This window comes from Rhincodon typus, chromosome 12, assembly GCF_021869965.1.
Source record: "Rhincodon typus isolate 14 chromosome 12, sRhiTyp1.1, whole genome shotgun sequence".
Classification (NCBI taxonomy): Eukaryota; Metazoa; Chordata; class Chondrichthyes; order Orectolobiformes; family Rhincodontidae; genus Rhincodon; species Rhincodon typus.
The window spans coordinates 59034720-59287908 of NC_063343.1; the positions used below are offsets into that span (position 1 = coordinate 59034720).

A 253189-nucleotide genomic window follows, 5' to 3' on the forward strand; every position below is an offset into this window, starting at 1 on the left:
CCAGCTCGTCCCCGCCTCCCTAACCTGTTCTTCCTCCCACCTATCCCCTCCTCCCACCTCAAGCCGCACCCCCATCTCCTACTAACTAACCTCATCCCGCCCCCTTGACCTGTCCATCCTCCCTGGACTGACCTATCCCCTCCCTAACTCCCCACCTACACTCCATCCTCTTTGACCTGTCTGTCTCCTCTCCACCTATCCTCTCCTCTATCCATCTTCTATCCGCCTCCCACTCTCTCCCTATTTATTTCAGAACCCCCTTCCCCTCCCCCTTTTCTGATGAAGGGTCTAGGCCCGAAACGTCAGCCTTTCTGCTCCTATGATGCTGCTTGGCCTGCTGTGTTCATCCAGCCCTGCACCTTGTTGTCTCGGATTCTCCAGCATCTGCAGTTCCTACTATCTCTGGGTATAACTGAGCAGGTTATTGCTGAGCAGGTGCACTGTTGATGACATCTTCCATCACTTTACTGATGATCGAGAGTAGACTGATGAGGCAGTAATTGGCCGGGCTGGATTTGTCCTGCTTTTTGTGTACAGTACATACCTGGGCAATTTTTCACATTGTTGGGTAGATGCCAATGTTGTACTGGATCAGCTTGGCTGGGGCAGCGGCAATTTCTGGAGCACAAGTCATCAGTATAATTGCCAGAATGTTGTCAGGACCCATAGCCTTTGCAGTATGCAGTGCCTTCCATCATTTCTTGATATCACATGGACTAAATGAATTGGCCAAAGGCTGGCATCTGTGATGTTGGGGATCACTGGAGGTGACCAAGGTGGATCATCCATTCGGCACTTCTGCCTGAAGATTGTTGAGAAATCTTCAGCCTAATGTTTTGCAAAGATATGTTGGGCTCTTCCATCATTGGAGATGTGGTATTTGTGGAGCCTTCTCCTCCAGTGAGTTGTTTACTTGTCCACCACCATTCACAACTAGATGTGACAGGGCTGCAGAGCTTTGATCTGATCTGTTGGTTATGGGATCACTTAGCTCTATCTATCATTTGCTGCTTATGCTGTTTTATATGCAAGTAGCCCTGTTTGTGTGAACCCTTTTGGCCAAAGACCATGGGGCAGCTACTCAAGAAATCAGATGACCATTGTCCCCTTGTTCAGCCTTCATCGGAATGTTGTTTGTCATTCTTTCTGAGAACAAAACTCTTTATTTTCCCAAACACTGTATTGATAATAAGGTACATATGACACCAGCTAAATCTTTGATGTCAGTTCAATGGAGCATTGTAATCTTCGTGATCCTGGAGATTCTTGTGACCTTTCTTTTATCCTTATTTTGTACAAAATTCAAAGCTGTTTACAGCCGTAACAGTAGTTAAATAAGATTTCATGCCACACAGTAAATACTATGAAAATTCACTTTTGTAAAGACCCCAATTTCATACGATCTTCAAGACTCAATTCAGCACTGTTACGGAATAAACTCTCAAGTTGTTCAACGACAGGGCAAAGCAGTTGAATTGTTTGTTTCCCCTTCCACTGGGATAAATATCCATCCTTTTGGCATTAGTGTATAGGGTATTATCTGCAAATTTCCATCTTTATTTTAACAGGTCCTCCAAGCCTCTCAAACTCCATCACCAAAAGAAGGGAGGATGCAGTAAAGTCATGAGAACACAGCACAAATAGTGAAAAATAAACCAAGTTTTGTGCACCTGATATCAGTTCAATAAACCATTTGAACATTGCTTGAGGACAAGACTCTCTATGTCTATGATGCCAACCTTGTCAAACAAATTGCTGTAACTAAGGGTCTTGGCTCAGACATGAAGAAAGAGCATGAGGACGCAAGGTTGGAAAGCATTGGCAGCTATCAAACTATAGCCCAGGAATGAGCCACAGCACAGAACAGAATAAAATTTGAAGTTATGAGGAAAACAGGAAAATATAGAACAATGGCTGCGATATCTTAAAACTTTCCTTTCTATTAAAACTAAGTCCTTAGTCCATTAGATTGCTTTACGTAACTTGAAGATGGAAATAAAGAAAAAGAAGCAAGGTAGCCCTCAAAGGTTGCATTATGTGTTTTTATTTTCCAATTTCAAAGGCAAGTTGGATATTTAGTGGCTCATAACATTACATTGGGTATTTTTAATGCTCTTTTCTTACAGAATAATGATCTGCATGTAGTATTCTCCTTTTCTATTTCAATTGACTTTTCCAATGTCCAAGCACTCACTACGCATCCTGTCAAATCTGATCAGTGGTAGATTTGTAAACACAGGTACTTCCTGCTCAGGGATGGTGTGCTTTTTCACTAAATGGGATAAATTACATGTGTCTCTGTTTTCTATTGTGTGCGCTGTTTATGCCAATTAAAGGGTTAACTCTCAACTTTCATATGTCAGCACTTTCAGAACACAGGCCTACAATAAAGATTTCATTCATTCACAAAATTCTCCTTCCCCTTCCATTATTCTCCCTCTTGTCTCTGAAATTCCTGTGGGTTTCCACCATTTCCCTGAAGAGGTGCCAGATATCATCTTACACTCAGCCAAGCAAATTTCTGAAAAGGAAAGAAAGCAGACAAATTGCTTAATGAGCAGGTGAACTGGGTCCTGGGAACAGTAGGTTTCTTTAAAACCACCCGGCCACACCATCCATATTATGCACCTGGGACTACAGCTTGTTCACCTCCTTAAACACTGATAAAAAATGTCTGTCTGTCAGTCTGTTCTTAAGGTTTTCCTGTACAGCAGCTAGTCTTGTGTTTGAGGTGTAGTAAATAGCTACTAATGTTTCCTACTCCAACTCATAAAATCTGGCAGTTTTAATGATTCAGTTCTGAGGCATGCTCCCTCACCTAAAACAATTGACTGTCCTTCTCTTGTCAGACACTGATAGGACCTTCTGTTTATTACCAACGTTTTCTATTTTCATCCCAGAGCTTTTGATAGCATTAGAATCTCTTTCCTATTTCTTCCCTCCTGCATAAAGCTGTTAGTTTATGCCAACATGTGGCTCCATACCCCCTGACCATTGTTCTGATGATTATCACCTTGGTTTGTGTGGGTCATTGGCAAATTGGCTCACAACAGTAACCACACTTTGAAATGACATTATTGACCATAAAGCATTTTGGGATGTCCCGAGATTGCACAGTCTAAATTCAAGCTCTTTGCTGTAACTCAGTGCCAGATTGGAGCAGGATTTTACTCACCGAAATGTCATCAGAAAACTTAAGAGTCTAAAATTAACTGTGTTTCTCTCTGTACAGATGCTGCCAGACCCGCGGAGTTTTGCCAGTACTTAGTTTTTATTTCAGAAGAGTTATCGGTTTTCTGTCACGCAGGGCGAGGTATTTTTTCCCTGTCAAATTGCTAAATGGGTTCTTAGAAATTTCACAACACGTAACTGCTAAATTTGCATTAATCCTTTCCAATGGCAGATCTTTTAGCATGAGTTCAGTTGATGTGACATACGGCTTCCAATCCTGCTGCCCTGGACGATCAGTCCCATGTTCCATTTGTGACCCATTGGTCCATCTTCATGTATAAACTAGGATGGAACTTCAACCAGTTATTCCTCGCAAGGAGCAGTCACTGCACAGTTACCAAGAGCAGAGACAGAAATCACAGGCTATGGTGTGGTTCCTAGCCAAAGCCCCCAGACCTCTAACCCATGCACTGCCAGTACCATACAGCTCTAGAACAAAAACAGAAGTTGCTGGGAAAGCTCAGCAGGTCTGGCAGCATCTGTGAAGAGAACTCAGAGTTAACGTTTTGGGTTGATTGGCCCTTCCTCAGAAACGTTAACTCTGATCTCCACCAATGCTGCCAGACCTGCTAAACCTTTCCAACAACTTCTGTTTTTCTTCCTGATTTACAGCATCCACAGTTGTTTTGGTTCCCATACAGCCCTGGGCTCTAGTTATTGGGCTCTGATGTATTGGGCTGCAGGTCAGAGCGAGAAAAACCCAGCCTGCAGTTTTTCCCCAATCATTATCTGGAGATGAACACACAAATGGCCAGAAAACCCATATTTCAGCGATTAACAACTAATTTAGGGCAAAGCAAGGATCAGGCACAAAGGTAGATTATAAAGTCATACAGCATGAAAACAGACCCTTCAATCCAACCCATCTATGCCAACCAGGTTTCCTAGCTAAAATAGTCCCACTTTCTTGCTTTTGGCCTACATACCTGTAAGCCTTTCCTTTCCATGTACCTGTATGTTTTTTTTTAAAATGGTGTAACTGTACCTGCATCTACCACTTCCTTTGGCAGCTCATTCCACATATGAACCACCCTGTGTGAAAAAGTTGTTCCTCAGGTCCCTTTTAGGAACTATCCTATCCTAGCGAAAAGACCTTTACTATTCACCTTATCTATGCCCCTCATGATTTTATATATCTCTATGAGTTCACCACTCAAACTCTTATGTTTCAGTGAAAGATGTCTCAGCCTATCCAGCCTCTCCTTATAACTTAAACCTTCCAATCCTGGTAACCTCCTTGTAAATCTTTTCTGCACCCTTCTTCCAATTTAATATTCTTCCTATGTCAGGGCAGCCAGAACTGAAAACAGTACTCCAAAATGGTCATATGTCCCAACTCCATTGCTCAGACCATTGAGTATAGAAGGCAAGCCTGTCAAATGCCTCCTTTACCATTCTGTTTACCTGTGATGCAACTTTCAAGGGACTGTGTACCTGTATCCCTAGATTATAGGAGTCTGAACAATGTGGTCTCTGCTGAGATTTGTGGCAAAATTGGATGAGAATTCTGGTGAGACCCATCTCATTGCATCTTGTTTCATCCTTAATGCTTTTGACGAGCAAGTTTCTTATGAAGCAAGAGTTCAAATGAAGCAAGAGTTCAAATGACGCAAGTTTCTGACTAGGCTGCAGAGAGAAGGAGGATTATTACTTGTTAAACACATTATTAATGCTACAATTTGCCTCATCAATATTCAGCTTCTCATCTTACCAGAAGTGCCAAAGAAGCTAGGCATTGAGAATTCGCAACATGGAGGTCAGAGCAGGTACCTGGTGACTTCAGTCTGCCTCTTACTCCAAACAAGCTCCATCTTGGGCAGCTGGCACTAACAGTCATACAATACAGAAGAGGTCCTTCAGCCCCAAGTGTAAGCAGATCTATGTTCACGAATCCCACTTTCCAGTGCTTGGCCCATAGCCTTGAATGTTATCACATTTCAAGTGCTCATCCATTTACTTTTCTAAACGTTATGAGGTTTCCTGCCTCTACTACCCACTGAGGCATCTCAGAGCACATTCCATGGGCACCAGCCAACATGCCACTCATCCACAGACATTGGTATCTGACATGTGCCAGCTTCTCTGAACTTTCGTGACACATCCACAGGCCACTTTGTACTTCAATGCTGAACCTTGGGCTGCTCTGGCAACTCTCATTGTAATAATGCTGCAAAACCATGTCCACTCATGGACCTGCATCCAGCTCATGGACTGGACCAGGCTACATCCCCAGCCTGTTCGCTTACTGTCATAACACTCACCCACTATGAACTGCCCTAGATGTTCACAGCGTACCTTCCTTGCTTTGCCTGTTTTGATCTTTGCCCCTTCAGCCAAAGATACCAGGTTCACATTACTTCTGTCTTGTCTTGCATTTTAGCACATACATAAAGCCAAGAACCTCATCATTGTTATCAACAGTCCTCATTCACATCAAGGCAGAAAGTCTTTGTTCAGGACTTCCAGCATAGTACGTCAAAAGCAGCCTTTCTGATACCATTCCAGGGGGCTTGGATACGGTCAGTCAGCTCCTCAGGGCAATTAGAGTCAAAATGCTCTCCACATAGGGGTTAACGAGGCAAATGTCAGGTAGTCCAACACCTGTATTGACACTTTCAGCCCTATTGTGGGCTGTTTTCCTCCTTCAATGAGAGAGGTTGGTGTTATGGGAGATGAAAGTGGATGGCACAGCTGTTACTTATGAATCGGGTAGAGAGGCGTCCAGAGGAAGTGAGTCAGCAGCACAAAGGGCATGCAGGGTTAGTGCCGTCAGGGTTGGGGTGGGTGACAATGAATTGGAAAATGTTACAGGCATGGTGCAGAACGGTGCGAGGATGGTACAGCATGGGCCTAGGTGGGAGATGGGCACAGTAGCAGTAAGAGTGTGTAAGGTGTTGGAGAGAAGATGGTGAGACTACACTAGCCAAGCGTAGAAGGTCATTGACCTTCTCCCTACAGTGCTTGGGCATTCCTCTAGATACTGGCCCTGATGGCAACCTCAGACCAAGCTGACGTGGTCTGTTATCATGGTCTTCAAGGCTTGTACTCGGGGAAGAGAACATCCTGCCTGTGTATCACATGGTACAGCAGGATTTCCAGATCCTTGCACACAAAGCAAGACGCCAATTTCCCATTGTCTGAGGCAAATGTCAGGAGCCATATAGGGCAGCTCCAGGTTGTCTATCAAGGTGCAAAGTGTACTTTTAAAGATGGCATTAGTGCCAGGGATTCCAGTTAATTCTGGGATATCTGGTGAATGGCAAGTTGTTCTGGGAAGAGTGTCTGGTAAGTTGGAGCTAGAATTGGATGACAGGAATACCATAAGGGCAGGTAGGTGGTAAATGAAGTGAGTTTGGTAAGATCTGGCAATAAATCCCACCAAGCCATGGTGGTTAAGAAAAACCTTTAGAAAACTTGACACAACTTGCACTTACCTAAAATAATGCAAGATTCCGCCCAATGTCTTCCAACTCTCTAGGGATTAGCGACTTGATTGCTGAACTCTACAATACATTGGGGAACTAGATATAATGCAATTCCTTCTGTCAGAGACTTGAGAATATAGTTCACTAATGCAATAATATTAACTCTTGTCTTTATGGCATAATATTCCTGAGAGATGCACTGAGGCATGGTATGCCTGGATTAACTATGTTTACTAGGGGGATTAAAATTCAATTTAAGCGCTATAGCATGGGTTTAATATGCTACAATTTCCATGATTTAGAACAGATTACAGTCTGATGCAGGCCATTAATGTATTGGTTTACACAAGGGAACAATTCACTCCACCAATTTCCTGAAAGCATCACGTTCTTGCACTTTGTCTCTCCGAGGAGATGAGTCTTAACATGTAAATGTCATTTTCTCACTGGGGAGGGAGGTGTGGGCCTGATGATATCACCGTGAAACCTGTCTCTCCAAAGCTCACAGGTGAGTAGAGATGTAGTTCTATTTCCAGATCAGTGTTCATTTCACATCTTTGGCTTAGAACTACAAACTAGCTAAAAACTAGAGATTAAACGCGGAAGCTCCCTGCTTTGTATGGCTGTCACTGACCGGTCAGATTTGAAGAACCATGCAATGGTTTTGGGTTGTGGGGGTGGTGGTGTTGGTGGTCAGTGTAGTGGTGATAGAGGAGGAGTGGAACTTTCATTTCATGTCCAGGCATTCAGCCAGAAATTCATTTCTTGTGAACCACATTAAATAAAGTTTCTGATGCATGTATCCAAGGTGGTGTGTGGGTTTGTGTGCTCATAGACTAAGTATATTTAGATTCTATTTAAAGTCCCTTCCAAAGTAACTGGTGCTTTGTTTATTGGTATACACCAACAAGATTATTTCCCAAGCTTCTGTTTGGCTGTTCCTCTAGTTGTCCAACAGAGGTGCCAAACAGAAAAGGAAACAGTGGCACAGTGGTAAAATCAGTGGACTAGTGATCTGGAGATACTAATGTTCTGGGGACATGGGTTTGAATCCCATCATGGCAGATGGTGAAATCTGAATTCAATGAAAACATCTGGAATTCAAAGCTGTTCTGAGGGGGCCATCTTGTGGTGCAGTGGTAGTGTCCCTACCCCTGGACCAGGAGGCATGGGTTCAAGTCCCACCTATTCCAGATGTGTGTAATAACATCTTTGAACAGATTGGTTAAATTTTAAAAATTAAAAACCATCCTGATGGAAAACATGCATCGATTGTTGAGAACCCACCTGGGTTCACTTACATTCTTAAGAAAATCTGCTGTCCTTACCTGCTCTGGCCTATGTGTGACTCCAGATACACAGCAATGTGATTGGCTCTCAACAACTCTCTAGACTATTTCAATCAGTTGTCAGGCAACAGACACCAGTGCTACCTACATCCTGCACGAAAATTAAAAAAGTAATTCATTCTCCATTTTCATGGCCAATCAAACCATAATCCATTCCACAGCACACAATTAACAGTCCACAGCAATTCTGGATTAAAATAAGAGGAACATAAACATAGCTATAATGACGTCAAGACTGAAAACTTTGCACCTTTATCATAGAAAAACACTACAACATTCTTCATAGGAAGATTACCAACAAAAAAAAACATTTACAAAATGCTGACAGTAGAACAGGTGACAATCTTGGTGAATGAGGTAGATTCTAAAAACAAATGTAGAGGGGCAGTGGGGATTAGGGAGGAAATTCCAGTTTGAGGTCTTGGCAGCTGAAGACATGACCAGCAATGTTAAAGCAATAAAACTCTAGGGTAGTATTCATCAGAACTTAGAAGGTCATTTGATCAGAGTGTTCAATATATTAAGCAGAACAAATAGTTTCTATTTGCCCTATCTACGTGGTTTAGGGAGTCTAGAACTAGACAACACCGTCTAAGAATTAGGGCCAGACATTTCAGAAATGAAATTAGGGAACATCTGTACACACTGAAGTTGGTAGAAGTTTAGAAATTTCTTCACAACTGACAAGAGATGATAGATCAATTATTATTTCAAAATTAGAGACTGACACATTTCATTATACAGGGATACAGCATAAATGTGGGTTTATTAGGTCACAGAACAGCTATGAACACTCAATGGTAAATCAGCCTACTCCTGTTTCTAAACACAGGGAACAAAGGGGACAAGAACTGAAATGCAGGGATCTTGAAGGGTTGCATGGCTAGAAAGATTAGTGGATAGATGAGTGCAAGACCGCTAAAGGAACTGACAATAAGGATAAGAAAAATCAAGTCATTGCCACAGAGGTCAGCAACAGTTTAATTCCAAGCTGGTTTGGATCAGCTTCCTGGTAAACTTGTCTTCTGATTTGCTGTCAAAAGATTGGTCAGGGGAGTAGTCAATGGGAAATGATTAGACAAGGGAGCCAGTATATTTTGCTAAATACTACAAATCCTTTTGGATTAGATGTTCATTCACTGAAACAATTTTCTGAATCTTGCAACCAGGACTCGTTAACATGGTGTCACCCATCAATATATTCAGGCTGTGACTGCTGCTGATGTTGTAGTTCAAATTAGTGCACATGAACACATTGGAAATTTGTCCCCTCTCTTAGCACAACGAGTCTATTCTCATTTTGGCATTCAGGGCAAATAATTATCTTTAGTCTCATTCCTATTTTCTTTTCTCATAATGGTAACTGGGTATTTTGAAGCCCCAGAGACTGCATAAACTTTCAAGAAAGCTTTTTTGCTTTCCACAGAAGCTGCCCTTATTCAACAAGGGCATTTTGTGCCTTTCATCACTCAATCTCACTTAAGTAAAACCTTTCTCAACAGCAGTAAAAGCTGTTTACATGGTATTGATAACATAGACCTCTCCTATAACTCTACGACTCTCCCCTGCTATCCAGATAAGCACAAATTGCTTTTTTAAATTCCTGGGCTATGGAATAAAACATGAGACCACTGCTGCATAGAGACATAGCCAGAGAACAAAAACCTCCATTTATACAACCAAGTTTATACAGCAATGAAAGCAGCATTGAGACCATTCCAACACATAGCTGGTTTTGTAGTGCAGGCTAGTATGCATGGGAATAAAAACTTCTTAGCTCCAACAGTTGAGGTTTTCTTTCGTGTTGTTGCTTCTGTTACAATGTTATTTACAATTAATCAATGCTAGTAACCCAAGAGCAGGGTTAGAACCAACAAGGAGACAAAACGGCACCTACATTATATAATGCTACAGAATTTGAGATTTCCTTCCAGGCAGTTTACCTCTTGAATACACCAGCAGTGGCACCATGACATTGAAATGCACTCTAGTTCCTTTTGTGGTTGCCTAAACGGTGCTGTACCTCTGAAGGTAGCAACTCAGCAGGTGATGTGCTACCACCACTACTGTGGTACCTTTAGTAACCAAAGGACCTAAGACAGCAAGTATGTTGTTGAACTGAACATTGCAAAACAACCTGATCCAGTTAAACAACATACTCGATTGTCATTGTTTTAAAATAATAAATTGGTTTATCTATAACAACAGACTCCTACTTGAGTAGGAACTAACTTCTTCCTGGATCAGATCTTGGATAAATGGGGTTAAACAGATTTGATGTTCCACATCAGTAAGGAAGTGCATTGCACCCCGAGACAAGTGGGGAATCTCTTTTAGTTGGATTTTAAAAACTGGTCATCTGTTTTAAGTGTTGCCATATCATAAAGCATTTAAATCATCTCAATAATTAAGCCTCTGTTTGCCCTAAAGCCACTGCCTTACTGTTAAAAGTACACAAATAAAACCTTACCCTCCATGACGATTAAAGCTCTTGCAGGGGTTAACAGACATATTATTAAAAGTGAAAGTTATTATTTTGGGTCAGGGTGAAAAGGCTATTTTAACTCTAATAAATAGTATACCTTTTGCCTCCAAGGGGACTATCTGCTTGTTTTTTTTGTTTATGGAGTTCACCTTGACAGATAACACGATGATATCCACAAGCCATCATTCTAATCAGTTAAGAAGCCAAGAGGGTCCTATAGGAGATCAATGATCAACACAAAGTGCTTTCCAATTATCACCCTCAACTTTAAACAATTGGTATTTTTAAACATTACATTCATCATAAGACATAACAGAAAACAATGAATAGGATAAATCAAGGGTGAAAGACAATTTACAGCTTCTTTGTTTAAAGTTAAAACCCTGAATCCTTGGAGATTTAGTGCAACTATAGATTTTTGGCAAATTATATTCCTTCAGTCTGATTCAATATCTGATTTAGTTTACACTGGCCCTTTTCCAGTATTTTGTCCAAATACCAAATCTTCCTGTGTAAAACTTGATAAGAGTGTTGGCAATCTATCCAACCTATTACTGCCAAGATCGATCCTCACCAGAGATCCATATGTGAACATTCAAATATGTGGCACTGGATAATAATCAGGAGTAGAATCTGCTGACTACTTTTTTTCCCCATTTGAGATAGTAACCACTTCTAGCACTCCCTATTGACACAGTGCACACGCCATACACACCGGAAAGCAAACTGCTGCTCTCAGCTGTCCATACTATTCAACAGAGTTTCACACAGTCAGCTATAGTACAAGTGAAATTTGCTAGCACTTGCCAAGGCCATCGGTTTAGAGATTCTGTTAAAATAAACAGTGGCATGAAATCACATCAGGAGGAAGAGAAGTAAGAAATAATTAATGCTCAAGCTATGAAAGGATAGGAGTTAGTATGTCAAAGTGTTGCACTTTTCACTGAACAAGCACTGATTCAGAAGGCTGTTATAGAATTTACATTTATTAGATGTTCTGATCTATTTACAGTCATATACCATAGAACATAATAAAACCAGAAAGTACAGTCCAATAACTCTTGGCAGAAAGCACAAAAAGTGCATTAGTCTGTTCTCAAAATGCAGAAGAGTGGTTCTGCAAATGATAACACATCATCTCACCACTTAACAGAGATCCTAGCCTCCAAGGAGTATAATTATCTTAAACATATATCATGACCAGCATCATTTCTACACTATGTTGTCTTCTTAAAATTCACTGATGATAAAGCCCAAGGAAAAAGAAAAGCAATTGTGCCCTCTATTGGTTATCAGGGCAAAGTGCATGCTAGGTAATGACTACAAATGAGTAAGGCATTGTTAGTACATCACAGACCAGTTTTGCGATAGCACTTCAACAGTAGCCACTAAAACAGTATAATGATTACAAGTTTTCAGCATTCACTATTAAAATTGTACATCTAAAAACAGATACGAAACACTGTCCTTGTTGTCCTTTTCTGATGCAGTAATTTAACCAGCCGCGCCCCCCCAACCCCCCACCCAGCCCAACTTTTTTTTGTGTCCCAGTTGAGGTCCGCTTCCTGCAGGTGTCAGTTGCTAGTGAACGAGTTGTTCAATCTACAGATGCAGGAAATCACTCTCCAGGAAACCATCTGTAGAGAGAAAGAAAAAAAAAAGACATTATGAACTATAATGAGATCCATTCTATTTTCAGTCAGAACAGGGAGAGAAAAAGCAGCAAGAGAATTACAGAGCTATAGTCAGACATGGAAGTATCCAATACTATATAAATAAAAGATAGTGAAGAACACAACACTGAAAAGATGAATTCTGTATTCTAATCCCGTCCGATCACATGATATTGGAACCTTTCATCTTAAAGCTGGCAGCATTCTTCCTCCTTTCATTTGATTTCAATGACAAACAGCAGAATAGTGCTGCTAAAATGAGAAAATCAACACCGTCTGCTTATTGCTGCCGAGTAACACATCCAAAGCACATTTTTATCCTGCTGAAATGGTGAATTTGGTGCTTAAAGCATGCAGCAAATTGCACTCTTCCACCAGTTTCCCACCCACCCCTCCCTGGAGGAACTGAAGGGTCTCAGAATAAAAACATCTAAAAGTATCTTAAGTTTCAACTCTGTAAATAAAAATATACATGTAGAAGTCATTTACGGAAATGAATTGTTTGGCCACGTTGGAGTGTTTAACATCTAATTTGAACCTTAGTATGGTTTAGGAAATAACCAGGTTCCTTTACATTAAAGGGCTTTTAAAAAAAGTTTGAACTCCTGCTTCGTGCTTTGTTCAAACTGGGAATTCAATTCACCAGGTTAGTACGCAGACAGAAAGCTTTTTTTCATCCTCTGCCCCAGGTTAAAATAGTGCCACGTGATGTTCAAATCAAACAGATATGGTTTCCTGAGACCTTGTTCCCCAAAAAGCAGCAATTTGTAATGCAAGGTTGTTGGTGAATCTGAAACAGTGACCAACCTTATTTCTCAGTAGATGAAAAGGACCCTAGTCCTTGGCAGAGTGGCAAAATTGTCTGGCATTTTCCGAACCTTTGCATAATTAATGAATCCTCGCAGAAACAGCAGAAATCCTGCAGGACAATGAGCAAAAATATCAGACAAAAAAATTCTGGAAGCAGTTGCATCATGATTCCTTTTGCATGATTTACAAGAATACACTGTTCTCATTCAGCTGATATCTATGTTCAACTGGTGCACTATTAATAACACAATCTTATATCACACATGCTTTTTGAAACATTAGGTGCGGTTCTTACCAACTTGGAACCATTCAGGTAACAAAGTCCTTCATTCAATAATTTTGTCCCACAAATTCTAGAATAGTAATTGTGGAAGTAAGATTGGCAAATTGCTATGTGAAGAGAAATATAAACTTAGTTGTACCAATAAGTCTGGATTCACACTCGAATCAGAGCAATCAAGTCAATATATTCTTCTGGTTGGCTTTTGGTATTTGCATAGCAATATTCTAATAAGCAACAGCTCACACTGACTTACATAATAGAAATTTATAGATCAGAAAACTACTTAAGATTTAGCTCTCAGTGCCATCTTAGAAGAGTTATTCAGCCTAAGCTTAACATTGAACTCCTGGTTCTGTGATTTGTACATAACATCACTTCAAGTGATTATTCAAGACCTGTAGCAACACCTGCACCCCATCTATTCCGCTACCACCCCCGCCACCCACCTCAACCCACCAACAAAATCCTCTGGCTGAAAACATTTCTTAGCTCCTCTGTAAACCTTCTCTCAATCATTTTTAATCTATGCCCATCTCATACTTAATGGGATGTCAACATCATTGGCAAGGCTGGCTTTGTTACCTATCCCTAATTGCCCTTGATTAAAAGCAGAAGACTTGAGAATACTGTAAATCTGAAACAAAAATGCTGGTTAAACTCAGCAGGTCTGAATGCAGCCGTGGAGAGGGAAACAGGGCTAGTGTTTTGAGTCCAAAGACTATTCTAAAGAAAATTGTCCTTGAATTGATTGGCTCTTTACACAATTTCACAAGGCAGTTGAGCCATGAACTCGAATTCCACTCAAAGAGATGGTGAAACTTGAATAAAATCTGGAATAAAAGGCTAGTTTAATGGCAACAATATAATAACAGTCATAAAAAACAATCTGGTTCACTCATTCCCTGTAGGGAAGCACAGCTGTTGCCCTTACTGGGTCTGAATGACAATGTGACCTCAGACCCACAGATTAGCATGCAGCATGTTTCTACACTTTGGCATTTACATCCTGTTAGACACAACTCTGCTCCAGAGAAGTCTGAACACTGCATGCTGTCATCAGTCAGTTCTAACACAACTTCCATGATCCTTTTTGTTTAATTTTGGAGAGAAAGTCAGACAATATTGCTTGTTGAGAGCGCAAAATCACTCACGTAAAATTTAATGCAAGTCAGGGACCCAGTACAAACTGTCACAGAGTTGCATTCAGCATTTAGTAATGAAATATGATCCTGTTATTATGGAGCATTTGCAGAATTATTGCTTGGGGTCTGCCAAAATGCACAAAACATTCGCTTGCAGCAGTGTTTGTGGTGCAACTGGGGCAACTGGCTAGATGACAGAAAATGGAGGATACACTTAATTGCTGCAGCTTAAAAAGGTTAAGGAATATCATTCAGACCAGAAACACCACTGGGGCCAGACACCCATGTCACCAGGAAATTTTAGTGACTCTGAACAAATTAGAAGACAAGTAAGTAAAGGTTACCAAACAGCAAGAACTTTAATAAGCTACACAGAATTTGGGCATAAGCAGAGGTGCTAGATAGGGGACAGACAGCCCTAATAGATAAAAGGCTATGTATGGGATAGGTACTCCGGAAGGGCCATATCAGGCTACATCCAGACTGGAGGCGTGAGAGTTTGATGATAAACTAGGGGGACCAAGGTAAGTATAATTCACCAACAACAAGAGAAGCAATTTTGAAGATTTCTTGACTTATTAACCACAAATGTTTGGAAATGTAGATTAATGCAAATTAAAACATCATTTCAGCAGGGAGATCAGCTCAAAAGAGAAGCATCTCTTTGCCCTCCAAAGGGGATATTCAATATTAAATGTTTACATGGCATGAAGGATGACTCTAGTAGAGTTTGGTATTTCTCAGTAAGATGCATCTTATTAAAACTGGGCATGGGGGTGGGATAGAGTTTGAATGTCTTCATGATGCGCTTAGCTGACAACTTACAGGAAGGGAGCAGTGAATTTGAAAACATTGTCATAAATGAACTTGAAGCAGAATTACATATTGGAATTCAGCTTCGAGAGATTTTAAGTTCATCAGACTGAAATCAGGAAGAATGCGTCGAGAGTTGCCTTGCATCATCACTCTTATTTGGAAAATGCCTTTCCCACTGAACTTAGTCAAAGAGGAGCCACACAAAAAGATACGGCCGCTTCCAAAATGGAGGAAACATTAGGTCTAATCTGAATTAGCTGATCACCTAAATGAAGCCAAATGCCAGTTCTGCATTCTTAAAATTGAGAACAGCCACAAAAACTCCCAAAAGGTGGAAAAATATTATTTGGGCAAAAACATTGAAAGAACTCAAGATAGAAAGTTTGAAAGTTCTATCAGTGGGAGATACCAAGAACATGGAACACATTGTTTTTAATGATGCTTCTTATGCAAATATCTGAGATGGATTCTCAAGTCCAGGAGATATATAATTTCTTTTCGTAAATGTTGCCTTTTAGCTTGAAAACTTTAAAAGAAGGGGTCAGGAGGGATGCAAAAAGTATCTTAATTTAGAAACAAGTCACTCACCATCCTGACTTGGAAATATATCGCTGCTCCTTCACTGTCACTGGGTCAAAGTCCTGGAATTCCCTCCCTAATAGCATTGTGGGTCAACCCACAGCAGGAGGACTGCAGCGGTTCAAGAAGGCAGCTCACCACCTCCTTCTCGAGGGCAACTAGGAATGGGCAATAAATTCTGGCTAGCCAGCAAAACCCACATCCCACAAATGAAGAACGAGAAAAAAAGGAACAAGTTCTAAAACCTATGAGAAATACTGGAAAAGAGATGTGTGAAATTCTAGTGTACGGTTTTTCGTGTAAAAAAAAATCTCAAAGAACAAAGGGGAATCTGTTAACATGAGGGGTGACCTTATAGAGGTTTATAACATCATGAGGAGCATGAATAGGGTGAATAGCCAAGGTCTTTTTCTGGTAGGGGAGTCTAAAATCAGAGGGCATAGGTTTAAGGTGAGAGCAGAAGGATTTAAAAGAGACTTGAGGGACAACTTTTTCATGCAGATGGTGGTGCGTGAGGAAGTGGAGGAGGCTGGCACAATTAAAACATTTAAAAAGCATCTGGATGGGTACATGAATAAGAAGGATTTCGTATAATCCCTACAGTATGGGAGCAGGTCATTTGGCCCATCGAGTCCACCAACCCTCCGAAGAGTAACCCACCCAGCCCAATCACCCCACCCTATCCCTGTAACCCTGTATTTTCCCAGGGCTACTTCACCTAGCCTATACATCTCCAGACACCAAGGGCAATTTAGCGTAGCTAATCCACCTAACCTGCACATCTTTGGATTGTGAGGGGAAACCAGAGAACTGGAGGAAACCTACACAGACACGGTGAGAACGTGCAAACTTCAAGCTGACGGTCGCTTAGGGTGGAACTGAACCCAGTTCCCAGATGCTGTGATGCAGCAGTGCTAACCACAGAGCCACCGTGCTGCCCTAGAGGGGTTTTAGAGGGATATGGGCCAAATACTGGCAAATGGAACTAGATCAGTTCAGGATGTCTGGTCAGCATGGACGAGTTGGACTAAAAAGGTCTATTTTCATGTTGTATAATTCTGATTCTAGTAGGATGTGGCAGCAATGGCCAACACCAAATGGAATTAGTGAACAGGCAATGGTTATATATTAATTGAAGGATAATTAGGGAAGCAATTGACTTGAGTGTACATATGGAAAATAAGGGAGTGCTTGTGTTTATGCTGGCTCTCTGCAAGAGACCAAATGGCCTTCTGAGTTGTAACTGTTACATGACACTTTGGGGACAGAGTACATATGCACAAAACTTTTCCCAGACTACATCTGTGATATGCTATTCAATAAAAAGAGTTCAAATCTAGAGCTCTGCCTTTTTATTCTAGAGGACAGTTTGTTCATTTGCACAATAGCTTACGTCAGCCTGTGAGTTGTTCATTTAAACATTTAAATAAAAACTGACACCGAAGACTGCAAGCTGAAAGAATTATTGAAAGTTGCAGAGATTTGTATTAGATGAAACATTACACACTGAACTGTTTCACATGTTCTATATATACAAAAATAAAATGATTGGTTGGCCTGTTCTGCAAAACAAAATACCGGTTCACTTCAAGCAGCATGCAATATTAAGACACTCAGAATCCACAGATTATTTTGCAAATGTAACAAATTATTTTAAAAAAGGCTTATCTTGTAAGAAATAAAGTCAGAAAATACTGGAAAGATAAAATTGCTGACATAGAATTTAATATAAACCAGTGTCCAGCTCAACACTGACGTCAAATTGCTGCATTCAGCTTGTCACATCCCTGTTTAATTAGATCACTTGTGGAAACACATGAATGGCTCAATATACTTGCATAAAATGTCCAATAGCCTTTGAAATATATTAAACTGAATAAATATCACAACCCGGCATTGTTAATAATCATGTACTTCCTTGGAGCTCTTTATATCCTGTTCTGCAACTAGGATGTGGAGCGGAGACACACACAAACACACAAACACACACACAGTCAAGACAGTGACAACAACAGGAGACACCTTCAAAGCTGTGGCTAATCTCTTCGTCCAGGATGATAGGCTTTGCCCTTGGAAGATACTGTACTTTGTGCCTTCAAGCAGAATCTACAGTCTTGGTGTGACAACGGCAGAATTCCCTACGATTAATCTTGCTATTTAACCAAGTATTCAACAGATTATGCATGAAACATTTTATTAAATTTATTCACAGGATGTGGGTGTTTATTGCACGTTCCTCACTGCCCTTGAGAAGTTGAAGGTAAGCTGCCTTCTTAAATAACTGCAGTCCATACAGGATAGGGACACCAGCAGTGGTCAGGAAGGGAATTTGACCGAGTGATTTAACTTTCCCTTTCCATGTGATTTTGTGAAGCTTATTTTTCTTCCTTTTATAGGGGCAATTCATTTGCCTGAGTGAAATGCAATACTTTCATCAAGGTAGTCGCATGAAAACCTGTTCCCTCGAACTGACACATTTACTCTATGTTGACTATTTATCCTGTACTGCTTTCCAATCGTCAGCAAACATTTTTTATTCCTCATCCTCCGTGTGCAAAAATCTTAAAACCATTGTCTTCATAGCACTTCTCCCAACATTATATGCATCCTGGTTAAATGATTACTTTCACCTCATTTTGCAAGACGAATATTCAGATCACAGTCTTTATCAAGGGTGTAAGACAATAAAGAAAGAGAAGCAGATCAGAAAAGGTGGAGGCATAGCCCTGTCAATAAAGGATGACATTGATATAATGATGAAAGATTAACTTAGCTTCTGAGATCAAGATGTAGGATCAATTTGGGTAGAGATCAGAAATAGTAGTGAGAAGTTGCTTGTGGAGTGGTACATAGGCCCCATAATGATACTAGCAATGCATCATAGGGTATGCAGGAAAAATAATAGGGGCTTGTGAGAAAGGTACAGTCAAAATCGTATGATTTTAATGTACATATTGATTGGACAAATAAAATTAGCAAAGAAAGCCTGGGGTGATGAGATCACGGCATATTTTGGGAGAGTTTCTTAAAGGATCATATTCTGGAATCAGCCAGAGAGCAGGCCTTGCTAGATCTGGTAATGAGCGTGAGACAGGACCAATCAGTGACCTCACCACAAAGGTATACCTGGGTAGTGGTGATCATAACATGTTTGAACTATTGAAGAATGGATCTAAAACTAGTTTTCAAAAAACTTAATTAAGGGTAACTTTGGATTGGTATCAGAGCTGGTTGAAGCAAACTGGCATATTAGGTTATCAGTGCAGACGCCGCAGCAGATATTTAAGGAGGTATTTCAGAACATTCATAATAGAAATATTCCAGTAAACAAGTACAAACTCCATTTGAATAACACCCTATTTCTGGCTAAATAGACAAGTAAAAGACAGTACTAAATAATTGAAAGAAAAACTACATAAACCCACAAAGATAACAGTGTGGAGCTGGAAGAACACAGCAAGTCCAGACCCAAAACGTCAACTTTCCTGCTCCTCTGATGCTGTCTGGCCTGCTGTGTTCCTCCAGCTCCACACTTATCTCTGACTCCAGCATCTGCAGTTCTTACTATCTCTAGACCTATAAAGATGAGTGATTACACAGAATATTTAAACACAGCAAAGAATAACAAAAAAGATTAATAAAGGAGGGAGAAATTAGAGTACAATTAAAAAAACTAGCTAGTAATATAATAAGGTATCACACATTTCTACAGGTATATAGCAGGGAAAAAAGTAGAGTATGCATTGGTCCTCTATAATATTTGAGGTATTAATAATTGAGAAACTGGAAACGGCAGATGAATTGAACAGCTATTTTGTATCTGTCTTCACTTATAGAGGACAATTAACTTCCTTGAAATAACAGTCAGTCAGGCGTTAAAAGGTAGAAGGAACTTAAAACAATTGCATTCTCCAGGAAAGGTGTCTCAGAAAACGATTAGAGCTGAAAGCTGGCAACTCCCAGGTTTTGATGGACTTCACCACAGTGTCTTAATGTAAGTGGCTGTTGAAATAATAGATGAAATAAAATTGTAACTTTTTCAAAATTCTCTAGACTCTAGAAAGGACCCTTCAGATTAGAAAATACCAAATGTGACTCCTTAATTCAAGAACGGGGAAAAACAGAAGACAGGAAACTACAGGCCAGTTAGATTAATATCGGTAATGAAGAAAATTGTAAAATGTATTAAGGAGAACTTAACCGAACAAAAATAAAATCTCAGAATCGACATTGTTTTGTGAAATGGAAATAATGACCAACTAATCTACTATAGCTTTTTGAGGAAGTAAGTGGCAATATGAGTAACGGGGAACCTGTGGGTGTGCTGCACTTAAAATTTCAAGAAAGCATTTGACAACGTACCATATTGATGATTACCATGCAAACTAGGAACTCACGACATGAGGGCAACAATTTGGGGATGAGGTTCGGTTCACAGGAGATATAAATGGGTCATTTTCATACTGGCAAGATGTCATGAGTGAAGTATCACAGGATCAGTGCTAGGGCCTTGAATTTTTACAACTTATATTAAATGACTTTTGGCGTAGCACGGTGGCTCAGTGCTTAGCACTGTTGCCTCACAGCACCAGGGACCTGGGTTCATTTTCACCCTCAGGCAACTGTCTGGAGTTTGCACATTCTCCCCATATCTGCATGGGTTTCCTCCAGGTGCTCCAGTTTCCTCCGACAGTTCAAAAAGATGTGCAGGTCGGGTGGATCGGCCATGGGAAATGCAGGGTTATAGAAAAGGGTAGGGGGAGGGAGTAGGTCTGGGTGGGATGCTCTTCGGATGGGCAGTGTGGATTTGATGGGCTGAATGGTCTGCTTCCACACTGTGAAGATTCTATAATTTGGATGAAAAAACAAAATGTACGATTACAATATTTCCTATTGACACAACGATAGGAAAGTAAGTTGTAAAGAGGCTATAAAGAATCTGCAAAGAGATATATAAATGTTAAGCTATTGGGCAAGAATTTGGCAGACGAACATAGGAAAATGTGAACTTTTATATTTTGGTAGGAAGAATAGAAAAGCAGCTTATAATGGAAAGAGGAAATTGCGGAGCTCTGGGGTATAGCAGGATCTGGATGTCCTAGGACATGCCTCACAATGTTAGCATACAGGTACAACAAGTGATTAAGATGACAAATGAAATGGTGTCATTTAGAACATAAGAACTAGGAGCAGGAGTAGGCCATCTGGCCCCTCGAGCCTGCCCCGCCATTTAATAAGATCATGGCTGATCTTTTTGAGACTCAGCTCCACTTACCCCCGCCCACTCACCATAACCCTTAATTCCCTTACTGTTCAAAAATTTATCTAGCCTTGCCTTAAAAACATTCAGCGAGGTAGCTTCAACCCCTTCACTGGGCAGGGAATTCCACAGATTCACAACCCTTTGGGTGAAGAAGTTCCTCCTGACCTCAGTCCTACATCTGCTTCCCTTTATTTTGAGGCGATGCCCTCTAGTCCTAGTTTCACCTGCTAGCGGAAACAACCTCCCTGCCATCACTTTAAGATTACGAAGGGAATCGATATGTTTCTATAAGATCACCCCTCATTCTTCTGAATTCCAATGAGTATAATCCCAGTCTACTCAGTCTCTCCTCATAATCCAAACCTCTCAACTGCAAGAAGAATGATTAAAGTTTTGTTGCAGTTATACAGAGCATTGGTAAGGTTAGATCTGGAGCACTATGTACAATTTTGGTTTCTTTATTTAATAAAGGAAGTAAATGCATTAGAGGCAGTTCAGAGAAAGTTCATTCAACTGATATCTGGGGCGAGAGGGTTATCTTAAGAATAAATGCTGGACATGCTGAGCCTGCATTCATTCAAGCTCAGAGGAATCACAGGTGATTTTACTGAGTCACATAAGATGCTGAGAGGACTTGACAAGGTGAATGTTAAAAGGTTATTTCCAACTGTGGGAGAGACTAGAAATATAGGACACAGTTTAAAAATCAGGGATCTTCTTTTTAAGATGGAGATGAGAAATGTTTCGAGAGAGTTAAGTGAATTTGGAATTCTCTTCCTCCGAGAACAGTGGCAGCAGATTAACTGAACGCTTTAGACAGTGCTAGATACATAGCAGACTCACAAGGGAATCAAGGGTTACTGAGGGGGTCACAGGACCGTACTGGGAATTTGGAGTTGAGGCCACAATTAGATCTACCGTAATCTTAGTGAATGGCAGAGCATGCTCAAGGAGACAAATGGCCAACTTCTACCCTAATTCGTGCTTATGTATGTTTATATGTTCATTCTGTCATCCATAACAGCATTCAGCTACTGCATTCATGCATTATGAAATTAGTTTTCTAAATATGCTAGCTAATCTTCTTTCAAAAGCCCCCAGATTCCTCCCTCAATTCCATTTTGTCACATCCCCAAAGTAACTGTTTCCACTTAGATCTTGGATACCTTATAAAGCACTGAGGTGCTTCATTGTATGAAATGTGCTATGCAAACAACAATTATTATTGAAGAAATACGCAAGATGCTCAGGATTTTCCTTGCCAAAAAAGGAACTGCTGGGGTATCCAAATGCGCTGCACAGATTCTTAATCTAGTATAGAAGAAATAGCTAACACATCTCCGGATGATCCTAGCTCTCTGTATGCCTGTTTAAAAAGAATGATTAAAAATAACAAATTTTATAAACGTGATAATAAGTCACTCACCTAGGACCAGGAAAACCCACCAGAGCCAGTACTGACCATCAAAGTATCCAGGAAAGTAAGTAGAGAACTGAAACACAAAATTTTATTTTTATACAAGTCCACAGACGTAAAAGAACATACAGCTTTAAAACTTTAATGAGTGCAGTGCCATCTCTGTATCAGCAATAAAAAGTAATTTACATGGTACATAGACAGCATTATTTACACTAAGTAGAGACAGAAAATAATCTCACCTATTTACCTTCTCTCTCTATAGATACCTACAATCTTCCAATATTGCAAATTCAATATTAATATTCAATTCTATTGCTACGATGTTTCCTTCACTACAAAGCGACCATGTTTCAAAAGCACTTTATTGGCTGCAAAATACTTTGGGATGTCCGGAGATCCTGAATGATGCAACGAAGGTCTTTATTTTTCTGACCACACAGGGAGATTTTCCTATTTATGTCAAAGACAAAAAAGAAAACTCACGACTCTAGCCTAAACAACAGAATGACTTTGAAAACCGTGAAAGCCTGTAAACCACGGCTGCACAGATCCAAAATCTGTGTTGACAATATTGCAGATGATTGGTAAAGAAACTGTTTGCACTTGATGTTGCCAGGAGCAGCACATGGTTCAGTACATTTGCTGCTTTCATTACTTCAGAGTTCGTTTTATTTTGTAAGGTTACTTGTTAGATTTCAGAAAATAAATCGAAGTTTTGCTGCTTAAAAAAAAAGACATTTTCTCAAAGCTTTTCTTGAGCTCATTTGGACAATCCACTAGAAATGCTTGTATAAAGGAAAAACAACATTTAAAGTGCATGAGTATAACATTGTTATCCTTTTACATTGGTATTGCTTGCAAATTTTCCTGTGAAGTGCAGGCAAAGAGCTTCAACAAAATTTGCCTTTTTCAGCAGTACTCAAGTTCTGTATTACCAAGAGCTATTTGTATACATAAATCTAATCTTGATTTATATGAAATCAGAACTGATTGCTAGTAATACTGCAAGCGTTGGTCTTACTTGTAGAAAATTTGAGTACGTGTGTGCTAGTTATCGAAGATTGTGCAAACTCTCAAGGCCACAGTGACTTGCTGTTGCTATAGAAATGTAGGAGTAAAACTTCAGGTCTGCTTATAGGAGGAGAAGGAACTCATTAAAACACATTTGAATTAGATCACACTTATGGCAGCAAGCTGAGATTTTCTTCTGTCAATTTATGTTTTTAAAATGATTTCGGACCTTTCAAATTCTTAAAAACATTTGAATACCTCAAGGCACTGCAAGAACTGGAATTACAATTTACAGAATGCATCCTTTGATTGCAATAGCTTCTTTCATCTCATGAACACACCACTATAATGAATCTAGTTACATAACATTATCAAAACTATGCTTACATCTATGTTGAAACACTACTATTAAATGGAAAATAGTTAGCATGGTGTAAGATTGACAATATCGCTTGAGGCAATGGGTAAAATGTATTCTTTTGTCATTATGTAGCAGCATAACCCTGATCATATAGCATCAGTTGGCTCAATGATCACAAAACCCAATGAGAATTTAGAACTGTTGCTAAGGAGCATAAAACTCCATTTCAACTCATTTCAGGTTTGGAAGCAGCTTACTTTTTTTGGACGTGGGAGTCAACACGAGATGTACAAGGACTTCACTCACCCGGACAATTAGGATCCATTTTATCAGTGAGAGGCCAAATCCAGAAATGGCCCCATACCGACCAGCAGCTGAAGTGGTCAAACAAAATGATAAGAAGAAACCAATCCAGTTGAACAGGAATGCCACTAGGAAACACAGGTAAATAATGTTTTAATTAAAACCATGACTTTCCTTAATACTTGTGATTCCTATAACATTTTCAGATTTCTCCTCAACTAACACCTTCCTAAAGTTAAAAAAACCACAGTCTTTGGGCATGCAGATTTTTAAATATCTCTGGTTGAAGTTTTAAAACAATCAGTCAATCACTTGAACACAGAAGGAGGCAGGGCATCAGATCTAGCCACCAGTCTATCTTAACCTTACCAGGTTCCAGATTGAAATTTAGGGAACAGGGTTAATACATAATGGGAGGGCTGGCTGTGAAATTTCCAGTAATTATACGTATATGGAGGAATTTCAGAATGCCACTTGGAACCTGCTACTCTAATGGGAGGGATAGGTCATTCAGCGTCAATGCTGGCTCATATTGGAAAAATAAGTCCATTTTGTAGATGCCACATTGCTTGCACTGAGTCCTAATTACTCCCCCAGAATGCATATATAGGTGCCATTTACATTCAGAGCAATAGCGGTGAAGGATTTCCAAAATTTTACCAGCACAACTTTTTCAAAGTTGAGCAGGCCATCGTGGCAAGAGAAACAAGTAGAGATTTCATGTTGGGCAAAACGAAAGCAGAGACTCTTCAGACTGGAGTCCCAATTCAAATTCCAGCCTGCTCGTACATTTTAGAAGCAGGACTTTGAGGCCTCCGATTTTAAACTCACTCACAGTAACTTGTGCACATTGGAACTGCAGGAAAGGATCACGTACATTTCAGGTAAGGAAGTTCTAAAGACTTGAGGGGAGATGGTGATACAGTGCTAATGTCATTGAACTAGTAACCATAAGATGATGCTTTGGGGATACGAGTTCAGATCCCACCATGGCAAGTATTGAGATAAAATTCAATTAATAAAACTGGAATAGAAGCTAGTCTTAATAATGGCAATCATGAAATGGTCATTGATTGCTGTAAAGACTCATAGTTCCTTAATGTCCTTTAAGGATGGAAATCCACCACCTTTATCTGGTGCGGCCTACATGTGACTCCAGACCCACAGCAATACAGTTGACACTTACTTGTCCTTTGAAATGGCCTAGAAAGCCATTCAGTTCCAAGGCAAATATTGACAAGTAACAAATTGCTGGTCTTACCAGTAATGCCCACATCCCATGAAAGAAAAGAAAAAGAAATCACACGGGGGAATTGGTGAAATGCCATTAATTCAGAAGTTCGAAATGTCAATTAATGTTCAGATCTAATCTCCTTTTATATTATCAATACTCAAAATTAAAGGAGTTGCTAACTCAAATTAAACATAGATATTCTTTTAAAACATCTTCCAGAGGTTAGCACCAAATTATAAAAGGTACCACAAAAAAACACGAAATGGCAAAGGACAAAGCTTTTATCTGTTGATATGCAACATATTTACTGGAGCTCCACATTATATTTACATATTTGCAGCTTAATTTTTGTTTGAACAAATGCCTGCCTTCCGATTAGTATACAATTCTCAAAAGCTAATTTTAGAATGAATGCAATTTTAAGATAATCCTTACTGAAGAATGTCAGCATGAATATACCATCATTCCCTATCCTGAGCTGATCTGCATCATCAATGTCATCCCTTCCTGAAAAATCATCATCCTGTTTGGACAAAAAGAAATAAATTTTAGATTTGCTTCTTTTGGAAAGATGAAAATATGCAAACAGGATAACCACATTCAGCATCTTGAAATTTTGAACAGAATGCTAGCAAAGAAATCACATTATCAAATTGAAATCTAATACTATTTATAACCCTGAGCCTTAACCTACTTTTCAACCTTTAGCTTTTCCTTCCTTTATAAGTTTAATACCATTCCCCTTTACATTATTGATGTGGAACCTAATTCTAGCTAAACATGCTCTCTCTAGGGGTATCTGCATCCACATTATGTCCCTTATCCCAACTGTCAATATATCATTCAAGGCTCATGGCTACTTGCTCCTCTTGCAGCAAAGTACTGATTACTACTCAATTTCCACATTGCATCTTCTCTCCTTCCCCTTCCTCTGCACCTCGCACTCATTTTCATAGCACAGCTCAAAGGCTTCCCTTCTTCAATCACTGTCCTTGTAAAGATTTCAGGGGTGACTATTAGTTTACTGAAAAATGTTCACTGCACTTGCTTCTTACTTTCATGTCATCTCGAATAGTTGCTATATCCACCTGTTAATACTCATACCTCTCTGTCTACCCTTTGATTAAACACTTTGGACCCTTTCACCTGGGGCACGACTTTTCAAAATGTATTCTTTCACAGCATATGCATGTCACTGGCTAGGCCAGAATTTGCCAGCCATCACTAATTGCCCTCAAGATGGTGGCAAGCTGCTTTTTGAACAACTGCAATCCATGTAATGTACCTTAACTCTTTAGTCATTCGTGACTTTTTCTATCAAGAGGAGTTTTTGTTTCTTAAGGGTGGAAACTGGTTTTGAACAATATGCGGTTCGCATAATTTTACAAAGTTTCCTGTGCACAATCTTAGCCTCATTGCATCGTAGAAAGCTTTGCCTAAATTTAGAATCTTACTTTGCATTTCTTCCTTTTAACTGGTTAATTAAACTGATCATATGATCATTAAATTTGATTCAGTGATGGTGATGCCATTGAAAGTCAAGGTTATTTTCTCTCCCATTGGAGATGGTCATTGCCATAAAACAGGCTGGCAATATGTAACCAGTGGGGCTCCCACAGGAATCAGTGCTGGGACTGTAATTGTTTACAATATATATTAAAACTTGCAGGAAGGAAGCGATGTACTGTAGCCAAATTTACAGATGGCACAAAAATAGGTGGAAAGGCAAGTTGCAAGAGGGATACAAAGAAAGATTACAGGAAGATATTGTTAGGTTAAATAAGTGGGCAAAAGGTTGGCAAATGGAGTATAATGTGGGAAAAAATGAAATTGTTCATTTTGGAAGGGAGAGCAAAAGTATTAGTTAAATGGAGAAAACAGCAGAAAGCTGCAACACAAAGGGACTAGTGCGTACGTGTGTACAAAACAAAGCTGGCACACAGGTGCAGCAGATAAGCAGGAAGAAGAATGGACTGTTAGCCTTTATTTCAAGGGGGTTGGAATATAACATTAGGGAAGTCTTACTGCAACCACACAAGGTGCTGACAAGGCCACATCTGAAGTACTGTGAGCAGTTTTGGTCCTCTTATTTAAGGGAAGATATGTTTCATTGGAGGCAGTTCACAGAAGGTTCACTAGGATGATTCCCGGTACACAGGGAGGTCTTATGAGCAAAAGCTAAACAGGTTGGGACTCTCCTCACCAGAGTTTAAAAGAATGTAAGGTGATCTCATTAAAACATACAGGATTCTTCTCAGGCTTGACAGGTTAAATACTGAGAAGATGCTCCCCTCACGGGAAAGTCTCGGACCCAGAGGGCACAGTCTCAGAATAAAGGACCGCCAATTTAACACTGAGATGAGGAGGAATTTCTTCTCTCAGAGAGCTGAGTGCCTTAGGAACTCCACACAAGGTAGAGCTGTATTTATCCTGTATATATTTAAGGCTGAGATAGATGGATTCTTGATCAGCAGGGTAATCAAGAGCTATACGGAAAATGCAGGAAAGTGGATGTGAGGAATGTTAGATCAGCCATGATCCTGTTGAATAGCTGTAGCAAGATCAATGGACTGAACAGCTACTCCTGTTTCCACTTCTTTTGGTCTTATCTGGTTTAACAACACAATCATTAAATACTTTATTCAACAAAAAACTACAGACAGCAATACGTTCATTTAAAATTGGAAGATCAGCCGAACATGAAACTAAAAATGATTTCAGCTTTTAAGACTGCTATAGACTGTAGCAGTATATGTTAAGCTATTGAATCCCTTTAGTATACATTAGGCTATTTGAGATTCATTTCCTTTGGAGCTGATTTAGACTTGCAAGGATAAGCCTGTGCTCAGGTCAATAATGGATCTTTTGCAAATTACATAAAATGGCCTGGCACTATATTTCAGGAGTGGCACCATGGATCTACAACTGCAGCGACTGAGAACGAAGTGATAGTACATTTCTGTTTGTTCTCTCTCTTTCCACACCCCACACCAATCCCACAGTTTGCTTATATGTTCATTAATGCACCATATAAAGAGACCCTGAGTAAAAGACCAGAAAGAATTTTTATTTGATTCCTTGTCTACACTATGAGCTAAATATAACTCTTCCTACAATTGTATACAGTACTTCCATTTTCAAAACTACACACTGGCACAACTGATGTTTCAAAGGTCACAAAAGATAATGTAAAATTAAAGTTAATACCAAGAAATAAACCTGTCAGCTGTAATTCATCACCAAGAACTTAACAGAAGAGATGGTCAGGCACTTAATACCAACAAGTCTGGCATGACATTTTTTATTTTGTGGAATGTGGGCATCACCGGCTGGCCAGCATTTATTGCCTATCCTTTATTGCCCTTGAGAAGATGGTGATGAGCTGTTTTCTTGAATTTCTGCAGTCCATGAGCTGTAAATAATCCCACAATACCATTAGGGAGGTAATTCCAAGATTTTGATGCACAACACTGAACAGTGATCTATTTCCAAGTCAGGATGGCAAGCGGCTTGGAAAGGAACTTGCTGATGGTGTTCCCTGTATCTGCTGCCCGTCCTTCTAGATGGAACTGGTTGTGGGTTTGGAAGGTGCTATCAAAGGATCTTTGGCAAATTTCTTTGGCAGTATATCTAGTAGATCGTACACGCTGCTGCTAATGAGCATCGGTGGTGGAGGTGGTACATGCTTGTCGTTGCGATGGTGCCAATCAAGCGGGCTGTTTTCCCCTGGATGATATCAAATTGAGTGCTGTTGGAGCTACACCTGTCCAGGCAAGTGGAGATTATTCCATTACACTCCTGACTTGGACCTTGCAGGTGCCAGACAGGCTCTGGAGAGTCAAGAGGGGAGTTACTTGCTGCAGTATTCCTAGCCTCTGACCCAATCTTGTAGCTACTGTAATTATATGGTGAGACCAGTTGAGGATCCCCCAGGATGTTGATAATGGGGGTTTCAGTAATAACAACACCAATGAATATCAAGGGGCAGTGGTCAGATTGTCTCTTATTGGAGATTGGAGTGATGTTAATGTTACTCTCTCATTTAAGAATTTGTGAATTAACGTGCTTTGTTTTTCAATGCATCCTAGTTAATTTCTGATGTTTGAATTTCAAAAAGACCAGCTTCGATCCATTAATAATCTACGGTATCACCATGCACAGAATTGGAATTCCAGACAATTACAATAAGGTCATTGCCAATATAATGAAATGCCAAAGCATCGGAAGTTTAATAACAAGATGTAGCACAAAGTTATAAATATTACTGGGGAGGAGATGGCATGGTGTTAATGTCACTAGACTAGCAAACTAGATCAATATTCTCGGGCAACTGGTTCAAAAACCATCATGGCAGATTGTGAAATGTGAACTCAATAAAACTGGATTAAAAAACCTAGCCTAATGGTGACCACATACCATTGTGGATTGTTGAAAAAAAAAAATTCGGGTTCACTATTGTCCTTCAGGGAAGCAAATCTGCCATTCTTACTTGGTCTGGCCTACGTCAGACTTCAGACTCTCAGTAGTTACGCCGTTTTGGCAATTAGGGATGGATCATAAATGCCGCTATAAGGTGAGCATGTCTCTCATTTAGGAAGCACAATACTCAACTCCATTAACAGCTATCCAAAAACACAGTGTTTCATGATGTAACATTATATGTTTTCATAAGGACAGTTATCTTAGGAAGCTATTAATTGAGTTTGCCTTTGCTTGCAGATCGTTTAGAATTTTGCTGCTCAATTCCGTAACAGTGTCTTGTAATATTTGTGCTGTTGGATGAATTCTAACCTTCCTAGCTAATTAATTCTGTCTGAATAGAACCATCAGGGACTTGTGTGATGAGACAATATTCACTGCCACAAAATTTAATTGGATGAGCTTTAAATAAATGCATAATTTCCAGGGAGACTGAAATTCAATTTAACGATCCCAGCAGGAAGAGATTTAACTGTTAGTGATGGAAGTAAAGCCAATATTGACTCAATCGGCAACTGATCAATAATACAGTAACAATGCCAGCTGCTACTTTAATGATTCAGCATTTTACTTCAAAATGGTCAGACCTAATCCATGCATTTTAATGTGTGGAATAAAGCAAAGCAGAGGTAAAATGGTTACTAAAATTAATCAACACTTCCACACAGTTAACCAATCTTCTAGGTCCTCAAATTGTCATAAAACGTTTCTTGAATGTGTAATGCTATAAGAGGACCCCGAAGCTAAATTAGAGCATGGAAAAGTGAAGCGCAAAACTCATTTATTGATTTTGTGGGAAAAATAGATTGCTTTTCTGCATTATTTTGTATTGTCACTTAAACACAATACTCATCAAAATTTCACTGCAACTGAGAAAAACCTACCGTATGTGTATAGATTAGAAGCAAAGCAAAGTTAACAACTTCCTTAATGTTACCATTGAGATAAACAATGCTATTTGCATGCGTTTAAAAATGTTAGTTTTCAAATGCTGAAAATATCAGCTACAGCACTAAAATTATAAGTATTTTGAATCACATTGTGACACATTCCCAGCATTTGGGTTTCATGGCTACAAGACAGTTGGAGAATCTACAATTAAGTATGGCTAGTATTTTCTCAGAACAAAAACCAAACTTTTCTAGCATTTTACAGAAGGAGGGGAAAATATAATTGACTGTCTGAATGGAACACATGGATTTGAATGTAGTGGTTTAGTGGGCACACGTTTTGAAAACTAAGAATAGGTGCCTGTTGTTATTAGAATTGTGCGCAATTGGGGCATCATATTAATGAAATTGCAGAGGGCTCCTTCTCAAAGTAAAACCATTTTAACTTAAAGCAATGGTAAAGCTAGAACACAGTAAATGAGGTTGGGAGGTATGTTATTGTCTATAGGAGACTATGAAAAATAGATTAGTAGTAAGCTAATGCGTTAATCAGCCCTTTACATATCTTGTATATAGTGGTCCAGCTGCAGTATATCTTGTGCATACAAGTGTAGGTTAGATTCTCACCCTTCCAGAAACCAGAGGCAAGGTTGCTTCCACTTTCGTTCGTTCAGCTTCGTCATAAGAAGGGAGTGTGGTTGCCACACTGTAGGATGGAGGCTTTGGAAATGCAGGATCCTCTTTGTAATCAAAATAAGCTGGAGAAAAATATGAAACATTAGAAATTAAGGCCCAATTTAAAGGTATTTCCTTTTGCTTTTCATGCAGAACAGCACTTTTTTTTTATAAACCTCGTACATATTAATAGGATGGGAGACAAAAGTTACTCTAAATCTCGGTTTAGTACAATGAGCTATGTGGTCAAAAGATGTTCACAGCCATTATTACTTTGATTTTCTCTTCAGTTACACAACCGCAAATTTCTTTTCATTAAGATACTATATAGATTACACCAGAATTTTCATCTGCTTCACAAGAAAATCCAAAGTTTGCCCTGTGCTGAATATTTTGGAAAAGAGTTAGCCAGAGGCAGCCTGGGAACAAACACTTTATGCTGCATTCTCTCTTCAGTAATAGATGGAAACATGACGTAGAGGTGATGGCCAGAAATGCTCCAAAAACAATCATAAGACCCAATGTATTATCTTGATTTGCCACTGCAACTATTCTAATAAATCATGTGCTACAAACACCCTGTCCATCAACACCTATGCTTACAATGATCGAGTCAGGATTGTAATGCTCCAACATGTAACTACCCTTAGAGGGCCTCAGGGAGCTACGGAATTTTAACAATGTTAAAATACAGAAGTTCTCCCCATTTAGTCTATAGAGCTCCATGGCCTTCAGGTACAAGCACTTTCAAAATCAGTGAGGAACATGCAGGATTTATAAAGGAATATTCAGGATTTAGGAACAAATTACAAATTTCCTGGCAGACCAGGTGGCATCTAACTTAGTACGTTATATGAGACAGCACTGGCTTTGATCACGAAAAGATTCATGCAACGTTAGAAAGGTGGAGAGATTTAAGCACAGGATGATGTCGTATTGGGAGCAATCACGAAAGCACACCCTTCCCATTTGACTCTGCAAAACCTTTGTCACTATCTGGAAGCATGTGTCAAAATTGGGAGAAATTAATACAAAATAGTCAAGCAATTTCTGACATAGCCACACAGGATACAGGTGAGGCTAGTGATTAGAAAGGCAAATGTGATAGTATATATTTTGAAGGGAATGGGATAACGTAGAAATTTTACTACAGCTGTACATAGTATTGGCAAGACTACACCACAAGTACTGAGAAAAAGTTCACTTTTCCGATTTAAGCAAATTGTTTTATGAGCCCTGTATTCACTGGAGCCTATATGATATTAAGGAAGCATTTAAGGAGGTGACTTAGCAGAGTTGATGTTAAAAGCATGTTTCTGTTAGCAGGAGAAATAATAACTAGGTCCATTTTAAATACAAGGGGTCCTCATTAGAGAGGAGACGATCTTTTTTGAAAGCTGGTGTCTGTGGAATTCTTCCCCAGAGGCAGTGGAGATAAAGCCAGTGAATATTTTTAAGGCAGAGGTAGATAGAATCTTGACTAACAAAGGAGTTAAAGGGTCCAGTATGTAGCCAGAATTGGCAGTTCGGGCCATAACTGGATCAGCCATGATTTATTGAGTAGTAGATTGTACTGACTGCTTTTTATGCTCTTAATTTGTGTGCTCACTAAACCATACTTTAAAACTTATGTTCCAACTCTTCCATCATCATTTCTAGGTATATACACTCCAGGCCCCATGAAGTATTCTGGTATCATGCCAAATATGGGCAAGAAAACCTCAGTGATTACTACCTACTATCCAACCTCAGCTCAGTAAACCTTCCTGTTCCTCAAATTTGGAAGTAACACAAAGGTTAACAAGGGAATAGATTGTACATTGTGTGGGGAACTTCAAAAAGTAGCTCAGTAACACCAATATTAATTGACCCTGATGGTCTTTAAGGATTTAATTGCCTGGCTGTACCACAGGTGGTGAGCAAAGCTACACTAATTACTTGTGCTTGATCATATTCGTAGGAGTTATTGTCACTTCTTTGCATAATCTTTCATGAAACCAAGTCCTATCCTCACAGAATACATCTTCCATCCTGTTTTGTGGCAATATCACTACGTTAAATGGGATAGATTGAGAACACAGCTGTCAGCTCAAAAATGGTGATCCATAATTTGCTGTGGACCATCAACAGCACAATCGTTAACAATCGAGACAGAGGACCAACCCTCAATTAATTGAGAGAATTTAAGGAAGGATGCCAAGAACAGCACCAGATATACCTGCCAATGAGATGTCAACTTAATGAGGCTACAACATAAGATTACATGCATCCCAAAAAGTAGCAGAATGTGAGAGTTAAGCAATCTCATAATCAAAGCATCAGATAAAAGCTCGATGGTCCTACCAACTCCAGGATTTGATTGGTGTTGGACAACTAAACAAGTAATCAGAGGAGAACGCTCCACAAAATTTCCCCATTCTCAATGAAGTACCCAGCATGCCAGTGCAAAAGAAAAAGCTGAAGTATTTGCAACCATCTTCAGCCTGAATTGCCGACAGATGATCAATCTCAAACTCATCATTTCCCATGTATCATGGATCTTAGCCTTTAGTCAATTTAGCTTTCCTGCTCCTGTGATGCTGCTTGGCCTGCTGTGATCCAGCTCTACACCTTGTTATCTCAATTTACTCCATACAATATCAAGAAATGGCATAGGCTCCAGATACAAAAGCTATAGGCACTTGCCCCACATCTAAATGGCATCTTAGAAAATTGCCCAAGAATGGTGTGTACACAAAAACAGTTGGACAAATTCAACTAAGCTAATCATTGCTTGAACAGTCCACTCTCAACAGTAAAGCAATGGAAAGGGTCAAAGGGCCAAAAGGCCAAAAGTTTCATCAAATAGCACTTGCTTAGCAGTAACTTGCTAACCTATGCTCAGTTTACGTGACTCAGTTTGTGTCCTCATTATTAAAACCTTAGTTTAAGCATGAACAAAGGAGGCGAACTCCAGTAGAGAAGTGAGGGTGACTGCCCTTGAAATCGAAGTCACATTTAACCAAGTGTGGCATTGAGAAGCCCCAGCAAAATTAGAGTTGATGGGGACCAAAACAGAAACTGGAGAAACTCAGCAGGTCTGGCAGTATCTGTGATGAGAAAACAAATTTAAACAGTTGAGTCCAGTGACACTTCTTCAGAGCTTTGTTTTACTTTAATGGGAAATGAGGGTAGTCTCACAGATGGATGGAGTCACACCTAACACAAAGGAAGATGCTTGTGCTTGTTGGAGATCAGTTATCACATCTCCAGGCTATCACTGCAGGATTGCCTCAGGGTAGTACCCCAGGGCCAACCGAGGTCTTCAGGTCCTTCATAACGTCAGAAGTGGACATATTTGCTAATGATTGCACAATGTTCAGCACCATTCACAATTGTCTAAATTTGTGTCTAAAGTCACGTCCAAATACAGCAAGGCACTGGACAATATCCAGGTTTAGGCTGACCCAAATGACAAGTAATAACTGCACCATGCAAGCGTCAGGTGATGGCCATAACCAACAGAGAGATAATCATCCATCCCTTGACATTTGATGATATAAGCACTGCTGATTCCCCCACTATCAACATCCTGAAGTTTACCACTGGCCAGAAACTGAACTGGGCCATTCAAGTAAGTATTGTGACTATAACAGCAGATCAGAGGCTAGGAATCCTGTGACAAGTAACTCATTTCTTGAATTCCCAAAGCCTATCTGCCATATCCCCTACTTACCTAGATGAATGCAGCCCCAAGAGCACTCAAGAAATTTGCGACCATCCAGCACAAAACAGCCAACTTGACTAGCACCACATCCACAAACATTTACTCCCTCCACCACTGATGCATAGTAGCAGCAATGTACCATCTATCAGATACACTGCAGAAAGTCGCCAAGCCAAGTTAAGACAGTACCACCCAAACCCATGACCACAACCATTTATAAAGACAAGATACCATGTCAATACGATCACCTACAAATTCCCCTCCAAGCCAGTCACGATCCTGACCTAGAATACATCAGTGTTTCTGGGTCAAAATCCTGGAACTCCTTCCCTACTGGTATTGTGGATGTACCTACACCAAATGGACTGCAGTACACCTTGCCAAGCTCATTTACTGTTCATATACACTTCATTCAAATCCCGCCTCACTCTTATCCAATTTTTCCTCACAAAATAATCCATTCATTCCAAGCCTCAATCTAGTAAATCTCCATTGAATCATCTCCAAAGCAAATACCGTAAGGAGACCAAAAGTGCACACGGTAGTTGAGATATGGTGGCACCAATGCCATGTAGAAGCAGAGCATCCTTTTGTGTACGATTATTCTCATAACATAGGACAGCGTCCCATTAGTCTCCTTGAAGATGTGCAGTACGTTCTTATCTACTTTTTGTGATTCACGCATAGAACACCTAGATATTTATTTAAAAAGGCAAGGAGACATAAAACAGGTAACAATAGACCACTTATCATCAGCTTAAGATCTGCTCTTGGGAAAATGTTAGTGTCGATTATGAAGGGTGATACACTACAGCATTTCAAAATATATAAACTAATCAAAGAGTGTTGGTATGGGTCCATGAAGGGGAAATTTAGTACAATTTTTTAAGGTGGTAACAAGCATGATAAATAAAGGGGAAGCCACAAATGTAACATACTTGAATTTCCAGAAGGTGTTTGATAAAGCTACCACAGGTTACGCAAGTTAAAAACCTATGCTGCTGGAGGTAGCATGGATAGAGGACTTCACAAACAAATAGAAGATAAGAGGGTATTTTCAGGATAGCAACCTGCAACTATTGAAGAGCCATAGGGATCATTCACAATTACTGACAACATATATATTGATGACTTGTATGAGGAAAGTGAATGTACTAAAGCCAAGTTTGTGGATGACAAAAATAACAGGAAGGCACGTGGTGAGCATGATAAAGTCTGCAGAGGGATATAGAGATGTTAAGCAAGTGGGTAAAAACTTGACAGATGGAATATAATGTGGAAAAATGTGAGGTCATGCACTTCGGCAGAAACAATAGAGGAGCTGGATATTATTTAAATGAAGAAAGGCTGCAAAAAGCTACAGCAGAGGATTTGATGGTCCATATGCATAAATCACGAAATGCTAGCATACAAATTCAGCAAGTAATAGGGAAGGCAAATGGAATATGGGCTTTTATTTCAAAGGGAATGGAGTACCGAAATTGCAAAGTCCTCTAGTTAGACAACAGCTGGAATACTGGGACGAATTTTGATCCCTTTACTTAAGGGGAGATATATTGGCAATGGATGCACTTCAGAGAAGGTTCATGAGGTTGATCTTAAGTATGGAGGGATTGTCTAACGACGAGAGGTAGAGTCAGCCTATACTCATCAGAATTTTGAAGAACGAGACGTTTTTTGAAATATATAAGATTCTTAGGCAATTTAATAGACTAGATGAGGAGAGGTCATTTTCCTTTGTGGGTGTCTTGTACCTGATGGTATTATCTTATGAGTAAAAGGTCTCCATGTTAGGACAGAGATAAGGAGGAACATTTTCTTTGAGGGAAGTGAATCTGTTAAGCTTTATCACAGATGGCTACAGAAGTTGCTCATTAACTATATACAAGGCTGAGATAGATAAGATTTGTCATTGGTAAGAGAATCAAGGGCTCGAGGGAAGAGGCAGGAAAGTGGAAAATAGGATTCAGATCAACTATGATCTCATTCAGAGACGGAGCACACTCAATGGGCTAATTGACCTACTTCTACTTGAATCTTATCTCTCAGCATCTCAGAATTCTGAAGTCATACGCCATTTAGGTGACACTATGCTTTTTCATTCTTCCCGCCAATGTGAAAATCTACACATTTCCCCATATTATATCTGACCTTGCTATCTGCGAATTTAGCTACTATGACGTAAATTGTAAAATGTTGAGATCATAGCAGAGACCATGCAGGACTCCACTTGACACATGCTGATCATCAAACAATGACCGTTTATGCACATTCTATTTATTGTCAGGCAACCAGCCAATCTTCTATCTTATTAGTACACAGATTAGAATTAGGAGGCGAGTACAAAAGGATGGAAGTTAGAAGAAAATATGCAGCAGTCTCTGAATTGCTCACAAGCAGTGGATAATTGAGCATTGTGCTATTGCAGAGGAAGTTATCAGTAACATTGACATTGGTAAATAAAAGTAGTTTTTTTTTTGTAGGCTAATTTAAGTTCTAACATCTTTCAGCCACAATTAAATTCCGGATTCAGGATGAGAGACAGCCCTTTTGTTGTCCGAATTCCTTTTTAACTGTTTTGTAGTTCTGAGTGCAAGAGGGGATCTTTATCTGCATCACAGGAATAACCAGGGGACAGCTTTCAATGATGACCATTGCAGTTGGCCAACACTCAGTCCCAGGCAGGCACACAGGAGCAATTAGTCCTACAGGTCCACTCCAGTAGAGTTGAGACTGGCTTTTTAACCCCCATCCTTATGTAATCTTCCAAGGCGAAAAACTCAAATTATGTCTTTAGGACCTAATCCCACAGGAAGTGGCTTGCTGTTGAGCTGGAGGCAGCAAGAGCGATGAGGTGGGGGTGGGTGGGGGGAGCAGGGGTTGGGGTAGAAGAGAAGAATAGTCATCAGCCCTTCATTCTAAGATCCTCAGACAGTACCTTCCATACCCACGAACACTTCCATCTAGATGGACAAGGGCAGCAGATATATGAGAACACCACAAGTTCCTGCAAGTTCCCCTCCAACCCACTCACCATCCTGGCTTGGAAATATATCGCTGTTCTTTCACTGTCGCTGGGTCAAAATCCTGGAATTCCTTCCCTAATGGCATTGTGGGTCAACCTACAGCAGATGAACTGCAGCAGTTCAAGAAAGCAGCTCACTACCATCTTCTCAATGGCAAGAACGGATGGGCAATAAATGCTGGCCAGCTAGCAACACCCGCATCCACAAAATTAATTTTAAAAATTCTCTTTGCCTTCACATAGAACTTTGTCAGGAAGTCACTGAATTTAAATTCACATTTTTTCCTTTCAAAAACATATTTGGGAATTAAAAGTAAAAGAAATCTATGACTACTGTAGGGTTCTGATCCTTCATCAGCACATTTTTCCTTTTCAGACTAAATGCAAAACTCAATCATATTGTGATTGCTGCTACCTAAGGGTGTCTTAATAAACTGAGGTCATGAATTAATCTGTCACATCATACAATGCCATGTATATATAATCCTGTCTCTGGTTGCTGCTCAAAGAAATTATTTCAAGAACATTCTATGAACTCCTCATCCTGGTTGTGACTGCCAATTTGATTTTTTATTTAGTATGTGGATTAAAGCCACCAATGGCTATTACTGTCCTTTTATCACAACTACACAATATTTCTTATTTACTTAATTCTACATTGTGCTTACTATTAGGGGGCCTATAAACCACTCCCACTAGTGACTTCTTCCCCCATTTTTAATTGTTGCTCAAATGCCAGCCTTGATTAACAATTAAACTCCTCCACGTTTACCTAGCTTCCTATGCCATTTCAATATCACATACCAGTCAACATTCAGAGCTCACTTCTCATCATCCAGCAGCCATATATCTGTAATGGCTATCAGATTTATTCTTATTTATTTCAAAGCGCATTATCAATTTCCTTCTTTTGTTTTAAATGTTGTGTATTCAGCTAAATAACCTTACTTTTGTTTTTATGTTATCTTCTTAACATCTAGTACTGATTGTTGTGATTGAAAAACTTCAACAGACAGAGCTGTAGTATTAAACCAGGGTGACAGCAGGCCTGTTGCATGAAGTATCCTTGTTAGTACAGTGACACAGATGCTAGGCTTAATTGGATGTCTAATGAATCTGCAGATAACACCTACACGTAGCATGCAAGAAAAATGCAAAATCTAGTTTAGGTTCGGCAGGAAGTTGATTCTCAAGCAACTGTGCAGTTAAATAGCAAATTAAGTTCAATACTGACAAATGTGAACTATAATAGTATGTAAAGATTGGTTTGAGTAACACAACAGAACAAAAAGGAACAACAATTTGGACAATGGGGTTTTGGAAATGAAGTGACTTTGAAAATTGAGAGTTGGTTGTCATTTTAGAAGTGAAAACAATGGTGCAACACACAAATACACTTCTTCTATCTTCTGTGTCCAAAACAAAACGGATATGCATCTAGTCAATGGTACTTTCTAACATGGAAACATACAAATATTTACGGCACTCAAGGAGGCTATTTGGCCCAAATTATCTGCACGTGACCATAATAGCTTTATGAAGATACATAATTGGGTGCAGGTTACTCTGAACATTACCTTAGAATGTAACAAGGTCATACCAAGTAATCAAGTTCTTGCCACTGGCCAGATGAAGTACAATATTTGCAAGGGGATAGCTAGAGCTCCTTCTCCTTTGCCATAAAAACTCAATTTCGGCACATGGAAACAGTAAACAGGAGCTAAACACATCATGTATGCACAGCAGCGGAAAATTAGTAAGTACACAACTTGACCTGCAATCCTTCCATCTCCTTTTCTACCCACATATCGCAGTACTCAAACAGTGGCAAATTTTGTGTTACATAAGTTAGTGACTCATTTTTGTGGTTTTCTAGACTATGTTGCTTGCAAATGCATAGGAGGAATCGACAAAGAAAATGAATTGAACACAAATTCACAGTTTTTACATTCGTTTGTTTTAACATATTTTGCCTTATCCTTTCTGAAATGGTAATGACTTTAGATGTTAATTTGGAATCTGGATTTGCAGGAAATTTGATACTTTTATACTGTTTGGAATCACAGACACATCATGATTCTCTATGATAGGCTGAAAGACTGTTATTTTAGGCAACAAAAACAGAAATTGCTAGAGAAACTTTGGAGGAGGATCAATGGACCTGAAACACTGACTCTGCTTTCTGTCCACAGATGCTGCCAGACCTGCTGAGTTTCTCCAGCAATTTCTGTTTTTCTAGCATTCCAAGTTTTTATTATTATTTTATGTCTCTATTCCAAGGAAATAGGATATCCAAGTCGCACAATTTAGGGGGAAAAAAATCTTCCTTAAATACTGTCATGAAGATCAGACAAATTGCCTGGGAAAATTGCCCAGATATGTCCTGTACCACAAAAAGCAGGACAAATCCCACTTGGCTAATTATCATCCCACCAGTCTGTCCTTGATAGCTTCAGCATTGGTCCAAACATGCACAAAAGAGCAAACTCAAGAGGTGACAGATGCAGAAGTGGCAGCATTTGAGCAAGTCTGGAAACAGGAGCCCTAGCAAAACTGCCGCCAATGGGAATTTAGGGAATATTCCCCACCGGCTGCATTCATACCAAGCACAAAGGAAGATGCTTATGATTGCTGGTGATCAATTCATTAAGTCTCAGGACATCGCTACAAGAGTTCTTCAGGATAATATCCTAGGCTCAATCACCATCAACTTCTTCAATGACCTTACTTCCATCTTAAAGTCTGAAGTGTGATTAGTCATTGATGATTGTGCAATATTCAGTCCCATTTTCAACTCCTCAGATCCTAAAACAGCCCACATTCATAACAGCTGGACAATACTCAGAGTTAGGTTGATAAATACCAAGTAACATTTGCACTGCACAACTGCTTGGCAACAGCAATCTCCAAAAGCAAATTCGACCACTAAAACAAAGCTACTTTCACAGAATTGTAACCAAAAACCCATTGGCTCTACCTTGAAATCTAAATTACCAATTTATAATAAAACATTACACATCTTTGTCACAGCATTTTGGGGAGGAATTACCATTCACTACAAAGTGAACTGGGCCAGCCACAGAAAGATGCCAAATATTGCAGCAAAGAACTCATCTCCTTACTTACTAAAGCCTGTGCATCATTTACAAATTCATGAATGTGACAGAATACATTCTCCTTGTTTGGATAATTACAGCTCTAACAATACAAGTTTGAAACCATCCAATCAGAACCGTCCACATGATTGACAGTGTACAGTGGCAGCAACTCAAAAGATCCTTCGACAGCACTTTCCAAACCCACTGCCTCAATCACCTTGAATGAGAAGGGCAGGTTACAGATGGGAACGTATCTTCAAAATCTCTTCCAAACCACACACCGTCGTGACATGGAACTAAAACTGCTAGTCCATCATAGTCACAGGCTCACATGCTTGATGTCACGGTTAAGACACTTCTCAAATCACCCAAAAATCAGAATTTTTTCTTTTAAAGTTCAATTGTGCTGCCAAGTGATCTAATCTGATATATATAGTTTCGGGCAGGAAAGAAAGATAAACTGGATTATTTTAGTTTCTCCTCTTCCGCAGGCATGTGGATGCAGATAAGTGCAGTAGATTGGAGGCAGGATTCTGTGGCAGAAATCCTTTTCATGTTGTTGAAGGCCTAGTAATACAAGGTTAATCCACTTTTCAGATGCATGTAGGATTTCTTCCAAAAACCTACATTTTGAAGAGATCAGGAACGGAGGTAAGTTTAGCTTTGCCAGGATTCTGGCTGTGATGTTAACTGCGTACATTCTCAGCAGACTGATGTCAATAGTAACTAGATCCTTCCCAGCCTTGACCAAAGGTTCAGAAAATGTACAATTAAACCTTCATATTAAAGGCCAACAACCAAATATATCAATGAACAGACTACTAAATATAATGAAATATAGTTATGCTTGGTCTTGTCATCCTGATGTCTAACAATACATTTAACATTTGTATCATAGCTGATCCTGAAGCTCAATGCTAAAGGTGGCCAATGGCTGAGTTGTACACGCCAGGAACAGTCTGGACTGTGCTCTTACTGGATGGTAGGGGTGTTATATTAACAATAGAATAAAGATCAGTAACATGCCTCATCATTAGCACGGGTTCCTGCTGACAACTGCACATGAATGGTTACTAGGTAAGTTATGGAATTGGCTTATAGTCTCTACCATAGACTCATATCAAACACCTACTTTAGAACTTACCAAATTCCCTCTTACTCTGACCTTAGGTGTTTTATATTCTAGTGCTATCTGTTTTTCAAATTCTTTGTGCATCTTGTTCTCACACTCTATTTTTACCTCCATGTTTTCACCCTACCCTCCCAATTTAGTTTAAGCCTCCTCAGTAGCATGAGGAAAATGTCCCCAAAGGGCATCTACCCCAGGTGGGTTCTATTGCAACACATCTGTATTTTGAAACCTGTACATGTTTCATCTCTCCTAGAGCCACTTCCAATTCCTCAAGAATCTCAAGTACTTCCTCGTGCGTGATTTCTCCAGTTACACATTCATCTACATAATCCTCCTACTCCTACACACACTAATGTGAGATTCAAGATTAATGCAGAAATTACTAACTGAGCTCAGATTTGTTAGTTTCTTTCTTAGTTCACTAAATTTTGTTTGCAGGATCTCATTTCTTTAAACCTATGATATTGATATCATTAAGGGCCAAAGTCATCAAGCACTATACACTGCTCAACTATTATGTCACATATTACTCATACTTACCTTATTTAATTTCTGCCACAGCTGCATACTTAGAAGATCAGGGCTAGAACGTTGTGACTTCATCTTTCACACAGCACTCACAGACACATTACGCCTCAGGTACACAAAGTCCAGATATGACACACGCTTTTGCCTGATGTACAGTAGTTTTGTTCTCGCTAGCTAGCTACAGAACCAAAATGCATTTTTTAAGTATCATTAAATCTGCAAACTTCAATTGCACAGAGTTGCAGAATACTGCCCAGGGACTTCAGCCAATGAATCTTGTTGAAGCCAGTGTAACCTAATCATTCAAGTCTGCAATACTGCCTTAGCTTTCTTTCAGTGTATAAGTTTTAAAGAAAATTCTCTGCACAATGTGTTCATCCAAGTACAATTAGCTAATTTTCATCATTTTTTCCAATATCATCGTGCACTAAAGAACAAGTGAACTAAAAAAAAAACAATGAATGGAAAGCAGACTCTTGAATTGTTCTTCCTTCTTAGTTGTGGCTAGGACCATAACTTTTTTTTATCCTAAACTATATCACCAAGGTTTAAACTAAATTGGCAAGGGGTTGAAAACATGGAGGTAAATATGGAGAGGGAAAACAAGATGCACAAAGAATTGTGAAAAACAGTTTGCACTAGAATAAGAAACACCTAAGGTCAGAGTAAGAGGGATTTGATTAAGATCTAACGCTACAGAGGGTCACAGATAGCAATTTCTCGATCTCAGATGCTATGTACGTCAAGTTTTTATTTCAAATTTATCATACTTATGCACTCTATGCATTTTAAAAATTTGTAATATGTAATGGTTCATTCTTCTCCTGTGTCTCATGACAAAATACAGCATCCATAAAAATCTTTAAGTAAACGCTCAAGAGCTCAATCAAGCATCTTGGCGTATTCATTATCCTTGAGGTTTTCTGCCATATGTATTACATAAAAATAAAATCAGCATTGCTTCTCTCAATTTATTCAAAGATCAAGTTACCAAACCCACTCTAAAATCCTGCCCCTTACAGAAATAAGTTTTTACTTTCATGTACAGTTGACCCAAGTTTAACCTGTATTTGAAAGTAAACATAAAACTTGAGAATGATCATTTTCATTGCCTTTAAATAATTCCTATTTTTCCAATGTTTTATATTCAGGAACTAAACTGTTATCTTGGTTTGAATAATGCTACAAATGGAATACGTAGGACGGTGGCAACAGGTGTACGGAATTCGCTGAGCGACAGTTAAAAATCTGGAAGGAGGTCTACTGGGGTCCCCAAGGGTCTGAATTAGGATCACTGTTTAATGTAGTCTACATTGATGACATACCCCACATATCCAAGTCTATTATTTCAAACTTTGGGGATGACAAAATAAATTATGAAACAAAGAGGATAGACACAGATTTTAAGATGTCATAAAGCAGCTTGAGGAATGGAGACACACAGCAAGTGAAATTTATGATGAAAGGTTGCTAAGGAGGAGGGGAAGAAGCAATGCAAAGTAAAGGATACAATTCTAAGGATGCAAGAACAGAGAAATCTGGGGTTTACTTGCATAAATTATTGAATGCGGCAGGACATGTTGAGAAAGCTGCTAAGGTGTACAAGATCTTTAAATAACTGATCAGAAGCTCAACTTTATAAATAGAGGCTGAGAGTACAAAAGCAAGGAAGTTATGGTGAACTGGTAGAAACTGGTAGAACTTGGCCTCAACTGAAGCACTGTATCCAATTCTGGACACCACAATTTAGGAAAGATAATAGGACGCTGCAGAGGACATGGAAAAGAATTACCAGAATGTTTCCCTGGATGAGAGAATCAAGTTACACCTTGGCATAGTTGGTGCTGTTCTCCACTGAGAAGGATAAAAGGAGATTTAGTACAGATGTTCAAAACCACAGGTGTCTGAACAGAGTAAATGGGTACAAACTGTTCCCATTGGTGGAAGGGTTGAAAACCAGACAATATTCACCTAAGGCACCTGGCCCAAGAAGTAATGACACCATGAAAGTTATTTTCACACAGTGAATGTTTAGGCTATAGAAAACACTCAAGGGAACTGTTGCTGAGGCAGATTCCTTTTTTGCTTTTAAAAGAGAACTTAATAATGATCCTAAACGCAAACAATTTGCCCACTGACCGTAGGAAAAAAACAAGGCAGTGGGATTAGCTGGGTAGCTGCATCAGAAAATTGACATAGGTGCGATAAGCCAAATGGCCTTTGTGCTGTAAATATTTTATGATCCTATAAAATTTTTCTGTCACTCTTAAACCAAACTAGCCTCTTTAACAGACTTCTCTTCATTCTCATCAAGATAAAATTACAACCTCTCTCCCTCTTTGATGCAGACAGCTTTCAACAGTTAATTTTGTTGGTAACCAAAGAATTTGCCATCACTAATTTCTTTTGTCCATGTTATATACTATAACAACATGTTAAACATTGCAGGGATCGTAACTTAAATTCAAGTTAGATTGAACATTGAAGCTGGTACTAAAGTTTTGTCTAAACATTTTTGAACTGACACATTTTTCAATGTATTATTTGGTTACAAATGTCACTGGCCAATCCTGCTTTTACTGGTCTTCTCTAGTGACCCAGTCATTGTGGATCTTCTTTGTAGTTGTATCAAACTGCTAAGTATTAGCCAGACAATAGTGAGAAATAAATCATAATGGAATAGGACAAGAGTCACATGCAAACCACAGCTGAGGTTTCCTTCCCTGAACAGAATAAACAAACCAGTGTCTTTTTATGACAATCTACCAGTACCACATCTATTTTTACTCGTGGCCTTTTTTTTGTCAGAATTCTACTTAAACTCAGTTCAAATATTCAAAATTGCCACTGTGGTGTCAGAACACTCATTTTTGGATTATTCTTCCAGGTCTGACATTTATTAGTACAGTAACATAACCACTATACTAACATACCCTAAACTATTCATAAAATGTCCAATTAATATTCTGAGCCAATGAGGTCCTAAGAGAAGTTATTTGAAAACATAGGTTTTGATGATCTGCCAAAGTTTGGTGAGTGTCAAACACTCAAGCCAAAGAAACAAACTGGACCATAACCACTTAATTTATAATGAACCCCTTATCCCAATTCTGCTAGAGCTCTAATAGGTCCCAGTTTTAAAAGGACATGTCTCAACAAATTACTATTCCTCCCCCGTTTGTTAAAAAAAAAAATCAACATTTCTACAGGTTTACCAATAGATCAGTAGGTAAGTGCAGTGCCCAGTGTGGTACAAAATTATTCAAACTGCCTCGAGTTAAATTCATGATCATATCCAAGCAATAAGAAAATGAGAAAAGGTCTCAGCATAACAAAGCTTTGCAGTAAGTAGAAAGTAAGTCTGAAGAAATCACACCACTCATTAGTATAGCCAGTAGTTTAGCAAAACGCATGTCTCCTGATGTTTAAAGAGATTTGGGCTTGGCCTGCAAAGCTTTTCTGAATGACGACTGGCTTTTGCTGTCTTGACTCAGTGAATCGCCATTTGACTAAAATATTGGAAGGCTGCAGTTAAACATGGAATTGAGTCTAGCTTGTGTCACAGACTTCAAGAGAGAAGAGAAACAAGATTTAAAAACTGAATTATTTATTTTGGAACACTTAAAATTACAGCATTTTGCTTGGATTAACCATAAATGTGGCATGATCTTCAAGTAATTATCTATTTGATAACACAAGTTATGCTAAAGGAGTGCAGGATGTGCAAAGTTTGGACGAGAAAGGAATTGATTAAGACTTCACTATGAGAGGGGAACAAAAAAATACTTGCAAAACAATACATGGAATGAAAACCTTTCAGCAATAGTTCATTGTTAATTGCCATGAATATACAATAAGATCCTAAACAAACTTTTGCACACACACCACATCTTTAATGCAGAACATTTAAAATTACTTCTGGCACAGGATACTGTCTCCATGTAAGTTAACAAAAATAGATGCCATACTTTGTTCAGTGCAGTGCAGTCAAACACTTTTGATGAAGGGTCAGAGTAGTTTTATATTCATGTTAATTAATAGCTCCATGGAACTCCCTTTATGTTGGGACTGAATTGTTGTAGAAATAATTAAAATTGCCTTTCTAAACTTTAGTAAGATTACACAGTGTTCCAACTACTAACCGAGAGGCGCAGCAAAGTCATTATGCAAATAATTCTCATCTTGACATCATGCCATTGTGTAGCAGAGTAGTTGTTTGGCCCGAAATCCATGTAAAATATTGCTGCTTTCCGAAACCACAATCTCTTACCAGCACCATTAATCTCATATAATATTCATTGCAAAAATGCACTGAAGGTTATCTTCATTTTCCCCTTACTACATCAATTGGAGTACAAAGAGCCCTATTGATGGGAAAGAAAGCTAAATATATAAACAATTACATTGGCACCTCTAATTGTTGAGAATAGGTGATGTGCAAATATTTTCACTAACAATTCAATTCTAATAAATTTTGTTTATATAATGGCTGCCAGGAAGGTGCCATTATATAAAACTAAATTACTGACATTATTGTGTGCAATTACAGAACAGTACACAATTCTACGAGGCTGCAATAACCTTCATGCAAACACTGCATATTGAAGGCAAATTTAAAATACAAATCTCATTGCTAAGCCTCAAAGCCCCCTTTGAACAAAAGTTATAAAAAAAGTCTTCTCAAGGAACTTAAAGGCATACTCCAGTTGCACAACTTTTTATTTATCATGTCTAGTGATGTCACAATTTCTATTTCACAGAGATTCTTAATTATTAATTTGACAATATGTTTTGAAATGCTGGTAGCACGAGCACTGAGATGCAACAGTTTGGAAGAGGGGATATGAAGCTTTAATGTTCTGGATCCATGTATACTCAAAAAGTTACTGGATAGAGTTGGTAAGTGGAAAACATAGAGGCACTGATTACAATGGCTAGTTTTCCTTTGTCTCAAGGATGTTGTTGCAGGACTGAAGGATTGCAAATATAGTATCCTTGTAAATGGAGAATATAAAGCAAGATTAATATTAAAACTCTTGTTGACAGATGTTGCTTGAAAAAAAATCAAATTACAGTACAGTTCATGCTAACAGTCTGACCTCTGAAAAAAATCAAACACAGACCACAAATCTGCAAAGCGCAGAGTGATCAATTTAAAAACAAAAGCCGAGGTTAATTAAGTGGAGTACAATATTGAGTACAACTGAAGCAAGGAAAGCCACAAATTAATAAGATGGATTGATCATCTATTACAAGCATTACTCTATATTTGAATGATGATAGAGCAGAACAGGTATTATTAATGACTCAATTTTTAGCTTAATACTGCGACCAGTTTTGGGCCCTGTGCCTAAGGGAAGGCGTGCTGGCCTTGGAAAGGGTCCAGAGGAGCCTTGCAAGAACGAAGGGCTTGTCATATAAGGAGCGGTTGAGGACTCTGGGTTTGTACTCAATGGAGTTTAGAAAGATGATGGGGATCTGATTGAAACTTACAGAATATTGAAAGGTCTGGACAGAGTATATATTGAGATGATTCTCAAGGTAGCAGAGCCTAGGACCCGACGGCACAACTTCAGAGTGAAGGGATGACCCTTTAGGAGATGGAGGAAGTTCTTCAGCCAGGTGTGGGTAATCTGTGGAATTCATTGCCACAAATTCACCAAAGATCCTCAGACAGCAGCTTCCAAACACTTCCATCTCGATTAACAGCATCTTAGATTTGTTTAATACATCCTCATCAGTGGTGTGACCCTTTTGATAGTTTACCTATAAATCCTGCGTATGATACTACCTCTCTTACTGACACCTGAAGGAGGAGTGAGGCTCTGAAAGCTTGCGATTTCAAATAAAACTGTTGGACTATAACCTGGTGTCACATGATTTCTGACCTTGTCCACCTCAGTCCAACACCAGCACCTCCACATCCTGAAAATTTATGTAATTTGCACAAGAACTTACCCACCTTGTGTACTCATGAGGCACTCCACCCACTCCTCCACAAACTCCCACAGAATTCAGTCACAGTATGAGGTTTGTATTCACTTCTTTTCAATTTGAAAAGGACTCAATTGCTTTATTCTCCACAAGAAGTCAGAGATTTGCAACAATAGAAATACAGCTTGTATTTACTTAGTGTCAAAGTATAGCAGATGTAAAACTAAAATTAAGGAGTCTGTAACACCAGAAAGAAGCTGATTCCAGAGAAGAAAATAATCCTTCTGTCATGAAATTTAATTGCTTGATTAATTTTTTTTTCTATTTTATATTAGAAGAAAATTTCATTGGCTATTAAACTTTTATTTTGCTGGAAAAGAATTAAACAGTATGAAAACTTTGACAACAAGCATTTAGTATTTTATCAGCAAAATACTCTACAAGCACTGGAAAAAGAAACAGCACAATGAGGTATATCAACACAGGTTGCCCAGAATACATGAAAAAATTAATCAAATCAAGAGAAATCATGGCTGTAAAATCTCTAGTCATGACTGGATGAGGGGATCTGGACACGAGGGCAATCTCAGTACATCAACAATTGAGAGAAAGTGTTAGAGGGATTGGGTTGTGTTCGACTGTATCAAAAGTTACAGAATGGTCAAGGAGGACTAGTGCACTATGGTCAATTCACAGGGGATGTCATGTTACTGCGATAGAGGCAGTTTCATTGTTGTACCAAGGAGGAAGTCTGACTGGTAAAATACAAACAGGAAACTCCAAGAGATACAAGCACAGAGACTGCAGATGAGCATGTACTTGGTATGGTAATTGGGGATGGCAGGATCAAAATGAATTTTTTGGGAGGTAATGGTAACGTGGATTTTGAAACACTGAGGGCCAGTACCTGAACTAACATTATAAGCAGCTCTCCTAACAAGCAAGCATGTTGGGTGGGTAGCAGTGGACAATTTGTTGAGAACAAGGACTTTTAAAAATGAGTCCCTGAAGAAAGCTGGTCTTTTCAAGTGATTGGGTTGGCTAAGAAGCAAAGAAAGGAAGTTTAAACGAGAGGCTCCTGACTAATTCCCAATTTACCTTGGTTGAATATTTTCCAAAATGTCAATGAAATGTTGACTCCCCCCTCCTTATCATTCAAGATCTCAGTGAAAAGTTGGTGAGCAATTACATATGTCCATCCTGTAAAATCTCTGCAGAATATGTGACAAAGTGAGGGGATACTTTCCTTCCAGTTAGTACACAGTTCTACATACCTGCACTCTCCACTGCAATACTGCTGTATGGTGGAGGAGCAGCCTCAGCCCCAGATTCTGACACCTCTAATGCCTCTTCTTCATTCTGCAACTACATTGACAAAAGACAAATTAAAACCTGTGAAATCTGAAACATTATTTAAAAGCAAACTTCAGGAAACAATGCAAAATACTTGATGACCAGTCTGTTTTCACGTGTTTTTCCAACCTCCAATGCAATACAGTTTAACAGAATCATTGCTTTCTCCCTTCCCTAATTATATGTGATCTTAACACACAAGAGGCCTATCAGCCTCAGTTTACCGACAATAAAGTTGCTCCTCCACATCCCTAAAAGGAAATGCAACATCAGAGACTGTTAATCAGTTCAGATATTTTACCTGTGTGGAGGCAAAACATTATTTTTAAAGTGGTTCCACACCTGAACGTGTTGACTCATTGCTGAGCATCAGCTCCACTGAGGTGACTGGTGGTGTTATGAATGTGAAATTGCACATTGAGTGGGGAAGGAAGGAAGAGATCAGTTGGGTTCAATGCTCTCTTCACTAGAGAACAAAATGTCCAGATAGTGACCCGTAACAGAAATCATGGCTCATTTTTCTCTTCTCTCAATCAAGGATTCTCAGTCCTGATCTGGCTGGGATCAAACCTGTTGATTTCCCAGTTCAACTACTCACTAAACTATTCAACCATCTGGGAATAAGATTAGAAAATTTGAAGAATAATTTCTCTCTGTATGGATCTCATAGTCACACACTCCACAGTAATTTGGCTAAGTAGGTATCATTTGTCAAATTTAATCTAAGGGATTTTGGACATGTTTCCAGCAGAAACTGTTCTTGGAAGTGTTCCTTAATTGTCATTTTTGATCTTAGCCAAGGCAACAGTGTGGAAGGTCGACCCCCAAGCTATAGAAAAGAGAAAATCAAATCAACAACACACTTATCAGCCACTTCTGCTGCAAGTGAAAGAATGGACAGCATCCACAAGCATGTTTGGACTTGGTTGTGACATCCTGCACACTATAGTCTGTGTAAATCACTACCCAAGTTCAGAATAACAGACAAGTTACAGGCAACTTCAAGTGCTTGTGATCATTGGTTTTACTAGAGATAGGGAAAATGGGAAGGGATGTGCATAGAGAAACTAACCAGATATTACTTGGCTACCAATAAAGTCAATGGAGCCTTTTTAGGAATAGATTCAGGTTTTCACTGGAAAAAAATTCATTCATTGGTTCTCGGTTCATGAGCAACATAAGCAAGGTTGTATTTACTGATATCCCCTAGCTACCTTGAAACAACCATTTCGGACCTTTAACAAACAATTGTCCTTTTGGTGATGATTGCTTCCACAGAATGTCACATACCCAGTGTACGAAAAAAAAAGCGGATATCTATGTCAGGATTGTGTGAAATCTGGAGTGTACATTGAAGGTGACAATGCCTCCATGAAGTTACTACTCATTCTTCCAAGTAGAGGCCATGGGTCACTGGGGTGCATTTCAACTGTGACAATGGATCCTGCAGGTTACATATACTTTACCACTGATTACTGGTGTTCTGAAGAAGAATCTCTGAACTTGAAACATTAACTGTTTTCTCTCCACAGACGCTGCCAGACCTGCTGAGTTTCTCTAGCAATTTCTGCTTTTGTTTTCCCAATAATTGAACTTTTTACTCATTTAGGGGAATGTCCACAATGCAATAATACTGGAGTTGTCATTCCAAATGTCCATTTACTATAGTTAATTTAAGGATTACAGAAACATTAAGATCAACCCAAAATAACTGCAACTCATACAGAAGATTAATCTAACCTGAAAACATTGACCCGAAATGTTATTTGCCTGTATCATATAATTTATTCATTACATATGCTTGGAAAACTGAGAGCACACTGGAATAAACGGATATTAATTACTCTAAATAAAGCTGCAATATTAGAATTGCACTTGTAACCTCTAAAATAGTGAAAAATTGTTCTGCATTCTGGTAACAGCCAATAACATTAAATTCTCCAAGCAGCAAAAGGACGTTCAAAAGAAATTGTTACGTGGGATGTGTCCTAGCATTTGTTGCTAGGCCATTTCAGAGGGCAGTTAAGTGTTAAACAAATTGCTGTGGGGCTGTAGTCACATATAACAAGGCTAGGTAAGGTTGACAGATTTCTTTCCCGAAAGGAATGAGTGAACCAGGTGGATTTTTATAACAACTGCAATGCTTACATGATCATAAGGCTATCTTTTATGATAGACATTAACATAACAACAACATAAAATAAGTCAGCAAAATTCAAGAAAAAGTCAGACAAGCTCCAGGAGTTGAGGGGTTACCATGATACTTTGTGAGGAAATGTAACCAATCACACAGCCCACAATGAAAAAATCCTTTAGGTAAGCATATTCCTCTGATGACTTGATTGATAACATGCAAGAGAAGTTTGACATGCAGCAATTAGTTGTTGCCTACTGGATAAACAAGACCATGCCATAAAATACAAAGGATGTATTGGTGACTAATACAACACTAGGCTGCCCTTACCCAGAGAGGTCATGATCAGCACTACCAAAAAAAATTTGTGTTGCTCATCAGCTCATCAATATTCTGTTTACAACACTCCCAAGTAATGAAAGGAACTGGATCTAAACATGAACCAATACAACTATACTGTCTGTTCCAATTACAGTCTGCTTCTGCAAACCATTAGTTAATACAATGCCATCTGTTCTCAACAACAAGGTTGCATATAAAAACAGCTCACTGAGGTGATGTGCTCACACATACATCAAAATTTACACCTTCCAATTTCTTTGAAATGTTACAAATAATACACTGACAGGAGTACTCAAACTATTTTGTTGATCCATCATCAGTCCGTTATAAGTAACTAGGGATCATGTATCCAATATTCTTGTCCACCTTGGTAAAGATTAGTGACAACATCCTTCTAGATGTGGAAGGGTCGGGGCAGACATTAGTGAAATATGCAGAGTTCATTAATGTCAAGTTGGCTCCAAGATAAATTGCCTGGTCATGGGACAAGGCAACCAACCCACAGCAAACTTGAAAGTCCAAATCCAAATTAGTAGCGCTATTAGACCAAAAGGATAAAAACCAAAAGAACTGCATATGCTGTAAATCAGAAACAAAAACAGAAGTTGCTGGAAAAGCTCAGCAGGTCTGGCAGCATCTGTGAAGAAAAAATCAGAGTTCATGTTTCGGGTCCAGTGACCCTTCCTCAGAACTCAAAGGATACTTTTGCTGGTTCATCAGCCAAATTGACTTTACCATTCAACTCTATTCTACCATTATTACTGGGTCAATATAGTGGAGTCTTTACTGAACGTTACCATGGAAGGACTGCCTAAAAAAATCTGCATTAATTTGATGTCTTTAATGCCAGTAAAACATGTCTTGGTGCATCACAAGAAGCAGAAGGAAAATGGGCACCCAGTCGCAAAAGGCTAGGAGAGGTTGCCTAGACTTTGTTCCCAGAGATTAGTTCAAAAATTGTCTTCACCACAGGGGAATTTAGGGCAGACTTTTAAAGAATGACATCTATAAAATTTTGATTTCAGCAAAGGGGAGTGATTGCTTCTTTCAAAGGTAGGACTCATCTTTCAAAGCAATGGCATGCATTCCAAAACAATTCTCACTAGACACAATGTGAGAACATCTCATGTCAGCATTCACTGCAGCTAGATAAAATAAATTGTTTCAAAGAAGCAGATACTCTACCAAATTGTTTTACAGAATGTAAAGTTATTTTTAAAACAACATGACCAAACAAGATGATAACCTCCCTACCCAAGGAAAGGTATAATCTCTTACAGCACTCCTGCATATGTAACAATCAATTTGATAACAGATAATCTAATAAAACAGACAGAGGGCCAATACCCAATGGAGTAATGTGTCTGGGAACTGCTCAGTTGAAGGATAAGAGATACAAATCTACCTTTAGGCAGTTCTATTGGAACAATAGTGGATAAGAAAGAGAACACAACTGTATATGACTTATTTTACTGTTTTTAGTAATATGCAGGAGTTTCCACAGAACATTAATTCATACATTTCCAGAAGATTTCAACAAAAGAAGCGAGCTCTTCTTTAGCTCTGAATCATGCCCAAGTCACCCCTGCCTTTTAACTGCTGCAGTTTCCAACAGACAGTAACACAACCGGACACAAGCTTGCCTTAAAAGATGCAGAATCAGCTATTTAAACGAATCATGCAACTACTCCTTCCCCATTTTCTTCTGGAGACAGAAATTTTCTGTTTCTGTATTCATGCTGATAGTCTGAAATGTCTTGCTTCTCTAAATAACTCTTAGGAATGAATTCTTCCTGAGGATTAATCAGCTGTCCAGTCAAACATCAACAGTAAAAGATTTAAAATCGAAATGCTTTAAAAGAGGATAGTTTTGTTCCATTTTGTCAAGTTCTCCAGCTACAGCATTTTGTCCAAAAGTAATTATATATCTGGATCCAACATAAATTATACCTCTTTCTATTCAACGACAAAATAACATGCCTACTAAGGTTTACAAGTCATAACAACTACTGAAGATAGAATCCACATACTTTATATACTTTGGTTAGCAGCACCTCCTAGTCAATTATTGTGCACTGTCTTCTAAAAATGCATACAAAATTATTTTTCCTTAAAAATGCAAATTCCAAATCATAAATAAAGCTATGTTACTAGAACTATTTGGTAAATGAGGGAATTAATTTTAAAAATTGTATGGTTTAACCAGCCATCCTGAATTTTATAACAAGTAACATTGTAAAACATCCCAATGCATTTCAGTATAACTTTTAAGATCAACATTAAAAGGCGTAGAGACGTGTTATTAGGTAGAGAAGCATATTTACAGATTAAATTAGGTTCAGGATTGTTTTCATTTGTCTATGGTGCCTTGTGTCTACTGTCACAAGCTAGTACTGTTACAGAACATCCCTGGAGCTTTCCTTCAACATTATTTTACAACAGGGGCGGAGCAGCCACTACATCAAGGTTAAGCCTCACCTCACTCAAAAGGTAATCTGATCAGCTGTGAAGTATTTATAGTACTGGCGAATATTTATAACACTGGTAAATTAGATATCCTGTGTTGCCTCAGACAGACCTTAGTCTTTCCTCGTTTTTGCAGAAACCATGTCTGCAAGTGTTATTTAGGGCCCTTTAATAGGTTCTATCCAGACAGCAATGTATTTTTTGAAAAATAATTTTTTTTTCGTGTTTGAAATAATTAACTTGCATTGTCTTGCAGTGCCCTTGAGGGGCAGACCGTGGGAATTTGACCTTCCAATAGTTGTGAGAAAAGTCTCAAAGTAGATCTGTGATTCCGTGGAGTGCCAATTTGTAACCGAATTTCAAGTAAAGGCGGGGGGGGTCTCTCCTAAACAAAAGTTTGCAATTCTCATCACGAATGTTTCAAACTGCCACTCTCAGCACTGCCATTATGTTGACAGCTTCCGCAATCCTTTCACCTCAGGTTGTCGACAAGCGGGGTCTCTGACCAGGACGGAGAGACCGTGAAATCTTATTTCAAGGCTAGAGGCGACGTTTCTTTTTTGGCGAGTGGCATGAACCCAATCCAGATGCTAAAACAGGACGTGAGACCATCACTGGCAACGATCAAGGTGGTCAGAACAGGCAAATGCTGCATTTCACAACAACCGGTAAAGCCAATTCCGCCCCAACCATGACCCGTCCCTTCGCCATGCACTACTTCAAATAAACGACTGAATAGCACCGGATCGACAACTCTATTATTTCCTATCGATCACCGATATTTATTACATCCGGTGCCACGTCTCGCAAAGACGGCATGGAGAAGAATACTTTCGCCGTCTCCCCCACCCCCATCCATTTTAAAGAGAGTTCTAGGCCTAGAGGAAAATACCAAACCTCGGTGTCGCCCAACCAACCCCAGCCGGGCCGCCTGCACTCTGTTCGGGACTGACAGACCCACCCTCCCCGGACGGAAACCCGACTCACCGCCTGATATCGATTGCTGCTGTCCGCCATGGCGCAGGGAGCGAGCGGGTCTTCCTGCTACAGAGCGGGAAGATGGATAAGAGGGAGGAAAGCCGAACCGGCGGAGATGCCGCTGTTTATTTTCCTCTGGATTTCCGATCGCCAACTGTCTCACGTCGCAGCCGCACCGGATGTGAGTGCCACCGACTCCGCTGTTAGAGACTGCCAACAGCGCCTCCCAGCCCGGCAGCATCGCCACTGCAAGCGCTGCAGAACATGAAGGAGCCCCTCGAAAACAATGCTGATAGCAAACTTTACCTCAAAAAGAGGATGTAACACTTGCCCGTTTACGTCCTTCTTCCACACCATCCAAGGCCCCAAACACACTTTCAGGTGAAGCAGCGCTTTACCTGTATTTCACTCAATCTAGTCTACCTTATTCGCTGTTCACAATGTTGTCTCCTCTGCATTGGGGAAATGGAGTGCAGGCTGGGTGACACCTCCATACTGTCTACGAAAAGAGTCTGAGCTTCCAGTTGCTTGCTACTTTAACACACTACCATGTTCCTTTGGCTGATATATCTGTCTCAGGCTTGCTGCAGTGCCCCAGTGAAACTCTGCACAAGCTGGAAGGACAGCACCTCATTTTTCACTTGTGAACGCTACTGCCTTCTGGACTTAATATCGAGTTCAACAATTTTAGAGCTTAAGCACCTTTTCCCATGCTTTACCCCCACCGGGTCTGGTCATCTCATGAGCTGCTACCACACACTACCCATTGTCAGTCACTTATAATCCCCATTAGTAGCTATTCAATCCCCCAGACTGACCTTTAACCACTCCTTTGTTGTCCAACTGCTTTTCTCTCTAGTTGGGCTCTAATTACACCTATCATTTACTCTCCTCCCACCCCATCTTCTGCATAAAAAATTCTTTTCCTAGCTACCATCAGTTCTGAAGAAGGGTCTTTGAAACTCTGATTTCACTCCACAGTTGCTGCCAGACCGACTGAGATTTTCCAGTGATTTTTGTTTTTGTTTCTGGTACTGCAAGTGTTGGGAGTGAGGTAAGAAACTTAGCAATATAATCTAACTCTGCTCACTTTGGATCCCACTACAACTACCAATCAGCTCCAGAGCTTATTGTAGTTTTAGTCCATACACATATAAAATAACAACATTCCTGAGACAAAATCCTGGAATTCCCTCCCTAACGACATTGTGGGTCTGCAAATGGACTCTGCACTGGTTCAAGAAGGCAGCTTACCACTATCTTCTCAGGAAAAATGAGGATTGGACAATAAATGTTGGCCCAGCAAGTGATGCTCATGTCTTGTGAATACATTTTGAAGAAAGGTAAGGAGCCAGTGTCTGCCTTTGACATCAAGGCAGCATTTGATTAAAGGTGATATCAAGAAGCCTAAATAAAATTTGGGAACTGGGGATAATTCTATACTCAGTGACATACTAAGCACAAAAGAAGATGGTTGTAGTTGTTTGAGACCAATCATCTCAGCCTCAGGATATGGTTGCAACAGTTCTCTCGAGCAATGTCCTAGGCCCAAATAGCTACAAACACGTCACCTTCCTTATAATAAAGGCAAAATATTGCAGATGCTAGAAATATGAAAATACAAACACAGTGAATGCTGAATAAACTCAGCAGCTCTGGGCAGCTTCTGTGGAGCAAAAGACAGATTTAACCTTTTGAGTCTGATATGACTTTTTCAGACCTGTGGCGTTTCTCCAGCATTTTCTGTTTACTTCACTTTTGTCCATCATTGTATGGATTGAAATATAATCCTTTGCAAATGATCCTCCTGACTTTCTGTAATTATGTCACCTCGACCATGAGGCACTCTCTCTGCTGCCATCCAAATTGGGACCAGTTCAATAATGGAGTAGGTATTCTGAATGCCAAAATAGCCACTGGACTTCTCCCACGTGCAGAGGTGAGCAGTAATTTCAGATTGCCCCACCTTTATTTCATTAATTGTTCTTTTAACAGCCATGACCAATCCCCAGGCTGCTTTGGTCACTTCATTTTGTGCTTCCTCCGAGCTCTTTGCAACAATTCAGTCTGGGACATGGGGGTGGGACACAGCATTGGTTGGTCCTTCATGGCATCTAATGCCTTTCCTCTTGTTGATAAGTGTGAGGTCATCCATTTTGGTAGGGATAACAGCAAAATGGACTATGTTTTAAATGGTAAAAAATTGCAGCACGCTGCTGTGCAGAGGGACTTGGGTGTCCTTGTGCATGAATCGCTGAAGGTGGGATTGCAGCTGCAGCAGGTAATTAAAAAGGCAAATGGAATTTTGTCTGCCATTTCTGGAGGGATGGAGCTTAAAAACAGGGAGGCTATGCTGCAGCTGTATAGGGTCCTGGTGAGGCCACACCTGGAGTACTGTGTGCAGTTTTGGTCTCCTTACTTGAGAAGAGATAGACTAGCACTGGAGGGGGTGCAGAGGAGATTCACTCGGTTGATTCCAGAGTTGAGAGGGTTTGATTATGAGGAGAGACTGAGTAGACTGGGATTATACTCATTGGAATTCAGAAGAATGAGAGGAGATCTTATAGAAACATATAAGATTATGAAGGGAATAGATAAAATGGCGGCAGGGAGGTTGTTTCCGCCAGCAGGTGAAACTAGGACTAGAGGGCATCGCCTCAAAATAAAGGGAAGCAGATGTAGGACTGAGGTCGGGAGGAACTTCTTCACCCAAAGGGTTGTGAATCTGTGGAATTCCCTGCCCAGTGAAGGGGTTGAAGCTACCTTGCTGAATGTTTTTAAGGCAAGGCTAGATAAATTTTTGAACAGTAAGGGAATTAAGAGTTATGGTGAGTGGGCGGGTAAGTGGAGCTGAGTCTCAAAAAGATCAGCCATGATCTTATTAAATGGCGGGGCAGGCTCGAGGGGCCAGATGGCCTACTCCTGCTCCTAGTTCTTATGTTCTAAATGACACCATTTCATTTGTCATCTTAATCACTTGTTGTACCTGTATGCTAACATTCAAGGCCCTAGCACTGATCCTGTGATACTTCGCTCATGACATCTTGCCAGTATGAAAATGACCCATTTATATCTCCTGTGAACCGAACCTCATCCCCAAATTGTTGCCCTCATGTCGTGAGTTCCTAGTTTGCATGGTAATCATCAATATGGTACGTTGTCAAATGCTTTCTTGAAATTTTAAGTGCAGCACACCCACAGGTTCCCCATTACTCATATTGCCACTTACCTCCTCAAAAAGCTATAGTAGATTAGTTGGTCATTATTTCCATTTCACAAAACAATGTCGATTCTGAGATTTTATTTTTGTTCAGTTAAGTTTTCCTTAATACATTTTACAATTTTCTTCATTACCGGTATTAATCTAACTGGCCTGTAGTTTCCTGTCTTCTGTTTTTCCCCGTTCTTGAATTAAGGAGTCACATTTGGTATTTTCTAATCTGAAGGGTCCTTTCTAGAGTCGAGAGAATTTTGAAAAAGTTACAATTTTATTTCATCTATTATTTCAACAGCCACTTACATTAAGACACTGTGGTGAAGTCCATCAAAACCTGGGAGTTGCCAGCTTTCAGCTCTAATCGTTTTCTGAGACACCTTTCCTGGAGAATGCAATTGTTTTAAGTTCCTTCTACCTTTTAACGCCTGACTGACTGTTATTTCAAGGAAGTTAATTGTCCTCTATAAGTGAAGACAGATACAAAATAGCTGTTCAATTCATCTGCCGTTTCCTTTTTCTCAATTATTAATACCCCAAATATTATAGAGGACCAATGCATACTCTACTTTTTTCCTTGCTATATACCTGTAGAAATGTGTGATACCTTATTATATTACTAGCTAGTTTTTTTATTGTACTCTAATTTCTCTCTCCTTATTAATCTTTTTGTTATTCTTTGCTGTGTTTGAATATTCTGTGTAATCACTCATCTTTATAGGTCTAGAGATAGTAAGAACTGCAGATGCTGGAGTCAGAGATAAGTGTGGAGCTGGAGGAACACAGCAGGCCAGACAGCATCAGAGGAGCAGGAAAGTTGACGTTTCGGGTCTGGACCTGCTGTGTTCTTCCAGCTCTACACTGTTATCTTTGTGGGTTTATGTAGTTTTTCTTTCAATTATTTAGTACTGTCTTTTACTTGTCTATTTAGCCAGAAATAGGGTGTTATTCAAATGGAGTTTGTACTTGTTTGCTGGAATATTTCTATTATGAATGTTCTGAAATACCTCCTTAAATATCTGCTGCGGCGTCTGCACTGATAACCTAATATGCCAGTTTGCTTCAACCAGCTCTGATACCAATCCAAAGTTACCCTTAATTAAGTTTTTTGAAAACTAGTTTTAGATCCATTCTTCAATCCTGCAAACTTATTTCAAAGTTCAAACATGTTATGATCACCACTACCCAGGTATACCTTTGTGGTGAGGTCACTGATTGGTCCTGTCTCACGCTCATTACCAGATCTAGCAAGGCCTGCTCTCTGGCTGATTCCAGAATATGATCCTTTAAGAAACTCTCCCAAAATATGCCGTGATCTCATCACCCCAGGCTTTCTTTGCTAATTTTATTTGTCCAATCAATATGTACATTAAAATCATACGATTTTGACTGTACCTTTCTCACAAGCCCCTATTATTTTTCCTGCATACCCTATGATGCATTGCTAGTATCATTATGGGGCCTATGTACCACTCCACAAGCAACTTCTCACTACTATTTCTGATCTCTACCCAAATTGATCCTACATCTTGATCTCAGAAGCTAAGTTAATCTTTCATCATTATATCAATGTCATCCTTTATTGACAGGGCTATGCCTCCACCTTTTCTGATCTGCTTCTCTTTCTTTATTGTCTTACACCCTTGATAAAGACTGTGATCTGAATATTCGTCTTGCAAAATGAGGTGAAAGTAATCATTTAACCAGGATGCATATAATGTTGGGAGAAGTGCTATGAAGACAATGGTTTTAAGATTTTTGCACACGGAGGATGAGGAATAAAAAATGTTTGCTGACGATTGGAAAGCAGTACAGGATAAATAGTCAACATAGAGTAAATGTGTCAGTTCGAGGGAACAGGTTTTCATGCGACTACCTTGATGAAAGTATTGCATTTCACTCAGGCAAATGAATTGCCCCTATAAAAGGAAGAAAAATAAGCTTCACAAAATCACATGGAAAGGGAAAGTTAAATCACTCGGTCAAATTCCCTTCCTGACCACTGCTGGTGTCCCTATCCTGTATGGACTGCAGTTATTTAAGAAGGCAGCTTACCTTCAACTTCTCAAGGGCAGTGAGGAACGTGCAATAAACACCCACATCCTGTGAATAAATTTAATAAAATGTTTCATGCATAATCTGTTGAATACTTGGTTAAATAGCAAGATTAATCGTAGGGAATTCTGCCGTTGTCACACCAAGACTGTAGATTCTGCTTGAAGGCACAAAGTACAGTATCTTCCAAGGGCAAAGCCTATCATCCTGGACGAAGAGATTAGCCACAGCTTTGAAGGTGTCTCCTGTTGTTGTCACTGTCTTGACTGTGTGTGTGTTTGTGTGTTTGTGTGTGTCTCCGCTCCACATCCTAGTTGCAGAACAGGATATAAAGAGCTCCAAGGAAGTACATGATTATTAACAATGCCGGGTTGTGATATTTATTCAGTTTAATATATTTCAAAGGCTATTGGACATTTTATGCAAGTATATTGAGCCATTCATGTGTTTCCACAAGTGATCTAATTAAACAGGGATGTGACAAGCTGAATGCAGCAATTTGACGTCAGTGTTGAGCTGGACACTGGTTTGTATTAAATTCTATGTCAGCAATTTTATCTTTCCAGTATTTTCTGACTTTATTTCTTACAAGATAAGCCTTTTTTAAAATAATTTGTTACATTTGCAAAATAATCTGTGGATTCTGAGTGTCTTAATATTGCATGCTGCTTGAAGTGAACCGGTATTTTGTTTTGCAGAACAGGCCAACCAATCATTTTATTTTTGTATATATAGAACATGTGAAACAGTTCAGTGTGTAATGTTTCATCTAATACAAATCTCTGCAACTTTCAATAATTCTTTCAGCTTGCAGTCTTCGGTGTCAGTTTTTATTTAAATGTTTAAATGAACAACTCACAGGCTGACGTAAGCTATTGTGCAAATGAACAAACTGTCCTCTAGAATAAAAAGGCAGAGCTCTAGATTTGAACTCTTTTTATTGAATAGCATATCACAGATGTAGTCTGGGAAAAGTTTTGTGCATATGTACTCTGTCCCCAAAGTGTCATGTAACAGTTACAACTCAGAAGGCCATTTGGTCTCTTGCAGAGAGCCAGCATAAACACAAGCACTCCCTTATTTTCCATATGTACACTCAAGTCAATTGCTTCCCTAATTATCCTTCAATTAATATATAACCATTGCCTGTTCACTAATTCCATTTGGTGTTGGCCATTGCTGCCACATCCTACTAGAATCAGAATTATACAACATGAAAATAGACCTTTTTAGTCCAACTCGTCCATGCTGACCAGACATCCTGAACTGATCTAGTTCCATTTGCCAGTATTTGGCCCATATCCCTCTAAAACCCCTCTAGGGCAGCACGGTGGCTCTGTGGTTAGCACTGCTGCATCACAGCATCTGGGAACTGGGTTCAGTTCCACCCTAAGCGACCGTCAGCTTGAAGTTTGCACGTTCTCACCGTGTCTGTGTAGGTTTCCTCCAGTTCTCTGGTTTCCCCTCACAATCCAAAGATGTGCAGGTTAGGTGGATTAGCTACGCTAAATTGCCCTTGGTGTCTGGAGATGTATAGGCTAGGTGAAGTAGCCCTGGGAAAATACAGGGTTACAGGGATAGGGTGGGGTGATTGGGCTGGGTGGGTTACTCTTCGGAGGGTTGGTGGACTCGATGGGCCAAATGACCTGCTCCCATACTGTAGGGATTATATGAAATCCTTCTTATTCATGTACCCATCCAGATGCTTTTTAAATGTTTTAATTGTGCCAGCCTCCTCCGCTTCCTCACGCACCACCATCTGCATGAAAAAGTTGTCCCTCAAGTCTCTTTTAAATCCTTCTGCTCTCACCTTAAAACTATGCCCTCTGATTTTAGACTCCCCTACCAGAAAAAGACCTTGGCTATTCACCCTATTCATGCTCCTCATGATGTTATAAACCTCTATAAGGTCACCCCTCATGTTAACAGATTCCCCTTTGTTCTTTGAGATTTTTTTTTACACGAAAAACCGTACACTAGAATTTCACACATCTCTTTTCCAGTATTTCTCATAGGTTTTAGAACTTGTTCCTTTTTTTCTCGTTCTTCATTTGTGGGATGTGGGTTTTGCTGGCTAGCCAGAATTTATTGCCCATTCCTAGTTGCCCTTGAGAAGGAGGTGGTGAGCTGCCTTCTTGAACCGCTGCAGTCCTCCCGCTGTGGGTTGACCCACAATGCTATTAGGGAGGGAATTCCAGGACTTTGACCCAGTGACAGTGAAGGAGCAGCGATATATTTCCAAGTCAGGATGGTGAGTGACTTGGAGAGGAACTTAGAGGTAGTGGTGTTCCCATATGTCCTTTCTTCCTAATATCCACCCCTGGCCTACTCCTGCTCCTAGTTCTTATGTTCTTATGTTCATATGTTCTCTTGGCACTTGAATTCTGTGTTTTAAATATTTAAATTAGTTCTCTAACCCACTGCACAGCCTTAGTCAATATCCTTGGTTCTGTTGCTATTCTCCTGTTTTTAAGGAATTGATCTCCATGACTTTACCAAAATAACTTGGCAAAAAAAGACTCCTAGGCGCCGGGGCAATAAAGTCCTCAGTTTCCAATTTTATTTGAAAACCTTTCACAAATTACAGTCATTCATTGCCTTCCTCTGTGCATATATGCTCTTTGCACCCCCTAGAGGTGGCATTTGACCCTTCGCAGCTGTTCAAAAAGATGGAGTATAAGCGACATTGTACTCAATTGAATTCAAAGCATGGACTGAGAGTGGACCTGAGATTGAGTGTTGACGAGCTGTATTGAAGCACAGCTAGTAAAAGAAGAACACAGGAATGTTCTGAGCTGCTAAAAACTACAGAAGAATGAACAAAGATGTAGACTTATGCTGAAAGCACTGGCTAAGACACAATGCCTATAATTTCCCTCTTCTGGCCCTGGTCAAAATGACAGGTGAGGGAAGTGGCAGTTTTCCCATCCCTCAATGAAAACTTCTGAAATTTAATGAACAAACCAGAGAAGGGAAAGCAGTGGCATAGTGGTAATGTCACTAGTCTAGTAATCCAGAACCCTAAATGGGACAGACTTTAAACAGATCTAGCAAATCAAACTGGGCATCCATGAGGGGCTGTGAGCCATCAACAACAGCAGAACTCCAGCACAATCTGCAACCTCATGGCCCAGCATGTCCCCCAACTCAACCATTACCATCAAGCCAGGGAATCAACCTTGGTTCAATGGAGAGTGCAGAAGGGCATGCCAGGAGCAGCACCAAGCATACCTGAAAATGAGGTATCAACCTAGTGAAGCCATTAAACAGGACTACTTGCATTCCAAACAGCATAAGCAGCAAGTGATAGAGCTAAGCAATCTCACAACTAGTGGATCAGATCTAAGCTCTGCAGTCCTGCCACAACCAGTCGTGAATGATAGTGGACAATTGAACAACTCGGCACATTGGCTCAGTGGTTAGCACTGCTGCCTCACAGCGCCAAGGACCCACGCTCGATTCCATCCTTGGGCGACTGTTTGTGTGGAGCTTGCACATTCTCCCCGTGTCTGTGTGGGTTTCCTTCGGGTCCTCCGGTTTCCTCCGGGTCCTCCAGTTTCCTCCCATAGTCCAAAAATGTGCAGGCTCGGTGGATTGGCCATGAAAAATTGCCCATAGTGTTGAGGAATGTGTGGGTTATAGGGGGATGGGTCTGGGTGGGATGCTGTGAGAGTCGGTGTGGACTTGTTGGGCCAAAGGGCCTGTTTCCACACTGAGGGATTCTGTAAAAAAACTCACTGGAGGAGGAGGCTCCACAGATATCCTCTTCCTCAGTGATGGAAGAGTCTAACACATCAGTGCAGAGATAAGGCTGAAGCATTCGCAGCAACCTTCAGCTAAAACTGCCAAGTGGATGATCCATCTCAGCCTCCTCCGGTGGCCCCCAGCATTACAAATACCAGTCTTCAGCCAATTTGATTCACTCCATGTGATATCAAAAAACCATTGGAGGCACTAGATACTGCAAAGGCTACAAGGCCTCACAACATTCTGGCAATAGTACTGAAGATTTGTTTTCCATTACTTGTTGCTCATGTAGCCAAGCTCTTCCAGTACAGTTAAAAGACTGGCATCTACCTGACAATGTGGAAAATTACTCCAGTATGTCTGTACATAAAAAACAGGACAAATCCAACCTGGCCAATTACCACCCTATCAATCTACTCTTGATCATCAATAAAATGATGGAAGGTGTCATCAACGGTGCTATCAAGCAGCACCAGCTCAGCAATAACCTGCTCAGTGACACCAAGTTTGGGTTACGCCAGGGCCATTCAGCTCCTGCCCTCATTACAGCCTTGGTTCAAACACAGACAAAATAACTGAATTGCAGAGGTGAGGTGAGAGTGATAGCCCTTCACACCAAAGCCACATTTGACCCAGTGTGGCATCAAGGAACTCTAGCAAAACTGGAATCAATAGGTATCAGAGGGTAAACTCTCCACTGGTTGGAGCCATTCCTGATAGATAGGAAAATGGTTATGGTTGTTGGAGGTCAGTCATCTCAGAGAGGTCAGGACATCTCTATGGGAGTTCAGCAGTCAAGGACATTCAGCCTTGGATCTTCGGGTAAACATCCTCCAAGGCGGACTTCGGGTTATACAACAATGCAGAGTCACCAAGCAGAGGCTGCTAACTGAGTTTGGCACCATGATGACGGCCTCAACTGGGATCTTGGGTTCATTTTGCACTACAGGTAACCCCACCAGACTATACACTCTCACACACACACATACATGCACACACACTCGCTCACACTCTCACACAGATCCTCTCTCAAGCACACACACTCTCCTCTTCCCCCCCCCAAACACACATACATACATACACACACACACGCACACACTCTTACTCTTTCTCCCACATACACACACGTGCACACGTGTCTCTCTCCCATTTGCGCGCGCGTGCACACACACACACACACACACACGTGAATCTGTGGGGTTAATTTGTATTTGCAGATACATCCTATTTTGTTCAAAAAGCACACAGTTTATGGACAGTCAGTCAATGTGGTGTTTTATAAATTCTTACTTTAGAAGTAAAACCAGTCTGCCTCCAAACCAAAACACAAACAGATTCTAAACAAGGCCTCATACCTAACATGCATTGTCTGACCTAAAATGTCACCTCTTCCTTACAGTGATAAAACCTTCAGTTTTCTCAGGACAGTGACTTGAAAGGAATTTGGGGATTTATATATACATATTAATCAATTAAAACCTTCTAACTGATTAAAAATTTAACAGCATCTTAGGTTTGTTTAATATATCCTCGTCAGTGGTGTCAGCCTTTGATCTTTTACTTATAAATTCTGTGTCTGATACTACTTCTCTCACTCATACCTGAAGAAGGAATGAGGCTCCAAAAGCTTGTGTTTTTAAATAAACCTGTTGAACTATAATCTGGTATCATGTGATTTCTGACTTTGTCCACCCCAGTCCAACAGCGGCACCTCCACATCAGGAGTTCCTCAGGGTAGTTTCCTAGGCCCAACCATTTTCAACTGCTTCATCAATGACTTTCCCTCCATCATAAGGTCAGAAGTGGGGATGTTCGCTGATGATTGCACAATGTTCAGCACCATGCGCAAATCCTCAGATACTAAAGCAGTTCATGTTCAAATGCAACAAGATCTGGACAATATCCAGGCTTGGGCTGACAAGTGGCAAGTAATATTCATGCCACACAAATGCCAGGCTTTGATAATCACCAACAAGAGACAATCTATTCACCGCTCCTTGACTTTTAATGGTGTTACCATCACTGAATCCCCTACTACCAACATTCTGGGGTTTACCATTGACCAGAAATTCAACTGGATTTGCTACATAAACACAATGGCCACAACAGCAGGTCAGAGGTTCAGAATACTGTGGCGAGTAACTCACCAACTGACTCCCCAGAGCCTGTCCACCATCTGTAAGGCACAAGTCAAAAGTGTGATGGAATACTCCCCACTTTCCTGGATGAGTGTAGCTCCAACAACACTCAAGAAGGTTTACACCATTCAGGTCAAAGCAGCCCGTTTGATTGGCACTACATCCACAAACATCCATTCCCTCCACCGCTGACGCTCAGTAGCAGCACGGTGTACTATCTACAGATGCACTGCAGAAGTTCACCAAAGATCCACATACACACCTTCTAAACCCACAACCACTTGCATGTGGAAAGATAAGGGCAACAGATACATGGGAACACCACCACTTGCAACTTACCCTCCAAGCCACTCACCATCCTGACTTGGAAATATATCGTGGTTCCTTCACTGTCGCTGGTTCAAAATCCTGGAATTCCTTCCCTAATGGCATTGTGGGTCAACCTACAGCAGGTAGACTGCAGTGGTTCAAGAAGGCAGCTCACCACCACCCTCTCAAGGGCAACTAGGGATGAGCAATAAATGTTGGTCAGCCAGCGACACCCACATCCCACAGATGAATGAAAAAAAAAAGTTAATGCTCTGGGGACACAGATTTAATTCCAGATGGTGAAATTTGAATTCAACAAAAATCAGGAATTTAAAAAATCATTAGCTTAATGGCTCTCATGTATCTATTGTTGATTGTTATAAAAACACACCTAGTTCATTATTCATGAACAAAAACAAAGTTGCTGGAAAAGCTCAGCAGGTCTGGCAGCATCTGTGAAGGAAAAAACAGCGTTAACATTTCAGGTCTGGTGACCCATCCTCAGAACACCCTAGTTCATTGTTGTTCCTTCAGGGAAGGAAATCTGCCAATTTTTTTACCTGGTCTGGCCTATATGTGACTCCAGACCCACAGTAAAGTGGCTAAACCAACAATTTGAATGCATACAACGATATAAAGGAGGGAATAAATAGAATAATAAACACACACTCTCAGCAATTGGTGGAGAAACTCAGCAGGTTTGGCAAAACTGTGGAGAGAAAACAACATCGATGTTTCAACTTCAGAACTGGAATTCCACTTGGAATTTGAACACAAAAATCAAAACTGATTTTCTTGTACTGGCCAATATTCTTCAATCAACATTACAAAAGATGCAGATTATCTGCTCATTATCTCTTGGTAGTTTGTTGTGTACAAATTCAAAAATACTTGATGAACTGTGAAGTGGTTTGGCATGACTTGGTGTAATGAAAGGCATTACATAATTGAAATATTTAGCTTTTCTCCAACAGAAGAGAATCTAATGATCTATCCTTGATTTTCAACAGAATTAACATGACTGAATTCCCTCACTCTCAATATTCTGGGAGTCACCAGACCAGAACCCTACCCGAACCAGCTATACAAATACTGTGAGTAAAATTATAGGCCAAGTGTAGGATATTCTGCAAGAAGCAACTCATTTCCTGACTTTGCAACACTTTTGCACCATCTGCAAGGCATCATAGAATCCCTACAGGATGGAAGCAGGCCATTTGATCCAGCGAATCAACACCGACCCTCTGAAGAGCATCCGACCCAGACCCTGTCCCTGAAACTCTGCATTTCCTATGGCTAATCCATCTACACCTGCACAGCTTTGGACTGTGGGAGGAAACCGGAGCACCTGGAGGAAACCCACACAGACACGGGGAGAATGGGAGTAATTGAACCCGTGTCACTGGTGCTGTGAGACAGCAGTGCTAACCGCTGAGCCACTGTGACGCTCAGTAATGTAACAAAATATTTTCCACATGCTCAGATGAGTGCAGCTCCAACAATATTCCAGAAATGTGACACCATTCAGGAAAAAGCAGCACCTTTAATTGCCACCCCATCCTTTTACTTCAACATTAACTTGCGCACTAACGGCACACTGAGCTGCAGTATGTAACATGCACCATAATAGAGCGTAAAATAATCAGGGTTCATTTAACAGAATCTTTAAACCCTCAATTTCTTGTTATCAGATTTGCCTTCATTCAAGGATCACATCTACTCAGGATCATGAGTTTCTGCCTTGCGTCTTCATGTGACTGAGCAGGCCTATTCTTCAGTCCAGACCTTTGACAACTAGTGGTGGGACAAGCCACGAGGTAGTTGGATTTAGAATGTAAGATCTGCTTGCTTTTCATTCCTTCTGTGATGCCTCATTTCCTCATGATTAAGGCATTTGAGCTCAAGGCATGATGCAATTTGATGGGAAGGCTTTTACCGTTTACAGCAATTTGTAACAAGGGCTGCCAAGGTATTAATGTCAATTTTGCTACAGTTCAAGGACAGCTCCAGAGTGTCTTTGTGGCATTTTCTTGGTCCTCCCCTGGAATTCTGTCCATTTGAGAGTCGAAGAAACAAGGCATGGTAGGGGAGATGCAATTTGACCATTCAAACATGTCCAATCTAGATTTTGCAGCAGATTTGCCTGAATACTTCTGGATCTGGCTTCAGGAAGGGACTAGTGTTGTTCAATGGTCCTCCACTGAACACAGACGTGGAGCAAAGGCACTGCTGGCAGTTATGTTATATGACCTCTGATTTTGGTCTCCCTCATAAGTGAAAATATGTTCTTGACACCTACTCATTCAAACCATTTTATTATAATAAAGCTCTCTACAAGGACACCCCTCAGACTGTCTTTCCGAGAGGAAAGAATCCACGCTGTTCAGCTTTTCCTTATGTGTACATTTTCTCAGTTCATCTTGCAAGATTTTTTTTGTACTTTCTCCTGTTATTCTTGTATAATAAGGACACCAGAACTGTGTCCAGGACTTCTCTACTTGTCTATTCTACCCCGCTAGAAATGACAGCAGTTCTTAGCTATTTTTATGGAATTATTACCTTGAGTAACTGCTTTTAGAGTTTTTTACTTTATCCCAGGAGTTTGGGGGCAAAGGGAGAGCTTCAGCCAGTTTTTGTCTTTATTCATTTTGTCGGATCTAAACATCACTGGTAGGACCAGTATGTAAAGCTCATCCCTTATTGGCTTTTAACTAAGTGATTTGCGAGGCCACTTCCGACGGCATTTCAGAGTCAATGACATTGCTGTGGATCTGAAGTTACTGTTGTCCAGACTAAACAAGAGGATGGCAGAATCTCTTCCCTAAAGTCTTTAGTGAACAAGATAGGTTTTTACAACAATCAATTATATTTGTCATGGTCATGTTACTGGAATTGTATTCACCCTCATGAAAACTTTGCAGAAAAGTAAACAAACTTAAGTCTTGCAGCATCAAACAGCACCTGAAGGATGAATGTAAGTATAAAGTGATCCTTGGAGGTCAATGAAGCTTATAGGACCTGAGTGCAAACACAAAAGTTGACACAAATCAGTAGAACAGACAAACATAACGAGAGAGATGATGAGAACTGCAGATACTGGAGTCAGTGATAACACAGTGTGGAGCTGGAGGAACACAGCAGGCCAGGTAGCATCAGAGGAGCAGGAAAGTTGACGTTTCGGGTCAGGACCCTTCTTCAGAAAAAACATAACGAGACATGTGGAAGGTGTGGGCTTCTGCATGCATCAAATAATTACCCACTTGCAATCAATTTGGTAGCCCGTGGCAAAAAAAAGCCATTGGCAGAGGCAGTACACTAAAGCAAAAACATTATGCTTCAGTTATACATGGCACTGCTCTGAGTAAATCTGGAGTATTGTGCACAGCATCAGTCACCTTTTTAAGAAAGGATGCAAATGTGTTGGAAGGAATTCAGAGAAAGTTTAGGAGACTATACCAGGAATGACTGGGTTGTTGTACTATGTAAGATGGAACAGGCTAAGGTTATAGCCATTGGAGTTGAAGAGTAAAAGGAAACGTGACTGAAACATAAGATCCTAAGGAGTTTTGACATGGTAGATATAGAGAAAATGTTTCCATTTTTGGGAGAATCTAGATCTGGGCTCACTGTTTAAAAATCAGGGGCTGCACAAATAGACCACCTTTTTCACTCAGAGGATTGTGAGTCTTTGGAAGTCTCAAATTGAGAAGGTCAGAAGTCACATAACATCAGGTTAGAGTCCAACAGGTTTATTTGAAATCACAAGCTTTTGAAGCACTGCTTCTTTGTCAGGTGAAGTGAAAAGAAGCACACAGGCACATAATTTATAGGCAGATAGATCAAAAGATCATACAAAGGGTGCCAGTGGAGGCTGAATAATAAGTCTCTGCAAGTGATCAAAAGTGTCAGATGGTGTGAATAAAGTGTCAACAGCTGAATAGCAAGTGAAGGGATGATCTATAATCTGATTAATTGAGACAGAGAGATAATTACAAAAAATTAAAAATAAGCTGGAAAAAAGTCGTGTCTGGAATAACATGATAGGTAGAAGAGTCGCATGCCGACAGTCTAATCTAAGTAACAAGTAATCCATTCTGTACAAATTAATTAAGGTAAAGAGATTATAACAAGTTATCAAGATGATTGTATCAAAACATGGTAGTAAGGAAGATTTTACAGATACAGAACAGTGTCGTAGGATTACATGTAGTGTGACATGAACCCAAGATCACAGTTGAGTCTGTCTTCATGGGTCGAGAACTTGGCCATCAGTTTCTGCTCAGTGATTCTGCATTGTTGACTCGAAGGCCACCTTGGAGGATGCTTACCTGAAGACTGGAGGCTGAATGTCCTTGACTCCTGAAGTGTTCTCCAACTGGGAGGGAGCATTCCTGTCTGGCGATTGTCACGCAGTGTCCATACATCCATTGCCGTAGCATCTGGATGGTCTCGCCAATATACCGTGCCTTAGGGCATCCTTGCATGTAGCATATGAGGTAGGCAACATTGGCCGAGTCACATGAGTATCTGCCATTTATGTGATGGCTGGTGTTCCCATGTGTGATGGTAGCATCCATGTCGATGAGTTGACATGTCTTGCAGAGGTTGCCATGGCAGGGTTGTGTGGTGTTGTGGTCAATGTTGTCCTGAAGGCTGAATAGTTTGCTGCAAATGATAGTCTGTTTAAGGTTTAGCAGTTGTTTGAAGGTGAGAAGTGGAGGCACAGGGATGATCTTGGTGAGATGTTTGTCGTTACTGATGATATGTTGTTGACTGCAAAGACCATGGCGCAGTCTCTCCACCCCAGGGAAGTTCTGGACAATGAAGGGTACTCTACTGGTTGTCTCCTGTGTCTATCTCCTGAGGATGTTGTTGCACTTTTTTGTTGTGGCACATCGGAACTGGCAATCGATGAGTTGAGTATCATATCCTGTTCTTATGAGGGTGTCTTTCAGCATCTTTAGGTGTCCATCGCATTCTTCCTCATCTGAGCAGATCCTGTGTATACGTAGAGCTTTGTAGGGGATGGATTCTTTAACATGTTTAGGGTGGAAGCTAGAGAAGTGCAGCATCGTGAGGTTATCTGCGGGCTTGCTGTAGAGTGAAGTACTGAGGTGTCCATCCTTGACGGAGATTGTGGGTAGGCCAGGAGGCTGTGACCTCATTCTAGTCATAATCCATCAGACAGATATCAGCGACACAACACTATTCAAGAAACATTTGCAGAAATGAATATCAAGGAAGACCAGAACACTTTATATTCCTCTGAATTAGTGGACCTAAAGACTCAGTTCTCTGTTGTGAAGAGAAAAATTAAATTTCAGAAGAAAAGGCCAAACAATTGGTTCAAGTTAAATTCAAAATTGATAATACCATCTCTGATATTATGGAGAATTTGAGACAAACCTCTGCTCAGGTCTTAAGGTATGAATGTAGAATTGAAAGGAAGCAAGATGAACTACAAGCTCAATATCATCAGTCCAATTAAAAGACTGGGAATTTGTAGGAAGATTTAAAGTACACGGCCTAGTAATATAGCCCCTGCTCAGCAGGATCAGCTACAGAAAACACCATGCCTCACCTCAAAGCAAGGCTGGCAGAAAATGATAGACCCACAAAATACCCAGCCTATGCAATGAGGGGCTACAAATCACTCATGAAACAATTCTTCCAGATATAAATGCTAGCAGTGATGCCCCAGAGAATGAATTCAAGCAAAAAATAGAGGAAACCAAACAATCATTGAGCAGCAAGTGGTAGAAGTCCAGGCTTCCTAAACAATAAAAACAAAAACTGTTGAGGCTAGACAGTTATTAGAGCAGGATCTGAAGGAGAAAAATATACTGATCAACAGATTGCTCAAACTGTAATAGATTAGATGAATCCAGGGTGTAAAGCTTCCAAATGACTACAGCCTGTGAAAGAAAAACTTGACTACACAAACAGGAATAACATACAATATTTCTGAAGACCACAGAATGCCGTCATGAGGTTTGGACTTGTCAGCAAATTACCAACACATTATATAACACATGGGGTCACTTGTTGTAAATAGTGAGAATTTCTTTTGGAAAAGAAGGGCTTTTGTTTTATGCATTCATGGGATGAGGGCAGCATTGGCTAGGTCAGCATTTATTGCCCATCCCAGAGAACAGTTAAAGGTCAACCACATTCCTGTGTGTCTGGAGATGCATGTAGGTTAGGCCAGACCTGGTAAGGATAGCAGTTTCCTTCTCTAAAGGACATCAGTGAAGCAGATGAGTTTTCCCAACTATCGACAATGGATTCATGGTCATCATTAGACTCTTAATTCCAGGTTTTTTAAAATTGAATTCAAATTCTACCATCTGCCATGGTGGGATTCGAACCCAGATGTGTATGTGTATTTTGTGTTTAAAGACTCCTTGTGCAGCATGCATACAATTCTGTGACTCTTCCTGGCAGTTATTCTGCTGTAGGTTTGTAATCTGTCCACACAGAAACCATGTGGGTTTTTGCAATGTAAAAACCATAGTTGGAGTTGTGTACAGGCCTCCAAACAATAGTCAGGAGCTGGGGCGCGAGATACACCAGGAAATAGAAAAGGTGTGTAAGAATGGCAAAGTCACAATGATCATGAGGGATTTCAATATGCAAGTGGGCTGGGAAAATCATGTTGGTAGTGGATTGCAAGAAAAGGAGTTTGTGGAATGTCTGCGAGATGGCTTTTTGGAGCAGCTCGTGGTGGACCCCACAAGGGAACAGGCAATACTGGATATAGTGTTGTGCAATGAGGCAGACTTGATAAGGGAGCTTAAGGTAAGGGAACCCTTAGGAGGCAGTGATCATAAAATGATAGAATTTACTGTGCAATTTGAGAGGGAGAAGATAGAATCAGAGGTAACAGTATTACAGCTGAATAAAGGCGACTACAGAGGTATGAGGGGGGAGCTGGGCAGAATTGACTGGAAGAGGAGCCTAGCAGGAAAGACAGTGGAACAGCAATGGCAGGAGTTTCTGGGAGTAAGTCAGGAGACACAGCAAAAATTCATCCCTAGGAAAAAGAAGCATGGTACAGGGAGGATGAGACAACCATGGCTGACTAAGGAAGTCAGGGATAGCATAAAAGCAAAAGAGAAAGCATATAATATGGCGAAGGGCAGTGGGAAACCAGAGGACTGGGAAGTTTACAACGACCAACAGAGGGCAACAAAAAAAGAAATAAGGAGGGAGAAGATTAAATATGAGGGTAAGCTAGCCAGCAATATAAATGAACACTGTAAGAGTTTCTTTAGATATATAAAGGGCAAAAGAGAGGCAAAAGTAGACATTGGACCACTGGAAAATAACGTTGGAGAGATAGTAATGGGGAACAAGGAAATGGCTGAGGAATTGGATAATTACTTTGTGTCAGTCTTCACAGTGGAAGACACGAGTAGTCTCCCAAAAATTCAAGAGAATCGGGGGCAGAGCTGAGTATGGTGGATAAATCACTAGGACCAGATGGACTAGTCCCCAGAGTTCTAAAGGAGATAGCTGAAGAGATAGTGGAAGTGTTAGTGGTGATCTTTCAGGAATCGCTCGAGTCAGGGAGGGTCCCAGAGGACTGGAAAATCACTAACATGACACCCCTTTTTAAAAAAGGGGTAAGGCAAAAGATGGAAAATTATAGGCTGATTAGCCTAACCTTGGTCCTGGGTAAGATTTTGGAGTCCGTTGTAAAAGATGAGATTTCTGAATATTTGGAAATGCATGGTAAAGTAGGGCAAAGTCAGCATGGTTTCATCAAAGGGAGGTTATGCCTGATAAATCTGCTAGAATTCTTTGAGGAAGTAATGAACAGGGTAGACCAAGGAGAGCCAATGGACGTTATCTACCTGGACTTCAAGAAGGCCTTTGACAAGGTGCTGCACAAGGGGCTGCTGAGTAAGATAAGTGCCCATAGTGTTAGAGGCAAGGTCCTAGCATGGATAGAAGATTGGCTGTCTGGCAGAAAGCAGAGAGTCTTTCTCAGGATGGCAGCCGGTGACAAGTGGTGTTCCACAAGGGTCAGTTTTGGGACCACAACTTTTCACTTTGTACATTAATGATCCAGATGAAGGAACTGTGGGCATTCTGGCTAAATTTGCAGATGATACAAAGATAGGTAGAGGGGTAGGTAGTATTGAGGAGGTGGGGAGGCTGCAGAAGGATTTGGACAGGTTAGGAGAGTGGCCAAAGAAGTGGCAGATGGAGTACAACGTGGGAAAGTGTGAGGTCATGCACTTTGGTAAGAAGAGCAAAAGCATGGACTATTTTCTAAATGGGGAGAAAATTCAGAAGTCTGAAGTGCAAAGAGACTTGGGAGTTCTAGTCTAGGATTCTCTCAAGGTAAACTTGCAGGTTGAGTCAGTAGTCAGGAAGGCAAATGCAATGTTGGCATTTATTTTGAGAGGACTTGAATACAAAAGCAGGGATGTACTACTGAGGCTTTATAAGGCTCTGGTCAGGCCACATTTGGAGTATTGTGTGCAGTTTTGGGCCCCATATCTCACGAAGGATGTACTGGCCCTGGAGCAGTTTCAGAGGACGTTCACGAGAACGGTCCCAGGAATGGAAAGCTTAACATATGAGGAACGTTTGAGGACTCTGGGACTATACTCATTGGAGTTTAGATGGATGAGGGGTGATCTATTTGTAACTTTCAGAATACTGAATGGCCTGGACAGAGTGGATGTTGGGAAGATGCTTCCATTGGTAGGAGAGACTAGGACCTGAGGGCACAGCCTTAAATTAAAGGACAGATCTTGTAGAACTGAGAAAAGCAGAAACTTCTTCAGCCAGAGAGTGGTAAATCTATGGAATTCACTGCCACAGAAGGCTGTGGAGGCCAAGTCATTGAGTACATTTAAGACTGAGATTGATAGGCTCTTGATTATCAAGGGGATCAAGGGTTACGGGGAGAAAGCGGGAGAATGGGGTTGAGGAACTTATCAGCCATGATTGAATGGCAGAGCAGACTCGATGGGCCGAATGGCCTAATTTCTGCTCCAATGTCTTATGGTCTTATAATTTGAAATGCGATTATTCATAGTGTAGTGATTGTAACAAGGTCAGCCAGGTGGACCTCATAGAAGCTGAAAGAACTGTGAATGCTGGAAATCAGAAATAATCACAGAAATTGCTGGAATAGCTCAGCAGGTCTGGCAGCATCTGTGGACAACCCAAAACGTTAACTCTGATTTCTCTCCACAGATGCTGTCAGACCTGCTGAGCTTTTCTAGCAATTTCCATTTTTGTTTGTGTTTGGACCTTATAGAATATGAATTCTCTGATTAAGGCTGTTAATCTGATCCAATCAGGGAGCCCTGATCGACAGATAAAGTGTTCCCACCGAACTCCATCGACAAACACATTGAACTGAACTTGATATACAAACCACTGAAAAACAGAACTGGAATTGAGGCCAACCACCCCAGCAGACCAAGGCATATAAATAACACACGGGACAGAACACCAACACTTCACCGGAGGCGCACTGGTGATGTTACCTAGCAGGGTGACGATACGTCTGCAATCAAACACACCGGCTCAGCAAGCGTGTCTACAATCTTAGGTCAGGAGTGTCAGACATCCTGTTTATTCTGAAAGCTGGCTCTGAGGGACCTGGATCAGTGTCAAGGACTCTCCACGTGTAAATAAAGGGTGACTTGGTGATGGGATACCGGCCTCTGTGGAATTATTTCATGTGGAACTGATCAATCACTGATGAACAATTGATGACTGGACTATTATCATTAACGTGACAGAAACAGCCTCTTCCAGATAGTTGAACAAAGGGAAATAGAAAAACAGAAACGGGATTAGGCCTTTCAACCTTTCAATTCGAAAATGGCTGATCTTAACTCCATCCAATTCTTGCTTTGGGTCTGTATCCTTATCTAACAAAATCCATTAATCTCAGTTTTGTCATTTTCAGTTGAGATACCTTCAACAGCTTTTGTGAGGGATAATTCCAGATTTCTACTGCCCTTTATGTTTACTGAATTCATCCAGAACTGCTTGGCTCTAATTTTGTTATGGTGATGTCTGAATTCCACTACCAAAGGAATTTATCTCTCTCTAATCCTTTAAAATCCTTTAATCTTCTTAAACACCTCAGTTGATCACATGCTAATCTTCTATATTCAAAGCATGACAAATCAGGTCTATGCAACATACCTTTGTAATTTCACTTCAGTATCATTCTGGTGGTTTTGCAGATCAACATATCCTTCATCATGTGCAGTGACCAGAATTCAAAGCCATACTCTATAATCAGAGCTCTGTAAAGGGATAACATGACTTTTGTTCTTTGAATCCCAGCCCTCTTAAGAAGCAGTGGGCAATGAAGAAGATAGTATAAGATTTCGGAAGTAGGTGGACATAGTGGTGAAATAAGCAGCACATGGTAGATAAAATTTTATGCAGTGAACTGCAGAGTAATACATTTTGGTAATAAAAAAGGAGGTGAAAAAGGAAGTAAATTGTACAATTTCAAAGTGGGTGTAGAAACATAGATAGCCAGAGATGTATGTAGATGAGACATTGAAGTTAGCAGGATAAGTTCAGAAAACTGTTAAAAAACAAGTAGGATCCTTGGGTTTATTAACAGATGCATATTGAACTAAAAGATGTGTTCTCTTTTATATAACACTTGTTAGCTCTTAGCTGCCACTATTGTATTCATTTCTGAGCACTTTAGGAACGATGCTCAGGTCTTGGAGAGGATGCAATCAAAATTTACTAGAATGGTACCAGGGATGATTGACTTGAGTTAAATGGAGATCTGAGGAAGCTGAAGTTGATCTCCCTCATGTGATAAAGAGATGAGATGCATGTGTTCAAAATCACGATTGATTTTCAGCAGCAGAAGGATCAGTGACCAAAAGACACAGATTTAAGGTAGTTGGCAGAAGAACTACAGGCAATGTCTGTAACTTTTTTAAGCATAGAAAATTGTAATGATCTGGAATGCGCTGCCTAAACACGTGGTAGAATCTGATTCAAGAATCAATAAAGAACTGAATAAATATGTGAAGGGAAGGAAATACGGGAATATGTAGAAATAGGAAGCAAGTGGGTTTAACTAAAAGGATGTAACAATGAGCCAGCTTAGGCACAATGACCTCTTACTATGCTGTATGAATTATTTTGAACCTAACCCTAATTTAGTGTTTTCTGTGCTTGGATCATTAAATTTCTCTGCATGTCCATTGATTTTAGCTTATCACTAGTTAGAAATGATTCTGATCTATCATTCTTAGGTCCCCAGTGGGTCACCTCACACTTACCACAGTGATCTCGAATTGCCATAGTTTTGCCACTCCACTTCTTGGTGTCTCTTTCAACCTTTATGATCAGAGATGCACACTACTGTGCCACTGAACTTTGGGTACTGACCAAACTTGGATATGTGACTCTTCACTGACTCACTTATAAATGTAATGAAAGGCTGATATCCCAGAACAACAACTGGTGGGACAAACACGAGTTACATTCTGTTAATTTGGCTGCAAACCCATTACCCCTTCTCTCTGTCTATGAACTAAAAATTGATTCTGTATCCAATGGGTTGGCTCCAATTCAATATTCCCAGATTTTGTAAGAAGTCTTTTATGTGGGATCTTATTGAATAGCTCTGAGAAGTACAAAGACGTCCTCTTTATCATGTTTGTTCATGCTGAAAAAAACTCCAGAAGCTAACTTGTAAATGACCTCTTTGCAAATCTGTGGTGACGCATCTTGATCAAGTCTGGTATTGTGGTCTCCTTTGGAGGTCCTGAGGGAAGAGGGTGGCTGTCCTCTCTGCCAGTACATCTGCCAGAATCTCCAAGTCCCTGTTGGATATGGGGAGATAACTTCCCTTTCTCAACCATGTCTTTCAGAATTGTGCAGCAGCACACTGTGACTAGCGGTTCCTGGCTTTCAGTGTTTGACCTGGTCCACAGATAGGCTTTCAATATAGCGCTGGTAGAACAAATCTCAGATGGCCCCAGCTGTGGCAAGGACTGTCAGTATTGGTGAGTGCATGACAGTGGTGCTTTAGGGGCTTGGTGTGTACAAAACTACAAAATTTGTGGAACATTGCGTGAGAAAACTCAATAGCATTCACAGAGCGAACACCTCCAAGGAACTCCCTAAAATTGACATTTAGCTAATGTTTTTGTATAAACCCCATGGAGCATCTGGCACCATGGTGATCATTGCATTTTCAGAGCTGTGTAAACAAGCTTTTCTTCAAAACCCCATTGTTCAAATTTATTTCTTCTCACGTCCTTTGTGTGAAAGGATCTCAGTTATCAACATAATGACTCATTAATAATTGCAAATTGCTTCGAGATTAAGATAAAGCTTTTCAATCTCATTGCATAATGATATTTCTTTTTAGCAGCTCATTTAAATGTGCAGGCCATGTCCATCTTGGGACTTGATGGAATGCACCCAGGGTGTATGCCATTTCTAGACTGAACATCTGTATTTTGTACAGATGAATAGCATTGGGCCATGGTCAACTGATGTATTTTTCTTTTCTGCCTCACTGTATTTTTTTTGTCCATTGCTTTTTCCATCACAAGTAAAAACTGAAAAAAACTGCAGATGCTGTAAATCAGAAACAAAAACAAAAATTGCTGGAAAAGCTCAGCAAGTCTGGCAGCATCTGTGGACAGAAATCAGAGTTAATGTTTCATGTTGAGGAAGGGTCACTCGACCCAAAATGTGAGAAGAGAAATCTGATTTCTCTCCAAGATGCTACCAGAAATGCTGAGCTTTTCTAGCAACTTCAGTTTTTTTTCTTTTTTCCATCTCTTCCTAACTCCAGGCACAGTAGTCAGCAGTAAAGTCTTCCCATGCATGAACTCCGATTCCAGTCAATTTGATAGCTTACTTGCAAACCTCCTTTCTATAGAATCCCTACACTGTGTAAACAGGCCATTTGGCCCAACAAGTCTACACCCACCCTCTGAAGAGCATCCCACCCAAACCCATTTCACTTCCTTACCTCTGCAACCCTGCATTTCCCATGGCTAATGCATCTAACCTATAAATCATTGTACACTATGGGTAATTTAGCATGGCCAATCTACCTACCTTGCACATCTTTGGACTGTGGGAGGAAAGCAGAGCACCCAATGGAAACCCACGCAGACACAGAGAGAACGTGCAAACTCCACACAGACAGTCGCCTGAGGGTGGAATTGAACCCGGGTCCCTAGTACTGTGAGGCAGCAAGGCTAACCATTGAGCCACTGTGCTGTCCCTGCAATCCTTGTATTGCAGATGTGAGGAACCTCTTGGTCTTATGCTGATATAAAGTTCACCATAGAACATGTCTTTGGGAATGTGGCCATCATCCATTCCGCCCAAAGACTCAGCCAATGGAGTTGCTGTTAATTCAATAGTGGCAAATATGCTGAGATACCTACACTCTAGAATTCTTCCATATTCAATGCTTTCTCCTGCCAGGAGATCACCAGCGTTCATCTCAGTCTGCTCAATGTAATTTCACATCACCTGACAAAGGAGCAGCACTCCAAAAGCTTGTGATTTTAAATAAACCTGTTGGACCAAAACCTGATGTCAGGTGATTTCTGACTTTGTCCATCCCAGTCCAACACCAGTATCTTCAAATCACGGATACCCAATGAAATAGCTTATATTTAAATGATAGATTAACCTTTGTCTGCAGCTTCAACAATCTATCAAAAAAGAATATATGTTCATAAATATTTCTTCAAAACTATTAAATGTCTAAAGGACAGACATTGACATTGGATTTTAATTCTCTTCAAATATAAACTCTTGGTTAATTACATTTCTGTCTGGGCTGCTGAATCAGGGAAAAAGTTATTAGCCTGAGTGAATCCTTCAATACTGCCTGCAAGCAGTTGAGGTTCTGAGTCCACAGCTGTTCTCGTGCTGGGAAATAGAATGCCCCAAGCTCAAAATGTCTAACATTAGAGACACAGTCGTTCTGCAACTCTCTACAACTGAACATTGAGAAAACTCATTTCATCGTCTGTGATGTCTAATACAAAACCTATGATCGCAATCCTGGACAAGGTGATCGGTGACAGTTGTTGTGTGGAGAGGAGGTTTGGAAATTATTGCGTGGGATGGGGAAGTCATTGGGCAGGGGTTTCCTAAATTGTTCGCCTACCCTGTTAAAAAGCAATGAGCCACTTTGTACAGGCTATGGTTGCAGCAGTATTAGACCTGAGAGAACAGACTAAACCACACCCACCAACAGAAAGTTCAAAATTTCATGGAACTTCTCAACTCTCAATCCATTTCTGTCTCAGAACTTATGTCTTCAAAATCGCATCTTGTGGCCACAATTACAAACACAAGATATAGAAGTAGCCATTGAATCCATCATGTCTGCTTTGCTATTCAATGAGATCATGTCTTATCTGATAATCCACAACTGTACTTTCTTTTTTCCCATAATCAGTTGCTTCATCAATCACCTTCCCTCCATCAAAATTCAGAAGTGGGAATTGAAATAACTCCACAGAGGCTGGTATCCTGTCATGAAATCAGCCTTTATTTACATGTGGAGAGTCCATTGACGCTGATCTAGCTTTCTCAAAGCCAGCTGTCAGAGTGAACAGAACCTCTGACACATCTGTTTATACTTGTCAGCCAGTGTTCCTTGACTGGGCCAGATTAACAGCCCCAATCAGGGAACTCATATTCAATGAGGCCCACCTGGAAGACCTCAATGCAACTTCTTATTTTGAGATTAAACCATCTGGTGCTAGACTCTCCAAACAGGGGGAACAATCTGACCACATCTAACCTGTCAAGTTGCCTAAGAATCTTAGTATGTTTCAATAAGGTAGCCTTGCATTTTTCTGTATTCCAAAGAATACAGACTCAATCTACTCAACCTCTACTCATAATACAGTCCATCCATACTGATATCAAACGAGTGAACTTTTTCTGGATTGTCTCCAAGGTCATAATATCTTTCCTTCGATAAGTTGCCCAAAACTATCCACAGTATTAAAGCTGTGATCTGATGATTGCCTTGTATAGTTTTAGCAAACCTTCCTACTTTTATAGTATGTTCTTTTTGAAATAAAGGCGAATATTCCACTTGCCTTTCCTATTACCCACTGTTCTTGATTGCTAGCTTTTTAAAATTGATGTTCTGTAGCTTTCTACATCTTTCTCCACTTAAATAACATGCAACTCCTCTATTCTTCCTCCCAAAGTGCATAAGCACACATTTCCCCATGCTATATGCCATCTGCCAAGATTTTGCCCACTCACTTAAGCTAAAATCCCTTTGCAGACTCTTTGCATCATTCCCACCACTCACCTTCCCACGTATTTTTGTGTCATCCGCAAAGTTAGCTACAGTGCATTCACTTTCCTCATTCAAGTCACTAGTTGCAAGTAAGTATAGACCCAGCACTGATCCCTGTGGGACATCACAATTTACAGGTTGCTATCCTGAAAATGCCACCCTTATACCAACTCGTTTTCCATTAGTTAGCCAATGCTGTATCCATGTTAATACAGTACTTTACACATCACGGGCTCCTGTTTTAGTGTAATGCATGGTGCATCTTCAAATATCTTCTGAAAATCAAAACATATTAGATCCACTTTTTCCTTTTTATCTGTCTTGCTTGTTACTTCCTCAAAGAATTTTAGTAAATTTGTCAGGTATGATTCCACTTCATCAAGTAATGTTGACTTTGTTTGATCATTTTACATTGTTCTAAATGCTCTTGCTACTGCTATTCTTTATAATAGACTCTAATATTTTCCCAATGAAAGATGTTAAGCTGACTGGCCCATAGTTACCTGTTTTGTTTTTGTCTCCCACCCTTTGTAAATTAACGTTACTGGCAGTTTTCCAATCCTCTGAGATGTTCTCAGAATATAAGGATTCCTGGAAGATGTTTTACCAGTGCATCCACTATCTCTGTAGCTACTTCCTTTAATATCCTAGGATGTGTGAACTTCAAAATGTTTGTTCACACAACGCTAAGTGTTTCAAATGCCATACGGTTTCAGGTACTGGAACTATAAATGTCAGAATAATTGGCACTTCTTTTGGACTGCCAAAAATGGAACTTTTTAAAACATTACTGAGAAGTTATGAATGAATCACTTGTTAAAGCTTTTTTAACACTTACAGCTGCCCTATGTGGTTCCTGTATAAATAGTGTATAGTTTGGTGAACAGGCGTAGAGGGGGCATACCTTGGCATCAGGGCATGATAGTCCATGTTTGGGAGCATATGTTTCCATGGATGGCAAAGGGGAGTGGCGCTGGAAGCATACTTAGGCATGAGCAGTTTGGGAGTTGTTTGGGGGACATTCAGTGGCAGGAGGAGGACTATTTTGAACTTAGTTTTCAAGAAGTTTCCTTAGGTTGCTAAGGTTCACAACACCTCTGTGCTGCTGTAAACCATGACCCTTTAAGAAGCTGGTCTGACTCCATGAAAATTGTTGAAGAGCAAGTCATGCTGAGCTCTACAGTGGAGCCTGCCAAGTCAGGAGTGCTGAGCGTAGGCTCATGACCCAAACCAGCTCATGCCCTAAAAAGGCACACCTGAAAATTGGAGAGGAAGGCAATTGAGTTGAGAATCCTAGAAGCAAGTCCCCACTACCAATTGTAAAGGTGCCAAAGTCAACATAAATCATGAAAGATTTGGCCCTTGCAAGCTGTTGAAATAAATCATTAAGATGTCATGGACTGTATAAAAAGAAAATCAAAAAGGCTAAAGCAATACTGGTCTTTATATTGAGCAGACTAGAAAACTGGCAGGTAGAATTTGATGCGATAAAATTACAGTTTCGATTCATTAGAACGATAGTTGATCTCCAAGGGTTAAATTACAAGGGGAAATTCCATAAACTGGGATTGTATTCCCTGCAATTTAGAAGGATCAGGAATGATTTGATCGAAGTTGTCAAGATATTAAGATGAACTTAGAGGGTAGGTAGAAATGGTTTATGCTGTTTGATGAATGCAAAGTAATAGACTAAAAATTAGAAGCAGGCATTTCACGAGCAAAGCTCAGGAGCACTTCTACTTTTAAAGGGTGGTAAAGCTTCTAAGTTTCTCCCACGAAATGCAGTTGATGCTGAGTCAATTATTAAATTTAAATCAATAAATTTCTATTAACTGAAAGCATTATGGGGCCTGCAGCCAAGTCAACAGTTTGAAGTATACGTTCCCATTGCAATATGGAATGTGATCCACCCGTGCATGTGCAGTGGCACTTGTGATGTCATACTGGCTCCTATTTTCTGCACATGGAAACTTCCAACTCAGAAAATTGAACTGAGTAGTTTTGTTTCATACCTGGAATTTTGTGTGCATTTTTGGTCTACTTATCTGAGAAAGAATGTTTTTCCTGTGAAGGTTTACAAAATTGATTTTTGGAATAGCAGGACTGATGTAGAAGGAGAGATGTAATCAGTTAGGATTGTATTCACTTGAATTTAGAAGAATGAGAAACCTATAAAATTCGAACAGGACTAGACAGGTTAGATACAGAAAGGAAGTTCCTGATAGTGGGGGAGTCCAGAACCAGGAGTTATAGCTTAAGGACAAGGGGTAAATCTTTTAGAACTGAGACAAGGAGAAATTTATTCACCCGGAGAGTGGTGAGCCAATGGAATTCACGACCACAGAGGCATTAAGTGTTTTCAAGAAGGAAGTAGATATTGCTCTTGCAGCTATAGGGATCAGGGGAAATGGGGGCGGGCAGGATGAGAGTTTTGAGCTCATTGATTAGCCATGATCATAATGTATGGTACAGCACACTTGAGGAGTCAAATGGCCTACTCCTGTTCCTGTCTTTCATGTTGCTATGTTTCAGTCAGAAATAAAGACAGTCGTTCTTGACAGATTACCTGTCAGAAACACAGAAGTGCCTTAACCAGCAACAAACTAAAAAACATTGCCCGCACACAAACAGCAAAAACTTTAATCACAGAGAATCACTGACATTATCGGGGTTCTCTGCTCTTTTCTCAGCTTTACAATGGAAATTTGGAATCCCAATGATTCCCTTGTACAAACAGAAAAATTTGATACACAGCCTTTAATACTAAAGATCAGAGATCACATGACACCAGGCTACAGTCAAACAGATTTATCTGAAAACACAAGCTTTCGGAGTCTTACTCCTTCTTCAGGTGTTATCAAAACTAAACAAATCTCAAACTAAAGGAGATGCATTTACACATTGTTGGCTCCACCTAGTGGTAGTGTTGGCCACAGATCCAGCCTGTGGAGTTCGGTCACAAATCTACCATGATCTAAATTACATGGCAGAGTATTCTTGCTGGGAAGAGGTGGCCTACTCCTGTTTCTGCACACGAGTAATCCAGAGGTTAGGCTAATCACACAGAGAACAGGAGTTCAAATTCTACCATAATATTTCAGATTCAAACTCAGAGTGATCACAAGCTCTGTCTACGTCGGTGGCTCAGTGATTAGCACTGCTGCCTCACAGCACCAGGGACCCGGGTTTGACTCCACCCTTGGGCGACTGTCTGTGTGGAGTTTGCACATTCTCCCTGTGCCTGTGTGGGTTTCCTCCGGGTGCTCCGGTTTTCTCCCACAGTCCAAAGATGTGCAGGCTAGGTGGATTGGCCATGCTAAATTGCCCGGTGTTCAGGGATGTGTAGATTATGTGGGTTATAGGGGGATGAGTCTGGGTGAGATGCTCTGAGGTGTGGACTTGTTGGGCTGAAGGGCTTATTTCCGCACTGTAGGGAATCTATGACGATAAGCTGCCAGATTGTCTTACACACTCAAATCGTTCAGTAATGTTCTTTAGGTGAGGAAGCCTGCTTTCCTTACTTGAATTGGCTTCTGCATGATCACACTCATACAGCAACATGGTTAAATGTTTACTGCCCTGGAAAACCACTTTGTCAAGAAAGTCCACAATCACTAGCTTAAGGCAACCATGGTGGGCAAACAAAAAAAGACAAGATTAAAAAGAATGTTACATTTGTGATTCACAACTATCTGACTTACTAAAGTATTTTGCAGTTAACAAAGCACTTTTGGAGTATAGTCAATGTAATCATGTAAAACATGTGGCAGTTAACTTCTGTACAGCAAAGTCTGCAACTAATCTGTTTTTGTCATATTGATTGAAGGGAAAAATATTCCCCTACACATGGAGGATTTTTTTCATGGGATGTTGGTGTCACTGGATACTCCAGCATTTATTGTTCATCTCTAGTTGAGAAATAACTCCGCTGCTTTTCTTCAAAATAACAACATATGTTCTGTTATGTCCACCTGGGACACAGATCGGGCCTGCTTACTTTTTTAAAAATTATTTCAGGGATATGAGTGTCACCAGTAATACCAGCATGTGTTCCTTATCCCTTATTCAAGGAAGACGCTTTTGGAACAACTCTAAATTTCCCTAGTAATGCACTACTATACCAATTTTCTTCCTTCAATGATTAGATTTCTTAATTCAAACTGTCATGTGCTTGTGCTTTTTCTGCTGCTTTAATCTGAAGGAAAGTTGCTTAGTCCTAACAGTCTCAAGGAACAGCCTAAGAAGAAAGAAAAACTTTAACTTCACATTTAGTTAATGGTGGAGTATTTTCTTTACTTTGTACATAGCAGCAGGTCATTCAGTTCTTTTTACATGTTCTGCAGTTCAGTGAGATCACAGCTAATCTTTAGCTAAACTCCATACACCTACCTTTTTCTCATATCCTTTACTACTAAAATTGCTATTGAATCACAAAATTTAAAATTATTAATTGGGAGAGGATGTACTTATTTGTGGGATAGGTTTCCACACTTCCCAACCTTTTCAGCTGAATGACACAGGTCTGATTTCCACCCTTTTCTTTGATTTGCCCACCAGTAGAAATAGTTTCTTTCTATCCAGCTTTTTGATTCTTTTTTTCAAATCCTAAAAGCCTTAGTCACTTAAATCTTAACTTCCTTTATTCCGAAGAATATATAACTACTCAATAGATTCTTTTCTCATGATTTGACCCTTGGAGCCCTGGTAAATCTGTAATTTTCAAAGGCCAATATAATCTTTCAAAGGTGTATTGTATGGTCAGTCTAGGATTCTGTAGCTATAACAAATTTTCCTTTGTTTTGTATTCAAATTGCCTGATATAAATGTTAACATTCCATCAACTTTTGAGATTACTTCTTATATGCAATAATTACATTTTAGTGGTGTGTCCACATAGATTCCTAAATCTCTTTGTATCTCCACTGTTCCCAGCTTTTCTCCATTTAAATATTATTCAGATCAATTGTGTTCTTGGCCAAAACTAATGAACTCCCACACCCAACAGCAGAGTGGAACTGGATCTTATCTAGAATCACAGACTTACTGTCTCCAGACAGTAGAACTCCCCTCGTGCTTCAATTTGCCTTCACCTCCACTCACAGCTTTGTATTGATTTGCATATTCAAACAGTGCATTGATTCTAATGGCTTCCATTGTCCAGTGACATGACAACTTTTGGGCTATGTTAATTTGAAAATGTGGACTTCTATTTTTAATTAAAGCAGAAAATGCACTATTTCTATCTACAAAGGGGGAAGCAGTGATCTGGTGGTAATGGCACTGGATAACTAATCCAGAACTCCAGCTTTATGTTCTGGGGACATGGGTTCAAATGCCACCATGGCAGATGGTGAAATGTGAATTCAATACAAGTCTGGTAGAAAGCTTGCCTACATCTGACTCCAGAACCACAACAATATGGCTGACTCCAGGCTACCCTTGGGAAAATCAAGGCTGAGCAATAAATACTGGCCTTGCCAGCGACGTCCACATTCCCACGAATGAATAATAAAAAGGCAAACTCCTTGAAAACTCCTGTGGAAATGGAGCCCAGGTTCTGAATCCCTGATTTAAGCTATTTATAAGTATGACTTTACACATTTATCAGCCTTAAGTCTCAGCTGTTACTCATTTTAGACTACCTTCCTCTAACATGTTGCCCATTTTAATGTACTATTTACAATTTTAACCAATTTCCTTGAGGTTGTGAATCAAAATCTTGAATGTAGAAGCAGTAGTAGTCTGAACATGGAGTCAAGGAGCACTGGCCCCCCCATCCCGAATGACCACATCATTGATTTCATTGTTCTTCTAATCTGCACTAATTTTTGTCTATCTTTCAACTACAGGGTTTTTCCAAAATTAACCCTGAATGTTTGAATTTAATTTGTTGTCTTCTGTTTGGAACTTGAAGTGCCTAAAATAAAAATGGTAAGTACTGCAAATACACAGCACATTTGGATCATTTGTGGAGAGAGGAACAGAGTCAGCGACCTTTAATTGGAAGTTGAAAGCAAATACCTTTTAAAAATCAAACTACACAGTGCAGGATTTACTTCAGTTATAGGAACAAAACATTTGTCGCTACTTGGTTTTGCACAGTGGTGAAATCCATCTTGGAGCTGTTAATGTCTGCACAAAAAAATTCAGCTTTTTTTAACCTTATGGTTTTTGAGGCTGACATGCTTGGTCTTAGTTGATGTGTTTTATAGATGCAGGAGTCTCTAATGTTCAAGGTTTGAGTGACTGGGAAAAAGGGTAAGCAATTTTGTTTTTTTTCAATCTTCAAAGGAGACAGGGGTATATATGGTACCAACTAACACATAAAACATAAATCCACAACTCAACTTTGAACTAGTGCATCAGCACAGACTGGGGACCACAGCTTCAAAGTTGATATATGATAAATGTGGAAGCCCGACAGAACTGACTCCAAAACCCTCCTGGAGCACCCATGGCCTCGACCCATACCTAGGAACCCATTGGGAGCACACACTTACCTTCTGGAGCAGCAGACTTCCATCACTGATGTCCAGGATGTAACAGAAGCAGCCACTTTTAACAGGAAACGAGGGAGACACGCTGCCCTGCAGGTGAGACTGAAGCAATGTGGCTTAAAGTTCCCCCTCCCCATCATACTCCTGGAAAGCATCCAAGCCATTGAAAACAAACTAAATGACCTTAAAGCTACACTTACCTTCCAGAGAGAACTGAGAGACTGCCATGTGCTCTGCTGTACAGAAACATGGCACATTCCTGCTCCACCTGACTGTGCCTTACAACCTGAAGGTTTCTCCATACATCACATGGACCGTATGGCATCCTTAGGAAAGACGGCGGGGGGGGGGGGGGGGGGGGGTGGCGGTGGGGGTGTAGAGTCTGCCTCCTAACCAACAGCTCTGGTGCTCAGACGTGGTGACCCTGGCGAGTTCTGCTCCCTGGACCTAGAGTATCTAACAGTGAAATGCCATCTCTATTATCTGCCATGCAAGTTCACCTCTGCTATCCTGACAGTAGTCTACATACTCATGTGGAGCTGAAGAATGCTGTTGATGAAATTTGCACCACCAAAAATGCACTTGAGATGGAACACCCTGAGACCTTAATCATCATAGGCAGTGATTTCAACTAAGCCAACCTTAAGACAGTGCTACCAAAATACCATCAACACGTCTCCTGTCCCTCTAGGGGGCCAAACATCCTTGACCATTGCTACACAACCATCAAAGATGCCTACCGCTCTACACCCTGTCCACACTTTGGAAAATCAGATCACAACACCGTGTTCCTCCTCCTACTTTAGCAGCAGAAGTTGAAACATGAGGACTCAGTGCAGAAAGTAGTACAGACCTGGTTTGAGGCAGCGGAAGAAGTTCTGTGGAACTGCTTGGAATTGGTGGACTGGTCCATATTCAAGAATTCAACAAACCTAGATGAGTATCCCACCACCGTCACGGAATTCATTAGCAAGTGTGTAGAGGACTGTGTGCCAAAGGAGTCAATCCATATGTTTCCCAACTGGAAACCATGGATGAACCGGGAAATCCATTGCCTACTAAAGACCAGGTGTGCAATGGATTCAAGTCAGACGACCCTGACCTTTACTGTAAATCAAGATACAACTGTTATAAGGCCATGAGAGATGCCAAGAGGCAATACCGGAATAGAAATCCAAACTAACCACACAGACACCCACCATCTGTGTCAAGGCCTACACGACATAACAGGCTACAAAATGAAGAACAGAATATCAGACAAAAATACATCCCGCCCTGATGTGCTCCATGCATTTTATGCTCAGTTCGAGCAGAAGGTCAATGAAACGGTGTTACCTGCCCTAACAGCCTCAGATGCACCTGTTCCCTCAGTTACCACTGCAGACATCAGGTGGGCCTTCTTGAGAGTAAACCCATGAAAGCAACTGGCCCAGATGGAGTTCGTGACCGTGCACTCAGATACTGTGCGGACCACCTGGGGGGAATATTCGTTGAAATCTTTAACCTCACCTTGCTACAATCTGAAGTCTGTACCTGCTTCAAGAAGACCGCCATCATCCCGCTACCAAAGAAATCACATGCAATTTGCCTCAATGACTACTGCCCGGTGGCTCTGAACTCCATAATTATGACGTGCTTCGAGAGGTTAGTCATGGATAATATCAATTCAAGCCTCCCAGCCTGCTTTGCTCACTTGCAATTTGCCTACAAATGGAACAGGTCCACAGCAGATGCCATCTCCCTCGCCCTACGCTCATCCCTGGAACAAATGGTTAATTGCAACCTGCAGTTGCCTTTATTGCTCACTGCATTGAGTATGGGAATTGGGAGGTCATGTTGTGGCTGTATAAGACATTGGTTAGGCCACTATTGGAATACTGCATGCAATTCTGGCCTCCCTGCTATAAGAAGGATGTTGTGAAACCTGAAAAGGTTCAAAAAACATCTACAAGGACATTGCCTTGAGCTATATGGACAGACTTAATAGACTGGGGCTATTTTCCCTGGAGCGTCAGAGGCTGAGGGGTGACATTATAGAGATTTATAAAATCATGAGGGACAGGGATAGGGTGAATAGTTAAGGTCTTTTCTGCAGGGTGGGGGAGTCCAAAACTAGAGGGCATAGGTTAAGGTGAGAGGGGAAAGATATAAAAGGGACCTAAGGAGCAACGTTTTCGCACAGAGGGTGGTGCATGTATGGAATAAGCTGCCAGAGGAACTGGTGGAGACTGGTACAATTACAACATTTAAAAGGCATCTGGATGGGTATATGAATAGGAAGGATTTAGAGGGATATGGGCCAAATGCTGGTAAATGGGAGTTAGTTAGGATATCTGGTCAGCATAGACGAGTTGGACTGAAGGGTGTTTCTGTGCTGTATATCTTTATGAATCTATAACATCAGGCTTCAATTTATTGACCACGGCTCCACCTTCAACATTATAATCCCAACCAAACTAATCTCCAAAGTGAGGGACTTAGGTCTCTGTTCCGCACCCTGCAAGTGGATCCTCGACTTTCTGACCGAAAGACTACAATTAGTGAGGATAGGCAACATCACTTCCTCCATGACAATCCTCAACATTGGCGCCCTGCAAGGCTGCATAACCAGCCCCTTACTGTACTTCCTGTACACTTATGACTGTGTGGTCAAATTTTGTCTGAACCCCATCTGCAGGTTCACTGACAACACTATTGTTGTAGAGCAGGTATCAAAGAATAACGAGACAGTATACAGGATAGACACAGACTGCTAGGTAGTGTGGTATAAAGATAATAATCTCTCCTTCAACGTCAGCAAAACTCAAGAGCTGATCATCGGCTTCAGGAAGCAAATAGGAGGGCACACCCGTACCTACATCAATGGTGCTGAGGTAGAGGTGGTCGAGAGCATCAAGTTCCTAGGAGTGACGATCACCAACAATCTGTCCTGGACCACCCAAATTGATACAACGGTCAAGAAGGCACAACAATGTCTCTTCTTCCTCAGCAGGCTAAGGAAATTCCACATGTTCATAAGGGTTCTCACCGACTTTTATTGATGCACCACAGAAAGCATTCTATCTGGATGCATCACGGCTTGGTACTGCAACTGCTCTGTCCGGGACTGTAAGAAACTACAGAGAATTATGAACACAGCTCAGGCCATCATGCAAGCCAACCTTTCATCCATTGACTCCATCTACACTTCTCACTGCCTCAGAAAGACAGTCAACCTCAAAGACCCGTCCACGCTGGTATTAATCTCTTCAATCAGGCAGAAGATACAAAAGCTTAAACACACAGAGTAACAGGTTCAAGAACAGCTTCTTCCCTGCTGTTGTTAGATTTCTGTATGGACCTCTCAAATTGTAAATCTAATATTAATCTTGCTTTTTGTGTACCTTCTTCGTTGCTGCAACTTTGTACTCCTCATTCTGTTTATTCCGCCTGTCACTTTTGTATGGTATGATTTGCCTGTGCTACACAAAAAACAAAACCTTTCACTGTATCTAGGTAATGTCACAATAATTAATCAAATCAAATAGATTGATGTCAATACTTTTCGCATACAATATGATCAACTGATGGAATAGATGTTTGGATTGGGCAGACAGGCAAAAACTGGAGACATTTGGCTGATGTGGGGCGGCACAGTGCTCAGTGTTTAGCACTGCTGCCACACAGCGCCAGGGACCCACCTTTGATTCCCCCTCAGGCAACTGTCTGTGTGGAGTTTGCACATTCTCCCCGTGTCTGCGTGGGTTTTCTCCGGCTGCTCTGGTTTCCTCCCACAGTCCAAAGATGTGCAGGCTAGGTGGATTGGCCATGCTAAATTGCTCATAGTGTTCAGGGATGTGTAGATTAGGTGGGTTTGGGGAATGGGTCTGGGTGGGATACTCTGGGGGTTGGTGTGGACTTGTTGGGCCGAAGGGCCTGTTTCCACACTGTAGGGATTCTATGAAAAAAAAAATCTACGATGTGCATGCGCATAGTAGCTATGATATTATATGGGTAATTCAGAAGCCTGGCTTTGAACAATTCAGAGAGCAAAAATTCAAATTTCACAAATGTCTGTTTGAGTATTTAAATTTAATTTTTAAAGCCTGGAAATAAAAAGCTGTTACCATGAAAGGCAACTGTGAAATTATTGATTTGTGAAATAACCATCAACAGACCAGAGTTCATGAACAAGCTCCTCCAGTCTTTTTGTAGATTATAATCTTCTAAGGATCTTCTCAGTTCTAAGCCTCATCTCGACTTTGATTTTGAGGTTATTGAAAACCATGAGAAACATGCATAGCAACAAACAAAATTATGAAAAGTCATTGTACCAGGACCTATATTTACTTAACACAATTTGCAATAAGAAAGGAGCTGGGATTGTCCCGATTTTTCTTCACTTTAGTCACGATGGAATAATTTAACTGTCACAACAAATTTCCCTGAACCTTGGAGAAGAATTTATCGAGATTTTCTTTACTGCCAGTGTGGAATGCCTTTGTCAGGTCACCATAAATCTACAGATCTACTTTTAACTTGGGACTTTTCTGACTGCTTGTCTCATTTTTGGGTTTTATGCTCAAATATAGTAATGAAAGTTGATTCTCCAGTGGAATATGAAGGAAGTGCTGCACTGCCAGTGATGTCGTCTTTCAGGTAAGATGTTGAATCAAAGTCCTGTGTCCCTTTGCAGATAGATCATAGCAATATTTCTAAGGGACCTATCCCTGGTGTCTTGGCTTAGTTGACATCACAACAAATTATCCAATTATTAACATGTTGTTTGTGGAGTCTTGAAAGTTGCTGTTTCGGGTCAGGACCCCTCTTTAGAACAGGGGAAGGCGAAGGGAGCTGGAAATAAATAGAGGGAGGAAGGGTGGGGCTGGGGTAATGTAGGTGGGATGGTGATAGGTGGATGCAGTTGCAGAGTGAGTGGTCCCTATGAAAGGCAGATGGGGTGGGGAGGGAAATATCTTTTTGGTTGTGGGGTCAGATTGTAGGTGGCTGAAGTTGATACGCTGGATGTGGAGATTGGTGGGGTGGTATGTGAGGTGATACGGTGGATACAATCCTATATGCCCAATTCCTCCCCCTCAACTGCATCTGCTCCCAAGATGGAACGTTCCACTCCCGGATATCCCAGATGTCCTCCTATCTTAAGGACCCCAACCTACAATCCGACCCCACGGCCAAAGAGATATTTCCCTCCCCACCCCTATCTACCTTTCATAGAGACCGTTCACTGTGCAACACCCTTGTCCGCTCCACGCTCTCCACTAACCCCACCACAACCAGCACCTTCCCTTGCAACTGCAGGAAATGCTACACGTGCCCCTACAACTCCCCCCTCAACTCCATCTAAGGCCCAAAGCAAACTTTCCATATCCAACAGGTGTTCACCTGTACATCCTCCAACCTGGTCTACTATATCTGCTGTTCCTGATGTGGCCTCCTCTACATCAGTGAGACCAAGCGCAGACTTGGGAACTGTTTAGTGGAGCATCTGTCCTCAGTACGCGATAATTGACACCACCAATCCCCACTACCCCTTACCTGCACCCCCTATCACTACCACACATACCTTTCCTCAGCTCCACCCATCTTCCCTCTCGCCTGCTTGGCCTGACACAACCTGACCATTTTCTCTCCCACCTGTCTGCTCCTCCCTTCCCACTGACCAATCCCCACCACTCCCTACCTGTATCCACCTATCACCATCCCACCACCTACCTTCCCTCAGCCCTACCCCTCCTGCCTCTATTTATTTTCCAGCTCCCTTCCCCCTCCCATTCTGAAGAAGGGTCTGGGCCCTAAACGTGGGCTTTCCTGCTCTTCTGACGCTGCCTGACCTGCTGTGCTCCTCCAGCTCCACACAGTGTTGACTCTGACTCCAGCATCTGCATTTCTTGCTATCTCCGTTTGTGGAGTCTTGCTGTGTGCAATTTACTAGCCACATTTTCAATATTGCAAAGGTGCCGACAGTGCAAAAGTATTTTGATGATTGTTAAATGTTTCAGGTCAGCCCAAGTCTGTGAGTGGTATTACATAAATGCAAATCATTTCATTTATGGATCCTCATTCCCAAATAAATTTGGGCTTTTCTGACTGCCAGAAATTTCTTCTCAGGCAGTCCCTCAGAATAGATGAGTTGCTTCCACTCTGGTTCTGTGGTATCTGAAATGACTATCAAGCTCAATGCATAATCAGCAGACTCTGTCACATAGAGTCACAGAGCATGGAAACAGACACTTTGGTCTAACCAGTTGACCATAATCCCAAATTAAACTAGTGCCACCTGCCTGTGCTTGGCCCATATATCTCCAAACATTTCTTAATCATGTGCTTATGTGAATGCCTTTTAAATTTTGTAACAGTACCCATCTCCACCACTTCCTCTGGAAGTTCATTCCAGCCATGAAAATGATTTTTGTATATCAAAGGAGAGGTGATGGCCTAATGGTATTATTGCTGGATTGTTAATCCAGAAACCCAGATAATGTTCTGGGGACCTGGGTTTGAATCCTGCCATGGCTGATGGTGGAATTTGAATTCAATTAAAAAAAATCTGTAATTATGAGTCTACTGATGATGATAAAACCATTGTCAATTGTTGGAAAAACTCATCAGGTTCACTAATGTCCTTTAGGAACAGAAACTGCCATCCTTACCTGGTCTAACCTACATGTGACTCCAGACCCACAGCAATGTCGGTGACTCTTAACTGCCCTCTGGGCATTTAGAGATGGACAATAAATGTTGCCTGGCCAGCGATGCCCTCATCCCATAAATAAATAGAGAATAAAATGGATTATTCATTTATTTGTTCCTCATCCATTTATCAAATTTGTGCTTTACTTTAACTTGTTTCAACAAAAGTCTCCTTGAATCTAAGGTAAGCAGATTTGCTAAGTAACATCATGTAATTTTAGTCTCTCCTTTTGTTCTTTTTTTTCCTGTGAGTTATTTGTGAGGCAGGTACGGCTGTAAGAGGTGGAAATAAGGGTTGTTTGGAGATTTGTCTGTTCCCTCCAACTTCTTGACTCTGCCTCTTCAGTTTCCGAATGAAATTCCTTGATGTGTTTGATCACAGGTGTCAATAAAGCTGCTGGACCTCTTTAAAGATGTTTTGAAGACATCATTAAAGTGTTTGTTTCGTTCTGCTGCAAGGATCTTGATTGAATGGAGTTATAAATATAGCAGATGCTTCGGAAATCTGGAGTCAGGCAGACATATAACTTCTTGCTAAGTGGAGCTAGTTTTAAATGATTTATACTTCAAAGCTGGACAAGTTAGCTTGGGAGAAGATGCTGTTTTTGGACCACTTTTCTTGTCACTTGTTTCTTGTCATTAGATTTGGGGATTGTGCCAAGGCATTGCTGGTGGTATTTCTCCAGTGCTTAAGATGGATACTCCGCATAACTCCTTTGGGAGCTCCTCACAATATCTATCTGTCTACAGGCCCCTGTGAACAATCATTTCTCTTTTCTCCTTCTAAATCATAATTTCTGCTGATTAGGTTCCCTTGATTACTTGGAGTGCTCTGAGTAGGTCTGAGCACCACACCTTAAGAAGGATATATTGCCTTAGAAGGAGTACAATGTAGGTTTCCAAGAATGATACGTGGCATTCAACAGTTAAGTTAGCTGATCTCAAAACTCTGAGAACCTTGGTCTCGGCTCCACCCTCTGCAACTGGATTCTCAGCTTTCTGACCCACATACTGCAATCAGTGAAGATAGACAACTGTACCTCCTCCATGATAACATCAACATTGGAGCCCCCCCAAGGATGCATCCTCAGCCCCCTACTATACTCCCCGTACACCCATGACTATGTTGCTAAATTCTGAATGAACACCATCTACAAGTTTGCTGATGGCATCACCGTGATAGGACAGATATCTAACAACGACAAGTCAGAATACAGAAAGGAGATAGAGGGCTTGGTGATGTGGTTCAGTGAGAACGACCTCTCTCTCAACGTCGGCAAAACTAAAGAACTGGTAATTGGCTTCAGCAAGAAAGGAGGAGGACACACCCCATCTACATTAACAGAGCTGAGGTTGAGAGGGTGGGGAGTGTCAAGTTTCTACAAGTGACGATAACCAACAACCTGTCCTGGACTTCCAACGTAGATGTGATGGTCAAGAAGGCTCAACAATGCCTCTTCTTCCTCAGGTGGCTCAGGAAATTTGGCACGTCCATTTGGACCCTCACCAACTTTTACCGATGCACCACTGAAAGCATACTGTCTGGGGGCATAACAGCCTGGCATGGGCTCTGCCCAGGACCAAAAGAAACTATAGAAGGTTGCGTGCACAGAACATCACGGAAACCAACTTTCCATCCATGAATGTGAAGCTGGAAAAGGACAGCAGATCAGACAGCATCTGAGGGAGCAGGAAAGTCAATGTTTCAGGCCGAAGGGTTTCAACCCGAAACATTGACTTTCCTGCTCCTCGGATGCTGTCTAACCTGCTGTACTTTTCCAGCTTTACATCCATTGACTGTGGCTTCCAGCATCTGCAGTCCTTACTGTCTCCTTCCATCCATGGACCCCATTTATATGGCTTGGAGCCGGGGAAAGGGTGCCAACATCATCAAAGATCCATTGCACCCCTGTAATGTTCTCCTACAACCACTTCTGTCAGGCAGAAGATACAGAAGCTTGAAAACACGCACCGGCAGGTTCAGGAACAGCTTCTTCCTGGCCATTATTAGACAGATGAAAGTACTCTCTAACTTGAAATAATGCTGATCTTGCCTAGCACACGGCCCATATGACGTAACTTGTATGCCTCTAAGTTTTTTTTCACCCTATGATCTATATGTCCTTGCTTACTATTATCTGCCTGGACTGCTCATAAACAGAGCTTTTCACTGTACTTTGGTACATGTCACAATAAGTCAAATCAGATAGGAGAGATTATACAAATTAGGCCTGTTTTCTCTCAAATTTAGAAGGTTGAGGAGTGATCTGATGGAAATGGCAGAATAGAAAGAGATAAATCATTTTCGCTGGTTGGAGATTCTTGTACTTGGGGTCACAGTATAAAAATTAGGGCCAGGCCATTCAGGGGCACGTTCGGAAGCACTCCCACACACAAAGGCTAGTAGAGGTTTGCAACTCTTTCATAAATGGCAGTTGATGCCATGGCAGTTCTTAATTTGTTCTAAACTTTTGTTAAGAAAAACTATTATGGGATATGGGACAAAGGCAGCTGATCGTGCGAGGACACAGATCAGCCATGATCTAATTGTATGGTGAAACAGGCTCTGGGGACTGAATGGCCGACTCCAGTCCCTAAGGTTCTAACTGCGGAACCATTATAACCCAAATGTCAGGAAAATTAGCTGTTATCTTGCATGCCTGGAAATCTGACTCCAATTCGCGCGTAGACGATCAAAACGGTGTAACAAGCCTGCCACCGACTGGCTGTTCAAGAAGGTAGCCCATCACGCAGCGCGAGTTGGGATGAGTGATAAATTCCACCGTCGCCATCGATGCCCACATCTCAGGAAAGATATTTACAAACAGAAATGCAGGCTATGGAAAAGTATGGGCCGGCAGCATCTTTTCTTTATATCCTGCATTTATGTACCATTTCCTTTTGATGACTGGTCGCTGCTGCGCAATTGCAGACACCTCTGGTTGCTAGGAGACAGCTTTGCCGCAAAAAACACGTAAGTGGGGTGGGCTGCTCTCGCGATAATAGATTTTCACGGCGATACGTCGGGAGGGGGGGCCTGCCCGACGTCCGATCACGCAGTGACGTGCCTCGTGCGTTTTGTTCAGTAATTCAGTCATTTTTTTTGTCCGTCTCACCAAATACGTTAATCATCACGATAAAAAGAAAAGATCACAGCCTGGCGCTGTTTTTTTTCTCTCTCTCCCTCCTCGTCACTACGAAACGTCCATTTGTTCTGTTGGACGCGCGAGGCGTTCGGCCGTCCCGCCTTCTACAGTCCGGCCGTCCAATGATCAGGCTGCGCCGTCAGATCGCCCCATTCTGATTGGACGGTCCTGCTGCCTATCAAACAGTACGCGCCCGCACGACGTTTTCAGGTTTGATTGAGCAGTGCGGCATTTTTTTTTATTTCTCCTCATTCTTCCCCCCTCCTTCTTTCGTCTTCAAGTAAATGTGCCGTTTGTCTTTAAAGGAGCATATATTCTCCCAAAACTCGCGTTTCAACTTCTTTCTTGTTCCTATTCCTCTCTGCGAGAGCGGGGAAAGGAAACCGAAATTGAGATCGATCGATTGCTTCTCTCTTCTCTCCCCCTCCCCTCCATGAGGCCGTTGGGTACAACCTAACTCGCTACCGCCTCCTTGACCCGCACTCCACACCCTTCTGATTGGCCCGCGCGGCGGGGACTGGTCGCTGATTGGAAGACAATTCTGTCGATCACACACAGGTCGGTGTTTGGTCGCACGGTGCGGTGCGGCCTGGGTTCTGCTCCGGTTTGTTGTCATGTTCGCTGGTGGACTTCCAATGAGGGCCCTGACATTCTGACGGTGCAGCAGTGACCGGGCCGTTCACCTTAGGAAGATGATCATAGAGAATCTGGACGCTTTCAGATCTTGGTTGTCAAGGGCCTTGGACCCTATGTGAGTATTACTCTGCTCCTTCGAATCCACTAGGCACTTTTTTTTATTGTTGGCACGGGGGTGATATATATATTTTTAAGGGGGCGGGGACTTTTACACTTTTCAGGCTCTCGGGCTGCCTCATGAGCCAGGCTTGTCAGGCCACACGCAAAGATTAGGGTCTGTCACCGGGATTAAAATGGGGCAAATCAATGTAATCTATCAGTTTTTGCCTTGGTAGACTGTTTTTGAGATATGTTAACTCTTTGGAAACACTTATTCTCCATTGCTTTTACGAATCCAAAATTAGCGAACTCGCATTTAGGATAATCTTGCTTTTAAATGTTAACGGAGGGACCGTTCACTTTTTCGCGATTTTCGGGGGTTTGCTTGTAATAAGTGAAGCAAGAAAATTTACTGAATTTACTGAAAACGAGGGTTTACTTTGAAGTGCCAGATTGCTTTCGAAATGTGCTGACCTTAAACTTTGGGTTTTCATTCTCAAACTCCGAGCGTACATTTCCCTAAGCGCAGTATTCTTGCTCAAGTTTGGTGGGTGAGCAAACAAAATGATGCGTTTATTGATTGTTTCATTTTCAAACCTTTATCTAAAAAGAAAACGAATATGTTCTACAGTTAGTTGACCAGTAATGATGAGCAATGATCAGGAACAACACTGTCAATTATCAATAATAATTATTCATTTTCTGGTCAGGTACTAGTAAAAAGTGAACCCCTGATTATCAGTATGCATTGTAACCAGTGTGACTAAAATAGGTTATCTAATCGCTTTATCCTCCGGGTTTTTTTTGTGGGTACTGATGTGCTTAAATTGGCTGTCGTTTCTCCCTGTAGAATAACGCCTCCCAGCCATCAATATCTACCCCTCTGGGTTACATGGGCACAAATCCATGTCAAACTTCAACCGTGAAGAGTGCTTCTGCCTCTTCTGTCCTTTCAAACAGTGACTTAAAGACTTCCCCCACCTTTATAAGGATTGAAAATAACTTCTCCATGTCCCTTTATTCTTTCTGTCAATTATTGTAAATTTATGTCTTCTGGGCATTGACCTATCCAAGCTACTCCATACTCAATTAAATCTCCCCTCATCCTCCTCTCTTCTACAGAAAATAACCCCAGCAATATCCTTCTTAGCTGCAAATGTAGCATATCAGTTAAATTCTGATGGATCACAAACTGCGGAACTTTTTCTGAAGAAGGGTCTAGGCCCGAAACGTCAGCCTTCCTGCTCCTCTGATGCTGCTTGGCCTGCTGTGTTCATCCAGCTCTACACCTTGTTATCTCTTTACTTAACAGCAGTTAGACTTTGATGTTAAAGGAATGAGGGCATAAGAATTGCTTTCTGTAAATTGATCTAATGATCCTATCATATAACAGAAAATATCAAACTTCCTGTGAATTGTGCTCTTGCAGAGTCCCAGACCGTTGTCTTTGTTTACAAGAAAGGCTTTTGAGTTCTATGAGAAGTCTGTACAATGTGTTGGCAGCATAATACTTACAAATCCACAACCTCATCTGTGATTCTGATGCCACAGAGTAATTTTCCATCTTGAGATTTATTTGCTATTATCTGATAATAACTTGGAGTTCAGTTTAGAATAAAGGATGCAATTCTAATGGGGGGGGCAGCGGTGGGAGTCGCAAAATTAAAAAAAAACAATATTCCAAAAATTGGAACTAGGAATTTTTAAGGTAGAACATGAAACCTGTAAAGCCTATTTGAATCTGACTGAACTTCACTGTCTAAGCGAGATTGTTCATTCGCCATTCATGACAATTTGTGTTGCTGTTTTACATTTTTCTGCAACTGCCTTTCCAGAGGATTTTATTTACTGGAAAGACTAGTATTTGCAGCTGAGGCAATTTTTTTTGTTATTCTATCCAATATTACATTGTTCTAGTCAAATATTCTCCATACTTTTGGGCAAGCAATAATTTCAACTTCATGTATTTCCTTTTGGTGTTGGACCACATACTGAATTTTTTTCTTATAAAAATTAAATTATTATGGCATATTCAAATACATTGAATCCTAAATCAACATGGAATTTATGTTCTATGAAATTTTGATCTGGATACTAAAGCCTTCGTTGCTTAATTACTAAGTCAGTATACTGAAGTCACTCTTGCTCCACATCTTACTAAATGAAGACTCGTTTATTCAAGCAAACTTATTTATTCCTTTGTGCTAAAGGAACAACGAAAAGAAAATATTGGAACTGGCAATCTGGCAGTATCTGTGCAGAAAGAAGCTGAAAGAATAGGTTAATAAGCTTTTATCTCTGTTTGTGGAGGCCATGACAAATATATTTGCTTTATTGTAAGGCCTTTCACAGTCTGAAGCCATTCCAAAGTGCTTTGTAGCTTATTAAAAACAATGTGATATTACTGGTGTAATGTAGGAAATGTGACTGACAGTTTTGCTCAGCCAGATGGCACAAAAGCAGTGTGATGATAACCAGATAATCTGCTTCAGTGCTGCTGATTGATATTGCTAAATATTGGTCAGAGTGCTGAGGAGAACTTTGCTGTTCTTTTTTGAAATGTATTGTGTATCCTTTGTTTTTTTGCCTTGGACTGTTTCATCCAAAACCTTTGCCAGTGCAGCGCACTCAAGACAGCACTGAAAGGTCAGTCTGGAGTTTTTTGGATAAGGATCTGAAAGGAGGGCTTCAATCAATGACTTTTGTTGAGCAAGCATGCTACCAACTGAGTCACGCAACTGCCCAACACTTCTCCACCCTCCAAAAAAAATTGCTATTACTAAATAGGAACCTGCAATCAGGATTATGCTAGCTGTCTCTGAATCTCTCCTCTGCAATGCGCTTCTGATCTCAATAACCTTTTACAAAAAATCCTTATATTACCTGGTTCTTTAGGCAATCAGGTGATACCCTGTAACCTCCAGTTATTAACTTTTCTGCCATTTTGATGGGAATGGTCATAGCACACACCAGAAAATGGCATATTTTCCATTTACTTTGTTATTGTCACTCCTATTATTTCTATAGACCAAAATAAAGGAATGGAAGATACCAAGATCAAAATTACATCACATTTGAGGTAATGAGAATAAAGCTATGAAGGAAAAGTACGATTGTTAACTCCTTTCAGGCATAAATTATAGATCGCTTGCAGTGTTGGTCATTGTAACAAAATATTATTGTATTTTTCAGTGCTCAATGATCCTGACTGCAAAGTTATTTTAAACCATGACTTTAATGGAAGGAGTGAGGTGGAGTGGAGAGTGGTGTTGCAGATGGAACTTATTTGTTGTTACCTCAATTGATCCCTTAATTCATTTCAAAGCAAGTGAGGAAATTGGATTCAGCTTCTGTTTAGCAAGTGGACCAGCAGAGTGATTCTTTGATTCGTTACTTATTTTTTATATCCCTAAATTCATTGTTTGAATGAAAGCCTAATAGTTTTAAAGCAGGGTAGAAATTCAAGAAGGCAAGGCACCACGGAGCTAAGTATGGGCCTCTAAACTGAACTCTTGTAGTTGGAGGAATATGGAGCATGGTATTGGGGAGAACTGAAGGCAAATGTTTTCAAAAGCCAGAAAACAAATCTTTTAATTACTGAACCAGTTGGTTCAGCATCCAGAGTGATTGGGTGAAGAAATTAGTCCATTTTGGCAGATTGGCAAGTACTGTTCATAGCCTCATTTGTTTTATGTGCATGGGAATATATAGAGAGAAAAATTTAAATAATAGATGTATAATAGCTAATAGTTATCTCAATGTAAATTATAGACTTAGGAGTGATAGTTGCACTTGTGCAGTCATACTCCTATCGCATGGAAACAGACCCTTCAGTCCAACTTGTCCATGCTGACCAGGTTTCCCAAACTAACCTCGTCCCATTTGCCAGCATTTGGCCCAAATCCCTCTAAATCTTTCCTATTTGTGTACCTGTCCAAAAGTCTTTTAAATGTTGTAATTGTACTTGCCTCTACCACTTCCTCTGGCAGTTCATTCCATATACGTTCTCCTTTCACTGTAAAACTATACCCTCGAGTTTTGAACTCCCCTACCATAGGGAAAAGACCTTTGCTATTCACCTTATCAATGCCTCTCATGATTTTCTAAACCTCTGAGGTCACCCCTCAACCTCTTATGCTCCAGCGGAAAAAAATCCCAGCCATTCCTTGTAAGTCAAACCCTCCTGTCCCAGTAACATCCTTGTAAATCTTTGCTGCACCCTTTCCAATTTAATACTTGTAGAGGGATGGTACTGCACCTGGCCTAGGTTGTTTGCTTGAACTCATAATTGTCTTTATGACCGAGGAAATAATTACAGTTGCCAGATAGTGGGAAATAAGTGGGGCACTTAGCAGAAATGACATTATAATTGCTTTTGGCAAGATACTTTTACACTGTTTGGCATCACCTCTTATTCTGCCTGTTTAATACTTAGGCTTATATATTGGGTACTGCTCAGCACTGTGCTTTCTATTTGAAAAGATGCATGATATTAGCTATAGTTTTCCAAGACGGTATGCTTAGGAGAATTTTTGAATGAAAGCCAATGAATTTAGGGATGTATAAGATAAGCAAGAGTTTTCAGTATGGCAGGTTCTTCTGTGCAGCTAGTAAAGGTTCAATTTCATAAGTTCCAGATATTCTGTTTATGGATTCAGTTTTCTCATTACTTTCCTCTGAAAATTTTCTCAGTTAGAAGCATTGAGTCTCTTTACAGAGTACAAATTGTCACCAGTTTTATAGTAAAACTGTTTAACTTCAAGCTGACCCTCTAACATTATATTGTCTATATCATTATAAAGTGCCTCTTTCAAATAGTACAACTACCCAAATTTTCTGCTGAAATCCTCACCCCTTGACTTTGCTGCCACCACCACAGCCATCTATGCTATCCTCTCAGTTGTTTTTCCTGTTAGATAATAATCCTTAAAGGAAAATCTTGGAGGGAAGTTGGGAATGCCACTGAAGACATTGTTGCACCAAGTTTAAATGGTGCAATTATTTCAAGCTACCAGAAATGATTGTTTAAAGCCTACTTTCTGTCTCTGTGGTGAAGTGATTCACGTTTTTTCAGGTTGCCTTCTGACAGTCTTTAAGGAAATTAAGATTCTTGCAGCTCTTTTTTGTTGATCACTGTGAATACAAGTGCTTTGTGTGATTCTGAATGTTCTGGAGTCAACTTTTTTTCCTGCAAAAACAAATGCTATTATGACATCAGAGTGATACCCACAGAAGTCAGATGGCTACCTCCTCCCCTGTAACTTGCAAAACTGACCAAACATTTTACAGGGATTATATTGTTGATGTAGAAAATGGAAAGTTTTGTGAAATAAATTGTTTTTCAAATAATTGGTATTGCCTGAACTGTGCTGATTCCTGTATGGCCTGACAGACATTGGTACTTACTCTGAATTCTTCCTGAGCATATAGTTACCCTTTTTAAGCTTGGAATGCCCTTGAAAGAGTAAAATTGGGAAATTTTAATTTTTTTTGTAAAGTTATGTGATCTCTGTGTCGATGAGTGTTTAATTAACTCTTCCTGGATATAGTGGTCAGGTTATAAAATTTGAAGAAAATGATTCTTTTTTTAATGAGGCTATGCCAAGGTGAATTTGAATAAAGAAATTGGTTATTTAGTTTAGTGCATTTTGTTATTTATAATTCTTACCACTGAAAACTTTGGAAGCTAAACTCCTTTATCATTGACACATAGAAAAGAGAAGTCTGGGTTTTAAAAATTTTTCACAAGGAGCACATCTGTGCTGTGCTGTACCATACCTCTAACGGAAGGCTCATTATATTTGACTGAACTCGTGTTTCGGCATGGCTAGTTTGATTAAATGTTACTGATAAATTCCATGTCCTTGTCTGTTTTGTGGTGGGGAGAACCTGCATTCCATAATATTTGATAAGTATATCTTTGTAAAGGTTTGATGTTTTCACCACAATTTTGGTCACATGGTACACAAGTTAAGCCATGTGGCTGGTACTAGGCCTTGTGAAGCCCAAGGCTGCCATCTACAATTCTGGATAGAACATGCTTAGTATAGATTAAAATCTTATCTTTTGAGTTCTGTTTTATGCAAAAACTTGGAATATTTACCTTTCTTACTGGCTGCATTCTGCAGCTGTTGGGCACAGAGTGACATTTCAACTTAGAAAAAAATGAGGTCAGAGGCAGTTTTATTTTTCTTTTTTGAATTGTTGTCCAGACTTGAACACTGAAAAATAGGCACAATTAGTTTAGCCTTTATTCATGGTATTACAAATTGTCCTGAAGAGTGCAAGGAGAAAATCTTTGATGATTACGTGTTTCCCTTGCTGTAAGGAAAAGTGCTTGATAATGTAAAGAAGCAGAAAACAGGAGTAAGCGTTTGGTCTTTGAGCCTGCACAGCTATTCAACACGATCATCCTGCTAAGTACTCTGTTCCCACTTCCCACTTTTAAACCCCCCAACCCATACTCCTTGCTCCCTTTAGTTCCAAGAACTGAATCTGTTTCCTCCTCGAAAGCATTTGATGTTTAGGCTTCAACTGCTTTCTGTGGCAGCGAACTCCACAGGCTCACCACTGTCTAGGTGAAGGAATGACTCCCATCTCGGTCCTAAATAGCCTACCCTGTATTTTTAGACTGTGACCCCTGGCTCTGACTTCTTAGCCATCAGGAGCATTCTGCCTGTGTTTACCCTGTCTAGTCATAGAGTGATACAGCATGGAAACTGGCCCTTTCGCCTAACCTGTCCATGCTGACAACAGAGACTGGAAGGCCCGAGCAAACAAGGAGAGGCCTGATAGGCTGTAGCCTGCAGACCCTTCCCCCAAGCCCAGGAGACTGAACCCATTAGAGGCCCACAACATCATGAGGGGCACAGATGAGGCAAACAGCCAAGGCACTGCCCCCCCCCCCCCCCCTCCCCCCCCCAGGCATGCGCGCGCACACGCACACACACACAGGCAGGCAGGAGACTCCAAAACCAGAGGGCACAGGTTCACGGCGAGAGGGGAAAGATCCAAAGTCCTGTTAGAATTTCATTGGTATCTCAGATTTCCCCTATTATTCTTCTAAACTGTAGTGAATATCATCTTTACCGATCTTGGATGTCAGTCCTGCCATCCCAGGAACCAGTCTGGTCAACCTTCATTGCACCCCCACAATAGACTCAGCTAAGGCGACCAAAACTGTGAACAATTCCTCAGGTGTGGTCTCCCCGAGGCCCTGTAGGAGCAGATATCCCTGCTCCTGTACTCATCCTTTTGCTATGATGCTCAATATTCCTTTTGTTGTCCTCACTGCCCACTGCACTTCCACGCATACTTTCAGCAACCGGTGTATGAGGACACCCAGATCTTCCTGCACCTCTGCCTTTCCCAATCTATCATTGTTTATTTTACCCATTGGATGGGAGCCATTGCCCTAAGCTTATGTAACAACCATTTAATGGAGAATTTAATCAGTTTTTTGGAAGTCAGGGTGTTATTTGTAGAATGTGAGCAAAAATGCTGTATTATTCTGTGCGTAGGGTAAAGTCCAGAGCAATTGCTTTTAATATTCTAGAAGGTCTTTTGAGTTGCTGTATGAGATTTCAAGGGATCTCTCCAGTGCGCTCAAGCATTTGTTCCTATATTTTTGCCATTTATTTTATTTGTGGTTTTGGCTACAGCAATGAAAAAGATAATTTAGTTAATCTTTTTCCTTTGAAATCTTATGTTGATGCCCTTTTAAAATGGATGAAATGGACTTGCATTTTGTTCAAATAAGGTTATATTAATTTTTCAAGATTTTTCCCAAGTTTTTGAAGATAAACTGGAGTACGCACAATGAAATTCTAATAGAAATGGGAATCTTTATGATTCTAAAAGAAATATTTAAAACCTAATTCAATAAAAAATGCAACTTGTATCACATCTTTAATGTAGGAAAGCATCTAAGGTTCTTCAAATGTGTCTTTCTTAGTAACGCTTAGTGTCGTTTTCTTCCCGAGGATATTGGAAATTCTCTCCTGTCTCAATTCTGTGATTGTGTGTTGATTTAATTCAATACTTAATAAAGCCAGATACTATTTAAAGTTAGATTCTGCAGTAAGAAAGGCTGCACAAAACTTGGAAAGAAGCTTTCAATAAATATGGCTGGAGACTCTGAAGTAAGAGTCTTATGATTGGTTCCGGGGAGATTTGAGAAACTCGCATCTTTTTGTATGACCTTTCATGCATGTGATGAAGATGTGATTTATGTAAGCATTCTATTCACATAATATCAGTGATGTTATAAGACATTTGCTAATTCAATTGGATAAAACTATTTTTTATTTTTAAAAAATTGTCATGTGATATATTACATAATATTTATTCTCCTAAGGTAAGGTTGTGTTTCTTTAAGATTTAAAGGTTTAATTGGTAATTATCTGAATACATTCTTTCACCTTGACATTTATTTGTTCATTCCTTCAGTGAAGATTTGAGATTGTTCAGAGGTTAATTTTAGCTGCACACTTGGATTGAATGTGCTTGTCAATTTCCGACTACACATGTACATACTGTCAAGTCTCCTGCACTGATGTTTATGTTAGGTGATCGAAAAAAAAAAACACATGTATAAGCTTAAGGTGTTTTTGAACTTTCTCTGTAAGGCAAGATGGAAGTTGACTTGTTATGAGGAAAGTGCCAAATTTTCACAAATGTAGGCAATAGTTAGAGCAGTTGTGGTGACTGCATGCAGATGGTTAGGCACCTTGTCCAACAGTGAGGTGTTAGGAATGTCGTTTTTTATATGTTTGTGCTTTAAGCAGTTTGATTAATTCCAAGATGCAAAGGAGCTGGAGACTTAGAAGACTGCTAATTGGAATTTCTACCTGGGTACAAGATGCATTATTTATTTGACATGGACACGAGCTCTGAGAGAGGCAGAAGTCCATAGAAAGTCATCTTAGTTTTGGGTTTCAGGGTTCCTTAGGTATCACTGAACCTTTCATGACACAAATTAAACTGCAGCTAACTGAAAGAGATCAAGCAGATTGCCATTAGGCCTGACACAGAAATTTGCATTAGATATGTAATGGACCTACTTCAGGTACCTACATTTTGATTTTTGGTTAAAATATTTAAACTTTTCTTTGGTAGGGAAGGGTATTTGTTGTTTATAAGGACGGGAAAATTCCATTGTGTAAAAATAACAGTTATTTTTGGGTGCACGATGGCTCAGTGGTGAGCACTGCTGCTTCACAGTGCCAGGGACACGGGTCCAATTGCAACCTCATGCGACTGTGTGGAGTTTGCACATTCTCCCTGTGTCTGTCGGTTTCCTCAGATTTTCTCCCACAGTCCAAAGATATGCAGGTTAGGTGGGTTGGGCGTGCTAAATTTCTGAAAGTGTCCAGGGATATACAAGTTAGGTGGATTAGAATGGGAAATGCACGGTTCTCGGTAGTGGTGGTGATGGGGCGGCGGGGAGTGGTTCTGGGTGGGATGCTCTTTGGAGAGTCAGTGTGGGCCTCGATGGGCCAACTGGTCTGCTTCCACATTGTAGGGATTCTGTGGTTCTGCTGCTGCAAAGATGTCAGTGCAAGTCGTTTTAAGACAATTAAATTTAACACAATTGAATTAATAAGAGGCATTGTAAGTCTGGCATGGTGCTGCTTGATTCTAATGAAACAAATAGGATGGTGGCCAAATTTGCTTACAAACAAAAATCAAAGATTTAATCATCTACCCATCTCTCTTTTAGCTGTTTCATGACTGATTTTTCTCTCTTTTTTTTTTTGCTTTGCGCTAATATCTTGTTTAAAAAGGTATTATTTCAGTTCATCGAGGGCGAGTGTGACAGACTTTGTTTTACCATGTGTAAAAGTGTAGTGGCGCTAAACTTTGTGATTCTCAACTATTTTGCATTGACACTTGACACTTGAAAGATCTGAGGAGTTGAAATACATTTTAAAATTTGTGCGCATAGCAAAACTACCATGCCTTTATAACTGGGATAAAACTTTGCAACTGTTTTATTTAATTCCGGATTTGCAAAGCAAAATTTAATGATAGACAACGCTGAGCAGAACATAAAATTGTCAGACAGAGGGCCATCAGTGGTATATGGCAAAGACTGTATTTCACCAACAGTTGAATATGGATAATTGCAAATACACACTTACATTTAGTGTGGACTGTACTGTTGACAGATTTACTTTTTGACAAACCCTATAAACAGAGAATTGGAATTCGAAGTCCCACCTGAGATTTAGCATCTCCATCACTACCGCACTCCCTCAGAGCTTCAGTAAACTACCAGTGTAGTTAAGGCACTCAAAATTTATTTTCTCAGGATCGGTAATAATAGAAGAGCTTGAAGAAAATAAATGATATTTGCTTAGGAGCAGTGAAGTAAGCAGATATTTGCATTGAAATTCACTTGTTTTAGAGAATTTGTTAAGTTATACCTTTTAGTATTGATTTGCTACAAATTGTTTAGGTTATTGGACTGTTGCTTTTTTTTGAGCTCTTCACTTAACAGAGCATTACCAGAAACACGAGTCAAGCAATGTTTGTTGTGAAGACACAAATAGTTAATATTTTAGCCATAAAACCTGTCCTAGAGTGTAAAATTGCAGCAATTTATCTTTTGGGTTTACTTTTAACAGCAGTGGGGTATATTTGGGTAACAAGGAGTTTTAACTTGACACTACCTCTCCTGAAGTGAGTGTTCTAATGTATATATCCAGTACCAACCATTCTGAAAGTATTTTAAATACCGTATAAATCAACTGAACCAAGATGAACTGAGTTCTGATGCTTTATTGCCTTTTATTTAAAAGGATTATGGATGTTAAACTAAATTGGACCTCTTTTTAAAGCGAGAAAGTGATACTGGAAATCTCAAATGTCTTCCAGTCCTGTGTTCACACTTTATTAACTTTAAGAATCTGTTCTTAACTGTGGTTCATGGAGGCTCCAACTGTTTCAACTCTACCATTGGAACCTCTCTCCTTAAACTTAAACTTTCCTCTGCTATTAAAGGCCTTCTCAATATTCAATCATTTGACTGATTTTTTTCAGTGTTTTAACTCTCCAATTAAGATCCTTTCAATCCATCCTCCTATGTTAACATAAAAAACTTTACAAAAATGAAAATGGTTGACCAGATAGGAATGATTTACCTTTGTGTTTGAAGGAAGAAGTAATTCAAATATTCAAACTGGGTAAATTCAAAGTCTAGACTGAATTGGAAACTGTAGGGATTAGGGAGATTATAAAGTTTCAGGAAGTGCCTTGGTGTTCCAGAGATGAGGAAGAGAAAATGGCCCAGAGTTATGATTACTGAAAATGGATGTTTCTGAGTGTTGAATAAGGAGACGATCGTATATTATTTTTGATGGTCTCCTCCATGCTAATGTACCATGTGCTCAGATTTAATGGCAAGCTTTACCCCTCAGTTTTCTTCATTTGTTTAGCTAGTTACTCCCTTGCCCAAGGAATTTAACCTGTACAGGAGTGGGAGCATAATAAAAAAGGCCTTGATAATGTTGACTTTTGACTTGTATTGTTTTCTCATGTTTTGGGATGTTCTGTTGTTACAGTATGCATTTATGCAACAATTTTATCAAAAGCAGAAATCAACACTACTTGTAAAAACAGCAAAATGAATTATGCAATCGTCAGGAAGCTTCTAAATTACAAATTGAGGCATACATTTACTTGTTAGCATTTTAAATAAATCATATTTCTTGTGATGTCTGAAAGTGATTGGAATATTTATTATAATATTTGTTTAGTCACATAATTAAGACATCATTTTGATCCATATTCAACATTTTATCCATTCTGCCAGAGAGCATTGAAAATGTCTGCCTTTCTTAGCCTTTTCCTCATCTCTACAATTTTCAAGTTTTTAAAGCCTGACATTATTGATATTTAACTACCATTTCATCAAATGCTTTGGTTCAATCTTTGATAATTCTGTTGAATTAAAATTGAATTTAAAAAATCATTATATGATCATGTAGAAATTTTCATTGCCCTCCTCAACTTATTTTGCCAATGTTAGGATTGTGTTTTTCAGGAGGATAGGACATGGTTAAGTCACGCAAGTCTGCTAGGTAATGCCTTTCAAATTCATGACTTCTTTCACTAGAACAGCAGTTAACATGGGGATTATTACCACCTGCAAGTTCCCCTCCAAGTAACACTCCATCCTAACTGGATCAAAATCTTGGAACTTGCTATTTAGCAGACTATGTGATAATCTACGTGACATGGACTACATTCTTCAAGAAGCTAGCACACCATTACCTTCTCGAGTGCAGTTAGGAATGGGTAATAAATGTTGGCTTGCTCAGAAAAAATCTTTTTTGACTTAGCAAAAACAGGAATTTAAGGACCGCAACTTCCCCCCCAACCCCCATCAGTGGTTGAGAACGCCCTCAACCATGTCTCCCACATTTCCCGCAACTCATCCCTCACACCCCGTCCCCGCAATAAGAACCAAAAAAGAATTCCCCTCGTCCTCACGTACCACCCCACCAACCTCCGGGTCCAACGCATCATCCTCCGACACTTCCGCCATCTGCAATCCGACCCCACCACCAAAGACATCTTTCCCTCCCCACCCTTATCTGCGTTCCGGAGGGACCACTCTCTCCGTGACTCCCTTGTCCGCTCCACCCTCCCTTCCAGCCCCACCACACCCGGCACTTTTCCCTGCAACCGCAGGAAGTGCTACACCTGCCCCCATACCTCCTCCCTCACCCCCATCCCAGGCCTCAAGAGGACTTTCCACATCAAGCAGATGTTCACCTGCACATCTGCCAATGTGGTATACTGCATCCGCTGTACCTGTTGTGGCCTCGTCTACATCGGGGAAACCAAGCGGAGGCTCGGGGACCGCTTTGCAGAACACCTACGCTCGGTTCGCAATAAGCAACTGCACCTCCCAGTCGCGAACCATTTCAACTCCCCCTCCCATTCCTCAGACGACATGTCCATCCTGGGCCTCCTGCAGTGCCACAACGATGCCACCCGAAGGTTGCAGGAACAGCAACTCATATTCTGCTTGGGAACCCTGCAGCCCAATGGTATCAATGTGGATTTCACAAGCTTCAAAATCTCCCCTCCCCCTACCGCATCCCAAAACCAGTCCAGCTCGTCCCTGCCCCCCTAACCTGTTCCTCCTCCCACCTCAAGCCGCACCCCCATCTCCTACCTACTAACCTCATCCCGCCCCCTTGACCTGTCCGTCCTCCCTGGACTGACCTATCCCCTCCCTAACTCCCCACCTACACTCATCTTTACTGGCTCCATCCCCGCCTCTTCGACCTGTCTGATTCCTCTCCACCTATCCTCTCCTCTATCCGTCTTCTATCCGCCTCCCAATCTCTCCCTATTTATTTCAGAACCACAATTTCTGATGAAGGGTCTAGGCCCGAAACGTCAGCCTTTCTGCTCCTATGATGCTGCTTGGCCTGCTGTGTTCATCCAGCTCTGCACCTTGTTGTCTCGGATTCTCCAGCATCTGCAGTTCCTACTATCTCAAATTCTGAGATGGTTGTTTGATAATGTCCTAGGGCAATAATATGGAGACCTAGGCTTTAGGGGACATGGGTTTAAAACCAGAGTTGGTGGAATTTAAATTCAATGAATTAAAAGAAAAACTGAAATTTACAGTTTCACGGTCACCATTATTGAACTTTATCATCAATTCCGTCATCTGGCTTACTGTGCCCTTTTGAGGAGGGAAATCTGCTGTCCTTACCTGATCGTTCTTTCATGTGACTTCAGATCCCAATGTGATTGATTCTTAACTGCCCATTGAAGTGGTCAAGGGCAGTTAAGGATGGGTGGCAAATGCTGGCTTTAGCATAATGCTCACATCCTATCAAATAATAAAATAAAGTTAGCACGTTCACTTCAAACTTGAAGTGTTGTCTTTTATACTCACTTGAAAGGTGCTTAAGATGGCTAGAAAGTAACCTGGATTTAATGTAGATCAAGTGGAGGTGTATGAGAGTTCCTTTCTGCTGGTGGCACATTTTTGAGACAGGGTAGAATCTGTGATGCAGCACAGTAGTGTGCTAATATTATGAAAAATATTGGATAATAAATGTAATTTCTGGGAGAAGGTGAAATGAGCAGCTTTTACCAATGGCGATCTGGTATAGGAGTTACATTTATTTGCAAAAACAATAAGAGGTTTGACCAGGGTGGAGTGAGAATTAGCCTGTTGGTGATTTTCAACAGAAAGAACTGCTAATTGATCTGTGCTTTGTGGATGATGTCATAGAATGGTTACTACACAAAAGAAGCCTATTTGCATGTTTTAAAGACCCACCCATCAAATCAAGGTGGTTGATATATCAATTTAGTGTTTGATTTTTCTTTGTAGTTTAATTATTTTCTTTCTTTGTAGTTTTTAATTTTTTTTATTTTTCTTTGTTGTTTAATTTTTCAGCTGTGATGCTGACCCATCAGCTTTAGCTAAATATGTAGTGGCTTTAGTTAAGAAAGACAAGCCAGAAAAAGAGCTGAAGGCTTTGTGCGTTGATCAACTGGACGTATTTCTGCAAAAAGGTAAGAATTATGCTTTGTTTCTTTTTCCTACAGTTTTCTTGTGCCTTTTTTTTGTAACGGCTAATGCATATATGGGATTCTCAAATACTGACGCAAGTAACATTCATCACACAGAAGTATAGACAGCAGTCACTAAATAAACTATTAACGCGAAAAAGATGGGGGAAACGAAAGATCATCATATTTGAGTTTTTTTCATGGTATTTTTGCCTAATTGGAAATACATGTTCTCAGCCAATGGAAAAGAGTATTATTTTCCACCTCACCACCTCAAACCCTACTTTTTCTAATTGTGGTGTTTCTATTGTTGATGAGGAAGAAATCAACTAATATACATCGCACCATGGTTTCAGCATCTGTATAATTCAGTTCCACAATGGGCTGTATATTTACTAATTGAATGATTAGGGAGGCAGTTTTGTTTATCTTTTTCCAGAAAGTATCAGCCTCACCTGACAAACTGTTTAATGCTAATAAACATTTTTAGTTTCTAATTTGCCAGTCTGTGATTATGAAAATCCTGTTTTAACCTCCCATGTAAGTTTTATTTTTCCTTCACGGTCACATTTTGTAACTGTTCATTCCAGTAGTATTGAGATTTTTAAAGAATAGGTGTATGCCAACACTTCTTGTTTTGGACTTGAATATTATAACAACAGAGACATTTCAAGTACATGGTTAATATTTAGCATGTAGCAGTCTAATGCGCAGTACCTTTTTAAAAAAAAACTCAATACCTGTTGGCCTCCCAACTACAGCCTGAAAACATTTTATTATTATAAAAGCAATTGAAATCAAAGATGGTTGTTATTGGGAGTCACCTTTTTAAATCTACCAGTTTGCCAAAATATAATAATGACTTGTTTATTTGAATTACACAGCTTGAATATTGGACAGGTGATTAGATGCTGACTGCAATCTAAATACATAAAATGATGCAGCCCTTGGCAAATTAAATTTGTCATCTAAAAATAACCAGTTTGTTTTGTGGTCTACCATTGTTTGCCTGACAATATCAAGTAGAGAGCCAAAGTTAATTGGTTCCTATGGACAGGACTACCTTGTTTTCCTCTGTTCTCCTTGGATCACTGCATACGTAGTCCCAGAGTGTGTGCTGTTTCAAAATACTTTAAAATAAAGAAGTACTTGAATGCAACCTCAATTTAGAAACAAATGGTATGGCAGTTTATTTAGTTGATGATATCCTGAAAGAAGCAGCATGCTTCATGAGTGTCAAGCCACAAGAAAGGCAGTGACATTCAAGCATGTACTAGAACTTTCGCTTGTTTACTAATGCAGCAGAGCAGACGAACATGGAGTCTGCAAATGAAGAAAATATATTTTGCTTTGCCGGAAGAAAGCATAGCTGTTCAATAATAATTTTCTGAAGGAGGGGTCCTGACCCGAAACGTCGGCTTTCCTGCCTTTGCTGCCTGACCTGCTGTGTTCCTCCAGCTCCACACTGTGTTATCTCTGACTCCAGCATCGGCAGTTCTTACTATCTCTGAGTGAGTTATAACCCCACTGCAATGCCATTTCTGAAGAAGGGTCCCGACATGAAACATCAGCTTTCCTGCTCCTCTGATGCTGCCTGACCTGCTGTGTTTCTCCAGCTTCACACTGTTATCTCTATAGTTGTTCATTTGTTCATTTCTTCATTTTTCTGAACACTTTTATGGTTGTCCCTAGTATTTTTTCTTGTACTTAAATTGATCTGCACTTCTGTATGCAAAATCTACTTTAGGGATTAGCTGTGTCTCAGCAGTAGAACTCCTTCTGAGTGAGAAGGTTGTGAATTTAAGTCACATTCCAGACACAAACACAAAATCTAGGTTGACATGGCAATGTAGCACTGTGACTGTTGCGCTCTGTCAGAGGTATTGCCTTTCATATGAGCTGTTTATCTGAGGTCCTGTCAACTCTTTCAGGGATGTGTAAAAGATACCATGGCAATATTTGAAGAAGAATAAGAAAGTTATCTTTGGTATTCTGGTCAAAATTTATCCCTCAACCAACGTCACTAAAATAGAGGACCTGTTCTTTATTTTGATGTTCACATTAATATGAAAACACCTTCATACACTTGAGAAACTCTCAGCAACTTCTGGAGTCTGCCTTCTTTAATACTTGTTCATAGAATGTGGACATTGTAGGCTGCACCAATATTTATTGCCCATCCTTAATTGTTCTGTAAATTGAGTCACTTGCTCAGGCATCTCAGAGGGCAATTCGGAATGAACTACATTGCTGTTGATCTGGAGTCATAGGTAGGCCAGACCAGGTTAGGATAGCAGACTCCATTTTCTCAAGGATATTTGTGAAACACATGGATGTTCTTGACGAATCAAATATGGTTGCATGATCTTATTAGGCTAGTTTTTAATCCCAGATATGTATTAAATCCATACTTCACTGCCAGCCATGGTGAGATTCCACCTCATGTCCTCAGGGCATCAGCCAGGTTCTTTGGATTAGTAGTTTAATGATATTCCCACTGCATGCCACCTCGTGTAAATTCAGTAATGCAGAAGTTGCTAACACGAATTCTGTTTTTTATTCTGTTGAAGTGCCCACAGACTGCAGTCAAATAGAAATGACTGAACTGACAAGAACTTTCTGCTTTAACCATTAGTCTTTCTGTAAAAACATTGTGTAGCATTGGGAGAGAGGAGTTATCAGTGGTTTTAGCAGGCTTTCCTAGGCCTAGATGAGAGTATCCAGGCTGCGTGGGAGGCAAGGGAGGAATTTCTGGGGCACTGACATTAACTTTCAGATTTTCTGTGGCCAAAGGAAGGGTGCCAGAGGACTGGAGGACAACAAATGTAATATGATTATTCAAAAAGGATGATGTGGATAAATCAGGAAACTACAGGGTTAGTGAGTTGAACATTTGTGGAGGGGAAACTATTGGAAAAAAATTATTAGGGACAGAATTAATCTCCAGTTGGAGAGGCAAGGGACATTCAAGGATGGTCACCATGGCTAAGGGGGAGATCATGTCTAACAAATTTGATTGAATTTTTTGAGGTGATGATTGGTGTGTAGTTGAGGGTATTGAAGTTAATGTAGCCTACACGGACTTCAATAAAGTTTTTGATAAGGTCTCGCATTGCAGGTTGGTTAAAAAGCTAAGAGTCTGTGAGATCAAGGGCAGTTTGGCAAATTTGATCCAAAATTGGCTTAGCGACAAGAAGCAGAGGGTGATGGTTGAAAGGCTTCCTGTCACAAAAAACCTCTGTCCAATCGTGTACCACAGGGTCCTTTGCTGTTCATTGTGCTCATTAATGATCTAGACATCGGGGATGATCAGTAAGTTTGCAGGTGGTATGTTAAATAGTGAAGTGGACATCTTTGGACTAAGCATGATATAGATGGGCTGAACGGTGGCAATGGAATTTAATCCCGAATACTGAGGTAATGCATTTTGGGAAGACTAACAAGGCAGTGGAGAGCATGTTCAATGATAGGGCCGTAAGAAGTACAGAAGATCAGAGTGACCTTGATGTGTATGTCCATTGGCTCTTGACAGCAGCAGGGCAGATAAAATCATAGAATCCCGACAGTATGGAAGCAGGCCATTATTCGGCCCATCAAGTCCACGCTGACCATCCAAAGAGGATCCCACCCAGACCCACCCCCCTACTTTGTCCTTGTAACCCTGCATTTCCCATGGCTAATCCACTAAGCCTGCACATCCCTGGATTCTATGGGCAATTTAGCATTGCCATACCACTGACCTGCATATCTTTGGACTGTGGGAGGAAACCTATGCAAACGTGGAGATAGATAATGTGGTTTAAAAGGTATATGTGTATTTGTCTTTATTAGTCAAGGCATTGAATATGAGAGTAAGTAAGTTATGATGGAACTGTATATAAGTTTGTTAGGCAATGACGAGCACAGTGTGCAGTTCTGGTCATTTCACTGTAGGAAGAATATGATTACACTTGAAGAATATGATTACAGCAGAACAGATTTACCAGGATGTTGCCTGGGCCGGAGTGATTCAGCTGTGAAGAGAGATTTGATAGGCTGAGGTTGTTTTTCTTTAGAGCAGAGATTGCTGAAGGGGATCTGATTGAGGTGTACAAAATTCTGAGGGTCATAGACAAGCTAGATAGGGAAAAACTTAACCCCTCAGCGGGTTAATAACCAGGAGCAATTTTAAGTTCAGGAGCAGGAGATTTAGAGGGAATTTGGGAAATTTAAGATGCAACTGGATTTTTAATTTTAATGACATACTGGGTATCATAAATAAGAACATAAGATGCAGAAGCAGGAGTAGGCAATTCAACCCCTTGAGCCTGCCAATGATCATGACTGATCTTCTCTGCCACAACTCTGCTTACTTGCCCGCTCTCCATATCCCTTCAACCCATTATTAATCAAAAATCTGTTTATCTCCTTTTTTTTAATTCATTTGTGGGATGTGGATGTTGCTGGCAGGCAGCATCAATTGCCTCTCCCTATTTCAAAGAACCATAGAATTTCTGCAGTGCACTGACCTTCCAAAGAGGGTCCCACTCAGACCCATGCCATTAACCTGCATGGGGTTTTTACTCTGGCTAACCTACCTAACCTGCATATCCCTGAACATTTATGGGGCAATTTATGACTGTTTTTGAGAGTTCTGAGTATTGCTGATTTGGAAGAGATCTTCCTACATATAAATAACCAAGTCCTGTCTGAAAGCATTGCCTATGTTCTTTGCAAAGTGCACTCGATTACTAAACTGTGAGCAATTTACTTGTTTGAAATATGTATAACATGTTGCTTTGCATGGCATCACTACTCATTATTAATCTGTAATTATTTTAACAGAAACTGTTGGATTTGTGGACAAACTTTTTGATGCTTTAAGCACAAAGAACTACGTGCCACGACCAGAACAGCTTGTCCAGGAAACTATAAAGCAGGACATGCAACCTACATGGCAAGAGAGGGAGGACAAGAAAGAGGTGAGTTACTTGTATTTACTTAGTGTGAGTTTTACATTGAAGTAGAGTATGGCCAACCTAGTAAATATAGTTTTGAATGAGAAATTCAGAGTTCAAGAATTTATTAAGTATCGGAATTTAGAGGATGTCACATGAAAGATGCTCATAGTTGTAAAATACCTCTGGTTCATTAATTTTCAATAGCAGAAGAATCTGATATTTTCAACTGAGATAAACCTACATGTAATTTTTGCATGTACTTGTTTAAGACATAATATGCACTTTTTCATTATCTTCTGTCCACTATATAGAAAATGAAACAAATGGATGTACAGTTATTTCACATGCAGTACAAGTGGGCTTCTCACACAAGTGTCTTTAATTGCTACTAACTGCTCCAACACCTGAATAATCCAGTTAAAGGCTTGAAATTTGTAACTATCAATGTATAAAGGGTGACATAGGCACAATGGAGATGATGCTATTCAATTATCAGAACATTTATCCTTACAAACACTAAATTAGCATTTAGAAGAGAGATGGTACAGAAATTTAATTCTGGCCTGAATTCAGCAGATATCAAACCTCCTTGAAAGCAGCTTTAGTCATTCTGGCAGCATCTGTTGTGATAGAAACGGAGTTGATATTTTAGCGGTGTTTTGAATAGATGGGTGTTTGGCTGGCCATGTCTTTTGAAAGTGTGTCTTTCCGTTCTGTTAAAAACTGTATGACTGTATAATGGAAGTGCACAGACTTGAAATGTTACATTGGATTTCATGTAGATGACAGGGTCTCACGGTGGAGTCTGGAGACACTTCTGTGGAAGGAGATCCAACACCATTGAGTGTCACTGAGATACCTAACTGGCCAGCAATGAATCCTCCCTTGGATTTACGATCCTGCGTTAAATCCCATTTAACGTAAGTTGGTAGCCAATAGGAAGGCTGGCCTCTCTCCATCTTCCATCAGCAACACCGGGAGTGGATGCCCCTGTCATCCAAGCAATCTCTGGCTCATCCTACCCCGGTTCTATTTTGAAATAAAATTATGCTTTTGTTTATCTTTAGTTCTTTAGTTTTCAGGTTTGCCATTTGCTCCTTATATGTTTTGAAAATTTGAAAAAAATAGGTCATAGTCATGCAGCATGAAAATTGACTCTTCAGCCTAACTTATGTGTGCGAACAGATTTCCTAAACTTAATCAGTCCCATTTGTCTACGTTTGACCCATAACCCTCTAAACCTTTTCTTTTCATGTACCTGTCTAAATGTCTTTTAAATGTTCTAATTGTACTTGTCTCTACCACAACCTCTGGCAGCTCATTCAAATACGCTCTACCCTCTGCATGAAAAAGTTGCCCGTCATATCCCTTTAAAATTTTGCCCCTCTCATCTTAAACCAATGCCATCTAGCTTTGGACTTCCCTACTCTGGGGGGGAAAAAGACCTTGGCTATTCACCTTTATCTATGCCCCTCATGATTTATAAATGTCTGTAAGGGCACCGCTAAACTTCCTACAATCTAGGGGTGAAAAGTCCCAGCCTGTCCAGCCTCTCCTTATAGCTCAAACTCTCCAGTCACATAATATTCCCTTTAAACCACAATGTGTATGGATGTTTTGCACCAATGGATCACAGTGTTTCTTTGGCAAATAATCTGTAGAACTTCCTTCATATCTCTTAGTATTATTTCTGATTTTACTGTGCATGAAGATGATGTCATTTGGACGATGTCATTGAAGTCAGGGGTGGGGTGCAATCATTATCCAGAAATGTTTTGAATTCCATTCTTTGTCTGGATTAAGTGGTGACAATATCAAGTTCGAATGAGTTATAAACGTCCATGGTTATAGAGTAGTCACATTTTATACTTAAAATTCCTGCTGGGTTGCGATAGCATGGATCAGCTGTCTGAGAGGTCAATATCTAGAGAGGTTTGAAAAATGTACCTGCTGTGGGTAACTTGTCATGAATAAATTCCTATTGGAGGTGAACAGTTAGTATTTAGCATCTGATAATTTTCTGAATGTAAAACTGCAGTAAGCATTCTTTTTGTTTTTCCACTGCTACTTTAGGTTCCCTTGTATGATGAAGAACAAGATGGCAGAAAATCTTTGTTAAAGAAGAGTCATAGTCCCTTTAAACCAGTTTTGGGGCCTGTCGATACAAGGTAAATGCTTTAACCCAAAATAGTCTCTGAAAAGCTCAGGCTTGAACCTGTTTTCAATACACATATAATTGTCAGGTATGATTAATGTCACCAGTCAGGTGCTTTTTCTGATTTTTGCACATAGAGGAAGTATTCAAATAAACAAAAGAAAAAGGTTTAGATTTGTCTTGGAGAATGCTTGAATCTCAAGAGTAATGCCCATTTATATTTATTTCCATTAAAGCCTCTATACAACAGAAAGGTATTGTTTGCAAATTATATTGCTATGTATTTTCACGAATTATGGATATTTATTAGTTTTGCCATGTTGCAGCACAACATACTTATTCGGCATGATAACTAGGTAATGGTAATTTCAATTTGTGCTTTTCTGATTTTACTTTTTGTATATTAAGGAGATTAATTTCCTCTTGTAATGACAAATAGAAGATTTTTTTAACCCCCATAACTAATGTCTTAAACATGAAATTGCACTGAAACTGTATATATTGATAGCTGCGCCTTCCAGCTTTCCTGAGGGAAATGTAATTAAAGAGAGAGGAGAATTTTGATTGAGAGATTTTTGCATTGTTATTCTCCCTTTAATACTTTTCAAGACTGATATTGCCTAGCAATATACTGAATGCTTGTGCATCCTTTAATATTGAATGCACAATTACACAACTGTTTTTAAATGATCAAATATTTCGTCAGTGAACAGCAAACCATATTTTGTCTTCAGCCAAACTACTTCTGAATATGCCTTGCCTCTTCCCAGTGTTTCCTTCATTATTTCAAAACTTAGCCCACTATCCTAATTATTTGATTTGCTAGGGGTCTGGCCAAACCTTGGCTTAAGGGAAAGCCATTTGAAGAGATAAATTTATTTTTCCATAGTATGGTGACTGTGTTTCCCATGAACTGAAACCATTCTGCCTATGTTGCTCTTTGAACTATACATTCCCTCGTAATCTTTTTGTGCCTGTGGAAATATGAATGTGACTGAAATGACGGTTCTCAGATTTGTTATCTGTGAGGTTTCTGCCTGTTACTTTTGACCTCCTCAAGTTCTGACAGCAGAATTTTATTTCTCCATATGTCATTAACTTCAGTTGAATGCAAGCTTGATTGGATTTTTTAAACATTTTTTATCTGAAAGACTTTATTGCAACACTAGTGTGATGAGTTCTTTCAATTTGTCAGAACTCGTGATGAGAAAAAACGTGAAGAACGACGACGTAGGGACTTTGAAAGATATCCTCATCCTAGAGATCTTTATCGAGAGCGGTATGACCGCCGTAGGGGCAGAAGCTATAGCCACAGTCCAACAAAGAGCGCAAGTCGAAGTCGCAGTCGCAGCCGAGACAGGACTCGAGATCTTGGGCGCAGCAACAGCACAAGTAGAGGTAAATAAGCGTGCTTATGAAACATGTAGGTTTTTTCTTCAGTTCTTAATGGTGCTTCTTCTTGGTTAGCATCTTACATTTTATGTTATGGGTATGTGTGGGAAAGGTACGGAGGTGAGTAATCTGTTTACTGTCAGCATTGATACATAATCATTCATTGGAAAGTTGACTTTCTGCGATATGATCTGCTGAATTATGGATATTCCTCCACTCTGACCTCATTTCAGTGCTGGACAGATCTTCATCTGGATTAGTGACAACAGCAACTTCTGTATATTTAGCACCTTTTTACGGAGGAAAGTGTCTTAAGGTGTTTCAAAGCAGCAAAATCAAATAACAATTGATTCAGAGCCAAAAGAGGAGGTACTGTGAAGGATAAATAAAAAAGTAATTGAAGAAACATGGTCTAAGACGCACAGACCTGAAGCTCTGGAATTGCACAAAAAACCTCACCATGTCCATCGTTTTGTGCAAAGATCTGATGTGGAAGGAAGAGCGATAGAGTGAATGATGCATTGTGATAGGATCAAATATCATTGTTCATTCAACTTTTCAATTGCCTTTTCATTTTCGTAAAGGTTGAATGTCTTGCCATTGCTTTGAAGCAGTAATGAGAGTATTTTAAATCTGGAAAATTTTACAATTAAATTGTGAAAGACAGGGTGATACATGGTGAAAGGTGTGCATTTTATGTCGAATTTCAAAATAGTGGCATACGGGTATTGATGAGTTTTATGAGGGTTTCTTTTATAGTCAGAGTCCTTCTAGATAAGCGATCCAATAGGTGTCAGAAAACCATAAGACCATTAGCCAAAGAAGCAGAAGTAGGCCATTTAGCCCATTGAATCTGCTCAGTTGTTCATCGAGATCATGGCTGATCTGATAATCATCAACTCCAGTTTCCTGTCTTTTTCCTAATAACCCTTGATTCCCTTACTAATTAAAAACCTATCTGGGTCAGCCCTTGAGTGTACTCATCACCCTGTTCTTGACGGTCTCTATTGTAAAGATTTACTAAGGGAACAAGTTCTTCCTCATCTTTGTCTTAAATGTGTGATCCTTCAGCCTGAGATTATGCTGTTTGGTCTTAGACTTTCGCCACAAGAGCAGACAATCTCACTGCATCTACCCTGTCAAGTTCCCTACGGATCTGACGTGCTTCAATAATATTGCCTGTCATCCTTCTTAACTCCTCAAATAAATGCCCAACCTATTTAATTTCTCCTCAAAAAGTCCCTCCATACTGCTATCAGCCGAATGTGCCTTCCCTGGACAGCCTCCAATGTTGTCAGTATGTCTCTCCTTAGATAAGGAGCAGAAAACAGTTCAGTGTTTCACCTATGGTCTGAGAAGTGCCTTGTATAGTTTTAGCAGAATCTCTCTACTTTTATACTCCATTCCCTTTGAAATAAAGGCCAACATTCCATTTAGAGATGGTAAGAACTGCAGATGCTGGAGCCAGAGATAACAGTGTGGAGCTGGAGGGACACAGTAGGCCAGGCAGCAGCAGTGGAGCATGAAAGTTGATGTTTCAGGTTGGGACCTTTTTCAACATTCCATTTGCCTTCTCTACCTGCTGAACTTAGGTGCTAGCTTTTTGTGATCTTTGGAGGAGAACTCACAAATCCCTCTGTTCTGTAGTCTTTGTCAATTTAAATACTATTTGGCTCCTCGTTGTTTCCTGCCGAAGTGCGTAACCTCATTTTCCCATGTTATATTCCCATGTTGTATTCCCGTGTCAATTTTTTGTTTTGTGGTATCCTTGTGGCACTCTGTTAGTTACTGGTTGTTGCACTTGCTGTCTGTTGCACTCTGGTGCATATGCTCTCTCTCATACACGTGCGCTCCGTCACACTTTGAGATTTATAAAGTCATAGGCCTTTTCCCTAAGGTGGGGGAGTTAAAAACTGGGAGGCATATTTTTAAGGTGAGAGCAGAAAGATTTAAAAGGGATCTGAGGGGCAACATTTTTTCTCATAGGCTGATTCGTATGTGGAGAATGAGCTACCTGAGGAAGTGGTGGATGCAGATACAGCTACAACCTATAAAAGACATTTGAACAGATACATGAATAGGAAAGGTTTAGAAGAATTTGGATCAACGCAGGCAAGTGGGACTAATGTAGTTTTGGAAACTTGAGTGGCAAGTTGGACTGAAGAGTCTGTTTCCATGCTGTATGACTGTAACTACAACTCTGACTCTCTCTACCTCTCCCTCTCTAAGAAGTCATGCTGAGAAGTACAATATTGCTCCAAATCTGCATGCTTTTAGAACCTAAGAAAGATTAGATGTGTAAAAAAAGTTTATGTTGGCACACCTGGCAGAGGCATTGTCATGAGTCAGTTCAGTAGAACACAAAATGGTTGAGATACGGGTAAACTCTCTGGATTTGCATTTCTACAATGGAGTGTTGGGGAGCACGTTGAAATTTGTTTTTCTGTGTGTTTTATGATGTTTACAACTATATTCTATTCCTAGATAACTTTCTTTTGTGTAATAAATATCTTTTCGAGAAAATCTACAGCCTCGTGTGAAAATATCTCTATAACTAACTGAAAAGGCAGTATCTTTTTATTTTTCAGTATTTTAGATTGAGAAGTGATATGTGAAAAGGACTGTTTTTTAAAATTCAAGAATTGTTGAAGGGGTTACCTAAGCAAGTTACCTAACATGTATTGCATGTGCTATTTACACAGATGCTTGTTCAAGTGGTGGGAGAAGCACTACAGATAGGCTGGATCCACAGGTTGTCTGTAAAGCATGATTTGGACGGCCACAAGTAGTTGATCGGATTGTGCAATGGTTAACCAGTTGTCGATGACAAAGGCCTTCTACCTGCCAACAACTATGTGATTCACTCCCAGTTAGCTAAAGAGCTTGTTGGTCTGATTGCTTGAACAGAAGCTACTGGATTGTTGAAAAGTAAAATGTCTTTTTTTTTTCTGCAGTACAAAATACCTTCCACCTGAAGCAAGCTAGATTATTTACCAGATCAGTTGCTGTTGTTTAGATACACACTTAGCAAGCCAAATGAAATCAGCCTTACTACTGCATATGTGGAAGTAAAGCATTTGATGATCATTAAAATTGCTCAGTTGCTCCTAAACAGACTTTAAGAATAACAGAAATCAAGTTTAAACCTTTAAACAAAAATTAATACTTTGTCATTAATAATATAACTTTAGGAGAACACAGATAAACAACATGGCCATATAATTACAATCCACAGTCTTAAAACCCAATCTTCTTTAATCATGGTTCATAGCTCCTTGAAAGTGGAGTCACAGGTAGACAGGGTAGTGAAGAAGGCATTTGGTATGCTTGCCTATATTGGTCAGTGCATTGAGTATAGGAGTTGGGAGATCATGTTGCGGCTGTACGGGACATTGGTTAGGTAACTTCTGGAATACTGCATTCAATTCTGATCTCCCTGCTATAGGAAAGATGTTGTGAAACTTAAAAAAGGGTTCAGAAAAGATTTATATGAATGTTGCCCGAGTTGGAGGGTTTGAGCTACAGGGAGAGGCTGAATAGGCAGAAATATTTTCCCTGGAGTGTCAGAGGTTGAGAGGTGACCTTATTGAGGTTTATAAAAATAGTGAGGGGCATGGATAGGGTAAATAGTCAAGGTCTTTTCCCCAGGGTAGGGGAGCCCAAAACTCGAGGGCATAGGTTTAAGTTGAGAGTAGAGGGATTTAACAGGAACCCGAGGGGCAACGTTTTCATGCAGAAGGTGAAGCGTGTATGGAATGAACTGCCAGAGGAAGTGGTGGAGGCATCTGGATGGGTATATGAACAGGAAGGGTTTAGGGGGATATGGGCCAAATGCTGGCAAATGGGACTAGATTTAAGTTAGGATATCTGGTTGACTTGGACGAGTTGGACTGAAGGGTCTGTTTTGTGCTGTACATCTCAATGACTTTACAACCACCACTCACTCACAGACCGATTATGGTTAAGGATAAATTAAAAAGAAAAGAAGAGTTCTAACTTGCTAGTTCAGCAAATTGTTTCAAATGATGAATATGAGACCTTCAGAAATCTTTGGACAATAGGTTGTTTATAGGCAAGTATATCCTGCTTGAAGTCTGAAGTGATTAGTTAATGCATTAGATTTCAGCTGACTTTCAGAAATATTAAAAAAAAAGTATTGTAGATGCTGGAAATAAAAACAAATTTCTGGGAAAACTCAGCTGGTCTGGTAGCATCTGTGGTGAGAAAGCAGAGTTAACGTTTTGGGTTCAGTGGACCCTCCTTCAGAACTGACTGAATCTAGTTAAAGGTTGGTATATATGCTGACGTTGAAGTTTGGGGAGAGGGTGATGAGTAAATCATGGTTGGATATGAAGCCCAGAGAGTGACGACAACAGTTGGACAGACAAAGGAATGGGGAAAGATCAGCTGGAGGAGTCAATAGCTGCTGGTTGAGACCATTACTAGCTGACAGTGGGATGGTTGTGGTAGCAACCCATGTGATGACAAGGCTTGGTGTTTGGGGATTGGGGTGAGGACATGAAAGAAGGGCTCGGGCCCTAAAAATTATTGAACTCTGTTCACTGGGCTGTGGGTCTCCAAGCAGAAGATAAGATGCTGTGTGCCTCCTGCAAGCAAGTGAAAGTACCTTGGAGAAGGAAGCTCAAGGAACAAGTTTTAACAAGCCAATTGGATCATTTCTATGAGCCCTGCGAACAGAGACCATTCAACTGCCTTCCCAGACCTTCCCTCTGCCCATAACACCCATTTTTTTGTCTGTAAATGAATGTAGGGGGAGTATTATTAGGGGGTTAGAGTTTTAACTCGTAACTAATTGTTTACCCATCTCTAGAAGTATTTATTTGTAAAGTAATCTTAAGTACAGACAGCTGGTCTGTGTTTTCTATCAACCTGGGTCTAAAAGACCGGTAAATTGGCCTTTTTGTTTACTTTTTATAAAACCATTAACTATTGTGAAGACTCCAGGAATGGTGGGGCTTCATTTCCAGTGCACTGCTCCAGTGACAGGTAATGCAAACCACCATGTTATATTTACCTTTTAAAATTATTTGCAAAGTCTGATTTCATTCTGGAATTTGACTTGTCTGGTGGTTAAATCAGCCCAGAACACTACAACATAATGCAATGATCAAAGCAATCATGGAATTACAAAAAGAAAGTCATTCCAGATCAATTTAATAAAATTTTCTATCTTATAATAGCACGGGTGGCAATACGGATATAGTTTGCTTCGCTTTTCGTAAAGTTTTATGAGCTTTGACATGGAACTTTAGTTGGAATATGTAAATGTTCCAACGAGGGAAGGAGCAAAACTTGACCTTGTCTTGGGTAATGAGACAGGGTAAGTGACTGAATGGGAACACTTTGGGTCTGGTGATCGTAACTCTATTTGTTTTGAAATATTAATGAAAATGATGAGCCTTCCATTAAAAATTAAAGCTTTTAATTGGAGTAAGGCAAATTTTAATGGTATGAGCCAAGAACTTTTAGAAGTTGATTTGTGTAGACTGTTTGCAGGTAAAGGGACATGTGATAAATGGGAGGCTTTCAAAAGTATGATAACAGGAGTTCAGAGTCATAATGTTCCTGTTAGAGTGAAGGGTAAGGCTGGTAGGATTGGAGAACAATGGATGATAAAAGATATTGAGGTTCTAGTCAGATAAAAAAGAATTGTATATTAGATATAAGCAACTGGGTTCAAATCAATCTCTTGAACAGTATAAAGAGTTTAGGGATATTCTTAAGATGGAGATCAGGAAGGCAAAGAGGGGGTGCAAGATAGCCTTGGCAAATAAGGTTAAGGATAATCCAAAGAGATTTTACAAGTACATTAGAAGCACCCCATTCTCCCTCTAGTTGCTCTCTTGCTCTTAAAGATCAATGAGGTTGTCTTTGTGTTGAAATCTGTAAATATTAAGTGAATATTTTGTGTCAGTCTCCACTGTGGAGAAAGAAGTGGAGCTAGAGAACTTGGAAATACATATTGTTTAAAAATAGTTCACTTTACAGAAGAGAAAGTACTGGAGGTCTTAGAAAATATAAAGGTAAATAAATCTCTGGGACCTTATCTCGTGTATTCCAGGAATTTGTGGGAAGTTGGGGAGGAAATTGCAGGGTCTTTTGCAGAAATATTTGTCATCCATGAATACGGGTGAGGTGCTGAATGACTGGCCAATGTCATGCCTTTGTTTAAGAAGGGAAATAAGGAGAAGCTTGGGAACTGTAGACCTCCGAGTCTGACTTCATTGGTGGATAAGTTGTTGGAAATGATTCTGAAAGATTGGATTTATATGCATTTGGAGAGACCAGGTCTGATTAGGCATAGTTGGCTTGGTTTTGTGCGAGGGGAATCATGTCTCACAAACTTGATTGAATTTTTTTTGAGGAAGTAACCAAGAAGATTGAGGGCAGAGCATTAGACATTGTTTGCTTGGACTTCAGTCAAACCTTTCATAAGGTTCCACATAGTAGACTAATTAGGAAAGTTAGGTAACATGGGATTGAGCGTGAGCGTGCCAGTTGGATACAAAATTGGCTTAACGGCAGGAGAGAGAGTGATGGCAGAGGGTTCTTTCCTTTTTTCTGGAGTCCTGTGACCAGCGGTGTTCCACAGGGATCTGTGCTAGGTCCACTTTTGTTTGTCATTTATATAAATGATTTAGATGGGAATATAGAAGGCATAATTAATAAGTTTCTGGATGACACCAAAATTGATGGTATAGTGGATAGTGAAGAAGGTTATCTATGATTATAAAGAGATCTTGTTTAAGTGGGTCAGTGGGCTGAGGAGAGGCAGACGGAGTTTAATTTGGATAAATGTGAGATATTGCATTTTGGTAAAACAAACAAAGGCAAGACTTCTACAATTTAAAGTAGGGCCTTGGGTAGTGTTGTAGAAAGAACAGAGAGACCTACGGGTTCAGGTACGTAGTTGTTTGAAGTTTGTGCCACTTATAGGGTGGTTAAGAAGGCATTTAACGCGCCTGACTTCATTGCTCAGACCTTTGAGTATAGGAGTTGGGACATTAAGTTGAGGTACACGACGTTAGTTGGGGCTATTCTGGAGTATTGTGTTCAGTTCTGGTTGCCCTGTTATCGGAAGGATATTATTAAGTTAGAGAGGGTTTAGAAGAGATTTATTATAATGTTGCCAGGAATGGAAGGTTTGAGCTCTAAGGAGAGGCTATATAGGCTGGGACATTTTTCTCTGGAGGGCAGGAGGTTGAGGGGTTACATATGGAGGCTTAAATCATGAGGGGTATAGATAATGTGAATGACAGGTGTCGTTTCCCTACTTTGGGGGATTTCAAGACTGGGGGCATAGTTTTAAATTGAGAGGAGAAAAATTTTAAAAAGACTTGAGGGGCAATTTGTTTTTTTTTAAAGAGTGGTTAGTTTGTGGAATGAACTTCCAGAGGAAATTGCGGAAGTGGGTACAGTTATAATATTTAAAAGACATTTTAGATAAATGTATGAATAAGAAATGTTTTGAGGGATATGGTCCACGTGCAGGCAGGTGGTACGAGTTTAGTTTGGGATTATGGTTGGCATGGACTTGATGAACCGAAGGTTCTGTTTCTCTCCTGTATGCCTCAATGACTCTAATTAACAGATGTCAACTTGTTGGCATGGTTTGAGTTTTGTCTAAGCCATAGGATATAGAGTGTTTGTTTAGCAGCAAATGTTCTGGGTGGAAAGCTATGTTGAATGGAGTTGTGGGATTCTGCTGGGTTGTTCAGTATTCTTCACTTTTACGTAGCCAGTCAGAAAAAGATTGCACTTGCCAGAGACAGACGCTGTGACGATGAAGACTTCCAATCAAAGGTGGAGCAATTAAAAATCAAGCAAGTGCGAGAGAAAGTGCAGAATTGAAGGATAGCAGAAATTTTGGAGGATTGTGGGCTGGAAGAGTCAACTAGGGTGTCAAATTATGAAGGGATTTGGAAACAAGAATGAGAACACAAAACTAGTTTGGCTCATATGATAGAAGATGGGAACAAATTTTAGAACTATGTCGCCAGGTAGTTTGAAGATGCAGTTTAACACAGTTAGTTATGAAGTTGTGCCTAAAGATACACAAAAACAGTGAAATTGTATCTTTGAGCTGGAACATATTGAAAGAAAAAAGGAATCCAACATGAAATGAAATGGTTCTTAGTTCCTGTTGAAAGTCCCTAAGTGCAAATTAAGAAATAGTGTAAATTAAAAGAAATCTTAACATTGTTCAGTCTGCATCAGCAAATGATGTAAAGCAGAGCACTCACAACAAATAGAGATCTAGAGAGTAAAATGTTTTTATGGGAATTGATTCAGCTGGAACTGTAGTTGGAAGAGAAAATTGAGGGACAATGTGTTAGAGTCTTCCAAATTATAAGGTTGAAGAACATTGAGCAATATTTTGGAGTATTTGGGAAGTTAAGTATGAATTGAAGAGAGACAAATTTGGACAGATCATATGGTTATTTTGTTAAACAGATGGTTGGTTTTAGAATGATTTTAGAAAGTAACGTTTTGCTGAAAAGTGGTTTGGATATCTTCCGGACAGAGTTGAACAAGTATCTTGAATATAAACATCCCACTTGTCACTGCTCAGAGTGCAAGTAGGAAGACTCGGTGGATCGTGTCAGAAACTGAGAAAATCTGTACTTTTCTGCCTAATTCACCTGTGCTGGCTTTTCATGTCACACCTTGAATTCCTTACACTGAAGTGCCATTTGGATCAAATTTATTAATTTTTCTGCCATTAATGTTAATAGTTGTATATGCTTCACCCTGTGTGAATCATTGCATGTGTGTGATCTGTGCTACCTATCAAATGCATGATAGTGGCAGTCGGATTTGATTTTTTAAAAAAAGTAGCTGGAAATCCGATTCATAGTACCTACTAGAATATCAGTTATAGCAGAGCTCAGTAATAGCATCATTTAACCTCCGAGTTAGAAGATTCTGTAACTTTTAAGGCCTACGTTTTATGGCCTCTTTTGAATGAGGTATTAAACTAAAACCATGTCTGGCCTCTTGATGCAAAAACTCCAAGCCATTATTTAAAGAGCAAGAGAGTTTACCCAGGGTCCTGGCCAATATTTATTTATCTCTCAAACATTTTCACCAAAACAGGGTCACCCGATCATAGCATGTACCTGTTGTAGAATTTTACATGTTTACAAATTGGCTGCTTTGTTTCATACATTACTATAGCAACTACATTCAAAAGTACTTCATTGGCAGCAAAACACTTTGGGAGGCCCTGAGGCCATGTAAAACACCAGCTAACAATTTATTATTTTGCAGCTAGTGACTTTTGAATTTTCTTAGAATTGTAAATCTTACCATCTATACCGGACCATAGCTCTTTGGCTGCTACATATTTCTTCAGTTTAGTATCAGAAATTTATATCGTGCAATTGAAAGTCATAATTTCTGGGTTGATCGGTTAGTACCATAACCATTAAATTGCCGTACTTCAGTCATTAACCTACAGCCCTCTGCAGAGTTGTACTGTGGGGTTTATGACATGCCAGTGATTGTAGGGGCCTGGAGAAAGGAGATCCAGAGTGGTTGATATTTTCCCAGATCTAGATGGCGTCCTTAACTAAAGTACTTGGGCATTTTTTTTAATATTTTAATTTGAATCTCAAAACAATGCTTGTGTTTAGGCAACTGGAATCAGGTGATTTGTCTTTTTACCTCTAGGGTGTAGTTTTTTTTTAGTGCAGTATTCAACCTACATAAAAGCAAAGTACTGCCGATGCCAGAGATCTGAAATAGAAATGCAAAATGCTGGAGAAACTCAGCAAGTCAGTCACCACCTATGGAGAGACAAAGAGTTAAATTTTGAATCCGCTATGACTCTTTCAGAACTGAAAGGGGCTAGAAAACAATGGTTTTATGCTGTTGACATAGGGAGAGGAGGAGTAAATGGTGAGGGTGCCCAGATCAAAAGTTCAAGGGAGTCTGCCACATCCAGCAGAATGGCACAACCAAGCACATTCCCTCCCCTCCCTGTCAGCATCCTGTATGGATAATTCTCTGTGACGTCCTGGTCCACTTCTCCGCCAATTCTAACATCTGTTCAACACTCCCACCCACTCCCAACTTCCCCTTTTGCGTCATGGCACCTTCCCACACAATTATAACAAGTGTCACAACTCCCCTTTTACCACCTCCCTCCTCACTGACCAAGGCCCTGAACACACCTTCCAAGTGAAGTGATTTACCTGTCCAAATTTCAATATAATGTACTGTATTCACCTCTCACAAATAGTCTTTTCTGCATTGACAAGACCAAATGCAGACTGAATGACTGCTTTGTAGAGCACCTCTGCTCGGTTGCGAAGAATGATCCTGACTTTCCAATTGATTGCTGTCTTAAATAAACTATCTTACTGTCATGCTAACATTTTTGTTCTAAGCCTGCTGTAGTGTTCCAGCAAAACTCAATGCAAGGTAGAGGAACAGCACCTAATTTTCTGCTTAGGCACTTTAGGATTCAACATTGAGTTCAATGACCTCAGGCCATGAGCACCAACTTCTATTTTATTTATTTTATTTCTTTCTCTCTCTATCTCTGATAGATACACACACACTTGCGCACGCATGGTCTCATGTTTGTGTGGATTTGATCACAACAGAGCTGGCATTTTCTACAATTAACACCACTTAGTATTAGCAATTAGTCTTTATCTATATTTCTACTCCACTATCCTTAACACTTTCTCCTCAAGCACTTTGCTTTTTATTTCAACCTGTATAGTTTCCAATGCACAAAGAACAGGTAATTAAGGTGCAGGTCAATGACTCATTATTGCTTTCCAAAAAGAAACAATTCCTTTAAAATACATTTTGGGTGGTGCACACCTAGCCATGCTAAACACAATTGGAGATGAATCGATTTGAGTATTTATCCTGTATCCCACCTGTTGCTGTTTTTTCCATCAGAATTCTTGCTGATGATTGAATCCATCAGGTATTGAAGGTTGGAAATAGTTCAGACTGTCCTATTGCAAGGCACTTAATTTGATACCTCGGGATGAAGCACCAGCAGAAAATGAACCAAGAATCCGTCTTTGAACAGTCATAGAACAGTCTTTCTATAGCTGATAACCAATATGCAAGAATTATACATTAAGTATTGAAAAAGATCAGCTATGCCAATTTCCATTGTTAAGTGTGTAAATTGGTCGCATGGTGTGCAGTGACTTGTAATGCTATCAAGAAAGTTATGTCACAGTGTTTACAAGGGTATTCTTCTCTTAACGTTAAGAGACTTTGCTGTATTGCAAGAGAACAGCATGGTCCCTCTGGATTTTGGATTATGTCCCTAGCCGTCGGTATCTCAGCTGTATATGTTATGGCTTCATAATTTCTCAACCAGAACATTAGGTGGTATGGTCCGTTTAGAAAGTGACTGCCTTTCTGAAGGGATGGAAGATACCAGCCACTCTCAAAAATTTGCAGATAAAGCCCATTTTACATGAAGAAATTCTAATGTTCTATATTTGTGAATGCTGGTGGGAATTCCTAGCTTTTGATGCTAGCCAAATCATTATCAACTCCTTAGTCTAACTGCTCTTCCCTCTCTTTGGGTTCTATCCTATAATTTACTCCCTACCCCATCCCCCTCCCTATTTTTTCCTTATTAGCTGATGTTTTCCCAGCTACCATCGGTTCTGAGGAAGGGTCATCGGACCTGAAGCGTTAACTCTGATTTTTTTTGCTGTCAGACCTGCTGAACTTTTCCAGCAACTTCTGTTTTTGTTCAAGAAAAAAATTTAAACTGTAATTGTCAATGGATTATTTATAGTTTTGAATAGTTACTATGACCCATTCTTACGAGACTGACTAAGAAATTTTGTGTTTCTCTTTACAAAATATTTTGAATAATATCAGTTTCATTTTGAAGTTTGGTGGATGTTTTCACATTGAAACCTAGTATTAAAGCAAATCATAACGTGGATTCTCAATGTTTAGCTTAAGTACTGAACAAAGAATGTCATTGAAAAAATGATGATAAGGTAATTGCTAGCTTCTTGTTTTGCAAGAGATGCAGCTAAATCCCATTGATTAATTTAATTGCGCACAAGAAGCAATTTAATGAATTGCAAATTTTACGGGAGGTGTGATATCCTTGCTATTGCAAAGCTCAGTGAGCTGTTTTCTGTTGAAAGACAGTTGGATATGGCTGTTGGTAGTATATTCCAAGATTTAAAATAAATTATGTTGCAGTCCATATAATTGCTGGATTTTAAAGCAAATATGAATGGCACTTAGCTTTTCATAGGACTGCAAGCATAATTTTAAAGGAATAGTTTGATTGAGTGTTGATTTTATAAGTAATTTGGGTATTGCTGAGAAAAAGACATTTTGTCAAAGCTTTTCATCTTGCACATTATCAGGACAATTCCCAAGAAATCTAAAAGTAAAGGGAAATTAACGTACTGTATGAAAGGAGAGTGCTTGTTGGTTGGCAAGTGGACTCTGGTAGAAGCTTTGCTACATATTAATTTGACAACCTCGCACATTCTGGTATTGAATCTTATTTTGAAAATTACATACAGCTTGCAAACAATATTTGCTTAACTTTTTTTTCTCTCTTTCAAATGAACAGAGCAACATAAAGACAGATCCAAGTTTGAGTTGGAAAGAAATGAGGGCTCAGAGAACATTTATGTTCCAAGTTGCACATCATCGAACAGTTCAACTGAACAATATTTTTCTGGAGCACATGCTGCTCCGAGTGCAGTAACTGTGGTAGCTCCTGCCCACCATTCTGACAACACTACAGAGAGCTGGTCTAATTTCTATAACAATCACACAGGCACAAATTCCTTTGGTAGAAATGCAGCCCCAAAGCGTCGATGCAGAGACTATGATGGTAAGAAGTATGCACAGCTTTCTTTGGCAAAAATGTTTTGGGTCAGTATTCAATTCCAACTGTTGCAATTTGAAGTTTATTGAATATTGTCAAGATATCCTGCACTGAAATGGCTATATAGCAAACTCCGCATTAATATCCACGATGCAATGGCTAGGCAAATAAAGCTGTGGTGTATCCAATTGAAATCTGCCTATAAATTAAAGCTCCTCTGGAAAAAGAATGCTGAAGGGTGGTATGATGGAGCTATTTGCAATTTATGAAGACTTTGATAGTGTGGGTGCAGTGAAAATGTTTCCATTTGTGCCGAAGAACACAATTAGAGGATATAAATGTAAGAGAGACATCAGGAAATTCAGAAGAAACTTCTTTACCCTAAGAGTGACTAGAATGTCGAAGTCATTACCATGTATCATGGTTAAGTGAATAGATGAAGTAGGAGGAAGAAGGACATTCATAGAAGGGAATAGAAGGTTAAAATAAATTTGTAGGAAGATAATTGGGAAAAGTTTCGAACGAAAGGTAGACACTGGCATAGACTGGTAAGGCCTAATGATCTGTTTAATTGTAGGATATTTATGTAATTCTCTGTAATAAAGATAGATCCAAGTCAGTGTTTTTCAAGTAGAATTTAATGGGTTTTTTTTCTGAGATATAATTTGTTTATTCAACTTGCTTTACTACTTTGAGAACTGAAAAGCATTGCTATGCCATGTCCTGCATCATGCATGCCTACTGAGCTGAGTGTCAAAAGTGCAGGATACTTTTTGGAAATCTTCACTAATCAGCAAATACTATAGATTCCTCGCAAAATATTTGTAGTATGTTGTTCATTGAAAATAAATTTGTCAGCCATTTGTGGTTATGGACCTGTGCAATGCATGTGTAACACTCCAATCAGGTGATTGCTGAAAAAATTACTTTTTCTTTCCCCAAACTGTGGAATCCCTTTTGTGCCCAACTCTGAGTGATATGTTAGAAATAATTCACAGAAAGCATTGTACTGAATTTCATGCCTTGTTTTCAGAGAAAGGTTTCTGTATGCGTGGTGACCTCTGCCTCTTTGACCATGGGAATGACCCATTAATCGTGGAAGATGTGACTCTTCCTGGAATGATTCCTTTTCCGCCGCCACCTCCAGGCTTACCTCCCCCAGGACATCAGTTGCCTCCACCAGGGCATCACTTACCTCCACCCTTACCAGGTCTTCCTCCAAACCTGAGGTTGCCCCCATTACCGCCACCTGGACAGCCACCACCACCTGGCATCCATCCTGTATCTGGCAAGTACAGCATTATTTTTTTGTAAAATACTACTCAGTTAAACATATTTGATGTATTCAGTGAACTTTAGTTAATTCTGTGTAAGCTTTTGGTTGTTTTTGAGTAATAACTCATGTTCACTTAAAGTAGGTCTTTTGTCCTTGTGGCAACTATTTAATTTTACTTCTGTGAATTAGCATTATATTTCAGTTGTGAGATAATCGCTGAGCAGCATAGGAAGTGTGAATTAAGAAACATGGATGTACATCTGACATTCTTCCTTAGAAGCAAGGATAGCTTTTTGAGAAGATTTTGTAGCTCAGGTTGTGGATGCGGTTGTAGACTTGCTCGCCTAACTGGTGTGTTTGATTGCAGACGTTTTGTCACCCTGCTAGTAACATCATCAGTGCGCCTCTGGTGAAGCGTCGGTGTTCTGTCCTCCTTGTTACTTATATACCTTGGTTTGCTGGGGTGGTTGGCATCACTTCTGGTTCTGTTTTTCAGTGGTTTGTATATCAGGTACAGTTCAATGTGCTTGTTGATGGAGTTCTGGTTGGAATGCCAGGCTTCCATGAATTCCTGGCATGTCTCTGTTGGCCTGTGCTATTATGAATGTGTTGTCCCAGTCAAATTCTTTGTCTGTGTGTATTGAGACCAGTGAGAATTGGTTGTGTGTCTTGGTGGCTAGTTGTTGTTCATGTATTCTTATTGTTAGTTTTCTTCCAGTTAGCCTGTGTAATGTTTCTCACAGTTCTTGCATGGTATTTTGTATATTATGTTAGTTTTATTGGTTGTAGGTATGGGATCCTTTATGTTCGTCAGTAGCTGTTGCAGTGTGGTTGTTGGTTTGCGGGCTACTCTGATACCTAGGGGTCTGAGTAGTCTTGTAGTCATCTCTGATGTGTCTGTGATGTACGACAGGGTGACTAGTGTGTCTGGCCATGTTGTGTTTTCTTGTTATGGTCTGTCACGGAGGTAATGGCAGATTGTGCTTTTTGGGTATACATTCCTTTTAAAAACTCCGTATAAGGGCTCCTGTTCTGCTTTACGCAGTTATGGGTTGCTGCAGTGTGTTGTGGCTCATTTGAATAATGTCCTGATGCAACTCCGTTTATGGGTGTTGGGGTGGTTGCTGGTGTAATTCATTATCTGTTTCATATGTGTGGTCTTTCTGTATATGCTAGTCTGGAGTTCCCTGTTTTTCTCACTTTCTGCCGTTAAGTCTAGGAAGGGTAGTAGTTATTGTTCTTTCCTTTTTATGAATTTTTCTCCAGTGAGGATGTTGTTTGTGTCAGTGGGTTTCTTCTTTTCTCATGCGTTTGATTATCATGAAGGTGTCATCTACATAGCGGACCCAGAGTTTGGGTTTTATAGTGGGGAGCGCTGTCCGTTCTAACCTTTTGCATTACTGCTTCTGCAATCAGCTCTGATATTGGGGATCCCATTGATGTTCCATTGATTTATTTGACTATATGGTTGTTGAAGGTGAAGTGGGTTGTGAGGCACAGATCCAGCAGTTTCAGGGTGTTGTTCTTGTTGATGCTGTTGGTGTCGTGGGGTGCCTGCCTTCCTGATTCGTCCAGCAGTGTGGCAATTGCCTCTTTGGCTAGTTCGATGTTTATGTATGTAAGTAGCGCTGTTACGTCGAAGGATATCATTATCTCGTCAATTGAGAATTGCCACACTGCTGGACGAATCAGGAAGGCAGACACTGCACAACACCAACAAGAACAGCGCCCTGAAACTGCTGGATCTGTGCTATGCAACCCATTTCACCTTCAACGATCGTATATTCAAACAAATCAATGGAACACCACTGGGCTCCCCAATATGAGAACTGATTGCAGAACGGTAATGCAAAGTTAGAATGGACAGTGCTCCCCACTGTACAACCCAAACTCTGGGTCCGCTGTGTAGATGACACCTTCGTGATTATCAAACGCACGAGAATAGAAGAAACCCACCGGCACATAAACAACATCCTCACCAGAATAAAGTTCACAAAAGAAGAAGAGAACAATAACTGATTAACCTTTCTAGCCATAATGGTAGAACGGGGAACTCTAGACTAGCATATACAGAAAGACCAGACATATGGACTGGATACTTAATTACACCAGCAACCACCCCAACACCCTAAACGGAGTTGCATCAGGACATTATTCAAACGAACCACAACACGCTGCAACAACCCAGAATTGCGCAAAGCAAAACAGGATCCCTTGCACGGAGTTTTTAAAAGGAATGGATACCTAAAAAGCACAATCCGCCATTACCTCTGTGACAGACCACAACAAGAAAACACAACACAGCCAGGGACACTAGCCACGCTACCGTCGATCAGAGGCACATCAGAGATAACCACAAGACTACTCAGATCTCTAGGTATCAGGGTAGCCCACAAACCAACAACCACACTGCGACAGCTACTGATGAACGTAAAGAATCCTATACCTACAACTAATAAAACTAACGTAATATACAAAATACCATGCTAGAACTGTGAGAAACATTACATAGGCCAAACTGGAAGAAAACTGACAGTAAGGATACACGAACACCAACTATCCACCAAGAGTCACGACTAATTCTCACTGGTTTCAATACACGCTGACAAAGAAGGACATGAATTTGACTGGGACAACAAATCCACAATAGCACAAGCCAAAAAGAGACATGCCAGGGAATTCCTGGAAGCCTGGCAATCCAACTGGGACTCCGTCAACAAACACCTTGAACTGACTTGATATACAAACTGAAAAACCGAACCGGAAGCGATGCCAACCACCCCAGCAAACCGAGGCATATAAATGACAAGCACCCTGAAACTGCTGGGAACAAAACCCACGCTTCACCAGAGGCGCACTAATGATGCTACTTAGCAGGGTGGCAAAACATCGGCAGTCAAACACTCCGGCTCGGTGAGCAAGTCTACAACCTCCAGCAAGGATAGCAACATGTAGTGTTAGGAATGCAATTGTGATAAAGTTGAAAAGGTGTACAACTTACAGTCATTACAGAGGAAGTTACTGGATTAGTCACAAAACAAGTCTGACATTGGGGTGGCACAATGGTTAGCACTGTGGCCTCACAGCGCCAGGGACCCAGATTCAGTTCTAGCATTCTACCTTGGGCGACTGTGTGGAGTTTGCACATACACCCCATGTCTGCATGGGTTTCCTCTGAGTGGTGTGGTTTCCTCCCACAGTCCAGAGATGTGCTAGTTAGGTGGATTGACCATGCTAAATTGCCCCATAGTGGTCAGGGATTTGCAGGCCATGTGACTTAGCCATGGGCAATGCAGGGTTACAGGGAAAGGCTGGTGGTGGGGGGTGCTGTTTGTCTGGGTGGGATGCTCTTCGGAGGTCTGTGCAGACTCAATGGGATGAATGGGCTGCCTCCACATTGTATGGATTCTATAATTTGAGGGCTAAGCATTATAGTACTCTAACTGTGGTGCATGCCACATATTGGTATTCTTCTGAATATTAAAATCTTTCTGAAGATGCAGTTTTGTTTAAAACATCTCTGTTACGGTTTTTTTAACATGCTTGGTTGTTTGAAACACCCCTGAGTAATGCAAACTCAAGTCATTATTACCCGTGAACTAAAATAGATTTAATGAGAGAGCTGGGATTATTTTTTTGGAAAAGTAAGGAAGGTACAAGAACTGAGGATGCTTTGTAAGGTTAATTTGATGGTTGGCTTAACATTCCATGATGATTTGCAGTATTGTACAAAAGTTTAAAAATAAAATCAGAAAAAAAGTAACAGTTAAATGAATATGTGAAAGCTTCTCAGCCAAAGACAACATCTCAAATGTGTTTAGTGAGTTGCTGTATTAAATTTTGTAGCTCAGGAACCCCCAGTAGAATCGTGAGTACCTTTTTAAAATTACTTTTGAAAAAAATTATACATTTTTAATTGCAGTAGTAACTTGGGATTTGCATTTAATGATATATTATCACTTAATGTCTATAACATGCTAACATGTGATTTCCCAAGAGAGATTTTTTTGCTTGAAAACTAGCCAGTTCTGTATATTACAGTTGTCATCTCCTGTTTTTGTGAAATAGTCATAGAGCAAAGAAAGAGGTCATTCATCCCATCTAGTCTGAAAGAACCAGATGCTCTTTGGAAAAACATTCAAATTAATCTCATTCCTTAGCTTTTTCTGCATTTCTTTCCATCTGTTAAGAATTTATTTATTTCCTTCATGAAAGCTACCATCAGATCTGTTTACACCGTCCAGTTGGTTAGTGGATTCCAAACCTTCAAGCATTTCACAAAAAAAAAATATTCTCTGGTGCCTTTGGTTATTTTGCCAATGACTTTAAATCTGTGCCTTCTTGTTATTAAACCTTCAGCCACTGGAAATAGTTTATCTTTCTTTGCTCTACTTAATTCCTTCGATTTTAGAATCTGTATCAAATCTCCTCTTAGCCTTTTGCTTTAAAAACAATCCCAGCTTTTCCATGCTATCCATGTTAACGCAGTTCCTCATTGCTGGGACCATTCTGGTAATTTTTCTATACCATCTCTCAAATTTTGACTTTTGCTTCCAATTTTCAGAACTGCATTTTAGGAAGGATGTTCCATCTGAGGCTGAAGTTGTCTTTTACAAATGTTGGACAATCTCCTGGCAACTGTAGCTGTATAAATAAAGCCAGAATTCTATATGCTTTATTGACTGCTTTGTTAATTTGTCTTTCAAGACTCATTCACAAATTCTCCCAAGTCTTTTCACCTCTTCCTGCCGCACCCAACCTCTAAATTTGTACGTTTATTTTCATTGCCGTGTGTTTTTTTCACATGGAGCTGGTGTATTTGGTCACCTTCTTTGTGCCTTCTGACACAGCGTGCTTGGCTAGCTCCCTGGGCAGCAGCAGGCACATGGCAGTCTGAATTTCCCCATGAGCTGATGGTGCTGCACTTGTAACTGGCCAGGCAGGAAGCTTCCCCTATGATGTGCTGGGAAATATCATTGATGAATGAGTCCATGATTGCTCATGGCCTTGGAGGTGCTGGTGTTGTGGTGAATCTGCTTGATCATTTGTACATTTACATGGCATAACTTACTTACTTCTCCTCTTGTTGCTCTTTACTGGTACCATCTTTGCTGCTTTCTTAGCACCCTTCATGGCAACTTGTGCTTTCTTTTCCTCAACCATATGGTCAGTCAACTTCAGATACAGAGAATGGAACGCTTCATGAATATTCACGTCATCCTTGTGCAGTGGCCATGCTAATCTCTGTATCGTTCCAATTTTAGTCTCATCTCTTCCTGTTACTTGCTTTCTTCAAATCGCATTTGTCACATGCACTTCAGTTTTGTAACCGTGTCCTCATGCAGTCTGTATGTTTCTCATTCTGTGTACTCTTCCAAGTTTTTATGCAACTTGGAAATTTTGAAATTGTGCCCCATGACTAATTTGCTAATGTGTATCAAAGCAGGAGTGGCCCTGAAAAATAGTAACTCACTGTAACAATAACCATTTGTATCTCTGCCAGTTTTAGAACTACACTGTTACTACTATTCCAATGGCTTAAATTTTGCTAAATGGCTATTGTGATACTTTATCATCCACCTTTGAAACTATATGCACTGCATTGTTCTCATTCAACCTTTCCATTACCTCAACCAAAACTCAGGTTATTCAAGTTTGATTTACTCAGCACGGATCTATGCTGACTCTTATTATCAGTCAACATTTTGTCTAAATGGCTATTAACTCTTCTTCTGAATTATTGTTTTAAAAGTGTTCTCGTCAACAATATTAAACTGCCTATAATTGTCAGTTTCTCTTCTCCTTTATTTCTACCTTTGAATGTTTGTTTAATTGCTGAGATAGAAAAGTTGAATTGTCTAGTTAAAAGATGACTCTTAAATATTCATTATTCCTCCCTCAAGAAATGACGATACCTAAAGTTAAAAATCAGAGTTACTTCAATATGTTTCAATTGTAAAGTTATTTGGGCATTGGGATGGGCACTCATTTTTGAAATGACATGGTTGTGGGAAGACTGATCAAAGTAACATTTTTAATACAAGAAAAAGTAACCATTTTAGTTGATTGAAGTTTTATGTCATTTTCATCACATGAAATGCCAATTATTCAGAGAGTGATATCGGACCAGAATAAAAGCCTGTTGTAAGTTACAGCTAACATCAAGATCATCCATGTTGAATATAGATTATCCCAAAGTTACTGCCACTTTTGGGCCAGGGACTGTCTCGAGATCTGGTTTAACATTTTCGCTGCTCAGTTACCTTGTTGACACATCTGCAGAACTCTTCATCCAATTGAAAACTATTGAATTGGTATTGGATATTTTTACTGCTTTCAGGATCGCCATTGGCAAAACTCCAGATGTATTTCCTTTGTAATTTGTTTGTTGGCAGCAAACCCTGCTATTTCAGTCTGTGTGGAAAGAGACAGTATGCTGCAAAACCCATTCATTTGTGACTTTGCATCTTCAGGCAGTGGCTTACCTTGACTGAGAAGTGTTAATTACACTTCTGCATTGGGAATTTTATTACTTTATTCTTGAAACCCTTTCCTGCCTTTTTACATTTGTAGTGCCCTGATATATGCTGAAGCCTTTTCAACAAGTAGATAATTTGACAAAACATCATTCTGCTGACTTGCACGAATAGCTTCACAATTTTTAGCCTTATGAGAACATAAAGACATCGCTTCAGTGAAGCAAAAGTAAATAAAAATTTGGGGCTGTAATGAGGTTGTTAAAGACCGTGGCACAGTCGCTCCGTGGTTAGTACTGCAGCCTCACAGCGCCCGGAACCTGGGTTTGATTCCACCCTTGGGCGACTGTCTGTGTGGAGTTTGCACGTTCTCCCCGTGTCTGCGTAGTTTCCTCCGACAATCCAAAAATGTGCAGGCCATGCTAAGTTGCCCATAGTGTTCAGGGATGTGTAGGTTAAGTGGGTTACAGGGGGATGGGTCTGGGTGGGATCCACTGAGGGTTGGTGTGGACTTGTTGGGCCGAAGGACCTGTTTCCACACTCTAGGGATTCTATGATTCTATGATCTGTATTATGCAAAATGTATATCAATTTTTTTTTATTTTTTTGCTTCCACTAAAATGTAAGTGAGGATTGGACATCCTCCATTCCACTTCAACCAGTGTGCCCTTTTCTGACCCCACTTGTAAAAAGGCTCAGAAACATAAAGGTTTTCAATTAAGCAAGGAAAAAAGTAACATTGGTGCCAATGAAACCTATGCCCTGGTCTAAGTCAGTGCTCTTGTAGGGGGGAAAAGTAAAAGTAGACATGAGATAAAATAACAAACCCACTTACTCAATCCCAGCTTGAATGATGAAATTATTTTTGTTGTGCCGAAAAGAACATCTTTCTTAAGGCTGTAAAATACCTGAAGTAGTAATTGTAGCTTTGTTACTAAATTGTGAGAGTAGCTGTGAATAGGGCTGATGTGATCCCTTTGAAATAAAGCCGTCAATCAAAAGCAACATTATGAATGATTTTCAAACAAATGGGTCTAGTTTTTACACTGTATTGTACTTGCCAATACGAATGCTGAATATTGTGTGTTATCTTTTATAGGACCACATCCAATCCCAAAAAGTGGTGTAGACAACATTGAAGTCTCTGGGACCAGTACAGTACCTACCATGCCACCTCCGGGATTGAGGCCGCCACCTTTACCTCAGTATCCACCATATGTGACTTCAGAATGTAAGGAGTCGTTATCTTATTCATAAGCTAGAATGAACATCATTTTATGACTGTTTCTGGTACTTGCAAGTATTTTTAAATTCCAATATTGCCATATTAATAATGATCTTGTCATGGTAAACTTAAGCTTCAGTTTGTCACCTGATCAAAATTATACATTTTCACTTTGCTTGCAATTTAAAATGTTTAAGGTTTTAGTTTTGGTCCGGTGTTTCTTATTTAGACTTGTCCACTGTTGTGTGTCTGCACGTCAAAAATGCCTTTTGCAGAATATGTAGCTCATTAAATTTTCTTCATCAACATACTCAACAAATTTTGCAGCTACTCCTTGAAGACCTAGCCTCAACTTGATGAATCTAAACTTAAGCGCTCGGTTGTGGACATTGTGTGAATTTAATTATTTACGCTTTTTATAACAATTTCTATTGTAAAGTCCCATAAAATTGTATGCAATTGTTAGACAGTAATGAAACCTGTGTTTTTGGCAAATTGGTATGATTTACTCATAAGACCATAATACATAGGAGCAACCCATCAGGTCTGTTCCGCCATTCGGTGAGATCATGGCTGATCTGACAATCCTCAACTCCACTTTTCTGCCTTTTTCCCATATCCCTTGATTCCCTTACTGGTTTAAAAAAAACCCTGCCTGTCCCAGCCTTTCAATATTCTTAATGACCCAATCTCAACAACCCTCTGCGCTAAAGAATTTCACAGATTCACTGCCCTTTGAGGGAAGGAATTCCCCCTCACCTCTGTTTTAAATGTGTGATTCCTTATTCTGAGTTTGTGCCCTCTGGTCCTTCACTCTACCACAAAGGGAAAGAATCTTTCAGCATCTGGCCTGTCAAGTCCCTCAAGAATCTTGTGTGTTCCAGTGAGGTTGCCCCTCATTCTTCCATATTCCAATGAGTACAAGCCCAATATACTCAACCTCTCCACATCAGACAATCCCTCCAAACCTGGTATCAGCTCATTGAACCTTCTCTGGACTGCTTCCAACGCTGGTATATCTTTCCTTAGATAAGGGATCAAAACTGGTTCAGTGTTCCAGCTGTGGTCTGATTAATGCCTTATATAGTTTTAGCAATACCTCTCTACTTTTATGCTCCATTCCCTTTGAAATAAAGGTCAGCATTCCATTTGCTTTCCCTATTACCTACTGAACTTAGATGCTAACTTTGTGTTTCATGGACAAGGTGTCAAAATCCCTTTGTTCTGTGGCTGTCTGCAGTTTTTCATCATTTTAATAATATTCAGTTCCTCTCCTTGCCAAAATGGATAACCTTACATTTTCCTACATTTATATGCCATCTGCCAAGTTATTGCCTACTTGCTTAACCTGTCTGTATCCCTGTACAGTCTCTGTCATTCTCACTATTCACCTTTCCACACGTTTTTGTGTCATCTGCAAATGTGCCTATCATACATTCACTTTCCTCATCCAATAATGTAAATAATAATGGCCCAGCACTGACCTGTGTAACATGAGTTACAGGTGACCATCCAAAAAATGTTCTCCTTATCCTAACTCACTGTCTCCTGTTGGTTCGCTAGTCTTCTCTAGATACTAATATGCTACCCCCCACATCATTGGTTCCTAACTTATTTAGTAGCCTAATGTGTGGCACCTTGGCAACTGCCTTCTTAAAATCCAACTATATTGCAACACTGCTTCCCCTTTATCTATCCTGCTTGTTACCACCTCAAAGAACTCTAGGAAATTTGTCAGGCATGATTTTCCCTTCATGAAGCCTTCCTGAGTTTGTTTGATCTTATTCTGTATTTCTAAATGTTCTGTTGTTACATCTTTTATAATAGACTCTACAGCTTTGCCATTAGCAGATGTTAAGCTGACTGGTCTATAGTTAAATTTTATTTTGTTTCCTTCCCTTTTAAAATTTTTTCCAAATCTCTGAGACTTTTCAAAAATCTAAGGACTCCTGGGAGATTACTACCAGTGCATCCATTACTTCTTGTAGCTACTCAGTTTACTATCCTAGGATGTATCCCATCAGGGTGAGAGGACTTATCAATCTTTAGATGCATTAGTTTCACTAGCACTTTTTCTCTAACGATAGTTATTCTGACTTATTTGGTTGTTTTATTTATTGTCTCCCCTCCTTTTGCACCATTGTGATTGATACCTTAGAAATAGCTTAGTAGTTTTTACTTAAATATGATAGTACTTAATTTTAAAGCTGTGTACAGTTGGTGTAAAATATGTTCATCAACTCTCTAAAACACCAAGTCAAAAACTGAAAAATGATTTGTAGAACTCGTGAACATGTTGAACTTAAGGGATAAGCTGTACTGCTACACAAAATGTGGGTATACCATTGGACTTGTGAAACTATACTTGCACTGCCTGAGCTGCCCTTGAGCTTTGCTGGGGTTGGTGTCAGACTGCATAACCTTGCCATCATGAAGACACAGTCTATGCCATCAGCTGCATGGTGACCAACTGAGGAGCAGGATGGACAGCAGCTTTTCTCTGACCTGATCTCCTTCAGTGTCTGCACTGGCTGTGTCATGTAAATGTAACCTCAATTTTCCAGTTACGATCTTATCTTCCTTTGGTAGTTGACCATCGCAGTGTCTGCTTGGTCACAATACAGAAGTGAAACTCACTACAAAATAAATATTCAAAATGATATTTATGAATCAAATCATATATAGTATACAAATGCAGCTAATTACTTTTGTGTATATATCCTGGTGCTTGTTTCCATGTGTCTTTGCCTGCAGCATTGAAGGAGACTGTTTAATCTATCGGGTCTATTCTAGGTGTTTCAGAGAGCAATCCAGTTAGACCCAGTCAATTGCCTTTTCCTTAGAACAATCTAAGAGCAAGTTGGATGGGATAAATTAGGACTGGCTGACTGGACTACAATAAGTGAACCATGCAATCTTTCTTGATTTGGGTGCATCCTTTCTTACGTCCATCAGGAGACCCAAAATACCTGCCTCTTTGTACGTGCAGTAAGATGTGCATATTCCCTAGCTTTCTGTAGATTTCAGCTATGGCCTTACTTGTTGAGAGAATGTCAATGAATTGAAGATAGCTTGCAACTGATTGATTGACTAATATCATAATTTGTAAACACCTTTAAAAATCAATGTTCTATTCTTCAATTGAAATATTCTTACTTTTAGCTGTGAATTAACAATCTGGATGTATCAATTGAATTCAATAATCAAATTTAAAAACAAAACCTTAGATTGGATGGAAGACACTGAAAATGAATAAAACTGGTCAGGAATTTGAGAGAAACCTTTTTCACCTAGACTGATGAGCATTTGGAAGTTATATCATGTGGAGCATAGAGATGAATAATATCAATACATTTAAAAGGAAACTGAATAATGTTAGTGCCCCCATGCACATTTGGTGGTAGCATAGCTGATTAACTGTCACAAACTTGTCATGGGAAAGACTGTTGACAGTTTTGTGGACTGTGTTGAGTACCTCTTTCCCAGTCTTGGACTGCGCCATCTCAACATGGGAGGAAACAGTCTGAATTTGCTGGCACTGGTAGAATCGTCATGGAGGATGGACAGATTCTCTTAGCCAGAGCAGAATCTTAGAGGAATAAAAATCCTATGGGAAAAGTGGTGTGACTGTGACTATTGAAAGAAGTTAACAATAGGATTAGATTGAAGGATTGCTGCCTTAAAAAAAAGGGAGTCAGCCTAAGGTTTGAGAGGATTTTAGAATTCAGCAAAGTATGACCCAAGCTTGCTGGAAGGAAAAAAATAGAATGAAAGTAAACTTAAGTGTGATGTACAAAAACAAATTGTAAATCCTTTGAGAGGTAAACATATTGTAGAGATTAGTGAATTTAAACATGGGTGCCCTTAGAGATCAGCGAAATTATCATGGAAATAGAGATCATAAATAGATTCTTATTTGCAGAGGAATCAAAGGCTATCTGGGGTGCTAAATGGGAATGTGGAATTCAAAATGCAGACAGATCAACCGTGATCGAATTGAATGAGCATTGGGAAAATCATGACTATAATATAATAGATTTGTTTCAATACAGTTCATTATGAAATTAGGGTCTCAAATCTGAAGAAAAGAAGCTTTGAAAGTATGAGGGGCAAATTGGCTGTGGTGAATTGGGAAAATACACAAAGATTTTGCTACAAAAACAATGGCTACTGTTTAAGGAAATGCTACATTGTCTGCAACAGTTGAAAGTTTCTCTAAGGTACAAACTTACAAATGGAAAAGTAAGTTTAACTATGATTAGCGAAAGAAGGTCATGAAGATCAAAGGAAGTGGTTTATAAGGATGCTGGAAAAAATTGGTAAGCTTGAGGATTGTAAGCAATTAAGAACCCTGGAAAAGATGACACAATAACTGATAAGGAAGGGAAAAGAGAATGAGTGTAAACTCATGAGAAACAAAGGCAGATGGTAAAAGCTACTTTCGGTATTTTGAAAAGGAAAAGGAGAAAACAAAGACAGATTGTGGCCCATTGCACGTTGGGACAGTAGAATTTATAGTGGAGAAACTGAACTGTTTATTTAAGTCTCTTCACCGAAGAAACCACAGAAAATCTCCGAGAAATACTAGCAACCGGGGGCTTGTGAAAATGATGAAGTAAAAATAAATGGCATTAGTAAATTGGTAGTTCTCGAAAAGTTAATTTAAGATCAAAACCCATGGACCAGTTGAGCTTCCTCAGTTATCTTTTAAGATTCTGTAGATTCAAGAAAGGTTCTTGTAGATTGGAAAGTAGCAAATGTAATCCTACTATTTAAGCAGCAAGGAAGGAGGAGCATGGCGAACTAAGACCAATTAGTTTTTTATCAGTAGTAGTGAAAATATCAGAATGCAATAATATTTATAAATATTATAAAGGATGTGCTAACTGGACCTCTAGAAAAGAACACCAAATTTGGACAATGAATTTTAAGTTTTTTTAAGGATGTTATTTTTAGCATTGATAAAGACAAGATTTAGATTTTCAGAATATGTTTTGATAATGATGAGGTTCCATACAAGTCAGCAAATAACATTCGAGTGGAAACAAAGGAAACAAACAAAAAAACAAAGGAAGAATATTTCTCAAATGATGAGAGGTTGAGAAGTGCAATTATACTTGTTAATGAGTTGCTGAAAATTAGCACACTAGAGCAGTAAGCAATTAGGATAGCGTGTAGTACTTTGGCCTTCATAACAAGGGATTGTGAGTACAGATGTTAAGATGCCTTGCTGTAGTTGTATCTCACCTGGAAAAGTGAGTACAGCTTTGACTCCTGGTGTAAGGAGGGGATAAGCTTGCCATTGAGGGAGTGCAGCAGCGATCCACAAGATTAATCCCTGGAATGTTAGGAGCGTCTTTTTGAGCAGAGATTGATGAGACTGAATCTGTATTACATCGAGTTTTGAAGAATGATTGGTGACTTTGAAACTTAGAAAATTCTCACAGAGCATGACACAGTGGATCTAGATAAGATGTTTCCCCTAATTAGTCTAAAACAAGGGGACATAATCTCAGGATTCGGATAAACCATTTAAGACAGATATGAGGAGGGCCTTCTCGTTTCAGAGAGTGGCGAGTCTTTGGAATTACCTGAGCCTCAACATTCCACTATGGTAATCATTTGAGCAGGTTCAAAACAGAAATAGATTTCTGGAGACTAGTGGCATCAAGAGATTAAAATGGCAGGGAGTGGGGAGTGATATTGAGCTAGATAATTATTCATGATCTGATTGAGCCAGCTCCACCATTCAATGAGCTGAAAGGCCTACTCATGTTCGAATTTAACTAATGAGCACTTACCAGCAAGGATTGATGGAAAACTTTCAGTTTAAGTGTTTTAGCTCTTTCAGAATCGTTTTTTTTTCTTTTTCGAGCCTTGAGTACTGAGGGCCATTGGGATAACCATGGCATGAACACAGTTGGATTATCTATTTAAGCATGGATGAGTAGTTGCATTTTGGGACTTTCTTGGTCAATATGGCTTAGGTACTCGCTGCTTTACCACCAGAGCTGTTATGATGGAGTTGTGTTAACTATTTTATAAATTACGGAACGCATTTCACATTTCGCTTCACATTTATATAAAATTTAGGTAGCTGGATTTATATGCACTTCTGATGTTTGTGTTGTAAATTTTCATCCTTGTTTGACAGCAGCTAAATGAGTGCTTCCCAAACTTCTTTCTGTTATGAACCCATTTTCATATGTCAGACTTTGTGTAATGTCAGCCTGGAGGGGAGCAGTGTATAACAGTTGTTGAAGGGATGGAATATCTTCTTTCCTTCCCCACCACCACATCTCTCCTTTGAATTTCCTATCATTTCACCTACCATGGGAGATTTGATGAAAAAGAGGTAAAATCAATACTTGCCTTTTCTCATGCACTTTCAAACAGCAGGAACTGAGCAGTTGGTTATCCTAGCAGTTCCCAACCTTTTGTATCTTAAATGCTACCGACCATTTTGTCAAAAAATACTGGCCCCATCATGATAAAAAACAAACCCTGTTTTTGTCCAATATGTGTAATGATAATTAATAATTTTTGAAACAGTGCATCCCACCTACAGCCCTTTTGTGTCCCAAACAATATATTAGACCATGCCCTCTATTTGAATCAAAATGCATTTTGAAGGGCACACAGCTGTTGGGGATAAGTTTGAGGTTCACCGTGGCTATTGCTGGTTTGGAGCTTGCAACACTACTAGGGTTGGCAAACCTCAGTCGGGAATTCTTGAGCGAATGATTTTCCTGTTGCGCTGAATCATTTATAGTTTTTCATTAGAATAAGAAGTAGGCTGTGGTGTCATGGTAATGGACTGGTAATCCAGACTGTCTGTTCAAATGTTCAGGGGTCATAGGTTCAAATCGCACCATGACAGATGGTGAAATTCGAATTTGGTAAAAACCTGGAACAAAAAGCTGGCCTAATGGCGATATGTAACGACTGCCAATTGTAAAAATCTGTCTGGATGTTCTGAACTTTTATTTCTGCAATGCTGGACATTTTTATTTTTCTATTGTCTAGTAGTTATGCAGGGTAGTTTGATCTTAGTCGGATAATAGTTTGGCACAACATAGTGGGCCGAAGGGCCTGTACTGTTCCCTGTTCTATCTTGTAGCTAAAGAAGCTGTGCCTAGGTACTGTGTACCTAAGTCGGTGCTGTACGTGGCAATGTATAAACTGTGGATGAATTTAAAAAAAATCTTGCCACCAGTTATGGAATAGTATATGGTTGGATTCCAGTTCATTTAAGCTTGGCTTCTAAAAGTACGTTTCTGAGAACCCATGATGACCAGATTCCACACTGCCTTGCTGTTCCACTTAGGTTCAATAAAAGATTATTATACGGCTTCTCTGTTTCAGATAACTATGAGCCTGATGGCTATAATCCTGAAGCTCCCAGTATTACTGGTGGTGCCAGGCCTCCATATCGACACTACATCCCACGAATTCAGACTGAGCGCCCAAATCTGATTGGCTTAACTTCCAGCACCATGGATGGCCCATCACGAGGTAAAATATGCTGCATTTGTCTGTGACAGGCAATTATCAGGTAGTCCTCAGTTAGTTTTAGAATTTCTTACAAATAACATGTTTCAGAATTTATGTCACAATATAGGAGTTATCAGAACACTGAAATTTTGACTCTGCTGTATGTTCTGACAGTTTTGAAGACTTATTTAGCATAAGCCTTGATTTTGTACAGTGCTTACATTGAAAATTCGTTAGTAGAAATACTATTTAAAACTTTCAGATCTGATAATGGTGGCGAGGCTAAGATATCTAAACTACTTTCTTGCAAAAATAGTTCTTGAGCATAACCTTTTCAGAAGAAGTTTTTCCAAATATTTTTAATTCAAGTGCTTAATCGGTTATGTAGAAACCGAGCAGTTTCTACTCCGTGTGAGTTGAACTGTGATGTTAATCTCAATCATTTGAATAGTAGAAAAAACATATTGAAACACTGACTAACTTGAATTTATGATGAGGAAACAACGATTTGTAGGCTGAATCCGTAGAGTCATTAAGCACCAAGATACAACGATCCACGAAACCTATTAAATAGCAAAAATATAGATTGAGTTGCTGAATTAGCCAACTCACTTAGAATCCCAAATTGTAGTGGCACATTGTATCTGGTCCCTTTGTCCCTACCAATTAATGACATTAAAACTTGAGCTATACTTAATTATTGTTTCTTAATTCAAAAAGTTTAATTTATAGATGAGTAAACAGTTTGTCCTGTATTGTACAATACACAAAAGCAAAACATGAGGCTAAGAGCTACTCTTTGAAATTTTGTTACAGTTAAGTTGGCTTGGAGCTCAAAATAGTGGTATAGTCTCAATTTGATTATTTTAAATTGAGGTATGAATGCTGTTTCCTGTTTCAACTTGGCTCAGTAATTGTAGTTTTGAGCTTTTTAGTTTTTCGTTTTAGTGAGAGACAAGACTTCTGTCTAATCTGGGAGAATTTTAATAGACTTGAACAAGGTGAAATGGATTACATTTTTGTTTTTACTGTCAAGCTATTTTCCAATACGTTTTAATCTTTATCATCTGTTGGTGGGGTTAATTGCAGGTCATTGCGTTTTGGATTGGTTTTTAGAGATGTTGTTGCCCTTGAATGCCAATTAGCCTGAAGTCAGATGCAGCAGAACCCCACATGATGGAGGCAGATAATATGTCACCAAGTGCATCTGAAGTGTTTTTGAATCTGCACAGCACAATATCTTTGTACTGAGGTGCTAACATGACATAATTTTCTATTTTTACCTCTCTGTGGAGCTGCATGCCAAAGATATCAAATGAGAATTTGTAACTTAATGGTTTTGATCTGATGGGTAGCTTTGACTTTAAAATGTAACCAAGTTGAAACCAAATAACATTTCAGAAGGTATTTGGTATGCTGTGTGCAATTTTGGTTATGCTGTTTGTGTATTTAGGTGACTAACAGATGTTGTTAATCTTCTTATTAACACTTGCAGTGCCTGTGAAGGTAAACCAAGCGGAGATCTGTGCAGCTACAACAACAAGCAACAATGTTTCACGTGAAGTTATTGAACCAGAATCTAGGAAAAGAACTGTTGTAACTGTGGATGGACCACCTACAAAAAAACCGTGGATAGAAAAGTAATGTTGGACCCTGATATCCAAAGATGTTTTTGTGAACATTTGTGTTTTTTGGGGGCAAGAGCTACCACTGTGAGGAATGGGTGATACATATATTTTGAAGAACAAATACTCCTAATGTAGGTTCTGCATGGACAAATGTGCTGCGTGCTGATTATGGAGGCCAGATTTTTCACCTGGGCCTTGCGATCAGCAGTGAGAAGGATTGTGTTCCACTAGTCTGGTGTAGATTTATACTCACTCATCCTATAGATTAATTTATTAATAAGATGTTTCTGTTGCTCTTAATGTAAACAATTCCTGACATATTACATCAATCTGTGGTCTAATCCCAAGTCAAAGGGCAATTTATAGAACAAGACATGAATTTGGTTTGAATTTTAAATTCAAATCTAGTCTTTGTTTGCACGTTCCTTGATTATGTTGAAATTGGAAGTTTGTTATGTTGTGTGTTTTTGTTTTGGTTGAAATCTATCATCTTTGATGCATAATATTGTTGTGCTGCTGTAGAACTTAGAATTTTGGGGAAAGGTGGGGGTGGGTAATTATATATGTGCACATTTGCTGTTCTAGCTATTTCCAAATCACTAAATTGGGATGAATATTTTGCAGCATCAGGCCGATTAGAAGTTGGATATTCTAGTAGCAGTTTAATGAATATAAAGATTTCAATTTTCTTCAAAACTGAAATCTGTAGTAGAATTTAACTTTGACACAAGTAAATTTCGTGAATCTTTGTTGAAGGCAAATCTTTAGCCTAACTATGAAATGCTTGTGTCTTTGCCATTATGTAAATATTACACTTTTTCAAAATTCAGGCAAAACTTCAATCATCAAAGCAAACAAGGATTTCAGAAGAAGACTCCACACACCTATGATAACACCAAGCTAGAGGTCCGCAAAATCCCAAGGGAAATGAACACCATTACCCAGCTCAATGAACATTTCAGTAAATTTGGTACTATTGTCAACATTCAGGTGAGGAGACTGAGCCAGAAGAATTTTAATTCCTTTATTTAAAACTCTTTTTTTTTTTCCCCTCAAGTTTGTAAAGGAGCATTGATATTAGATATTTCCTCTGTTCAACAGTTAGCTGCTTTCAGATGAAAATCTATACATCACAGAAATAGGTTTCAGTGCTAATGATTGAAATGTTAGTTTATTTTTGACCTCCAGCTACACAGTTTAGGCAAAAGCCTATTCCATACGCAAGATAAAAGCATGTATTACTCTCGCCATCAATGTGCTTTAACTCGTTACTTTCAAAGTAAGCGTGAAAGTTAATTTTGATGAAAGCCAGCATTGGACCCTGAATATTAGCGGAAAATTAGTGATTATCTAATCCAAATCAATTTGACTTGTATCAGGACTTGTATCATCAGGCTGAATTCAAATACAGCAAATTTTGTTTTAACTGGCACCTCATCAACCGACAAGAATTGTGATGTAAATAAAGTACAGCAGTGATGTGTATATCCCCTTCATTAAATTTCCATTACTTACTGGGTCTTTACATTGATTTTAGGAGGTGTGTTGATGTTTTTACATATATTTTTTGAGGAATGTTCATGCCTTGAAGCTTTGGTTAGTCAGGGTTTTCTACGGTTGTGCGTACCTCCTTGATTATCCGGAATATTTGATCAATCAACCAACTCCTAGCCCCATAGATAGCTGTTAATAAAATGTTTGCTGCACTGCATCCAGTATAGTGAAAATAAAACATACTTGTTAATCTTCCGAGTGTGTGTTTAGTATTTAAACACTTACTTTCTTACAAAATAACTGCAAGAACAGGGAAGGATAATAAAGATTAAAAATATTGCCATTAAGTTTAAAGTTCATCTTTGCAAAAGAAAATGATCCATCTGATTAACTAGAATGCTTTCAAAAATGTGGGTTTTAGCTACAAGGTTAGGTTAGAGAAGCTTGGATTGTTTTCTTGCAGCAAAGGAGATTGAGGGGAGATACAGGTAGAGCTGTACAAGATTAAGACCAGTTTGGAGAACGTTTGCAAAGAAACTCTTCCTGTAAATTGGACCAGAGGATATTTCCCAAAATCTTTTATTGCTCCCAATCACTGGGGGGAGAGATGTGTCATTCACATTCCTTGCACTAAACTCCTGAAACAGCTGTTCTACTCTTTGAACTCTGTAGCTGGAGGTTTCCAGGGGTCAGCAGGTTTACTTCAGAGATGCTTTGAGGATATCCCTCAGGAGGCCAGGCATTTCTGCCAACTCCGGCCTTGTGACCAGCCAAAGTGAAGAAGGTTCATTTGAAAGGCAGCAGACATATTGAGAGACTTTGTCAGGAGCATGCAGAGATGAAGTTGAGGTGTTGGAGAGCATGTAAACCCCAGAAGCTCTACCAGCTATTCAAGTCGGCCCCGTCATTCAATGTGAACACAGCTGATGATCCAACTCACTGTCCTGTTCCAGTTTTCTCATCATGCACTTTAATCCCTTTAACTGCAAGAACTATATATATATCTCATTCTTGAAAACATTCATTGTTATGGCTTCAACTGCTTTCTCTGGCAAGAATGCCAGAAACTCACCACTCTCTCTGGGTGAAGAAATTTCCCTTCATCTCAGTCCTAACTGGCTAATCTAAGTATCCTTAATTTGCGACCACTGCTTCTGGACTCCCCAGTCATCAGGAACATTATTATCTGCCCAACCCTTGAAGCTCTGCATGTGGCCAATAAATTTATTGCCTGTTTCAGAAAATGTAAACAACTGATGTGGAAACGAAACATTCCCAGTTCTGAGGCACTGCTTAAGAATAGGGCATTTAGACTTTTAGCAAGAGATCCAAGGGTGATGCAAAGGAGACCTTTTTTTATGCGAAAAGTGCAAATGAGCTGGAACTCTGCTTAAGAGAATTGCGGGAGCAGAAATGACATATGTATTTAAAGGCAGTTGTATGCGCACTTCAAAGAAATAAATCTTCGGTGCTTTCAGGATGAAGGGCACTGACTAAATTGCCCCACAAAGAGCTGGCATAGACTTGATGAGACAACTAGATGTCACATCTGAAGAGAGACTGGATCAGTTAGGTCTGTTCACTAGACTTCAGAAGAATGGGTGGACATGTTGGCCGTCTCATAGAAACCTCTAAAGTTCTAATAGGACTATTAGGGTCAATGTAGGAACGATGTTCCTGATGACAGTTGTTAATCATGAAGAACACAGGTGATGAGTAAGCAGGACCCAGTGCAGGCTAGGTTGCAAACTGGAGAAATTTATTTCTGTTTAATGTTAAAACTAAAGCTCAGTAACAACTTGCAATCATGTTACAGTTGGCTTTCATAAAAAAATTCAAGATGCACCCATACCATATGTTGTCAGAAAGTCGTAGTTCATGACTCGTATCTTTAAAAATCTGTTCAAGAATAATGCCTTCAAATTTGAAAGACAAAGTCAGGGCCATAAATATGCTTGTTGAAATATTAATGTTGCAGCCATATATTTTCTTATTCAACATGCAGTTTTGTTGTCTTAACATTTGAATCAATCGCTGTTGCACTGCAATGGAGTAGACAAGTTTAATAATTTACCAGGCCAAGATTTCTTTTAATGAGATGAACGACTATAGCTCAATTGCTCATGCACAAATTCTTTTAAAACATTTCAGCTAACTTTACTTACCAGATTTTGGTATTTTTAAGGAAAATATGCTTTCAATCACCCTGTTTGAATATGTTATAATATACCTTGGGGACAGGTGGGACTTGAGTGTGGACTTCCTGGCCCAGAAGCAGGGATGCTATCACTGCTACGAGATCCTTAGTTATAAATTTTAATGACGCAAGAAATCCTACTTGGATCAGCTAAAGTTTGTTCCCAAGCAAAAGTAGAAGATAAAGGTCTTATTTTTGTCAGATGAATGTACAAGCATTATATTTTAACATACAATTTTCTGCCAATAACACCCTCCCAGGTTGCGTTTAGTGGTGATCCTGAAGCAGCTCTTATTCAGTACTCTCAGAACGAGGAAGCAAAACGGGCTATTTCCAGTACTGCAGCAGTATTGAATAACAGATTTATTAGAGTTTACTGGCACAGAGAGAACAATGGAGTTCAGCAGCAACCACAACATCAGCAAGTACAGGCACAGCAGTTAGCAGTGTCACAACATAGCACTGTTCATAAGGTACTGTTTAACTATTTGCTGAAATTCTAAATCTTTATTAATCAAACTGGCACATGTTTTGTACTTGGCATAGAGATCTTTTTGATTTCATATCTGGGAGCTAAGGCTTTTTAAGGAGTTCAAATGAGTATGCATCAAATTTGGAAAAATCAATTATGCACGTGCACTAATATGTTTTGAAAACTCAAATTTCACCAAATTACTTTATACTAAATACGAATGCAGTTAAATGTGAACCTGTTGAAATAGATATTTCATTATTTTGTTACTTGGATCTCCTATCGAAAGTTCAAAACCAATCCTGAAGCTACTCATTTTCCAGTAACTGTGTTTGTAACGGATTTTATACTTTTCATTGTATTGATGGACAGTTATTGCAGACCCGGTTTGTTCTGCCTACTGCAGTGTAAAGTAGCAAGATGCAGCTTCACACCCACAATTATCCCATAATGAACTTAAGCTTTGAATGAACTGTTTTCAAAAATGGTGTGCTATTTTAATGTAGTTGGCAAAAGGTGAGTGCTTTTCTTCTAACCAGTTGTGGGTGAAGGATATGTTGACTCACTTTAAAACAAGCAGTGGGAATTCATATATATTATGTGATAGGAACTAAAGTATTATTAAGTTCTAAACTATTCTTTCATCTAATTAAATTAACCAGTTACACCTAAATGGGACATTAGCACAGTGCAGAGTTCCACTGTTCAGGTACAATCACTGTCAAAAAGGGCCTTCCCCTACAGTCCGTTGCACAGTGCCATGCTCACCAGCCTATGATCAAGAGTTAATCAAAGCAGTCATCATGTTTGGTAGTGGATTTAAAGAGCACATCTCATTCTGTGTTGTTTTGAGGATGTTGCAACCAAAGGCTGTCTGCCTCTTAAAGCCACTCCTCACAAAAACCCTCTCAACATCATCATCTTTAATAGGATATTGACAGTATTTCTGTCTCCTGTATTACTTTTTCACCATTTTTGCCATCTGTGACCATATGCTTCCATTTCCTGTCCTACGTTTTTGCTTTTTTCTTTATTCTCCACTTCTGCTTTAACTTTCTCACTTCTTTCAGGTGTTTGCTTCTTTTGAACAAATCTGCAGAGCTGAATTTTGTTTGATTCCAAAAGGACTGGAAATGTTTTAAAAAGTGGGAACATGAAAGTCTGATTTCTGCTAAAAGTTGGAAGCTGGTGATTTCACCCGTGTTGCATGTTGAATGTCTGAGATGGCTTTTTGGAGCAGCTTGTGATGGAGCCCACTAGGGAACAGGCAATTTTGGATTTAGTGTTGTGCAATGAGGCAGACTTGATAAGGGAGCTTAAGGCGAAGGAACCCTTAGGAGGCAATAACCATAATATGATTGAATTTACTCTGCAATTTGAGAGGGAGAAGGTAGAATCAGATGTAACGGTATTACAGTTGAATAAAGGCAACTACAGAGGCACAAGGGAGGAACTGGGCAGAATTGACTGGGAGAGGAGCCTAGCCGGAAAGACGGTGGAACATTGATGGCTGGAGTTTATGGGAGTAATTCGGGAGACGCAGCAAAAATTCATCTCTAGGAAAAAGAAACATACTAGAGGGAGGATGAGGCAACCGTGGCTGACAAGGGAAGTCAGGGACAGCACAAAAGAAGAAGAGAAAGCATATAATGTGACGAAGGGCAGTAGGAAGCCAGAAGATTGGGAAGAAAGACAAACAGAGGGCAATGAGAAAAGAAATAAGGAGGGAGATGATTAAATATGAGGGTAAGCTAGTCAGTAATATAAAAAAAATTGCAAGAATTTCTTTAAATATGTAAAGGGCAAAAGAGAAGCAAAAGTGGACATTGGGCCACTGAAAATGATGCTGGAGAAGTAATAATGAGGAACTCAATAAGTACTTTGCGTTGGGCTTCACAGTGGAAGACATGAGGAATATCCGAAAAATTCAAGAGAGTCACGGGGCAAAGGTGAATATGATGGCCATCACCAAATAGAAGGTATTAGAAAAACTGAAAGTCTGAAGGTGGATAATTTACCTGGGCCAGATGGGCTACACACCAGAGTTCTGAAGGAGATAGCTAAAGAGATAGTGGACATGTTAATGATGATCTTTCAGTAATTACTGGAGTCAGGAAGGGTCCCAGAGGACTGGAAAATCACTAATGTGGAACCCCCCCATTTAAGAAGGAAGTAAGGCAAAAGACAGGAAATTATAGGCTAATTAGCCTGACCTAGGTCGTTAGTAAGATTTTGGAGCCCATTGTGAAGGAAGAGATTTCTGAATACTTGAAAGTGCATAGTAACGTAGGACAAAGACAGCATGGCTTCATTAAGGCGGGATGCCTGATAAATCTGTTAGAATTCTTTGAGGAGATAACAAGCAGGTTAGACCAAGAAGAGCCAATGGATGTTATTTATCTGAACTTCCAGAAGGCCTTTGATAAGGTACTACACAGGAGGCTGCTGAGTAAGATAAGGGCCTATGGTGTTAGAGGCAAGGTATTAGCATGGATAGAAGATTGCTTTCTGCCAGACAGCCAAAGAGTGGGGATAAAAGGGTCCTTCTCAGGATAGAAGCCGTGACTAGTGGTGTTCCACAAAGGTCAGTGTTAGGATCACAACTTTTCACTTTAATGATCTCAATCAAGGAACTGAGGGCATTGTGGCTACGTTTGCAGATGATACAAAGATAGGTAGAGGGACAGCTAGTATTGAGGAGACAGGGAGGCTGCAGAAGGATTTGGACAGGTTACGAAAATGGGCAAAGAAAGTGGCAGATGGAATACAGTGTGGGAATGTGTGAGGTCACGCACTTGCATAGGAAGAATAGAGGCATGGTCTATTTTCTGAATGAGGAGAAAATTCAGAAATCTGAAATACAAAGGTATTTGTGAGTTCTAGTCCAGGTTTCTGTTGAGGTAAACTTGCACGTTGAGTCGCTAGTTAGGGAGGCAAGTATAGTGTTGCCATTTATCTCGAGGGGACTAGAATATAAAAACTTGGATGTACTTCTGAGGCTTTATAAACCTCTGATCAGACCACATTTGGAGTATTGTGAGCAATTTTGGGCCCCATACCTCGGGAAAGATGTTCTGGCCGTGGAGCAGGTCCAGAGGAGGTTCACGAGCATTATCTCAGGAATGAAAGGCTTAACATATGAGGAACGTTTGAGGACTCTGGCTCTATACTCGAAGGAGTTTAGGAGGATGAAGGGAGATCTAATTAAAATTTACAGAATACTGAACGGTCGAGACAGATTGGACGTTGGGAAGATGTTTCCACTGGCAGGAGGGACTAGGACCCGAGGGCACAGCCTTAAGAGTAAAGGACAGACTCTTCAGAGTGGAGATAAGGAGAAACCTCTTCAGCCAGAGAGTGGTGAATCTGGGGAATTCATTGCCACAGGGCTGTGGAGGCCAGGTTGTTGAGTATATTTAAGACAGATGTAGATAGATATGTTCTTGATTGTCAAGGGAATCAAAGGTTACAGGGAGAAAGCAGGAGAATGGAGTTGAGAAACTTATCAGCCACAAATGAATGGTGGAGCAGACTCGATGGGCCGAGTGGCCTAATTTCTGCTTCTGTGTCTTCTTCTGGTCTTCTGTGGTCATGTGTTACAGGAATTCTTGTTTAGTAAGTTTTACTTACCTTCTGTAATCAGTCTAATTTTGGTTTACTTTGTGCATGTTTGTTACAGCTTGTGCTTATGACATTGCAAAAAAATACATTGTTTCTTAGTAATTCCTTTTAAGTTTCAATACTTCTTAGGATAAAATTATATTTTAAACTTGACAGCCAGTATAGACTTGATGGGCCTTAATGGGCTTTTTCTGTACAATAATGACTCGAACATGAGAGTCGGTTTTCATGTCATTTTATCTAATCCAAACTGTTTTCTAAACCCTTCAGTCATGTTCCAAATGTACAAACGTGTGATTATAAAATTTTTTAAATGGATTGTGAGCAAAGAAGCCATGTGTTGAATTTTAACACGGATTATCGCAAATTTGTGTTCCAGATATTAAACCGAAACCAAAGCCCAGGATCTTTTGTACTAACAAATGCAACAGTAAAGCAACGACTTGGGTCCCTGGTTGGAAATCCGCCTGATGGAATGCAAACCAGTTCAAGCCAGTTTGGAGCTGGCGGAGAAGCTTCACAGGTAATGAATTTTTCATGTTTATGCTCCTCTTTCCAGCTTTTATTTAACATCTTCAAAGCAGAAAAGGTAGAGAGCAGCTGGGTCACGTAAGAATTTTAATTAAAAGGACAAAAACGTTTACACTTGCAGCTTTGAACTGGAAGCTAATGTAAGTCAGGCAGCAGAGTTCATAGGCAAGGGGATGGTACTGGGAAGAACGCAGGCAGTGGGATTTCGCAGCAGGCCAGATGTAGTTGGAAACTCAGCTGAAGATTGAATATATTGCTGAAGTTTCAAATTAGTTCAGGCTGATTGTGGCTAGAAGCTTGAATCAGAGCTGAGATATGGAATTTTTGACACTAGCCAGCAACAACAGTTTGATTGTTCCTGATGTTTTACTGTTAATTCTAGTTGAACTAAGACTGGATAGTGGACAGGCACTCTGATGAATGAGGAGCAATACAAAGTGCGCTCAGTGGTAGTGGACTAGTAGAGCTTGGCCCCCTAAGTATCCATATGAAAATGGATCTATTGTCTAAGTACTGTTGCTGATGTGCAGCACATGGATGAAGAAGGGGAGGGAGCCAAGGAGAGATCCTTGATGATGATGGTGACAGGTATGGTGCATTGGCTGGAAGAGAAGATGTTGGTTGGAGCTATTTTGGCTGCACTTGGAATGGAAGCCAGTAAAAGTGATTTCACTAAACTGAAGAAAGATGAAGGTCAGTCAAAGAGGGCACAGAGGGGTAAAGCAGCACCTCAGAACCACCAGGATATGAGCAAATATATCCAAATGAACAGTTCACCTACTGCCATTTTCCTGCTTTCTCTCTGTAATCCTATACATTGTTTCCTTCCAAGTAACCGTCTAATTCCCTTTTATATGCCTCACTTTAGCCTGCCACCACCACACTCTCAGACAGTGCATTCCATACACTAACCACTTGCTGCCTGAGAGGCTTTCCCTCCTATCACTTTGCTTCTTTTACTGATCAGTTGGAGAAAATAGTTTTGACTAACAGGATTTCAGATCAGTGACATAGATTCAAGGTAAGAGAAACAAAATTAAATATATAGTTCAGGAAAAAACTATTATCTCATGTACATGATTGAATTAGGAATGGGAAGCAAATGCGAAGTTTCTGAAATCTGCTACAAATAATGGTGATAAAATGATAACTCATTGAGGTTTATCGATTACGTTATTTAAAGAACAGACTAGATGAGCTGGTTGTTCCCTGTCTGAAACAAATTTTAACAGCTGGCAATGATAACACAGCAGGTTTTCCGGGATTACCTGATTTTAGTGTATTTCTAGCTATTGGTTATACAGCAAAATCACACAGAGTATTTAACATTCTATAATGCTTGTCTGTGATCATGATGCAATGAAGTTAACATGCTGCCTTTGTATCCCCTAGGGACCTCCTACCTCCACAAGCCTGGTAAAGCCAGGGTATGGTTCTGCAGTCACAAAGACAAATCATAAATCTTCTGTTACATCCAGTAAGGCACTTGAAGCAAAAGAAGCTCTCAAGAAAAAACAGGTACTCTCAATGTTATGACCAGTTTTCTTCATGATCTTTCAGATTTCATTTTTGAACTAAATTTTCTGCACTTTCAAGTGCGTTTTTGACTGCTAAATTTAAATTATAGTTTTTAGCAGATCTGTTGAAAATTTCTGAAACAGCAGGAGAGTGATATGCTCCTGGACCAACTTAAGAACATGAGAACTAGGATCAGGAGTGGGCCATTTAGCCTAGCAAGCCTGCCCTGCCATTCAACAAGATTATAGCTGATATACCCCAAGTCTCAACTCCTTGTGATAGCTCATCATAGCCATCAGCTCCCTAATTATTTCAAAAACCTGTCTACTTCCTCTTTGTACAACTTCAGTGATCACAACATGCTAGGGTAGGGCACATTACTCAGGGATAGAGAACTCCAGACATTTACTGCACTCTGGGAGAAGAAATTTATTTTCATCTCAGTTTTAAATGGGTCTCTGTTATTGTGTAACTATACTCCTAGTTTGAGATTTTCTTCCTAGTGGGAAATGTTTTCTCAATATGTACTCTGTCAGGTCCCCTTTGAATCTTGTATGTTTCAATAAGATCATCTCTTATTTTTCTAAACAGTAATGAATAAAGACCTAATCTGTTCAGAAATTCTTGATAAATCAATCCCTTTGTCCCAGAAATCAGCCTATTGAATCTCTTTTGAACGGCTTCAAATGCCAATAAACCCCTCTTAAATATTGGAGTCAGAACTGTACGTAATATTCCAGGTACAGCCTCACTAACGTGCAACCAGTTGCAACAAGACTTCCCTATTTTATAACTCAATCCCTAGCAATAAGGGCCAAAATTCCATTTGCCACGTTATGCTAACATTGTGTATCAGGCAGAAGAACACATTGATCCATCTGTGCTGCATTAGCAGTCCAGAGGCCTGGACATGTGTAGATATTGCAATAAAATGTGAATTTCTGTAATTTCTAAACTTGTTCACTATTGTAACACGTTTTGATTTCAGTTAATTGAATATACCCAGAATAACAGTATCATTTCATCACATCATTTGATAGAAATATACAGAAAATGGCATCTCCTTTACTTGTACTGAGGGAAGAAAAACTGCAGACCTTCTCCAATCTACAGGGAGAATAAAATCTGATTAACCACCCAGCATTGACCAAGGCACCAGACACAACAAACATGCATTAAGTCAACACTGCAAGGATTTACTCAGTAAATCCTGGAACTTGTGCCAAAATTGGGAAAGTCAACAAGTCAAACAACAACCTGGCATAATCAGTGACTCCTGCCTTTCAATCATCACCTGGCCAAGAGTCATCGATTACCACTGTCTCTCCAGCCAATGGCACTGTGGTATAGGGCCAAATTATTTGAGCGATTTGATCTCTTACCTTCCCACTTGACCATTGGGTGCGTTGAGGTAGCATTTCTGGTGGTACTAGGATTAGAGAGGCTATTGGGAGGAGATCAACATTGGATGGTTGGGTGGGTGGAGAGGGGGCTAAACCTTGAGGGGAGTCTTCCGATCAGCCTATGAAGTCTCCTAAGGAGAGGCCTTCCCCCACTTACAATCAGCCCATAAATGAAACTTGCCAGGCTCAACACTTGCTGGGCCTCTCCTGCCTTTGGTTAAATCCTGGCAGCAGTGAATGAGGTCCTTAATTGCCAACATAAGGGCATCAGTTGCTTCACTAGCTTTTAAGACCACCCCTGCCACTGGTTTAATAGTGGTGGGACAATCCCCAGGGCCTGATGAAATATATCCCGGGATGCCTTGGGAGTTAAGCGGGGAGATGCTGGGGCCCTGGTGGAGATATTTGATACTTTGTTGGCTACTGATGAAATCTGGTGAAATGCCAGATGACTGCAAGATAGCAAATGTGGTTCCTTTTGTTCAAGAAGCGCAGCAGGGTTAGGGCATGTAATTACAGGCCAGTTCATTTGATGTCAGTGGTAGGGAAATTATTGCAAAAAGTTCTGAAGGATCAGATTAATCTATGCTTGAAAAAGCAGGGATTGATCAGGGCTGGTCAACACAGATTTGTTAAAGAGAGATCCTGTCTGACTAATTTAATTGAGATTTTTTTTGAAAGTGGGACTAGATATATTTATGAAGGTGGTGCTATTGATATGGTTTAAATGGACTTTAGTAAGGCCTTTGACAAGGTCTCACATGGAAGGCTGATCCAAACGGTAAGAGCCCATGGGACAAGGCAAGTTGGCAAACTGAGTCCAAAATTGGCTTGCAAACAGGAGGCGAAGGGTGATGGTGGAGGGATGTTTTTGTGATTGGAAGCCTGTGACTACAGGGCTAAGTACAAAGTCTTGTTGTTTGTTATGTATGTTGATGACTTGGATGTGAGTTTAGAAGGTATAATTAGAAATTTTGTGGATGCCACAAAAATTGATGATGTTGTTGATAGTGAGGCGGATCGTCTTAGCTGCAGTCAAATATTCATACCTGCTAAATTGTCCAGTGAAATTTCAGGTGAAATTTAATCCTGATATGTGTGAGATGATGCATTTTTGGAGGCCAGTGAAGGGAGGAGATACATAATGAATGGTAGGTCCCTAGGCAATACTGAGGAACAAAGGGACCTTGGTGTAGAAGTCCATAGATCCCTGAAGGTGTCAGCACGGGTAGAGAGGGTGGTTAAGCAGGCATACAGGATGTGTGGTTACAACACTGGCATCTACCCAACAATTTGGAAAATTGCCCAGGTTTCTCCTGTAGATAAAAAGCAGAACAAATCCAACCTGCCCCATCTGTCTACTCTTGAATCATGAATAAAGTAATGGAAGGTGTCTTCAACTGTGCTGTTAAGCAGCACCTGCTTACTGATGGCCAGTTTGGCTTCCGCCAGGACACACAGCTGCTGACCTCAATACTGCCTTGGTTCAAAATGGACCAAAGAGGTGAATTCTAGAGATGAGGTGAGAGTAACTGCCCTTGACATCAAAGTCTCATTTGACTGAGGGCGGGCATCAAGTGGGAAATGGAGATAATAATATTAAAATTAATTATTCAGTCAAAATGATAAAACATTGTGTTAGTAGTTTAATTGAGAGATACTGGAACTGCGCAATTAGTTTCTGCCTTTCTTTCCTTATTAAAGAAGAAATTATTTCTTCCTTTCACAGATGTGATACATATGAATTTTGTTTGGGGGGTTTTGAATGATTTCATTGAGAATATGTCATAACTTTGAGCTTAACTACCTTCTTCAGAAAATAAATTGAAAATTTGAATTTGAGTGCTATTTTTCACAAGCAAAATTAAAATTTATCACTGTGCACAAGGCAAATCTTGTTTGAATTAAAATGATCAATTTTTATCTGATTTTGTTTTATGTGAATTTAGGAAGCTTTAAAGTTACAGCAAGATATGAGGAAAAAGAAACAAGAGATGTTAGAAAAACAAATTGAGTGCCAGAAGGTAAGAACGTCTGTTCTGATTTTGATGTAGTTTCGTTCAATCCTCACTTTTGCTGTACATTCAAGAATGTTTGCTTGCCAGATTTACCTGGCAATTGCCTTGATATTAAATGGCTTTCTAACTATTCATTGGGGGAATAGTTACTTAAAGGAATACTGCAATGTAATAAATTGAAAGGCATTTGGTAGATGACCGAAAACATCTTTTAAGAAGTTTCTGAAAGGAAAGAAATAGAGGTTCAGAGAAGGAATTTCAGAGCTTAGGACCTTGATAGCTGAAGGCATATTCATCAATGATAGGGCAGTTAAAATTGGGAATGAAGAAGTCAAAATTGGAGGAGTCTTGATATTTTGGAAAGTTGTGGGGGCTGGTGTGATTGCAAAATTAGGGAAGGGTGAGGCCAAATAAGGGCTGAAACATCTGGATGAGAATTTTGAAGTTGAGGCAGTGTAGGTCATTGATCTCAGTGGGAGTTAGTAAATTGGACAAGATGCAAGTTAGGATATGGGCAGCACAGCCTATGATGATCTCAAATTTAGCATGTGGAAAATGAGAGATTAATCAGCAGTGCTTTAAAATAATTATTTGTAGACGTATGAGGATTTCAGCAAGAGATGAACTCATAACGGTAAAGATGCCATAGTTATACCAGACCATAGGTGTGCTCTCTCATTACAGCGACGACAGGTGGTGGTTTGACCCTAAGTTTGAGTAAAGTTTGAAGGAAACGACAGAAGTAGTGAGGAGGTAGTTTGGAATAGAATGGTGAAGTCTGCCAGACCAAAGCCTGCAGAGTGGTGAGGAAAGATGGGGCTGGATAATACAAGATCACGGTCACAAAGGAAGTGAAACATGACTTTGATTCATAGGAGGGTTCAAACTCCAATCAAAGATATTCAAACAACTAAAGTGTTGCCCTTTTTACCTGGCTAATGTAAAATGGTGCTCATTTGGCACAGCATTGATCTGTTGATGGTATCTGATTTAGATCAGTACTTTTAATATTAAACTATTTTTCTTTCTTCTTAATCAATTCAGGTATTAATTTGCAAACTGGAAAAAAACAAAAGTATGAAAGCGGATGAAAGAGCTAAAATAATGAAAACCATTAAAGACTTGACGGAAAGAATATCTCAGTTGCGTGATGAACTCAAAGCAACATCAGCATCATCGTCGTCGGCTCCATCACAACTAAAATCCAAATCTGATGTCAGTTTTTTTTTTAAATGTATAATTAACTGTTGCCTTGCTAAAACAAAAATTAAGAAATATGTTATTTACTTACTGAAAGGATAATAGTAATGGAATAAGTTTTTTTTCTAAGAATATCATTTAATCAGACATATGAACAAAGAACAAGAGTCAGTCCCTCGGCTCTTCAAGCCTGCTCTGCCATTCAGTAAGGTCAGGGCTGACTTGATTTTAACCTCAACCCTACATGCCTCTATCTACATCTACCTTAAAAATATTTAAGGATTCTGCCTCCACAGCCTTTTGAGGAAGGGAATTCCAAAAACTCTAATGCTCTGAGAGAAAAATATTTTCCTTATCTCTGTCTTAAATAAGAGCCCCTTATTTTTAAACTGTAAACCCTAGTTCTAGATTCTCCCACAAGAGGAAACATCCTTTCTGTATCCACCTGGTCAAGACCCCTTCAATCAAGTCACCTTGGACTCTTCTAAACTCCAGAGAATACAGGCCTGGCCTGTTGAACCATTCCTTGTGAGGCAATCTGCCCATTCCAGGCAGTATAAATCACTGACAAATGCAAATAGATCTATTCTGGATTATGAATAAGATTGAGGAATATGGTGAGCAAGTGGTTAAACTGATCTTTTTTTCTAAAGAAGTATTTGAACTGAGCTATTTTGTATCAAAACTGCATATGGTTACCTTGGGGAATAAGTACATGAAAGAACGAGACAAATGAATTGATTTGCATAGCTAACAGAGTTGCCTGACTTTCATATTTTTGATTTACTGCTTTTAAGAATGAAACGTTTCTTATGACCATTGTCCTTTTCAGCTCTGAACTGTGCTAAAGTCCACGCAGGCTCTATTGCATCAATTTCAAAAAAGCGTTAGAAGTCTTTAACTATTGTTCTTTTGGCTCTGAGGTCTTTTCTTAAATGAAACATGTTAAAGTGTGCTTACTTCATGAGCAATTGAAGCTGAATTTTCTGATTTCCTGATCTGTGATGATTGAGAATGAAACTGTGGCAAAATGAGTGAATTGAAATGATTCCTGTATCATACTTAAACAATATTTTAATACAAATTTCTCTGAATGAAATTTGAACAAAAGCAGCCAGCATAGAAGTCAGCTTTAAGATTAATTAACAAGAGGCACCATGGAAACTAAGCAACCTATGCTCAAGAGTATGCAGTTCTGAGACCTTCAAATGAGACACAGTTAGTAATAAATGTACAAAAACATTTTACACACCGTTGCAATTCCTGTGATGAGTAATGGGTGCCAACCGTTAATCTTTTAGTAACAATTGTTGTCATGCATCACAGCAAGTTTGACTCTGCTGTGCACTTTGCCACAAGAACATTAAAGAAACTTAGCCAAAGGGTAGTTGACCAGATGCTGGAATTAACACAAAGCATAGCACGACTGTGACAAAATAAATAACTTGAGTTTATTTGATTCCTTTAAGCATATCTGGGTGGTTTATAGCCTAGGAGCTACTTTTGGAATTTAATTGAGGCTGTAGGAAACAGGGAAGCCAGTATGCACACAACAAGGACTGATGAGCAGCATTGAGATAATGATCAGATAACATGGTGATTAAGGGATAAACATTGGTTGGGATACTGGGAGAACATATCTGACCTGCTGCAAATAGTGGCATTGAATTTGTTACATTCACATGTGCAAACTTGACAGAGCTTTGGTTTAACATCTCATCCAAAAAACAGCATCTCTGACAACACAGCCTCAATGTTGCAAAGGAATGCCAGCCTACGTTGTGCTGGATGGCTCCACAGGGGGATTTGGAACCCACCATCTTCTCATAGATATTTACATAATCATTCTCATGACTGCAATACATCACAAAACGCTTTTGCCAATTAGATAGCTTTTGAAATGGATCCTGCGATATGGAATGGGGAAATGTGACAATTAATTTTGCACACACAATACCCCACAGATTATTATAGGATAAAGGTTTATTTGGTTTTGGTTAAGGAATGCATTGATGTAAAGATTATATATCTTGTAATGTATTAAAATATATCTTACTAATTTTTTATTTGGTGATGAGGTGATGTAGTGGTCATGTCTCTGGACGAGTAACTGAGGACATAAGTTCACATGCTGGTGGAATTTAAATTCAGTAATAAATCTGGAATATAAGATTGGTCTCAATGATGTAATGAAACAGCTATCGATTTGTGCATAACCCATCTGGTTCACTAATGTCTTCTCGGAAAGATGGTTTGCCATCCTTGCCTGGTCTGGCTTACGTGGGATTCCAGATCCAGAATAGTACAGTTGATTCTGAACTGCCCCCTTTAAATGGTCCAGCAAGTTACTCAATTCAAAGGCAGTTAACGATAGACAACAAATGCTGGCCTTGCCAATGATACCCACATCCCATGAAGTAACGTACCTTAAATGTTTTTATTTTTGATTTTAACTGTTCAGGCACAGAAGGAATTACTGGATGCAGAACTGGATTTCCACAAGAAGCTGAATTCAGGGGAGGACACAACAGACTTGCGTAAAAAGTTGAATCAGCTCCAAGTGGAGGTAATGGTCATCTTTTTAATGTCTGTGTCTTCCAGGTTCTTAAAGTGTAGTTCGCAATCCCCAGTAGATCTCTTTCATGGCGACTCTGGAGCAGGCAGTTTGGATGGGGCTATCCTGTGATTGACTGAGGCCCATTGATGTGTGTGTGTATATGAGTGTGCGCGCAACTTATTTTATTTCTTTGCTGCAGGGGATGTGGCCTAATTGCTGTCTTGAATAAGTCCTGCAATGAATAGTTTTTAAAAAATTGCCCCACCCCCATACTCTTGCAACTCCGCCTCCTTGCAACTCTCTCTCTCTTCCTACATCCCTCTTTCACAACTACACCGGCACCATCCCTCACCTCTTTCTCCACTATATTGTTGACTGCATCGGTGCGGCCTTTTGCACCCATGAGGAGCTCGAGCAGTTCATCAACTTCACCAGCACATTCCACCCCACCATCAAAATTCACCTGGGCTACTTCTGACACCTCCCTCCCCTTTCTGGACCTCTCTGTCTCCATCTCCGGAAACCAACTCATCACCGACATCCATTTCAAACCCACTGACTCCCACAACTACCTCAACTACACCTCCTGTCACCCACCCTCTTGCAAAAATGCTGTCCCGTACTCCTATTTCCTCCGCCTCTGCTCCCAGAATGAGCCGTTTGACACCACGACATCCCAGATATCCTCCTATTTTAGGGACCGTAATTTCCTCTCCTCTATAATTAAGGATGCCTTCAATCGCATCTCTTCCATTTCCTACAATTCTGCCCTCAAATCCCTCCACACCCCCAACAGCAAAAAGGATAGAGTCCCCTTTAGTCCTCACGTACCACCCCCATCAATCTCCAAATCTAACTCATCCTTCTCCAACGTTTCTGCCACCGACAATCAGACCCCACCACCAAAAAGATATTTCCCTCTCCACCGCTTTCCGCAGGGACTGATCATTCTGCGATTCCCTTGTCATTTCTACACTCGCACACCCCCTCTGAAAAAAAACTTCTCCTCCACACCCGGTACCTTTCCCTGCAACCGCAAGAGGTGCAGCACCTGCCCCTATACCTCTCGACCATCTCTGTCCAAGGCCCCAAACAGTCCTTCCAGATTGCGCAGAGATTCACCTGTACTTCATTCAACCTTATCTGTTGCTCCCGTTGCACTATATCGGCGAGACCAAACACAGAGTCGGGGACCAGTTCGCAGTGCATCTGCACTCTGCACACATCAACCAACCCAACCTTCCGTTTCCATCCATTTTAATTCCCCCTCCCACTTTCCTGACGACATGCCCATTCTTGGCCTCCTCCACTGTCAGTGAGGCCAAATGTAAACTGGAGGAACAACACCTGATATTTCGTCTTGGAAGCTTACAGCCCAATGGCCTTAACATTGACTTCACCAGGTTCAAAATCCTTCCACCCCCGGCCTTATCTCATGTCTGGCCCTCTCCTGACCTGACCTTACCTGACCTGAACTGTTCATCTTCCTACTCACCTATCCACTCCAACCTTCCCATGGACCAATCACAATAACCCCCTACCTGACCCGCCTATCACCATCTCTCCTATCAACGCCCCCCCCCCCCCCCCCCCCCAGACCTCCCCCCCCCTCTTTATTTCTGGGTCCTCCTACCCCTCCACAGTCTTAATGAATGGTTTTGGCTCAAAATGTTCACTTTCCAGCTTCTCTGATGCTGCCTGACCTGCTGTGTTTTTCCAGCTTCGCACCTATAGATGCTGGCTTCCAGTATCTGCAGTCCTTAAAGTCTCCTTTTAACAAAATAATCAATTATTTAACTACTAAACAGCAACTGTTCCAATACAGTAACGCCCCATAAACACAACCTTGGCAAAGACAAATTCAGTAAAATAGATTGTCTCACATGCAGTGTTTCTCTAGTCCAGGAGGAAAGAACATCAAGAGAAAATTCTGGTAGAGAGAGACAACTCCATTGTTTTGCTGTATAAGGAAGAGACATATGGCAGCTTCAAAACCTGAACAACTGCTGAAAGCTAAACTAAAACCCTGATTCTGTGGGAGGCGGACTCCACCCATTCATGCTGCTTCTATTATTCAAACTTTTTATATTAAAAAACGGCCTAAGGCGTCTCAAGCTGTTTATTGGCTTGGAATACACTGCATGGCATCTCTGTCTCCACCTCTCTTCAGACAGTACATTACAGATTTTTTAATTCCATATTTAAAAAGTCTAAATTCACTGTTGTTTTGTCAATAATATTACATTTGTGCCCTCTAATTATTGATACTAATGGAAAATTCTTCCACAAATGCTCAATCAAATCCTTGGTCTTCACTTCTCCGAGAAGCTTTTCCAATCTCTTCATGCCACGAAACCACGTAACCTTTGAACAATTACTCGCAAATCTTTGTCTTCTCTTCGGCCTTAGTTTCCTTCCGATATGTGGGAATAACCTGGGGCATAACCAATGATTAGAAGCATTCAACACAATCTCCTTGCTTTTGTCCTCTGTGCTTCTGTTTATGAAGTCATTTGTTTCATTTTTTTTCTTTATGTATTGAGGGGATGTAAACTTTGTTGGCTAGGTTAGCATTTACTATCCATCCCTACCTCCCCTACAGAAGGTGCTGGTGAGCTGCCTGCTTGAATGCTAGAGTCCATGTGGTGTGGGACATCCACAGTATACGTTCAGGAAAGGATGGCAGAATTTTGACACTGCAATAATGAAAGAAGGGCGATATATTTCTAAGTCAGGATGGTGAGAAGCTTAGAGGGGAACTTGCAGGTGGTGGCTTTCCCATGTATCTGCTGCCCTTTTCCTTCTGGATGGAATTGGTTGTGGGTTGGAAGGTGTTGTCAAAGGATCTTTGGCAGATTTCTCCAGTATATCTTGTAGATGATTGCTGCTGCTGGAGTGACTGAATGTTTGGGGATGTGGTGCCAATTAGGTGGGCTGCTTTGCCTTGGGTAGTGTCAAGCTTCTTAAGTGTTGTCGGAGCTGCATTCATCCAGGTAACCATCACACTCCTGACTTGTAGATGATGGACAGGCTTTGGGGAGTCAGGAAGTATGTTTCTCACTGTAGTATTCCTAGCCTCTGACCTGCTGTTGTAGCAAGGTTTTCACATGGCTAGTCTAGTTGAGTTAGTTTCTGGCCAATGGTAAACCCAGGATGTTGATAGTACGGTTTCAGTGACGTTATTGTCGTGAATATCAAGGAATGATGGTTAGATTCTCTCTTGCGTTGGAATTGGTCATTGCCTAGCACTTGATGAACCAGCAGGTTTGGTAGCTAATAAAGGCAAATAGATTTTTTGCATTTATTGCTAAAGGAATGGACTATATACAAGTAGGGAAGTGTTTTTGCATCTGTACAGGGGTTTTGGTGAAAACTGCAACTGAAGTACTGCATATAGTTTTGGTGCTCTTACATGATGAAGTATGTAATTGCATTAGAGGCAATCCAGAAATGGTTCACGGGATTAATTCCAGAGTTGAAAGATTCCTCTCCTCATGAGAGATTGAGCAATTTAGGTCTATACCTACTCATGTTTACAAGAATGAGAGAAGATGTAATTGAGGTATATGAGATGCAAAAAGAATTGACAAAGTAGTCAAAGAGCATATATTTCCCCTTGTGGAGCAATGTAGAAAGAGAGGTCATAGTTTTAAGCTAAGTGGTGGCAGTTTTTGAACAGATGAGTAGCAATAATTTCTCCGGTATGGGAGTGAGTCTGTGGAATTCACTACCCTGGACTGTCATGGATGCCAAGACACTGAATAGATTTAAGGAGCAGATGCACAGATTTTTAATTGGTAATGATTAGATCATAAGTAGGAACAGGTGTAGGTTGTACAGTCCCTTGAGCCTGCTCCACCATTCAGTAAGATCATAGCTATTTCTGCTTATCTTTGACTCAAAAGACAGTTCCTCCTAACTGGGATCATCTTGGTGCACCTCCTCTGAACAGACTCCAATGAAATATGTTTCCGTAAATAAGAGGACTAAACAATTCACTGTAGTGAAAGAGATCTGATATTTCTCAGAAACACTTATCTGTGTTTTTGTTGTAATCCTTGATTGCCCTACTGATCAAAAATTTATCTATCTTAGCTTCAAATATACACAAGGTCTCTGCCCCCAAGCCCTCTGTGGCAACGCGTTCCAAAGGCTGTCAACCCTGAGAAGAAACTCCTCCTCATCCTACTCTTAAATTACACCTCTTTATTCTAAGAATGTGCCCTCTGGTCCCAGACTCTCCCTTAAGGGGAAGAATCCTCTCTCATCATTTGCCTTGTCAAGCCCCTTAAGATTCCTGTGTGTTTCAATGAGATCATCACTCATTCTTTTTAGCTCCAGTGAGTAGAGTCCCAACCTGTTTAGCTTTTGCTCAAAAGACCATCCCTCCTGACTGGGATCATCCTGGTGCGCCTGCTCTGGTCAGCCTTCAATGAAACATCTTTCCCTAAGTAAGAGGACCAAACTGTTCACAGTAGTATGAGTATCTTGTACAGTTGCAGGAGGAATTCCCTACTCTAATACTTCAACACCCTTGAAATAAGAGTCAACATTCCATTCGCCTTCTTGATTTCCTGTTGCACCTGTGTGCTAGCTTTCTGTGTTTTGTGCACAAGAATGCTCAAGTCCCTTCGTGTTGCGCTTTTTCTCCATTTAATGGGTTAAAGTGATATGGGAAGGGGGCCAGAAAGTGGAGTTGAGGCTGAAATGAAATCCGTCATGATCGTATCAAATGGTACAGCAGGCTGAAGGGGCAAAATTGCCTATTTGCAGTTCTAGCTCTTATGCTCTGACATGTTACTTACCACTTGTCAGTCATACCTGGATATTGTCCAGGTCTTGCTGTATTTTGATATGACTGCTTCAGTATTTGAACAGTCACAATGGTGTTCAACAACCATCAGCGAACATCCCCATTTGTGACTTTATGGGAAGTCATGGATGAAATGGCGGAAGATAGTTTTGTCTTAGACACTACCCTAACAAACTCCTGTAGTGATACCCTGGAGCTGAGAAGACTAACCTCGAACAGCCATGTCTGTCTTCCTTTTGTGTTAGAAATGGCTCCATCCAGTGGAGAATTTCCCCCTGCATTTCATTGACTTTAATGTTGTAAAGGCGTCTTGATGCCACTGATACATAGCATATTTTTTTAAAGGCCTTATGTACTTTTTCTGCTACTCTAAGACAGATATAATTTTTGCCCCTCATTTCTTTTGCAATTCTTGAAGTCTCCTGTATCATTGTTCATTTTAATTGTTGCTTTTAGCTATGCAGTGAGCACCAACTTTGGTTCCACTTCCTGTCAGACTTGTGGAAATCTGTATAGTTTACATGCAAAGTAGTTCCTCTGAAACATGTTATTTTCTTTTACCTGCCAGTCTTTGATTTCCACCGACACGTCCAGATCCCTCTTCAATTCACTGAAACTAGCTATCCTCAAGTTTTTTTTTGCTTTTGCTCTTTGCAAGTTTGGGCTCATGCAGAACTCTGTTGCTGTATCCCAATTCTCAAAAATCTTGTTTTACCATTATCCCCTCTACTCTTTGATCTTAATGGCTTCCACTCTGGCAAAGCTGGAACTACTTCAAAATTGTCTTCCTTGTGTTCAAGTCCCTCCGTGGTCTTGCTTCCCTCACTCTGTGCCACAAGGATCAGTGCTGGGTCCATTGCTTTTTGTCATTTATATAAATGATCTTGATGTGAACATAGGAGGTATGATTAGTAAGTTTGCAGACGGCATCAAAATTGGAGGTATAGTGGATGACGAACAAAGTTACCTCAGAGTACTGTACAATAGGACCTTGATCATATGGGCTAATGGACTGAGGAGTGGAAGATGGAGTTTAATTTAGATAAATGTGAGGTGCTGCATTTTGGAAAGGCAAATCGGGGTACGACTTATATACTTAATGGTAAGGTCCTGGGGAGTGTTGCTGAACAAAGAGACCTTGGAGTGCGGGTTCATAGTTCCCTAAAAGTGGGATCACAGGTAGATAGGATAGTGAAGAAGACATTTGATGTGCTTGCCTTTATTGATCAGTACATTGATTACAGGAGTTGCGAGGTCAGGTTGTGACTGTACAGGATATTGGTTAGGCCACTTTGGAATACACTGTTCAAATTCTGGTCTGCCTGCTATAAGAAGGATGTTGTGAAATTGGAAAGGGTTCAAAAAAGATTTACAAAGATGTTGCCAGGGTTGGAGTATTTGAGCTATAGGGAGAGGCTGAAAAGGCTGGCGCTATTTTCCCTGGAGCGTCGGAAAATGAGGGGTGACCTCACAGAGGATTTTAAAATCATGAGGGGCATGGATAGGGTGAATAGCCAAGGTCTTTTCCCCAGGGTGGAGGAGTCCAAAGAGGGCATAGGGTTTAGGGTGAGAGGGGAAAGATTTAAAAGGAACCTAAGGAGCAACTTTTCCATGCAGAGGATGATGCGTGCATGGAATGAGCTACCGGAAGAAGTGGTAAATTACAACATTTGAAAGGCATCGGGATGGGTATATGAATAGGAAGGGTTTAGAGGGATATGGGCCAAATGTTGGCAAATGGGAATAGATTAATTTATGTGGTCAGCATGAACAAATTGGACAGAATGGTTTTCATGCTGTACAGGTCTATGACTCTGTAACTTCCAGTTGCCCGATGAAACCTGTGAACTCCTCCTAGTTTTGGTGTTTCCTTGTTTGCTTCTCTCCTCCAGTAGTTGGCAGCTGTCTTATATTGGAATTTCTTCTCTTAAACCTTTATGACTAACTTTCCTTTGAGATGCTGTGCTAAACCTTTCTGGTCGAAATTGTGGGGTTTGGTGTCAAATTTTATTTAAGTGGTACTGTGTATTGTCCTGGGATTTGTGCTATTTTAAAACTACTAAGTGCATGCTGTTAATGTTAATCTGATTTGCCCTTTGCAGGACATAGTGGTTTGGGGGAATGCTCTCTCCAACTTTCAGTATTGGTAAAAGCATTACAGAAATTGCTTCTGCCTTTGTTTATATTAATCACTATTACTTTTATTTTCTTGATGGATATAAATAAAAGCAACTGCTGTAATCTGTTGAACGTATGACAATGTCCAACATTTGTACTTTGGAACTTGGCATTCTGTTGGTGACACTAAATGTTCTGGAAGCTGCAGTTTGGTTGTGGTCAACAAAATTATTTTAAATTGTTCATCCTTTAACATTGTCTTTGGTATATTGTGAAAAAAATCATTCAGTTTATGAGATAGTAGGAACTGCAGATGCTGGAGAATCTGAGATAACAAGGTGCAGAGCTGGATGAACACAGCAGGCCAAGCAGCATCAGAGGAGCAGGAAAGCTGACGTTTCGGGCCTAGATCTTTTCTAAAAGTGTGACCTTTGGAAGTTTTATTTAGTGGGAGCAATAAGTTCAGAGCAAAATGCCGAGTGCTGTCAATTATAATTCTATTAATTGAATGGACAGACAACATGCTGTGATTTCTAGTCTGCATTGCCTCAATTGGAAGGCATTAAATTACAAAATGACACAAAATCAAGGTTTTGGCTTGCCCTAGTGGCCGGCTGTTATACTGTGACTTTAAATGGATGTGTCCATAATCTATATACATTAGGCAGGATAATGTATCATCTGTCATGTAACACAGTAGATGGAGTGTTAGTTGACTGAGTAAGATGTACAAGTACGAGCTTTCTAGTGATGTATATGCTTTTGTAACCTTTGAATAAAGAGTTCCCAAAAGTTTACCTGTCCCACTTAAGCAGTTGTTGATTTTGTCTTTGAAGGGCAGAAGTGTATGCAACTCAGGCATATAGTGGAAAATATTATTGCAAAAAATGCTTTGCCATGAAGAAAACATTCACTTTACTCAAGAAACCAAGGTGGTAGCTAAAATAATTTCATAAATATTTGCACTAGTTTGATTAGTTGAATTTCTTTATTTTACTTGTTTTCCTGCTTGATTGATTTTTGTTTCATTTATCCTTGATTATTTCTCACTGACAGTTTATCTACCTGTGTTCTTCAAGGTTTGCTTGTACATTCCTTAGTTCTTTTGTATTTTGCTGTTCTGACAATGAAGAATCAGGTTGTACAAAGATATCACTGACACTGGCTCAAACTAGCAATGTTTGTGTTTTGCAAAAGGACGTAACCAAATCTGTTGTCTTTTTCAGGCTGCAAGACTGGGCATTCTTCCTGCAGGACGTGGTAAGACTATGCAAACACGAGGCCGAGGTCGAGGCAGGAGCGTGAGGGGAAGAGGCGCGCAGATGCACATGGTGGTTGATCACAGGCCCAAAACTTTAACAGTATTCGGCTTCACACAGGAGGAAAAGGATGAATTAATGCCACATTTCTCAGTAAGTCCAGACCTAAATTTAATTCAACATTGACATTTTAAGTAATCTAATTGGCAAAAGATTGCATATGTTTTGATTTTGTTCAGTTCCAAGCATTCATAACATCCTGGGTCCACAAACTCCCCTTGCTATATTTTGCTGTTTAACTGTAATTTAAACAACATAATCAAAAATTGAAGTTCATAAGTTATATTGTCAATGAGAAAGACTTATTATTGGGGTTAAGTGTTGTGGGGATAGGAAATTGTCTTGTGAGTAGATTGTTTTGGACAATCTAAAGTTCATATTCCCAGTCTGTTCTGGTTTTCAAGTCTATTTTAGGTTGCTTAATGCGTTCGTGTTCTATAATTTCTTGGCCTGTTACCTGACAGTTCTGTAGTGGCAGCATGCAGTTGGTGCACACACAACGCAAGTTTCCCATTGAGGAATAGTTGGGGAGGGTAGTCCACTAATCTGTGAATCACCAAAGGCTTCAAATTAATCTACTAACATAGCTACTCAAACTACATCTTTTATTTTCTTGTTAAGCCACAATGAATAATGTTGATAGTTTCAAACACTTGTCAATTACTTGCTATTGTATCTGGTCTTCATCCTGCCATCGGGCTATTCTGTTGTCTCAAATCTGCTGAAATAGGTTCAATGCCCACAGCTCGCAAGTACCTTCCACAATGCTTCTGAATTTATATCATGTTACCAATTATTTACTATTCCTTTCTGAAAGTGCTATAATGAACATCTAGATTGTGTGACTTTAGCCGCAAATGTTGGGTGAGAAATGCAGAATTTAGTGCAAGAAATGTTATAAAGTAACAAAAATCGATGCAGACCAAACACATACCATACTTGTCTGCATATAATACACACCTCAACTTGATTGAAAAGTCAAATTTGAGTTGCCATCATGTGTGCTGTGCATCAGTTTAATAATTCTATGGTGAAAATGTCATTCTTGGAACATCATCTGCAAGTATCCCTGCAAGTCTCTCACCATCTTGACTTGGGATGATATTGTCATTCCATCACTTGCTGAATCAAAATCCCAAAAATCCTTTCCTGGCAACGTTATGGATGTGCCTATATCTCAAGGAGTGAACCACTTCAAGATGGCAGCTCCCCATTATTTTCTCCAGGGCAATTAAAGATTGGCAATAAATTTTTGCCCAGCCAGCAAACCCACATCCTAAGAATGAATGAAAAATGGAAAAATTCCCAGAGGCAATGACAGGCCAGTTGTAAGTGGTGGATGTCAGTTATGGCATCTTTAGGCCACATTTTATGGATTTTTTTTTTTCTGCACTGCCTATCTGTTTATATATTTTGTGACATACTGTACCACTAAATCACCTGGGAGGGTGTAAAAGAACAAATCTGCAACTAAATCATGAGAAGTGCAAGCATTGAAGTTGTTATAATGGGGGACTTCAGTTACCTGTCTACAGACTGGGATAGTGGTAGTTTTAAGGGCAGAAAGGGGCAAGAGTTCTGCTAAAATCCTCCTGAACACTTCTTTTGTTGTATATGTTCAAGTCAAGAAGGGAGGCACTGTTGGACCTGATTTTTGGGACTAGATATACCGGGTAGATCAAGTATAAACCGGGAACATTTAGGGGAAGTTAAACATTATACCATGTGGTTTAAGATGACAGTGGGCCATGGGGGAGAGCTGACTTCAATAGGGTATGAACAGATCTGGGCCGGATGGATTGGTCCTAAAGGTTAGTGGAGAAACTGAACAATATGTTACCTTCAAAAAAGAGATGGTTTGGACAAGGTATATTCCCTTCCTCAGAGGGGAAAAGTAGGGCAAACAAATCCAGAGGCACCTGAATGATAAAGGAGATACAGTTTTAAGATAAAGAATGAAAAAAATGCTTAGGTGTCAAGTAGAAAATAAAATTGTGAACCAAGCTAACTATAAAATGTTTGAGGGAGGTGAAAAAGCAAGTGAAAGAAGCCAAGAGAGCTTGTGGAAAAAAGACTGGTAGCTAACATATGAGGGACTCACAAAGCCTTTATGAATAGTAAAAGGAGGAGTTGGGCGGATTCGGAACCATAAAGGAGATTTACACTTGGAGGCGGAAGCATGGTTTATGGGGTGAATGAATATTTTGTATTTGCCTTTACCAAGGAAGCATGGTGGCAGAGGTGGAAATGCTGTTGCTATACGGTTCAAAATGAATCAGGAGAAGGTTTTGGATTAGCTGTTGGTATTTAATGTTGAAAAAGTACCTGGACCATATGAGATGAACCCAAGGATATTGAAGGAAGTGAGTGTGGTAATTTCTTAGGCAGTGGGGTGGTAGGATGGTTTTGGTGGTGGTGCCAAAGAATTGAAAATTGCAATCATTGTGCCCTTATTTAAAAAAAGGTTAGAAGAAATCCCAGCAACTACAGACCATTAAGTTTAATTTTTTTTTTGTGGGCAAACTTCTGGAAACCAGAATCCTGGATAGAATTAATAGTCACATGGTCAAATGTGGGTTAATTAAGGAAAGCCAGAATTGTTTTCTAAAGGGAAAATCATGTTGGACTGATTTACTGGTGTGATTTGAAGAGGTAACAGAGAGAGTTGATGAGGGCAATACTGTTGATGTGGTGTACATGTACTTCCAAAAGGTGTTCAATCCTGCTTAGTAGACCTTTGCGTACAGTTGTAGCTCATGAAATAAAAGGGACGGCAGCAATGCAGATTCAAAATTGGTTGCCTGATAGAAATAAATTAAAAACGGATATTTTTCATGCAGGAAGAAGGTTTGTAGTGGAATTTTCCAGGCGTTGGTATTGATACCCTTGCTTTTTTCTGATTTATATATGAGATCTATATTAGAGGGGACAATATTAAAGTTTGTGGATGATACAAAACTTGTAAACAATGCAAACTGAGGAAGACCGTGTCGAACTTCAAAAAGGCATTGACAAGCTAATGAAATGGGCAGTTAGATGGCAGTTGTAATTAATGCAGAGAAGCGTGAGATGATGTATTTAGATAGGAAGAACATGGACAGATAATATAACACATGGGGTAAAATTCTAAAGGGGGTGCAGGAGCAGAGGCGCCTGAGCGTATGGGTGCACAGATCTTTAAAAGTGACAGTGTGAAGCCAATGCTAATGTTACAAGACAAAGACAGAGAGCCGAACCAACTCTTTCTACCTCTATATTGCCAACACTGTAAAATTAAAAACTTCAAAGACCCTCAGTTGACCCCTATGCGTCTTAACTGGTCTTTTTTTGAATAACCAATCCTAGACCCTGTGAATAACTAATTCTCAACATCAGTTTTTAGGCGAAAGAAAAGATTTACCAATTTATTAATAATATAGTAACCTTGGAGAGCAAAATTATACAACAAAATAATTAATATCTGTTTGAAACAAGTAACCTTTATTTTCAGCCATTCACAGAAAAGACAGACAGACAAATCAACACAGTTAAGGGAGAAATAAAATAACAAAATAAAAACTGAAAGAACTGTGGATGCTGTAAATGAGGAACAAAACAGAAGTTGCTGGAAAAGCTCAGCAGGTCTGGCAGCATCTGTGAAGAAAAAACCAGAGTTAATGTTTCTGGTCCGGTGACCTGAAACATTCTAGCAAAGAAAATAACAAAACTGGGTAGATTACTTCAGTGGTTATCATGATGCATTGTTTTACAAGGGTAGTTGATTGTTTCCTGTAGATTTTCTGAAGATGTTGATCAGGGCCACTTATTTTAGTTCATGCAGAGGAACTCCGTGATACTTGATTTCTGTTCTCTGAAATTGCAATAGCTGTCAATGGGAGGTTAGGCAGGGAGCTTTCAAATCTTCATGCTGTAACGTCAACAGCAAGAACTCCTCACAGAAAACATAATACAAAACCTAGTTCAAAACTCCGACCTCTTCCTGTCAGACTGAGCATTTCCCCATGAGTTTCCATTTTCTGTTCAGTATCTGCCATCTGCTAGAACATAATGTCTTTCCTAAACTTGCTGGAACCAATTCTCAACCAATTAATTTCAGACTTGGCCTCAAACAAACCACAGCTTGTCTGTTTTTTTTTAAATGCAAGCCACTGCCCACAGAGTAAAATGATTTTCAGCTCTCAGTTCACGGCTCCAAATCAAAATTAAGAAAAAAATTTGAAAATTCGCAATTGTTTTGACAGATAAACATAGGAAGCCATTCAACCCATCATGTCCATGCAGAGCCTGCAAAAGCTTCTCAGCTCATGGCACTCTGCCAATCCTTTGCAGGCCTGAACTTTATTTCTTCAGCTACTTACCTAATAGGTAAGTGCAGGATGAATAAAAATTATAGGGAACACTACAACGTCCTGTATCTAATATTTGAGCAATGCAAGCTGATGAGGGGCCACATAAATAAATCATGGTCACAAAAGTGAACACAGGTGCCTTCAGTTTGAAAGCAGCAAGCAACTTCCATGTGTTCCAGAAGCACAGATCCAGCGGTCTACCTGCAGTGTATCCAGCAGCACAGTGACATCATGAGCTACAAGGTAAAGCAATAATGATGGGTTAACCTGGGCCATCTAAAAAGAAACTAATATGTGCAACTTCCACACAGAACGGGAAAATGAATTTCTGTTCACAACTGTCAAAGACAAGTGTTTGCCTACATGATACCAAATATATTGATAAGTAAAAAGGGGAATTTGAAATTCAGGGATGGCTTTCCTTTGAACAGTGTTCTTTGGATAAAGAAAAATGATAAATTGAAGGTTGTTTTGCAAGTCCAATCATGATTTTGTTTTTCTCAACCAGCAGAAAAGGTAAGGCCTGCACTGAGCATCATTTCACATCCACAAAAGAAATCATTTGCAGATGAAGTAATGAAAGGACCAGTGGTTTGTGGTCAATGATTCTTTATTCAAAAACTTTGAGAACAAAAAAGAAATAACAATGACAACCCTGAACACATCACTTGATGCTTTCACACTAGCAAGATGACTGGAATCTTTGTCCAGAGACTTCTTTCAGCAACTACTGTAGAATTGGATGGAAAGTTAATGCTGCAGTATTCACAGTTTGAAGAATCCATTAATGTGATCGACACAACCCAGCTGATTTGTTCACAGACAAAAACAGAAATTGCTGGATAAGCTCAGCAGGTTTGGCAGCATCAGTGACGAGAAATCGGAGATAACATTTTGGGTTGAGTGACTCTTCCTCCGAACTGATTTGTTTTTGTGCAAATGGGTTTTGAGGCCGTAACAACTAAAAATCTTCTTTCCATTTGCCCCTGAATGAGAGATTAAGGGGTGAGAATATCTACAATAAATTCAAATGGGATATTTTGAGAAAAAAAATTCTAGACAAGAATCTTTTTTTTTGTGCACCCAGCCATGCTTGGTGCAAATGCAGGCTTTGTTGCATTTTGCAAAATTGCCCCTCTCTTGTCAACTACTGATGTATAATGCATCAGCAAGCATTAGCAAGTAAAATTATGAAGTTTGTTCATGTAATGACAGTTGTTGTTAAGACTGTAAACTTTATTTGAGCAAAAGCCTCACTGGTTTTGTTCAAATCCTGACTCGGTGAACTCTCTGGTGCTGATCGTGAACTAATCCTCCAAGCTGATTTGAAGCGGTTAAGTTGAGAGATGGCCCCACAAAGATTTGGATTTTTTTTTTATTCATTTGTGGGCTGTGGTCATCCCTGGCTGGTCAGCATTTATTGCCCTTCCCCAGTTGCACTTGAGAATGTGGTAGTGAGTTGCTTTCATGAACTGCTGCAGTACACCTGGTGTGGATTGACCAACAATGCCATTAGGGATACAATTCCAGCAATTTGACCTGGAGATAGTGAAGGAACAGCGATTATATTTCCAAGTCAAGATGGTGGGTGGCTTTGAGGGGAATGTGAAGGTGGTGGTATTCCCATATATCTGCTGCACTTGTCCACCTAGATGGATGTGGTCGTGAGTATAGAACGTGCTGTCTAAGGATCTTTGGTAAATTTCTGCAGTGCATCTCGTAGATCGTACGCACTGCTGCTACTGAGCATCGGTGGTAGAGGGAGTGAATGTATGAGTGGAGTAGTGCCAATCAAGCGAGCTGCTTTGTCCTGGATGGTGTCAAACTTCTCGAGTGTTTTTCGACCTGCACTCATCCAGGCAAGTAGTGAGTTTTCTATCACACTCCTGGCTTGTGCCTTGTAGATGGGGCACAGGCTTTGGGGAGTCAGGAGGTAAGTTACTCACCACAGGATTCCTTGCCTCTGACCTACTCTTGTAGCACTGTATTTATGTGGTGAGTTTAGTTGAGTTTGAGAACCGTTCTGAGGAAGGGTCACCGGACCCGAAACGTTAACGCTGACTTCTTCTTCACACTTGGTGCCAGACCTACTGAGCTTCCAGCGACTTCTGTTTTTGTTCCACCCAGAAGATTCCCATGCCGCATGAGGAAGTTAGCAGAGGAATTCAGCAGACGATTTTAGGAATTAGATGGATCAAAGTGGCATGTTTGTCTCAAATCCATTCCTTCAATAAGACCATAAGGCCACATGAAATAGGGACTGTTTTATGAGCAAAGATTAAGCAGTTTGGGACTCAACTCATTGAAATTTAGATGGATGAGATGTGATCTTATTTAAACATGAAGGATTTTCAAGGAACTTGACAGAGTAAATGCTGAGGGAATATTTCCTCTCATTGGAAAGTCTCGGACTAGAGGGCATAGCCTCAGAATAAAGGGCACTGATATAAAACGGAGATGAGGAGGGATTTCTCCTCTCAAAGTGTTGAATGTCTTTGGAACACCAAGCCACAAACAGCTGTGGGTCAGGGTCTCTATATATTCAAGGCTGAGTTAGATAGATCCTTGATCAGTAGGGGAAATCAAAGGTTACGGGGAAAAGACAGGAAAGTGGATGTGAGGAATATCAGATCATCCATGTTTGCAAGTACCACAATACTGTCTGGGAATGTGTGCAGTGAGGTTGATGATAAAAGGTATCAAAGCGATTTGGTTGGGCTTAGTATGTGGGCATGAGCATGAAATATAATTTGAAAATGTTATCTACATTCCTAGGGACAATGAAAATGCAGAATACTCCTTAAATTATGAAAGTTTAGCTATTTCTGATGTCCAAAGGGATCTGGTTGTTCTTGTTCATAAGAAGGCTAACATGCAGATGTAGGAAGGCAACTGGCATGTTTGCCTTCTTTGTAAGAGGATCTGAGACAGCGATAAAAGCACCTTGCTTCATTTGTTCAGAACCTTAGGGAGACTGCTTCTGAAGTATTGTGCACAGTTTGGTTCCCTTCCTTAAGGGTGGCACACAGCAGAGGTTCACCGTATTAATTAATGAGATGACAGGACTGTCCTGTGAGGAGAGATTTAGGAGTCTGGGCGAGTTTCTTTGGAGGTTAGAATGGCGAGAGATCACTCATTAAAACTTAACATTCCTTAAAGGGCTAAAGAGAGTAGATGCAGGAAGGTCGTTCCCCTGGGTAGGTGGCCTTGATTAAGAGGGTAAAGCCCCAGAATGGACCATTTTGGACTGAGATGAGAAATTTCTTCATTTAAGGGTATTAAATCTTTGGAATTCCCCATCCTACAGAGCTGTGGAAGCTCAGTCATTTAAGTATTTTTAAAACTGAATTCAGTGGATTTCTAGATATTAATGATGTGAAGGGATACAGAAGTAGCAAGGAAAAATAAATTTTTGAGCGAGATGATGAACTATATTTTAGAATTGTGGAACAGGGTTGAGTGATTGGTTTCTTGTTACCATGTTCCTTTTGAAAAACATTGATGATCAGGTCATTGGTGAATAAATATCACTAAATAGCACTGATTTTGTTCTGCATTTTGCATTTGTACCTCTATCATTCCTTACGTTGCTGGGTGGATGTTACTACTGTACTGACATTGTATATCTATGCCTTACTATTTTGTTTGCAGCACAACAGCTGGGATGTTGTCAAGGCCCGTAGTCTTTACATTGTTCACTGCATTCATGACTGCATGGCATGTTTGCTACCCACAAGGGATATGATGCCAGAGAGATCATTTGTTTCTCTGAGCAGTTTTTAAAAGGAGGTTTTGCCACAAACCTTGTTTTGGAATTAAATTTATGATCTTTCATTCCTTCTGAACTCTTTCGTATGGCCCTTTGTCGTCATTTTGCTATGTTAGTAAATGCTCAAGTCCCATTGAGAGAAGTTGTCATGAAGGAATTAATAAGTTAAACACTGCAAGTGATCTGATTAATGCAAATGGGAATAGTCATTAACCCAACTGTCATTCAGTTTCAGCTGTGTTTAATTGCATTCTATTAAGTAGGGCTGAGTTGCTCCTCCAATCAATATCTCCTTACGGGATTACTATCATCAGGTGCTAAATATTTTAAAAAAGATATAGGAAAATAATTAATGTGCAAAATAAATAGGCTGAGCAAAAATGTGAGATCATTTTAAACTAATGTATAAAATGATATCTTTTGGAAGGTTACATTAAAAAAAAATAGCCTTGGCATGAAATCTACTGTGTATCTCTCTCTAATTACAATTTAGATTGAGCTCTCTGAAATCAGTACATGTCCAACAGAGGTACATAGTTTTGGGTTCATATTTGTCCTTTTGATTATGCGGAGTCCTATTTGCCCAGTCTAATGAGTTCAAAACATTTACACACAGATGTTTAAACTCCGGGAAACTACTTCATCATTCACTATTTTTCCTTTGTTTCACTTATCTGTGAAAATGATAATTTGAATTTATTTTTGCTCTGCTGAACTAAACACCATTGAACTTTGACGTTCTTCAAGTGTATTTTTTTTAAAAATCAGCCTCATAGGTTACACTCTGTTCAATTTTCCCCCAACATTAGCGCCAAAGACATGATCAGTAATCCTGCAATACTGACACAGTGTGTATTGCCCTGAATAGGTAGCTGGAAGCATTAAAAGAACTAGGATCAGTGAAGATACCTCTCCTTAGCGTCACATAAAGTTTAATTGGATTTGAGATTAATGTTTCCAAAACTAACCTGTGACCTGTTACCTATTTGGAGACAATAAACTGGTATTCAAAGGCTGTTAGACACAGTGAGGGGAAAAAAAAATCCGACTCCTATCTGACTTTTTAAATTATCTTTTATTTGCTTCTTCTAGAAGTTTGGAGAAGTGGAAGATTTTCAAGAGGATACTCCGTTAAATGTTAGAGTTGCATTCAAATCAAGAATTGAAGCAGAAAATGTAAGTTTTTTTTTGTTTATCTATTCTTGAGCTGAGTGTGATGCTGCAAGGCCAGCTAGAATTTTCTATCATTAATTGTTTTTGAGAAGCTGATGACTCATCTTGAAGTACTGTGGCCTATGAGGTGTGGGTTCACCTGCAGTGCTATTATGGATTGAGTCGCTATTGCAGTTAAGTTAATCGGGCAAAGCTAGCATGGTTTTGTGAAAAGAAAATCTTATTTGATCAATCAATTGGAGTTCTTTGACAACATACTGTTCACAAAGAGGAAACTGGTGGATATACTGTATTTAGATTTCCAAAAGATATTGGATAAGATGCCGTATCAAAGGTTACTGTGGAACTTAAAAGCTTATGGTATAGATGGGAGCATATTGGCATGGTCTGACTAAATTGGTCTGACTAAGAGGGAGCAGAGAGGAGTCATAAATGGATCTTTTTCAGGTTGACAAGTTGTAATGAGTCATGTGCCGCAAGGGTTGGTGCTGGGACCTTAGCTGTTGACAGTTTATAGAAATGACTTAGAGAAGAGACAGTAGGTATGGTTGCTGATGCCATAAAGATAGGTAGGAAAGTTAGTTGTGAAGAAGACATGAGGATACAAAAAGGTTATAGATACATGAAGTGAGTAGGCAACAATCAGACAGATGGAGTACTATTGGGAAATTGTCCATTCTGGCAAGAAGAATTTAAAAAAAAAGTAGCACGTCACCTAAATGGTGAGAGATTTCAGAGCTCTGAGATATAGACGGATCTGGACATACTTGTGCATGAATTACAGAATATCAATATGCAGGTATAGCAAGTAATTACAAATGCCTATAAATTGTTATCATTTATCATGAGAAATGAATATAAAAAGAATGGGAGAATATGTTCTATCAATTTGAGCATCCTCTCCCAGGCTAGTATCAAGGCATTGATTATGCACGACCAGTTGCAGTGAGCAAGCCACATTACCCTGGTTTGGCCACATCTGGAGTAATGTTCCCAGTTCTGGTCACCTCATTACAGGAAAGATGTGGAAGCGTTGGAAAAGGTACAGAGGAGATTTACCAGGATGTTGCCTGGAATGGAGGGAAGGCCTTACAAGGAAAGGTTGAGAGAACTAGGGTTTTTTTCATTAGAACGACGAAGGATGAGAGGTGACTTGATAGAGGTGTCCAAAATGATCAGAGGTATAGATAGAGTGGACAGGCAGAGACTTTTTCCTAGGGTGGAGGTAGCTATTACAAGGGGCATAGTTTAAGTGAGTGGAGCTAGATACAGGGGAGATGTCAGAGGTAGGTTCTTTACTCAGAGAGTGGTAGAGGCGTGGAATGTATTGCCGGAGAGGGTGGTGAAGTCGGCCTCATTAGGGGCATTTAAGCAGCTATTAGATAGGCATATGGATGATAATATAAGGTAGGGGTGGAGGTTAGATTGACCTTAGGATTAGTGTAAAAGTTCAGCACAACATTGTGGGCTGAAGGGCCTGTACTGTGCTGTACTGTTCTATGTTCGATGTACCCAAAGACTCTAAACAAGCGTTCAACTCAGCTACACATGGTAAGGAATCACTGGGATGACAGAGGAAACACAGCAAGGACACCCTGAAAGCATCCAAAATCAAATTCAACATCCTCACCAACACATGCGGATCCCTTGCCCTAGAACACAAACTTGGGAAAAAGCACCTGAGCAGAGCACGTGGAGGCCAAGGGCAAGAGTGGAAAAAGCACGCAGAATCCAGAGTGGTCCCATCCAACTATCTCATTGAACAGCACCTCCCCACCTGTGGTGGAGTTTGCAGCTACAGGATTGTATTATATAGTCACTGCAGAACCCACCAACACCTGTTAACCCCTGCCCCCAGGGTGGATGCAAGTCATCCTTGACACCAAGGAACAGCCAGAGAAGAATGGGCTGCATCTTGAGTATCATGCACAGTTTTGATCATCTTATTTAAGGAAGGATGTATTGGGGGCCATTCAGAGAAGGTTTACTGGACTAATTGTTGGAATTAGCCTCTGTTATGAGGAGAGGTAGACAGGCTGAGCTTGTATTTGTTGAACTTTGAGTAAGAGGTGACTTGATTTAAATGTCTAGGATTCTGAGATGTCGTGATAGGATAGATGTGGAGAGGATGTTTCCTCTTATGGAAGAATTAGGAGTTACTATTTAAAGATTCAGGGGTCCTCCTTTAAAAGAGAGATGAACTGAATTTTTTTCCAATGAAGGTTGAGTGTCTTAGGACTTTTTCTGTACAAGTTTGAAATAGTGCTTCATTATTTTTTAGACAAAGATAAACTGATTCTTCTTAAGCCAAAAGGTGCAAAGTTCTCAGGGGTGGGTGAAAATGTGGATTTGATTTTCAGATCAGCCATGATCTTATTGAGTGGCAGAGCAGGCTCAAGGGACTAAATGGCCTACCCTTGCTCCTAATTCATTTTTCATATTAGTTGCAGGGCATTGAACCATCACTGGTCAACAAATTCCATTTCAGTGTGGTAAATGATTTGGAGGAGACTTTCAAGTCCTAATATTCGTATGCATTTACTGTCATTTTCTTCCAGAAGTGGAAGTCAGGTTTTGGAGATGTTCTCAAAGAGGCGAGTTGCTGCAGCGTACTTTCTAGATGGTACATGCTGCTGTAACTGTGAAGTAGTATTGAATGTTTCAGGCAGATGATGGATTGATGATCAAGGGGACTGCTTTGTCCCAGGTAGTGTTGAACTTTGTTTGTACGAGACATTTAGGCAAGTGGAGTGTGTTCCATTCAAACCTGACTTATGCCGTATAGATTGTGGACAGACATTTGGAGTCATGAGTTATTTGCTACAAAATTCACTGCCTTTGATGTGCTGTCTTAGCTGCAATTTTTATGTTGCTGGTCCTATCAACCTTTGAGTCATTCAGTATCTCCAGAGATGGTGATGATAATGCCTCTTAAACTCGAGGGAATATGATTGATCATCTCCAACAAGAGAGAATCTAATGTAGGGTACTTGAGTGATGCATGTATTACTTGCCATTCATCAGCTCAAATAGAATGTTGTTTGGGTCTTTCTACATGCAGACAGAATCTCCTGTGTGTTAGGAGTTGCAAATGATTCTGAAATGTGTGCAGTTATCAACAAGTGTATTCACTTTTGACCTTCTGACGAGAATACCACATCCACATTCACGTCCTCCACCAGTGATGCTCAGCAGGTTGTACCATCTCTGTTGTACCTGCAAGTTCCCCTTCAAGCCACTCACCATCCTGAATTAAAAATTATATCCTTCAGTGTCACTGGTTCAAAATCATGGAATTCCTTTCCAAATGGGCATTGTAGGCCTGCCTATATCACATGGACAGCAGTGTTTCAAGAACACAAGTCACCAATGTGTTCTCAGAGATATCAAGGAGTGGGTGATAAATACAGGCCAGTGACCCCCATACCCCATGGATGAATTTTTTTAAGTCAAAACTAACACATCCAGATTGAATGACAAGTCCTATCTGCAAGTCCTACTGACCTTTTGGTTGTTTGCTACTTTGGTTTCCTGTTTTACTGTTGCATCTATCTTTTGGCAATTTCCACAGTTTCACTGAAGCTCAGCACAAGCTCAAGGCCTGTTAGTTAGCTTTCTGCTAAGCACTTGACAGCCTATTGGCATCTCAACTTTTAACATGCTTCGCTATTTAACAGTTGATTAATTTTTTTTTCTCTACAGCAATCTCGCACAGTGGTGTGCCAGTATTGCCAGCATTTGGAAGAAGGAATGGATTTTTACTTGAGATGTGTGGATTAGGGACTGGACTATGAGGAAGGGAAATTTAAAAATTTCACTTCTTCTACCCCAACCCCCTCACACCTATGTGTTGACTTACTCTTGCAAAGTAAAAAAGTTGGACCACATTTTTATTCTCTCGTGTAATGCCCAGCATTTCTTGCCCATCCCTAGTTGCCATTGAGAAAGTGGTGATGAACTGCCTTGTTGAACTGCTGCAGTCCACGTGCAGTAGGTAGACCCACAATATCTTTAGCAAGACAGTTCTAGGATTTTGGCCCAGTGACCATGAAGGAACTGCAATTTATTTTCAAGTCAGGATAGTGGAGGGAAACTTGCAGGTAATGGTGTTCCCATGTATCTGCTGCCCTTGTTCTTCTAGATGGAAATGGTGGGTTTGAAAGGTCTAAAGATCATTGGTGAATATCTTGTAAATAGTACACTGCTGCTACTGAATGTTGTTAATGGAAGTAGTGGCTGCTTGTGGATATGGTGCCAATCAGGTGGTTGATTTATCCTGGATGATGTCAAGCTTCATCAGTGTTGTTGAAACGACATCCATCCATGGAGGTGAGGAGTATTCCATCGTACATCTGACCTGTGCGTTTGTTGATGGGTGATAGAAGAGTCAATAGGTGAGTTACTCGCTGCAATATTCCTAGCCTCTGACCTGCTGTAGGAGCCATTGTACCTACAGGGTGCGCCCAGTCCAGTTTCTGGTCAGTGGTAATCCCCAGCTTGTTCATTGTTGGGGAAACAGTAATGGTAACACTATTGAATGTCAAGGACAGTGGTGAGATGGTCATTGCCTGGTGTTTGTGTAGCTCGAGTGTTAATTGTCATTTGTCAGCCCGAGTCTGGATACAGTCAAGGTCCTGTTGCATTTGAAGATCGACTGCTTCAGTATCTGAGGACTCGGAAATAGTTCTGAGCATTGTTCAATCGTTGGCGAGCATTCCCACTTCTGACCTTATGCTGAAATGAAGGTCATTGATGAAGTAACTGAAGATGATTGGGCCTAGGATACTATCCTGAGGAACTTCTACAGAGATGTACTGGAGCTGAAATGACTGACCTCCAACAACTATAATGACCTTCCTGTGTGATAGGTATGACATCAACTAGTGGAGAATGTTGGATAACAAGGTGTAGAGCTGGATGAACACAGCAGGCCAAGCAGCATCAGACGAGCAGGAAAGCTGACGTTTCGGAAGGGTCTAGGCCCGAAATGTCAGCTTTCCTGCTCGTCTGATGCTGCTTGGCCTGTTGCGTTCATCTAGCTCTACACCTTGTTATCTCAGATTCTCCAGCATCTGCAGTTCCTACTATCTCTATAGCGGAGAATGTTTACTGTTTCCAGTTCTGAGGAAGGTTCACCGGACCCGAAACATTAACTCTGTTTTCTCCTTCACAGATGCTGCCAGACCTGCTGAGCTTTTCCAGCAACTTTGTTTTTGTTCCCGTTTTTACTGTTTCCAGTTGATTCCAGTTCTGCTAGGGCTGCTTGATGCCGCACTCTGTCGAATGTGGCCTGGTTGTTGAGGGCTGTCACTCTCTGGAATTCAGCTCTTCATCCATGCTTGAGTCAGCAGCTGAGCTGTCCTGGTAGGACCCAAACTGAACATCACTGAGCAGGTTGTTGCTAAGCAGGTGCTGCTTGATTGCGCTATTGATGATACCTTCCATCACTTGCCTCATTATCGAGAGTAGAGTGATGGGGTCGGATTAGATTTCTTCTTTTTTGTGTACGGGACAGACCTGGGCAATTTTCCACGTTGTCAGGTAGATGCCAGAATTGTAGGAATTTCTGATTGGTCCTTTTAAAGAGCCAGCTGCATGAACAGTTTTTCTGGAAAATATGTGTAATTTGATTCTGTCTCCTTTTTGTCTAATTTGAAAATATGTGTGATTTGAATATATTCATGAAAGTGATAAATTTCTAAATTTTTAAAGGGATGTAGGGGAAAGAACAGGATATGGCATTGAGATTGAAGGACGGAGCAGGCTCAAAGGCCCGAATGGCTTACTCCTGCTTCTAGTTTTTGCTTCCCTGATTTAGCCATTGTCAAGCAGTGTCCAAAGTTACAGTTGTGAACCTGGTGCTTTCAGATTGGAGAACAATGTTCACATTCCCAGGTTAGCAGTGCTCACACTCCTGCATTTTATTGGATGGAATGTTTCGTATAATGTATTGGTTCTTGAATGGTTCATTTTCATGTTATGTTGGCTCCACCTATTCTACTAATGTCCCACATAGTCTGTGATTGGAGACAAAGGTTCTACTCAAGCTTTGAGGAAGCAGACATATCTGAAGCAGCTCTCTCAGGACTTTGTAATTATGCTGACCAAATGTGTTGGACATATTACTGTCATGTAGTAAACTTCCCTGTTATCTCAGAATAGTACCTCTTCTGTCAGTACTCTAGTAGTAGAGAATGCAGCACCATAATTGCTAGGTGGTCTAAGACAAAGCAGTCAGAAGAGGGTTGATGGCAGTGCAGTGCCTCAAATAGCCCTTACCTCTACCAGTATTTTGTAAAGAATAACCGAGGTGCTAGCAGTGATCATCTGTGAAAATGCTACGGGTGGAGGTATTACAACATTAAGGGAATTTTAAAATTGATGCATTACTACACCATATAGATCAATAAGGACAGGAGTGATGGGAGAAAGGGACTTTCTGAATTGGGATGGCAGAGTTTTAGGTGAGCTCAAGTTCATTGAGGCTACTGATCTAAAGTAAATGGCAAAACAACCAAAGACAAAATGAGAGAATGCTTATTAATGCAACAAATGATTAAGATTTGGAATTGACTCTTTGAGATTCAGGTGGATTCACTTAGGCTTTCATTCACCTTGCTCTGAAATAAGTTACTTGCTGGATCTCAGATGGAGTTTTGTGTAAAGTGCTGGAAGGATGTGCGCGCATTAGAAAGTGCAGAAGAGATTTACAAAAAAATGATTCTAGAGATGAAAACCTTCAGTAATGAGGATAGATTGGAAAGATTTGGACTGTTCTTGTAGTGAAAAAGGCTCTGAGGAGGTGTGGTGGAAGTTTTCATAACCATGAAGAGTTGAATAGAGCAGATTGGGAACGATTTCTCCCTTTCTTAAAAAGGATCACATTCGAGAGGGTTTAGTTTTAAAGTGGTTTGCAAAAGAAGAAAATGTGTGAGAAAACATTTTTTTCACAGGTGTGATTCAGGTCTGAGATGTGCTGCCTGGAAGTGTGGTGGCATTTAAGAGGGCATCCAGTGATTGTTTCAATTGAAATGCGGAAGGGTGTGGGGGAAGAAGACAGGAAAATGGCATTAAGTCATGATGCTCATTTGGAGATCTGGTACAAACACAGTGGGCTGAATGGACTCTTTCTATGCTGAAACACTTGTGATTCTGTGAAACTGAATGGAGGAATGATCTTTGTACTGAGCCTCCATAAGGGTGCATAGCCAAGACTACAGATGAAACAATTAGCAAGTAAGATTTTAGAGTAGATTTGTAGCCCTGGTTGTAGATGTTCTGGTTGGTTGGCTCACCGAGCTGGCTCATTGTTCAGCAGGCGTTTCATTATCCTGCTGGGTAACATCGTCAGTGCAGCCTCCGATGAAGCGCTGTTATGTTAAAAACTGGATCAGAAGATGCCTATCACACGAACCACACCAGGAAGATACGACATGCCCCGACACACCCATCACCCTACCTTACATCAGGAACACATCTGAACTGACCACAAGACTCCTACGACTGCTGGGCATCAGAGTAGCACACAAACCCACATCAACCCTATGCCAACTGCTCATCCAGACCGAAGACCCACTACCCACTGTGGACAGGACCAATGTCATATACAAGATTCCCTGCAAAGACTGCGACAAACACTACATAGGACAAAAAGAAGGAAATTAACCACAAGGGTACACGAACATCAACTGGCAACAAAAAGACACGACCAATACTCACTCATCTCCATCCACATGGATGCGGCAAACCACCAATTCGATTGGGACAAAACCAGGATCCTGTGACAGGCAAAGCAGAGACAAACACAGGAATTCCTAGAAGCCTGGTACTCCACTAAGAAAGCCATCAATAAACACACCCCGTATACACTCCATTGCGAAGGAAAACCGGAAGTGAGGTAATCCAGCTCAACGGACACCAGAGTTTAAATGACAGGCAGGAAAACACAACAGCGCTTCATCGGGGGCTGCACTGATGATGTTACCCAGCAGGGTAATGAAACTTCAATGGAACAATGAACCAGCTCGGCGAGCCAACCAACCACAATTAGCAAGTGAGGTAACAAGGTGAGATAACCCTGGGAGGGGTCTAGGCCCAAAACGTCAGCTTTCCTGCTCCTCTGATGCTGCTTGGCCTGCTGTGTTCATCCAGCTCTACACCTTGTTATCTCAGATTCTCCAGCATCTGCAGTTCCTACTATCTGTGAAACAATTAGCAAGTGATTGCTTTGTTCTCATTTCATTGAGCCTCCCAGACTTCGTAGCCTGCTCTGAAGGCCAGTCATTCATGATTCTCTTTCACCTACCCATTGTTTGAGCTATTCATGCATTGTATTTTTAAATATCTTTGATTCTGTGATGTGCCTCCAAACATCTCATGTTTCTCTCATTTCTTCATTAAATATTTACTACTTTCCAAATAATCTTAGGCATGAGTGCAGAGCAAATTTCAGAAAGCCATGGTTTGGCACAGTAGATGACTTTCAATAAAGAAAAAGTCCAAAGCAAATTGATAATATTAATGGGTAATGAATAAAAATGGCAATTTTAGAAGTGCCAAGTTGCAGAGCTAACAAATAAAACCTTTGCCATTCCTGTTAAGGAGCAGAGCGAGACAGATAGACAAAACCCAAGTCCTGACCTTGGTTCACTTTTGGTGGTGTGCACTCCAAGCTGGCCTCAGCAGAATTTGTACAGAAGTGGGTGCCTTTTCGGTTGGCTTGCTTTTGCCTGTTCCTGCTCATTTGTGCCCACCCTTTGTTCTGGCACCTGCCCTCACTGATAGGCTTGGAAGAGAAATTACCTCTGGTTGGAGGAATATGTCCTTGCAGAATCTTCCGATCGTTATTCCTGTATTTAGAATACTGGAGTGGGTTGATTGGAACCCCTTAGTGTTGTACTTTGACCAACATTCTGACTGTTGGGCAAACCTGATCTATCCACTTCATTCTGTATCGCATGATATTCTTGTCTGATGAAATCTTGGTTTAGAGATTTTCGGCTGATCTAGTTTCAATTTAGATTTCCACTACTCTGTATGAGGAGCAGTTACCTGATAATGCTGCCCAGTGACCTGGGACTAACTTTAATGCTATACCCTGTTCTGGATTCTCCTTTCAGGAGAATGGTTTCTCTCTATCCACCCTTAATACTGCTTGCATTTTGTTAAACACTTGGTTAAGCCAAGACTATTCCATCACACTCCAGGCTTGCCTTCTACATTCTACTGTCTATAAACTTAGGTTCATCTAAAACTTTTCTATCTGGCCCTTAAATTACAGTAAGCCACATTTCCCTATCACCCGTATGCTCAATAATTTGTGCAACGTATTGTGATTAAATTTCTTAGGCGTTCAAACTTCTCAATGGCATTACCGTTCCCTGCCTCCATAATGTCAGTTAACCGTGTAACTTTTAGATGTTTGTAACTCTGGCTTCTTGTGCATTTCCAAAAATATTTATTCCATCATTGGCTATCCCTTTGGTTCACTTGATTTCCCGCTCTGGAGTATACTCTCTACACCTCTCTGCTTCCTTGCCTTGCTTTCCTCCTTTTAAGGTGGCCCCTAAAATCTCCCTCTTTAACCAAGTTTTTGGTGACCTGATCCACTAGTGTGACTTGATGCTATTTTTATAATGTCCCTGTGAAATGCCGTGGAGGGTTTCATTGCATTGAAGGTGTCTTGTATTAGTCAGCACAATTTATTTGCATAACTGAGATAACAAGGTGTAGAGCTGGATGAACACAGCAGGCCAAGCAGCATCAGAGGAGCAGGAAGGCTGACGTTTCGGGCCTAGACCCTTCTTCAGAAAAAAAAATTTGCATAACTTAATGGTTTTATTTGCATAATTTAATGTTCTTAATCTAGCTGTCATTCTGGTGAATCTGCTTTGCACTTCCGGCAAAGCTAAGATATTCTTGCGAGATGTATTTCCCAGAGAAACTGGTGGATGCAGGTACAATTACAACATCTAAAAGACATTTAGATTAGTACATGAATAAGAAATGTTTGGAGGGATATGGGCCAAGCACAGGCAAGTGGAACTAATTATGGTCGGCATGGGTGGGTTGGACCGAAGAGTCTGTTTCCGTACTGTATGACTCTACAACTAAATGTAGAACTGTACTCTATAAGTGGATCTAACCAGAGCTTTACCTGATGTAACATAACTTTTACTCCATTGTATTCCATCCCCCTTCAGAGAAAACTTAGTGTTTTTAACTCAAGCCAAATTTCATTTCTGTTCAACAGTTTTGTGACTTTTGTACTTAGGCTTTCCAAATCTTTTTGCCATTACACAGTTCATAGCTTAATGAGTAAGGCAAGACATAAGACACAAAAGGCATAATTTGAACGTACACATTGGTAAATATTTGTTTGAGATTCATATGCTTGGCCACATGTACTACTAAACATTTTCATACTACAGCGCAAGTTGAATTGCCTCTGTCCTTGTTACTGATAAAATTTTTTGCTGTGACATGTTTTATTTTGTTGTATTTTAAAATGATTCAGAAGAAAGAGTTGTAAAGATTGCTTCAAATGATTTTTTTAAAAATTATGTCATCAATTGACTGTGTGGTTGAGCTATCTAACTTTTGATTCCTGTTTCTGAATTGTGCACAGGCTGCCAACCAGGGTGCAAAGTTCAAAGGCAGAAACCTTCAGATCTCCTGGTACAAGCCAAAAGCACCTTCAGTATCAACAGAACCGGAGGAGGAGGATACAAAGGAAGAGGTACTGCACTGACCATAGAATTTCCCACTGCTTGGAATATTACAGTAGTGTTAGTGCTCCTGAAGTTCTTGTCAGGCAAATAATTCACACTGAAATCAGAACTACTCTTAACTATAGAAAAGTTATCAGAAGTGTTTGCTTCTTAAGGCAATATTGCTAGTAGTTGAAGTAGTATAATGTAAATATGTAATGTTTTTCGATATGTGAAAAAAAATTACCAAGTTATTTGGCTTTGGGTAGGAGAGCAAAATAACTGTAATTTGTGCACTTTGCTTATTGATGCAAATTCCTTTGTTACTTGACTGAGCACTAGTGTGTACTGATGACCGACACAAGCTTTCAGACCATGCTTGTTGTCGTTGCACGTACACTACAGAAAACTGCTGTGTGCCCATAAATCAGATTGATGGGGCTATCGTCACTGTGGTAAACTGTAGGCAAGCAAATAAACAATTTGAATATGTTTTGCTCCGTCTCTTTTTGAAGGTACAAATTTGTGCTTGGACCATTGATCTGTGGGTACCAGAGCATTCCCCATGTAGCCTAAGTGGCCATTCCTTGTATGAGCATCAATAGGTCATTGGCCATGAGGGGGCCTTCTGCCTAGCTTAGCCGTGACCAAGCCAACAACTCTGTAGTTTTCAATAGTAGTCATTTTAATAATGTTTGGGTGCCTGAACCTGCCTTGATTTGCAGCACCCCACCTTTACCTTCAGGCATTACACCTAATTGAAGTAATTCTGTTACTCTCCTGTTTGAAATCTCTCAGACCAGTTAATAATGAGTATCTGTTCTTACTTGTGAGGTTTCAACTGTAATAGAGTGTTAAATCAATGCACTTATTTCTAGTTTTTCTTTTAAAATGTCTATAAATATTAAATTATCAATTTATAAAATAGTAAGGCTATTTCATATTGTCCTTGGGAAACTCTGAGGTCAGATATTCTCTCTCAAAAAGGCAAGTTGTGTTTCAAATGCATTCCATTATAAGCTTGTTCTTTTCCTACATTAAATCAATTATTACAGGTTTACAAGTAACGTCATGTTTCGTGACGCCATGCCTCAGCACATTATGCAAGAATGAAACTCTTCAGCAAACAGTAGAACAAGTAAATTTATTGCCTACAATGCTAGTAAGGTACTTCAGTGTACATGTTCACACTTTTCATTAACCTGATTTCCAAGGTTTCAATTCATAATCAGAGAGGATTTCACATTCAGCATGTTGAGAAATGGCTTTGATTTCAGGAATGTGAATGTCATTTTTGGAGAACTCTAGTTTATTCCTTGTAAGATGAACTAAATATACATTACTTAACTAACTCAAAGCTTTCTGATAACTTGCACACTGTTGATCAAGTGTAGCCATCCATACATTATCAATCTGCAATATCTGTACTCATTGTATATTCAGTAGAATTGAAGATATTAAATTGGTCAAATTCCCAACACTTGCGTTTATATAGTGCAACTGAAAAGGAAAAACTGAATCTGAAACGAAGGTGCAATGCTAGTAGGATGCAGTGGCAATTCAAAATGTGCAATGTACAAAATATGCATTTATGAATCAAGAGCAGGTGTAGGGTATTCAGCAGGTCTCTGACCAAAACATTTCACCTCTAGAACCATTGAAAATTTACAACATAGAGCTCATTCAGCCTACTGTGTCATTAGAACCAGGGGAGAAAGCTCTAATATAATGTCAGCCATATTTATGATATCTCAAATTCTGTGTGACTCTTTCACTTTAGTATTCTGTCTTGTGTGTGTCTCAAATTCTCGTGTTAGTACCTCCTGAAAGGTCGACATGGTGTCATCCAATAGATATGGAGTTTTTCCCAGAAACCTCTGTACCAAAAAATCTTATAAGAATGTACAGCATTACCTTTTTGTTTGTTTGATTAATTCAGATCTGTAGGGAGGGTTTTACATTTTCACCAAAAATTCTCCAAGTTATATTTTTGCAGTGTTCATGTCACTGCTGCCCATCTGTAATTGAATAGTAATTTTTAATACCAGTTGTTGGAATTATTTTGTAATGAAGTATCACGTTTATCTCCTAATTATTAACACAGTGCATGGTTCATAAATAAGTAGCTATTGGTGAGGTTTAAACTTGATTTCACTTCGTAACAGATCACTGCATATGGTTCACGGAAGAATTTAAATCTGAATCGAGCCATTGATCACAGTGATGACTTTCGGTCAAGTTTGAATCCATAATTTTTCAGAGATGTTTTGGGGATTCTGGTTTGATGCAGTTCAAAACAACTTCTGAGAAAACGTCCTTTTATCAAGTTAAAAATCAGACTAGAGGGAAACTAGGACATTGGAGACAGGAACAAGTTTTAAACCAGTTTTGAATTTCTGTTGATTAATTTTTAGGTAGGCTAAAACAGCTGATTTCAGGCATTGATTTGGAGCTGTCACTTGTCTGAACGGCAATCAATTTGACTTTCAAGCTTAGTTGAATTGGAATACCGTTTGACGCTTGTTTTTAAAATGAAAATTAAGTCTTCTATTCCATTAAATTTAATTTTTTAAAAATTTTAATATATTAGTAAGTTGTCTATGTAGAATGACATTGTTATACTTTCACAAAACAGCATACAGCTACAGATGTTACTCATTTTCGGTTAAACTTCGTTTCCAGGGGATCAGGATCAAGTATCACTATTTTTAAAAAGCTAATTTAAGAGAAAAAAAAAGCTTGATTGAGAAAATTCTTCTGTGTGTGTTGCTATCAACTTACAAAGTTGTAAGTTCTGCAGCCCTGAAATCAGGTGACTGAGTTAGTGTGCAGAGGCTTAATATGTTCACTTGGAAATTTGTGTTACTATTAGTTTAGTGAATATAACACTGTGAAACTGCTGTGCTAGCCTAGTTCAGGGAGAAAGCCAGGTCAGCTCTGTAACCTTTCTTGCATTTGAATCATATGGGGACATCAGGGTTCAGGAATTTAGACAGAGCACATGACAGGATGCACTTCTTAAAAATATCATCTTCCTTTTCCTGCTTTTTAAAATTAATTTTAGTAATTCACTTGTTTGAAACTGGAGCTGGGCCTTTAAATAAGTATCTTTGTTTAAAAACAAACTAAGTTCTTTACATTCTCATAGAAATAAATCCTCATGCTTAAAGGATCGAGCTTCTCCTTAATTACCTAGTAAATATACGAAAACTTAATTCTAACTGAGAAGCTGTGGTATTATCAGAAATGGATAATTAAATGCAACATTCAGATTGGTTTATTACAGGACTGTAGGTATGGATATTTCCAATCAGATCTGGGTTTGTTTAAACAAATATTATGTGTAATTCCAGCTCCAGGGACACCAACAGGAAGGAGATCAATGATGAGGAATCTATAGCTGTAATACATCAGGCATTTGATGAACAAAGCAATTGAAAGGCCCAACACTTCTTGCACAATTGTGTTATGGCACATACCCAAATGCATTATATACAATAACTACAGAAAGAAAGTGAAATAGGGAAAATGTGAATGCAGTAAATCCAAACAACGTATATTTCCCATCCCTCCCAACCTAAAACACTTCCCTTCAGAAAACAAGATAAAGATAATACTGTGATGCATGCATGTATGTATGTAGCAGATGAACATTATGTATTAAACAATCTTGAAATAAAACATATTGTGACACTGGTTTGGAAGTATTAGTATGATGTCATGTGTGTTAGAGCTAACACCATTTAATAAAAAGTTGAACAAAAAACTTTTCTAGTGGCACTGATATGGCAAAATGGTAAAGATTAGGTGCTACTTTTTTCTGATATGAGATGTTTGGTAAGTGCACAAATAAGAAAATTCATTTTAGGGTTAATGCTTCAATTTAAAGATGAATAATTAACTACCTGTAAAAGTGCCATCTTTACTAAGTTTTTAGTTGTTCAGACAGCTTAGTAGTAAGTAGTATCAAGCCACTGATGACATTTCATCTCATTGTCAATTTTATCTATTGAAAATAGCAGTAAATGATCTAATCTGATTGCTGGTGCTACTAAGGGCCAAAATGTTTTTTTTCTAGTTCAACAATGGATATCCCTTGTGCACTTTTGACTGCTCGCTTTCTTTCCAAAAATATTAAAATTTTCGTTCTGAAATTTATTTTCATAACACGTGCAAAGTATAAATTCTGTTTTCATTTAATAGCCTTAGATTGGCTAGAGTGTTGGAAGATCTTTCATTACCCTTTGAAGCACTGTCCTGAACATGTAAATGTTTTGTTGGCAAAATCTATCAAGGGTGAATATGTCAACAGAACAAGAATTCATTCCTTGAGACTGCTTTTGACTTAACTCACATTGGTCAGTTCAGTTGATGGTGTCTTAAACATCAAATGAAACTTATGAAGCAGTTCAGTAGATTAGCAGTCACAATATTGGATTTGCATTTTCAGATGGTAGCGATTATCATTCAATGCAATAATGATCATCTCTCAGCATGACCTTCAAAGTGCTTTGGAAGTAAGACTTCCCAAGCATTCAGTATTTCTATTTTAGTCTGTCAGATGCAGAGAGAGATTGCATATGTTTTGAAATCTCAAATATTGCAAATTGTTGATTTATTATAGCATTGGTTTTTGCATTTTTGTTACACAATTAATTAAAAAGGAAGTGCTGAAGAAACTCAGCAAGTCTGGCAGCATCCATGAAGAGGAAAATGATTAACATTTTGAGTCCATTGGACTTTTCTTCAAAGCTGAAGAGAGGTGGAAAAGGGATAGATTTTATGCTGTCGGAAAAGATGGGGAGGAACAGATGCACTAGAAGGGAGCTTAGGGAAGGTTAAAGAGTAATTTAGGAATCATCGGTGTCGCAGAACCAAAGGAAAAAAGGGAATGGTTGTAGACCATAAGAAGTAAGAGCCCATCAAATCTGCTGTACCATTCCATCATGACTGGTACGTTCTTCATTTCCATTCTCTTGCCTTCTTTCAGTAACCTTTGACCCCCTTATCATTATTGAGGAGGGAGGTTCAGAGGACATGTTAATAGTAGGTGTTATTGGCATAACAAGAGCAAACTGGGCTGAAATTTGTCCCAAGAAAACCAGGCACTGGTGGGAGAGGTGTGGACTCAAAAACAAAATGGAGAACACAGTTCATGGCATGAAGTTATTGAATTCAATGTTGAGTCCAGAAAACTAAGTGCCAAGATAGAAGAAGAAGTCTGTTCCTTTAGTTTGCATTGGGTTTCACTTCACCCAGGACATAAATATTACCGTGAAAGCAAGATGCCATTAAAATCGGAGGTCACCGGCAGGTTATGGTCCTGTCTGGGGATTGAGAGGAGGTGTCCACAAAGCAGTCACTCAGTCTACTTTTCATCACCCAGTTTAAAGGAGACTATGTTGTGCACAGCAAGTATGATGAATCAGATTGGTGTTTCATTGGAAGAAGTGTTTGGGATCTTAGAAGGGAAGGAAAGAAGGAGAAGGTAAAAAGGAAAGTGTTACAGTAACTGCAGTTTGATGGAAAGAGCCCGTGCGAGGGGGTTAGAGGAGTGGGTGAGGGTATAATGGAGGGAATGATGTTCAGAATATGAATGGGGAGCAGATGTGTTAGGTGTAGAATGGAAAGTGAGGAACCCTACCATGCCTCTGGGAGGAGCAGGGGAGTGGAGGGGGGAAAGTAATGATGGCCCTGTCCGCCATAGTATGGGTGATTCCTTGGTCAAGGATAAAGGAAGATATGTCAGAAAGACCATTGTGGAAAGGAGCATCATTTGAACAGATTTGACGGAGACTGAGAAGCTGGGAGAATGGAAGGGAGTCCTTACAGGAAGCAGAGTCTGAGGAACTGTGATTGAGGTGGCTGGGTGAGTAGGTCAGTTTGTAATGAATGTTAATAGACAGCCTATCCTATGGGGTATGGGGACAGAAGTTAAGGGAAGTGAAAATAAATGGACCAGATGAAAGTGAGAGCTGTGCAGAAGTTGGATGAAATAATAATTAATTTTCCAGGATAAAATGTTTGGGCTGCCAAGGCAATCAGGTTTGTGGATTTTGGGAAGATAGTAGAAGTGGACTGTTCAGAGTTGATGAACCAAGTGGTTTTTGGATACTCGGTGGTGGGCTGGGGTGGGGTTGGGTGTGGTCATGGTCTAGTGAGATGGGAAGAAATGTCTGAGTGGACACTCGGGCTGTTCATGTTTAAAAACCAGTACACTGGATGACACAGCAGTACCGTTATTGGCAGGTTTGATAATAAAGTTGATTAGACCTGAGTGAATGGAGCAGCAAGTGGATTGGGGGAATAGAAAAATATTGAGGTGACCACTGTCATGCCGACAGTTCTTGATGAAAAGATTGTATGCAAGTAAGAGGGAGGAGTCCAGGTGGAAGGAGAGGATTGGAGACAGGTGGAAGGGTTGGTGTAATGTGGAGAACACTGCTATCAAAAGAAGTAGGTATGGAGGCAAAGGTGACAAGGGTTCAACATCATGTCATGCCTGAAGTTCATTGAAGTGAGAGTTTAAAGGGCTTTGACTGAGTCATTCAATGAATGTTGATCTTTCACTCTCTAACACTGATGCCAGGCTGTCATTAATACATTTTGAGGTGGGATTAGAAGAAGGGATGGGTTCAGAGGGAGCAGCGTGAAGGAAGCATTTTGATACCGATAAGTTGTTGGAGCTTGCGTTCCTTAACACCTGGAAGGAAGAGCAAAATGTTTCTTATTAAAATGTCAGATGAGACGAAGAATAAAATAAAAGTGGAAATGGGATGACTTTGAGATGGGGCACGTCAATGCTGATAGAGAGATAATTCGAGTGTGTGTGTGTGTGTGTGTGTGTGTGTGTGTGTTGGCGCCTGGCACTGAATGTAGAACTTAGGATACAGTGTGAACATCAGTCCAAGGAGTGTTGTATTTCTTGGGGATATCTAATCCTAGGTGAATTTGAAACATAAAAGATGGAGCTTTATTTGGAAAACCTATGGAGAAGTCACTGAAGAAGAGATGTGGCTGTGACAGTGAATTTTGATAAACACCTTATCAAATACCAGAAGGAAAATGGAAGGCAAATGAAGGTTAACAAGGTGAAAGAAACCAATGGAAATCCCATTGGAAAGAAAAGCAGAACTTCAAGGTTGGTATTTTTGGAAGTGAGCTAGCAGTGAATTAAGCACTAAAATGAGCAAAATATCATGGATGCTGGAAATCTGATTTTAAAACCGAAAGCAGTGGAGAAATTCAACAGGTCTAGTAGTATCTGTTGAGATAGAAAAATAAAGTCAACATTTCAAGACCAATATGACTACTTCAGAGCTGAAGAATGAAGTAGAAAAGTGATGGATTTTATACTGTATGAAGTGGTGGGGAAGGGCAATTGTTTTTGCCCAGTTCTGCAATGAATATTTTAAATGACCTTGCTTAATTCGATACTTCCTGTGAATTGTCTTCAAAATTAGAATGCACTCAAAATCCTAAAGGTTCCTTGGATAACTCTTATAATAAATCAGTTTAATGGTACAGTGTGCTGTCAAGAAGTATTTGAAGTACCCTTTCTTCTGCAGAGAGTCTGAAAGGAGACTAGGGTTATGGAGGGGTAGAAAGGAAAATGGAGTTGAAACTGCAAAAAGACCACAACAGTTATGATCTTATTCAATAGCAGGGCATGCTCAGTCGAATTGCCTATAATTCCTGCTATTTTCTAAACTTCCAATAAAGTGATGTACAGTAGTAAGAGGGTTTGTTGTTTGCTAGGATCTGCTACCCTGATTATTTCATGCAGAAGTTTGCATATTGGGCTCTTAGTGGGCAAGACATTTCCTTAAGAAAGGTAATTTTTGATTTGGGCTCACAATTCTATGGTGAGCCTAGATCATAACAGTTAGTAGAAAGGAAAGTAAAAATAATATTTTGGAACAATAATGAAAACAAATGATAAGACCAGTGAAACACAACACTTACAATGTAAACATTTATTGAGCATTTAGGCCAAATATCATACTTGTATTAGCCTGCATGTGAATGATGATTACGAGGGGGTGGGACGAAACACCCTCCGATGTAATCGGGTAGAGGAATCTGAGGAAATGTATGTGATACACAAATGGCCACAGTGACAAGCAAATCATTTTAGGCATCTTTATGGTAAGAATGTTGAATTTATTAGATGCTTCCGAGATGGTTAATTTGATTGCTGTCCTTTGAAAGGTGTTTGTGCTTCAATGTGGAACCTTGAATTCAGTATAACCAAATTATTTGAATAACATTATGCTTTCCACTTCAATATATTCAAATATAACTTGCACAGCACACTTGAACATTGTTTTGGGTGATGGAGATTACTTTCAGACTTTAAAGAAATGAATGTACACCCTTGCAGATAGCAAATCTGGCATTCTAATGTCTATTTTCAACTTTCATTTACAAACTTATAAGTCACTGCAATATTTTTCTGGAGGTATTAGTTGTCCATTTTTGAGGTGCCTGTATGTTGTGGTTGTATTTCTGGTAAGTAATGTTTCAGTAGTTACAATTCTCTTTTCTTCAGCATGATACTTGTGTTTATATTAATACTGGTCACCATTCTGTTCGCGCTGAAATGTATTGTCTGTTATGACAATTTAAAGTAAGGTATCTAGTTCCATAGTATTTTCCCCTTTCAAATCAGATGATCCAAAAATGCTGTTACTTTAACCTTGTTCGGATTGTTGTTGGAGGCTTTTGGTATTGTTGTGATGTTGAAGATGATGGATTTTGGATGAGAGATTAAATAAAGGCCCCATGTGCTCTTTAAGATAGACGACAGGTCTCATGGTGCTAATTTGAAGAAGGAAAGTAGAGTTATCCTCAATGTCCTGTCCAATGCTTATTCCTCAGAAATCATTGAAAACAGAATGTGTAGTTGTTATCACATTGTATATGGGAACTTGGTGTGACAACATGAAATACACTTCAAAACTCCTGTGTTTTGTAACTATAAGAGGCGTTAAGCAGTCTGATTGCAAAAAAACGTGGTATAAATGCAAGTCTTTCATGTTTTTAAATACCAACCAACAAAGAACATCTGTTTTTGATGACATAACCTAATTGTCTGCATATGACAGGAGTCAAAGAAACATGATTCAAGAGATAGTTTTGCCTCTGATCTTAACGTTTGGAATTATCAATAATATGCCTCACAAAGAGATGCATTGGAGATGCACATTTGTTTACATATATGAATGAATTGAATGTGGAAAGGTGAGCTTTTCTAATTCAAGTTCCGGGAGGCCAAATGAATATAGAAATGCGAGGTAGTTTGTACAAATATTAAAATATATAGGTTAAGATGCTTTTTTAAAATTTGTTTCTGATATGTGTATTGCAGGCTGAACCATTGTTTATTGCCCATCTCTAATTGCCCTTGAGAAGGTGGTAATGAGCTGTCTTTGTAAACCACTGCATTCCTTGCTGTACAGGTATACCCACAGTACTATTAGGAATGGAGTTTCAGGATTTTGATCCAGTGACAGTGAAGGCATGGCAATATAATTCACAGTCAGGATGAAGTGTGGCTTTAAGGCGACTTGCAACTCGTGGTTTTCTTTTTTATTCATTCACGGGATGAGGACGAGGCCAGCATTTATTGCCCATCCTGAATTGCCCAGAGGGCAGTTATGAGTCAACCACATTGCTGTGGGTCTGGAGTCACTTGCAGGCCAGACCAGGTAAGGAAGGCAGTTTCCTTTCCAGATGGAATTTTCCCTGACAATCAGCAATGGATTCATGGTCATCATTAGATTCTAAATTGCAGATTTTTATTGAATTTGAATTCAAATTCTACCATCTGCCATGGCAGGATTTGAACCCAGGTCCCCAGAACATTAGGTGGGTCTTTGGATTAATAGTCCAGTTGATAATACCATTGGGCCATTGCTTTTCCCATGCATCTGCTGCCCTTGTCCTTTTTAAGGTGGTAGATGTCATAAGTTTGAAAGGTACTGTCTAAGGAGCCTTTGTGGATTGCTGCAGTGTATTTGTTTGAACAAGTGTTGGGGCAGCATTCAGCCACGAGGGGTTATTGATTTGTATCTTGTAGTTGGTTGACAGACACTGGGAGGTAGGAAGTGCATTACTCCCTTAGAATTCCTAACCTCTGACCTATCATTTGTAGCCACAGTATTTATTTGACTGGACCATTTCAGTTTCTTGTTAATGGTAACAACTAATGTCTTGAAAGTGGGGGATTCAGTGCATGTAATGTCATTGAATGTCATGTGCAGATGGTCATTGCCTGGCACTTGTGTGGTGTGAAATTTATTGCTGTTTAACATTGCAAGCCTGGATGTTGTCCAGTTCTTGTTGCACGTGAATAACTGGCCACTTCAGTATCTGAGAAGTTGTGAATAGTGCCCAAAGTTGTGCAATCATTAGCCATCAACCTCATTTCTGACCTTACACTGGGAGAAGGTCTTTGCTGGAGATGGTTGGACTTTGTATGCTACCCCAAGGAACTCCACTGATGATATCCTAAGACTGAGATTACTGATCTGCAACATCCACAGCTATCTTGCTTTGTGCTCGCTGTGTTTCCAGCTATGGTGAACTTTCCCAGATTTCCATTGACTTCAATTTTACTATCTTGCCTCGCCTTTGCAGTTCAGTTCTTCTACCCAGTTTTGAACCCAAGGCTGTATGGGCATAGGAACCAAATGACCCTGGCAGAACCCAAAGTGAGTGTCTGTGAGCAGCTTATTGTGGAGAATGTGATGCTTGTTAGCTTTCGATTACCTCTACCATCACTTTCCTATTGATCAGAAAGAAGATTGATAGGGAGCTAATTAGCCGGTTTGAAGTTGGTCTTTTGTTATGGCTTAAGGCAAGCGTTGAAAGCATGGTTTTGTGTTGTATTGATGAATTTTCAACTTCGTATTCTCCATGAGAGTGAATATATTATGCAACAGAACTTTTTTTTGTATTGGTGGAACTCTTAGAATATCAATTTATTTCCATTCTGGGTTTAGGAAGCTGAAGATGATTAGTCTAGATTGCAGTAATTGGAATTTTGTGTGTTATTGAGCATTAACCTCCAAGGGACACGAGTGGAAACCTACAGAAGCAAACACCATTTCTTGCACCGAGCACCGAGAGGTTTAAACAATGTCTCCATTCTCCAATTGGAGACATTTTTACTCTCTTCAGCTGGACCGAGTGAGCATCCTTTTGTATCTGCTCCTGCGTTCAAAGATAATTTGAGACAAAAATTTATTCTTGACCTTTTAGAATAGTGGTAAACAGTAACAAATCAAAAAATATGAATTTCCAGTTTAGTGCCTGCAAGAGAGTGATTTTGTTTCTTTAATTATATAGTTCAGTTAACCATGAACCTTTCACAAAATGCTCCAACAGCAACAGTCATAAATCAAGCACAACATTCTGCTTCTGTTTTGCACTTACTGGTGAGAATTGCCCACTTTTTTGTTCTATGAGAAAAGAAAGCATAGACTGGTTAGAACCTTTTTTAATCAGAATTTTAAGAATGGTTTGTTTAGGTTCAAAGCCAGGGCCCTAAATCTAAACAAAACAAGCAACATAGGAATGAGGGATGACTTAGCTCAGGTAGATTAGCCAACTAGATTAAAAGGTAAGGCAGTAGATCGCAATGGTAAACATTTCAAGAAATAATTATTAGTTCACAATCAAACTAAAATACATTAAGAAATTTAAAATATCTGATAATGTGGTCCAACTGTCACTAATGGTGAAGTTGAAGATAGTGTTAGAGACAAGAGGCTTATAAAAACAGTAGCTAACCTGAGGATTTTCTAGACTTCAGAATTCAGCAAATTGTGACCAAAAATGATACAGTGAGAGTAAATTGAATCTGAGAATAAACTGAAGGGAAAATGAGCTAAGGCAGATTGTAAAAGTTCTAAGGTGGTAGTCGTGGTGGTGGTGATGTGTTGCACTTGCAAAAATAAACATGAGACTGTTTGAGGCCTAGATGTTAGAAGTTATAGTGGAGAACAGTGAAATGGCAGAGACAATAATTGAATGCATTGTATTTGTCTTTACAGTAAAAGACATAAATTGTGTGGGAATAATAGGGAGCCCAGGGCCTACTGAGAATGTGAAACTATTTTATCAGTAAAGTCGTAGTAATGGAGAAATTAATGGAACAAAAAGCCAATAAACTCCCCTGCACCTACCAGGATCTTTTTGGGGAAAAAAAACAAACATAACACCATTATTTTAAGAAAAGGAAGGAGAGTGAGAAAATTCAGAACATGCGTAGTATAGCTTTATGAGGTGTATTTTGTCCTTTTATTTGTGAAGAAAGGTTGAGACAGGGCTGAGCGATTTGCTCGTAGCCAATAAAGTAAACAGCTTGTGATGCCTCAGGTTTTTTTTAGAAAGTTCAAACAATAAAAGCAGTCTGATTGGGTGGGCACAAGCTCCCACAGAACCAGCATTTTTAGTTTTAGCTTTCTGCAGTTGCTGGGATCTTGAAGCTGGATGCGGAACCTCTTATTCTGCTGTCTGTTACAACTAAAATTTGGAGTTCTCTTCCTGCTGCTAGAATTACATGTGAAATAATCTATTTTACTGAATATGCCTTTGCCAAGGGTGTGTTTATGGTATGTTACTGTATTGGAACAGTTAATTAGTAGTTCATATAGACATTATTTTGTTAAGCACGTCAATAGAGTTACAGCCAATTTTTTTCTTTAATTTTCTGAATTTAAACTGCAATGTAAAAATAAAGTATGTTTTGCTTAAAGGTAAATAGTTTGACCAATTAAATTGCATCTGGATTGCAATGCCTTACACTTTAAAGTAAGAAAAAGTTAGGGTCGAGACACTCTTTTTAATATATTTTTGAGGGGTTTGATCTGGTCCATAACAAACAATAGATCAGTTAGACTGACTTCAGTAGTAAGGAAAATTGTTAGAATGTGTTATTCGGAATGTGGTAACATGTCACTTTTAAAATTATGATGTGACAGGACAGAATTAGTACAGATTTTTGAAAGGGAAATTGTGTAAAACAAATCACCAGACCTGTGAGGTAATATCTCATACGGAGCACGAGGAGTGGGTGTAATGTGGTTAGATTTTCCAAAAAAAAAAATTGATAAGGTGCCACACAAAAACTCATTACACAAAACCAAGGCCCCAGAATTAAATGTAATTTATTAGGTATAGAGAGAGAATTGGGTAATGAACAGGAAATAGTATTAAAATGAATGGATGCTTTCTGACTTGACAGATTATAAGTAGTAACGTACCCCCGTGAATCAGTGCTTGAATCCTGGTTGTTTGCATTCTGTTGTCAGCTATAGGGACCAAGTTATTTTTTATTTTCTCCTGGGTTGTGGGAATCACTGGCTAGGCTAGCATTAATTGCTCACCTGTAATTACCCATGAGCTAAGTGACTTGTTTGACCGTTCCAAGATGGAAGGTGATAGAGATTGGTCAGGTGAGTGAGCAGGAGCATGTCAGGTAGTGGAAGAAAAGCTACAAAAACACAACATTTTACAGAGAGTGACTGGGAAATGTTGATGTTCAAAGGAATTTAGGTGTCTTTGCACATGAATCACAGAAAGTTAACAAGAAGGTGTAGCAGGCAAATAGGAAAGCAAATGATATGTTGGCTCTTATGACAAAGAAATTGGAGTACAACAGTAAAGTTTTACTACATTCGCACAAGGCTTTGTCAGACCATACCTAAAGTGTTACGCATGGTTTTGGTTCCTTTACTAATAAACATATCCTGATTTAGAGGGACTACAGTGAATCCTCACTAGATTGATTTGTAAGGTGAGAAGATTGCCCTTAGACCATACAAAATTCAGAAGGGGTGAGCCAGTTAGTCCTTTGAACCTGTTACTCCATTTGTTTGTATTGATAATCTTTGTGGACAAGGCTGTAATCCTTAGAATTCAGAAAGGTGCAAGGGCATTTCAGTGAAACCTATAAAATGCTTGCATGACTTCACAGAGTGAATACTTAGGAAGCTGTTTCCACTTGTTGCTGAGTTGAGAACAAGTGGTCACAATAAAAGATCTGCTCTTTAGGACTGAGATGAGGAAGCATTTTTTTAAGCTTAGCTGTGACACGCATACTTTGTCTCAGAATAATTTTCAGTTTTGAGGAAAACTAAAATGTTTCGCCGCGAAGGGTAAAATTTATGCTGACGTTTAGTGGCTTGACAAGTAAATGGCTGATGACATTTTCTAAAAGTAAGGCTTTGAACTTAAAAAGACCAAATATGACTACAATGAAGTGAAGAAGAAAGTTAAATACTGTGGAAGATTTTCGCTTTATTTCAATCACCCATTGAGCATTATATCATACCATTGGAATAAATTAAAATATTAAAGCTGTTATAGAAACTTGGTAAATCTTAAAAGAAGTTAAGCACCTCTGATACCCTTTAATGCACTGGTAAGACCATGTGTTGTATCATGTTTTTTTAATTGCATTTGCAAATGATGGAGAACTAAAAGAGTCTGGACATCCTTAAGCTATAAAAGGTAGGTAAGAAAACTCATGTATTTTCTGTGTGAAAATAAAATGAGAAAAAAGTGCTGTGATGCAAATTTTTTTTCATGAATGAAGAAAATCAATAAAATAGTTATGAACATATTTTCCATAGAATCAGGCAAAATAAATTAATGAGCAAGTCACTCAAGTTGTAGTTTGAGCAGTAATTTCATGTTTGAATTTCTATTTGGAACAGTATGTTGCTGCGAAAAGTGAGCACTGACTCAGCAAGAGCGTGACATGATTAAATCAGTAGTGCATTTTTTAGAGCAAGGCCTGCATATCCATCTTTGTCTTGATGTTAATTTCACTTGCCGTATTATTGATTTATCCCTTTTCCTTTCGTTTTTACAATTCTGGTGGAATTAACTGATGCTGGAGAAGACTAGGCTTATTCAGTGATGAATGTTTATTTACTCATTGTGCTGTAAGGTCACATCTGTAGGACTTTGCTGACAGTACTCGGACACATATGCTTTTGTTAGAGATGGAACCCATTTTCCAGGGTCAACCTCATGGAAATATGGACGGCAGTGATCCAGTTTTGGATTGCAGGAAATCCTTTATTCCTCCTTTGTCCTCGTTCAATTACCAGAGAAATTTTGTTTGTACCTTTTTTATAGTTAAACCAATTTAAAATTACATTTGATGGCACTACTCAACTTAGGTGGTTAATTGAACAATTGGGTGGCCACCCAACCTCCTAGCTTCTATGCTAGTTGACATTGTTAACTGTTCTTGTTCCTGAAATACAGTCCCGTCTCCTTCAGATCTGCTGCTTTCATTCTTCTGCTTAAAAAAAAAACACACTTGACCCAACTGTTTTGGTAAATCACCTTACCACCTGCAATTCTCCTTTCATCTTACGCCATTGAATGTGCTGTTGCCTTCCAGACACACCTCTATTTTTCACAAAGCACCATGTTTGAATCCCTCCAAATTAGATTCCTTCTCAAGACTAGAATTGGATTTCATCACCAAAATAACCCCTATCAGCATTATAAATTACATCGCATGTGATTGACAAATGTAAGCTGTCCCTCCTCGTTCTTTTTGACCAGTCGGCAGCCTTTGATGCCAATGATCATGTCATCCTCTTCCAGCTGTTCTCCACCGTTACTTAGATGGGTGAAACTGCATTGCCTGGTTCCATTCTTTGTCTATCGATGTGATTGTGATTGTGATTGTCACCTGCAGTTGGTTCACTTCCTGCTACTTGACCTGTCGTGTCCCCCCTCCCCAAACTGTTTCTCTGCCACAAACTCCATTCTCTATCTACTAACTTCATCCCTCTCCTTGACATCTGCGCATGGTTGAATAAGACCATTTCCAACTTTATGTTCTGTTCCACCTTGATGAACTTCCTGCCATCAGCACCTTGAAACTTGACTTTGCCAATGCATTCCTGATTAACCTCCCATGTGCAATCATTCATAAACCTGAAGTCATCCAAAGCTCTGCTACCTATCCTAACTTTCACCAGCTCCTCTTCACTTTTTTTTCTGGTGTGCTCATTCACTATCATTGGCTCTCTCTTAAGCAAGTCCATGAATTTAAATGCTCACCCTTGTTTTTAGATTACACTCTTTCAACTCGATATCCCTTCTATATTTTTGTGGATCTAGTTCTAATCAAAGTTAGTCCTAGTCAGTTGCCAAATCCCTAAGCTGTGGAACTCCCTCCAGAAACCTGCCCATAATTTTTTTTATTATTTATTCATGAGATGTGGACATCGCTAGCTTGGCCAGCATTTTTTTGCCCTTCCCTAATTGCCCTGAGGCTAATTAAGAGTCAGTCACATTGCTGTGGCTCTGGAGTCACATGTCGGTCAGATAAGCGTGGCAGTTTCCTTCCCTAAAGGACATTGGTGAGCCAGATGGGTTTTCTTGACAATCGACCACGATTTCATTATCATCATTAGACTCTTAAGCCACGATTTTTATTGAATGCAATTCTACTGTCTACCATGGTGAAATTTGAACCAGGATTTGCAGAACATTATCTGGGTCTCTGGATTAATAGTCTAGTTAATACCCATAAGGCCATTGCCTTCTCAGTTCATCCTATGAGAGGTTCCTTAAACCTTTGACAGAGTTAAAGATGTTGACAAGCTTTTGGTCATCTGCTAGAATACCTCCACATAACTCTTTATTTCAGCCTATCCCCTAATGAAACCATCGTTAGCCCCAAAATTGTGAGATTGTTAATTCTCATTTTGCAATAGAGGTCCCTTTGGATAGCATGGCTCTCCTGGGATCAAACAGAAATTTGAACCTACATATGAACATACAAAATAAAAACTGAAAGAACTGCAGATGCTGTAAATCATATACAAAAACAGGAATTGCTGGAAAAGCTCAGCAGGTCTGGTAGCATCTGTGGAGAGAAATCAAAATTAATGTTTCAGGTTCAGTGACTCTTCCTCCCGTTCTGAGAGAGAGTCACTGGACCCAAAATGTTAACTCTGATTTCTCTCCACAGACGCTGCCAGACTTGCCAAGCTTTTCCCAGCAATTTTTGTTTTTGATTTGCACATACGAATTATTAGGAGCAAGAGTAAGACAGTCAGCCCTTTCAGCAAATTCTGCCATTTGAGAACACCATCACTGATTTGATTGTGACCTCAGCTCAATTTTCCTGCATTTCCTCTATATCCCTTGACTCTCTCCTTCATCGAGGATATAACTAAATCTGTTTTAAAGCTATTCAAGGTCCCTGCTTTCACCACTCTTCAGGAAAGAGAATTTCCTGAAGAAAGAAAAACGTACCCAGCAGGAATTGTGCTGCATTTCGACAATCAAATTTCTCATACTTAACAAATTGATTCTCTGTATTTGGCAGTGGAGAAAAAGATGCATGTCAATTTTGGTAACTTTCAAATGCCCTTTTACTGCAATAATGACCTGTTTCATCAGTTATTCATTTTCATGTTTTATTTTTGTCTTCTTGGAAGTTATCTGCAGAAACATAACATCTGCCACTCAATATAAGTAATTTAGTTCACTGCTTTGTTTAACTCAGTATTTCTAAGTATTATTGCCTTGAGGTTTGCTTGATAAAACCTTGTGATGAGCCATGTGCTGGGTGAAGCCTACAAATTTTTTTTCATGTCCCTTTAAGAACAAAGTAGGCTGGGGACTATTTTGAAACGGTGTGAATTGGTTTCTTGATAAGGCATAATTGGGTTGCAACAAATCCGTATGTGACTTGGGTTGCCGTGGGGAATGAACAACTGAGAAGCTGTTTGTAGTCGGCAAGGTCTACCCATTTTTTAAAGCTGTTAGTTCAGAAAGCCTGCGATTCGTGCAAATAGAAAGCAAAATAGGCTGTTTCTGAAATGGAACAATTTTCTGAGTGGCAGTTTGATTCCTGGTGTTGAGATAAGTCTCTGAAAATAGTGCACATTTTTAATTGTATGTGTTATACAGTTGGAAAAGATAGAAAAGTGAAGGATTGTGCCCATTGCTGCTGTTGAAGTAACACCAGAGTCACCGAACCATTTAAAGGAGTTGGTGAAAGTGAATTTCTGGGATTCTGTGCCATCAGGCCGTGAGAGAGTTTGTCGAAGGTGCCTTGTTTTTGGTAACAGTGCTTGGGAACTTTGGCGATTAGTTGCCAAAGTGGCAATATAATTGTATGAGAAGTGAGATATCCTACAAAATGGAAGCTGAGTGAAAAGATTCTGAGATTAATCATTTGTGAGGGAAGCAATGGGAATGTTCATAACTACCTGCCTTGTTTTCCTGACTATTTAAAGTGGAACTTAGCTTTATTGAAATGACCCTGCTTTTTTTTAATGTTTTAGTTGTTGATTTTGTTTTGTTACAATAACAGTTGTAAGTGAAGTCCTGTCCATTGACTTTATACGGAATAGTTTATTTTTAAAAGTTATTAGTTTCTGTGGGGATTGTAGCATAGTCCATAAATTTTTTTTGTGCACTTGTATTTCATTTCAGAATGGCATGGTTCTGATGCTCGCAAATGCATGCATACATACATGAAATTTTGATTTAACAGTGATCTGAATGGATAGCAGTAGCGACTGTCATAGTAGAATTTAACACTGGAGTTATAAAACTTGTCTTATTAACATGTAAAAATTTACCGAAGTGTCAATGGGCCCTTTTGAAGGAACTGAACACGAATGAAGAATGAGTAGTAGTACTCTTTAACTTTGTCACTTCACAAGAACGCATTATTCCCTATTCAGTGGGTCTAACATTGCTTTCCCTGAGTCGTCACCTATTAAAATTCAACAGAAGAATTTTCCTGTGAGCTCTTGCAGCAAAAATAATTTTTGGAAAAAGAATAAATGTAGTGACTTCAATTTAAATCTGAAGAGATATCCACAACAGTGATTTTCCAATATTCATTCCTGCTAAATGGCACACTTCATGTAACTACAGCTTTTGGTATCCTGGTGACTTAATTGTTTGAAGGAGTACTCCTTTATTGTCTTCTCCATCTGACTTACTTTTAAGTGTTATTTGGACAGAGAGGTTTAAACCCGTTGGTTGTGGACAGAACTGTTACCAATCAGCCAAATGTCATGCAACCTTACAGATGACTGGACAAATAACGGCAGTTCCGCTGCAGTTAGAAGTTTTGAAGACACGTTGCCTTCAATAATATTGTCCAGTATCAGTGCTTTTGAAGATTGGCGCTGCACAGATTTGCCAATCTCACAATGGTTATAGTCCTACATTTTATCATCGTTAACCATCTCAGGACATCCCAACATGTTATGTAGCCAATTTGGCGCTTCTAAGCGTAGCAACGGTCGTAATGTAGGAAATGTAGCGGCAAATTTGCACACAGCAAACTTCCTTCCACAGGTAGTAATTTGATAATGACTAAATAATCTCTTCATGGTTTAGGAAGCATTTTATACACCATATTCCAAATAAGGATGCCAGCCCAAAGCATTTGCTATTACTTGTATTTTATTCCTGTTATCACCATAATAGTCGTTAATAGTTTAGTAGTCTAAATTTGTGGATAGTTAGCATGATTATAATCCCCAAGGAACTTATGTTTTTAGTGGTCAACGTTTAGACCAGAATGCGAAAGGCATGTGTTTCAGATGTTGATTAATGGGAGACCAGTAAAATCTTGCATGAGTGTTGAGGATAGTTAAGTTGCAATCTTAGACTGGAACCCTCATCTGGTCAGTTCAGTAGAGCTTCATTGTACTGAGATTGTCCAAGCACTCCTATTTCTTACAGTTTAAGAAAATATAATATAGAAATGGGACTTTTGTTCAGTGGTGATGAAAAATTACAATAATCCTGGTCTTTTCAATTAATAAGTGAACCCAAAACTCTTGCTGTTTACTAAAGGATCTCCTTTCAAAATGTTTATCCTAGTCCAGCTTACTATTTGGTACTTTGGTGACTTGATAAATTAAGCAGTGGAACTTGCAAGAATGCAGTGCTCTCCTCCTTCCATGTGCATTGCAATTTAAGTCAGGATTTAACTTAATTGATACACATCTTTATCATCTAGAATGCATTTAGTTTTGCTGTAGCTTTTCAATTCTAATTATTTTTTAAAAATTCAAAACGCTTTACTGTCCTTAACTGTAACCAGTATTGTTGAATACATATGTAATGTGTATTTTAATGTAAGAGACTGCAGTATAGTGTGTGTTTGCCTTGAGGATGTGGTTTAAAAAAAATCTATGATGCTGCTTGCATCATTTTGAGCAATATGACTAACAATTTAAGAAAATACTATTTACAAAACAAAATCCATGTAAACGAAGCAAGTGCACTCTATTTCAAAATTAACACCAGACCTCTTCTCCTAGTCATGATTGTACACACTTTATTTAGAGTGGCTTTTTTAAGGCAAGAAAGCTTTAGACCTGAAACAGCCAATTGTTCGTGCCTGAATGCTTCCACTATACTTTTTGCATTCCATTAAAGTCTCTGAAAGATTAGACATAATTTTCTTAGTTTCTTTTTATATTATATACATTGAGAAATAAAGCAACAAATGGAAACTGAGCAGAGGATGCAGAAACAGTGTGAGTTGCTAAGCTGACAGAAGAAAATGCCTTTTTAGCGAAGCTCCATCTTGTGTGGTGATGTTTGGATCTTCTGCCAGAGTTTGTACGTTGAATCCAAAATGCTGACTTCAAAAATTTGTACATGATGACACAGGAGAAATACCTAAGTTGTTTTGTTCAAGAAGAATTCTATATTCTTTCCCAAATACACACAGCTTTAAAGGGATATAAATAAAATTATTCAATTCTTTATCAAAATTACTTGTCCAAATTCTAACTTTGAAGCATGCACTGATTCGAATTCTCAATTTCTTAATAAACCCTGGCACTGGGCAATAATGTCTGAATTGACACGGCATAATTGTATTAATACAGCATGCATACAATGCAACTTTACTCTTCTGACAATTTTTTGACAATCTCTGAACCCATGATTACCCTTAGACCCCAAATATTTCCTTCATTTATTTCCTTTTCAATTACAAAATAGTGATTTTCTTATGAGTGTTTTGTTTTGCAAATCATTTTCCCTCTTCTGTCTTCCCTGGGTCTGTCCTATGAGCAGGATCAGTTCTTATACTGTCCCAAGTGTTGATCGTTAAAATGTGACCGTGAGCAATGAATGTCAGAAGCTACTCAGCGTGTCAGGCAGTATCAGTGGAGGAAAAAAAGGTTAATGCTTAAGATCCTAACCTTTTAATCAGAACTTAGCAAAATGACAGCAGATTATTCAGAAAATATAACAGCCTAACAGCTGTGCATACACGTTGGTATACACAATAGGCAGAAGAAACTCTGGCTGATTCTGCCATCACCTTGATCTAACCAATTGTATTAATGCAATCGTAATGCCTGAATCTACTGCCCCTGCTGAGATGGGTTTTCTAACCAAAGGTCAGGAGTCTGAGAGCTTATGATACAAACAGATTAGTAGTATCTTGGGTAACACTCTTTCCTATCATTTCTTCACCACCCAGTTCCCATCAGCTGTCAAAGCTCAAGCCACCCTAGGTTTTTTGTACTTAACAATTTGCTAGTTTGTTCAATTGGCATTTTGAGAGACTTCTTTAGGAAGGGCTTATAGAAGTCAAATCTTTAAACCAGAATAACATGGGTCTTGTAGCAGCGACAATTTGAGGTTTATGTTATTATTTAAATTCTGCAACTAGCCTCCAAGATTCCAGGATATATTTGCAGTTTAAATCTACCAAATGTTTGGATGTTCCTGTATTTGGCCTTTGGGGTAAATACTAGATATATTTCATTAAACAGGTATTACTATGTAAATAGTTTTAAAAGTATGGATTAATTCAACTTTTTACTTATAGCTAATAGGGCGTTTTAATTCTTCATTTTTGTTTTGTTTTATTTGCCACTATGACATCTGATAATTTGCTTCCTGGCATGGGGGAAAATGGTATATTAGTAATGGACTAGCAATCCAGAGACCCAGACTAATGTTCTGGATTCAAAACCTACTGTGGATAAATGGTGGAATTTTGTATGGAATATCAGTAATGTTTGAGTTTTCAGCTAAGGTATCTTAGTGTTGGTGAGAGGCTAAGCTATTTGATACATAGGTGCCAAAAGGCTTATGATAAAGTCTGACATACCAGATTTGTCAGCAAAGCTAAAGCTCATGAAATAAATGGGCAGTATGGATGCCATGTTAATTGAGCAACAAAACAGCAGTGATAAATGGCTGTTTTCTAGACAGGAGGAATACATATTATATATATAACCCATATAGGGTTACCAAAAGGTTGGTGTTAGGACCGTTGCTTTCCTTGATATATATTTATTAACTGGACAGTGGCAGTTTCAAAATGTACAAATAAAACAAATCTTGAAAGTATTGTGAACAATGGGGAAGGTGATATTAACCTTCAAGAGGACATAAGCATGCTGGTGGCATGTGACGACAAGTGACAGATATATTTATGCAGAGAATTGTGGTGCAGTGCATTTTGGAAGGAAGAAGTGGAGGAGCAATACTAAAATAAAGGATGCATTCTCAAAGGAGTATTGCATGTATGTACAATTCTGCAGGAGCAGAAGCACTTTGAGGGTGAATGTGCATAAATCATTGAAGGAGAGGTTAAGGGAGAAGTTACTGAAGCTTGTGGGATCTTGGGCTTTATAAATAAGCACCTAGAGTACAAGAACAAGGAAGTTTTTAGTGACTCTATAAAATTTAAATTTTATAATGTCTGATTTTGGGTGCTTTAGGAAGGACATAAATGTGTTGGAGAGGTTGCAGAAAAAATTCACATGAATGTTTCCAATGATGAGAAATATCTTGCTGGCAAGAAAGAGGAGATTCAGACAAAAATTGGTAAATAAGCTCTCAATTGCCAGGTTTCTAGGCCAATTTAGACCAAAAGGAATGGTTCCCATTGCTGGAAGGATTAAAAACCAGTGGACACTGATTTAAGGTGATTGGCAAATGAAGCAACGTAGCATGACAAAAGCTTCATTAAATAGCAAGTGGTTTCGATCTGGAATGTACTGTCTTGGGACGTGGTTGAGGTAGATTTAAATCAAGACCTTCAGCAGTGAATTGGATAATCATTTGAGAAAATATTTGTAGAGCAGTGGGGAAATGGGAGAGAGAATGAAACTAGTTGACTTAACCTTGTTGAGTACTGAGACACACAGAATGAAATGGCTTCCATGTTACTCTAGTTATATTTTTTGATTTGTAGGATACTAAGCATTTCCAACTAAATTTCTGAACCATGGTATTACTCTGCACCAACAAAACTTTGCCTTTCCAACAGATCTGATCAATTTGTTCTCTTCAGACTCGAATTGTTTCATTTATAAGATAGGTTGAAATCAAAGAATGGAAGCAACCATCTGTCCTGACCTAGCTGAGCTGATATTTATCTTCCAAATTGGTCTCACGTTCCTCCCATGTTGTCATATCTCTTTAGTAACCATCTGATTTAATTCTAATTGTTGTTTGTGCTTCCTGTTCTAAATGTCACAGAAATTCTAATACCTACTCGGCACCGCCACCACTATCCCCCCCCCCCCCCCCCCCCCCCCCAACACCACTACCATCATAATGTCTAATGCCAAATGTCTAGTACTTGCAAAAAAAAATTTGAACATGTTTGTACCAAGTTGCTTTTGTTTTCTTGGTTTATATCTGAAAAAAGGGGCAGATAATGGGCTTTATCACTTTCTATTATCACGCCTACGTTCATTGTTCCAAGGTTTTAAAGTTCAGCCAGTAAGCATTTTTTTTTCTTGCCTTCCCAAGGCATCAGAACCTGTGGATCCTTTCTTTCGTGAAGATGACGATGATGAAGAAGATGATGATGAATCTCGCTCCTGGAGACGATGATGGGATTTAGAACATTCACTCTATCGTCGTGAACTTTTGTGGATTTTTTTGTGTTTAAATATATTTACTAATTTTACAGAAACATTTTTATTGTATTTAAAGAAAAAAAATGGGTTTGCAACATTTTTGTGAAAATGACAAAAAGCTTAGTATTTTGCTTTCAATGCTTTTAGGATATGTGCCCCAAAGGAGGAAAATCACAGAATGTTTCAGGAAATAAAATGGGAGATAGGGAATAACCAGATGTACATTCTGCTTGTAGCAGAGGTTCTTGTATGAATGTATATTAAAATTGTGTAAATACTTTGCCTTTTTTGATGAAAAGAAAGACCATTTAAGCTTGTAAGTAAATTTTTGATAGTCTTTTTTTCCTCCTTTCAAAAAAAGATTAAGTCACCAGAATACATCTTGCAAGGAAAGTGAGCTTGTAGCAAGTATTGAGTTCTACATTTCAAAAGAAGATCTGGTTGGAAAGGCAATAGAGTGGTTGCTATATTATTTGGGGGATTCAATGTAATGCAAATCGTAAGGAACTTCCATGTTTCTCCTCAGTAGTTTTGGTGGGCCAGATAGTGATTTTTTTGGTAAGCATATGAAAAGAGAATGCTGTAGAACCAAGAGACTACTGTTAACCAATATGAAATTTAATTGGATTGAATATAGTAATCGTTGATGAGGTATATAAATGGTAAATGTTTACAAAAGTGAAATGCATTTAAAGCTGCAGTGCCCAACTAATCAAAATTTCGATACTAGACTAAATTTATTAATTTACTATTTATTGAAACCAATTTTTGTTTACAAGTTGAGATTTCTATGCATGCTCATTGCTTAAGTTTTCTATGGTTTCTGTTGACTCTGTTATTGATCTATTTTTACATTTGGTACACTCTGCTGTCATCCTATGACAGTTAAAGTATTAAAATGCTAATGAATACATCACGTTTGATATCCCACTTCTGTGGATTCGTATATTCAACCTCATCTCTTCCCTCGACTCAAAATGTTAATTTTGGTAAAAGAGCAAGATTGCTCTTTATATTTCAGTCATTTAATTAATAGATCAAAGAATATAAGTATTGCTTATATCTGACAATATAGATGCAATGAATGGAAATGTTTCGTATACAGAAGCAATTTTCATTATCAAAGAATCTCTTAATGACCAATCCCTAATTCTATCCTGTGATTCAGTCTAGAAAGTGTAGACATTTAGACATCAGCTAAGGACAGGTTGAACAGACTTCACATATCAAGTTCTATGACAAGTAAGAAAGTACAGTTACTTCTTCCTTATTGTATCTGGGTAAGCAGTAAAGTTGAGTTGCTATGATGAGTTTTACAAGTAAAATAGCTCAGTATGCTCTTATAAGTCATTATCTATCATGTGGAGTACTTCATCCACAATAACAGTCCCAATGCAGATGCACCTAGTAACTCCCAGTCAACATATACCATAATACATTCCTTTGTTTTCTTGCTTCTATAACCTGTTAGTTGCAAAATTGGACCTGCAAATATCTGCATCCAGAGTAAAATATTAAATTCTCATAGATCATCATGGAGGTATACTTTCATGTATTTTTACTTCTAGTAGAGTACCTTGTAAAATGTTGACTGTTTCTAATTTCACTGAATATGATAGGCTTAGAAACAAGTCATTAAGTTTACACAGAATATCTCGGACCCTGTTAATATGCCTGTTGAAGGCAACAAACTGGAGATTACAAATAAATTAATAAACGGAAATACAAAATATCAATGTAAAACACTTCAGGATTTTAATATCCTTAAATAAATATGCACTTAATGAGTACACATTTAACTACATACTAATCTTCATTTTCAATTTGCAAGGAAATGCAGCTTTAAATGAAATATCAACAGAGCTTACTGCAAATATAAAAGACAAAGAAACTGGTGAAATACAGTTATGGAAAACATATAGCTGTATTAAATGTGGACTATTTGCAGTTACCAAAAGAAAATCTTAATTATACCATTTGTACCTTAACTCAGCTCAATGTCATAATGTTTCTGGATTGTGGGAGATTCCAGTGTACGGGGTTAATATCTTTTGGCATCTTGAAAACCCTGAATTTTTAATATCTGTACAGTTTCTTTCATAAAAGAGAGAGCTACTGTTGACTGGAATATTTTAAACGTAGTTTTGATCACTATTTCATAAGAATACATTTAGTTGTGAAGAACTTGAAACAGTGCCATCTTGTGATTGAAAAAAATAACCTACTTACCATTGTTGTTCTACCACAATCCACATCAGATATATATTAAGTAACTTCATAAATCCCTGAAGAAAGCAACCACTTTATGTAGATATTCGTTAATGACAGTAATGGTCTGATAGTAGAATCCTCAATAACATTCATTTAAAAACATTGCAGCACCTTGAAAAACTGTCCTTGGGACACATGCAGTTGCTCCTGTAAGTTTGAAAATGTAATTGGTATACTGTAAATCATATGGCATAGCTGACATAAAAAGTAATCAGATATCGATTAACAATTTTTCCTTCCTCTTTTCATCAGAGTGAATAGTACCAGAGAGTATTTTCAGACAGGAATTTATTTTTGGTATCAGAAAATTGTTTAAATAAATGATGGGAGTAAATGCATGTTTTTATGTTGTACAGTATCATTTGAGCCCCTTGGGACAGTGGTTTATAAATTACTGTACCTACCTTACTGGATGTCATTGCTTGTACACTGTTTATTTTACCATAAGTTAGATAATTCAAGCAACCGTCAATCACTTCCTAATAATTTGTATAAGACACATAATCTGGAATACGAGAGTTCAAGTTTAGCCATCTTAATCCAACTGGGATCAATTTTGGCTGTAACCCTTTGACATGTTAACCGGTAATGCGCCCTGTTGAGTTTGTCATTTAAATTTTTTGTCAACTATTCTGAAGGATTTCTATAACCATTTTTCATACTATTTTTGTTATATTTTATTTTGTGCTGTTTGCTCCTTTGATATTAAGAAGCTATTGTTTATTTGCTTTAAAGTCCTGCATCATTCATTTAGAATGCAGTTGGAAAGCCCGTGAATAGAAGGCTGCAATTGTGTCTCTTCAAATTTTATGTACAGCATTTGCCAGTGTGGAGGGAGGAGGGAAAGAGTGAAGCTGTAGTCTGACGTCATTGCCATGTAATCTTCAAGGGAAATATCTATCTGGATTCAACAAAAAAATTGCATAGTGTGAAAGGAAACTCATTACAGTTTTCTGAAGCTGTTAAAATGGTTATTGTAGATCTTTTTTGTGGGGAAGAACAGTCAGATATTATATGATCTTTTTTCTTTTGTAAGTAAATACTTGTATAATAGAATTTGTTCAGAATTGTGGACATGTAGAACATCAATGTATTTTTAGGTTGTTTATGCTAAAATGTGAATTTAGTGCAAGTTTCTTGCACTCTTCAGTAAAATGTTACTTCTTTGGGTGATATTGTTGCTGAATTTGTAACAGTTTATACGTTCAAATTTATGTCTTTATTTCTGTTTTACTGATTGTATCTGAATTTCTAATAGAGGCATGTTCACATTTGAAATAAAGTCTCGCAGTGGAATGGTTTGAAATATGACATTAAAAGATGCAAATTATACATACATGGATATAGAGGGGAAAAAAATGAAAAAATATTCAAGAGTAATTAAAATGAAAGAAGTTTAAAAGAATGAATTAAAAATGGAAAAAACTTTTGAAAAAAGATTTAAAAAAAATTAGTCATCTTAAAAAAAAAAACCATTCCAAAAAAAAGTAACAAATTTCATAAAAGAGCTACAACCATTTGCACCATTCTCTGTATTTGCTAATTATGTTTTGTTTCAGCTGGAGAGTAGCTTGTTCTTTGCCAGAAACTGTAAGTATAAAATTTGCCATATGAATATGTCCCATAGCCAATTGGATACAAAATTGGCTTGATTGTACAAGACAGAGGGTGGTGGTAGAGGGTTGTTTTTGGACTGGAAGCTAGTGACCAGTAGTGTGCAACAATGATTGGGGCTATGTCCACTGCTTTTCATCATTTATATAAATTCTGTGGATGTGAATCTCGGAAGCATAGTAAGTTTACAGATGACACCAAAATTGGTGCTTTGGTGACAGTGAAGAAGATTATCTCGGAGTACAACAGGACCTTGATCAGATGGGTCAACAGGCCGAGGAGTGTCAGATGGCGTTTAGTTTAGATAAGTGTGAGGTATTGCATTTTGGTAAGGCAAACCAGGCCAGGACTTATACAGTTAATTGTAGGGTCCTGAGAAGTGTTGCCGCACAAAGAGACCTGCGGATGCAGGTGGGTTCCTTGAAAGTGGACTGCAGGTAGACAGGGTGGTGAAGAAGACATTTGGCATGCTTGCCTTCATTGGTCGATGTGTTGGATATGGGAGTTGGGCCATCATGTTGCGGCTAAAAGTGGTGAGGCCACTTTTAGAAAACTACGTTCAGTTCTGGTCTCCCTGCTGTAGGAATAGTTGTGAAACTTGAAAGGGTTCAGAAAAGATTCACAGGGATGTTGCCAGGGTTGGAGGGTTTGACTTGTAGGGAGAGGCTTAATAGGTTGGGCCTTTCTTCCCTGGAGCATTGGAAGCCGAGGGCTGATCTTATAGACGTTCATGAAATTGAGGGGCATGGATAGGGTGAATAGCCAAGGTCCTTTTTCCCCAGAGTGGAGGAGTCCAAAACTAGAGGGCACAGGTTTAAGGTGAGGGGGGAAAGATTTAAAAGGGGCCTAAAGGGCAACATTTTCACGCAGAGTGTGGTGCATGTATAGAATCAGTTGCCAGAGGAGATAGTGGAGGTGGGTACAATTACAACATTTAAAAGGCTTTTGGACAGGTACGTGAACAGGAATGTTTAGAGATATATGAGCCCATGCTGGCAAATGGGACTAGCTCAGTTTAGGAGATCTAGTCCACGTGGACTGAAGGGTCTGTTTCTGTGCAGTATAACTATGACTGTATGTTGAGGCACTAAATTTAGAAATGCTATTGTATATATTCAGAGTGACCTAACATGAAGAAATTGTAGTTAAAGTCCTTGGTTATGAGTTTCTAACTAACTCCAAAAGAAAAGTCCATGAAAACTAACAGTTGAAATTCTGAGGCCAAAAAAATACGTGGCAAGTTTCTTAGCATCTATGAAGAAAAATAATAGAATTTTTTTTTTCCAAATTAATCTTTCATCAGAATCGTGTAACAAGGAGTCTGCTGGAGGTCAACTGGTTAACTGCTCTTTTGTCTCTCAAAATGTAGATATATCTGCTGTGCAATTCCAGCAGTTTGTGGTCTTATTTCAGTTTACCATGGCCTAGTCCATACTAATAAAGCCATCCCACCAGTTGGCAGACTTGCTATTTTTAATCTTTTTTCTGACCTGTCATTATCTTTTGATGTGCTTATTAACTAGGGATCTGTTGTGCTGTTAACATTCAAGAGGAATAGATCTTGTCCCTGTGCAGTTTTATTTTATAGCTAAGTGATTGTTCTGTTTCTGCTTTTATAGGATTAGGCAAAATGATAGGCACCTAACTCTGATCATTAATTGTTTCTGAGCTCTTGATTGTCCTGATCCTATAGTTCATACAACAGATATCTGAGTTCTTGCAGAAGGTTACCAACCTGAAGTATTAACTTATTTTCTCTCTCTCTTCACAGAAGCTGTCAGATCTGATGAGTATTTTCTGTTTTAGTAACTGAATATTTATATTTTTCACTGTTATCCACTGGAGTTTGTTAAATCATCAGGAGATGTAACAAAGTTCTGAATCATCGAAGAATATGTAAGTACTGGATTTTTTTCAATTCAAGAAGTTGATTGTACTTACGAACATAGAATTTACAGGACGAAAGAGGGCATTATGCACCGTTGCCTCTTTTAACGGCACCAGTGATTTATTTTAATTTTATTTCCCTACCTTGTTCCAGAATGTTATTTCCCTTTCAATATTTCATTTTCTTTCAAAATATATCTTGGACATGACCTTCATAGCCTTTTTCTGGTAAAATATTCCACATTTGAAATATTCCTAATAGGAAAAATATAAAACTCCCAAATTACTCCTGTATTCTTCATATGATAACCTCAGTCTTTCTGGATGTTTGAGTTTAGGTAGTTACTTAAGATAGTATCTAGTGTTTGCTTTGTTTGATTCTTACATAGTTAAAATAATTTTATTTTAAACCCTGGAACGGAATCTTGTGGCTCCATTCTTTCAGGAAATAACTGGAGGTGGGAGATGGTGATGTGGTGGTCTTGTTGCTGTACTAGTAATCCAGAGATTAGGTAATGTTTCATAGTTCTGGCTTCACAGCATCCGGTAGAATTTGAATTTTAAAACATCTGGAATTAAAAATCTAATGATCAGGAACATTGGTTTTTATTGCAATCAGTCGAGTTCACTAATGTCCATTAGGGAAGAAAATCAGCCATCCTTACCTGGACTCCAGATACACAGCAATGTGGATGTCGCTTAAGCGCCTAAGCCATGGCAAGCTAGTCAGTTGTATCAAACTGCTTAAAAAGTCTCAAAGAATGTAACCAGATGGACCATCTGGCATCAACCTAGAAGTGGAAATGACCCTCCAGAGCCCTTCCTGCACAAAATTGAAGAACAGTTTCAAGCTGCAGCCTGACACAGTCAAACTCTCAGATTCCTACTTTACAACATCCCAGATACCACCATCAACATCCCTGGTGGAACAGACCCAGCAGAGGTAGTGCACGGTGCTATACAGTTTCTACGGTGTTGCCTTGGGTGCCCTCAACATTGACCTTGTGAAGTCTCTCAGCCTGAGTTGATGAATCGGTGCTCCTCTAATTTGAACACCTTTTGGAAAACTCCCTCAGACTGCTGTGGACACAGAAAGTACTCCGGATCATGATTTCAATATCCATCACCACAAGCGGCTCAGGAGCACCACTACTGACCAAGCTGATGGAGTCCTAAAGGACATAATTGCTAAATTGCATCTCTCTCAGATGGTGAGGACGTTGACAAGATGGGAAACAAACTTGACCTCATCCTCTCCAATTTACCTGTTGCTGATGCATTTGTTCGCAATGCTATCATAAGTTTGACTACTGCTTAGTCCTTCTGAGAGAATACCCTTCGTCGTGGCATTAACATTAAGATAAATTGGATAGGTTTCATACAGATCGAACAACTTCATGACTGCCCAGTATTGAGTTGTATGGGCCATCTGCAGAACTGTATTCAGACACAATATGCAACCTTGTGGCCTAGTATGTCCTCCATTCTACCATGACCATTAAGCCAAGGGTCTAGTCCTAGTTCAAGAGTGCAGGAGGCCATGTTGGAACAGCACCTGCATAACTAAAATTGAGGTATCAGCCTAGCAAAGCTATAACGGAAGACCATTTGTGTGCAAAATAGGCAAGCAACAAGTAGCAGATGGAGCTAAGTGACTTCATAACCAATGGATCAGATCTCATCTCTGCTGTACTGCTAAGTCCAATTTTGAATAGTGGTAGATAATTAAACAACCCCTGATCGAGGAAGCTGCACAAATATCCCCAACTTCATTGATGGAGAGGCCCAGCACCACAATGCAAAAGACAAGACTGAAACATTTGATATAATCTTCAGCCGATGTGCTGAATGGATGATCGGTCTCTGCTTCTTTCTGAGGTCTCCAGTATCTCAGATGCCAGTCTTCAACTAATTTGATTCACTCAATGTGATATCAAGAAACAAGTAATATTTTAAAGTGTATGGGCCCAAAAAAATTCCAGCAATAGTATTGAAGACTTCTTCTCCCAAACTTGCCACATCCCTAGCCAAGCTGTTCCAGTACACCTAAAACACTGACATCTGCCGATGATGTGGAAAATTGCCCAGTTACGTCTTACAACGTTCCTTTTAAGCTGTGTTGCTGTGCAGTCTCTGGCAGGTTTGTTAACTGATGCATTGGCTTCCATCACTACCACACATAGTCCTTGGAGGTCTTCAAAGTAAAATAAAAATGAAGGAGAACATTGACATCTGTTCGCAATAAAAAAGCAGGATAAATCCAACCCAGCCAGTTACTGCCCCATCAGTCTACTCTCAATCATCAGTAAAGTGACGGAAGGTGTCATCGACAGTGCTATCAAGCAGCACCTGCCTGACAGTCACCTCCTCAGTGATGTCTGGTTTGGGTTCTGCCAGGGTGCGTTAACTCCCAACTTCGTTACAGCATTGGTTAAAACATGGACAAAGGAGCTGAATTCCAGAGGTGAGGTTATAGTGACTGCCCTTGACATCAAGAATGCATTTGTTCGACTGTAGCATCAAACAGCCCCAACAAAGCTGGAGTCATTGGGAATCGGGGAGAACTCTGCTGGTTGGAGTAATACTTATAGGCTTCTCGACTCCAAGATGTACAGGAGTTCCTCAAAGGAGTGTCCTAAGCCCATCTATCTTTGGCTGCCTCCACTCCACAACCAACTCCTCTTCTTCTCCCCCCACCCCCAGAGGCAATGTTCACTGATGACTGCACAACGTTCAGCAGCATTCACAAGTCATCTGATTTAAAGTAGTTCATGTCCAAATACAGCAATTCATGGACAGCATCCATGCTTGTGTTGACAAGCAGTATTTAACCTTCCTACCTCACAAGTGCCAGGGAAAGACAATGTGCAACCAAAGAGAATCTAACCATCGACCCTTAACATTCAACCATGGGTAAATCCCTTATCATCAACTTCCTGGGAGGTTACCAATGACCAAACGCTGAACTGGATGAGCCATATAAATACTGTGGCTGCAACAGCAAGACAGAGGCTAGGAATCCTGCAGCCTTCAGGCTCCTGGACCCTGTCCACCCATCCGCAAGGTACAATTCAGGAGTGTGAAGGAATTGCTCCCTATTTGTCTGAATGATTGCATCTCCAATAACACTCAAACAGTTTGTCACCATCCACAACAACGCAGCCCACTTGATTTGGCACCACATCCACCGACATTCGCTGCAGAAATTCACCAAGGCTGATTAAACAGCACCTTCCAAACCTGGGAATATCACCACCAGCAAGTTTCCGTCTGAGCCTCCTGACTTGGAAATCTATTGTTATTACTTCAGTGTCACTGGGTCAAAATCCTGGAACACTGTATTTGCAGGAGTAGGCTATTTGGCCTCTTGAACCTGTTCTGCCATTCAATTGGATCATGGTTGATCTGACTGTGGCTTCAACCCACTTCCCTGCCTACCCCTAAATCCTTTGACTTCCCTGTTGGTCAAGAATTTATGTACCACTACTTTAAAAATATTCATAATTCAACCCTCTCCTGCTCTGTGAGGAGAGAATTCCATAGCCTCACTACCCTTTGGAAGATACAATCATCATCCAGTCCGCTTAAATGGGAGACCACTTATTTTTAAACAGTGTCTCTTATTTCTAGTCTGCCCTACATAGGGAAACATCCTTTCAGCATCCACCCCATTAAGTCCCCTCTGAACGATCTATGTTTCAATAAAATCACCTCATTCTTCTAAGCTCCAATGGTACAGGTCCAACCTTTCCTCATGTGATAAGACCCCTCATTCCACAAATCAGTCAAGTGAACCTTCTCTGAGCTGCATCTAATGTAATTATCTGCTTTCTAAGTAAGGAGATCAAAACAGTACACAGTAGTCAGGGTATGGCCTCACAACTGCCCTGTACAGCTATAGCAAGCAATCATTGATTAAGCTAATTCTGTGACTGTTTATAATGCCATGAAACTTTGAGTGAATGCAATGTTGTTGGGATGTCTAGTTATAATGTGAAGTTTATCATTGACTTTTGTAAGGAAGTCCTGAGTGAGTGGATAGACAAAGGTAAACCAATAGAAACTGACCGCCAGACCAAAGCAGCAGGTTGCAAAGTAGATAGAGGTGTAAGACCAGCACTGCTCCACTGAGACAGCCATGATCAAACCTTAATACAACAGCCAGCAACATTACTACACTTCAATTTTAACTCCATACGTAGGATCTGTAATAGACAAGTAAAATTTCAACTCCGTTGGAAGTACTAATCCCAAGACAGTATTTTGAACAAAAGTTTCCCCCAGTGTCCAAACCATAGTATTGCTTTTCTTGCACTACCAATGGTCTACCACTTGAGATAGTACCTCTCTTGGTCTCAGCGTTTGTCTGTTTGTGTGAGTTTGCTTTGTTTCCACGTTTTCTACATTGCAGCAGTGACCACATTTCAAAAGCGCTTGACTTGTCAGAGATAACACCGTGTGGAGCTGAAGGAACGCAGCAGGCCAGGCATTATCAGAAATCTAAAGAAGGCTCCCGACCTGAAACGCCAACTTTCCTACTCCTCTGATGCTGCCTGGCCTGCTGTGTTCCTCCAGCTCCACACGGTCTTATTTCTGACTCCAGCATTGGCAGTTCTTGCTATCTCCGCTTGATTTATCAAATGTTTAAAACATATTGACATTGTGAAAACTCTATATAGAGACAGGCTTTTCCTTCTTGGATTACCTGAACAGAATCATATACAGTACAAATATAGATTAATCAGGTGAATTTTAAACACATTCAAGGCTGGTGTTTAGTGCAAGGATAGTGCATCTTCTGCAGGAGACTGGATCTAGAGTTTGTCATAACAAAACTGAGGAACATTCGTTCAACAGTGGATAAGTATGACTTTCAGACAGACAATAGTGACCACAATAATCCCAATGTAACATCAGGTCCGAAGTGTCTATGCAATACTAATTCCCTAGAGTACCAGGTTGATAAAATTGTGCTGCCAATTTTGGGATGACAGCAATGTTTTTCACTAAAAATGTAATGTGGGAGTACACCCAATAACTAACTTGATAATAGGCAGCATGCAACTGGGCAATCATGGCCAGAAAGTCCTAGATATGATTTTGAATTACTGCTGATCCAGCTGATTTTGCTTGACAGTAAATTACACTAGGGCTCCTGAAGTGAGCAAGGTAAAATGGCAGGACATTCACTGTTTGATATTTATCAATGGTCCCAGCTGGAGAGTGTAAATCTAAATATTGTAGGTTAACTTCCTTACTCCACTATATTTTCAGATTCCTGTATCCTGAAACCACATAGTATTGCTTTTCTTGCAGTACCAATGGTCTACCACTTGAGATAGTACCTCTGTTGGTCTCGGCGTTTGTCTGTATATTTTTGAATTTGCCTTTCAAAATTCATGTAAACTTGCTGCAAAAGTAAGTAATATCAGGCAGTCTCCACATGCAACTAACAAAAGCAGAAACTGCTGGAGAAATTCAACATGTCTAATAGCATCTGTGGAGAGAAAACAAAATTAACATTTCAAGTCAATCTGAAGAAGAGTCAGTGGATTCGAAACATTAACTCTCCTTTCTCTCCACAGGATGCCAGACTTGTTGATATTTTTCTCTAGCACTTTCCATTTCTTCTTTCTTTCAGATCTCCAGTATTTACAGTTCTTTGTTTAATTTTAATCATTATATGCAAAGCGGTAACTTTTTTAAAACCAGTTTCATCATATTTGCAATAGTATCACAGACAAGCATCACAATTGGAAACACAATTAAGTCATTCAGTCTTTTGAACTCGCCCCACTATTCATCAAGATCATGGTCAATCTGTTTGCAGTCTCAAACTTACTTTGCCGTCTGCCCTCCTTGTCATTCAAAAATCAGTATCATGTTGTCGTTGTTGTTGTTGTACTAGTGACCATTGGAGGGCACCACAGTTCTATGCAGTTGACCATTTATTGGATTAAGTTTCTTCAGTTGATAATTTTCGTGAAAATGAGATCTCTTGTTTTTGTTCTCCAAGATGTTTTCATACACTTATCAAATGTCATCCTGAAGTAAACTACAAAAGAACATTGAAACAGTGATATTAAAGAAGGTACTTCCTGCTCCTAAAAATATAAGTTTTGGAAATTGAAGGAAAAAAATGAAATTTGAAAACTTTAAATCATATAGAGATTCAGTTTTCATTTCAAGTTGTTTAAACATCGTTGTCACCTTTTAGGTGTACAATGGAATGCTTTGGGCTGATGAGTATTGACAAAGAAACCCCTTTAAAAGCCAAGATAATGCAATTTGTTTCAAAAAGTGTCTTGCAAACCAAAAGACCATTCTACCACTTGTATGTGGTGTAAAGTGTAATGCACAGCTTCCTGGAGCTGATTAAACCAATTACAAGTTCTTGCTGAGCTAACGCAGTGTGGAGCTGGAGGAACACAGCAGGAAAGCTGACGTTTCAGGTTGGGAGCCGCCTTCAGATTTCTGAAGAAGGGTCCCGACCCGAAACGTCGACTTTCCTGCTTCTCTGATGCTGTCTGGTCTGCTGTGTTCCTCCAGCTCCACACTGTGTTACCTCTGACTCCAGCTTCTGCAGTTCTGAACAAGTTCTTGCTGGGTTGCTCCAATGATTTCTATTTTTATTTCAGATTTCCAGAATCCACAGTTCTGTTTTATTACCCCACAAGTTGGTGTTTCTTGTATTTGAAGAATATTTCTTCAAACTCTGCAAACCATAAATAATTATTTTTAATCAGATTGATAAAATCCAAATTCTGTCTTTGCATTTTATGAATTAAGTGGAAGTTGCTAACCATTGATATATCGAGTAATTTTGATTCTCCTTCCTCCCTTTTTTTGCTGAAGGCATCAACTTGTACTTACGGACCAGGACGTGAGAGAAAGCAGCTTGGTGCCCACCTACTTGTAGGAGCTTAGACAGCTGGAGGTAACAAAATATTTAAGTCGAATTAACATTATTGGTTTGTGGCATTTTGTGCACCTTGTGTACATAAAGAGACTTGGCCTTTTACACTTCCACTATTTACTCTTGTCATTCAGCACCCCCATGTGGAACATTCCAGAATTACAGGCAGCAGACAGGCAAGCGTGTCTCCACTACATTTGGAGTTGGGAATAGACCATCTTACTGTTGAAGAAAAATATGAATGACTGCAGGTTTATTTATGAGTCGCCTTGAAAAATGGATTATAGCTGATGAAATTGGCTCCTATGAGTCTTACATTATGAATAGCAAGGTCCCAGTAACAGTAATGCCGTAAGATTTTTGTTCATTGTACTAATTACGGTGTTGGAGAAAACTCCCCCTCTCTTCAAGATAGCATGATGACATATTTTACACTCAACCTAGAAACAAAATGGGACACAGTTTAACCCTTCATCTAAAAGATGTACCTCCAACAGTGTAACACAGTCAGTGCTGCACTCCATGATTGGCGTAGATTCTGTGCTCAAGTTGGTGGAATTGAGTTTTAAATCATAATTTTCTGAATCAGTTCCAAGTGCTGCCACTGAACCACAGATAACACAGCTTTAAACAATAAGGTGCTGAAGGTCTATATTATTACTTGTGTTCAGACTGTTGTAGTTGATTATAGTTAGTGGTTATATTCTGTGTGTGACTGTAGCTGTGAGATATAACACTGTTTCCAATATTGATCCTTCAAAGGGATTGTGCTCATCAGAGGACAGCCCTTTTTCTTGCTTTAGGTTCTTATCTCTGTCACTTTCAGTTGTTCCCTTGCACTACTCTCCCTGCCCTTCCCTATTTCATACTATTTGCTATGCATCAGTCACTGAGGACAAAATGATAGGAGTCTTTAGGTCATTGAAATGGTGCTCTGTAATTAGTGTCATAGTGTCATACAGTATGGAAATAGACACTTTGATCCAACCAGTCCATGCCGAACATAATCCCAAATTAAACTAGTCCCACCTGTCTGCTCCTGGCCCATATGCCTTCAAACCTTTCCTATTCATATATCCATCCAAATGTCTTTTAAACGTTGTAATTGCACCCACATCCAGTGCTTCTTCAGGACACTCATTTCATATTCAAACCACTGTGTTTTTAAAAAAAAAAAAAAATTGCCTCGTCTTTTTTAAATCCCTCTCCTCTCTCCTTAAAAATGTGTCCTCTAGCCTTGAAATTCCCCATCTTGGGGAAAAGACAACTACCATCAACGCTGTTTATACCTCATTATTTTATAAACTTCTATCAGGTCACCTCTCGACCTCCTACGTTCCAGTAATAAAAGTCCCAGCCTATCCAGCCTTTCCTTATAACTCAAACCTTCCATACTCAGCAACATCCTGGTAAATCTGTTCTGAACCTTCCCCAGCTTGATAATATCTTTCCTATAACTGGGCAACCAGAACTGGACACACTATTCCAGAAGAGGCCTCACCAATGTCCTGTGCAACCTCAACATAATGTCCCAACTTGTGAACTCAAAGGAGTGAGCAATGAAGGCAAGTGTGCTAAAACACTTTTTTAACCATCCTGTCTATATGTGATGCAAACTGTAAAATATTATGTACATGCACCCCCAGGTCCCTCTGTTCTACAGCACTACCCAAGGCCCTACCATTAATCGTATCAGCCCTACCTGACCTTGCATTTATCCGTATTGAGCTCCATCTGCCATTTTTCAGCCCATTGACCCACTTGATCAAGATCCCTTTGTAATCTTAGAAAACCTTCTTCACTGCCTACAATGCCACCAATTTTGGTGTTATCCACAAACTTACTAACCATACCTCTATATTCTCATCCAAATAATTAATATAAATGACAAACAAAAGAGGACCCAAAACCAATCTCTGTGGAACACCATTGGTCACAGGCCTCTAGTCAAAAAAGCAACCTTCCACAATTACTCTCTGTCTCCTGCCATTAGGCCAATTATGTATCCAATTGGTAAGCTCCCCCGAATCCCATGTGACCTAACTTTACTAATTTGTCTACCATGAGGAACCTTGTCAAGGGCTTTATTAAAATCCAAATAAACAACGTCTACTGCTCTGCCATCATTAACCTTTTTGGTAACTTCCTCAGAAAACTCAATTAAGTTTGTGAGACATGACTTTCCATACACAAAACGATGCTGACGATCCCTAATCAATTTTTGCCTCTGTAAATGTCCATAAATCCTATATTTATAATCACCTCCAATAATTTACCCACAACCAAAGTCAGACTCACAGGGTTCTCCTTACAACCTTTCTTAAACAAAAGTACAGCATTAGCCACCCTCCAGTCATCAGGCACCTCACCTGTAGTTATAGATGAATTCAAATATTTCTGCAAGGAGTCTCGTAATTTCCTCCCTTACTTCCCACAACATTCTGGAATACATTAGATCAGTTCATGGAGATTTATCCACCTTTACATTCTCTAAGACCTTCCGAACTTCCTCTTCTGCAATGTGAACTCTTTTTAAAACATCAAAGTTTACTTCTTTGCATTCTCTAGACTCTGTTTCTTTCACCCCAGTAAAAACTGGCACGAAATATTCGTTTAGTATCTCTCCTATCTCCTGGGGTTCAACACAAAGACGACCTCCTTGATCTTTAAGAAGCCCTCTCTCTAGTTGACCTCTTCCTCTTCATGTATTTGTAGAATCTCTTTGGATTATCCTTAACCTTATCTGCCAATGCTATCTCATATCCGCTCTTTGCCTTCCTGATTTCTCTCTCAAGAATTGCCCCACACTCTTTATATTGATTAAGAGATTCAATTGAACCAAGTTGTCTATATCTATAAAAAGATTCTCTTTTATTCTTGAGTAGAACATCAATATCTTTACTCACCCATTGTTCTTTAATCATACCAGCCTTACCCTTCACTCTAACAGGAACAAAATGCCTCTGAACTCTTGAAGTTGATAGCAATATAAGATTAGGTGCTGATGAATTTCTGATGGTGGTCTGGTGAAACACCTAGTAAGATGATTTCCACAGTTTGTTGTCCAAGACAGATTTCTGTATAAATGTGTTGACAGATTTGCGACAAATAATGAACAAATTTCCTCTTAGATGCATTTTCTGGCTTGCCTTAATACCCACCAAATAGGTTCCAAATTGGTAGCATGCAGAGTCCTGCACAACTGAGTCAGCTGGGTTCTGTTGAAAGGCACCTGAAGCAGTAACCCTTGTTTCTGTCTTTCCACAGTTGCTGCCTGACCTGATGAGTATTTCCTGGATTTTATCTTACTATTTCAACTGGAGAAGTTGCTTTTGTATAAAGTACGTCAAACCGAATAGGGCAGGACTTGACATTTAGGTCGTCAAGCTCATAATGAGTGTAATTGATGTTGATCATGGATGCTGCCCAGTCCACATGCTGAGGACAATATGAAGGCAACATATTTAATATTTTCTGTGGACTTGTGTTTGGAAGATTATGGATACCTGGATTTTTAAAGAGATTAATAAAGGACTGTGGAACATCTTTTTAATGAGGTTTCTAACTTGACAAGCACATGGTTCCAAGTACATGTTGGGCTTGATTTCTTGGACTCACTTCAGAGAAAACACATGACAACTTTTGCTGCTTTCTGTTTAAAAATATTTTGTAAGCTCAGAGGTGATTTCATTTGGGGAAATGTTCTGAAAGGGAGGAGATGCTCAGTTCATACCTCTTGCTTTGTGCTATATCCTGATTTGTCCCCTTGGAGTGTGACTGGAAGCTTTGGCAATACTGTATTTCCTGACCAGGCTGTGTCTACCAAGACCCCAGAAATATTTACTTATGTTGGTGATACCTGTCTACCATAATGCCAGACTTTCACCATCTAAGAATTTCATACCCTTATTCTTTTTGCCTTCGTGAACTGAAACTGATTGACAAAAAGTATTTATTTTCTCAAAATGAATCTTTGTAGAGAGAAATCTTTGTTTTTCCCTCTTTTCCTAGTGGAAATGGTTCTATGTTTGTGTGTGTGTTTGGCATTACTGAGAGGGTAAATATTTATTTTTCATATTACGACCTTGTGTTAACTAATTTTCATCTTTGTGCATATGTGCACATATACTTGGGGAGTTGAATTCGAGATCAATTTTGGACTTAAACAGCTGTTGGACCAGGTTTTAAATAATCTAACATTTCCACGGTAGCTACCAGGGTGAGTTGTGTAGCTGCCCCAGGTTTCTGATACTAATTCAGAGTCAAGTTAAATTTGGGCAGGAGAGAATCAGCATTTTGGTTATTTAATTCTCACGTATGTCTCACATCAAGAATTCCAGAGAAGATCTGGATGCTAAATCAAAACTAATGTGAAAAATGTAAATGGCTGTTTAACACATTAATTTGTTTAAGTTTTGTTTTACTTCTACCTATTGTATATCATGTGCTTTAACATATGACTCACGTGAGGTTATATGCATTTAAAATAAAATTGAAGAATGCATTGTGGATCTGAAACATCATAAGATAACAAATATAAATTTTATATTCTGAAGTGTGGAAAAATGTTTGCAGAGTAGTTGAATTGCTGATAATGTGTTTTCACCAACCTTTATATTTTTTTAATCTATTGTGAATTAATTGATGTTGTATTTTTCTGCAATCTTGGCAGAGCTTAGGAATATTTTTTGCTTGCTTATCTTTTCTTTGGGAATAGCATAAAGCTGTCGGTGGCTCATTTTATTTATGTCCGTCAAAAGTCATTAGTAATGCATCTACTACGCTCCTTATTTGTTGGCTGCCTTTGAACCTGATTCCCTAAGGACTAAAACCAATATCTCTTTTTAAACCTGCATATTACTGTAGGCACCGAACAGTTCTTTCTTTATGTTAATTGACAGATTACATGTAACGAAACAATATCCTCTTGAACTACTGTGAAAAAATTGTAATATACATTTTGACAGAGTTAATGTATTTCAGATCACAATGGAAGCAGAAGAACTGATGTTTGATTTATTTTAATCTGTGTTCCTATGCTCTGGACTATTTTCCATATATTTAAACAACATTTCAATAAATTTTGATATATATTCCCTGTGTCAATATATCTTTTCTGTTACACCAATATATGTATTTAATTTAGATGCCTAATATTCTCTTTTCAATTTAAAATAGTGGTGTTTAATGTAGAATTAATTTCAAAGAATTGTAAAATTCTAGAGGAATTGAAGCTGATACATTTCAATATATATTATTGAAGAGATTTGTAGCTTCTTCTCATTTTCAGAGAAGTGGCACTCTTATTTTAAAACCTGATTAACACTTTCAGGGAGATTACCCACTCCATAGGTGGCAAAAAGTTGGCATACTTACAAAAATGCAAACCTGAAGCTAAAAGCGCAAAATACTGGAAGCATTCAGCATCTGGTGTAAGAACAACTTTGTGTGTATCCTTCCATCAAAACTGAGGAAAATGCACTATTTATATCAAAGCAGAGCAAAAGGGCAGTGGAACATGTTGGCACCTGAGGTGGGAAGGCTCATTATAATGACCATGCTTAAAAGAAAATAAGATGGTTAAATTCTTGATTCAGGTGTTAACATTAGACAACAGGAAGAAGCATATTTAAAGGTACAGATCCAAAAGCATGGGAACAGCTGAAGCAAACATGCAAGATGGTGATCAGTTAGGGTTAATCCTAACTCTCTACCTGCTCACATTGGGTGTGACTTTGACTATGTTTTAGGTCTTAACCAGTGGTGGATATGGGACATAGGTTTATCAGTTGTTTTTTAACAGAAGTGGAAAGTAGGTCACTGAAGAAGACTCCCTGTGCTGCTTTTCCAGCTACATCTAGGAACCCATGTATTCTCTAGGAAGTGATGTTTGTAGTTAATTGTTAAACTTGGGCAATGTTATCCCATTAGTACCAATGAATAAATGATGATTTTGAACCACCAAAATCTGTTCAGCTATGGAACCTGTCATCTAAACATGAACATGAGTACATGTGTAGGGAAACGCCTTGAATGTGACTAGATTTTAAAGACTGAAGGTTAACTGTTGTTAAATATAGAAACACAATTTTAAGAGAACTGTCAATGACATTTATACAGGTAATTGGGAAGGAAGGATCCCAATCAAAAGAGACTGAAAACATCTTCCACAATACAATGCACAGCATTAGTGGCTTTTTGCTGTGGATGCATAGGATCTCGAACTGCACCTTCTTCTTAAAGATCTTTTCAGTATCTCTGCTTGTTCGCACATTAAAAACCAAAAAGATACGAAAAGATCACCTGCTCCATCAATCTATACCAGTTGATCATGTTGCACGTGGGGAGATGGTGGCATGGTATTAATGTGATGGACCAGTAATCCAGTGACCAATGCTTATGCTTTTGGGGCATGGTATTGTGTTATGTCTCCCAGTTTGTGTGGTAATACATGTTCAAAAGATGCAGTGATGATATAATGAGCATGTCATAGCATATGACCTAACTGCATCAATATCTCCGGTGCCATTTAAGTAGGTCACTTGCAGCATGCCATTACTGATTGAAGCGTGCTACTCCTTGTAGCAAAATAGCTTTGTGTTATCCCAAATGCTGAAGTGCCTGGGATTATAATAATTGTAAGCATCAGTCAATGTCTGTTGGAACCTTCAGTATCAAGTCATTTGCACGCTAGTTTCTTATATTATGAGGGTTAAAATAAGTATTGCTGCATCAGGTGACGATACCCTGCATGAAGCAAAACACACGTTACATGGGTTCAAATCCCATCATGGTGCCTGGTGGAAGTATTTGATTAATGAATCTGAGATATTAGTCTCTAATGGTGACTATGAAATTGTCAATGATTATTATTAAAAAGAAAACCCATCTGGTTCATTAAAGTTTGTTAGGGAAAGAAGTCTGCCATCCTTTCCTGGTCTGGCTCCAAACTACAGACCAATGTGATTGACTGTCACCTGTCCCCTGCAGTGGTTTACGAAGTCACTTTATAAAAGGACATTTACAGATGGACAATAAATGCTGACCTTGCCAGTGATGCCCACAACTCTGAAGAGTAATGAAATTAACCAGCCCACAAAATAATCCCCATTCACCCTCTTTTCCAGCCATCAACCAATTGCAAAATACCTTGGGTTAGAAGTTTCCTTTCCATTAAACAATGTCTAGAAACTACAGTGACTGATTTGTAATGGAATCACATTAATGTTACGTAAAGGTAGGTGCAATTACAACATTTAAAGGACATTTGGATAGGTACATGGATAGGAAAGGTTGAGAGGGATATGAGCCAAACACAGGCAAGTGGGGCTAGTTCAGTTTAGAAAACCTGGTCAGCATGGACGAGTTGAGCTGAATGGCATGTTTCTGTGCTATGGGAATCTAACTCCCTCTGATTGCAGTGAATTTGTATTCACTTCGTAAAAGAACACAGAACAGAGTCCTATCAGACTTGAAATGTTAACTCTTTCTCTCCTCGCATATATTGCCAGACCTGTTGAGTTTCTTCAGTGGTTTCTGTTCTTTTATTTCTGATTTCCAGCATCCACGGTGTTCTGTTTTTATATGGAAAAGGAGGACTGTTTGATAACCAAATCCTGTAGCCTGGTGATCTTTCATCTATCCAGCTCAATAAAACATAGTCACATGGATTCAGAGTAATCATTTACCTTCTCAGAGTTTTACAACAGAAAAGGAGGCAATTCAGTCCATTGTTCCTGCACTATTGACCTAGTGTAGATCTCCTGCTTTTTGCCCATATTCTTACACGCTAGATAATTATTTGAATTGAAATAATGCCCTCTCAAATGCCTCAACTACTTCTCAGATACTGAGGCAGCCCACATCCAATTGCAGCAAGACCTGGGTAATATCCAGACTTGGTCTGACAAGTGTCAAATAACATTTGCGGTACCCAAATGCCAGGCAATGACTGTCTCCAATAAGAGACAATCTAATGACCATCCATTGACATTCAATAGCATTACCATCACTGAATCTCCCACTATCTACATGCTGGGAGTTATCATTGACCAGATACTGAACTGGATTTGCCACATAAATACTGGCTACAACAGCAGGTTAGGAATACTGCGTCGAGTAACTCACGTTCTAACACCCCAAGGCCTGTCCACCAAATACCATCTGGGCACAAATCAGGAGTGTGATGGAATACTCCCCACTTGTCTCCAACAACACTAAAGAAGCTTGACATCATCCAGAACAAAATAACCTGTTTGATTGATACCACATCCACTCCTTCCACCAGCAAAGCTTAGTAGCGGCAGTGTGTACCATCCTCAAGATGCACTGCAGAAATTTGCCAAATATCCTTAGACAGCACCATCCAAAGCTCCGACCACTTTCATCCAGAAGGAGAAGGGCAGCAGATACACAGGAACGCCACCATCTGCAAGTTCCACTCCAAGTCACTTACCATCCTGCCTTGGAAATATTGTTCCTTCACAGTTGCTGGGTCAAAAACCTGGAATTCCTTCCCTCCAGGACGTGGACTGTAACAGTTCAAGAAGGCAGCTCACCATTACCTTCTAACGGCAACTAGAGAGAGGCATTGAATGCTGGCCCAGCCAGCAATGCCCACGTCCCATAAATGAATGAAAATAAAATGAATGTGTGTTCGCTATATTTCCACACCCTAACTACATGCTGTGTGAAAAAGTTTTATGACACATCACCCTTGCTTTTTTTGCATATCACTTGCTTTATCTTTAAATCTTGATGGCATGCGAGCAATATTTTCAGATTTTTGGAGGATTGGCAGAGTATTTCTCAGTGTAAATTGACAATCCAGATTTGATATCATTCTTTTCCACTCCGCAATGTGGCTGTATTTTGTGAAAGTGATTTTGAATAGAAGCTGCTGACGTTCAGCAGACGGACCTGAATTATACTGCCAAATTCTGTGTTACCTCCTAGCCAGAGAAGGTAAGCTTGCAGGCATGCTATTGCTCACCAGCGAACACATCTTGAAGATATTGTAATGTTAACATAGGATCAAAAGAACATTACGCCCTCTAGCAACACTGAAAAGTTGGAATTGAATTTGGGAGGGATCCCCCAAGTAACATTCCTTGGATGCTTGCACTATATTGGGTTTTCAATTCCAAGTTGCACTAGACAACTTCCATTTAGTATTAAGCCTAAACCACTTTGAAATGATGCAAGCTGTATAGTGTAACTGAGTAGCTACTGTTTGAGCCATTGCTCTCCTTTGCTTGACACAGATCATTCCAGTTCGGAATAACAGTTGGTAGAGACAGGAGATTGTGTTCTTTTTACTGGTAACACAATCATGAGTCATCTGGTGTTATCACAGCTCTAACTTTACAGGGTGGGTCCTTCATGAATTTACAAGTACTGACAACAATTTAATCACCAATTGAAATCACTTCTGAAAGAATTAAACATTTGTGACAAAGTAGCATCAATTTTGCAGACACATATCTTTCTAATGCATATATATGATGCTTTTAAATTAATAGCTGTTTTTAATTGACAAAAACAATCGCATATGAACTGGCCTTTAATTTGTTTTTTGAATAAACTTGCACACTCATTAAGGGATGTTAGCATTGAGGAATGGCATTGAATAATGTGCACTTTCTCATTTTAAGTACTCTGGTCTACAATTCTGAACTACCTGTTCTGCCATTGGAAAAATGAAATTTGTATCCACCAGTTACAGTCAGTCCAGATTCTCTTCAAATTGTCCTGTCAGGACAGTAAGCCCTGGGAAGAGTAAGGAATAGGTATTATTCTAAAAAGAGTGAGTTGCTATTCGATCAGAAATAAACAATGACTTCAGGCTATTTTTGGGTCTTCATCAGGGCCAATATAAGATTTCCATCAATTTTCAACTAGCATAACTTCTGCTGAGCCTGTAACAAAGCAGGCAACTTCTTCATTAATTGTTTAAAAATATTAGCTTTAATTGACAGCGTTACAAAAGAAAAGATTCCTTTCCCACTGTGGCACCCATTGATTGGCTCACACTCTCTTGTGACAGTCAAGAATTGTTTCTCAGTGCACTCAATGTACCAGCCCAAGGCATCACTTGAATATTTCTACAATCCAATGTAAATTTGTGCTTTGTTTCCCATCCATGCTCGTGACCCCTCTGACTAATATGTTGCTCATTAACTCTAAATTGTTAGCTCTTTTTGTAGTGGTTTGATTTAACTTTGAGGCTTGCTAGACAATTGAGAGACCAGTTAATAGTCAACTGTGTTGCTGTGGGTATGGAGACACATAACATACTTTAGGGATTGTTATGGGGTGGTATCACTCACCTTTACTGGCTCCATCCCCGCCTCTTCGACCTGTTTGTTTCCTCTCCACCTATCCTCTCCTCTATCCCTCTTCTATCCGCCTCCCACTCTCTCCCTATTTATTTCAGAACCCCCTTCCCCTCCCCCTTTTCTGATGAAGGGTCTAGGCCCGAAACGTCAGCCTCTCTGCTCCTATGATGCTGCTTGGCCTGCTGTGTTCATCCAGCCCTGCACCTTGTTGTCTCGGATTCTCCAGCATCTGCAGTTCCTACTATCTCTTATATAAATAAAGTCTGTTTTCTCTTAAATGTAGAAGGTTAAGGAGTGATTGGATTGAGGTCTTCAAGATATTAACAGGAAAAGACAGGGTCCAAAAAGATAAGCTTTTCCACTGAATGGAGACTTTAGAACTAGGGGCCATAGTCTGAGAATTAGGGCCAGACCATTCAAGAGAAATGTTGGGAAACACTTTGACACACAAAGGTAGTAGATGTTTGCAATCTCTTCCACAAATTGCAGTGGATGCTGGATCAGTTGGTAGTTTAAGGGGTATGAACCAGAGCCAGGTATATAAAGTTAGAGCACAGATCAGCCATGATCTCAATAAATGGCAGAACAGGCTGGAAGGGCTGAAGGGCCTGCTCCTGTTCCTATGTTCATACAAAAATCTGAATTAGGAGCAGAAGTAGGCCATTCGGCCCTTCAATCTTGTTCCGCTATTCAATGAAATCATGGCTGATTTCTTGGTATTTCAAATTCCACATTCACGTCTATCCCTGATAAACTAAGGTTTTTCGTTAGACGAGGGAATCTATCTATGTGTGCATTAAAAATATTCAATAACCCACCTTCACCACCTTCTGAATCCAAAGTCACACCACCCTCTGAGAATAAAAGAATTCCATTATCCCTGAAAGGGAATTTTAAAGCAGTGCCCCTAGTTGTGGATTCACCCTCAAGAGGAAACATCACTCTCTCCTTGACAAGACTGTTCAGAATCTTACATACTTTGATCAGGGTACCCCTCACTTTTGTATACTGCAGTGAAAGTAAGTCTAGTGTAACCTCTCCTCATAACACTCATTCCACGTAGCAAGATAGTAAACCACCTCAGATTTGCATCCAACAGACTTACATTCTTCTGTGGTCAAGAGATCAAAATTCAATAAGTATTCGAATGTGCTCTCACATCTAAGACAGACAAAACCTTCCTCAAAGATTTTAACAACAACAACCTTTCGCTTTCACGTTCAACAATAATTGCACTTTTCTTGTATTCCGGATTTAGTTAATCAGGTTAATTGAAAATCCCCAGCTGTCATGTGGGACTCATGTCTCTGAAGCATTAATTTTGGATCATGGGATTACGGTAGGATATTTTGTACAAGATGCACTGCACGAACCCACCAAAGCTTCTTCAGCAGGACCTTACACCTGTTGGACCTCAACTCCCAGGAATAACAAAAGCATGAAGTGCATTTTTGATTTGCGTTGTTTTATTATTATCATATGTACTGAGCTACAGTGAAAAGTGTAGTTTTGCATGCTAACCAAACAAATCATACCTTGCATAGGGAAACACAAACTGCAGCTTTCCATCCAAATCTGTCCTGATTTGGAAAAATGTCACCCTTCTGTCATCACTTGAACAATATCCTGCAACTCTCTTCCTAGCAGCGTCATGGGTGCACTTAGTCCAGGTGGACTGCAGTCCTTCAAGAAGTTGGCTCACTGCCACCTTCTCAAGGGAAATTCAGAATGGACAATAAATGCTGACCTAGCCTGTGACACCCACATCCCATGAATGCATTTTTTTAAAAAAAGTTATTGAGTTAAACTTGATCTTATGCTCTAAATGATTTGATAGTTTCATGGTTTCCGGTAATTATTGCATAGCACCTTTCACACTGGACACTGGTCAGAGAAGTAAATGGAGAATGAGTGTCCAAAGTGTTGCCAATTGTACATCATTTGTGACCTCCATGATCTGGCAATTCATTCCATCATGGTAGCTAAATTCAATTCATTCTTTGTGAATTCAGTGCATCAGACCATTTCATTTACTGACACCAACATATCTCGGGAAAAATAGGAAACAATTGGAATACAGAATTCAAGCTTGTATCCCAAATGTTCTGATTATGCACTCACTACTGGGAGTGGCATTCTCCATCAGCAATTCTCAAAGAGTATTTCTGGATTGTATTACAGACAGGGAAGTAGAGATAATCTGAATAGTTCATAGCTCTTATGTCTAGTTCATTGTCAAAAATGTCTTTTACTTGTCCAACAAAGAAGGGCATCTCTTCCACGCTTGAACTGTAGATGTGATGAGTTCAGATAGCTGGAGTCAGGTATTAGAATTATCAGAGGGTTCGCTTGAAGAGCTGAGCATTCAACATATCATGAAGTCAGGCACATGGTTTTCATATCAAAATGAGCCTGGAAGACTTTTAAAAGCTTGACAACCTCCTGGTTCTTAAAAGGAAAAGATGGCATGAGCTTTTGCTTCAACTGCTGTCCTTTTCTCTGTTTCCTACAGACTACTCAGGCTGCTTCTTCCAGATTTTCCAATGGCCAGGCAATCATCATTCTGTGGAAATCGGAGTGCCAATGGAGACCATGACGTATCCCCATTGTAGCATTCTCCAAAGGAACTGTGTGGGAAATTGACGATACCTCTGATTGACTCCCCTATTCCAGGCATCTACCTTCTTCCCATTTGGCATCATAACCACCTGGTGCTTGACCCTTTATCCAGCTGGTATCCTACTTAGTTGATGACATACTTAACTTGGCACACTGCTTGCCTTCTTTTTATTCACTCATGGGACATGGGTATCACTGGCTGGCCAATGTTTATTGCCCATCCACAGCAGCTCTTGAAAAGTTGGTGGTGAGCTGCCTTTTTCATAGAATCCCTAAACAGGCCATTCAGCCCAACAAGCCCACACTGCCCCTTCAAATAACATCCCACCCAGGCCAATTTTTCCAACCCTGTAACCCAGCATTTCCCATGTCTAATCCACCTAAATTACACACCACTGGACACTATGGCCAATTTAGCATAGCCAATCCACCTAACCTGCATATCTTTGGACTGTGGGAGGAAACCAGAGCATCTGAAGGAGACCCACGCAGACACAGGGAGAATGTGCAAACTCCACACAGACGTTCGCCCAAGGGTGGGATCGAACCTGGGTCCCTGGCGCTATGAGGCTGCAATGCTAACCACTGAGCCACCTGCCTTCTTGTACCGTTGTAATCCACGTGCTGTAGGTTGACCCACAATGCCCTTAGGAAGAGAATTTCAGGTACACTACCCCCTTTCTATTTGTAATTCTACCCCCTACTCAATTGGTAACTATTTACCTGGCACCCTGCCCTGTCAGCACCTGACATCACACATACTTTGTGTGCTTATGATTTGCCAGCAGCTATCAAAGTAGCTGTCAAAACTTTTAAATATCAGAATGCAGCAGCTCTTTGCTCTGACAGTTATGCAATACAAAAGACCTATCTGAATGGAAGTACAGCTCCATATTTCTGAGGGAGCCCTGATTAGAATCACCTTATAAATCTGTCCTTTTGTAAAAAGGCCCAATCTCGAGCCAGTTTTGGTCGCATGGCCAATCTATTCTAACCAGAATAGTTTGAATATCTAAGGAACACTGCACATTCAGATATGGATGATGGTCTTTCATGTTTAATATGTGGATAATTAGTCCTGTTAACTCTCTTTCATTCAGCTACAAACATGGAGACAGAGAGCATAATTTTGTCGTACCTGGAGGTGGCTGAGCTAATAACTGGGCAGGGTGGCCCCAGAGAAACTTTTGGACCCCCTTCCCAGCCCCTCAGCAAGTAACCTCCATGATAGAAGGGCAATGGGATCTAAGCACGTCAATCTGCAGAACACAACCTCCTGGCTGTGATTCTAGAAGTACATTGAGTTGGTATTTGGAGTGAACTTCAAATAATGGCAGCTGTTAATTCCACATCCATTCAATGGAAAGTTCTCCCACCCAGGATGACTCAGTAAGGAATTTTTCAGAAACTCAATTGAGATCATTTTTGTGGAACTTGAAAAGGTCACTTGACTCTTCGATAGTCATCTTAGCCACTTTCTGAACATTCATTTCTTAAAAATAGAAGAGTGTTCCAGAAGCTTCAGCAGGAATACGTCCATGTTTGAAGTTATGAATTAGCCATGCCTTCACTGGGGATTGCAATGGGGAATTGAAAGTCATATCCTCTCAATTCTCTGATAATGTGCTTGCAGTGATTCTGTCCATCAGCATATGCTCAAAATCACTAACATAGAGGCTATCCAGTATGAACAAAAAGGGATTCATAGATACCAAATTTGTGGACATCCTTGATGTAACATTTTGCCCAATTTTAACTTTGCAAGTAGATAAGAGTCATACTGGACTCAAAACATTAACTCCATTTCTTTTGACACAGATACTGCCAGACCTTCTGACTTTCTCCAGCATTTTCTGCAGATTTCCAGCATCTGTAGACTACGTTTATATGGATTTGATTTTGATTGGGTTTTAAATGAACTCATTGATTCAACACATTTGCAGGTGCTATCATATCAAGAGTAGTTTTCAGTTTTGAAAATAATGAGCATTTTGTAAACCAAAAGAGCATAGCAACAGGAGTAGGCCATTCAGCCCCTCAGGCCTGCTCCGCCATTCAATAAGATCATAGCTGATCTGCGGCCTAGCTCCATATTTCTGCCTTGGGCCCATATCCCTTGATATCCTTGCTTAATTAAATTTTTTCAATCTCAGATTTCAAATTAACAATTGAATTAGCATTGACTGCCATTTGAGGAAGACAGTTCTAAACCTCCACTTCTCTTTGGATGTAGAAGTGCTTTCTAACCTCTGTCCTGAATGGCCTGGCCCTAATTCTTCAGTATGCCCACTGGTTCTAGAATCTCCAAGTAGTGGAAGTAGTTTTTCTTTATATACCCTATCTTACCCTCTTAATATCCTGAAAAACTCAATTAGATCACCCCTTAACCTTCTAAATTCTAGAAAATAAAAACCTAATTTGTACAATCTCTTCTCATAACTTGATCCCCAAAGTCCTGGTATCATCTTGTGTTAACTCCCTCCAAAGTCAAAACATCCTTCTCGAGGTCTGGTGCCCAGATCTGCTCACAACACGCTAAGTGAGGTCTAGCTAGGATTTTGTAAAACTGCAGCAATTACGTGTGCATTTTTATATTCCAGCCCTGGAAATATAAAGGTCAGTATTCCATTAAACTTCTTGATTATTTTCTGGACCTGTTTGTGGCATTTTAAGCAGCTATGCAGCTGAATGCCCAACTCTCATTAGACATCCATCGTATTTAACTTTGTGCCTTCTAAAAAAATACCCTAATCTACCCTTCTTTGGTCTGAAATGGATGATCTCACACTTGCTTGTATTAAAATCTTTCTGCAACAGCTTTACCCATTCGTCTAATCTATCAATATCCTGTTGTAATTTTATGCTGTTGTCTACAATGCTGTCCAATTTTGTGTCATCAGCAGATTTGGATATTTGACTTTTTATACCAATATTCAAGTTTTTTTTAATGAATATTGTGAGTAATTGAAGCCCTTCTTGAGCTGTGGAAATTGTAAGTTACTACTGTCCACTGAATATTGTTAAAGTTGCTCATTCATCGAATATATAGCAGCAAGGATAAAGCTTTCAGCTCCATTCTCATTTGCCATTACACTTCCATCAGATTCTACTCTCTGAATTCTTTTCCTACTGCTCGAGGACTTGTCAGTTATCCATTTTCCATGATGAGGTACATTGCACGCAATAGAGAGGAACTTAGGAGGAATTTGCTTTTTTTAAAAAATATGTAAGCTGTTTTTGCATTTCCCAGAGGCAAGTGCAAAACTTAATGTGAAGCAGTAAAGTAACTACATCTCTCCTATGAATCACCCATGGCTTGGTTTAATTTCCTTAATGAAGCAGATCTCTCTGTAACTGTAGCTTTACTCAGCTTCTTATTAATTATTCAGTGTCCAAGTAAAGCTAGAACTTTCCAGATCACATTGTGTAATGGAATAGGGAGTTTTTTATGGCATGAATTTTGAAGCATTCTTTTTCTCTCCCTCTTTTTCAGATTGCCTGTAAAATAGACAAATAATGAGTAAATGATCAAATAGACGACTTAGTCTAACGATTACTAATATTAGTGCGCAGCCCATCTTTGTACAACATTCTTCAATGTCGACATTTAATTCATTATACAGTGTGGAAGGAAGTCATTTGGCCCATCATTGCTTTGCTAGCTCTTTCAATAAGATATTCACTTTAATTCAAAATCCTATTCTTTCCCATACCTTAGCAAATGCTACTTTTTAAATTATTCATCCACTTCCATTTTGATATTACTTCCACTATAACATCTAGAAGTGCATTTTATTTTCTAAATAAGCCTCTGTTTAAAAATAAATCCCCTCTATCATTTCTCTTTCTCCGTAAGGTACAGCCCGTTTGCTAGAAATTGGTTCAATGAAGACTGTTCAGTAGTCTTTAAGCTAGTCTTCATTCCTGATTGCAAAGAGTGCCAGTCTGGTATTTGGTTGTCAGTGACTATTATAACCAGACCTATTCCTATTCTCACCTAGCGTTTGTGGGGCAGAATTTTATGTTGTGCTGGGTTCCTGTCTTCCCAGCCTAAAATTTGGGAGCAAACCTTCCCCAACTTCAATAAGCTGCCCTGCAGTAAATTAACATTTATTTGAACATTACCTTGCTCAGGGTCGTGCTGCCGCCCCATTTATGGAAATGTCCTGCATCTGAGATGACTCTAGTCCCAGCACTGTCCCCAGCAGAATGACCAATAGAGATAGTCACTAGAGCTGAGATCATGACCTTGGCACAGGTCTGCAATTCAGCCTGGTATGCGTACCTTTGCAGCAGAGACACATTACAATCAGAGATAACAAGGTGTAGAGCTGGATGAACACAGCAGGCCAAGCAGCATCAGAGGAGCAGGAAGGCTGACGTTTTGGGCCTAGAC

General features: G+C 39.6%; 2 protein-coding genes and 1 pseudogene across 3 annotated transcripts; 1 reads left to right on the forward strand and 2 right to left on the reverse strand.

Annotated features, from left to right (window-relative positions):
- Positions 1-11456: 11456 nt before the first annotated feature.
- On the reverse strand, positions 11457-56345 carry LOC109917733 (NEDD4 family-interacting protein 1). The gene is made up of 8 exons (XM_048603459.1): positions 56135-56345; positions 50127-50217; positions 31382-31512; positions 25821-25908; positions 24155-24279; positions 22483-22549; positions 12971-13082; positions 11457-12127 (listed from the first exon to the last, which is right to left on the reverse strand). The coding sequence occupies exons 1-7, from the start codon at positions 56162-56164 to the stop codon at positions 12979-12981; spliced, it is 636 nt and encodes a 211-aa protein (XP_048459416.1). The 5' UTR covers positions 56165-56345; the 3' UTR covers positions 11457-12127; positions 12971-12978.
- Positions 56346-96183: 39838 nt separating this feature from the next.
- Positions 96184-239384, forward strand: rbm27 (RNA binding motif protein 27). 2 transcript variants are annotated; one of them, XM_048603413.1, is made up of 24 exons: positions 96184-99985; positions 114401-114519; positions 119341-119477; positions 121530-121624; positions 122807-123009; positions 135611-135877; positions 136905-137159; positions 144723-144854; positions 152214-152363; positions 153838-153982; positions 154801-154960; positions 157922-158134; positions 162134-162277; positions 163678-163803; positions 167156-167230; positions 168269-168439; positions 170886-170990; positions 179139-179324; positions 188442-188525; positions 199150-199260; positions 223040-228930; positions 234938-235012; positions 235777-235858; positions 239105-239384. In XM_048603413.1, the coding sequence occupies exons 1-21, from the start codon at positions 99927-99929 to the stop codon at positions 223121-223123; spliced, it is 3021 nt and encodes a 1006-aa protein (XP_048459370.1). In that variant the 5' UTR covers positions 96184-99926; the 3' UTR covers positions 223124-228930; positions 234938-235012; positions 235777-235858; positions 239105-239384. The 2 variants fall into 2 exon arrangements, with proteins under 2 accessions (XP_048459370.1, XP_048459371.1); XM_048603414.1 differs by lacking the exons at positions 223040-228930; positions 234938-235012; positions 235777-235858; positions 239105-239384 and adding an exon at positions 202585-202927.
- On the reverse strand, positions 142332-142416 carry LOC125484612 (annotated as a pseudogene).
- Positions 239385-253189: the final 13805 nt, after the last annotated feature.

Excerpts from the sequence above, each read along its gene's own strand:
- LOC109917733 (XM_048603459.1), bottom strand. The coding sequence starts at position 56,164 with ATGGCGGACAGCAGCAATCGATATCAGGCG. Across the intron at positions 25,909-31,381 it reads TGCCTCTGGTTTCTGGAAGG|GATGATGATTTTTCAGGAAG; the intron begins GTGAGAATCTAA and ends TTGTCCAAACAG. Across the intron at positions 22,550-24,154 it reads AATGGATCCTAATTGTCCGG|TTCTCTACTTACTTTCCTGG; the intron begins GTGAGTGAAGTC and ends TTTGTGTTTCAG.
- rbm27 (XM_048603413.1), top strand. The coding sequence starts at position 99,927 with ATGATCATAGAGAATCTGGACGCTTTCAGATCTTGGTTGTCAAGGGCC. Across the intron at positions 135,878-136,904 it reads TCGATGCAGAGACTATGATG|AGAAAGGTTTCTGTATGCGT; the intron begins GTAAGAAGTATG and ends CCTTGTTTTCAG. Across the intron at positions 153,983-154,800 it reads AAAAAACCGTGGATAGAAAA|GCAAAACTTCAATCATCAAA; the intron begins GTAATGTTGGAC and ends TTCAAAATTCAG.